Here is a 282293-nt window from a genome sequence, read left to right on the forward strand (position 1 = left end):
TGCCTGAGCGTTGTTAGTTTTCCCAGTCTGTCTTGCAAATGGTCCCTTAGTGTTTCCCGTTCCAGTTGTTACCCGTGCCTTGTTACCTGTTCCTGTTTCCCGTGCTGTGCCTTTAGTATTGAGTCGTGCCACGTCCTGTGTCATCTGCCACATCCGGAGGAATCTGCCACGTCCTGTGTCATCTGCCACATCCAGAGGAATCTGCCATGTCCTGTGTCATCTGCCACGTCCGGAGGAATCCGCCACGTCTGGCACAACCTGTGTCACCTGTGTCATCCGCCATGTTTGGCGTTATCTGCTGCACCCATCTCCATCAGTGCCAGAGCTGCAGCCACTGTCCGGACTATCCAGGTACCCTTGTGCAGGACATTGTTATACTGGGGTTTCCTGTTGTTTGGCCAGCTGCCTCCCCGTTACGGCGGTACAGCCTAGTGGGTCCACTACCCGTTTCGTCAGAAACTGCATGTCACTTCTTGAGATGTTTTTGGAGTCGTTTTTCATTGTGTCAATAGAAAAACAACTCCAAAAACAGATGCAAATAATGCCTCAAAAAACATTTGTGGTTTCAGAAATGGCTGAAAATCAGAGGCTGTTTTCCCTTGAAAACAGCTACGTATTTCACAGCCGTTTTTTGTTTTGCGTGTGAACATTCCCTAACTGTAAAGAAGCCTTTCCTATATTGATGTATGATACGACTTTCTTCCACACGCAATGAATGTCCCGTGGTTCTCTGTAGAGTCATTGGAAAGAAGAGATTATGTGATAGTTCTTTGTATTGACCGCACATATACTTATACATGTTAATAAGATCATCTCTTATTTCCAAGCTGAACAAGCCCAATTTCTCTATCTTTTCATTGTAAGGGACACCTGCCATCACATTTAATAATCTAGTCGTCCACCTTTGAACCCTCTCCAGTTCTCCTATATACTTTTTACAATTTGGAGTTCAAAACTGAATTTCATTTTCAAGATGTGGCCTCTCAAGAAATTTATAGAGGGGTAATATGACATTTGAATCACAGGTTTTTAGCTCTCTTTTTATACACCCTAAAATTCTATTTGCTTTTGCAGCTGCTGCTTGACATTGAGTACTGCTGCTGAGATTATTTGTAACCAGAATACCCAGGTCCTTGTAGAGATGGTGGCCACCGCTACCCGGCTTCCCATGGCGGCCACCAACTTAACTCACTGTTCTGCTGGCGTCCTCCTCCACCCCGGAGATGCCGGCAAGCACTGCCTCTCTGTTGCTTGTACCTGTAGGGTAAAGGGCCACCGCGCGCACCTAGTAAAAGTGTCCCACCAATCAGTTTACACCTTGTCCCAGACTCTCCCTGCCACTACCCCCTCGCTACGATGTGGACGAGAAGACCTGCAGGGGATAAATCAATGCCAGATCCACTGCAGGCTGCACACGTGGTCATTTCCTTCAGATGATGCGAAGATCGCCTTCATAATCTCCCTACTTACTGGCAAGGCCCTAGCATGGGCGAACCCCATTGGGAGCGTGAGGGACCGGAAACTTCTAATCTACAGATTTTCCTACAGACTTTCTGTATGGTATTTGAGGAACCTGGGAGGGCATCTTCTGCAGCTGCATCTCTGCTGACCCTTCACCAAGGAGACACCTCCGTGGACGAGAATGCAATCCAGTTCTGTACCCTGGCCTTGGTGGCTACTTTCTGAAAGGGACTGTCCTCTTGCATTAAGGACGAGCTTGCCGCTCGTGATCTGCCATCTACCCTAGATGCTCTCATTCTTCTGGTCACCAGGATTGACATGAGGATCCAGGAACGGGCCCAAGAGGCTCGCCGGGACAGAAGAATCACTAGGCTGGCTCCTATATTCCAGCGACCCCTGCTGTCCTCATCAGTTGTCCCGCCAGAGGAACCCATGCAGATGGACCGACTCAAGTTGTTAGTCCAGGAGAAACAACGCACAGGCCCCTCGGGACTTTATCTGTAATGCAGCCGCGGAGGCCATTTTGTGCATCTGTGCCCCCAGAAGCCGAGAAACCCCAGCACCTAGGATTGGTTGGAGAGACAACCCTAGGTGGAACAGTGCTGAATACTAAATCCTCTCCCAAACTGTCCATTCCTGTGACCATAATGTCCGGCGAGGGAGCGCACCATGTCTCAGCCTAACAGGACTCCGGGTCTGCGGCAAACTTTATCCAACTGGACCTAGTGGATCATCTCCAGTTGCCCACGGTCGCTCTGGAGAGATCCCTGGCTATTGCCTTGGTGAATGGACTGCCTCTGGCTAATCCCATAGTGTCTGAAAATAAGCCACTAAGGTTCCAAGTTGGAGCTCTCCATACAGAACAGATTGCGTTCCTTGTTCTGCCTAAAGCCATCAATCCTGTTTTGCTGGGTCTGCCTTGGGTCTGGTTGCATGCCCCAGTCCTTGACTGGAATTCCGGAGATATTCTCCAAAGGGGTTCCAAGTGTCTCCACTGCTGCCTGTCACAGATCCATCCTGTCCAGCTTCCTCTGCCCCAGTCATTAGTGGGACTACCTACTCACTATGCAAGGTTTGCAGATGTCTTCAGAAAGAAGGAGGCTGAGGTGCTTTCTCCTCACCGGTCTTACGACTGTCCAATTGAATTGATCTTCCGGGATTTCCTCTCTGTCTGCGTGGTGATTTATCTGGATGATATCTTGATCTTCTCCCCAGACCCGACGATACATCAGAGGCATGTCCGTCAAGTCCTGTTGCGATTAAGGGAGAATCGTCCGTATGCCAAGCTGGAGAAATGCATTTTTGAGAGAAGTTCTCTGCCCTTCCTGGGCTACATCATCTCTGATCAAGGCCTCAAGATGGATCCTGAGAAAGTGAAGTCCATCTTGGAGTGGCCACGTCCTCAAAGCCTGCGGGCCATACAGCGTTTTTTGTGATTCGCTAACTTCTACCTGCAGTTTATCCCAAATTTCTCATCGCTGAAGGCTCCCATCTCTACCCTTACCAAGAAGTGTGTGAACGCCAAGGTGTGGCCTCCAGATGCAGAGTCAGCATTAGACAGTCTCAAGAGTGCCTTCATTTCAGCTTTGATCCTCCATCATCCAGATGTATCCCGACACTTCTCTTTGAAGGCGGATGCTTCCTCTGTTGGTGCAGGTGCACGTCTGTTCCAAAGAAGCTCCAATGGAAAGGCAGAAGCGTGTGGCTATTGTCAAGAATTTTTTCTTCCACAGAGCGCAATTACTCCATTGGGGATCGGGAGTTACTGGCCATCAAGCTGGTACTGGAGGAATGGAGACATCTGCTAGAGGGTGCAATTCATCCCATCATGATGTACACTGACCACAAGAATCTCACCTATCTCGTCGGCTCAACAGCTAAACCCACGTAAAGCCAGGTAGTCGCTGTTCTTCGCCCGTTTCCAGTTTGTGCTCCACTTTCGTCCCGCTGACAAGAACGTGAGTGCTGATGCCCTGTCCAAATCGTTTGAAACTGAGGAGACACCTCAATGTATCATAGACCCATCCTGTATTATTGCCGCTAACTCCCTGCAAGTTATAGACATTCGCCCTGGAAAGACTTTTGTTCGTCTGGCAGACAGGAAAAGAATTCTTCGTTGGGGACACAGCTCCAAACTGGCTGGGCATGCAGGTGTCAGTAAGACACAAGAATTGATAGCTCGTCATTTCTGGGGGCCCACGCTGCCTAAAGATATTGTGGACTATGTCTCCTCCTGCACTGTCTGTGCTTCTAACAAAGTTGCCCATTGCAGACCTGCCGATCTTCTCCAACCTCTACCTCTGCCCAACGCTCTCTGGCAGCATATTGCAATGGACTTTGTTACAGATCTTCCCCCCTCAGCAGGACGCAATACTGTCTGGGTGGTAGTGGACCGACTGTCTAAGATGGCATATTTCATCCCGCTAGCCGGCCTACCCTCTGCTCCTCATCTGGCGAACCTCTTCATTTATTAAATCTTCCGCCTGCATGGCTTGCCTCTTCATATAGTGTCTGATCGGGGGTCCAGTTCACCCCAAAATTCTGGAGAGCCCTCTGTAAACTCCTCAATGTGGGATTGGACTTTTCCTCGGCCTACCATCCTCAGTCTAATGGTCAAGTCGAGAGAATTAACCAGATTTTGGAGAATTATCTTACTCAGTTTCCGTGCAGCATGACGACTGGGTACAGCTTCTACCATGGGCCGAATTCTCCTATAAAAACCACACAAGCGAGTCCACTACTTCCACGCCATTCTACATCGTCTACAGCCAACATCCACGAGTTCCTCTTCCTGTTCTTTCTACATCTCAGGTACCCGCAGCTGACTCTGCATTTGGGGACTTTCTACACATTTGGCAGCAGACCAGGTCCTCTATTCTACTGGCAGTCGATCGCATGAAGCGAAAGGCTAATACACGAAGAAGAGAGCCGCCTTAGTTTCTTCCTGGAACCAAAGTTTGGCTGTCGTCGAGGAATATCCGTTAAACCCCTTCCCAACATTTGACGTATCCATACGCCAAAGTAAGGTAGGGGAAGTATGGAACGGACTCACGGAGTGAACCCGCTCCATATGATGCGGGTATCAGCTGTATGTTACAGCCAACACTACAGAGTAACGAGCGGGATTGCGCTCCCGCTCGTTTAACTAATTAAATGCCGCTGTCAATAGCGACCGCGGCATTTAAATCGTTAGAAAGAGGGCGGCGACCCCCTCTAATAGTTAATTGCACCCCCCGCAATGCAATCGCGGGGTGGCGATGGTTGCTATGGCTGCCTGGGGGCCTAATGAAGACCCCCAGGTCCGCCATCTTTGTGCTCCTATTAAGCGCTGCCTCCGGCAGGTTCTTAGTAGGAGCCTGTCAGAATCACGATATACTGCAATACATTAGTATTGCAGTATATAGTGCAAGCGATCTAAAGATCGCTGGTTGAAGTCCCCTAGGGGGACTAATAAAAAAAAAAGTAAAAATTAGTCAAATAAAGTTGTTGTTTTTTATGTAAAAAAACAAAAACATTTTCCGCCTAGAGCATAGTAAAAAAAATAAATAAACATAATTGGTATCGCCGCATCCGTAAAAGTCGGAACTATTACAATATATAATTACTTAACCCGCACGGTTTACGCCGTAAAAAGAAAAAAATGTAACGCCAGAATCTCTATTTTTTGGTCACCTCATCTCCCACAAAAAATGAAATAAAAAGTGATCAAAATGTCGCATGTACCCCAAAATGGTATCATTAAAAACTACAGCTTATCCCACAAAAAATAAGCCCTCATACCACTTAATCGACGAAAAAATAAAAAAGTTATGGCTCTCAGAATAAGGCGACACAAAATAAATGTTATTTTTTACACTTAGGTTTTTACTTGTAAAAGTAGTAAAATATAGAACTAACGATATATATTTGGTATCACCGTAATCGTATTGACCCACAGAATAAGGTTAACATGTTTTTTTAATTGCACAGTGAATTCCGTAAAAACGAAGCGCAAAAAACAGGAATCGCTGTTTTTTTCATTTTCTACCCCACAAATAATTTTTTTCCCGTTTCCTAGTACATTATATGCCACAAAAAACTACAACTCGTCCCGCAAAAATCAAGCCCTCATAAGACTATATCGACAGAAAAATAAAAAAGTTATCGCTTTTGGAAGGTGGGGAGGAAAAAACTAAAATGAAAATCTGAAAAATGACTGTGCGGGAAGGGGTTAAAGGTGTCCTCGTACAAATTTGCTCCCAGGTTTCTCTGACCTTTTGAGATCCTGCAACAAATAAACCCTGTCTAATATAAGCTTTGGCTGCCTCCTACCCCAAGAATTCATAACTCATTTCATGTGTCCCTCCCAAAACCTGTGGTTCTGAACCGCTACAAAGCTCCTCGGTCAGCAGTTAAAGTGCCAGCGCGCACACCTAGAAAAAGTGCCCCACCAATCAGTTTACACCTTGAACTTTAAAAAGGGCTCTGTCTTTTCACTCCTTGCCTGAGCGTTGTTGTGTCTACCCATGTTAGTTAAGCAAATGGTCCCCCAAATGGTTATTTCCTGCTCCCTGTGTTCCCGTATCCTGCATCCTGTTGCTACGTTTGTTCCTGTGCCTAAACTCATTGTTGGAGTCATGTTACTTCATCTGCCATGCCCATCTGCCACGTCTGAGGTCATCTGCTATGTCTGAGGTCATCTGCCACGTCTGGTGTTGTCTGCATAGCCCTCCAGGTACTCCTGCACTATGACTGTTATTGACCATTATCTGGTCAGCTGCTTCTCTGCCACAGCAGAGTGGTCTAGTGGGTCCACATACCCCACAGGTATGACAGTCCTTCTCTTGTTCCGTTATCCCCAGTTCTATTCCATTTAATGTATATGCATTAATACTATTATTGTGTCCTAGGTGCATTACTTTATATTTATCAACATTCAATTTCATCTGCCATGTTTTTGCCCATGCTGCCAGCCTATCTAGGTCTTTCTGTAATATTTTATAGTCAAGTTGAGTTTTAAGTATCCTACAACGTTTTGTATCATCAGCAAATACTGACACCTTGCTATCAATGCCGTCCACATGGTCATTAATAAAGAAATACAAAAATTATTGGGCCTAACATCAATCCTTGTAGTACCCCACTGCTGACTTTAGCCAATTTTGAGTAAGTACCATTTATAACGACTCTTTATTTTCTGATCCTTAACCAATTCTTTATCCACGTGCATACATGGTACCCCAGTCCCAGTCTCCGTAGCTTCAGAACAAGACTGCTGTGTGGTACAGTATAAAATGCTTTTGTAAAATCCAAATATATCACATAAATTGCATGACCAACATCCAGATTTACAATTACCTCCTCATAGAAAGCGAGCACATTGGTAAGGCATGACCTGTTTTTGTTTTTTTTTCAAGAATCAATGCTAGTTATCAGCTATTAGATTATTCACCGCTATATACCTTTCCAGTTCATCCCTTAGAATACCTTTAAATATTTTACATACCACAGATGTTAAACTTACTGGACGGTAGTTACTCGGTTCCACCCTCTTAAATATTGGTACAACATCAGCCGTCCTCCAAATCCTGTGCCACTGATCCTGTTACAAGAGAGTCTAAGAAGATGAGATACGATAGTCTGTCCATTACTCAATTCCCCGTGGATAAATGCCTTCTGGCCAAGGGGTTTTATCAATATTTAATTTGCTCAGGCACAACTGTACGTCCTCCTGTGTTAGGTAGGTAATAGTGGGTGGAGAACCTTTATTACTGTCCCCCTGAATATCTGGAACTGGGAGCTTATTAGTGAACACTGATGAAAAGTATGTGTTTAATATCTCAGCCCTGCCTTTGTCCTCTACAATTATATTCGCATATTCACCTTTAAATTCCCTTCTGTTCCAGCATCTATGGTCAAAAGAGTTATCTAAACAAGATCTGCCTCTGAATGGTAAAATTAAACAGGAAAGTTCTACATCATAAATGCTTTTTATCATTACCTGAAGGTTATACTTACCCTTTATGCAAATTTTGCAGATTTTAGCATCATATGTAAGATTAAGGTTGGGTTCACACATTGCATACTTTTTGCATAATTTGCACCAAATTTCAACAACTAAGTACAGTAAAATGCAAGTGAAAGACTCAATTCACAAATAATCTGCAGCAGATTCTAGGCAATGCAATGGCTGAAATCCACAGGCAAATGCGCATCGAAATCCACAACATAATCTACACATTCAGATTTTATACTCTGTATGAGGTCTTGTTTTATTATTAAACGTATGTATTTTGTGCTTAAAGAGGCTCTGTCACCACATTATAAGTGTTATTTAGAAAAACGATCATTTTTGACGGAGTTATGACCTATTTTAGCTTTATGCTAATGAGTTTCTCAATGGACAACTGGGCGTGTTTTACTATATGGCCAAGTGGGCGTTGTTCAGAGGAGTGTATGACGCTGACCAATCAGTGACCAATCAGCGTCATACACTTCTCTCCATTCATTTACACAGCACATAGCGATATAGCTATATCGCTATGTGCAGCCACATACACAAACACTAATATTACTTCAGTGTCCTGACAATGAATATACATTACCTCCAGCCAGGATGTGATGTATATTCAGAATCCTGACCACTTCTCTGCACTTCTCTGTGATTTACAGCATAGCAGGCATAGTCTCGCGAGATTACGTTCTAAACTGTCATTTACAGCAAGATATCACTGTGCTGTGCTGTAGTCTCACACAGATGCTACAGAAGTGGTCAGGATTGTGAATAGACATGACGTCCTGGCTGGGGGTAATGTATATTCATTGTCATGACACTGCAGTAACATTACAGTGTGTTTATGTGGCTGCACATAGCGATATAGCTATATCGCTATCTGCAGAGTAAATGGAGAGAAGTGTATGACGCTGATTGGTCACTGATTGGTCAGCATCATACACTTCTCACCACAACGCCCACTTGGCCATATAGTAAAACACGCCCAGTTGTCCATTGAGAAACTCATTAGCATAAAGCTAATATAGGTCATAACTCCGTCAAAAATGATCGTTTTTCTAAATAAAAAACACTGATGTAATCTACATTACAGTGCCGATCACATCATGTACAATATAGGCCACTTATAATGTGGTGACAGAGCCCCTTTAAAGACGACTGGTAGAACTGGTTTACTGACCTGAATAACACTCCCTCTGATTCCAGCACTGTTTTGTTATTTTTCTGAACCCCCTGTTCTAGAGATATGGCTTACTGTTGTGTTGACTCTCTCTATGCTAATTTGCTGTAGTTAGCCAACAGGGCGTGAACTACCCTCAAGCTGTGTTTAAAGGATACGTCATGAAAAGGGGTCATTAGAGTTCATGATGTATCTGTTAAACAGATACCATTATAGTCTATGGATGATGGACGCCACTTTTAAGCATCCGTCACAGCCTACATATGGCGCATGTCTAGTGATGTAAAAATATAGAAAACCTGAGGATAGACAGCATAAACCATATAGTGGTTATCATCAAATATGTTTTCAAGGTATACTACCAGTGTAAGGCTCAATCAAACCCCCCATTGGTGCATACAAAAAAAGTATAAAATACACACACAATGTGTGATATCCAAGTATCAGCGCCGGAAAGGACCAGACCTAGGGCACCACTGGAAACCCGAGGCCCGTTTCACCAAGGCTTCGCCTGGAGGCATTGTCTGGATAAGTACTATTGGTTCCCTTGTTGGCTATCGGAGGCACGATAATGCTGAATGCCCTATACACTCACCGATGCAGCACGGTCTTCTTCAGATGTGGTCTCTAGTCTTCACGGGTTCGGCGATGATGTCATTGCGCCGTCTTCGAAGAACTCGTGAAGACTAGAGACCCTACCTGAAGAAGGCGGCGCTGCATCGGTGATTGTGTCATCGCGTTGCCTTCACCGAAACCGTGAAGACTAGAGACCAGACATGAAGAAGACGACGCTGTATCGGTGAGTGTGTAGGGCTGTATGACATCATCTATAGGGGGTCTGTGTGGCATCATCTACATCAGGGCTGTGTGGCATCATCTACATCGGGGCTGTGTGGCATCATCTAAGGTGTGGCTGTGTGGCATGATCTACAGGGAGGCTGTGTGGCATCATCTACATCGGGGCTATGTGGCATCATCTACAGTGAGGCTGTGTGGCATCATCTACATTGGGGCTGTCTCATCATCTACATTGAGGCTGTGTAGCATCATCTACAGGGAGGCTGTGTGGCACCATCTACAGGGAGGCTGTGTGGCATAATCTACAGGGAGGCTGTGTGGCATCATCTACAGGGAGGCTGTGTTGCATCATCTACAGGGAGGCTGTGTGGCATCTACGGGGAGGCTGTGTGGCATCATCTATAGGGAGGCTGTGTGGCATCATCTACAGGGAGGCTGTGTGGCATCATCTACAGGGAGGCTGTGTGGCATCATCTACAGTGGATCTGTGTGGCATCATCTACAGGGAGGCTGTGTGGCATCATCTACAGGGGGCCTGTGTGGCATCATCTACAGGGAGGCTGTGTGGCATAATCTACAGGGAGGCTGTGTGGCACCATCTTCAGAGGGGGCTGTGTAGTATCATCTACATCGGGGCTGTGTGGCATCATCTACAGTGAGGCTGTGTGGCATCATCTACATTGGGGCTGTGTGGCATCATCTACAGGGAGGCTGTGTGGCATCATCTACAGGGAGGCTGTGTGGCATCATATACAGGGAGGCTGTGAGGCATCATATACATGGAGGCTGTGTGGCATCATCTACAGGGAGGCTGTGTGGCATAATATACAGGGAGGCTATGTGGCATCATCTACAGGGGGGCTCTGTGTTATCATCTACAGGGAGGCTGTGTGGCATCATCTACAGGGAGGCTGTGTGGCATAACATTCAGGGAGGCTGTGTGGCATCATCTACAGGGGGCCTGTGTGGCATCATCTACAGGGAGCCTGTGTGGCATAATCTACAGGGAGGCTGTGTGGCACCATCTACAGAGGGGCTGTGTGGCATCATCTACAGGGAGGCTGTGTAGTATCATCTACATCGGGGCTGTGTGGCATCATCTACAGTGAGGCTGTGTGGCATCATCTACATTGGGGCTGTGTGGCATCATCTACAGGGAGGCTGTGTGGCATCATCTACAGGGAGGCTGTGTGGCATCATATACAGGGAGGCTGTGAGGCATCATATACATGGAGGCTGTGTGGCATCATCTACAGGGAGGCTGTGTGGCATAATATACAGGGAGGCTATGTGCCATCATCTACAGGGGGGGCTCTGTGTTATCATCTACAGGGAGGCTGTGTGGCATCATCTACAGGGAGGCTGTGTGGCATAACATTCAGGGAGGCTGTGTGGCATCATCTACAGGGAGGCTGTGTGGCATCATCTACATGGGGGCTCTGTGGCATCATCTACAGGGGGGCTGTGTGGCATCACCTACAGGGGATCTGTGTGGCATCACCTACAGTGGGTCTGTGTGGCATCATCTACAGTGGGTCTTTGTGGCATCATCTACAGAGAGGCTGTGTGCATCATCTACAGAGGGCTGTGTGGCATCATCTACAGGGAGGCTGTGTGGCATCATCTACAGTGGATCTGTGTGGCATAATCTACAGGGGGGCTGTGTGGCATCATCTACAGGGGGGCTGTGTGGCATCTACAGGATGGCTGTGTGGCATCATCTACAGGGGGCTGTGTGGCATCATCTACAGGGGGGCTGTGTGGCATCATCTACAGGGGGCTGTGTGGCATCACCTACAGGGGGGGTCTGTGTGGCATCACCTACAGTGGGTCTGCGTGGCATCATCTACAGGGAGGCCGTGTGGCATAATATACAGGGAGGCTGTGTGGCATCATCTACAGGGAGGCTGTGTGGCATCATCTACATGGGGGCTCTGTGTTATCATCTACAGGGAGGCTGTGTGGCATCATCTACAGGGAGGCTGTGTGGCATAATATTCAGGGAGGCTGTGTGGCATCATCTACAGGGAGGCTGTGTGGCATCATCTACATGGGGGCTCTGTGGCATCATCTACAGGGAGGCTGTGTGGCATCACCTACAGGGGGTCTGTGTGGCATCACCTACAGTGGGTCTGTGTGGCATCATCTACAGTGGGTCTTTGTGGCATCATCTACAGAGAGGCTGTGTGCATCATCTACAGAGGGCTGTGAGGTATCATCTACAGGGAGGCTGTGTGGCATCATCTACAGTGGATCTGTGTGGCATAATCTACAGGGGGGCTGTGTGGCATCATCTACAGGGGGGCTGTGTGGCATCTACAGGATGGCTGTGTGGCATCATCTACATGGGGGCTCTGTGGCATCATCTACAGGGAGGCTGTGTGACATCACCTACAGGGGGTCTGTGTGGCATCACCTACAGTGGGTCTGTGTGGCATCATCTACAGTGGGTCTTTGTGGCATCATCTACAGAGAGGCTGTGTGCATCATCTACAGAGGGCTGTGTGGTATCATCTACAGGGAGGCTGTGTGGCATCATCTACAGTGGATCTGTGTGGCATAATCTACAGGGGGGCTGTGTGGCATCATCTACAGTGGATCTGTGTGGCATAATCTGCAGGGGGGCTGTGTGGCATCATCTACAGGGCGGCTGTGTGGCACCATCTACAGCAGGGGTCTCAAGCAGTATTGTTATAGTAATGTAGTATTATAGTAATGTAGTATTGTTATAGTAATGTAGCATTGTTATAGTAATGTAGTATTGTTATAGTAATGTAGCATTGTTATAGTAATGTCATATTGTTATAGTAATGTAGTATTATAGTAATATAGTATTGTTATAGTAATATAGCATTGTTATAGTAATGTAGTATTATTATAGTAACGTAGTATTATAGTAATGTAGTATGATTACAGTAATGTAGTATTGATTACAGTAATGTAGTATTGTTATAGTAATGTAGCATTGTTATAGTAATGTATCATTATAGTAATGTAGTATTGTTATAGTAATGTAGCATTATAGTAATGTAGTATTATAGTAATGTAGCATTGTTATAGTAATGTAGCATTATAGTATTGTAGCATTGTTATAGTAATGTAGCATTATAGTAATGTAGTATTGTTATAGTAATGTAGCATTGTTATAGTAATGTAGTATTGTTATAGTAATGTAGTATTATAGTAATGTAGTATTGCTATAGCAATGTAGCATTATAGTAATGTAGTATTATAGTAATGTAGCATTGTTATAGTAATGTAGCATTATAGTAATGTATTATTATAGTAATGTAGTATTGTTATAGTAATGTAGTATTGTTATAGTAATGTAATATTGTTATAGTAATGTAGCATTATAGTAATGTAGTATTATAGTAATGTAGTATTGTTTTAGTAATGTAGCATTATTATAGTAATGTAGCATTATAGTAATATAGCATTGTATTAGAAATGTAGCATTATAGTAATGTAGCATTATAGTAATGTAGCATTGTATTAGAAATGTAGCATTATAGTAATGTAGTATTGTTATAGTAATGTAGCATTATAGTAATGTAGTATTATAGTATTGTTATAGTAATGTAGCATTATAGTAATGTAGCATTATAGTAATGTAGTATTGTTATAGTAATGTAGCATTATAGTAATGTAGTATTATAGCAATGTAGTATTGTTATAGTAATGTAGCATTAGTATAGTAATGTAGTATTATAGTAATGTAGTATTGTTATAGTAATGTAGTATTGTTATAGTAATGTAGCATTGTTATAGTAATGTAGTATTGTTATAGTAATATAGAATGGTTATAGTAATGTAGTATTGTTATAGTAATGTAGCATTATAGTATTGTAGTATTATAGTAATGTAGTATTGTTATAGTAATGTAGCATTATAGTATTGTAGTATTATAGTAATGCAGTATTGTTATAGTAATGTAGCATTGTTATAGTAATGTAGTATTGTTATAGTAATGTAGCATTATAGTAATGTAGTATTATAGCAATGTAGTATTGTTATAGTAATGTAGCATTGTTATAGTAATGTAGCATTATAGTAATGTAGTATTGTTATAGTAATGTAGCATTATAGTAATGTAGTATTATAGTAATGTAGTATTGTTATAGCAATATAGCATTATAGTAATGTAGTATTGTTATAGTAATGTAGCATTATAGTAATGTAGTATTGTTATAGTAATGTAGCATTATAGTAATGTAGTATTGTTATAGTAATGTATCATAGTAATGTAGTATTGTTACAGTAATGTAGCATTATAGTAAAGAAGTATTATAGTAATGTAGTATTGTTATAGTAATGTAGCATTGTTATAGTAATGTAGCATTGTTATAGTAATGTAGCATTATAGTATTGTAGCATTGTTATAGTAATGTAGCATTATAGTAATATAGTATTGTTATAGTAATGTAGCATTATAGGAATCTAGTATTATAGTAATGTGGTATTGTTATACTAATGCAGCATTGTTATAGTAATGTAGTATTGTTATAGTAATGTAGCATTATAGTAATGTAGCATTATAGTAATGTAGTATTATAGTAATGTAGTATTCTTTTAGTAATGTAGCATTGTTATAGTAATGTAGCATTATAGTAATGTAGCATTGTATTAGAAATGTAGCATTATAGTAATGTAGTAGTAATATAGTATTGGTATAGTAATGTAGCATTGTTATAGTAATGTAGCATTATAGTAATGTAGTATTGTTATAGTAATGTAGCATTATAGTAATGTAGTATTGTTATAGTAATGTAGCATTATAGTAATGTAGCATTGTATTAGAAATGTAGCATTATAGTAATGTAGTAGTAATATAGTATTGGTATAGTAATGTAGCATTGTTATAGTAATGTAGCATTATAGTAATGTAGTATTGTTATAGTAATGTAGCATTATAGTAATGTAGTATTATAGTAATATAGTATTGTTATAGTAATGTAGCATTGTTATAGCAATGTAGCATTATAGTAATGTAGTATTGTTATAGTAATGTAGCATTATAGTAATGTAGTATTATAGTAATATAGTATTGTTATAGTAATGTAGCATTGTTATAGCAATGTAGCATTATAGTAATGTAGTATTGTTATAGTAATGTAGCATTATAGTAATATAGTATTGTTATAGTAATGTAGCATTGTTATAGTAATGTAGCATTATAGTAATGTAGTATTGTTATAGTAATGTAGCATTATAGTAATGTAGTATTGTTATAGTAATGTAGCATTAGTATAGTAATGTAGCATTGTTATAGTAATGTAGCATTATAGTAATGTAGTATTGTTATAGTAATGTAGCATTAGTATAGTAATGTAGCATTGTTATAGTAATGTAGCATTATAGTAATGTAGTATTGTTGTAGTAGTTCAAATAACTTATTGATTAACAATAATTTTGTATTCTATAAAATGTGAAAGAAACACGGCCCGTCAACTTCACATTTTTTTCTATGTGCGGCCTATTTACCCGGCCGAGTCTGAGACCCCTGATCTACAGGGAGGCTGTGTGGCAACATGTACAGGGGTGCTGTGTTCCATCATCTACAGGGGGGGGCTGTGTGGCATCATCTACAGGGGGGGCTGTGTGGCATCATCTACAGGGGGGGTTGTGCGGCTTCATATACAGGAGGGGCTGTGTGGCATCATCTACAGGGGGGGGCTGTGTGGCATCATCTACAGGGGGGCTGTGTGCCATCATCTACAGGAGGGGCTGTGTGGCATTATCTACAAGGGGGCTGTGTGGCATCTACAGGGAGGCTGTAAATAGTGTCTAGGTGGACATGTAGCCTTCCTTTGGGTGTTTTCAGGGGGTTGGGGCAAAAAAAAAATCCTGACAAATGAAATTCATCAGTTTTTCTTAACGGCCATGAAAAATTGTCAGTTGATCCGTTTTTAATGGCCATTTTTTTATTCACTGTCGTGTGAATGTAGCTTTAAGTCTCTTGCACACGACCGTTGTGCTACTCGACCCCTTTTTTACAGCATCCGAGTGGCACCCGATAGTCTTCACGGACCCACCAAGTCTCCGATCCGAGGAAATATAGAACATGTCCTATCTTTCCTCGGATCACTGACGGGAGTCGGACAGCACACTCAGTCGTGTGCATGAGGCGTTAATTAATTAAGTCCAATGTAACAAGTCCTCATGAAGTTGTAACACAAAAACAAATTATTTTTATTTTTTTTAGAAAGTGTTTTTATTGTTCAAAAGTAGTAATACACAAAAAAAAAGGATAGAAATTTGGCATTGTAGTAATCATAAGGACCCGCAGAATAAAGTTAACATGTCATTTCTACCGCATGGTGAACATCGGAAAAATAAAACCCAAAAACGGTGGAGTCGCTGGGTTGTTTTTTTTCTAACTCCCCTTGAAAAAAAATGCTTTTCAAGACATTTTATGTACCCAAAAATGATGCCATTAAAAAATACAACCCGTCCTGAAAAAACAAACCCTCATGCAGTTACGTCAACAGAATATTTATGTCTCTCAGAACAAAGTGATACAAAAAACTCTGTGTATTCAAGTCCCAAAAGGGGTAAAATTTAAACACGGCCAAATATAAAACATGTCGTGAGTTTCACTTCACTGACAGTCTGAACGGCCCCATTCAGTAACATAGGTCCGTGCGACGCGTGTGAAAATCACACGCGTAGCACAGACTTATTATACGTTCGTGTGAATAAGGCCTAATACTGTTTATTTTTGTTTTTGCCGTGCCACATCATAGCCTGCTACGTTATTCTGTACCTTTTGGCTATGTTCACACAGAGTTTTTTGACAAGGTTTTTGACGCGGAAACCGCGGTAAAAAAAACGGCCGAAAATGTCTCCCATTGATTTCATTGAAAAAGAAGCAACATGAACTATCTTGAGGTGGTTTCCGCCTCAAAAACCCCATTGGAATCAATGGGAGACGGAAAAACAGCGTCTCGAGCTGGTGAGGCGTTATTTGACGCAGATTTTGTCAAATAACGCTTGCTTTATTTCCGCCTGCAAAGCACAGCAAGCCCAGCCCAAAAAAGGGGCTGGCATCTGATGAAGCTGGAGGCAGCCATTTTCAAGTTGGCAAAACCGTGCAAGAACTCCCATGAGGATAGGAGCTGCAATTTTCTGAAACCTCCATCACAATTGTAAAAAAGTAAGTACATTACTGTTCACATCTGCCATACAAGCCATACATGTAGGCAGATGTGCTAATGTTTGTTGTTTTTCATAATTATTTATTTTTTTTGGTTGCTGCACTTCATTTCACTAACTTTTTTTTTTACATTTACATTTCAGGAACCAAAATGTCTCAAGAGGCGTACCATAGAATGGACTTAAACGTGGGAAAAATTATTCAGGAAGTGAGAATTCAATGATTTTTTCACATGTGCCTGTGCACGTTACCGCTGTTGAGGGGTTCAGTCAGTGCTTTCAGTTGGTGTGACCCCTCAACGGAAAGGCAAACGTAGAGGTTACATTTGCATCACCATTGATTTCAATGATGATGGAATCCGTTGATAATGTTTTTCGTTTGTCTCTGTTGTGCAAGTGTTCCGCCGGTTCACATCAGCGTTGGCCTTCCGTTGGGGTCCCGTCGGAGGTTTCCGTTGTGGAACCCCGCAACGGAAAGTCAAACGGAAACCACAGCTTCCGTTTGCATCACCATTTATATCAATGGTGACGAAAACAATGCTAATGCCTTACGTCTGTCACCGTTCCGGCAGGTATACGTTTTTTTAGACGGAATCAATAGCGCAGTCTCCTGCACAATGGAGACAAACGAAAACCATTTTCACACGATCCGTCAACATTGAAATGAATGGTGATGCAAACACAAACCTCCAGCTTATGTTTGTTTCAGTTTGGACTCCGTTCATGGATGGTCCATTCATGAAAGGAGCCCAGAGTGAGATTTGAACCAAGCGAAATTTATCCTTTTTTCTATGTTTGCTTTTACATTTGTTTGATAATTAGTTTCACACAGGGCGGATACGCATAGTATAATGTACACAGCATATCTGCCTCAGCAGAAATTTCATTATTCTGAATTAGGGCCTGTTCACATCAGCATTGGCTTTCCATTGAGGGGTTCCGTCGGGTGAACCCCGCAACGGAAAGACAACGTAGATGTGAACAGGCACTTACCTGTGCAGACAGGGTGGATACACTGGGTTAAGGGCCTGTTCACATCAGCGTTGGCTTTCCGTTCCGAGGTTCCAATAGAGGTTTCCGTGGGGTGAACCCCACAACGGAAAGTAAAACTGAAACCACACCTTCCGTTTCAGTCACCATTGATATCAATGGTGACTGAAACGGAAGGTGTGGTTTCAGTAGACTTTACGTTGCAGGGTTCACCCCACGGAAACCTCAGACGGAACCCCGGAACGGAAAGCCAACGCTCATGTGAACAGGCCCTAACACTAGCTTTGCCCTTCTGTTAAGGGGTCTCAACAGAGGTTTCCATATCACCTCGATGGAAAGGCCAACTGAAAGTTACGCTGCAGCTTTCGTCACCATTTCACTGAATGGTTTTGGTCACCTAGCTGTAGGTTTCCGTCACCTAATCTGGCTCTTATCGGCAGAGTCTGCGTCCTGTGTGAATATACGTTATTAGTGTATAGCGTGTATAGCGTATAGTGTATAGCGTGTGGATGTGATTTTAAATCTCATCCACTCTGCTTCTACTGTATGCTGCAGATTTTCCACTATGAATACCTTTCATCTGAACATACGCAGTGGCAGATGATAACTTGTGTGTGCAGTAGGGATGTCACGATACCAGAATTTGGACTTTGATACCGATACTTCGTTTAGTATTGCGATTTCTATACCAATTCGATACTTTGCCAACAGTAATAAAAAAAAAAGTTCTTCCGTTTTCTGATGTGAGGCGCGAGGTGTGATGATGAATTTAACCTCCATGTGCCTCACATTAATAGTAATTAACCCAATCATGTTTCTCAGTCATAATGGGTACATGATGGGGTTAATTACTATTAATGTTAAACACATGGAGGTTAAATTCATCGCACCTCGTGCCCCACAATAAGTTCTAGAAAGCAGTTTTTATTTTATTTTTATACAGCGTACACATCATAAATGACGCAAAAAAATTGTGGTGCAGGTTATTACGGCCGCGCCAATACCCAATATGTGAATATTTTATGTATTGAGACTTATTTTAATGTTTATTTTAAAAAAGGTGTATGTGTATTTTTTTTTTTTTCATTTAACATTACTTTGTTTTTACTTTATTTTTAAACTTTAATGTACTGGTATACACACTACCGTTCAAAAGTTTGGGGTCACCCAGACAATTTTGTGTTTTCCATGAAAACTCACACTTATATTTATCAAATGAGTTGCAAAATGACTAGAAAATATAGTCAAGACATTGACAAGGTTAGAAATAATGATTTTTATTTCAAATAATAATTTTCTCCTTCAAACTTTGCTTTCGTCAAAGAATGCTCCATTTGCAGCAATTACAGCATTGCAGACCTTTGGCATTCTAGCCGTTAATTTGCTGAGGTAATCGGGAGAAATTTCACCACATGCTTCCAGAAGCCCCTCCCACAAGTTGGATTGGCTTGATGGGCACTTCTTGCGTACCATACGGTCAAGCTGCTCCCACAACAGCTCTATGGGGTTGAGATCTGGTGACTGCACTGGCCACTCCATTACAGATAGGGTATGTTCACACGGCCTATTTACGGACGTAATTCGGGCGATTTTGCCCCGAATTACGTCTGAAAATAGCGCCTCAATAGCGCTGACAAACATCTGCCCATTGAAAGCAATGGGCAGACGTTTGTCTGTTCACAAGAGGCGTATATTTACGCGCCGCTGTCAAATGACGGCGCGTAAATAGACGCCCGCGTCAAAGAAGTGACCTGTCACTTCTTTGGCCGTAATTGGTGCCGTTATTCATTGACTCCAATGAATAGCAGCGCTAATTACGGCCGTAATTGATGCGGCGTTCAAGCGCCTGCACATGCCGGTACGGCTGAAATTACGGGGATGTTTTCAGGCTGAAACATCCACGTAATTTCAGCCGTAACGGACGCCCTCGTGTGAACATACCCATAGAATACCAGCTGCCTGCTTCTTCCCTAAATAGTTCTTGCATAATTTGGAGGTATGCTTTGGGTCATTGTCCTGTTGTAGGATGACATTGGCTCCAATCTAGCGCTGTCCACAGGGTATGGCATGGCGTTGCAAAATGGAGTGATAGCCTTCCTTATTCAAAATCCCTTTTACCTTGTACAAATCTCCCACATTACCAGCACCAAAGCAACCCCAGACCATCACATTACCTCCACCATGCTTGACAGATGGCGTCAGGCACTCTTCCAGCATCTTTTCAGTTGTTCTGCGTCTCACACATGTTCTTCTGTGTGATCCAAACACCTCAAACTTCGATTCGTCTGTCCATAAGGCCTGATTCAGACGACCGTGGCGTTTTTGCGCACGCAAAACACGCTGCGTTTTGCCTGCGCAAAAGCCACTTACCTGCTCCGTGAGGCAGCATCATATGATGCGCGGCTGCGTGCTTTTCGCGCAGCCGCCATCATTATGACACGCCATTTGGATGTTTGTAAACAGAAAAGCACGTGGTGCTTTTCTGTTTACATTCATTCTTTTGACAGATGTTGCGCGAAACAGGCAGTTCGCACGGAAGTGCTTCCGTGCGACCTGCGTGGTTTTCACGCACCCATTGACTTCAATGGGTGTGTGATGCGCAAAATACGCGGAGATATTGAACGTGCCGCGCTTTTTATGCAGCGGACAAACGCTGCGCAAAAAGCACGGACTGTCTGTACTGCCCCATAGACTTCTATTGGTCCATGCGTGCCGCGTGAAAACCACGCGGCCTGCACGGATGCAATTCACGGTCGTCTGAATCAGCCCTAACACTTTTTTCCAATCTTCCTCTGTCCAATGTCTGTGTGCTTTTGCCCATATTAATCTTTTCCTTTTATTAGCCAGTCTCAGATATGGCGTTTTCTTTGCCACTCTACCCTGAAGGCCAGCATCCTGGAGTCGCCTCTTCACTGTAGACGTTGACACTGGCGTTTTGCGGGTACTATTTAATGAAGCTGTCAGTTGAGGACCTGTGAGGCGTCTATTTCTAAAACTAGAGACTCTAATGTACTTGTCTTGTTGCTCAGTTGTGCAGCGGGGCCTCCCACTTCTCTTTCTACTCTGGTTAGAGCCTGTGTGTGCTGTCCTCTAAAGGGAGTAGGACACACCGTTGTAGGAAATCTTCAGTTTCTTGGCAATTTCTCGCATGGAATAGCCTTCATTTCTAAGAACAAGAATAGAGTTTCACATGAAAGCTCTCTTTTTTTCTAGCCATTTTAGAGTTTAATCAAACCCACAAATGTAATGCTCCAGATTCTCAACTAGCTCAAAGGAAGGTAAGTTTTATAGCTCCTCTAAACAGCAAAACTGTTTACAGCGGTGCTAACATAATTGCACAAGGGGTTTCAAGTGTTTTCTAATCATCCATTAGCCTTCTAACACAGTTCGCAAACACAATGTACCATTAGAACACTGGAGTGATGGTTGCTGGAAATGGGCCTCTATACACCTATGTGGATATTGCATTAAAAAACAGATGTTTGCAGCTAGAATAGTCATTTAGCACATTAACAATGTATAGAGTGTATTTCTGATTAATTTAATGTTATCTTCATTGAAAAAAAACTGTGCTTTTCTTTCAAAAATAAGGAAATTTCTAAGTGACCCTAAACTTTTGAACGGTAGTGTATCTATATGCCAGTACATTAGCCTGTGTACTGATAGTACACAGGCAGTTGTTAAGACATACCTAAGTATGCCCTAACAACAGGAAATATGGTAGGACAGCCCTGGGGTCCTTCAATGAACCTTGGGCTGTCTGCCCATATATGCTATGTCCCTCAATCGCGTCACAGGGGATTTCTGTGACGCGATCCAGGGGCATCCCCCCTTCTCACTTCCTCTTGAACGCTGCAGTCAGCTTTGATTGCAGCATTCAGGGGAATAGCGGTGGAGATGAGAGGTTTCTCTGATCTCTGCCGTTATAGAGCGGGGCCGTGGCTGTGTAATACAGTCATTGCTCCGCTCCTGACAGTAAGTGCACACGCGGTCAGCATGAGGTGATGCAGCCAGCGCTGCACCATAATAAGTGGCGGCGCAGGCAATGAGGACAGAACGGGAGGGAGTTTTGCAGTGCGCCCGCCATGTTCTGTCTTCAGTGCCGCCACTTATTAGTGCAGTGCCGGCCGCATCAAATCATCCTGATGGCGCGCACATGTCAGGACTCAGGAGCGCGGCAATGACTGCATTACATAGCCGCAGCCCCACTCTCATATACATTCATGTATTACTATACAGAGCTGTGCGGACACACAGCTAAGTATCGAAATACATAAAATAACGGTATTGAACCGTTTGGGGATGCAGAGTATCGAAACAGTATCGAAGTTTCGATGCATCGTGCATCCCTAGTGTGCAGAGCAATGTTAATTTTGTTAATAAACTGATGTTTCAATTATATGTTATTACAGGTCCAGTCACATCCCTGTCCATGGGACAAAGGCGCAGACTGGTACAGTGACCGTAATGTCAGGGAAGATGCATGGATGGACATTTGTAAGGCACTGTACCCGGACTGGAGTAGTCTCTCACCTGCTCAAAAAAGGCGGAACGGTAAGTATGTTTTGTTTTTTTAGAATTGCAGTTTTTCCCACATGTTATGTTATTTTTGTAAAGTATTTTCCAAACTAAATGCATTTTTTTCTTTGCAGAGGAAGATGTGAAAAAAAGGTGGAAGAGCGTGCGGGACCGCTTCATGAAGGAGGTGCGGAAGGCAGAGAGGAGTGGGACCTCCCTAAATTAAAAAAACCAAAGGTCCCTCATTATGATGAGCTGCTGTTCATCTTGCCTAGCAGGGGACAATGGCCGTAAGTATTGATGCCTATGTTTTAATTTCCAAAAACAATTTTCCTAGGTACTTCATGTTTTTTTTTATTTTTCACAGAACTGAAGTCAATTTTCAAGAGCCAGAGGCCCCTGCCATCCACCCAGCATGAAGCGGAGGGGGAAGAGCAACTGGCGGGTGACTTGGTGGCCAGACATGCCGCTGGGGGAGCAGACACCTGTCTCCTCACCCTTGACTGTGTCTCATCGTGATGCCCCCGCTGTGGCCACCCAGGTCAGTGATCCCGCCCCCCTACCAGCATCTCTTCCACGCGGGGGCGTAGGACCCCCCGGGTAAGGGACAGGCTATTGGATGTGGAGTCCAAGGCCATGTCCCCTATACAGAAGGTGGACGGCGATGACAAGTTTGCTTTTTTTTTTGGGTACACGTTGGCATCTCCCTGCCACCAGATGCCAACGGATAGGCAAGACCACTTTATTGCCATTTGTCACGCCGTTGCGGCAGACTTCTCCAACGCCCCTGCCCTGCCGGAACTGAGTCTACTGCTCAGCCATTTCCGGCAGAATATACAGCTCCACTGCCACCCACAGCCAACCCCTTAACGCTCCTGCCCCTTACCCCCCGCTCCTCCCCTGCCCACTGCTGAAGGACAATTTTATCCATCATTTTACCCATACCACCCTCACAGCAGTGGTCCACACCACCTCGTTACTACAATTTATAGTTTAGCTGTGGGTGGTGGTGTACATGTTTATCTGACATGTTTTAAATAGGGGTAAATTATGGTGGGTGGGTAATAAGGGATTCGTTGATTGTTTTTTTTTATTGTTTTTGTAATAAATTATATTTTAATTATTTCATTACATTGTGTGTGTCTATTTCTTTTAACGTTCATTTTGTTGGTGTTTTCACACAAGAGACATTTATGATACATCCACGGGATAGGTCATAAATGTAAAGTGTGCGTCCCAGAGCTGGGACCCGCATCTATCTGTCTCCACAACTGGACCCGCTACACCCCGTTCAGCGGCTCTGTGTTGCTGTTGAATGAGGTTAGTTGTTGTCCATGAAAAAGGCTATATGTTCGTGACTTACGTAAGCAACGTAACTCCCTGAGCTACGCTGTTTACGTAAGTCTCAACTCACATGTTACGCTGCTTCTCTAACTGCCATTCACTACTATTGTAGTTAAGGAAACTGGGCGGCTAAACAAGTTATGCTGTTTACGTAACGCACGACCAGAAAACCTTTGGAAAGTTTGGAAAATACCTCATTCAGCGGCTGAACGGTATTTAAGGGCCCTGTTCTGGAGATAGATGCGGGTCCCAGAGGTGAGACCTGCATCTATCTTGACATTCATGACATATCTAGCGGATAGCTCATAAATGTCCCTCATGGGAAAACATCTCATTAGGCGTAATCCACTCTATTTAGGGTTCGTTCACATCTGCGTTGCGGTTCCGTTCTTACGTTCCGTGGGAGTTTTCCGTCAGTACGGGACCCTAAGTAGACACAAAGTGACACCATCAGAAAACAGAGGTTTCCGTCTCCATCACCATTGATTTAAATGGTGACGGAGCCGGTGCCCGTGGTTCACGTTTGACTCTTTTTGTGCACCGAACGCGACGTTTGGCTGGAAGCAATAGCTGATCTAGTGCACAAAAGAGGCAAACGTAAACCACATGCACCGGCTCAGTCACGATTTAAATCAATGGTGATGGAGACGGAAACCTCTGTTTTCCGACGGTGTCACTTTGTGTCTGCTCAGATGTGAATGAGGTACATTTCCGCAACCACACAGCTGTAGAGTGTCCTGGTCAGACAGAAAAAGAGTTGGGTTGACCATGACACTATACCTTATATGGCTGTATTAATGGACCTGTTTTATTAAGGGCTAATCCCTAGTTTAATTTGTAATCTGTAGTGAACTATTTGTTCATAACATTTCAGATTACAAAATAAGCGTATCTAAACTTTTAGAAGCTTCTGAGGTGGTAGTGTCATGTGTTAAGTTTTGATTCGCGGGGTCCGAGCACGGAGAACCCCTCCACTCGCTTGCACAAAGAAGATGAAGTACTCGTGAGAGCACTCATCCGCTTCTTGTGTTTGGCTTTTTCTCTAAATCAAATGTATTGGAGTACGGGCTCATAGACTTTATTGAGCCCGTCCTCCGATACATTGATTTATGTAAAAAGGTAAACACACACGAAGCGGCTGATTGCTGACAGAAGCACTTCAACTGCTTAGTTTTACTGATTGTTGGGGTATGAGTGCTTGGACCCCCACTAAGCAAAACTTCGCCCATGTCACTAGGACATGTCAGAAGCTTGTTAAATGTCTAGGTACACTTATATATGGATTATCCAACTACATAAAATTAACACATAGCCACAGGATCGGTTACAAACTTTTCATAGTTTGTCCACACGTAGCGTAATTGCTGCGTATTTTCCGCACAGAATTGTGGATGGAAAATACACAGCTGAACACAGTAGCAGCAAAGTGTATGAGATTTAACAAATCTCATACACACACTGCACAAAAATACAAAGCCGAACTTGACGTGCACGATCTATTTTTTTGCCCGTGGTACGTCAATTCCTGCTGTTGGAAGTGTACTGAATTTCAGCAGCGGAAAGTCTGCTGCAATTGCTGATCAAATTCCGTTACGTGTGGCCAAGGCCTTCATTCAAACTTATATGAAAAAAAAAACACAACACATGTATTACAACAGAAAGTAATTTTTATTCAAGTATACAAGGCCTTTACATCAAAGTCAAACTAATCGACATGACCCAAAGCCAGCAGACGAAAGTTGATAGCAGGCTGGTTGATGAGAGGTTGGATGGGACCCTTGAGGAGAACCATCAGTCCTGGACAGGCTGCTCTTCGATGAGAAATGCAAATTGCCGGGGCACGGCACCTTCGGGACTCAAAGTAGTCCGCAAAGGCATCTCTCACCTGTACAGCACGGTTGAATGAATGGCCAAAAAAACAATTGCCATGTAGGTCACTAAATGGTGCCTGTTGCTCCTCGCCAATGTCAAAACTGTCATAGTCCCGAGCATAGTTGTGGAGCACACAGGCAGCTTTAATGACCATGTCAACTGTGCCTGGATCCAACTGCATTGCACAGGTGAAGACCCTCCACGTACTACTTATGATCCCGAAGGTGCACTCCACGAAGTGTCGTGCTCGGCTCAGCCTCATGTTGAAGACTCTATTCCGGGCATCCAGTCTCCTTCGTGGGTATGGGGCAGCAGGTTGGTCATCAGCGGAAAAGCCTCATCCCCTACCATGACGAAAGGGAATGGATGTGTGATAGCCGGAAGAGGTCTTGGAGGGGGCAGGTCTTGGAGGGGGCAGAGTCACCTGATCTACCAGCACTCGCTGGCCGAATGTCGATGTCAGTAGCGCCCGGGAGTCCGCAGTACTGCCATAGGCGCCGACTTCAATAGCAACAAACTTATACGAGGCATCAGCCACCGCCATCTGGACCACAGAAAAGTACTTCTTGTAATTGAAGTAATCTGATCCTGAGTGCGGTGGCTGCTGCACACGTATGTGCTTACCGTCGACGGCGCCTATGCAGTTCGGGAAATTGGCCACAGATTGAAAGCCTGCTGCTGCCCGCAACCATGTCTCCTGGGTCGGACTGGGCATCGAAATCGGCTGTAAGTGCTGCCAGATGACGTGGCATGTACTACTCACAATTCCGGAGATGGACGATTTTACTAACCCGGAATTGGAGGTGCAGGGATTCGTAACTCTCCCCAGTTGCCAAAAATCTGAAAAAGAGAGAGAGAATAAAATTAGTACAAGGAGCAATCACGTATATACAAGCCTATCTTGACCATACTCCTTAATATCATACAAATTTAATCGATGGTCAAGAAGGCAAAACACACCAAAATGTTTTTTTTTTTGTTTTTTTTTATAAACTCACCGCAATGTGATAAGCAGCCTATACGTAGGAGAGATGGCCCTCCTCATGGTGGTGTCCTGGCGCATCAAATGGCACTGCAGGATTTCATCCAGCCGATCAAATGCGCTCATAGTCCATCGAATGAAATCGAAAAACTACTCAGGATAGCTGTAAATAAAAAATCACAATGGATTAAGCATTTTTAAGTTTTAAATTAACTTTTTACATTCACCACTATCAAACATAAATCACAGCCCCCCCCCCCCCACTGTATACAGTGTCACAACCCACTTGTGAATAGCGCACCCCACCTACCCCTTGTAGATAGCGCCATACAGACCCCACTGTAGATAGTGCCATACAGCCACACCACCTGAATAAAACAAAAACATTATACTCACCTAGGCGATGAACTAAGCTGATCCACAACATCAACGGGATACTTGCATAGACCGGCGTGATGCAGTGATGCCATCACGCCGGCCGGCGCAGGGATCCTGTCTCTGCGCATGATAAAGAATGCATTACAAAGATGGCCTCTAGCCTATGGCAGAGCAGGGAGATTCCTCCCTGCTATACCATACTGTTCAATAGTATCTGCGTCCAAGTGCCCGGCCATTCAGCGCCTTTCCACGAGTGAAGCAACTGGTACCTTTTGTACCAGTGAAGCTTCCGTCGATGAAAGGCGCTGAGTGACAGGGAAGGTCATCCTGCCCAGCCAATCAGCGCCTTTCATAGACGCTGCGTTCAACCACCAGGAGACCTGCGCAGAAGAGAGCAGGTCTCCATGGCTGCCGGACGGCGTGGGAGCGGGAATAAGGTGAGTTTAAATATATATATATTTTTTTTTAAAATTGTAATGAATGTGTGGCTACAGGGGTGGGCTATCTGTGGAGCACTATATACAGGGGTGGACTATATGTACAGGGGGGCTATATACAGGGGTGGGCTATCTGTGAAACACTATATACAGGTGTGGACTATATGTGGAGCACTATATATAGGGGTGGGCTATATACAGGGGTGGGCTATCTGTGGAGCACTATATACAGGGGTGGACTATCTAGTGGAGCACTATATACAGGGGTGGACTATATGTACAGGGGGGCTATATACAGGGGTGGGCTATATCTACAGGGGGGCTATATACAGGGGTGAGCTATCTGTGAAACACTATATACAGGGGTGGACTATATGTGGAGCACTATATACAGGGGTGGGCTATATCTACAGGGGGGCTATATACAGGGGTGGGCTATCTGTGAAACACTATATACAGGGGTGGACTATATGTGGAGAACTATATACAGGGGTGGGCTATATCTACAGGGGGGCTATATACAGGGGTGGGCTATATCTACAGGGGGCTATATACAGGGGTGGGCTATCTGTAGAGCACTATATACAGGGGTGGGCTATATCTACAGGGGGCTATATACAGGGGTGGGGTATCTGTAGAGCGCTATAGGGGGAGCTATTTGTGGGACACTATATACAGGGGTGGGCTATATGGGGGCACTATCTACAGGGGGCTCTATGGGGGGCACTATATACAGGGGGCTCTATGGCAGGCACTATCTACAGGGGGCACGACGCACGACGTTGATCACCACCACCATCGCCTCCTCACCTTTATTCGTGGCTTTGGTAATGGCACACTGCTGCGCTGTTCTTGATTTTGGTCCACAGCAGTTTCTCCAGCAGTGTGTAATGGCGACTGTGAGAAGGCTGGGAGGAGATTTTGCCCTCTTGGGAAGTACAGCCTTCCGGAGGGATGTCGAAAACCGCGTCTCCTGTAAAAAACCGTTCAGGAAAAACCTGAACGGATTTTACAAGCGGAAACTCCGCCTGCCAAAAACTTTGTGTGAACAAAGCCTAGGCTATGTTCACACAAAGTATTTTGCAGGAGGAATATCTGCCTCAAAATTCCGTTTGGAACTTTGAGGCCGATTTTCGCGCCGTTTTTCGCCCGTGGCCATTGAGCGCCGCGGGCATAAAACACAGTGAAATACGCTTTCTCTGCCTCCCATTGAAGTCAATGGGAGGTCAGAGGCGTAAACGCCCGAAGATAGGGCATGTCGCTTCTCTTTCCCGCGAGGCAGTTTTACTGCTCGCAAGAAAAAGACGCCGACGCCTCCCATTGAAATCAATGGGAGGCGTTTTCGGGCCGTTTTTGCCGAGTTTTGCGACGCAGTTTCCGCGTAAAAAAACTCGGCAAAATACTCCGTGTGAACATAGCCTAAGGCTATGTTCACACTGAGTTTTTTTTGCAGGCAGAAAATTCGGCATTAAAATTCTGTCTGGAATTTTGAGGCAGACTTTGATCTGCCTGCACACTGTTTGCCACGTTTTTCGCCCGCAACCATTGAGTGCCCCGGGCAAAAAACTTCACGAAATACGCTTTCTCTGCCTCCCATTAAAATCAATGGGAAGCATTTTCGGCCGTTTTTTGGCGCGGTTTCCACGTCAAAAAAAACTCCATGTGAACTGGCCCTAAATGGTCACTAACTTTTCAACAAACTTTGTATAAACCAATAATACAAGCGAATATAAGAAACGTAGTAATATATCTTATAAAAGAAAAATGCATCTTCCTCCACTTTTCAAGCCCCATTCCCTCCCGTTCACTCACTCTGAATTTACTGCTTTTTCTGTCTTTTCAAGACAAGACGGAGAATCATCTCAGTGAAGGATCAGGTTACAGCGGTCCATAGAAGTTTATGGAGAGAGGAGGGGGGAACAGAGTGAGAGATGCAAAGAGACACACAGACGCTGCTGCAGCTTCCAGTATGTGTTAATTTTTGCACTGGTGCTGTATTAACAGCTACACTGATTATTTCTGCTGTATAATCTCCTTTATGCTGCTGCTGCTTTTATATTATATTATATATATATATATATATATATATATATATATATATATATATATATATATATGTATTCTCCCCTTCTATGTGAGCAGTGTATAAAAGACACAATAGCAGTTAGGCTCCACCCATTATCTCAATCCTCAATGACAAGGCCTCAATTTATAGTTTTAGCATTCATTCTTTTAAACTCATAACTTTTGAACTACTTCGGATAACTTCACCATTTTTTTAGGTTGTTTTTTATTAGAACAAATCACTTTAAAAAATATATATATATATTTTTAGTACATATGCAACAAATTTTATATTACAAAGAAACAATTGATCAAAAAAGTGCCAGATTTAGTGTAATTTATTAAATGACACTAAATAGTTAAGGTACGTAGGTAATAGTTAACTAACGAAGGGCCAGTTCACAGAGTTTTGTGACGCGTTTTTTGATGCGGAAACTGCGACGGAAAATGCCTTCCATTGATTCCAATGGGAGGCAAAGGCGTCTTATTTCCCGCGAGCGGAAAACCCGTCTCGCGGGCAAAGGAAGCGACATGTCCTATCTTCGGGAGTTTACATCTCTGACCTCCCATTGACATCAATAGGAGGCAGACAAAGCGTATATCGCAGCGTTTTTTGCCCGCAGTGCTCAATGGCCGCGGACGAAAACCGCCGCGAAAAACGCGGCAAACGGCGTGCAGGCATATCAAAATCTAAATTCCAAACGGAATTTTGAGGCATAATTTTCTGCCTGCATAAAACTCAGTGTGAACATAGCCTAACAATTTATAGGTCTGTGTGAATCTGAATAGGGTATAGAGTGTTTTTAGCAGTTTTTCGGGCTGTAAAGGTCTCGAAAAACGCCAGAAAAATCGGAAGGAGAACGCCTCCAAACATCTACCCATTGATTTCAGTGGGAAAAACGACGTTCTGTTCCAACGGGCCATTTTTTTCGTGGCCGTTTTTCAACGGCGTCAAAAAAGTCACTTCAGCCGTTTTTGGAGCCATTTTTCCATAGACTCTATAGCAAAAACAGCCCCAAAAACGGCTGTGAAAAACGCGAGTGGCTTAAAAAAAACTTCTGAAAATCAGGAGCTGTTTTCCCTTGAAAACAGATCGGTATTTTCAGACGTTTTTGCGTTTGTGTGCACATACTCTAACACTAAGGGGCAAAGGGAATACAAAGTATATACTTTCTATATACTTGCAATTCCGCCAGTTTTTTTTGCAGAGTTTTTTTATGGCGTTCACCTTGTGGTTTAAATTACACGTTAACTTTATTGGTTGGGTCATTACGGTCGCGGCAATTCCATATACGTGTATTTTTACACTTATTAAGTTTTTACTAAATAAAACCGCTTTTTAATGGAAAAAATGTTTTGCTTTTTTTACTGTAATCTTAATCATTTTTATTTAATATTAGTTACTTATTTTTTCAGTCCCACTTGGGGACTTCACTACGTGATCTTTTATCGCAGATATAATGCAATGGTATACTTTGTAAAACTGACAGGCAATCTATTAGAACGTGCCTCTGGCATGGCCTAATAGGCATATAGCCATGGCAGGCCTGGGGGCCTTTGTTAGGCCCCCTGGTGCCATGGCACCCCATCGGAGGCCCGCTATTGCATTTTGGGGCCGCCGATGGGTGACAGAGGGAGCCTCCGCCCTCTGAAAACGTCTTAAATGCCGCGGTCGCTATTGACCGCAGCATTTAAGGGGTTAAACTGCTGTGATCAAAGTAAACTTTGATCGCGACCATTGCAGCAGTAGCATGGACTAGGCTGACGTGAAAAGGCGGCGGCCTAGCCTAAGGCACCTTAGTGACTATCGTGAAAAGGCGTATTGGTCGTCTCTAAGGGGTTAATACAGGCGTTCAAAAGTCCTGGCCAAGTCCAGGAGACAGTAATAATACTGTATGGTCAGATTCACGCAACCTGGTTGAGGAGCAAAATTTTGTTGTCCTGTAGTCATAATACAACCCCTTTTGGGAGTTACAGCAGTGTTCTCCCTTCTTTCCTCTATTTGTAAAAATTGTGTTTAGCAATATCTTTTCCCCAGCACTCACAGATATTGCCCCACACTTCCACAGTAGTTATAGCACCCAGCATAACTGATTTAAGATTTAGACAGCATAAACTCATGCACAGAGCTGACAGACTCTTGCGACAAAAGTATGCAAAATACAGGAAGTCTGGTTTCATAGAACCATGGTAGGTCGAGGTATTATGCCATGATACGGACACCAAAATGCAGTTTGAATTCAGATTAGACCCGATGGCTGAGTCGGACCTTGTGGCTGTAAATTATGACTGAATGAGACCTTAGGCAAAGTGCAGCATATTTTTGTATACCATATCCAGCATACCATCGCTATAGGCAATTACAAGCCACTATTCCAGAAACCAACACTATCTGGTACGGACCGCTACCACTTAGGGTATGTTCACACGGCCTATTTACGGACGTAAATCGGGCGTTTTTGCCCCGAATTACGCCCGAAAATAGCGCCTCAATAGCGCTGACAAACATCTGCCCATTGAAAGCAATAGGCAGACGTTTGTCTGTTCACACGAGGCGTATATTTACGCGCCGCTGTCAAATGACGGCGCGTAAATAGACGCCCGCGTAGAAGAAGTGACCTGTCACTTCTTTGGCCGTAATTGGAGCCGCTATTCATTGACTCCAATGAATAGCAGCGCTAATTACGTCCGTAATTGACGCGGCGTTCAAGCGCCTGCACATGCCGGTACGGCTGAAATTACGGGGATGTTTTCAGGCTGAAACATCCCCGTAATTTCAGCCGTTACGGACCCCCGCCGTGTGAACATACCCTTAGGGTATTTTCACACGCAAACTCAAAAAAGTCTGAAAATATGGAGCTGTTTTCAAGGGAAAACAGCTCCTGATTTTCAGTCACTCGCGATTTTCGCGGGAGTTTTTCAAGGCCATTTTTGGAGCCGTTTTCTATAGTCTATCAAAAATGGCCGTGTAAAAAAAAACGACCCAACGGAACGTTTTCCTATTGAAATCAATAGGCAGATGTTTGGAGGTGTTCTGCTTCCGATTTTTCGTCCGTTTCTCTGGCATTTGCTCCCCGAAAAACGGCAGAAAATAGGCCGTGTGAACATACCCTTAGGCCGGATTTACACAAGCGTGTGCATTTTGCGCGGTGTTTTGCACGCGCAAAAGGCACTTAACAGCTCCGTGTCATCACCATATGATGCTCGGCTGAGTTTCGCGCAGCCGCCATCATTATGACACTTTGTTTGTATGTTTGTGGTGCACGTGGTGCTTTTCTGTTTTCAATCATACTTTTTACTGCTGTTGCGAGAATCACGCGCGTCCCACAGAAGTGCTTCCGTGTGGTGCGAGTGATTTTCACGCACCCATTGATTTCAATGGGTGCATGATGCGCGAAAAGCGCACAAATATAGGACATGTCGTGAGTTTTACGCAGCGGACTCACGCTGCACAAAAATCACTGACTGTCTGCACGGCCCCATAGACTAACATAGTTTAGTGCGACACGCGTGAAAATCACGCGCGTTGCATGGACGTATATCACATTCGTGTAAATAAGCCCTTAGAGGTATTTTAGCAGTTTGGATGGATGTGTCAGAAAGACAAATCTACTCCAGCAATGAGCTGGAGAAGATCTGCGCTGTAGTTTACCAGCTTAAATTTGAGTACATTTATTTGGCCGCAGTTGCCTCATCCCCCACCTTTTTAAAAAAAATAAATAAATAAAAAAAAAAAAGGTACCAAGAGCGTTATAAAAATGGAAAAGTTGTTACATTTCAGTCACTTTTCTACACCAAAAAACTGTTTTAAGGAGCGTTGTTCCTATAGGCGAGCTTCCCATTTTCTTTTCTTAACACATTCAGGACAGAGCCATTTTTTTATTTTTCACTCCCCGCCTTCCGAGAGCCATAAGTTTTTTCTTTTTCTTCAATAGGAATATTGGCCGTCAAAAAATAGGGCATGTTCTATTTTTGGCCGTTTTCACGGCCAGACAACCCCCATAGAAGTCCATGGATCCGTTTTTAACCGCCGTCAATACATGTAACAACCGTTAAAAACTGATCAGTGTCATGGGGATTCAAGAGGCAAGGGAACTATTGGTTCCCTGCCTGGATATCAGCGACGCGATGACGCTGAATGCCCTACACACTCACTACAGGGGGGCTGTGCGGCTCCATCTACAGGGGGGCTGTGCGGCTCCATCTACAGGGGGGGCTGTGCGGCTCCATCTACAGGGGGGGGCTGTGCGGCTCCATCTACAGGGGGGGGCTGTGCGGCTCCATCTACAGGGGGGGGCTGTGCGGCTCCATCTACAGGGGGGGGCTGTGCGGCTCCATCTACAGGGGGGGGCTGTGCGGCTCCATCTACAGGGGGGGGCTGTGCGGCTCCATCTACAGGGGGCTTTGGGTGTTTTCAGGGGGTTGAAAAAAGCCTGACAAATGAAATTCATGAGGTTTTGTTTTTTTTGACGGCCATGAAAAATGGACAGACGGACTAGAAATAGATGAAAATTTGTAGACACACGGATGCAAAATGGCCATGAAAAACTGACAGTTGATCCGTTTTTAGTGGCCATTTTTTTACACTGTCGTGTGAATGTAGGCTGTTTTTTTCTTCAGGATGCTGTTGTTTTTTTAACAGATAGCACCCTGACATTCATTTCAATGGGGTCATGCACATTTCCGTTGTGTGGTTGTTCCGTCAAAAATAGAACATATCCAACTCCTGTCCGTTTTTGACGGAACAGTCTCAGCCTTTTCATTGATTTGGTCCATGAAACAAGGAACTGCACACGGAAGCCATCCATCCGTGTGCAGTCCGTTTTTCACGGATCCGTCATTACTGGCCGTACGATGGCCAACGGATGGATGCATGCATGAGGCCTAATGCACTGGGAAATTGAAAACAAAATTCTTTGTGGGGTCAAATAGGCAAAAAACAGCGATTGCTCCATTTTTTGGGGGGGGTTTCGTTTTTACTGCGTTCATTGTACGGTAAAAACTACAGGTTGATAGGAATACGGCAATACCAAATTTCTAATTTTTTTGTTTTATCACTACTATAAATAAAAAACTATTTTTAAAAAAATTAATTTTTTTTGTTTCAACACATACTGAGAGCCATAACTTTATTTTTTTTGAGCGGTGTGAAAGCTTTTTTTTTTTGAGGGACGAGCTGTAATTTTTATTGGTACAATTCTTTGGTACATACAACTTTTTGATCACTTTCTATTACATTTTTTTGCAATGCGAAGTTAAATCTATAGTATAGTGTAATAGTTCGGACTTTTACGGACGCAGCAATACCAATTTTGTTTAATATTTTACATTACTTTAGAGGAAAAATGGGAAAAGGGTGTTTTTTGAACTTTTAACACACTGCACAGGGCAGTATACCTTGAACCCACCCCATCGCCTGCACATCTAACAATAAATCATGTTGACATACGTCAGAGGAAATGGGGCTAAGTATAGTAGTGGGGGTTCCCAAATAAAAGTCTCAGCCAAAAGTGGGTCACAGCCTCAGAAAGTTTGGGAACCACTGGTCTATCTGGGTTACAGAGGTCGTCCAACCCTCGTCCTATCTGGTGAAGCAGTTCTTCATTCTCAGGGTCAGTTCATACGTTGCATAAATACTGCAGATTTTCCACAACTGAATCCGCAGCAAATACAGTAAAAGCAAAGTAGAAGAGATAGAACAAATCTCATCCACACACTGTGTAAATACTAAGCGTAAAAAACACTTTGAAATTAACCTGCGGTGCGGAGTTTTATTCCACAGCATGTCAATTGTATTTGCGTATACGCTGCTTATTTGTTGTGGGTTTTCCCCATTGGATTCAATGGGGAGGTAAAACCTGCAACAAATAGCAATTGTTGCATTTTTTTGCTGCAAGTTCCCAGCGATTCCGTCACAACAAAAAAAATTTAATCTTATACTTACCCAGAAGTCTGTGTTCCGCCCTCTAGCGCGGCCTCCTGGGATGACGTTTCATCCCACGTGACCGCCGTAGCCCATCACAGGAGGCTGGTCTGCTAAGTGCTGCAGTTTTCCGCAGCGGACATTCTGGGCGAAAAACGGCACCAGTTTGGTACGGTTCCCTTCAGTGCACAGAGCGGACACGCTGCGTGCTTTTACACAGCGTATCCGCCCCGTGTGAACTCATTCCTATATAGAATAAACGCGGCATAATTTTTACAAAGAAAGTCTGTGCAGAAATTCTGCAGCAGCAAAGTGGATGAGACTTGGAAAATCTCATGCCCACGCTGCGGGAAAAAAAAAAAAGACGCAGCAAAAGCGTTAATAAATTGACCTGTGGTGCGTAATTTAAACCCACAGCAGATCAATTTATGCTGCATTTATAATGTGGTTTTCCCCACTGAACTCAATGGGGGATACAAAACCCGCAACAAATAGTCAAGTGTTGTGACTTTTGCGGCGGAATTGCAGCGATCCACCACAAAAATCGCAACTCAGAAAAAAAAAAAAAAAAAATCATGTTCATACTTACCCCAGAACTCCTTGCTTCTTCCTCCAGTCCAGCCTCCTGGGAGAACATTTCATCCCATGTGACCGCTAAAGCCAATCACAGGCAACAGCGATCATATGGGCTGCAAAATCATCCAGGGAGGCCTGACTGGACATCAAAGGGTCACATCACCATGACAACTGCCGGGGATAGTATGAACGTTTTTTTGTTTTCTACCGCTGCTTTCCAAGGCTGAAACTCTGCCCGAAAAACTGCACCACAATATGGTGCGGTTTTTCACACAGAAAGAGCTACTGGTTTCAGGTCGGATACGCTGTTTAGTTTTACGCAGCGGTTCAGACCCATGGGAACCCGGCCTTAGGGTATGTTCACACAGGGCAGAGACGCTGCGTAAAAGCATAGTATCCGCCCTGGTCGCTGTAGGGGAATTGTGGTACAGTTTCAATCGGTATGTCCGCTGCGAAAATCCTACAATGAAAAAAAAAAAAAAATGGATATACTTACCATGGCGAGGCCGGCCTGGACGAAGAACAAACGGTTTTGGATCTGGAAATCTATTGAAACATAGCGCTCACATCACTATTAAGATATCTCGGCCCATTTCTTTCAATGGAGCAACTGCTAAACCATCTGCACACGTCCATTACTTTCACCTGATAGAGAAAAGTGCTGCAGCCATTTATTACAAAGAAGATCAAGAGGGAAAGTAGTTTCTATCCGGTCAGGCAGAAGAAACAGAAGTGTGCGCTCTTTAAAAGGTCTAACCCAGTATACACCACATAACCCCTACAGACGGCAGACTATAGAAGAACGCACTACAGAAGACAAGTATTTATCAGGAGTATGTCGGAGCCCGGCGTGCCCTACACGCCCCACAGCTTAGGGGCGGCAGATGAGACAAGCACCGCTGCTCACTTTATTCTTCCCTGCTCTCACTGCTGGGACCTCACACTTCGTCCGCGGCAACCAAGGCTGACAGAGACGAACTCTTCGCGACTACCAGGGACGGCGGTAGACCGCGGCCTCATGAGTGGAAGCTGCAGAACATTTGGGTGAGATCCCGGTCGCGATGTGGATGAGCTGGGTTGGTGGGAACAGGAGGGCCCGCGGTTGCCATTTTTTGGTCCTCGCTTCACTGAGCTCTTTCGCCCGCTGAAAGGCAACCGTCAAAACAACGAGCGCACATAAGAGCCCTGATTCCGATTAGTTAGGGTTAGATGAACAGAGTTCCTCCTACTCCCACTGTGAGGCGCTTCGGCCGTGTTTGGCTTTTATACATAACATGACGTCACCGCTCGCACTTTCATTTGTCGCCGTCCATTCCAGGCGGAGGTGGCGGGAAACTTACTACTAATTACGGGACGCGCTACAGAAACACGTGACCGCTGGAGTTGCATTAACCCCTTACAGTCCATGCCATTTTTTTCCCCCCATTTTCTCTTTACACTCCCCGCCTTTTATTTAAAGGAAAGGTGTCATTAATTATTTTTTTTGTTAATTTAAGTGTTTTTATTTAATAAAATTGTATATGTACTTTATTAATTTTTTCAAATAAAATGTTTTGGTTTTATTAACACTTTAAATTTACTGGGGGCTGCCATGTTTTATTTCATCTGAATATGTGTCTCTTAACGACACATACACAGATGGAATACGGCAGCAACAGGGCATAGGACATAACGAATGGCTCCCGTTCGTCACATCCTGTGCTTCTGCCGTCTGTTCTGTAGTGCGCACGCGTGTGGGGCGGTTTGTGTGTGTGTGGGGTGGGTTTTGTGTTTGTGGGGCGATTCCATGTTTGGGGGGGGTTTGTGTGTTTGGGGGCGCTAGACGGAGCAGCCGCTGATCCTTCACAGCCGCTGATCAGCTGTTTTGAAGGATCAATGGCGAGCACCGCTGCTCCGTCAAGCGCCCCCCAAACATGCAGGTAAGCCTGTGCGGGCGGGGGTTTTGTGTGTGTGTGTGTAGGTGGTGTTTTGCGTGTGGAGGTGTCTGTGTGTGGTGCGGTTGCATGTTTGGGGGGCCTTTGTGTGTGTGTGGGGAGGGTGATCCTCGGAGCAGCGGTGCTCGCAGCTGCTTGACGGAGCACCGGTGCTCGCTGTTGTTCCACCAAAACAGCTAATTGGCGTCTATGAAGGGTCAGCGGCACACGAGCGCCGCTGATCCTTCACAGCCGCTTATCAGCTGTTTTGAAGGATCAGCAGCGAGCACCGGTGCTCTGTCGAGCGACACCCCCACACACACAAACCCCCTCCCCAAACATGGAGATAAGTTGTGCATGCGTGGTTTTGTGTGTGGGGGTCTGTGTATGGCGCGTTTGCATGTTTGGGGGGGTTTGTGTGTGTGTGGGGCGCTCGACGGAGCAGCGGTGGTCGCCGCTCTTCCTTCAAAACAGCTGATTGGCGGCTGTTTTGAAGGATCAGCGGTGAGCACCACTGCTCCATCATTCCTTGCTCCTACTGTGAATCGACGTGTAACTACATGGCGATTCACAGTAGGAGCAAGGAATGAAGAAGCATTTAGTAACCTTTTTTTTTTTCTTTTGCAGGTTCCACTGGACTGTTTGGACTACGTCGTAGATTCGTTGTACTACTTCGATGATCTACTTTTTTTTTTCTTTTAAATAAAATGGTGAAAGAGGGTTGTGTGGGGGAGTTTTTATAAAAAAAAAAAAATTTTCTTATGTATCTGTGTTTTTTTTTAAATAATTTATTAGCGCCTTAGTAATTGCAGTTGTCTTTTTTATGACGTCTATTACTAAGGCGGGGCTTAGTGTTAGCCACTAAAAAAGTTAGCACTAAACCCACATTATTACCCCGGTACCCACCACCACCAGGGGTATCGGGAAGAGTCGGGTACGATCCAGCACCCGACCATCTGTGGTGATGGTAGAGCACTGGGGCGGCCGCAGGCTGGTATCATTAGGCTGGGATGGGCCAATAACTGGCCATTCCCACCCTGGTAATGCTATACTGCGGCTATTTTATTGTTTCTGGCCGGTTATGAAAATGAGGTAGGGACCCCACATTGTTGTTTTTTATTTTATTTTTTTAAATAAATTGACAAAAACAACATGGTGTGTCCCCCCCCCCATTTTCATAAATAGCCAAATACAATAAAACAGCCGCAGCCTAGCATTACCAGGGTCGGAAGCGTCACTGTTTTGGCCCTTACCAGCCTAATGATACCAGCCTGCGGCCGCCTCATTTCTCGACTATCACTACAGATGGTCGGGTGCTGGATCGTACTCGGCTCTTCCCGATACCCCTGGTGGCGGTGGGTACCGGGGTAATAATGGGGGTTTAGAGCTAGCCTTTTTACTGGCTAACACTAAGCACCGTATTAGTAATGGACGTCTTCAAACAGACAACTGCCATTACTAAGGTGGTAATAAAGTATTAAAAAACAGACATATAACTCCCTGTTCACACATAGCTTGCTGGCGCTGATTTCGATGCGGAAATCGCGTCGGAATCAGCGCCATGAAACCCCCAAAATCTCCCCACATTGATTCCAATGGGAGGCAGGGGCGTTTTTTTCCTGGGTGGCTTTTGACCGCTCACTGGGGGAAAAAAAGCGGCGTTTCCTTTCTTGCGGCTTCCGCCTCTGACCTCCCTTTGAAATCTTTTCAGAGGCGTTTTTCGTGGTGTTTTTGCTCATGGTTCTTGCATTAGCTTCAATGGCCGTGGACGAAAACTGCTGCGAAAACAGCGGGAAAAAAGTGCAGGCAGTTTAAAATCGGCTTCAAAATTCCTGAAGGAATTCTGAGGCACATTTTTTTCTGCCTGCAAAAAACTCTGTGTGAACAGGGCCTAAGGGTGTATTCACACAGTGCAGTTTTGCTGCGTCTTTCCCGTGAGGGAGAAAAAGACATCGAATAGCGCATGCATTTTTACTACGAAAATGCGGCAAAACCGCACTGTGCGCAAAATGCACTTAACAGCTCCGTGTGTCAGCAGCATATGATGCGCGGCTGCGCGATTTTCCCGCAGCCGCCATCATTATGATACTCTGTTTGTATGTTTGTAAACGGGAAAGCATGTGGTGCTTTTCTGTTTTCAATCATACTTCTTACTGCTGCTGCGCGAATCACGCGCGTCCCACGGAAGTGCTTCCGTGTGGTGCGCGTTATTTTCACGCACCCATTGACTTCAATGGGTGTGTGATGCGCGAACAGTGCAGAAATATAGGACATGTCGTGTGTTTCACGCAGCGGACACACGCTGCGTGAAAATCATGGACTGTCTGCACGGCCCCATAGACTAACATAGGTCCGTGCGACGCGCGTGAAATGTGCGACGCGCATTGCACGAACTTATTACATGCTCGTGTAAATCCTCCCTTACACTGAATACACCCTAAGAAAATATTTTTTTATTCAAATAAAGACTCTGCCGCACAACCCTCATTAACCGTTTTATTTTATTTTTTCATTTAGATCATCGAAGTAGTCCAGCGTATCTACGACGTAGTCCAAACTGTCGAGCATAATCGGCAAAATAAAAAAATAAAGTTAGTAATATAAAAAATAAAAATCTTCTCACCTACAGCGACTTCTGTCTTCTCCCTGCACCGCAATAGAAACTGTAGGCCAATGAAAAATAATTCCCTTAGGTCATGTTCAAACGCCTCTCAGAACAAAAAATGACGTGCAGACGTGTAAAACACACTAGCGTTTCTTGTGAAGTGCCTTTTAAAGTACAGACAATTTTTACGTGTTTCTCACGTGTTTTTTTACGCATTTTGCAGAATTAGGAGTCCCATTGACTGGGAACATTTGGCCCGCTTTACGGGCCAAAGAATTGACAAGACATTTCTTTTTTTCCGCAACGCGTCTTTTAATTACTCTCGCGTAAAAAATCGTGTTGTATGTGCTAATGTTAGGCTTTCCTATTGATGTAAATGGGAAGCTTAATCAAGCGTATGACGCGTTTTTCTGCACATAAAATGCGTCAAAAATCCTAGTCTCCTACTTTTTGAGAAACGGCTGGTTTGTATCCTATATATGGAGCAGCTGTATCTAGCGCTGAAACCTGTATCCGTTAGGTCCACAGGACTGACGGGTTCAGTGTGAGCGGGTCAGACACGCAGGATCGAGCTGCTATCGATCACATCTAAGTTCATAACTTAGTAGTGAATGGTAGTTGTAGTTTTTCACTGCACCAGTTATTGTACCATATTATGTACTGGGAAACTGGAAAAATATTCGTTGAAGGGTGGAATGGAAATAAACAGCAATTCCTTTATTGATTTTTGGGTTTCATTTTTCACATAGATCCTGTTCATTCCAGGTCTATCAAGCACAGAAAAATAATTACGCATCTATTTCTATAGAATATCTGTGCATTCCACTATAAACTGCACAAATATCCTGTTCATTCCAGGTCTATCAAGCACAGGAATTTCCCAAGGCGTCTTTTTATATGGAATTTGTAGTTAATGAGGAAATAAACACAAAGAAAATCTGTTCATGCCATGTCTACCAAACAGAAAAAATTCATTATGCCCTTTTTTATATTTTCTTTTCATCAGTAATATTGTTCATTCTTTTTCTTCATTCTTTTTCTTCATTTTTTTTTAGTATGTCCCAAAATTGTGTACCGTTTTTTTTCTGTAGCCTGTATGTATTCCAATATATAGAGTCCCGTTAACTGTGCAAAGCGACTGGCGGGCTATCTAGTAGGATTGATCTCTAGTGGCTCCTGTTATGTCCTGAACTCTGATTCAAGGTGAAGTTGTTCAAGCAATTGGGAACACATTTGTTTTGGTCAAGCATGTGCAAACTGTTTTATATATTATTTACAGCCTTGTTTGTTTGCAACTGGGTAGCTAGTGAGGTGTTGGTCTGCCAGATCCATGTCCCCATGGTATAATCCATAACAGCGTTTTTTGCTTTATTTTATCCCTTTTTCTGACAGCGACTGGTCTTGATTGTGTATGGAAATGCAACATTCATATAGTTCCATACACTATTAACGACTAACTGTGTAGAGGAGTAATAAATATATGTGGTAAGACCAAAATTGGTTTTATTAGAGTCATAACAATTTGAGAATAAATAAGCAAGTCCTTGAATACTTCATCTAAGTTTGTGCCTTTGCCTGTATACTGAATATAACTCTAGACCAAATGTATCCAGACATGGACTCACACAGCATGTAACTTCTTACACCATACTTTGCTCTTTTGATTGGAACGTATTGTTTCCACGAAAGCCTTGCCTGTTTAGAGCATCAGACTTTTGTCACTTGTAATATCCCTCTCCAGTGTAAAAAGCATTGGTTTGGATGGCTATAAATGGGCCATATCTTATAAAGCTTTGAGTTAGGATGACTGCTTGGGTCAGAAGACTCATTGTCAGCAATATGCATGTATGTCCTAATAAGTGCAAAGCGATGGTATAACATTATCTGTACCAATACATTTCCAAAGTTGGTTTTTGAACAATTCTCCGTAGAATTTTATTAATGGCATGAAAAACATATATTTTGTCACGGTTAGTGGGTCACCATTTCTCACCCCGGGAATGTATAGAAAGTGTAGAAGCTTAACAGCTCCATGTGTAGAAGCTTACATTCACAGGTCGGCAGAACTCTTTCTTTCTAGTATTATGAGGGTATGTTCACACGGCCTATTTACGGACGTAAATCGGGCGTTTTTGCCCCGAATTACGCCCGAAAATAGCGCCTCAATAGCGCTGACAAACATCTGCCCATTGAAAGCACCTGTCACTTCTTTGGCCGTAATTGGAGCCGTTATTCATTCACTCCAATGAATAACAGCGCCAATTACGGCCGTAATTGACGCGGTGTTCAAGCGCCTGCACATGCCGTTACGGCTGAAATTTCGGGGATGTTTTCAGGCTGAAACATCCCCGTAATTTCAGCCGTAACGGACGCCCTCGTGTGAACATACCCTTAGACTAAGTTCACACTACAGTCATGTTCCATTTAAGTCTCTTCCGTCAGAGGAAGAGATGAACGAAAGTCCAAATGGAAAGCATCGCTTCCGTTTGGATTACCATTGATTTCTGTCACGGTCTGTGGGTATGTGAATCCACTAGGCCACACCACCGTAGCGGGGAGGCAGCTGGCCAAACAACAGCACCCATGCAATACAAAGTCCCGCACTAGGGTACCTGAATAGTCCAGACAGTAGCCGAGGCTTTGGCACGGATGGAGGTGGCTGCAGCAGGTTATGCCAGACATGGCGGATGACAGCAGGTGCCGCAGGTTGCGCCAGACGTGGCGGATCACACGACGTGGAAGATGACACTGGATGTGGCGGACAACACAGGACATGGCAGACGACAGCAGATGCAGTGAAACACGACTCCTACAGGCTCAGGAACAAGAACACAGCACGGGATACAGGCAACAGGGCACGGGTAACAACAGGAACGGGATAACACTAAGGGACAATTTGCAAGACTGACATGGATAAACTAACAACGCTCAGGCAAGGATCAGAAGGGCAGGGCCCTTTATATAGTCCAGGGAATCATGGGCAGTTGATGATGATGACTCCCATTTGTGAACACGCTGGCCCTTTAAGAGTGGGCACGAGAGTGCGCGCGCACCCTACGGGACACAGCGAACCGGAGTGGAAGTGAGCACTGGCGTCTCCTAGGAAGGAGATTCTAGCCAGCGCACACAGATCCATGGCTGCGGCCGCCGGGGGGTGAGTAAACCCGATGGTCCGCGGCCATGGACGTTACAATTTCAATGGTAATTCTTTTGTTTTAGATGCATTCCGTTTGCCTCTGTTCCCTAGGTTTCAGGTTTTTTTTTTCACGGAAGCAAAAGTGCTGCAGTCTGCACTTTTGCTTCCGTAAAAAAAAAAAAAACCTAAGGAATGGGAGCAAACGGAATCCAAATGAAACAAAAGAATTACTATTGAAATCAGTGGTAATCCAAACGGAAGCGATGCTTTCCGTTTGGACTTTCGTTTACCTCTGATGAAAGAGACCTAAATGGGGGGCGTGGCCTGGCTGTTGAGGAAGATGGACGTCTGAACAGAGAGCTCCTGCACCCTAACGGCAAACAACGATAACAAGACCTCTCAAATACTTATAAAGATTCTCACAGTGGATCCTCTCACTCCTAAGATGCCAAGGAAGAAGAAATCGGCGGCAAGACCGGCAAAACTGACGGACTTTTACCCCCGCCGGTCGTCCGGGGAGAAGGACGGAGAAGATGCGGACTCATCGACATCTGAGGCACCGCCAGAATACATTCAAAGTCGGAAACAGAAGACCCCCATACGTACCAGACACAGCTCGGAACCGTCTGGGAGTCCGGGGATGGGATTTCTGGCTGGGAGCCCTCGACGCCATGAGGCGGAGGTACATAGGATCACCAGAACAGGAAGACCGCAACGCTTCACTCCACGAGGTGCTGTCGGATCGGCGCCATCTTCTCCCCTGAGTAATAGCTCAGAACGTCTACACCAGCAACAACACAGGGCGGACGATCGCTTAGAGGAGGTAAGAAATCTCCCAACTACCACTAACAAATCTCTGACAGAGACACCTGATTTTTTGGGACACTTACCTGCATCCACAGACCCAGTAACAGTAGACATGATGAGAAACATGTTGCAAGCGTTACATCAGTCTCTGCACACTAGCCTGGCAGGCCTTATTCATCCACTATCTACTTCCATGCAAGAAGTGGAACAGCGAGTCCTACACTTAGAAAACAAGATGGGAGAAGTTACCTCCTCTCATAATGAAGTGGTAGATGCTCACTATGGCCTGGCAGAAGAAGTTACTCAAATTAAAGCCAAAATGGCTGATTTGGAGGACAGGTCGAGACGTAATAACGTCAAATTCAGGGGGATCCCTGAAGACATACTACCTCAAGACCTCAATAAATTTGCGCAACACTTTATCAAAAGCATGGTCCCGGAATGCTCACAGAGTGACCTGATCATAGATCGTATACACCGTATACCTAAACCGAAACATCTTGATGCAGATATTCCTAGAGATGTACTAGCGCGCATACACTTCTTCCATATCAAGGAAAAACTGATGGAAGCGACTAGAAAGAAAGAAGGGAGACCACCACAATTCCAAAAGATTTCTGTATTTGCCGACCTCTCAGCAGCGACATTACAACTGCGCAGACAACTGACCCCAATCACGACTGCACTCCGAGAACACCAAATCCTATACAGATGGGGATTTCCTGTTAAGCTGCTGGTCAAACGCCAGAATGTCCTGCATGTAATCAACACTCTGGAGGAAGGTGAAGAGACTCTACACCGTTGGAATATCACGATTAAGCACCCAACTAATCCAACGAGTAAGCCTCCACAACACCTTATGGAGGAATGGAAGAAGGTAGCTAGGCATAGATCCACACACCACTGACAGACATAAGATTCCAGAATGGAGGTGACCGGAATTCGCGGGTGCTCAAGGCATTCATCTTGATTTGACCTTAGGCTGACTTTTCCCCCCCACGTCTGTTTGTTATACAGAGTTTGTTGTTCTACAGTTTTTTGCTTTGCAGAACTAATTCATAAATACAGAATCCGACATGACCTTCTCTCGAGAAGTATACGGCTCTTACTTCTTGGCAGACCAGAACACACCAACACCACCTGGAGTTCATCCCTATTGAATGAACATGTAATGTATATATTTATTACTTGTATTCCCATAGTTAAATGCGAGAATTTTGGGTTCCATCTGTACAGATACTGCGCAGTAGGAGAAGTAATATCAACGGTTAACACATTTATTGATTTAAACCATGACTATTAAGTTTGCATCCCTAAATGTCAAGGGCCTTAACACTCCACAGAAACGGAGTTTTATGTGGGCAGAGGCTAAAACACTAGCATGCGATATTTTTTGTGCGCAGGAGACTCACGTCCTATCTAAAGATGCTCATCGTATCAAATGCCATAATTTCCCACATATATATCAATCTCACTATAAGAACAAATCCCGGGGAGTTATGTTGGCCATTAGGAACTCAGTAGCATTTCAACAGATAAAGGTACACATAGACCCCAATGGTCGATTTATCTTGTTAGTGTGCTCAATTAATAATGTTAAATACACTTTAGTAGCATTGTATGCACCTAATACACGTCAAATACATTTCCTACATAAAATGTTCAGGATTATAGAGAAATTTAAAGAAGGTAAAATATTATTGTGCGGAGATTTCAATATGGTAATGAACACGGCCTTAGACTCCACATCTGGCAATAGAATAGACCAAACATCACTGAGGAAACTGATATGGAACAAAGAATTATATGATAGTTGGAGGATTCAGCATGGTACAGAGAAGGATTTCTCCTTTTTTTCTAATCCACACAATTGTTACTCCAGAATTGACATGTTCCTCATAGATAAGGAACTCTTACTCCTTATGGACAAAGCTACCATAGAAACTATCAAATGGTCCGACCACGCAGCTATAACGCTTTCCTTAAAAGAATATCACAATTCCAATCCCGCATTTATGTGGAGATGTAGTCCGTTTTTGTTATCCCACTCTAAGTTTCAACTGGATATAATTAGAGATCTGGGGGAATATTTTGAGATGAATGATACAAGTGGAATCCATATCAACTCACTCTGGAATGCACATAAGGCGTTCATAAGGGGATCATTAATACGGGTGGGACATATTGCTAAGAAAGTACGTCTAAGCAACATTACAAAATTAACGGAACAAATCCACGAACTAGAAACACTAAATAAAACAGCTCCTTCCCCTATACATGCCACCAATTTAAATAATTTGCGCCAGGAGCTCAGATTGATTATGATCTCTGAATATGAAAAAAACTTACGCAAAACTAAAACGAGATATTATTCTCAAAACAACAAAGCGGGCAAATTACTAGCAGCACGTCTAAAACACCATCATCAAAAATCTAGAATACCATACCTCATAGACTCGAATACGCAGGCTCAAATTACACATCCAGTGGATATTGCCAATAAATTTAAGGATTTTTACGAAACATTATACAACATCAACAGAGATCCCTTCACATCACAACCAAGGGAAAACGACATCAGAAATTTTTTAAAGGACATTCCCTTACCAAAACTATCACCGAGTCAACTAAATAGTTTAAATGCTCCAATTACAGAAACGGAAATATCTGCCATTCTTAGATCCTTACCACCAGATAAGGCACCAGGTCGCGACGGTCTAACTAACGCTTACTATAAAACATTCCATAAAATTCTTGCCCCATACCTAAGCAGATTTTTCCAAGCAGCTCAATCCTCAGGATCCTTTCCTAAGGAAAATCAAGAGGCACTCATAATTACGCTGCCCAAAAGTGGAAAAATGAATGATCAACCAAAAAATTTTAGGCCCATTTCGTTACTGAATATTGACCTGAAAATATATGCCAAATTAATAGCGAACCGATTGGCTCCCATTTTACCACACCTCATAACAGACGATCAGACGGGCTTCATAAAAGGTCGACAAGGTTCGGACAACACAAGACGGGTGATAGGTCTTCTACACCACATTGAAAGTAAACACATCCCGGCGGTATTATTAGCGTTAGATGCAGAAAAAGCATTTGATCGAGTCTCCTGGAAATACGCCTTTTCTACATTGGAACACATGGGCTTCTCAGGGAGTATACTGTCGGCCATCCAAGCTCTATATTCGGAACCATCTGCTAAGGTCTACACAAATGGAGTATTCTCAGGTGGATTCGATATCTCGAATGGCACCAGACAGGGATGTCCATTATCACCCCTCATATTCGTGCTGTCCATAGAACCACTAGCACAACTACTCAGAACACATAAAGACGTAAAGGGTATTCAAGTAGGGACGAAAACCCACACAGTGTCCTTATATGCAGATGATATAATTTTATCCCTGTCTGAGCCGGAGACATCTCTAGAAGCTGCAATGGATTGTATAAAGCAATTTGGACAGATATCTCTTTATAAATTGAATACACAAAAGTCGCAGAGTCTCCCCCTAAATCTTAATACCTCAACCCTACACTTTCTCCAGTCCAAATATCCATTTCAATGGAACGCAATGGAAATCACATATCTAGGCCTCACATTGACAGCCACACACAAAAAGTTATTTGGAGTAAATTACATACCACTGATACAGATGTTTCAGGAAGAATTAGATAGAATGATGAAAGTAGAGGTATCCTGGCTGGGCAGAATTGCCGCTTTTAAAATGCTTCTCCTACCAAAATTATTATATTTATTTCGAACTCTTCCCATACATGTTCCTGTATCTTATTTCTCTCGCATACAACGTATCATAATGGACTTCATTTGGGACAAAAAGAAACCACGGGTGGCTTCTCACATTCTTACCAAAGATAAAGGAGCAGGGGGTCTGGGAGTCCCCAACATATTTGGATATTATGTCGCGACAGTAGCGGCCCAAGCAAGGGCGTGGTGGAAGGAAGACAGCCCGAAACATTGGGTAGACATGGAGGCATCTTATTTAAGGTCAGGTAGTTTAAAATCACTTCTCTTCCTCGCACTATGTGACATACCACTACCGACTGAAATTTCCCCCCTTACCAAGACTACTCTGACATGCTGGACATTCTTACACACCCATGCAACACAGAGACTACCTATATCTAGGTCGTATCTGCAATTAGATTTTTTAGAACTCGCTATACCATATATGACGCTCCAGGGATGGATAACAAGGGGACTGACCTCCTGTGAACAATTGTTCCAAAATAACCAAATGATAAGCTTTGAGCATTTACGGTCTGCGAACGATATTCCTCAGAGAGAACTATTTACATACCTTAGGGTAAAACATTTTATACATAGCCACGCAAACCTTGTTTACCAAGGTAACCTCACAGTCTTGAGTGGTTTTAATAACGGGAAGAAGGGGTTGAAATATCTATATAACTCCATTTCATTCCACTCAGAGTTCCAAAGAAATGGTCCAATTGTAAGATGGGAACAAGACCTGGGAAAATCGTTTGCAGACCACCATTGGATATTAGCCTTTAAGTGGATACATACTTCTCTAAAATGTGTATCCCATGTAGAAGCAGCAATTAAGACATATATGCGATGGTATTATACACCAGACCGTTTACACGCCATGTTTTCAAATGTATCCTCACTATGTTGGCGGAATTGTGGGAAGGAAGGTTCGCTCATACATGTATTATGGGAGTGTACGAATATTAGGAATTATTGGACAGAGGTGATTAATTTACTGTCTGGTATATTTTCTATGGAAGTTGCGCCAAACCCACATCTCATCCTACTTTTCTTGGAATTAGATACGATCCCTGTTGAACATAGGAGGTTGTTTTGTAAAATTTTAGTTATGGCAAAATTAGTCATAACACGGTATTGGAAACAAGTAGGAATTCCCCCAATTGCTGAACTAGTCATAGCTATAAACACATCATATAAATATGAAAGGGCGATAGCACATGGCAACTTTACAATCTCATCCTTTGAGAAACATTGGATAGCGTGGACAAACTCTCATTTTTGTTCCAAACAGTAGAAGAAGAAAACCCAGACAGAAGGAGAGTTGAAAATTAGATTGGGTTACTATTATCTCCCCCTCTGAAATAAAAATATACACAGAAATAGAGCAAGTATTTGTGATATCGGTTCTGCTAGCAAATATTGTTATGCGTTGTTTATTTGTTATTTATGTTTATGTCATCTCACATCTGCTAGCAACACCAACATTGATGTACCTGAGGAGTATGGTTGTACTTTGATTAAAGATAACGCGTCATGATAATTGATGTATTATAAGTGCATATCATATACCAATGTTATGAGATGATACAGTTTTTGATGTCAAGTCATTTGTTTTGTATTTATCTGAAAACTTTAATAAAAACTATTGAAGAGAAAGAGACCTAAATGGAATATGACAGTAGTGTGAACTTAGCCTTAGATGATCAACCAAATCTGCTAAAAGAAAATATGTGATACAGTTGTTTTCCTCAGGCTGAAAAAAACCAAACGTTGGCTCCTCAGTAAACGCAAACCTTGATGGAGGTGGCATCATATTATTAATATTTATTTTTAAAAAAATAGTCTCCCACTTGTAATATAAATTTCCTCCTCATCAGAACTTCCTGAACTGCTGAAAGAAAAGTCAAATTCAGTCTCGCCAGTCTCAGTGTGAGAATGGTTAATTGTTGTGCATCATATTAATGGAACTAATAAACTTATTATTTTTTTTTTAACCATATGTTTTTTGTTGTTGTTTTTCTCTTTTCTTTTGTAGTCTTTGTGGTAGTTTTTTCTTTTTACTGTAATGTAAAAAAGAACTAAAAATTAGCTGCGCTGCCAAAAAAAATGTGTCCAGATAAAAGCACAAATAGGCAGCGTTTCTTTTTTTTACTTTATTTTTTTTTAACTTTTGTTTTTTCTTCAATACTTTTCACAGCACCCATCTGTAGATCTCTTTTTTTTTCAAATTTAATTGCAAACCACACAATATAATTGCAGGGGGGCTTACAGACTCTTTATATTGTGTGATGTTTAGTACCACTATGAGCTGGGGTGGGGAAATTGCTGGTGGGAGCTGCAATTTATATTATAATAGTACCCTGAGCAATATTTGAAATATCCTCACTCCAGTAGTGAGGATAATAGCTGTGAAAATAAGAGAGAGAAATGTAGAAGCACGTAAATCAAACCTGTTGTGGCGGGGCAAAAAAATGGGGGAGCAGGGAATCTTATTCACTTGGGCACGTAAGGGAGCAGCCTGGGATTGGAGAAGACAGTGAAAGGAATGGGGCAGATAGGAGGTGGTGGAGGGGACAGGAAACAACCTGAACACACCAAGGAGGAGAGAAGAGGGACACAATTCGAAGAAAAAGGTGTGAGGGGACTGAATAAGATTTTTATTCCCCCATCGGGATACCGAGGAGGAGAAAGGGGACGGGGGCCATGTATTTATTTATTTATTTAATTACCTATTGGGGTATGGAGGAGACGGAGTGAAGGAATGGGGGACTAAATTATTTATATGTCGAGACACGGAGGAGCAGAGATGGAACACGGGTAGCTGAGGAGGTAGCAAAGGAGGGGCACAGATAAGTGGTAATAGGGGACTTTCATGGCTTGTGCAAAGTACTCTTCAGGAAAACGTTGCCCAAGCTTTATTTCACTTTATTTTACTTTGCATTAGCCTGAACTGAAGACACTGGTATTAGGCCGAATTCAGACGAACGTGGGGAAACTCGGACGTGAAGAACAGCCGTTTTTCACATCCGAGTTGCCCCCTTGCGGGTCCCGTTTTCACGGATCCCCATAGACTTGAGTCTATCGAGGGATCCGTGAAAACTGAAAAAAATAGGACATGTTCTTTTTTTCAACGAACCCTTCACACGGCTTGTTGAAACAAAGGCTGTGTGAACGGCCCCATTGAAATACATGCGTCCGTGTGATGGCCGATGTTTATACTGCAGTCGTCTGAATTCACCCTTAACTAGCAACTTAACTTACACTTTTAGGCCTCATTTACACGAGCGTAATATACGCACGTGCGACGCGCATGCTTTTCACGCGTGTTGTACGCACCTATATTACTCTATGGGGCAGTGCAGACGATGCGTGAATTTTGCGCAGTGCGAGTGCGTTGCGTAAAACTCACGACATGTTCTATAATAGTGCATTTTTCGCGCATCACGCACCCATTGAAGTCAATCGGTGCGTGAAAACCACGAAGGTCGCACGGAAGCACTTCCGTGCGAACTGCGTGATTCGCGCAAGAGCTGTCAAACTGAATGTAAACAGAAAAGCACCACGTGCTTTTCTGTCTACAAACATCCGAACAGAGTGTCTTAGACATGAGCAAACCGAACTTTACCGGGTTCAGCCGAACTCGTTTTGACCAAACCCGGCAGGAGACAGTCACTGTGCAGGGTGCTGAAAGAGTTAAACTGGTTCAGCACCCTGGACAGTGACTTCCGATTCCAGTATACGTGAACGTGTAAAAAAAGTAAGTTCTGACTTACCGATAACTCCCGGCTTCTTCCTCCAGTCTGACCTCCCGGGATGACAATTCAGTCCAAGTGACAGCTGCAGCCAATCACAAGCCAAGCACAGGCTGCAGCGGTCACATGGACTGCCGCGTCATCCAGGGAGGTGGGGCCAGATGTCAAGAGAGGCGCGTCACCAAGGACGCGTCACCAAGGACGCGTCACCAAGGCAACGGCCGGGAAGTTCTCGGTAAGTACGAACCTCTTTTTTTTTAAACAGGTTACTCGATATGGTGATCGGAATGCACTGTCGAGGGTGCTGAAAGAGTTACTGCCGATCGGTTAACTCTTTCAGCACCATGGACAGTGACTGACGTCGACTAGCCTCATCTCTATGATGGCGGCTGCGCGAAAATCACGCAGCAGCGCATCATACACGGATGACACACGGAGCTGTCAAGTGCCTTTTGCGCACGCAAAACGCTGCGTTTTTTGCGTACGCAAAACGCACACGCTCGTGTAAATGAGGCCTTAATGTAATGTCCTTATTTCTTTGCCTAAGCCAAATTTGGGATAATTAGTAGGAGAGCTAACTAATTTAAATGGTGGAAGCATGACATTCTAATGGATGCCATTGACTCTAAGGGTATGTTCACACGAGGGCGTCCGTTACGGCTGAAATTACGGGGATGTTTCAGCCTGAAAACATCCCCGTAATTTCAGCCGTACCGGCATGTGCAGGCACTTGAACATCGCGTCAATTACGGCCGTAATTAGCGCTGCTATTCATTGGAGTCAATGAATAACGGCTCCAATTACGGCCAAAGAAGTGACAGGTCACTTCTTTGACGCGGGCGTCTATTTACGCGCCGTCATTTGACAGCGGCGCGTAAATATACGCCTCGTGTGAACAGACAAACGTCTGCCCATTGCTTTCAATGGGCAGATGTTTGTCAGCGCTATTGAGGCGCTATTTTCAGACGTAATTCGGGGCAAAAACGCCCGAATTACGTCCGTAAATAGGCCGTGTGAACATACCCTAAGGGTATGTTCACACGGCTTATTTTCGTTCGTTTTTCGGGGGAACAGGGGCTAATGGAAGCCAACTGATGGTATTTGCTACTGAAAAAAATCTAAATAGGAATATTAACCAAAGTTTTTCCTTTACGTAAAGAGGCTCTGTCACCAGTTTAATACTTCCCCATCTCCTACCTAACCTAATAAACACTTTGTTGCAGATAACTACTCTTTTGTTTTTGTGAAAAACGTTTATTAGTGACAAAGTTCTGATCATTTTTACATTTATACAAATTTTTAGTAAAAGCCCAACTGGGCGATTTTTTTTTTGTTTCACCAAGTGGGCGTTGTAAAGAAAAGTGTATGACGCTGACCAATCAGCATCATATACTTCTCTTCATTCATGCCCAGCTTTATTCACAGCACAGCGTGATCTCGCAAGATCACGCTGTGACGTCACTTACTCCCCCAGTTCCTTCACCGGACCAGCGGGAGAATGACAAGACATCGGCTCCAGTGATGCCAGGACAATTATCCACCTCGGCAGTTCTAGCACGGCTGGAGGCAATGTCTGGTAATTCTCCCGTTGCTCCGGTGAAGGAACTGCGGGAGTAAGTGACGTCACAGCGTGATCTCGCGAGATCACACTATGCTGTGAATAAAGCTGGGCATGAATGAAGTGTATGATGCTGATTGGTCAGCGTCATGCACGTTTCATTACAATGCTCACTTGGTGAAACAAAAAAATACGCCCAGTTGGGCTTTTACAAAAAATTAGCATAAATGTAAAAATGATCAGAACTTTGTCACTAATAAACGTTTTTAAAGGCAAAGCAAAACGGTAGTTATCTACAACAAAGCGTTTATTAGATTAGGTAGGAGTTCGAAAACTATTAAACTGGTGACAGAGCCTCTTTATAGACAATGTGGAATATTTAGTAACAGTGGTGTACCATTAGCAGTATGCCAGTATGCAATTTGAATGCAGTGCCAATCATATCCTCAAGATGGCACACATGGAGCAGCTGCAAAACTGACTCTGCTGACACGTCTATTGTTGTGAATACTTGCATTCCTAACTTAGAACTTTGCACTATGCCATTCCTGTTATTCCTACTGTAAATGTATGAATATATTAACTACTGTGTTTTACCATTCCCCTTGTCAATAGGGTGTGTCCCTACACACTCTAAGGGCATGCCCCCACGTGGCAGATTTCCTCCGCAACTGTCCGCATCAATGCCGCACAGAATCTGCGTTGCAGATTCTGCGGCGGATCTGCCCAAAATGTGCAGTAAATTGATGCGGACTAGCTGCTGCGGACTGCGGTAAAAGTGCATCCCTTCTCTCTATCAGTGCAGGATAGAGAGAAGGGACAGCACTTTCCCTAGTGAAAATAAACGAATTTCATACTTACCGGCCGTTGTCTTGGTGACGCGTCCCTCTTTCGGCATCCAGCCCGACCTCCCTGGATGACGCGGCAGTCCATGTGACCGCTGCAGCCTGTGATTGGCTGCAGCCGTCACTTAGACTGAAACGTCATCCTGGGAAGCCGGACTGGAGACAGAAGCAGGGAGTTCTCGGTAAGTATGAACTTCTATTTTTTTACAGGTTGCTGTATATTGGGATCGGTAGTCACTGTCCAGGGTGCTGAAACAGTTACTGCCGATTGCTTAACTCTTTCAGCACCCTGGACAGTGACTATTTACTGACGTCTCCTAGCAACGCTCCCGTCGTTACGGGAGCCCCATTGACTTCCTCAGTCTGGCTGTAGACCTAGAAATACATAGGTCCAGCCAGAATGAAGAAATGTCAAGTTAAAAAAGCAAGACGCATCCGCAGCACACATAACATTTGCATGACAGCTGCGGACTTCATTGCGGAATTTAGAATCTCCATTGAAGTCAATGGAGAAATTCCACCATGAGTCCGCAACCAGTCCGCCACTGCTCCGCAACAGACAGAGCATGCTGCGGACACCAAATTCCGCTCCGCAGCCTATGCTCCGCAGCAGAATTTTACTCAACGTCTAAACGAACACTTCTAAATTAAAGTGGAAGTCAATGGAGAAACGGCTGCGCTGCGGATTAACGCTGCGGAGTGTCCGCAGCGGAATTCAAGTGAAATTCCGCCACGTGTGAACCCAGCCTAAGGGCACGTTCAGACGTGGCGGAATTTTTCCGCCGCAAATGTTGGTGCAGATTTGGGGCAATTACCCAACTAATCTGCACCAACATTTGCATATTTCACAGGTAATTCAGACGCTGCAGATATATCAGCGGACTTGCCACAGATTTCAGTTTTTGCATTGCACAGGCTGAAATACGCAGTGAAATTCCGCTTCTTCTCTGCAACAGACAGTGCATGCTGCGGACTGAAAATTCCGCACCGCAGCCTATAGTCCGCAGCGGAGTTTTCCGCAACGTCTGAACTAACTTGCCTAAAAATGTATTGAAACATATGTAAAAAACGGCCGCTGGAGAATTCCACAGCGTACTGTCCGCAGCGGAATTCCACAGCAATTCCGCCACGTGTGAATGTGACCTTAGGGCTGTGTGGAATTTTGTGTCTGCAGCATACACTGTCTGTTGCGGACTTGATGCGTACTTGTTGCGGAATTTCTCCATTGACTTCAATAGAGTTTCAAAATTGCGCAATGAAATCCGCAGAATTCCACCACATCTGAACATGCCCTTACACAGTCCAATCAGTTCTGACCATGTCAAACTATCTAGTGACACACCCATTTGACAGGGGGAATAGTAACACCCAATTGTTATTTTTTTCATACATTTCCAGAAGGAATAACGGAGGCACAACACAATGTAGAGTTATAAAAAGTAATGCTCTAGCATTGTTATTTTATGGGGAATACAAGTATTCACTTAAAAAATAATAAACTAGAGAAAAAGAGTCCATATATATCCACATATGAAAAAATTACACATCTTTATTAATAGCATCAGATACATAAAATTACAAGAACAGAGAATCTAAAATTAAATCCTTGACTGAATCACAAGTACCTATATTGAACAGAGTATATTGAATTACATTTAAGTATATAAACTTTATTAATGTTCAAAATTCCTCCTACACAGGGTACATCTACATAAATAAATGCAAATACAGAAGGTACAACAGACCCAGACTGAGTAATGTTGAAAAGTATATAGACCCGCGTTTGCCTAAAGAGACTAGTGTCCTTAGAAAAATGACATAGTGTCCATATGAGTCCAGCAAATGCACTTACCCATGTTTTGAGGAGAATCGTGTGACCCAGAGTATAGAAGTGCGCCCCGACGCTCAGTCTGGGTCTGTTGTACCTTCTGTATTTGCATTTATTTATGTAGATGTACCCTGTGTAGGAGGAATTTTGAACATTAATAAAGTTTATATACTTAAATGTAATTCAATATACTCTGTTCAATATAGGTACTTGTGATTCAGTCAAGGATTTAATTTTAGATTCTCTGTTCTTGTAATTTTATGTATCTGATGCTATTAATAAAGATGTGTAATTTTTTCATATGTGGATATATATGGACTCTTTTTCTCTAGTTTATTATATATTGTTAGAGTCTTTATCTCTAATTGTGTTCATGGGTGGTTGAGATTTGTCTCCCACCTTTATACGTATATGTCCTGTGAGACTTCGTGTCTAAGTATTCACTTAAGCAAACATGTCAGTGGAGGTAACGGGTTCTCTTTAACTATAAAAATAATGAACTTACCAATGCACTTTATTTATGAAGGCCACCCATGGTTCCTGCCATGAAATGAGACTGCCATATGTAAATAACATAGCCATGGGGAATGTGGCATCTTTGTGATGTTACTTCTATGCGGTCATGTGACTGCACCATTTATGCATTTTGGTCTGGCCTCAGGATGCTGACATCTGTACACCTTACGGACTGTGCAGTATAAGATGGGTTTTTAGGCTCTGTGTTGGGACTTATTCAGACGAATATATTAATAGTCCATGTGATGATTTATTTTATTTTATTATTTTAGATTTTTTATTTATAAATTCTTTATTTAAGTTTTTCTTTTAAAACATTGGAAGGGAGGGGTATGTAAGGAGAGTACAAAAAGGAGGGGAAGAGGGTTAGGAGTTAAAAGGTATACAAATACAAATTGTAATTTGAGCATTGACATCAAAATATTCCAAAATTATGAGTTTGAGAGGAGACGGACACCTCACCGGTCACAAAAGATTAGCGAGATCATCAGATTTTTGTGCTTTAATCCATCCGTCCCAAATCGTGAAGTATTTATCTAGATTTTGTTCTATTGACCAATTTGTTTTTTCAAAGGACTGTAGTAAACAAATTTCGTTATTCCATTTTAAGGTCGTCACACGGCTGCATGTATTTCTATGGGGCTGTTCACACGGCACGTTCTCCTCTCTCCAGCTGTGGCACTGTCTGTATCTGATTGGACAGTGTCACAGCCATGTTACACGCCCCCTTGCCAATTACACGCGCCAAATATACCGTCACCAATATCTAAACAACGGAGGAGAGTAGAAAAAAAATGTAAAGTGCCCCTGAGTTTGTGCAGCCCTGCCCATTACATGCTGCGCTCAGCTGCACATCTATGGGCAGATGAAGGGTTCTCTTCAAACCAAACTACTACAACAATTCATTAATAAATTAATAAATAATGACTGCTCAACTTATTGTAATTGCCGTGCTTCACATGCCGTGGTTTCAAGTTCCAAGTACAGATAAAGCACAGGAATTAGTAGTAATCACCATGGGGTCACCGCGGCTTGGCCGCAACATGTACAAGTATCCAAAAATAGTCAATCTGGTCACAGGTCCACTTCAAAGGTTTCACACCTATTTCATTTTTAGTTATGTGCTCTTTCATGTTTGTTTTTACATTAACACCTGTGACACTGTCTGTAGCTGATTGGACAGTGTCACAGCGATAAGTAACACTCCCCATGCCATTTACATGCCCCTTTGACAGTTCAGGGGGTTATTTACATATCGGGCGCCAAATATAACGGCATCGATATCTAAATAACGGAGGAGGCTAGATTTATTTTTTTAAAGTGCCCCAGGGTTTGTGCAGCAGTGCCTATTACATGGTGCACTCAGTTGCACATGTATGGGCAGGTGAAATGGTTCTCTTCAACCCCTTCGCGCTCAGCGACGTACTATTCCGTAGTGCTAAGTGCATCGTTCGCGCTAAGCGATGGAATAGTACGTCGCGGTAGGAACGGCCATTTCGACCGTCCTCCCGTCACATACAGGAGCTGTGACAACTGCTGTCTCGTACAGCAGTTGCCGCAGCTCCTTCAGCGGGGACTGATCGCCGTGTCCCCGCTGATTAACCCCTTAGATGTCGCATTCAATAGCGATCGCGGCTTCTTAATGGTTAAACTACCATCTACGGTACGCTACATGATAGCGGGCAGCAATGGTTTCTGTGGCAACTGGAGGCCTCATAATGGCGTCCGGCTATGCCATCTACGGAAGCCTAGTGGACCCACTATGCTTGCTGTCAGCGAGTAGCTGACAGCTCTAATACACTGCACTACGCATTCAATAGCGCAGTGTATTAGAATATTCATGTAGTGCAGTGTATTAGAATAGCGATCAGGGCCTTCTGCCCTCTTGTCCCCTAGTGGGACAAGTAATAAAGTAAAAAAAAGTTTAAAAAAAAAGTTGTGTAAAAATAAAAATTACGTTTTAAAAGTAATATAAGTAAAAATCCCTCATTTTCCCTGATCAGTCATTTATTATTAATAAAAATAAATAAACAAATAAACTATACATAATTGTTATCGCTGCGTCCGTAACGGCCTGAACTACAAAATTATTTCGTTATCTATCCCGCGCGGTGAACGGCATAAAAGAAAATAATAATAAACCATACCAGAATCACAATTTTTTGGTCACTTCACCTCCCAAAAAATTTAATAAAAAGAGATCAAAAAGTCGCATGTACCTAAAAATGGTACTGATCGAAACTACAGTTCGTTACGCAAAACACAAGCCATAACACAGTTTTCTTGATGGAAAAATTAAAAAGTTATGGCTCTTAGAATAAGGCAACACCAAAAGTAAATGATTTTTTATAAAAAGTATTTTATTGTGCAAACGCCATAAGACATAAAAAAAAACTATAAACATATGGTATCGCCGTAATCGTATCGCCCCGCAGAATAAAGTGAATGTCATTTATAGCGCACGGTGAACGCTGTAAAAAAAATAGAATAAAAAAAAAGTAGAATTACTGTTTTTTACTCGCCACGCCTCTTAAAAATAGGAAAAAAACTGATCAAAAAGTCGCATGCACCCCATGAAAACTACAATGAATTCCTCAAGGGGTCTAGTTTACCCTGTACTGGTACCTCAGAAGCTCTGCAAATGTTCCATGGCGCCCAGAAACCAATCCAGCAAAATCTACATGCCAAATAGTGCAGCTGCCTTTCTGAGCTCTGCCGTTTGTCCAATCATTAGTTTATGACCACATGTGGGGTATTGCCCTAATCGGGGGAAATTGCTTTCCAAATGTTGGGGTGCTTTTTCTCCTTTATTCCATGTCAAAATTAAAAATTCGGACCCTTTATTGGAAAAATGTGATTTTCAATTGCACAGCCTAATTCCACAAAATGCAGCAAAAAGACCTGTGGGATCTAAATGTCCACTATACCCCTCGATAAGTTCCTTGAGGGGTGTAGTTTGCGAAATAGGCTCACTTTTGGGGGGTTTCCACTGTTTTGGCACCACAAGACCTCTTCAAACCGGACATGGTGCCTAATAAAAAGGAGGCCTCAAAATCCACTAGGTGTTGCTTTGCTTCGGAGGCCGATGCTTCAGTCCATTAGCGCACTATGGCCGGATGTGGGATATTTCTAAAAACTGCAGAATCTGGGCAATAAATATTGCGTTGCGTTTCTCTGGTAAAACCTTCTGTTTTACAGAAAAAAATGGAATAAAAAGGATTTTCTGACAAAGAAATGAAATTTGTAAATTTCACTTCTACTTTTTTTTTAATTCCTGTGAAACACCTAAAGGGTTAATAAACTTTCTAAATGCTGTTTTGAATACTTCGAGGGGTCTAGTTTCTAAAATGGGATATTTGATAGGGGTTTCTAATATATAGGCCCCTCAAAGCCACTTCAGAACTGAACTGGTACCTAAAAAAAAGAGGCTTTTGAAATTGTATTCAAAATATGAGAATTTGCTGCTTATGTTCTAAGCTGTGTAACATCCTAGATAAATAAAACAATGTTCAAAAAATTATGCCAACATATAGTAGACATATGGGAAATGCGAGCTAGTAACTCGTTTGGGTGGTATAATCCTCTGTCTTACAAGCAGATGCATTTAAATTCAGAAAAGTGCTATTTCTTTAAAATTTTCACAAAATGTAGCTATTTTTCACAAATAAACATTGAATATATCAACCAAATTTTACCACTAACATAAAGCCCAATGTCTCACAAGAAAACAATCTCAGAATCGCTTGGATAGGTTTAAGCATTCAGAAGTTATTACCACATAAAGTGAAATATGTCAGATTTGAAAAATGGGCTCTGAGCCTTAACCCCCTTCCCGCCCAATCACGTACAGTAACATGATGGAAACTGGTGTATTAACGCCTTTTCACGTTATTGTACGTGAAGGAGATGGAGTTAGCTCAGGAGCTGAGCCCGCACCATCATCGCCGGGTGACAGCTGTATGTTACAGCTGGCACCCAGAGGTATCGGCCAGGACTGGATCTAGCATCCGATCCGGCCGATTAACCCCTCATATGCTGCATTCAATAGAGATCGCAGCATGTGAGGAGTTTTTAGCCACCGGCACCCCAGCAACGTGATCGCTGGGTTGCTGGTGGCTGCAAAGGCGATCGGAGGCCCAATACTTACCTCCCGGTCTGCCAGCAACGGAAGCCTCCTATGCTCCGCTCGGCGGCGGGGCAAAAAAGCTTTCCGGTACCATTGGCAAGATGGCGCCGGCTCAGCTTCCGACTCAGAAGCTGAGCCGGCGTCATCAGCAGTGGGTGTCCGCTGTATGTTACACATGTAGGGTGTTTCTAAAACCGGGAAACACTGCATAATAATTAGAGAGCTGTCTTGTTATGGTGGCACAAGCTGGGCACCACATATTGGCATATCTATGGAAAAAATCCCATTTTCACTCTGGCAGAAATAAGTGTGCAATCGATGTTGCAAACACCTGAGGGGTTAACATGCTCACTACACCCCTAGGTGAATACCTTGAGGGGTGTTGTTTCCACTTCTGTTGGGGATCCACTGTTTTGGTCCCACAGGGACTTTGCAAATGCGACATAGCGCCCAGAAACCAAATGCAGTAAAATCTGTACTCCAAAAGCAAATGGCGCTCCTTCCCTTCTGAGTCCTACTGTGTGCCCAAACAGCAGTTTATGACCACGTGTGGGGTCAGGGGCGTAACTAGGAAAGACTGGGCCCCATAGCAAACTCTTGACTAGGGCCCCCCCTCTGCTGGGTATCACGCAACCCCCCCCCCCTTTGTAGATAGTGCCTCCCTATAGATTCCACCACACAGCGCCCCCCTATAGATAGCACCATACACAGCCCCCTGCAGATAACGCCATACAGCCCCCCTGTAGATAACGCCATACAGACCCCCTCTGTAGATAACGCCATACAGCCCCCCTGTAGATAACGCCATACAGTCCCCCCTATAGAGAATGCCATACAGCCCCCCCTTTAGAAAATGCCATACAGAACCCCTCTGTAGATAACGCAATGTACCCCCCCCTCCAAAAAAAACGGCCTATAGTTTGTCCTACAAAAGACATGCATCCCCTATCCACAGGATAGGGGATACATGTGTGATCGCTGGCAGCGATAAGGAGAATGGGGGACCGAAAGTCCCCCGAAGTTCTCCATGACTAACCTCGGACTTCCGGCGTCTGCGCAGTTCAATAAAAATGAAAGGAGCGCTAGTCACGCATGCGCACAAGCGCGACCGGCGCTCCATTCATTTCTACGGAGCTGCCGACACAGACCCCGGAAGTCCGAGGTTTGTCATGGAGAACTTAGGGGGGACTTTCGGTCCCCCGTTCTCCTCATCGCTGCCAGCGATCACACATGTATCCCCTATCCTGTGATTAGGGGATACATGTCTTATGTAGGAACAACCCCTTCAGTGGCGTCGTGCTGTAGCAGCCATAGCGGCTGCTAGCGGAGCCTGCTGCCATGGGAGGGGGCCGTGCCGGCGGGTGGCACGGGCCCCCTCATGCTGCAGGCCCTGTAGAAGTCGCTACGGCTGCTATAGCGGTAGTTACGCCACTGCGTATAGGTTTGTACGGCGTAAAACTACAGCTCCCAGCATGGCCTGAACAATGATAAGGATATGCTGGGAGATGCGGTTTCACAAAAAAAATCCTATCACCATCATCTCGCTGCAGATCATACAGTGACTACATTACTGATTAGAGGCAGAATAAACATTTACATTAAGTGACTCACCGGTGACGTCTCAGATTCTAGTTCTTTTCTTCTCCCTCCGGTTCAGACATCTATGATGGATTTCTACCGGCCATGACCCATTTCTGCAGTTTTCCGTTCAGATGTCTTCAGCTTCTCACTTTTAAAACATTTCTGCACCTGTAAACAAAGTTAAAATTCTCAACACATCTAAATATAACTGTCACACACACACACACCGTGCCCCCTGTAGATAGTGACCTACATAGAAGCCCCTATAGATAGTGCCCACATATGGACTCCAGAGCTGCAAGGCAATAGTGCTAACCACTGAGCCACGGTGCTGCCCTACATATAGCTTCCCCTATAGTTCTTGCTCCACGTATAGCCCACCTCTGTACATAGTGTCTCACATATAGCTCCCCCTGTATATAGTGTCCCACATATAGCCCACCCCTGTAGACTGTGCACTACATATAGCCACCCTGTTGCTAGTGCCCCACAGGTAACCCACCCCTGTATATAGTGGCCCACATATAGACCCCCCTGTATATAGTGGCCCACATATAGACCCCCCCCTGTATATAGTGGCCCACATATAGAGCCCCCTGTATATAATGGCTCACATATAGAGCCCCCTGTATATAGTGGCCAACATATAGACCCCCCCTGTATATAGTGGCCCACATATAGAGCCCCCTGTATATAGTGGCCCACACCCCCACATATAGACCCCCCCTGTAGCTACTGCCCCACATATAGACCCCCCCTGTAGCTACTGCCCCACATATAGACCCCCCTGTAGCTACTGCCCCACATATAGAACCCTATATATAATAGCCCACATAAAGATGACCCCCCCCCCACTATAGATAATGCCATTCACATTTTTATGAGGGGGAAAAAACAAAAACTTGACATACTCACATTCTCCGGTTCCCACGCTGTTCACTGGCGATGCAGACATGCTCTCTTCTGAGCATGTCTGCAGGAGCTGAACGAGCGTCCTCCAATGACGCTGATTGGCGGGGCAGAATGACTTGCCCCGCCAATCAGCACCTTCTAAGCATGGAAGCGGCGCGATGATGTCATCGCGCCGCTAGCCAATCAGTGTCATTGTAAGGCACTGGATGGTCAGGCACGGAACATGCCCGGCCATTCAGTGCTAATACATGTGTTTGGCTGCCGCTAGCACTGGGGCCCCCTCCGGTGCTAGCGACACCTACAGGCATGAGAGGGCCTGTGTAAGTCTCGGCGTCGCGGGCCCCACAGTAGCGACGCTACCGCTGTAGTAGCCATAACGGCTGCTAGCGGCGCCACCGGGCCCCCTCAAGCCCCGGGCCCCGTAGCAGCCGCTACTGCTGCTACCGCGGTAGTTACGCCACTGTGTGGGGTATTGCCGTACTTGGGAAAAATTGCTTTACAAGTGTTGGGGGTTCTTTTTTTCCTTTATTTGTTGAGAAAATGAAAAATGTTGAGCTAAAACGAATTCTTATTAAAGCCTTAGGGGCTTTTCAAATGTGACATGGCCTCCGCAAACCATTCCTGCTGAATTTGAGCTCCAAAAGCCAAATGACACTCTTTCGATTCTAAGCTCCGCCGTGTGTCCAAACAGCCGTTTATTACCACGTATTGTTTTACTCGGGAGGAATTACTTTACAAATGTTGCAGTGCTTTTTCTCCTTCAGTCCTTGTGCAAATTAGAAAAAATTAGCTAAACCTACATTTTCTTTGAAAGAATGTAGATTTTCATTTTCACGTCCCACTTTTAATAGTTTCTGCAAAAAACATGTGGGGTCAAAATGCTCACTATAGCCCTAGATAATTTCCTCAAGGGGTGTAGTTTCCCAAATGGTGTCACTTTTAGGGCATTTCCACTGTTTTGGCACCGCAAGAGCGCTTCAAACCTGACATGGTGCCTAAAATATTTTATAATAAAAAGGAGGCCCAAAATCCACTATGTGCTCCTTTGCTTCTGAGGCCGCTGCTTCAGTCCAGTAGCACGCTACGGCCACATGTGGGATATTTCTAAAAACTGCAGAATCTGGACAATAAATATTGAGTTGCATTTCTCTGGTAAAACTTTCTGTGTTACAAAAAAAAAAATAGATTCAAAATGAATTTCTGCAAAAAAAAATGAAATTTGAAAATTTCACCTCTACGTTGCTTTAATTCCTGTGGAAAGTCTAAAGGGTTAAGAAACTTTCTAAATGCTGTTTTGAATACTTTGAGGGGTGAAGTTTTTAAAATGGGGTGACTTATTGGTGGTTACTAATATATAAGGCTCTAAAAGCCGCTTCACAACTGATCTGGCACCTGTAAAAATAGCCTTTTGAAATTTTCTTGAAAATGTGAGAAATTGCTGCTAAAGTTATAAGCCTTGTAATATCCTAGAAAAATAAAAGGATGTTCAAAAAATTATGCCAATCTAAAGAAGACATATGGGGGATGTTAATTAGCAACAATTTTGTGTGGTATAACTGCCTGTCTTACAAGCAGATTCATTTAAGTAAAAAAAAAAAATGCACATTTTTTGTAATTTTTCACAAAATTTTGTTGTTTTTCACTAATAAATATTGAATTTATCGGCCAAATTTTTCCACTATCATAAAGTACAATAAGTCACGAGAAAACAATCTCAGAATCGTTTTGATAGGTAAAAGCATTCCCAAGTTATTACCACATAAAGTGACAAATGGCAGATTTGAAAAAATGGGTCTTGTCCTGAAGGCCAAAATGAGCTTGGTCCTCAAGGGGTTAAGGCCCAAACTAGGCTGCGTCCCTAAGGGGTTAAGGGATTAAAAGAAGATATTAAATATTGGAAATTGTTGCAAATTTGGCACAATTCTATGAATTGTCATACACATTAGACAGCTGTTGGCTGACAGATATTTCTCCCGACTTCCCTATAGCCAGATCAGACAAGTGTTTATGTTTAATTCAATGGAGAGAGGAGAATTAGCAGCTGCCAGACACCTATTTTCTTTAGTAAGAAGAAAGAATTTAACATGTTGAAATCTACTTGATACACATTTGATTGCTGGTCCATCTCTGGTTGAGTTACGTTAATGCTATGTAACTAAAACATAATAATCCGTAGAAACGGGTGGACTGACCATTAGGTCCAGGGGCGTAGCTAAAGGCTCATGGGCCCCGATGTAAAGGTTCTTCTTGCCCCCCCCAAACTTCTCATGGCCGACGGCCCGCAGCTCTCAACTGCATCACTGGGTGCCCTAAGTGACCCAACGATGCAGCACTAGCAGCCAGGGGCATCACTAAGGTCTTGAAACTTCAGGGAAAATAGCCCCAATACATTTACCCCCCCCCCCCAAATAAATTTGTGTGCGTGTATGTATATGTCTATATAGGAGACAGCATATCTATAGCACTACGACCCTATAGTTATGGAAAGGATTAGATACATTGGCTCAGCAGACAGTATCACACATGATAGGATTACATATAGGGCCCAGCTCGCTGACATTGCAATTCCAGCGCTGGACCCAGGAAAGGTAAGTATAAGAATTGTTTTGCTATTTTTTGTGTTACTAATTATTTTTGTGTGTTTGTGTTTTTTTACAAGTTCGGTTGTTAGGGTATGTTCACACGGCCTATTTACGGACGTAAATCGGGCGTTTTTGCCCCGAATTACGCCCGAAAATAGCGCCTCAATAGCGCTGACAAACATCTGCCCATTGAAAGCAATGGGCAGACGTTTGTCTGTTCACACGAGGCGTATATTTACGCGCCGCTGTCAAATGACGGCGCGTAACTAGACGCCCGCGTCAAAGAAGTGACCTGTCACTTCTTTGGCCGTAATTGGAGCCGTTATTCATTGACTCCAATGAATAGCAGCGCTAATTACGGCCGTAATTGACGCGGCGTTCAAGCGCCTGCACATGCCGGTACGGCTGAAATTACGGGGATGTTTTCAGGCTGAAACATCCCCGTAATTTCAGCCGTTACGGACCCCCGCCGTGTGAACATACCCTTAGACTACTTCGGATTCGAGGACTACTTAGATAACGGCGTTTTTTTTATTCTCAATAAAATGGTTAATGAGGGTTGTGTGGGATTTTTATTTCAATAAAAAAAAAAATCTAAACTTTATTACTACCGCCTTAGTAATGGCCGCTGGCTGATTGACAACGTCCATTACTAAGGCGGGGCTTAATCTTAGACATGAAGAAGCAAACACTAACCCCCATTATTACCCCGATACCCCCCGCCACCGGGGGTACCGGGAAGAGCCGGGTACGATCCAGTACCCGAACATCTGCAGTGACAGAGGGCTACTGGCGCGGCCACAGGCTGGTATTACTAGGCTGGGAAAGCCCAAAAACAGTGGCCTTTCCCACCCTGGTAATGCTAGGCTGCTGCTACTATGTTGTATTTGGCTGGTTATAAAAATGGGGGAACCCCACATCGTTCTTTCCATATATTTATTTACTTTTAAAAAATTACACGGAGTCCCCCCCCCATTTTTCATAACCAGCCAGAGACAACACAGCAGCAGCAGCCTAGCATTGCCAGGGTGGGAAGGGCCACTGTGTTTTTCCTTTCCCAGCCTAATGATACCAGCCTGCGGCCGCCCCACTGCCGACCATAATTGCAGATGGTCGGGTACTGGATCGTACCTGACTCTTCTCCGTACCCCTGTGGGCGGTGGGTACCGGGGTAATGGGGTTAGTGTTAGCCTTTTCACCGGCTAACACTAAGCCCCGCCTTAGTGATGGACACTGTCAATCAGCCAGCGGCCATTACTAAGGCGGTAGTAATAAAATAAAATAAAAATACAAATACATAAAAATTAGGTTTATTTAAATAAAAATCTCCACACAACCCTCATTAACCATTTTATTGATAACAAAAAAAGCTGTCATCGAAGTAGTCCTCGAATCTGATGTAGTCCAACGACCAAACCATTAGTAAGGGCCTGTTCACATCACCGCTGCCCTTCCTTTGAGGGGTTACGTTGGAGGTTTCAACGGAAGGGCAATGGTGATGTGAACACAGCCTAACACATTTGGTAGGCTTAGATACAGGGCCCATGTGCATGTGTGATAGAATTTTTTGGACCCTGTATCTAGGCCTACCACAAGGTAGGCTTAGATACAGGGTCCAGCAGACAGTAATCTTATACAGTATACGATTACTGTTTTCTGGGGCCCCTTATCTAAGCCTACCACATGGTAGGCTACCCATTAATTGCCCATCCTCAGGATACAGTGGTATTAAAGAGGCTGTGTCACCACATTATAAGTGCCCTATCTCCTACATAAGGAGATGGGCACTATAATGTAGGTGACAGCAGTGCTTTTTATTTAGAAAAACTATCTGTTTTTACCACGTTATTAGCGATTTTAGCTTTATGCTAATTACTTTCTTAATGCCCAACTGGGCGTGTTTTTACTTTAGACCAAGTTGGCGTTGTACAGAGGAGTGTATGACGCTGACCAATCAGCGTCATACATACACTTCTCTCCATTCATTTACTCAGCGCATAGGGATCCTGCTAGATCAGTATGTGCTGTCTTATACTGACACATTAACGTTACTGAAGTTTTTAGACAGTGAATAGACATTCCTTCCAGCCAGGACAGGATGTCTAGTCACAATCCCGACACTTCGCTAACGATTCTGTGATACTTACAGCAGAGCAAGCGTAATCGCTCTGTAACCTTTACAATAATCATTTACAGCTTGCTCTCGCGAGATTACGCTTGCTCTGCTGTAAGGGCGGGTTCACACATGGCGGATTTTCACTTAAATTCCGCTGCGGACACTCCGCAGCGTTAATCCGCAGCGGAGCCGTTTCTCCATTGACTTTCACTTTAATTTCGCAGTGTTCGTTTACACGATGCGTACAATTCCGCTGCGGAGCATAGGCTGCGGAGCGGAATGTGGTGTCCGCAGCATGCTCTGTCTGTTGCGGAGCAGTGGCGGACTGGTTGCGGACTCATGGCGGAATTTCTCCATTGACTTCAATGGAGATTCTAAGTTCCGCAATGAAGTCCGCAGCTGTCATGCACATGTTATGTGTGGTGCGGAGCGTATTGGTTTTTTAACATGACATTTCTTCATTCTGGCTGGACCTATGTATTTCTAGGTCTACAGCCAGACTGAGGAAGTCAATGGGGCTCCCGTAATGACGGGAGCGTTGCTAGGAGACGTCAGTAAATAGTCACTGTCCAGGGTGCTGAAAGAGTTAAGCGATCGGCAGTAACTGTTTCTGCACCCGGGACAGTGACTACCGATCCCAATATACATGTATCTGTAAAAAAACATATAAGTTCATACTTACCGAGAACTCCCTGTTTCTGTCTCCAGTCCGGCCTCCCAGGATGACGTTTCAGTGGAAGTGACGGCTGCAGCCAATCACAGGCCAAGCACAGGCTGCAGCGGTCACATGGACTGCCGCGTCATCCAGGGAGGTCGGGCTGGATGCCGAAGGAGGGACGCGTCATCAAGACAACGGGCGGTAAGTATGAATTTCTTTTACTTTCACTAGGGAAAGTGCTGTCCCTTCTCTCTATCCTGCACTGATAGGGAGAAGGGAAGCACTTTTCCTGCAGTCCGCAGCGGCCAGTCCGCATCAATTTTCTGCACATTTTGTGCAGATCCGCAGCCGTAATCCGCAACCCGGATTAGGTGCGGCATTGATGCGGACAGTTGCGGAGGAATTCCGCCATGTGTGGTCATGCCCTAAGTATCACAGAAACGTTACCGAAGTGTCGGCATTGTGAATAGACATCCCGTCTTGGATGGAAGGAATGTCTATTCACTATCTAAACACTTCAGTAACGTTAATGTGTCAGTATGAGTGTATGTTCACACGCAGTGGTTTCAGACGTAATTCGGGTGTTTTACGCCTCGAATTACGCCTGAAAAAACGCCACTAATACGCCTACAAACATCTGCCCATTGCTTTCAATGGAAATTATGATGTTCTGTTCCCACGAGCCTTTATTTTATGCATCGCTGTCAAAATGGCGGCTCGTCAAAAGAAGTGCAGGACACTTCTCAGGGGTCTCAGTGCTCAGACCACCACCGATCAAAACTTCTGACATGTCACTATGACGTCAGAAGGGTTTTGAAAGTTTAGTTACCCTTTAAAAACGCAACAAAAACACACAGTGTGAACCCATCCCAAGGCCACGTTCACACACACAATTTTGATGCAGTTTTTGGATCAGTTCTTTAAACCAAAGCCAGAAGGGATCCAAAGACAAGGAAAGGTATAAGGCCAGAATTACAAACAGTTGTGATGAACTTTTTGGCTCACTTTTTTTGCCGAAGGACACAAAAGAAAGGAGATGCACCAGTCTTCTCTTTATATGTTTCTGAGCCAAAAACCACCACAAAAACTGCATCAAAACTGTGTGTGATCCTGGCCTACAGAATCTCCTTTCTCTTGGGTCCACGCCTGTGTTTGTAATAAAAAAAACAGCCAAATATTGCATCAAAACTATATGTATGTGATCCTGGTCTAAAACATTTGCCAAGCATATAGAGCTCCTTCTATCCTATGCTGCTGATCTGTCACCTGTTGCAGTGACATGTCATCCATAGAGAGGTCTCATCCTTCTGCAGCAACTGGCCTCAGTGGTCATATGGTAGGCACTATGATATATGATCACTGATATATACTATAATAAGTACACTATCTACACTGCAGTGCATCACGTGAAATCAACTTTATGGCTATAGGAATATGCATTAGGTTGCAACAGTGCATTGTTTGTGCTGTTTTTACATTCCTTTTTTCAATATTTTCCTTAGGAAACCAGATTATTAGCTGCTTAGTTCTGTTAAAAGGCTATGTTCACACAGAGTTTTTTGACGAGTTTTTTGACGCAGAAACCGCGCCACAAAACTCGTCAAAAACGGCCTGAAAATGCCTCCCATTGATTTCAATGGGAGGTGGAGGCGTCTTTTTCCCGCGAGCGGTAAAACCGTCTCGCGGGAGAAAGAAGGGACATGCCCTATCTTTGGGCGTTTACACCTCTGAGCTCCCATTGACATCAATGGGAGGCAGAGAAAGCTTATTTTGCGGCGTTTTATGCCCGCGGCGCTCAATGGCTGTGGGCAAAAAACGCAGCGAAAATCGGCATGCAGGGAGAGGAAAGTCTGCCTCAAACTTCCAAACGAAATTTTGAGGCAGAAATTCCGTCTGCAAAAAACTCAGTGTGAACATAGCCTTAAGGTTCCATGTCATGAACCAAGTTTTTCTCAAGAAGCATTGAAAAAGCTTCTTTTAAAGGACAACTTTGTCTCATAAATTGAATCCATTGGAGCATGCTGCATTTTTTTAATGGTGATTCCACATAAATATTATCTGCATATACTACGTATTTCAGTCATACGCGTGGCCCTATTGAAGTGCATTACCAATGTATTTGGGATCCATGTGATGTGGATCTTAAATATGCTTGTGTGCATGTGGAGGAGAAATGTGAAACTAATATATTTAAAAGAGCATTACAGTGAATTTCATTTCCTATGGAAAAGTTTTTAATTTAATTTGTCAGAATGCACTCTTTTGAGAGGTTGCACAAACTTATCCTGCATAAAAACCCCTATGCAGTGGCGTAAAGATCATGGTCACAGGGGGTGCGACCTGGCCAGGAGCAGAGGGGTGCCTACGCCAGATCCCCACAGGCTGCCACATCAGAACCTGGTACAAGATCTGTGCCGCTGCGCATATAAGGTTCTGACGCCAGATGTCCACATCAAGACGCTATGTGCTGCGTCGCATACAATATCCTGACACTGCATGGAGAACCCTATAGATCTCTGCTTTGTGGGAACCTAAACGAGGTCTCTTACACATCATGTTTGGGAGATCCTTGTTCCCATGCATCTACTTTGAACAAAAGGAGAATCAGATTATATCACAAGGGTGACGGGAAAGATTTTCTCAGGAAATATTAAGGAATGTTTCCCCTCTGTCTTTTTTCAAGATCCATTACTTTTTGATAAAAAAAATAAAAAAATTGGATATCCCAAAAGTGATGTACACAGGGCCCTAGTAAGATTATTAGGGGTGGGAGAACGACCTAAGGTCAAGCAATAAATAAATGTTCAATATTTGAACAAATTTATTCTTAACACATATGTGGAAAATACAATTTAACCAATACCAACCTTTTCCTTAACACATATTTTCAAAGAAGATATTTCATATTTAACTAAAATAATTATGCTGTAGCGGATCATGTTTTATTTACCGTGTTCCCAGAATGCACACATCCAATTAGAAACACTTTCTATGGACAATATTTGGTCCTATCTCCTGGAATTCTCTCTTTGTTATCCACATTTGCTGGAAAGGGGAGAGAGATGAAAGAATGGATCCTCCCATCCACACAGAAAACATCCGTTCAGGGGGAGCTGAGACTTTCACTTGACATTCGGTAGGAACCATCTTTGTGAGTTCTTTGGCCAGTCGCAAATCAATTCCTTCGAAAAGGCTCGACCCTCCAGACAACATAATATTGGAGTAAAACGTTGTCCTGAGATCAATATCACACTTCATTATTGTGCTGTAGCAGAGTCTGTCAATACCTGGAGCTTCCATGCCAATATTAGCTGGTGCAAAGAGGGTTTCAGGGCACCGAAATCTCTGGTCATGAATTTTAATTGCCTTTCCATCAGGAAGTTTGTATTCTACTTCTAGCTCTTGTGGCTTTTTTCTCATCTCTACATCTATATCCTCTGCTACATAACAGAGCTTCTCCTTAATGTCTTTTACAATCTCCCTTTCTGCTGAACTGACTAAAGAGATGCCACTTTCACTCAATATCCTCATAAGGTATTCGGTTAGATCACTTCCTGCCAGATCCAGTCTTAGTACCGCATGTGGAAGACAGTATCCCTCAAATATTGGCACAGAATGTGTCACGCCATCACCACTGTCCAACACACATCCGGTTATCTTGCCGGAAAAATAAAGAGCCAATACAGCTTGGATGGCAACATACATGGCTGGTACGTCAAATTTTTCAAAAAAAACCTGTGCCATCTTTTCTCGATTAGAAAGTGGGTTGAGGGGTGGCTCTGTGATAAGTGTTGGCCTTTCCGATGGATTAATCTTTAAGTTGTGGGTATAGGCATGTTTCCAGATGAGCTCCATGTCTTCCCAAGAGGTAATAACCCCATGTTCCACAGGGTATTTAATGGAAAGAATTCCCCTTTTTGATTGAGCTTCCTCTCCAACAAAGAAATCTCTCTGTCCTGCTCCGATCATCACAGACTTTGCTTTTGCCCGACCGATGATGTTTGTATAAGTGAAGCGTGGTTCCTTATCTCCTGAAGTTCCTATTTTTATTAGTCCTGATCCATTGTCTATAACTACAGCAGGCTGAAAGTCATCCATAACGGTGGTTTAAAGATGATCACTCGGCATTGATGGTCATGTCCTTGTCTACACGTATGATGTATTAAGTCACAATGCAGCAAGCAGACAGGTGCTGAGCGTGTCACAGAAGGTTTCTGCCCTTATGGAATGCTAATCATATAGTTTGCATCTAATATAAGTAAAGATTACAGAACAAGATAGTATTATCATTTATACTTATGTATATAGATGTCTCGTGATATCTGAACTAAACTAGTGTTCATGATTATTGTTTCTTTAATAAAGGCAGATAGATATCTGTGAAGAATAAAAAAAAAAAGTGAAAGTGAAGACAATAACTTACATGGTTACTGTCAGAACTCCTTTGTGTTGGTTTATACACTACTGATTTGAATGACTACTCCATAGATCACATCGACAAATCGCTGACAATGCATAGATGGATCTCTGCCTGGTTCCACGACCTGGACAAAAGCAGGGAAGTTGGTGGTCACAACAGTTGGCGCATGGCCGCTGGAGTCGTTCTGTATTTTGTCATGAACATCGCTCCAATTATGCCAAAAATTGTAATCAACAATAACCAAAAAAATTCAACTTGTGAGAATGACTCTTTGGTATCTGCCTCCTGTTGAAATCTGGTGATCTTTTGTGTCATAAAAAGAAGGCAATATTAAGCAGCAAATGGACTAAATTGGCTTTTACAGTCATTGAAACTCACTAGTGTATGGGCGACTTTTGCTGTTTATTTCTATTGACCTTTTCTATTGTCCTACTTTCATTGTGCCCTATTAGGGCGTATGGATTCAGCAGGGCAGCACCTGGGGGGGGGGGGGTTGTATCCTGGTACCCAGGGCCGTATTATCATTGGTGCACCTGGAGCTCATGCTCCAGGCCCCAGCATCCAATTGGCTCAGGGGGGGCCTCCAGGCATATTTTTTTTATTTTTGCATTCAAAATTGCTGCAAATTTAGCAGGATTTGTGCATAACTACATTGTCTCTAAATGTCTCTACGCATTTACAAAAAAAATGGGGGGAGAAGTGTGTGTGAGGAGGGGGGTACATGGGAGCAGTGTGTGGGAGGAGGAAGGTATATGGGGAGCAGTGTGTGTGATGTTGGGGGTATATGGGGAGCAGTGTGTGAGGAGGGGGGTTTATGGGGAGCAGTGTGTGTGAGGAGGGGGGTACATGGGAGCAGTGTGTGGGAGGAGGAAGGTATATGGGGAGCAGTGTGTGTGATGTGGGGGGTATATGGGGAGCAGTGTGTGTGGGAGCAGTGTGTGAGGAGGGGGGTTTATGGGGAGCAGTGTGTGTGAGGAGGGGGGTACATGGGAGCAGTATGTGTGAAGAGGAAGGTACATGGGAGCAGTGTGTGAGGAGAGGTTTACATGGGAGCAGTGTGTGTGAGGAGGGGGATGTACATGGGGAGTAGTGTGTGAGGAGGGGGGTATATGGGGAGCAGTGTGTAAGGAGGGGGTACATACGGAGCAGTGTATGAGGAGGGGGTATATGGGGAGCAGTGTGTGTGAGGAGGGGGGTACATGGGAGCAGTGTGTGTGAAGAGGGGGGTACATGGGAGCAGTGTGTGAGGAGAGGTTTTTTTCATGGGAGCAGTGTGTGTGAGGAGGGGGTGTACATGGGGAGTAGTGTGTGAGGAGGGGGGTATATGGGGAGCAGTGTGTAAGGAGGGGGTACATGCGGAGCAGTGTATGAGGAGGGGGTATATGGAGAGCAGTGTGTGTGAGGAGGGGGGGTACATGGGAGCAGTGTGTGTGAGGAGAGGTTTACATGGGAGCAGTGTGTGTGTGTGTGTGTGAGGAGGGGGGTACATGGGGAGAAGTGTGTGAGGAGGGGGGTGTACATGGGAGCGGTGTGCGAGGAGGGGGTACATGGGAGCAGTGTGTGTGAGGCGGGGGTATATGGCAGCAGTGTGTGAGGAGGGGGGTGTATATGGGGGTGTATATGGGGAGCAGTGTGTGTGAGGAGGGGGTATATGGGAAGCAGTGTGTGAGGAGGGGGGTATATGGAGAGCAGTGTGTGAGGAGGGGGATATATGGGGAGCAGTTTGTCTGAGGAGGGTGGTATATGGGGAGCAGTGGGTGTGCGGAGGGGGGTACATGGGGAGAAGTCGAGACGGGGGCATGAGCGGCAGTCTAGGGTCACTGGAGGTACATGGGAAGCTGTGGGATACTTGTTTAGTGATGTGTTGTAAGTAGTGTGTGTATCTAGTGCTTATGTGGTGAAGAGTATGTACCGTCTGTGTGTGAGACGTGTGAGTGGTAAATAGGGGGGTCTAATCTGAGGATCTAATATTTAGGTGTCCTTTTACGGGTCTGAAGGAAGAAAAAAGGAGGATCCTATAGGGCGCTGCTGCGTGGTTGTGGTGGAAAGTCAATGAAAGATAGAAGATATATAATAATAATTATTATTTATTGAACAATAGGTGGCTACGCGTTTCAACACTGAACTAGTGTCTTCCTCAGGCCATTAAAAACATATACAAAGGGGTTCCTTATATACCCATAGGTATTAGACAAACAAGAGTCAGAGGTGGGAGAGGTTAAGAGGTTAATTAGAACGTCATGATTAACAGCTGTATCAAAGGGCTAACTTAGAAAAAATCATTAACACATGGAATAACACCTACACAGGGGAAAGAAAAAAGCGGGAATCACACCCGTATTAGTTTCATAGAATAAATGAATGAATTAATACATAAATAAATGTTGAATCCATCATACACAACATTGAAATAGTGTATAGACAAATATACATGTAAAAATATCATTAAAAACAAGAAATGCATTACATTAAATAATGAATTGACAGAAAAATAAATATATATATATATAAAAGCGCGTATAGTTTGATACAGTAAATGTTTTTTACATGTATATTTGTCTATACACTATTTCAATGTTGTGTATGATGGATTCAACATTTATTTATGTATTAATTCATTCATTTATTCTATGAAACTAATACGGGTGTGATTCCCGATTTTTTCTTTCCCCTGTGTAGGTGTTATTCCATGTGTTAATGATTTTTTCTAAGTTAGCCCTTTGATACAGCTGTTAATCATGACGTTCTAATTAACCTCTTAACCTCTCCCACCTCTGACTCTTGTTTGTCTAATACCTATGGGTATATAAGGAACCCCTTTGTATATGTTTTTAATGGCCTGAGGAAGACACTAGTTCAGTGTTGAAACGCGTAGCCACCTATTGTTCAATAAATAATAATTATTATTATATATCTTCTATCTTTCATTGACTTTCCACCACAACCACGCAGCAGCGCCCTATAGGATCCTCCTTTTTTCTTCCTTCATATGCTTCAATTAGCGGTGACCATTCGTTTTCACCGGTTTTGGATCCTGGCAGCAGCACAGTGGAGTTATTTATTGCCTTTACCAACTACTACGTGGTGAGCACATTAACTACGTTTTACATTTATTTTTAGTCTGATTGACCTGCACTATGTGGCGCCGTGCCTTTTGCTTCTTTATTTACTTTTACGGGTCTGAATTTATTTAGGGGACAGAATTCATTTTAAAAGGAGGACCTGTCACCAGATCCCAACATCCCATTACCTTTCGCACACATACTCCCTGTTTGAGGCGCGGGGCAGCTTAGAACAAATACCTTTGATTAGAAGGCCTCTCCCTGCGCGGTGTCACTGGACAAGGCTAGTCATAAGCTACTTCTCGCTGATTGGACAGCGTCAGAGGCTGTGAAGATGGTTCCACCCAGGGAGATTCACTGTAGTTCATGCCTTGTTGGCTAACTACAGAGAATTACCATATTGGTCGCCTAAAGTACGGAGCATCATTACTCAGGAACGGGGGAGCAGAACAAAAAGAAAAACAGCGTTGGAAACATGGAGGGAGCAGGCTAAAGGTAATATATGTGAGTTGGATGTTAGGACCTGGTGACAGGTCCTTTAAGTCTAGTCTGGGATTAAATTAGTGGTCCAGTTTTGGGACTACAACAGGAGATGGCAATGCTGGAGGATGGGTCCTAAAGAAGAGAGTATAGTAATGTGTTGTCCTGTGCGTGTAATTAAAAGAAGTGCTTAGTGTATTTTATGTTCTCTATGGAGCATTGTATGGGGGTATTATTTACACACGGCATTGTGATATTATTTGGACTTTGTATGGGGGTATTATTTACACATGGCATGGTGATATTATTTGGACTTTGTATGGAAGTATTATTTACACATGGCATGGTGATATTATTTGGACTTTGTATGGGGGTATTATTTACACATGGCATGTGTAATGACGGGGTAGGGAGACAGAGAGGTGAGCCCTAATCTACACGCCACTCAGTCCCTGCCTACTTGCACGGCCCGTCCTAGACGACGGCGTACAACTGGGCGACGGTCCCTACGCTCAATATGTGCATGACAGACAAACAGACAAGGGTACACAGAAGCTAAGGGAAATGGGGCAGTTGCCCACGGCAACACCGTGAGCAACAGGAGTAGTGAACGAGCCGAGTCAAACCAGGAGTGTACGAGGTACCAAACGCAGAGCAGGAGCGTAGTCAGTAAAGCCAGGGTCAAAATGAAACAAGGTCAACAGAAATAGCAGGAGCAGCAGAGCCAGGAAACAGGAAAGAATTACAGGCAAAGGACAGCAGGAAATGAAGGTATAAATAGACCGAGGGCGGGAGCTAGAACCATCTGGCCAGGCTGTGATAGGCTCTCCCACTCCTCAGCCTACCAGCCTGAGTGGTAGCAGATCGAGTCACTCTACCAGACCTGGGAGCAGATGCAGACTGATTAACCACGGGCGTCGACACAGAAGCTGTGTCTGGCAGATCCTTTACCGCATGGTGATATTATTTACACATGGCATGGTGATATTATTTGGACTTTGTATGGAGGTATTATTTACACATGGCATGGTGATATTATTTGGACTTTGTATGAGGGTATTATTTGAGTACTGTAGGTATTAGTTCAGAATCACTTGCTTTTAGACAGTATAGATGCTGTATTACACTATTTTTAGGCATTGTATAGGTATTATTTGCACATTGAAAGTTATTATTATGTTTGTTATTATGTTGGTATTGTATGGCATTATTATTTCTATATAATAATATAATATTGTAGTAAAAAGTGGAGCAAATTGAGTACATGAGGATGTATTCAGTCATAATACTTTTGACAACATTAGGCTCTGTTCACATATACATTGGAGGCTGTTAGGTGCCTCTGTAGCAGATCCGCCTGAGATTACTGAAAACAATAGCGCAGAATGCTGCGCTATTGTTTCCGGTAAACCCATGGACATCCCTACAGAAAGCCGATGGAAACCATTAAAGTCAACTGGTTCCGTCGGCCGTCGGTGGTGTCCGTGGTGCAATGGAACCGTTGCTTCCGGTATTTCCTTGTTCTGCTTCTCTGATGGAGCAGAACAACGGAATCACCCTACACAGGTGTGAACCCAACCAGAGATGTAAATATGTCCCTGCCTGGTAACAGTGTTATTGTGCTGAAGGAAGAAGCAAAGTGTAGCAGGTAGTAGTCAGGTAGTTAATGGTGTTTTTATTATGCACAATTCTGGTGTAAGATAAGAGTTATGTGATTTATGCTACAGTATATATTGTCAACCATACAGCTTAAAATGTAAAGTAACGTTATTATTTTTGTCTGGAGTTGGTGAAGGTCCCCAAGTTAGTAGGGGGCTCCCATATAAATTAACTTCTCCATAAGCAAGACACCCTTAATCTGGCCCTGACTGTGTACCTGATTATAATAGTACAATACACTGCACCTCTAATTATAATAGCGCCATACACTGTGTCCCTGATTATAATAGTACCATACACTGTGTTCCACACACACCGTGCCCCCTGTAGATAGTGTTCCCATAGCCCCCTGCAGACAGTGACCCCCATAGAGCCTCTGTAGATAGTGCCCTACATAGAAGCCCCTGTAGATAGTGCCACACACAGCCCTCTGTAGATAGTGCCCCACCGGTAACCCACCCCTGTATATAGTCTCCCACATATAGCCCACCCCTATAGATAGTGCCCTCCAAATAGCTCCCCTATAGATAGTGCTCTACATATAGCCCACCCATGTATATAGTGTCCCACATATAGCTCCCCCTGTATATAGTGTCCCACATATAGATCCCCCTGTATATAGTGCCCCACATCCCCACATATAGACTCCCCCTGTAGATAGTGCCCCACATATAGACCCCCCTGTATATAGTGGCCCACATCCCCACATATATACCCCCATGTATATACTGCCCCACATCCCCACATATAGATCCCCCTATAGATAGTGCCCCACATCCCCACATATAGACCCCCCTGTATATAGTGGCCCACATCCACACATGTAGACTCCCCCTGTAGATAATGCCACTTACAGTTTTATTAGAAAAAAACAAACAACTTTACATACTCAGATTCCGTTCATGCACCGTCCAGTGGCAATGCAGATCTGCTCTCTTCTGAGCAGGTCTGATGGAGCTGAATGACGCGTCGTTCAAAGGCGCTGATTGCCAGGGCAGAATAACTTGCCCCGTCAATCAGCGCCTGACGTCATCGCGCCGCTAGCATCATTGAAAGGCGCTTAATGTCGGTACAAGTCATTTTGCCCGCCAATCAGCGTCATTGTAAGGAATGCCCGGCCATTCAGCGCTAATGCATGTATTTGTACCTGCGTGCTATAGACGCAGGTACAAATACTGCAAGAGGGGGTCGCTGTCGCTAGCACCGGGGCCCCCTCCGTTGCTAGCAATGCCCCCGAGCATGAGGGGGCCCGTGTTGCCCGGCCCATACATGTTAGAGGCTCGGCGGCGCGGGACCCGTAGTAGCATTGTTACAGATGTAGCAGCCATAACGGCTGCTAGTGGCGCCACCGGACATATGGGGGGACGTTTCGGCTCGCGGCACGGGCTCCATCAAGCCGCAGGCCCCGTAGCAGCTGCTACGGCTGCTACTGCGGTAGTTACGCCACTGATGTCATGTCTATGGCGCTAAAAGTGATTGCTTCCCACTTAAAAAAGACTCTGTTCACACCACAAGTGCATTTGCATATGCATTTTCTGACATATGCGTTGTCGTACCCACAGACTTCAGTAGCCAAATGTATGCCTAAAGAGTGTCCCTTTGGCACATATTTGGCTGGTATATTTCGGGAAGCCTTTCTTTTAACTGTATTGAGAAACTTGGTCAACTACAGTTTTCTGTACTATGGGATCCCACAAAAAATGTATTCCACGTTGCATAGGATTTTTTTTACAATGGGAGTCATGGCACAGGCATACACTTGGATATGTCCGGGGCTTATGTTCAGCAGTACATGTGATGTGAACAGAGTCCCCGTAATATTTTACGTTATAGGTATAATATAATACACAGGACCCCCAATAAAAAATTTCAAAATGAATAAAAGGAAAAAAACATTTCTGCAGATTTGTATCAGACATTTGATCTAATGATGAGTTGAATGAAAAGATTGGGGGAATGAACGTAAAAGAAAACGCAGAACAACTATAAGGTAAATAGTCCTTTGCTAGGAACATCTGTATATCTTGAAAAATATAATATTACAAGTTATGAATACTAGATTCTGGAGATTGGATGTTGATCCAGGGATTTATTCTGACTGCAATATTTGGAGTCAGGAAGGAATTTTCCCCCTAATGAGGCAGCTGGAATCAACCTCATGGGGTTATATATAGTATGTATGGTTGTGGCATACAGCATTAGTAACCACTAACGCACATTGTGTATAGACCAAACTTTGTAGACAGTTTCACTCCAGCCCTTCATGGTGCTCTAGGACTACTCTGCCTAACCCTCATTTGGGCCCTGACCTTTGGTACCACAAAGAAGGAAATACAGAGAGGTCATAGAGACCACCTTGTTGAAGTGAAAAAAGTTTCCATAGGTTTGCGTACTACATAGACATTTTCTTGTATAGCAGGAGTTTAAAAGGAGAAATATCCAAAAAGGTCAAACAGGGAAGGGGATATTAGTGCAAAGAAGTAAACAAAAGGTAGTTTTCTTGTTTTTTCTTTCTTTAAAAGTAAACTTTATTATTTCATATTAATTAAAGTCTGGCTTCACTGCATTAACAGTCTGCTCATGGAGAAAAACTTTAAAAGCATTATATATGCCAATACTTTCGCCATACTAGTGCCAGTATCTGTGTAGTGTCACGTGCCAGCCTTAATGTCATCATCATAGTGACAATAACACTACCCCATAACAGTGAAGCCACGTTTTCCTTTTAGCAATGCCAGCCACTATTCTTCCCATAGCAGTGACAGCCACAGTGCCAGAATACAGTATATGCTATTTGTCTTTTATTGTAATTAAAGACAATATTACCACAGGAGCCACAGTATCCCCATAACAGTAAAAACCATACTGCCCGCCCCATTAGAGCCAGGCACATCGCCCACATAGCAGTGACTCACAATGTCTCCATAGCAGCGATTGCCACTGTGCCCCCATAAGACCTGGTCACAGTGCCCACATAAGTGCCACCACTGCTGAAGGAATTCCTGAAGTTTGACGCTGAAAATATCATATTTTACACTTGTCTGCAGTGTTTTAGTGTCTCCATGTTTTTGTTTTTTTTTCTTATACTACTTACAGCATAGCTGCAAAAGAAGCTTTGGAATCACATTTTGGAGAACAAAGTAAACCCTCGTCACAAAAAGTCATGAGGATGGCCGAAAGTCTCAACCTGGAAGAGGAAGTTGTTCGAGTTTGGTTCTGTAATCGCAGACAGAGAGAGAAGAGAGTAAAGATTAGCCTGCACCAGAATACTTTTACCACATTTTCTAAAGATCAACATGAGTGCAGATGAAACCAGAGAACACAAGCATCACACCGCACTTTAGATATAACATTAATAATATACAGGCAACCAGACAATAGCACCTAACTACCAGCTTATATAACTGAGACACAGCAACATTAGTCAGTTTTCTTTTAGCTTCATTATAGTCCTCATAATAATATTATATATGACTTGTCCTGCTGGTTGTCCTTGGAAACAGACAACGGTTTAGCGTCACCCTGCTGTCAGACGTGATGTCTGTAACTGGGTTACTGATCTAAGCTCGCACTATACACTGCTCTCTGGAAAGTTGTGCTTGGGGACCACAAGCTATTTATTTTTTGAGATATAAGAAGAGTAGAAAACATAATGTATCTCAAAATCAATACAACAAAAGTAAAGTAAAGTTACTTAACTTCTTCTGTTGATTTTAACAATGAAACATTGTAAAGTGTTATTCCAAAGCAGAGTTTTCCTTCCAAGGGGATCTGTCGCCTTCACTGATATGTCTGTTTTAGAAAATACTTGTATTCCCCTCATAGTAACACTTCTGGAGCATCTATCATTAGAACTTTGTGTTGTGCCATTCCTCTGTTATTCTTCCTGGAAATGTATGAACAAATTGACAACTGTGGGTTACTATTTGCCTTGTCAGTCGAGTGTGTCGCTACACAGTTTGACAATGTCAGCACCAATTAGACAGACGCTAAGTTGTCTATTTATTCAAACATTTCCAGTAGGAAGTTTAGCAAATCCGCTATAAAATGCAGATGTGAGCTCTGTTCACATAGTATTTCTCAATGTATGCCTTCGATGGAAGTCTGCGGCGTATTCCACTGAACAGGCATACAATGGCTTATGTTGCACATGGTATACCATAAGACGTGTATCACGCAATATATGTTTTTTGTTTTTTTACTATACCTCTAAGCATGGCATATACCAAAAGGACACTTTTTTGGCATATGGTGGGTGAATGGAGTCCTGTGTATACGTTGGGCGTATGCAAAGGAAGCTTTTTTTGCGGGCGCATATGCCGAACCTGGGGCTCTAACACTATGTGAACAGAGCCTAACTCCTGAAGATTTTGCTGCAGACTTATTACCAGATAAGCAACAGAAATACCCTTATCTTCCCCTAATTAATGGTAACGACGATGCTCCTGGGACATGATGCAAAATTTTACAATGCTCCCCCCCAACTATAACAGGACAGTTATATTACTATTGCCCCTATATGTGAGAGAAGGGTCTCTGGGTGTCCTTAGACGTTAGTGCCAAGGTGCAACCCCTATATGAACCCCATTGTTAAGCCTTAAAGGGGTTTTCCCATCCTCGACATTTATGGCAGATCCTGTGGAAAAGTCTGACAGATGTGGGTCCCACCTCTGGGAACCGCACCTATCTCTAGAACGGGGCCCCTAAACCCAGTTCTAGCTTACCACTGCCTCCCGGCCACTTCCTGGTTAGGTGATTGGAAATGACGGAAACAGCGTAGCACGGTGAGCACTCGGCTGTTTCCGTAACTCCCGACCACCTAACCAGGAAGTGGCCGGGAGGCAGCAGAGACGAGTAAGCTAGAACGGGGTTTAGGGGGCCCCGTTCTAGAGATAGGTGCGGGCAGTAGCGGATCCCCATATGGGCGTTTCGGGCGGTCGCCCGGGGCCCAAGGCTTGCAGGGGGCCCATAGCTTCCCACACCGCACACAAGTGAACCAAAACTCTCCAGGGCTGCTGCTGCCGGCCGCATTCTAGTGATCATCGGTCCCACAAGAGGCGGGGGGAATGTGCAGGGGGAGTCAATTGCGGCCAGGGAACGGGCACAGCACATCAGCTGTAGAGAGCAGACTGTCAGAGATTGTGATGGGCAGGTGCTGGAGTCTCTCTGACAGTCTGCTCCTCTGTGCTGCTGTACACTCTCCCTCCTGTCTAAACCTCCAGCAGCTGCCTGATAACGGCAAAACTGAAACTAGAGGGTGAAGGACCTGTGGTGACGTCACAGTCACATGATTAAGGTCCCGGAGGCTGCCAGAGACAAGCACCGCAGAGGAAGAGACTGTGGTAAGTGTGTGTGTGTATGTGTATGTGTGTGTGTGTGTGTGTGTGTGTGTGTGTGTGTGTGTGTGTGTGTGTGTGTTAATGTAAGTCTATATAGTGTGTGCTGTGTATATAGTGTGTGCTGTGTATATAGTGTGTGCTGTGTATATAGTGTATATAGTGTGTGCTGTGTATATAGTGTATATAGTGTGTGCTGTGTATATAGTGTGTGCTGTGTATATAGTGTGTGCTGTGTATATAGTGTGTGCTGTGTATATAGTGTATATAGTGTGTGCTGTGTATATAGTGTGTGCTGTGTTTATAGTGTCTATAATGTAAGTCTATATAGTGTGTGTGGTTTGAATATATAGTGTTTGGTGTTAGTGTGAATTGTATATAGGGTGTTTAATCTCACATTTTTTGTGTGCAAAATAATTTCCCACCCATAGAGCCCTCTGCAGTAAGTCAGATGCTCAGAACCCCCCCTGCAGTATAATCTCCCCCATAGAGCCCTCAGTAGTTATTATACTGCAGGGGGGGAGGGGGGGCAGAGCGTTTGATTGACTGTTCAGGGTTCTATAGGGGAATAAATCCTTCCCCCCCAGAGCCATAAGGGCGGATTTACACGAACGTGTAATACGTCCGTGCAACGCGAGTGCTTTTCACGCGCGTCGCACAGACCTATGCAAGTATATGGGGCAGTGCAGACTGTCAGTGATTTTTTCGCAGCGTGAGTCCGCTGCGTAAAACTGACGACATGTCCTATATTTCTGCGTTTTTTGTGCATCACGCACCCATTGAAGTCAATGGGTGCGTGAAAATCACGCATGCCACACGGGGGCACCTCCGTGGGACGTGCGTGATTTGTTCAACAGCAGTATAACTATGATTGCAAACAGAAAAGCACCAGGTGCTACAAACATACAAACAGAGTGTCATAATGATGGCGGCTGCGCGAAAGGCACGCAGCCGCGCATCATACACTGATGACACACGGAGCTGTTAAGTGCCTTTTGCGCGCGCAAAACGCCGCATTTTTTGCGTGCGCAAAACGCACACACTCGTGTAAATCCGCCCTAAGTGTCAGACACTTAGACCCTCCCATAGGGCACTCAGCGGTCAGTCAGATGCACTGGGGAGGGGTGTCTGACTGCTTAAAGGGTAACTAACGAAACTTTTTACAAAAAATTACATGTTATAGTGACATGTCAAATGTTCTAATCGGTGGGGGTCCGGGCACTGAGACCCCACCAATCGCTGAAACAAAGTGGCAGAAGCGCTCAGGTGAGTGAGGAGCCACTTTGTTTCTGATCGTCTTTCCTCTGATAGCCGAGCATGGGGTCTATGGGCACAACAGAAAGTCTATGAGTCCGTACACCGCGCAGAGAAAAGACAGTCAGAAATTAAGTGGAACAGCGCTCACCCGGGCACTCCTGCTGCTTTGTTTTAGTGATCGGTGGTGGTCTCAATGCTGGGACCCCCATCAATCAAAACTTCTGACATATCACTCTCACTATGACACGCCAAATGTTTTTTAAAAGTTTAGTTACCTCTTGGGGACTGAATTTATTGGTTTGAGTTAATGTATGGGCCTGGGTCTTAATTTGCTTAGGGGTCTGGGGTATAAGACAATTTATGGTGTTTATTTCTGAATTTTTATGTTGCTATAGATGCTGAAAATGGCTACAGAATCAAGGGGAAAAGATTTCTCATCAGGAAACTCTGCAGTCATCAGGAGAAGTCGCCATAGCGGTCTGTGTCAGATGGAGAAGAAAAGAGAACGACTCATCAGTGAAGACATCTCCTGTGAGTGATTGCATTTATAGATCTGTCACCTCTCCTGACATGTCAGTTATCGGAAATCCTTGTATTCCACATAAAGTCTTTGTGTACCCAGGACTAATAGACAAATGCGTGTTACCATTCCCCTTGTCAGGAGGATGTGTCCCTACACAGTGTGATACTGTCAGCGATGGTTGGAGACTGTCAGTGTGTAGGGACACAGCCCTTTGACAAGGGGAATCGTAGCACTCATTTGTCAATGCTCACACAGAAAGGTGGTGTTTAATATAGACATGACGTGGCAGGGCGGTGGTGGAGAAGGGGGCCCAAGCTTGTGGAACAGCCCAGGGCCCATGGTTTACTTAATCCGCCACTGGGTGCGGGTCCAAGAGGTGGAACCCGCATCTATCGGACTTTTATGTTATAGCTTGTGGAAATGCCATAAATGTCCAAGATGGAAAAAAAAACCTTTAACAAAATCCAATAGAGTCCCTTTAATTCATTATGGTTTAAATAACTGATCTGTCAATTCTCATTGTATTTAATAATGTTTAGTTTATTTTGTGTATTTCTCTGTGCGGCCTGTAGCTGTCAATATAATTTATTTATTATTTATATTGCACTAAAATAAACTTGTATGGAAACTCTGTGTGATTTTTCTTGTAACGTAGTTGCTGTATGCAATATTACCACAAGAAAAAAGGGAAACTAGAATTTCCATAGTTAAATTTGATTTAGGTGTAATGATAGGGGTAGGGAAACAGACAAGTGAGCCCTAATCTACCCGCCACTCAGTCCCTGCCTACTTGCAACGACCCGCCATAGGCGACGGGGTACAACTGGGCGACGGTCCCTACGCTCAATAAGTGCACGACAGACAAACAGACAAGGGTACACAGAAGCTAAGGGAAATGGGGCAGTTGCCCACGGCAACACCGTGAGCAACAAGAGTGGTGAACGAGCCGAGTCAAACCAGGAGTGTACGAGGTACCAAACGCAGAGCAGGAGAGTAGTGAACAAACCGAGTCAAACCAGGAGTGTACGAGGTACCAAACGCAGAGCAGGAGAGTAGTCAGTAAGCCAGGGTCAGTATGAAGCAGGGACAAATAGTTCAAGAAGCTGCAGCAGGGCCAGGAAACGAAACGAGAAGAATCACAAGCAAGGAGGAACAGGAAAGGCAGGTATAAATAGACAGAGGGCGAGAGCTAGCTCCGTCTGGCCAGGCTGTGATAGGCTCTCCCACTCCTAAGCCTGCCACCCTGAGTGGTGGAAGATGGAGTCAGTCTCACAGACATAGAAGCAGGTGCAGACTGATTACCTATGGGCGTTGACACAGAAGCTGTGCCTGGCAGATCCTTTACATTAGGAGGTTTTTTTTTACACGGTTTTGAGAAAATCACATTTTAAAATAAATTGTGTGCTTCACCCGTAAAGGCTGTGCGTAACAATTCAGCAATTCGCAGTAAAACCATGTGTGGTTTTGCCACGCATCTGAGAACCGTGTGGCAAAGCCGCACATTGTTTTACTGCAAATTGATATCACACTATGGCTTCTGCGTATAATGGCACCCTTATTCTTTTCTGCAATTTCAGTCACACCCAATGCAAACAGGTACATAAAATCAAGCACACAGCCATGCAATCTCCATAGGCAAGCATTGCTAGTTGTAAGGGTCGTACTGAAGCGCTCAGTGACTTTAAACATGGCACTCTCATAGGCTGCCACCTTTGCCACAAGTTCCTAAACTTTCTGATCTGACAATGGTGGGTGGGTTTCTGGCACCTTTAGCCAGATTATGGTGGAGGCGGTCTGCAGGCTGTTTCCAGCGAGGATTCCCCACAGGGGGCTAAAATCGCTTCAGACACGCTATAGGGCACAAAAGGCAAAGCCAACTGCTGAGCCGCTCATAGAGGCACAGATCCCAGAGCAGGGAGGGGGCCAGGTGGTCTATGTGGCGCCAGAGTGTGGCAGCAGGTAGAGCAGAGAAATTACTGGATTTAAAGTGTTTACAGACTAGTAAGGTGCTGGTGACAGGGAGACAGGGGGGTGGATGCAGTGACGGGAGGGTTTGGTGGATTTTGCAGGATTTATGATCTTTAACAGAGCAGGTCCATTGTGGAGCCTCAACAAACATGCCCATCCATTTTGCATGCAATTGCAACCGGGCCCCGAAGCCAGGGGGCCCGTGGCCCCCTGCACCACCTCAATAAAAAGTTACTATAGTAACTCGGGCCGCGAGCCCCTGTTACTATAGTAACTGACAGTACTTACCTTCTTGGTTCCGGAGCGCAGCAGAGGTCCTGAGATCACAAAGCTGTGCGCAGCGCATGACGTCACAACGCTATGCGCAGCGCACAACATCGTGATCCCGGATAGAGTCAGGACGTCTGCTCCGGCTGAAGAGGAGGTAAAATTAATATCCCTGTCTTCTGAAGCTGATGTGTCAGGGTCCGTCTCCCGGGAGCCGGCCAATCATCTGTTTTGAAGGGGCCGCAGCACTCGTACGAGGATAGGCCATTAATGTTTAGGGACTGGACAACCCCTTTAAGCCTACGATGTAGCAGGCTTAGAGGGCCCATGAAACAGGATCACAGATTGTGTGGTGCTGTCTGCTGGGCCCTGTATCTAAGCCAATCACATGGTAGGCTTAGATACATGGACCATGTGTGATCCTGTCTGATGGGCCCTGTATTTAAGCCTACCACATGGTAGGTTTAGATACAGGGCCCCAGCACACAGTAATCTTATACTGTATAAGATTACTGTCTGCTGGACCCTGTATCTAAGCCTACCTTGTGGTAGGCTTAGATACAGGGTCCCACATACAGTATCACACATGGGCTCTGTATCTAAGCCTAACACATGTGTTACTACTAATAGATTTTTGTGTGTTTTCTTACAGGTTTGGTCGTTGGACTACGTCGGATTCCAGGACTACTTCGATGACGGCTTTTTTTTTATTATCATATAAATGGATAACGAGGGTTATGTGTGTTTTTTTTATTTCAATAAAATATTTTTTCTATGTCTTTGTGTTTTTTTTAATCTATATTACTACCGCCTTAGTAATGGCCGCCGGCGGATTGACAGCGTCCATTGCTAAGGCGGGGCTTAGTGTTAGTCGGTGCAGAGGCTAACACTAACCCCCATTATTACCCCGGTACCCACCGCCACCAGGGTTGCTGGGAAGAGCCGGGTGCGATCCAGTACTTGACCATCTGTAGTGATGGTCGGGCAATGGAGCGGCCACAGGCTGGTAGCATTAGGCTGGGAAAGAGCAGAAACAGCGGCCCTTCCCATCCTGGTAATGCTGCCTGCTGCTGCTTTAGGGTATGTGCACACGAGAAGTGCCTTTTACGTCTGAAAAGACAGACTGTTTTCAGGAGAAAACAGCTGCCTCGTTTCAGACGTAAATGCTCCTCACATTTTGCGAGGCTTCTCTGACAGCCGTAAATTTTGAGCTGTGCTTCATTGAGTTCAATGAAGAACGGCTCAAATTACGTCTGAAAGAAGTGTCCTACACTTCTTTTGAGGAGGCTGTATTTTTACGCGTCGTCGTTTGACAGCTGTCAAACGACGACGCGTAAATGACAGGTTGTCTGCACAGTACGTCGGCAAACCCATTCAAATGAATGGGCAGATGTTTGCCGACGTATTGTAGCCTTATATTCATAATACGCCTCGTTTACGTCTGAAAACAGGTAGTGTGAACCCAGCCTAATTGTATGTGGCTGGTTATGAAAAATGGGGACCCCACGTCATTTAAAAAAAATAAAATAAAAAATAATTGGAAAGAACGATGTTGGGTCCCCCCCAATTTTCATAACCAGCCAGATACAACACAGCAGCAGCAGGCAGCATTATCAGGGTGGGAAGGGCCACTGTTTTTGGCCTTCCCCAGCCTAATACTACCAGCTTGCGGCCGCCCCGGTGCCTGCCCATCACTACAGATGGACGGGTACTGGTTTGTACCCGGCTCTTCCCAGTACCCCTGGTGGTGGTGGGTACCGGGGTAATAATGGGGGTTAGTGTTGGCCTCTGCACCTGCTAACATTAAGCCCCGCCTTAGTAATGGAGGTTGTCAATCAGTCAGCAGCCATTACTAAGGCAGTAATAATAAAGTTTAAAAAAATTCAAGCACATAGAAAAAATATTCTCTTGAAATAAAAAACACAATCCCCATTAACCATTTTATTGAGAATAAAAAAATGCGAAGCAGTCCTCGAATCCGAAGTCCAACAACCGAACTTGTAAAAAAACACAAACACACAAAAATGATTAGTAACACATAAAGAAGCAAAATTATTATTCTTACCTTTCCTGGGTCCAGCGCTGGAACCGCAATGTCAGCGAGCTGGGCCCTGTATCTAATCCAATCATGTGTGATACTCTCTGCTGAGCCACTGTATCTAATTCTATCATGTGTGATACTGTCTGCTGAGCTACTATATCTAATCCTATCATGTGTGATAATGTTTGCTGAGCTACTGTATCTAATCCAATCATGTGTGATACTGTCTGCTGTGCCACTGTATCTAATCCAATCATGTGTGATACTCTACTGCTGAGCCACTGTATCTAATCCTATCATGTGTGATACTGTCTGCTGAGCTACTTTATCTATTCCCATCATGTGTGATACTGTCTGCTGGGCCCTATCTGTAATCCTATCATGTGTGATACTGTCTGCTGGGCCCTATATCTAATCCTATCATGTGTGATACTCTACTGCTGAGCCACTGTATCTAATCCTATCATGTGTGATACTGTCTGCTGAGCTACTTTATCTACTCCCATCATGTGTGATACTGTCTGCTGGGCCCTATCTGTAATCCTATCATGTGTGATACTGTCTGCTGGGCCCTATATCTAATCCTATCATGTGTGATACTGTCTGCTGAGCCACTGTATCTAATACTATCATGTGTGATACTGTCTGCTGAGCTGTGTATCTAATCCTATCATGTGTGATACTGTCTGCTGAGCCACTGTATCTAATCCTATCATGTGTGATACTGTCTGCTGATCCGCTGTATCTAATCCTATCCATAGTTTATAGGGTCGTAGTGCTATAGATATGCTATGCTGTCTCCTATACACACATGCATTTTTTTTGGGCGGACACATATGTATTGGGGCTATTTCCCCTGACATTTTAAGTCCTTAATTACGCCCCTGGCTGCTAGTGCTGCATCGTTGGATCACCTAGGAGACCCAGCGAAGCAGCTGAAAGCTGCGGAACGTCGGCCATGCGAAGTCTCCGGGGAGGGGGGGCCCCACAAGAACTTTTGCATCAGGGCCCATGAGCCTTTAGCTACGCCCCTGTATACATCCACATATATATATATATATATATATATATATATATATATATATATATACATATATAAACACACATATATTTATACAAGTATACATTATATACATCTAAATAAACAAACAGAATCCATATTCATCCACATACAGTATATACACGCATATGCATACACTATATATATAACTGTGTATATATATATATACAACGAAGGAAAACAGCAGCACTCACTCATGAAGGAAATGTATATATGTATCTGGGTGCCCAGCAAGTAATCCCGATCCTTGGACTAAGTACAGATATGAATTTAGAAAGTCTTGCAGCACTCCTATAAGAAAAATCGTGACGTTTATTCAGTCCTTATCAAGCAAAACTTCACGATTTTTCTTATTGGAGTGCTGCAAGACTTTCTTTATTCATATGTATATATATATATATATATATATATATATATATATTTGTGTCATTGTAATATATGGAGCATTTTGCATTTCATGCCTCAAAATTAATGGTGGATTCTTGAAGACACGAGAGGCATAAGTGGGATTCTCTATGATAAGGGGGATGCTCCATAATTTGAAGGCAAGGTGCCCATAAACTCATGACTTTTTAATTCTGTCCACTCCCTTTAAGGGCGGGTTCACACGTGGCGGAATTTCACTTAAATTCCGCTGCGGACGCTCCGCAGCGTTAATCCGCAGCGGTGCCGTTTGTCCATTGACTTACACTTTAATTTAGCAGTGTTCGTTTAGACGAGGCGTAAAATTCCGCTGCGGAGCATAGGCTGCGGAGCGGAATTTGGTGTCCGCAGCATGCTCTGTCTGTTGCGGAGCAGTGGCGGACTCATGGCGGAATTTCTCCATTGACTTCAATGGAGAGTCAAAATTCCGCAATGAAGTCCGCAGATCTTATGTGTGCTGCGGAGCGTATTGGTTTTACTACCATGACATTTCTTCATTCTGGCTGGACCTATGTATTTCTAGGTCTACAGCCAGACTGAAGAAGTCAATGGGGCTCCCGTAATGACGGGAGCGTTGCTAGGAGACGTCTGTAAATAGTCACTGTCCAGGGTGCTGAAAGAGTTAAGCGATCGGCAGTAACTGTTTCTGCACCCGGGACAGTGACTACCGATCTCAATATACATGTATCTGTAAAAAAACATATAAGTTCATACTTACCGAGAACTCCCTGCGTCTGTCTCCAGTCCGGCCTCCCAGGATGACGTTTCAGTCTAAGTGACGGCTGCAGCCAATCACAGGCCAAGCACAGGCTGCAGCGGTCACATGGACTGGCGCGTCATCCAGGGAGGTCGGGCTGGATGCCGAAAGAGGGACGCGTCACCAAGACAACGGCCGGTAAGTATGAAAATCGTTTACTTTCACTAGGGAAAGTGCTGTCCTTTCTCTCTATCCTGCACTGATAGGGAGAAGGGAAGCACTTTTCCCGCAGTCCGCAGCAGCTAGTCCGCATCAATTTTCTGCACATTTTGTGCAGATCCGCAGCAGAATCTGCGACGCAGATTCTGTGCGGCATTGATGCGGACAGTTGCGGAGGAAATCCGCCACGTGTGGTCATGCCCTAAGAAATAAACTCTAGCGGCAAGGATTTGACTCAAATGTGCTTGTCTTCTGCTAAAACTTTGGGGACCATTATTGTGGCATAGTGTGGGCCCATTGGAAGACTCAAATTTTCTGGTGGCCAGTCCAACCCTGTGTCAGCCGCTGGAGTAAGGATGGCAGCAGCTGCCAGTCTAGTATCTGCAGCTTGGTCAGTGGCTTGCCAGTAGCAAAATACAGACGCAGCAGATCTTACTTCTCATTTATGTTTATACTGCCACCTGCTGTCCAGGCAGCACCACATTATTCTCCAGCTTTATGATAAATAAAACATGCAGATCTAATATACTATAAATAATCAGATTTTATTATTGACATAATGACAACTTTTTCTCCACCAGCAATAAAAGTGAAGTGATATAATCAGTAGACGGACACGTTCACCAGTTTATCATAGTAATATCCATCTCATATGTAATGGTAAAAATAAGTCTCATTGTTGAGGGTATATTTTCTCCACCAGCAGTAAATGGGAAGTGATAAATATATATTCAGAGAACACGATCATTGGGTTTGTCAAATATATATCCATCTTCTGTGATGTCCCTTCTGTCCACAAGCTCCTCCTGATGTATCTGCTGGGAACAGATTAGACAATAATTATAAAGTTGAATTTTATTTATTAACTGTATGCAGTGGTAAAAGTCTATTATACCATGTGCCATAACATCATTTTCTCCTGTAATGTGCTGTGAAATGATGGGTTATAACTTGATCCATTTGGTAGAAGGCCATTTTATAGCCCACAATACAGCACAGCAAGAATAGCTGAAGTAAAAAAACAATCTTCAAGTGAAGATAGCAGTGACCTAGTATCATGGTCTCCTACACGGTAAAGTACATCTTTTTCCCGCACTTGGGTGAACAGCAAAAAAACGGAGAGACCGTACCCCACAGAACAGCAGTAGTACATTGTTAACCAGAGGATTAGACACTTATTTACCATAGAAGATTCAGCAGTGAACAAATTACAGGAGCTTTAGGCCCCGTTCACACAGTTTTTTGCAGGCAGAAAATTCTGCCTGAAAAATCAGCTGTTTTTTTATTGACGTGATTTTGCACCACAGGCGTTTTTTTCTGCGTTTTTTTTTTTACTTCTTTCTTCAACAGGATAAGGAAAAAACCATGAGCATTTTTTTGCCAAAAAAACACATCAAAAAACGCTGCGGCCATTAGCATTAATTTCAATGGGGTTTTTGAGGCAGAAAACGCCTCAATATAGGGCATGTCGCTGCTTTTTCCCATTCGCTGGAAAAAAAACTCCTCCACCTCCCATTGAAATCAATGGGAGGCAATTTCGGACGTTTTTTGCTGCGGTTTTTGCCGCCGTTTCCGTGGCAAAAAATGCGGCAAACAACTCAGTGTGAACAGGGCCATACTCTCTTCTTCGTGTACTGATCACAGAGATCAGCGACAGAAAGAGGACGCTTTGTGTGTCAGATTATTGGAGAGAAAGAATGACGCTTCATGTCGGCACAAAAAGTAGTGTAGAAGTTGTGGCTACAAATAAGTCATAAATGGACTCCAGGGACAAGGACAATCTTATAGAAATAAAATGTAAAAGTAATTTCAATATAAGTGGTAGATAATCTGATATATGTACCTGATGGTATAAGCTCCTTGTCCATATAATTATAGGGGTGTCTACTCCTCCTGGTGGTTTAGGCATATTGTCTTCCTATTGATGATGATGATATATTGGACTCCACCTGTCCTTTCTAGAACAGGCGTCTCCTCCAGATAATGTAGATGATTCCCCTTTCTTCACATGTTACAGGTTACTCCTCCACCTCCACATCATTAGATCGGTTGTTCTGTTTCCAGAAAGTAAGAGTGTCTCCTCCTCTAGATAAGATGGATGACTACTCCTCAAGATGGTAAGGATGCTTTCTCTATCTCTAGATGGTATCGGGAACCTCTTCTGCCTCAAGGCTGCTTCCTCCTCAAGATACAATGGGGGACATTTCCCACCCAGTTAAGGTGGATGACTTCCACTCCAGATAGTAAGGTCAACTCCTCTGCTTTTATATCGTAAGAGCACCTCCAGATAATAAGAGTGCCTCCTCTGATTCTTGATGGTAGAGGGGGCCTCCTCCTCCCCCATGTGAGACAAATGACTCCTCCTGATGGTAATGGCGCCTCATTTGTCTCTTGATGGTACGGGCGCCGCCTCCTCCTTCAGACTCCTCCAGATGGTAAGGGAGTCTGCTCCTCCTCAATTTGATGGTCCTGTATAACCTAGAGTGGAGATATAAGAAGAAAACATGTAAAAAGAATATAAACAGGAGATGGTGTATGTAATTGTAAGAATATCATCTTTCCCATTTCTAAGCTCCATGCCACACTCGCTGCTTCTGTAGCTTGGCAGGAGGGTAGGAGAAGGGTTAAGTCTCGGAGCTGTCTGTCACGCAGCTGTTCTGGCTCTTGATTACATGAGAACCTATCCATTAGTTGTGTCTTCTATTTAATCCTGTTTTCCCTGATATTCTTGCCATTTATTGATTTCTCTGTATTGTTCCTTCTGCTAGTGTGCTCTGTGTTTTGGTTTGTATCCTCAGGTTGATTTTTGGTTTTTCCCATTTACCTTTTTTCATTTTCCTCTACTGCTATTGTGTATGACATTGGACTGTTGACTATTCTCCTGTCTGCTGATTTAGTGCTGTTTTGACCCTCTTGGTTTTTTGACGCGGCTTTACTGTGTTGATGATATTGGTTATTGTTTCGGCTCTGACACTGCTGCTCTGCTACTGGCATTTGCTAGTTAAACATTTCTACCTGTCCTCTCCACCTGCCAGGAGCAGCCTGGTGAAAGCAACATATTTCTTACGACCATCACCAGGGTTTGCTAGCTAGGATCCTGATAGTGGGTTTACACTTATCAGGGGGATTTATCTGCTTTAAGCAGGCCCCTAGAACTTGAGGGGTTGTAGGGCTAGATCGCCACCTCTTGATGAGTCCGGCAGCTAGTGCCAAGTCTTACAGTGGGTGCGCATTTTCTGGACTGATACTTTTGTCAGTCACATTACACTACATATAAAAATATTATGAACCACAGCGCCCCCCAATTCCTTTAACAAAATATACAGGTCTGGCCTGTTGTCCATGTGCGCCATTTTATGATATATAAAAATGGTTGATCACTTGAATAAATTTTATTAAACCCACACGAACAGCAGAGTAATACTTTATATTCATACTTTATGCCTGAGGAGCAGGGCAGTCGGTTGTGTCCTAAGAAGATTTTGGGTACTCACTTTTACAGACGTTCAGTGCCCCAGCAGCAGAACAGAGATCTCAGCCTAAGAAAAGAGGAAAAACAGACATGACTTTCATGAGATCAGGACACGTGTTCTGGGGACACGGCAGTGATGAGAATAGTCTTTATACTGGAGAGAAGGGAGTCAGGGATTTACATTACAGCCATTATCCGCTCTTGTATTTACCTGGATAGGAGACCGGTTCTCTTGATGCTTTTTCTACTGAAGAGAAATGACCAAGAAATGGGCAGAAATAAATGATTAGTTTAACTAAACCAGAGACGTGGATCACATTATATAGAAAAAGAAATAAAGAAAAGGTATTGTTGTAGCCAGGTCACCAGCATATATAATGTTCATTATGATTCTAGTTCTATCCTTGCAGCATTTATTACAAGCTCTGTTCACACCTGCAGTTAAGTAATATTCACTGTTTAACCCCAACAGAACTGCAGAATAGATTCATTGTTCATCATTTATGTCATGTGTGCCGTATAGAATGGAATATAAGAAATCTTCTCTATACTTTCTGGTAACAAAGGTTTAAATTACACAGACAATTCTTCTCATTACTTTCTATAAGGGACAGATTACAAAGCTAATGTAAAAATGCAGTATAATGCCACTGCTGTAAATGTGCTGGACCCTGGTTTACCACAGGTGTAAAGGAAGTCTAACATCTCTGGACACCCTGCTTAGACCACACTTCTCCCTTCTTCAATATTCTGAGACACCTTAGTCAAAGCCAAATTATAGAGACCCCCTAAAAGTAGTTTTTTTAATATATTGGAAATATCTACATTTCCGGTATGCTGGTGTTTAGATAAATAAAGAAAACTGAGCAACCACCAACTATAGCGCCTGTCCTGTCACGGTTCCTCTACCTATTTGGTGTATTCAAAAACGTATAGGCTTTAATTCCTCACCTGGGGATCACCACCGCCTTCTCTGTGTCCTCATCTACTGCAACCTCCCTGCATATAAAACATAAAACAGCTCATATATAAATATATAGTCATTGTGGCACCTAGTTGGGATACATAATTATACAGAGACTTGGGTGGGGGATTTATAAAGCAAAAACACAGAACAGATCACAGTCGGCTCATATATCAACCCATAGACTGCAGCAGTATGAGTTCAGCTCTGCTGCTTCTTCATACTTACATGATGATGTCTAATTTGGGGTGCCATTCATATTCCCTAAATTTGAAGGGTCTATAAAAAAAACATATGTTAGATTAGGATTATTGGTACAATTTAAAACCTATAGAAAATACCATCTATAGTAATATCTCATAAAATACTGAACTAAAACCCCAGGATTTATTCCTCCTCGGTTCCTATAGATTAAAGAGGAGAATTGTCCTTTATGTATCACATATCCAAAACTATTCCTATATCCTCTGCCAAGAAGACGTCTGCATTGTGAGATAAATACCTGAAGACTTGTGAGGCCTTCATCACCTTCTTCATCCATCTGTTAGGGAAATAAAAAATATTCCATATTATCAGGGGGTAACAGTCACTCCTCCATTTGGGAAGGATTTATCAGAACTAGTGCGAGGGAAATGTGAAGCCCAAAGCAACTACTAAGGGTGAATTTAATCCTCCATATACTCCATATGAAATCAGAGACATATGGAGGTACAGTAGACGCCCCATGCACCTCTATGGCAGACCTTTCACTGCTCCATACACAACCGATACATGATATGGCCGTCTGTAATAGTCCTAAGAGTTTTCAAAAAGCCTCTAAAATATAAACGCTGGATTCTGATTGGCTTCTAGGGGGAACTGCTCCACTTTTCCTTTGCATTCGTCTTGATAAATCTCCTTCGTTGTCTTCATTCATTATACAATATCTTACAATGATATACTTACATCAGGGCGTCTTCATCATGAGTCCTGTTAGTCACAGAATAGAGAAGACCGTGAGAACACAACACACAATAAAGACTCGTTTATACAATTAGTGGGATTGGGATGTAGTGAATTCTTGTGTCATTCCAGCAAGAAGAATCCAAGTTATTACTTAAGATCCTCAAGCAATTATATAGTTGTATTGTAAACCAGTTGGTTGCACTTTTCAATACTGTTTAGGGATCTCAACGTATCCTGGCCAAATATATGCCAAAAATGAAAACTTTTTGATTTATGTTTGCCAAATAAAGTCGATAGACATGTCTGTGCCGTCTATATGTTGGAAGGCTTTGTGACAGTACACCACAATGAATTTCTCCTCAGACAGATTTTATATTTACAATAAAGATTTACTCACCTGATTTTTGGTACTGCATCTGAAAAAAGAAAAACATTAGTTTTAAATGAGATCTACACATTAAAGAGACTCTGTCACCACATTATAAGTGCCCTGTCTCCTATATAAGGAGATCGGCACTGTAATGTAGGTGACAGTAATGCTTTTTATTTAAAAAAACGATCTATTTTCACAACGTTAGGAGCGATTTTGGTTTATGCTAATGAGTTGCTTAATGCCCAAGTGGGCGTATTTTTACTTTCGACCAAGTGGGCATTGTACAGAGGAGTGCATGACGCTGACCAATCGGCATCATGCACTCCTCTCCATTCATTTATACAGCACATAGCGATATAGTTATATCACTATGTGCAGCTACATACACAAACCCTAACATTACTACATTAAATCATAAACTAAATTTCAGCATGCAGTGTCAATCAGCTGCTTCAAAGGCCAGCAAAATATTGTCGTGTATCAAAAGAGGCATGGACTCGCGGGACAGGGAGGTAATATTACCACTTTACAAAGCATTAGTGAGGCCTCATCTAGAATATGCAGTCCAGTTCTGGGCTCCAGTTCATAGAAAGGATGCCCTGGAGTTGGAAAAAATACAAAGAAGAGCAACGAAGCTAATAAGGGGCATGGAGAATCTAAGTTATGAGGAAAGATTAAAAGAACTAAACCTATTTAGCCTTGAGAAAAGACGACTAAGGGGGGACATGATTAACTTATATAAATATATGAATGGCGCATACAAAAAATATGGTGAAATCCTGTTCCATGTAAAACCCCCTCAAAAAACAAGGGGGCACTCCCTCCGTCTGGAGAAAAAAAGGTTCAACCTGCAGAGGCGACAAGCCTTCTTTACTGTGAGAACTGTGAATCTATGGAATAGCCTACCGCAGGAGCTGGTCACAGCAGGGACAGTAGATGGCTTTAAAAAAGGCTTAGATAATTTCCTAGAACAAAAAAATATTAACTGCTATGTGTAGAAATTTTTTACTTCCCCTTTCCCATCCCTTGGTTGAACTTGATGGACATGTGTCTTTTTTCAACCGTACAAACTATGTAACTATGTAACTATGTAATACAGTGTCCAGATAATGAATACACATGACCATCCAGCCTGGACGTCATGTGTACTCAGAATCCTGACACTTCTGACTCTTTTCTGTGAGATTCCGGCAAGTGAAACGAAATCTCGTTTAGCTCCGTAATCTCGCGAGATTTCGTTTCACTTGCCGGAATCTCACAGAAAAGATTCAGAAGTGTCAGGATTCTGAATACACATGACGTCCAGGCTGGATGGTCATGTGTATTCATTATCAGGACACTAGTAATGTTAGGGCTTGTGTATGAGGCTGCACATAGTGATATAACTATATCGCTAGTGCAGTGTAAATGAATGGAGAGGAGTGCATGATGCCGATTGGTGAGCGTCATACACTCCTCTGTACAACGCCCACTTGGTCGAAAGTAAAAATACGCCCACTTGGGCATTAAGCAACTCATTAGCATAAATCAAAATCGCTCCTAACGTTGTGAAAATAGATCGTTTTTTTAAATAAAAAGCATTACTGTCACCTACATTACAGCGCCCATCTCCTTATGTAGGAGATAGGGCACTTATAATGTGGTGACAGAGCCTCTTTAAGTCTCTGTTCTTATCACGTAACACCCCTATGTCTGAGGTATATGCCAGGAGGATCTCCTGACTTATACCTATGATGGAAGGCTGCAACACATGCCACTCTATAGGCATACAGTGGTATATGTCGCTATAGGCTCCCACAGTAAAGTAAAATACACCACACAGTATTATTATGTTATCCATCCTATAGAATAACATAGTCTACTACGCTAATCTATACAGCAAAAATAGAAAAAAATATGCCAATGCATTCCAGCTGGATATAAAGGACACTCTTTTGGCATAAGCCAGGTAAATGGAGGCCTATGGATACATTTGGTGTATGCGCCAAACATAGGGCTCTAATGCTATGAGAACTTTTAGCCTTTTTTTCTACCATAGAGACAATTAGCCATGTGTGATCAGCATTACAATGTGTAATAGGACATATCTATTTCATCCTTACTACAGATCTTTCCTCCCTCTACTTTAATTGAATTGCGTTAATTTGTGCAATTTGTCATTATAATAGTTCAATACAATCTTCTGCCATTCAGTAAAAAAACATATATGTTATACGTAAAAGTTATTTTAACAGGGAGTCTATGGTGGTTGACCGATAGCATCTGGCGGAGGAATATATTGGTGATATACCTTTTTCTTATTTATTTGTTTATTTAAAGGGAACCTGTCACCAGAATGTCCGTATTAAACTAGTACCAGTGCATTGTAGAGGAGACTAACCTGTTTCTAACGTTTATTTTACATTTTACATTTCTGCTTACTGCCTCCTTTGTAGAGAAATCAGCTTTATTAACATTATGCTAATGAGCATTTAAGGGGCCAAGCATGAATGTGCCGATTACGCTGCCTACCCCCCGTCAATCAATGTAAGAAGAGAGGGAGGAGGGTTGAACTGGGGAGCGACGTAAGAGCATTTAGGAGCAACGGTGATGCCCTAGTTGTACCTAAATTGTCATTAGCATAAAGTTAATAAAACTGATTTCTCTACAAAAGAGGCAGTAAGTAGAAAATGAAAATAAACGTTAGAAACAGGTTCGTCTCCTCTACAATACCCTGATACTAGTAATACGGACATTCTGGTGACAGGTTCCCTTTAACACCCCACACCATACATCTCGGGATATGTCCAGCTTAGAGATCAGGTAAGGAAGGACACATCTGTATGTAACCGCAGTATTGTAACGCAATGGACGGGGGTCATGAGGTAAATACACATGATGCTGTGTCAGTAGAAGATGTCAGACATGGAAACTATGGAGAGAAGTTATTATAGGACGGCAAAACTCACCCAGTACATCAGTCACTGCTGCCTGCAAAAGTAAACACAGGGAGTAAGCCGTGTGTAGAAATGTGTCACTTGTATAATGTTATGTAATATTCCCTTTACCTTCATATAACACGGCGTCTGCAGCTTCTTAATGTAAAGTGACGCTGGAACCTGTAAATGTAAGAAACATGTCATCTGCTGAACACCAAATGTCCCTCATTTTCCATCTGATCTATTAGATTGTATGTGATGGTGTGGCGGGGGTTAAAATACTTAACACATTCCTGGCTGTACTGTTTCTTATTGAAAATATCTTTTATTTTTGCTAATTATACAAAAAAAAGCCTATTCTGTAAAAAAAAAATATATATATATTATTATTTTATATTAAAATATAAAAATATAAAATATTAAAATATATTATTATTTTAATGTTACCTATGATGTAACCTGAAGCAGTTGTACAATTGTGTAGTAGAGCAGTGTGAAGTGGATGAGGTCAGTGGCGGCTGCTACAGGGCCTGCAGCATGAAGGGGCCTGTGCCGCCCGCCGTCACGCCCCCCCCTCCCCAAGGCCGGGGGCTCCTCTAGCAGCCGCTATGGCTGCTACAGCGCGACGCCACAGGGGTTGTTCCTACAAAAGACTATTATCCCCTATCCACAGGATAGGGGATACATGTGGGATCGCTGGGACACCCAGCAATAAAGAGAACGGGGGACCGAAAGTCCCCCCGAAGTTCTCCATGAAAAACCTCAGATTTATGGGGTCTACCGGCAGCTCCATGCAAATGAATTGTGCACGGTCGCACTTGTGCGCATGCGTGACCAGCGCTCATTTAATTTTTATTGAACTGCGCAGACCCCGGAAGTCCGAGGTTTCTCATGGAGAACTTCAGGTGATTTTCGGTCCCCCGTTCTCCACATCACTGCCAGCGATCACACATGTACCCCCTATCCTGTGGATAGGGGATACATCTCTTTTGTAGGACAAACTTTAGGCCGTTTTTTTTGGGGGGTGTTTGGGGGCTGTATGGCGTTATCTACAGGGGGGGCTGTATGGCGTTATCTACAGGGGGGCTGTATGGCGTTATCTACAGGGGGGCTATATGGCATTATCTACAGGGGGCTGTATGGTGTTATCTACAGGGGGGGCTGTATGGCGTTATCTACAGGGGGCTGCATGGCGTTATCTACAGGGGGCTGTATGGCATTATCTACAGGGGGAGCTGTATGGCGTTATCTACGGGGGGTTTTGGGGCAGTATGGTGTTATCTACAGGGGGGGCTGTATGGCGTTATCTACAGGGGGCTGCATGGCGTTATCTACAGGGGGCTGTATGGCATTATCTACAGGGGGAGCTGTATGGCGTTATCTACAGGGGGGGGTTTGGGGCAGTATGGTGTTATCTACAGGGGGGCTGTATGGCGTTATCTACAGGGGGGCTGTATGGTGTTATCTACAGGGGGGCTTTATGGCATTATCTACAGGGGGTTTGGGGCTGTATGGAGTTACCTACAGGTGGGCTGTATGGCGTTTTCTACAGGGGGGCTGTATGGCGTTATCTACAGAGGAGGGCTGTATGGTGTTATCTACAGGGAGGGGGTCGGTATGGCGTTATCTACAGGGGGGTTTGGGGCTGTATGATGTTATCTACATGGGGAGGGCTCTATGGCGTTATCTACAGGGGGGCTGTATGGCGTTATCTACAGGGGGTTGTATGGCGTTATCTACAGGGGGGTTGTATGGCGTTATCTACAGGGGAGAGCTGTATGGCGCTATCTTTGGGGTCTGTATGGTGCTATCTATAGGGGGCGCTGTGTGGTGGAATCTATAGGAAGGCACTGTCTACAAGGGAGGGGTTGTGTGATACCCAGGGGAGGGGGGGCCCCAGTCAAAAGTTTGCTATGGGGCCCAGTCTTTCCTAGTTACGCCCCGGATGAGGTGTTACATCAGGTTGATGCTTTATGGTTACAATGTGGTTTCCTTTATATCTCTCCTTCTATAGAATATTTTCCTGCTTATCACAAGAAATCCAGAAAAGGTGAAGAGCAGATAACACACAGTGCATGAGCCCGGCCATAGACCGCACACTGACCACACATCACTTGTCAGGAGTCATGTCCAACTAAGCCCCGCCCACTCCAGGGAGGATTTCAAATTGGCAGTTGGAAATGGTGCATCATGGAAAATAACTGACATAAAATGTAAGGTATTTGTAGATCCCCACTGTACACATTCTAACCCCTATCACCACCGGTCTCCTATAGGGAGGGGGGGGGGGGTCATCAATGTAACATCATGTGATCACTGGAGGATATAAAATAGCTACAGAACAATCCACAATCTACACAAACCCGTCTCTACATAAACAGCCCAGAGTGTAGACCTTCTTCTATATTCCCCTATATTGTGTCCTGTACAAGTAAAGCACAGGCTGGGGATTACCTGGATTATATTCTGTGCACTAAATGACTGTTTATTAAATTATCACAATTCTATTCAACCCCCATTCTCTCCTAATTCTGTATTGGATGGTAAATTCTGACTTACATAGCCGGGGAAAAATAGTGGGTAGTCCATGTCCACAGTATGGGCAGTCCGTATCCACGTAACTCCTCCTACTTTTTAAACAGTCGCTTATAAAATCTCACAATAAACACCTAAAAATAAGAGGAAAATAAACATTACATGGAGGAAACCTATAGAAAGTAGATTGGAAGTAATAAAAATAATCATGAGTCAATAAAAGATCATACTTACAATCCAACTCCAAATCCAACTCCAACTAAAAACCCTCAAATCAGTGTCCAGTCGGTGGCTGCTTATATATCCGTCCTCCATGATGTCATAGCGAGACGATTCTGTGACATCTTCAGCAGCTACATGAGATTTAAAGTGATACCGTCCATATAATTCCATATCACTGAAATCACCTCTAAATACTTTCCCTCATATACCAAATGCACTCATTTGCCCATTAGAGTCTATGGGCATGTTGTCATATATGTCAGATTTTCCTGGCTTATATGCAGAGTGAACACCATGAACGTGGTGTGAATTTAGCCTAAGCATCACAGGAATTCCTATATTATACTCATGTATTTGTAGAACACACGAAAAAAGTTAATAGTAATATTTATAAATATTTTAATATAGAACATAAAGTAGCAAGCGAAGATCCTTCAGATGTAATAAACTATGAAACCCTTCTGCATGTTAGGCCTTAATCACACGAACGTGTTATACGTCCGTGCTATGCGCGTGATTTTCACCCGTGTCGCACAAACCTACTGTATGTTAATGAATGGGGCTGTTCAGACTGTCAGTGAATTTCACGCAGCGTATGTGCGCTACGTGAAACTCCTCATTACATGTCCTATATTTGCCCGTGTTTCGCGCAGCACGCACCCATTGAAGTCAATGGTTGCGTGCAAATCGCGCTCAGCACACGGAAGCATTTCCGGGTGCCGCGTGTGATGCGCGCTCCAGTAGTAAAAACAATTAATGAAAACAGAAAAGCACCACGTGCTTTTCTGTTTGTAAACATAAAACCAGAGTGTCATCATGATGCCGGCTGCGCCAAAATCACGCAGCCGCGCACCATATGCTGATGACACACGGACCTTTTTCGCGCGCAAACCGCAGCGTTTTTTGCGCGCGCATAACGGACACGTCCGTGTGAATAAGGCCTTATGCTGGAGTTGCTTTCTGCACTGGGGCACAGTCACGCTGGAACAAACTGTTGCCACATAGTTGGAAGCATACATTTGTCTAAATTGTCTTTGTATGCTGTAAAGTTATTACCCATCATTGGAAATAAAAGGCCTAGTCAAAACCCTGAAAAACAGCCCCAGACCAATATCCCTCCTCCACCAAACATTACAATAAGCACCATGAATCCGGTAGGCAGCGTTCTCCTGGCATTTGCCAATCCCAGATTCGTGTATCAGACTGCAAGATAGAGAAGTGGATTCATCACTCCAGAGAACACGTTTCTACCGCTCCACGGTCCAGTGGCGGCATGCTTGATACCGTCAGAGATGTGGAATTGGAGTCCGTATTAAGTGGGGTCAGAATAAATGTACCGACTCCAAATCTGGCTTCAAAATAAAAATCTTAAATATTATTAATATTGTATTAATTTATTAAATGCAGAGCTTGTTGCATATTTACTTTCATAGAAATGTAAGAAATTTTAAGCATAAAAATATATCATTTATCAACTCTCCTTTGTTCTTTCCTCACCCTTAGATTAAGTATATTCACACTGCTGCTCCAATGGATTTAGTTAAAATGTCCAAATCTGTGCTGCACATGCTCAGTAGCAAAGACCCTCCTATGAAGACATGGGGAGGAAGTTCACTACTGGGCACAGGAGCCATTTGAACACTTTGGTGGGCACAGTGCAAAAGTTTCATTAGTGGGCCACCTCCTGAACAGACTGCAGCGCTGAGGGTTAATATGGTCTTTGTTCCCAGTTATCGGGCTGCACTGAGGGTTGTACCAGGGCTGTAGTGTCATGTACTTATCCCGCCATCTCCCGCACTGCCACACGACCCTGTTCTCTGCTCTTCTATCGCCTTCCTCCTTGACGCCCAGCTAATCCTCTCAGCTGGCGTAGCGCTGATATTCTACATGGCTGGACTCAAAAAGAGCTTATGTGCTCCTTCTCCCTATTAACCCCTTCCCCCTGCTTGCATTCTGGGCCCTAATGACCAAGCATTTTTTATAGTTTTTCCATCGTCACATTCGAAGAGTTATAACTTTTTTATTTTTGCGTCGACATAGCTGTATAAGGTCTTCTTTTTTGCGGGACAAGTTGTATTTTTTAATAGCACAATTTTTAGGTACATATTATTTATTGATTAACTTTTATTTACTTTTTTGGGGGGAATAGAAAAAAACCTGACATTTCGCCACACTTTTTTGCGTCCTAAATCTACTCTGTTTACCGTGTGGTATAAATAACACAATAACTTTATTCAACGGGTTGTTACGATTGCAACGATACCAAATTTATATCGATTTTGTATGTTTTACTACTTTGATACAGTAAAAACTCTTTTTTTTCAAAATTATTTGTTTTTGTGTCTTCATATTTGAAGAGCCATTACTTTTTTATTGTTCCGCCGATGCAGTTGTATGAGGGCTTTTTTTTTTTTCAGGACGACTTTTTTATTGACACCATTTTGGAGTAGATGCAACTTTTTGATCGCTTCTTATTAAAGTCAGGATTCAAAGAAAACAGCAATTTTTCCATTGTTTTTTATTTTATTTTTTACGGCGTACACTTTGCGGGTTAAATAATGTAATAGCTCTATAGTGTGGGTCGTTACGGATGCGGTGATACCAAATATGTGTAACATTTTTGCTTTATTTTGTTTGTTTTAATAGTAAAGCAGTTTGTAAGGGGAAAAAGTGGGTTTTTACTAGTCCTACTAGGGAACTTTAATATGCCATCATCCAATCGCTTTTATAATACACTGCAATAATTCTGTATTGAAGTGTATTACTGCCTGTTCGTTTAAAACGGACAGGCATCTGCTAGGCCATGCCTCTGCCATGACTTATGACTTAAAAGGCATTTACTACAGGCAGACCTGGGGGCCTTTATTAGGCCCCGGCTGCCATAGAAAACACAGACACTCGACGATTTTACCGCCCTGTGTCAGTGGGATGAGAGGGAGCTCCCTCCCTCTCTCCAAAACAACTCAGATGCGGCGCCCGCTATTGAGCGCCGCATCTGAGGGGTTAAACAGGTGAGATCGATACTAATATCGATCTCACCCGTTCGAGCTGGGATGCCCCCAGCCCTCAGCTACCTCTGGTAGCTGAGAGCAGGGACATTTAATGGCTCCCTGCTCTGTTCATTTATTCTGATGCAGCGCCGTGAAAAGGCTATTGCATCAGAATAAAGCCCATTAAAGTGGCCGCCGTGAAAAGGCGTATTGGCGGTCACTAACGGGTCAAACTGGCCTCCTGGGAGAATCCATCCCCCTGACAACCAGAAAAACTACACAGCATTCACGCGGTGCGGCAGCGAGCCGCATGCTGCTGAGAAGAACTACAGAAGGGGAGAAGAAAGACAGACAACCAATAAAGTTGAAGGATGCAAGGGCTGATGGGACACATACACAGGGGAAAACACACAACAATGCCACTTTTCCCCCGGTCTTTGGGCGTCTGCCCCCAAACACCTTTACAATTTTTCAACTGTGTCTGCGTCCAGAGGAAAAAAGTTTAAAATGTTGCCGCTACCAGGGGGCCCGGTGCAGATGCATAGCTTGCTCTATGGTTAAAGCGGGCCTAAATTGGTGCGGCTGCAGTCACCTCAGAACTGCTAGACAAAAGGAAGACAGGATTAAGGCAAGTGCTAAAAAAATATAAGGGAATACCTAAATCACAAATCAAGTCTCAATAAACAAAAGATTAAGTTGAAAATCTTTACGGATATAAATTGTGTAATTCAAAGTGATGTATCAATGGTCAATGAAACCAAAATCATCAAGCTGGATCATCAATCATCAAGCTGGTTCAAAATCACCCCCGGGAAATCAAATAAAACATTTTAATTCATAGGTGGACCCAATTTGCTTGAATTTCTTAAAGGCAACTTATAATGTGACTCAGTAGTGCATATGGCCCCACACATGTCTGTAGGCACTCCGGACAATGTCTGGCCATTCTCCTGATGAGACGGCTGCATGAGGGCATCAGTGAGCTCCTGAACAGTCTGTGGCGCTACTTTGCGGCACTGGATGCACTGATTCATATTATACCAGAGGTTCTCAATTGGATTGAGGTTTGGGGAACATGAGGGCCAGTGAGTGGCATCAATGCCTTCATCATCCATGAACAGCCTACATACTCGGGCCACATGAGGCAGTGCACTGTCCTGCACCAGGAGGAACGTAGGGCCCACTGCACTAGCGTAAAGTCTGATAATGACTCGGCGGATTTCATCCTGGTACCTAACAGCTGTCAACAACGTGGAAGCTTGTGCGACCCTTCAAAGATATGCCTCCCCAGTCCATCACTTGACCCACCACCAAACTCGTCGTGCTGGATGATGTTGCAGGCATCACGTTCTCTACGGCAACTCCAGATTCTTTCACATCAGTCACACGTTCTCAGTGTGAACCTGCTCTCATCTGTGAAGAGAACAGGGTGCCAATGGCGTATCTGTCAATTCTGGTGTCCTCTGGCGAATGCCAATCGAGTTGCACAGTTCAGGGCTGTGAGCACAAGTCCCAGTTCAGAATATCGGACCCTCATGCCAACTTCATGGAGTCTGTTTCTGACAGTTTGGGCTCTGGCAGCTCTCCTCCTTGCACAAAGGAACAATTACAGTTTCTGCTGACAGGTTGATGCCCCTTTATGGCCTTGTCCGGCTCTCCTCCTGTAACGGCCTGTGTCCTGGTATACCAGACCAGGAATTTCACTAACTGATTTTTTAAAAAGGCAATTTTTGGTCTACAGTTTAAGGCCCCATGCACACAGCCCGTAATCACAGGCTGCGATTGAGGGGACGGCCGGCAGCCAACTTTTTCGGCCCTTGCTCCCATACAAAGTATGGGAGCACGGCCCATAAAAAGCAAAAGATAAAACCAGTCCTATGTTTTGCGGTACACTTCTACGGCACGGACACCTATCTGTAGTGATACAGAAAGGTGTCCGCGGCCAATAGAACCGAATGGGTCTGTAATTGCAGACTGTATTACAGTCCGCAATTACGGAGAATTTTTTCATACGTGTGCATAGGGCCTCACTAATTATGGGGAAGGAGGGACAAATTTAGTTAAGTTCTACGTGTGAATGTACAACTATTACCTACAGATGTGGATTTTCTACATAGCATAGATCATTCACTCCCTTCGTTTTCTCAATATTTTAGAGAGGACCTGTCACCTCTTCTGACATGTCTGTTTTAGTAAATAGTTGTATTCATGAAATAATTCTGGTGCATCTTTTCTTAGAACACTATTTTGTGCCGTTTCTCTGTTATCCCTCCTAGAACTGTATGAGTAAATTGACAAGTGGGTGTTACCAACTGAACACTGCATAACATCCGATGCCCGGAGGCAGCTGGAACAGCTGGTTGGTGTGGGGTCCAGGTGTTGGACCCACACGATAATATACTGATGACCTATCCTGTGGTAAGGTATGAAAAACCAGCCCGTGACCGGACAACCTTTTTAAGCGTAGCTGTTAATTTTTTAAGCTACTTTTAAATATTAGCAAATTCCCTAAATGTAAATTTGCCAGTGAGATCACTACAATTTCATCCTAAATTCAAATTTCAATTTTTTTTTAATTAGTCCAATGCATCCAAAAGAATGCAACTTTACAAATAGTTTTGATTAGAATTGTCCTACTGTTTTGTGTTTACAGCTCCTATGCAGACCTATGTGTCTCTATGGTTACAGACTACAAATAAGCCATGTGTAGTCTAATCCTGCAGTCAAACTGCCTTCCATTTGTTTCATACTTCCAGCTAGCGTACATTCAGTTCAGATGAAAGGCAGTAAGACTACAGCATGAAACGGTTTGTAATTTGACATAAGGCAAAATATTCCTAGCCAGTGTCCACTGGAAAAGGCCACAAATTAATAAAATATAAGTGTAGCACATCATTAACTTACTTTGAACTAAGATTTCAGGAAATGCTGAAGCCGAATAGAGGAAAGACTTAATAGTTTTATTCTGGCCCCATGTATGCATGGTTTTCCCCAACGCTCCTAGAACTTTGCATGAAACCTTTTTTTCCACTATATATTCTTCTGAGCCATCATAATACTTTCATCATAAATACTTGGCGGAGATAAGATGATAGTTACGAAAAGGTTTTAATTTACAAAGGCACAAAATCAGGCGGTGGATAGCACATGAAAATGCAATAAGACCATGGTTTCCAACTTCCCAAAACTTAAGAGCGGGCTACTAACAAAAAGGCAAATCATACTAAATATACAGTAAGGATAAGGGATTTATGATAATAAGGGCTCATGCACACAACCGTGCATTACAACCTCCATATACAAAGTTGTAATACGTCATCCATAGTCTTCTATGTCCAGTACCTTCAAATGCCTCCGATGTCACAGGTGTCAAGCTCCTTCGGACAATGTATTATGTATAATCTCTCCTAGAAGCATTGCTTCTCAGGTAGAATATCTCTGTAATACAAAGCTGTACAGAGGCACCATGTTAACACACGGAGTGCCAACTGCGCTGTAGCATGGAGCCACATGGACTCCGTATGCCTTAGTCTCTGCTGTGTGCATGAGGCCTAATGATCAAAATGGGAGACGTTAGACATAAAACTGTCAGGAATTAACCCTTATCCACAAAGACTGGTTGAGACCTCAGTAGTCAATACAAGGACGAAGAGAACCATCCTTCTTTTTCACGAAGAAGAACCCGGCTCCTTCCCGGGAGGAAGACTTCCGTATGAAGCCCCACTCCAAGTTCTCTTTCACATAGGCGGACATGGACAGAGTCTCTGGCAAGGAGAGAGGATATACCCTACCATGGGGAAGGGATGCACCAGAAATCAGCTTGATAGGGCAGTCATACACCCTGTGTGGAGGCAATGTCTCCGTCTCCCTCTTGCTGAAGACGTCCAAAAATGCAGCATAATGACCCTGCAATTCTGCCAATGACCGAGGCAGCAAAGGCTGAGCCGAACGAATCTGCACCAGGCATCGGCTTTGACACTCAGGGCCCCACTGGAGAACCTCTCCAGAATTCCAATCCAGGACTGGGGCATGTAGTAGGATCCAAGGCAGGCCCAGCAACACAGGGTTAACGGCATTGGATAGGACATAGAACGACAGGAGTTCGGAGTGAAGAGCTCCCACTTGGAGCCTCAGCGGCTTGGTCACAGCTATAACTGGATCTGGCAGAGGTAGTTCATTCACTGATGCAACCGTCAACGGCCTCTCCAGGGGGTTGGTGGGTAATTGAAGAAGATCAACCAGGTCTCTACAGATGAAATTAGCAGCAGATCCAGAGTCCAGATACGCAGAGACCTGATGCGTTCTCTCGACGGACACTATGGTCACTGGTATGGACAATTTAGACAGAAGTCCTTTCTTACCCAAGGTTGTCTCTCCTAGCAACCCTAGGCTTTGGGATTTTTGGGGACACAGGCGCACTAGATGGCCACCGAGGCCGCAATATAGACACAGTCCCGAAGTGCGTCTGCCTTGTCTCTCCTGGGTAGATCGCTTACACTGGTCCATCATCACAGAGTCCTTAGGAGGATCGACATCGGAGGACAGCAGGGGTTGCTGCAAAGTAGGGGCCAGACTAGGAAGGTTTCCCTCCCGACGAACCTCTTGGAAGCGTTCTCGGATCCGGACATCAATCCGGGCGGACAGAAGGATGAGGTCATACAGGGTAGACGGCAGATCTCGAGCGGCAAGTTCGTCCTTAATTTTAGAAGACAGTCCATGCCAGAATGCAGCCACCAGGGCCTCATTGTTGCATAACGGTTCTCCCGCCAGGGTGCGGAAGTGAATGGCGTACTCGCTCACGGAGGTGTCTCCTTGGCGTAGGTTAATCAAGGAAGCCGCTGTAGATGAGACCCGTCCAGGCTCCTCAAACACCATGCGAAAAGTCCAGAGGAAGCCCTGGAAGTCACAGGTCTCTGGTCCTTGTCTCTCCCAGATAGGGTTCGCCCATGCAAGAGCCTTGCCAGTGAGGAGAGAGATGATGAAAGCGACCCTTGCGCCGTCAGAGGAAAATGTCCTAGTATACAGGCTGAAGTGGATCTGGCACTGGTTCAAAAATCCATGATAGGTACCTGCGTCTCCATCATAGCGGTCCGGAAGTGGCAAAGAAAAACGCGGTTCAACACTGCCAGGAGGTGTAGTCTGAGGATCAACACTGCCAGGGAGTGTAGTAGGAGGAACGGCAGCTCGTGCCTTCTGCCAACGTGCGAGAATGTTCAAGGCCTGGAGGAGTTGGTCCTGTCGAGACCGGAGGTCTAGCATATCCGCCCGCATCTCTTGTGACGTCGTCATGGCCTTGGATCGACCAGCGGGGTCCATGGCCTAGGCGTACTGTCACGTATGGGTTCGTGGACCCACTGGGCCGTACCACCTTGGCGGTATGGCAGCTGGCCAACAGGGCACAGGTCAAAGTCTATAGTTCATATAGGGTACCTGTGGCCGCTCGTACAGTAGCAACGCAGGCTTGGCTGGAAATAGGCAGCAGGTAAACATTAGGCGTGGAGAAGCAGGACAGGTGTGGTATACAGCACAGCATGGCTACAGCTCAGCACGGCACTCGATCAGGATACGGGTTACAGGATGCAGGAACAGGGAACACTGGGAGCAGGAAACACTAGGGGACCATTTGCAAGACAAACTTGGAATACGACAACAACGCTCCGGCGTGGGAGGATGGGGCTGGGACCTTCTTATAGCCCAGGGTGCTCAGGGAGCAATCAGCACAATTTCCCACATGCGTGCTTTCTGGCTTCTTAAGTCTGGACTGATCTCGCGAGCGCACCCTGGTGGTCACTGTGGAACAGGACGGCCGTATGTGCAAACATATCTAGAGAGAAGGGCGTTAACTGGATGGAAGGAGTTCGTGGCCAGCGACCACGGACGTTACAGTATCCCCCCTCATACGCCCCTCCTCTTGGGACCAGAACGAGAGAGAAACCTCTTAATGAGGGTAGGAGCGTTGAGATTCTCCTTTGGCTCCCAGGACCTCTCTTCTGGAGCAAACCCCCTCAAATCCACCAAATAAAAAGTCTTTCCTCTCACTATCTTACATATACAGTACAACAACCAAGCTCAGTACATAAATACAGCACTAGACCCAAGCTCACACATATATACATCCCCAGAACCAAGCTCAGTACATATATACAATACCAGAACCAACCTCAGTACATAAATATAGCACTAGATCCACGCTCAGTACATATATACAATACCAGAAGAAAGATCAGCGCATAAATACAGCACCAGAACCAAGCTCAGTACATATATATACATCCCCAGAACCCATTGCCCTAGAACCAAGCTCATTACATAAATACAGCCTCAGAACCAAGCTCAGTACATAAATACAGCACCAGAACCAAGCTCAGTACATATATATACATCCCCAGAGCCAAGCTCAGTACATAAATACAGCACCAGAACCAAGCTCAGTACATATATACATCCCCAGAACCAAGCTCATACATATATACAGCACCAGAACAAAGCTCAGTACTTAAATACAGCATCAGAACAAAGCTCAGAACATATATACAGCCCTAGAACCAAGCTCAGTACATATATACAATACCAGAACAAATACCGCTCAATTTAGTGCAACCCCTGCCATATAGGTTTGTACGGCGTAAAACTACAGCTCCCAGCATGGCCCGAACAATGGTAAGGATATGCTGGGAGATGCTGTTTCACTAAAAAATCATACCACCCATCATCTCGCTGCAGATCATACAGTGACTACGGTGCTGATTAGAGGCAGAATAAACATTTACATTAAGTGACTCACCGGTGACGTCTCAGATTCTAGTTCTTTTTCTCTTTTCTTCTCCCTCCGGTCCAGACCTCTATAATGGATTTCTTCCGGCCACGACCCATTTCTGCAGTTTTCCGCTCAGATGTCTTCACTTCTCACTTTTAAAACATTTCTGCACCTATAAATGAAGTTAAAATTCTCAACACCTCTAAATATAATAAAGCTGTAATGACGGGGGTAGGGAAACGGACAAGTGAGCCCTAATCTACCCGCCACTCTGTCCCTGCCTACTTGCAACGACCCGCCCTAGGCGACGGGGTACAACTGGGCGGCGGTCCCTACGCTCAGTAAGTGCACGAGACAAACAGACAAGGGAACACAAAGCAAAGGGAAAGGGGCAGTTGCCCACGGCAACACCGTGAGCAACAAGAGTGGTGAACGAGCCGAGTCAAACCAGGAGTGCACGAGGTACCAAACGCAGAGCAGGAGAGTCGTCAGTAAGCCAGGGTCAGTATGGAGCAGGATCAAATAGTTAGAAGCTGTAGCTGGGCCAGGAAACCACACGAGAAGAATCACAAGCAAAGGAGGAACAGGAAAGGCAGGTATAAATAGACAGAGGGCGGGAGCTAGCTCAGTCTGGCAAGGCTGCGATAGACTCTCCCACTCCTAAGCCTGCCATCCTGAGTGGTGGAAGATGGAGTCAGTCTCAGAGACATAGAAGCAGGTGCAGACTGATTACCTATGGGAGTATACACAGAAGTTGTGCCTGGCAGATCCTTTACAAAAATAGCGCCATACACTGGTACCTCACTGCTTCTAAATTTATTATGGACTTCAATGAAATCTATACAATCTCTTAGTGGATGCTGCTAGAAGACAGAATTTTATCATGTTACACTTTGGATGTGTGAAGAGTACCATGGGATTTGGATCTTTTTATTTAAAAAAAAAATTAAAAGCAGAGCTCAACCAATATACAGTAAGAATTCTGGAAGCAATTATTAAATAATTTATTAAATCAAATTAGATCATAGGTAGAATTTTCTGCCCTAGACCAATACTGACTCCTGCTCCATCCTAAACAATATAATAATCATTTTATATAATAATATCATGAAAATAAATGGTTAAGAGTTAACCACCAAAGCACCATAGACCTCCAGGGATATTCGATATTAACCTATAAACACCATATATAACGTATATCAAGATTAACCCCTTTATTACCATGGACCACAAGAGATATTAGGTCCTGTTTACATCTGCATTGGTATTTGCTTTGTTCCGCTCCGTCAGAGGAGCAGAACAAGGAAAATACTGGTTGTGCCGATTCCGTTGTATGACGAACACCACCGGTGGCTGCCAGAACCCATTGACTTTAACGGGCTACGTTGGGGTGTCGGTGGTTTTACCAGAAACAATAGCACAGCATGCAGCGCTATTGTTTCCAGTATTTTCAGCCAGATTTATTATACAATTGAACAGGCCTTTACCAGTCAAATCACTCTAGACTTCGAGGAGTATAAAAAGGAATACTATCATTAACCCCTAAATCACCCCATGTTAAAGTGCGTCATCTAGATTATGTGGAAAGTTTGCAACGTCTGCATAATTGGGGCCATTTTTCTGTCTCTTGTTGGCACCAACGGACTAGAAAACCCCTTTTTAAAACTCCTGCGTTTGCTCTTGTTCAGGGCTACTGCTATATGGTGCGTACCAAAAATCCACAACAAAGCATAGCACCCTGGAACTGTACAGATTTAAGGGCATGCTATGGATTTTAAAATCTGCAGTTTGGTCTTTCTGTCACAGATTTTTCGGTGAATTTCGCTCTTTGTATTGTAAGATGTGAAATCAATGGTAAAATCTGTGTTTAAATCTGCATGTTCAAAGCCACGCTGTTAAAAAATTCCGTAGTATGTGAATATGGCCTTAGAGAGTTAGCGTGCACGGTGGGGTGCGGACTTGTGATCACATAAAAGAAAAAAATTTGATTATAAAAAAAAAAAAATGTTTTTATGAAATTGGTCAGAAAGCATGAAACACCATATAGATGTCTAGTATCCCCTTAATCGTAACAACCCATATAATAACATGTTATTTATAGTGTTTGGTAACCGACAAAACAAAAAGACAGATTTGGTTTTTTATTGTCCTCTGCTTGCAATTTTTAATATTAAGTAAAAGCTATGTTATATGCACTACAAAATAATAACATAAAAAATATGCTTCGAAACGGAAAAAAAGTCACCAAAAAATAGGGGCAAACACATAAATATAGACAGATGTGGCAGAATATTTCTGTATGTGTTACATGCTGATTTTGCACGGATCTTGCTGCGGATTTGCCACGGATCTACGGCATGGCCTGAAAAAAGCACAGATTTTTTTTACGCAACATGTGAATAGAGTTTAATTCACACGTATGACATTGTCATTTGTAGCGGATTTTCGATAACAAATCGTGTTTAAGGTGTGAGGCCATGTTCACATGGCTTATTTTTAGGCAGAAAAATCAGCCTCCGTATCCAGGCGATTTTGGAGCAGATTTTCAATTGTTTTTTAAGTGTTTTTTTGAATAGTATTTGGTATTGTCAATGGGAAATGTTAAAAATCTGCTCCAAAAACACCTCAAGAAAACACCTCAAGAAAACACCTCAAGAAGGGTCATGCACTGTTTTTTATTTGCCGCTTTTTCAAACAATGTCATAAAATTATGCTTTGTATAAACTACACAGCTTCTTACAATTGAAATCAATGGAAAGCTATTTTCAGGCATTTTCAAAGTGTATTTCGGAGCGTAATATTAGTGTTTTACACTCCGAAATACACCGGAAAATAAGCTGTGTGAACATACCCTATAAGTGCCTGAAATAAAGCTTTTTCTGGCATTTTAAATTAGGGTATTGCGGCCGCTACAAGACCTCTTTATCAGGTTCCACAGAACATGTTGGAAAAATGTGGTATTAGGTTAAGAATAGAAAACTGTAGGACAATGCTGAGATGTGAGGTAGTTTATATTATAGAGAAACTGTATGTAGTTTATATTAAACCATAACTTACACACATATATCAATGTATAATTAATATTCTACTGTGATAACATGCTTATATAGCCAATTCGACTGCTGAACCTCATCTGAGTTTCCGTAGTGTAGTGGTTATCACGTTCGCCTAACACGCGAAAGGTCCCCGGTTCGAAACCGGGCGGAAACATTTTTTTTTTCTTTGCTATTATTTCAATTTTTACGTCCTCTGCTGTCCAGTATTAACCCTCTGCTTCATAGACCATTTATATTACTATTTATTTACAGTACAAGTTTATGTTGTCAGGTCACATTCACACTGTATCTCCGGGTCTTTGTAATACGGGTCATATTTTCACACGATATGTGACCACAAGAAATCCCGCTCTGCGCAGCCAGTATCATTATGCCACCGAAGATACAAGGGTTAATGAGCTCTCGTGACGTCACCCCGTCCGCAGTTTACGATGTTCCGGCTACAGCAATGGCTGACTAGAGTGAGGTGAGCGGTGGGCAGTGTGGATGTTGGGGGTTATCCTCGCTCTTCTCCCTATATGTATAACGGAAGCTCTGCCTTGACACCGAGCTGTGGCTTTAGTAAAGCCTCCTCGGTGCAGTTTACATGAACTCTATATTTGCCCCTCTAGTCCAGTGTAGTAGCGTCTGGACACACAAGGCTCGTTCTGGTCTTCTCACTTATATTATACACATGACAAGGCGGCCATAGGAGCGCTGCTCCAGCCGATCATACAGCAGTGAGCAGTGCATCTGATGTCACGATCTCATCGATTGGGGGATGGAAATGTCATCTATTAGTAGGATTTTTTTTTTCTCGGATCTTATTAAAATAATAAGTTGTATTGGTATAATAACTAAATCATGAAGGGTTTTGGTAATGCCAGAATGTTCAAATTTTTTAGGCTAGGGCTACATGGCGAATTTGGCCGCAATACATTTTGTACGGCCAAATATCGCGGTGTCTCCCTGCTTACCGTTATAGTCTATAGGTGACAGATGCCTTTGACCAATGGCTAATAGTGGCATCTGTCACCATAGACTATAACGGTATCTGTTTAATGTATACATCATGAGAGTATATGGTCTATAGGTGACGGATGCCTCATCCGTCCAAGCCTATGGCCCCATGCACACGATCGTATAAAATCTCCGTAATTGCGGACCGTAATATGGTTTGCAATTACAGACTCATTCAGTTCTATTGGTCGCGGACACCTTTCTGTATCGCTACGGAAAGGTGTCCGTGCCGTTGAACTGTAGCGCAAAAGATAGAACATGTCGTATATTTTGTGGTTTATGGGCTGTGCTCCCATACTTTGTATGGAAGAACGGGCCGAAAATGTGGGCTGCGGCCGGCCATGGGGCCTATGTTTTATCGTATACAGGAGCTTTTCCCGGCATACACGTTAAACCCTTCAGGACTGAGACATTTTTAGATTATGGCTACGGTCGTGTGCATGAGGCCTTATTCTGCGGGTCAATACGATTACGCCGATACCAAATATATATATAGTTTTTTCTATATTTTACTACGTTTACAAGTAAAAACCTAAGTGGAAAAAAATACAATTTATTTTGTGTCGCCAAATTCCGAGAGCCATAACTTTTTTAATTTTCCGTCGATTAAGTGGTATGAGGGCTTATATTTTGCGGGATAAGCTGTAGTTTTTAGTAATACCATTTTGGTGTAGATGTGACGGTTTGATCACTTTTTATTTAGTTTTTTGTGGGAGATTAGGTGACCTAAAAATATATATTTTTTTAATGGCATTCACCGTGCGGGTTAAATAATGATATATTATAATAGCTCAGACTTTTACGGACGCGGCGATACCAATTATGTTTATTTATTTTTTTACTATGCTCTAGGGGGAAAATGGGAAAAGTTTTTTTTTTTTTTTACATTAAAAAAACCCCCTTTATTTTACTTTTGACTATTTTTACTAGTCCCCTTAGGGGACTTCAACCAGCGATCGTTAGATTGCCTGCACGATATACTGCAATACTAATGTATTGCAATATATCATGATTCTGACAGGCATTTATTAAGCCCTGCCAGAAGCAGTTCTTAACCCGTTAGTGACCGACAATACACCTTTTAACGGCGGTCACTAACGGGCTTTATTCTGATGCACGTGCCTTTTTACATGTCGCTGCATCAGGATAAAGTAAACAGAGCAGGGAGCTGTCAAATCTCCCTGCTCTCAGCTGCTAGAGGCAGCTGAGGGCTGGGGGCGTCCCTGCTCTGCCGGGTGAGATCGATATCAGTATCGATCTCACCCGTTTAACCCCTCAGATGCGGAGCACAATAGCGTGCACCGCATCTGAGTGGTTTTGGAGAGAGGGAGGGAGCTCCCTCTCCCCCACCGAAACCCGGCGATACGATCGCCGAGTGTCTGTGTCTCCAATGGCAGCCGGGTGGCTAATAAAGGCCCCCAGGTCTGCCTGTCATGTATGCCTGCTAGATCATGCCGCAGGCATGACCTAGGACAGGGGTGGGCAAACTTTTTGACTCGCGGGCCACAATGGGTTCTAAAATTTGACAGAGGGGCCGGGCCAGGAGCATTTGGAGGGAGTGTTTGGGCCGGATATACTAAAGCATTAAATGTAGTGTGTGCAAACCTCATAGCACAGTAAGAACACTACAACCCAATTTATTAACTGTCTTTCAAATGTGAAAAATAGCCCTTATCAGTTAATAAATTTGTCTCAAGGAATATGCAAGATATGGCATTTACATACTATTTCGCAGATACTGGGAGAAGGAAATGTAAATAGATTAAAATAACATACGCACTGTGATTTATCAAGAAAAAAGTTCTGTTGACTCTGTAAATTAGCTGCCAACCTCTGAGCAGTAGCCGCCCGTTCTTGTGTTGACTGCTTGCTAGCATAGTTTGCATGCTTCGTGGCAAAGTGACGGCTGATATTGTACTCTTTGAAAACCGAAGGGCTTAATGGTGACGTGAAACGAAGTGAAAATTAAAGTGAAATAAAGAGAAATACGCGCCACATTAACCCCTTAATGACCGGGCCATTTTGCACGTTAATGACCAAGGATTATTTTTTGTTTTTCCACGGTCGCATTCCAAGAGTCGTAACTCTTTTTTTATTCCGTCGACATAGCCGTGTAAGGGCTTGTTTTTTCCGGGACGAGTTGTATTTTGTAATTGTACCATTTTTAGATGCTTATAACATATTGATTAACTTTTATTAACTTTATTTTAGGAGAGAATTGAAAATAAGCAGCTATTCCAGCATTAATTTTCACGTTATAAATTTACGCCGTTTACTATGCAGCGTAAATAACATGTTAACTTTATTCTATGGGTCGGCACGATTACAGGGATACCAAATGTGTAAAGGTTTTATATGTTTTTTCTACGTTTGCACAATAAAAACCCTTTTAGAAAGAAATTACTTGTTTTTGCATTGCCGCGTTCCAAGAGGCGTAATTTTTTTATTTTTCCGTCGATGTGGCCGTACGTGGGATTGATTTTTGCGGGACAATGTGTAGTTTTCATTAGTACTATTTTGGGGTACATAGGACTTATAGATGAACTTTTATTTTATTTTTTATGGGGGGAATGGGAGAAAAGAGAGAATTTTGCCGTTGTTTTTTGCGTTTTCTTTGGACGCCGTTCATCCGGCGGTTTAATTAATGTGTTCATTTTATTGGTCAAGTTGTTACGATCGCGGGGATACCATATATGTGTATGTGTGATTTGTTTTGACCGTTTTATTAAATAAAACCACTTTTTGGGGCAAAAAAGTAGTTTTATTTGACTTTGACTGTAATTTTTTTTATTTTTTTTTTCACAAACTTTATTTAACGGTTTTACTTTTTTTTTTTTAGTCCCACCAGGGGACTTCACTATGCGATATGCCGATCGCATATATAATGCTTTGGTATACTTCGTATACCAAAGCATTATTGCCTGTCAGTGTAAAACTGACAGGCAACCTGTTAGGTCATGCCTCCGGCATCGCCTAACAGGCAGATGCTGAAGACAGACCTGGGGGTCTTTGTTAGACCCCCGGCTGTCATGGAAACCCGACGGCGACCCGCGATTTGTTTGCGGGGGCGCCGATCGGGAGACAGAGGGAGTTCCCCCCTCTGTCAAACACATTAAATGCCGCTGTCACTGTTGACAGCGGCATTTAATGGGTTAAACTGCCGGAATCGGCGCGTGCTTCGATTCCGGCAGTTGCAGCAGGAGCCAGGCTGTGTATAACAGCCGTGCTCCTGCCGCTGATCGCGTGGGTAAACTGTCAGTACCCGCGCGATCACAGGACGGATATATCCGTCCTCCTGCGCGAACTAGCAGCTGCTGAGGACGGATATATCCGTCCTTCGGCGTTAAGGGTCAACGGTCAATGTGTTTTGAGTGCGCCATCTATTGGGAAAACGTGGGCATTGCAGGGAAAGGGGAAAAAAAAGGAGGTTTTTACTATTATTTGGACAAGTTCGGCGGGCCGGATTAAAAAGCCTAACGGGCCGTATGTGGCCCGCGGGCCGTAGTTTGCCCATGTCTGACCTAGGAGATGCCTGTCCGTTTTAAACGGACAGGCAGTAATACACTGCCATACAAAAGTATTGCTGTGTATTATAATAGCGATCGGAGAATCGCATATTAAAGTCCCCTAGTGGGACTAGTAAAAAAAAAGTTTAATAAAGTTAATTTTAAAAAAAATGTGAAAAAAAAATGAAAAACCCAGCTTTTCCCCTTACAAACTGCTTTACTATTAAAAAACGAAAATAAAGTAAAAAAGTTACACATATTTGGTATCGCCGCGTCCGTAACGACCCCGACTATAAATCTGACATTATTTAACCCGCACGGTGAACGCCGTAATTTTTTTTATAAAAAACTATGGAAAAATTGCTGTTTTCTGTGAATCCTGACTTTAAAAAAATGTGATAAAAAGTGATCAAAAAGTCGCATCTACTCCAAAATGGTACCAATAAAAACTACAAGTCTTCCCGGAAAAAAAAAAAACCCTCATACAACCGCATCGGCGAAAAAATAAAAACGTTACGGCTCTTCAAATATGGAGACACAAAAACAAATAATTTTGAAAAACAAGCGTTTTTACTGTGTAAAAGTAGTAAAACATACAAAAACGATACAAATTTTGGTATCGTTGCAATCGTAACAACCCGCTGAATAAAGTTATTGTGTTATTTATACCACACGGTAAACGGCGTAGATTTAAGACGCGAAAAAGAGTGGCTAAATTTCACTTTTTTTTCTATTCCCCCCCCCCCCCAAAAAAAAGTTAATAAAAGTTAATCAATAAATAATATGTCCCCCAAAATGGTGCTATTAAAAAATATAACTTGTCCCGCAAAAAAACAAGACCTTATACAGCTATGTCGACGCAAAAATAAAAAGGTTATAGCTCTTGGAATGCGACGATGGAAAAACGTAAAAAATGGCTTGGTCATTAAGGTTTAAAATAGGCTGGTCATTAAGGGGTTCATAGAAGCACAAAGATGGCGGACCTGGCGGCCTTCATTAGGCCCCCAGGCAGCCATAGCAACCGTCGCCCCCCCGCGATTGCGTTGCGGGGGGGGCGCAATGAGCTGTTAGAGGGGGTCGCCCCTTTTTCTAACGATTTAAATGCTGCGGTCGCTATTGACCGCGGCATTTAGCGAGTTAAACTAGCGCGATCCCGCTCGTTACTCTGAAATGTCGGCTGTAACATACAGCCAACACCGGCATCATATGGAGCGGGTTCACTCCGTGAGCCCACTCCATACTTCCCCTACCCGACTTTGGCGTATGGATACGTCAAATGTTGGGAAGGGGTTAAACAACGATGCAGATGTGAACGAAGCCTTAAAGAGTTATTCCTATATGGCCACTTATTTATTTTTTTGGCCTGTACACATATGATCAAAAATAACCCTATTGAGCTTCTCCATTCAGATTTCCTGCCAGGATTTGATCTTTCCATGTTTTTCTTTTCCCTGCTGCTCGCTCCTCTGCTTGTGAAGATTTTTGGCGGTACACTGTGAGACACGCGCTGCAGGAGCGATCCCAAACACAAAGTGCTTGTTCTAAACTAAACACTGTTATCTCTATATTTATGGACGTTTAGAAAGATTAGATGGCTCCAGGGCTACTGCGCATGCCGGGGAGCCGTCATATTCACTTTTATTACAGCAGGAGTGAGGTGGCCGGGCTGGGAGCTACTACACATTGAGCACCAGAGAACCCGGCCAGTGTAATAGGGAAATACACAGTAGGAGCTGCGCAAGCGGGGCCACCGCGGCAGGACCCTAGCGGTGGCCGTAACCATTGGAAACCATTTACAAACAAAGCAAAAGACATAGGCTGGACCGGATAGATTATCTTCTGAATGCCACAAAACTTAAAAAAGAAGGTATTTACAAATATGCCTATATTTCCATATGCAACAACTTAAACTGGGATCATTCAGATGGGAATATCCCTTTAACATAAAAATAATCCTAGATAATGAATTGCTAGAAAATATTGCAATGCCAAGAAAATATTCTGAATGTAACGTATTTGGTATTTTGCAAACTCAAGAGAAAATATTGTAGCTGATGTAGGAAAAGTCCAGCCTTAGGGTATGTTCACACGGCCTATTTACGGACGTAATTCGGGCGTTTTTGCCCCGAATTACGTCCGAAAATAGCGCTGACAAACATCTGCCCATTGAAAGCAATGGGCAGACGTTTGTCTGTTCACACGAGGCGTAATTTAAGCGCCGCTGTCAAATGACGGCGCGTAAATAGACGCCCGCGTCAAAGAAGTGACCTGTCACTTCTTTGGCCGTAATTGGAGCCGTTATTCATTGACTCCAATGAATAGCAGCGCCAGTTACGTCCGTAATTGACGCGGCGTTCAAGCGCCTGCACATGCTGGTACGGCTGAAATTACGGGGATGTTTTCAGGCTGAAACATCCCCGTAATTTCAGCCATAACGGACGCCCTCGTGTGAACATACCCTAAGGCCTCATGCACACGAACGTAAAATCGCCCGTAATTACGGCCCATAATTACGGGCCCATAGACTTCTAATGTGTCCAGTGACGTCAGGCATTTCTGAAGCGGAATCTCCGACCCTGTGGCCGGTGTTTCCGCTCCAGGAGATGTCCCTGACTTCACTGTGTCCATATATGGACACAGTGACGTCAGGCACTTCTGAAGCGGAATCCCCAATCCCCGGCCACAGCGTTGCCGAAGCTGTGGCCGGGGATTGGGGATTCCGCTCCTACAGGGAGCAAACAAATACCCTCCTCCTCTTCCACACATGCACTTCGCACTGTGAGGAGGAGGAGGAGAGAGCGCGAGCAACGGAAGACCCGGCCGTCACTCGGGACACATTCCAGTGGTGGCCGTGTATTACCCGGCCCCATAGACTTCTATGGGGGCCGGGAGAACTGCCGAAAATAGGGCCTGTCCCACTTTTTGACGGCCGGGTTACCCGGGCCGTCAAAAAATCGGTCGTGTGAATAGCCCCGTTAGGGGTCTATTGTTCCTACTGCGGCCGTGTGACCGTTTTATTAACGGCCGGGAAACCCTGTCGTGTGAATAAGGTCTTAGAATACTATATAAACTCCCACATATTGTATGGAGAGGAGCATTTGCCATCACATGCAAAGTAACATCCATACGTCACTACCCTGTGAACCCTTTTCTTAAGAAAGTAAATATACATGAATCTGGAGCAAATGCTTGACGTTGAATTATCCGAAATAGTTTCTCCCATCACTTGGTTGAACTTGATGGACATATGTCTTTTGTCAGCCATACTAACTATGGAACTATTTCTCCCAGCATCTACATGTGTGCTCATTGTGGTATTTTCTTCTAGGTAAGAAATTCCAGGCCCTGCGGACATGGCCCATGTGGAGCACTGTAAACGGCTGCTAGACACATTAAAGAATCAGCGAGACGCCGGCTTCCTGTGTGACATCACCATTATGATCGGTGACTTCCAGTACAAAGCTCATAGGAATGTGTTGGCTTCTTTCAGCGAATATTTCAGAGCCCTTTTCAAGGACACTATGGACTGTAGTATACTTCTGGACCAGGAGCAGGTGACGCCAGTTGGATTCCAGACAATGCTGGATTTCGTTTACAGCGGGGATTTACATTTTGACAGGTGAGGTGCTTTATGTTACATGTAAAACATGTCAATGGAAGTGATCATTATTATTGGTAGGTTTCTATTATTTCAAGCATCTTCCATAAGACTCTACGGCTATGATAAAGGGATTACTCAGACAACATAATAACATTAGTCTTTCTTAATATCATTTTCCTCCATACCTCATCAAACAATGGTACTCCTCCCCCCATGATAGATCTTCTTTTATTAATCACCTTGTTTAACTTATTCATCTCCGCGTTCCTAATATTACCACCCCAACAGACCGCACCATAAAATATAACGCTCGACACCACAGAGTCATAAAACATTATCAAGTAGTTTGCTGCATACACTAAATAAGTGCAAGTTCCGTAAGAAACGTAACGAGTGGGTGTCTTAGGTCTTGTTCACATCATGCAGATTTTGCATGCATTTTGTAAGCCAAAACCAGAAATGGATCCAGGAGAGCAGACCTATAAGAAATTCCTTTTATATATTTCTTCTACTTAGCTTCTGTTCTTCATTTTAACTTAAAAAATACATACAAAATCTGCACTGTGTGAAAAAGGCCTTATTGTTGTAGCTTTTTTTGCAAAATGTGTTACGCATGTTTTGGTGAGGATTCAGCACAAATTTCACCCCTTCTACTTTTTAAAAGGGCGAAATCCATTGTGAACATCCGTAACAAAATGAGCATGCTACGGATTTGAAAACCACAGCGTGTTCTGATTTCCTTGCAGAAAATGTCCGTACAGTGTGCAGGGGGCGAGACCAGACAAGCAGAGCTAATTTTTACCGGCAAACCAGACAAAAGCTGAAAATCTGTAGGGGGTAACACTTGCCATAGACGTGAGATGGAAACCAGCAGTCAGATGGACAACCCGTTATTCCTACGACTGTACTTTTCAATAGCCGTCTAAATGTATATTTCTACGTACAGGCAAAGAATGGGGCTGTGTTCCAATTCTGACAAAGTGGTGGGTCAGGAGACTCGCTTCTTAGGAGAATTTCAAAGAAATCATTGTGCGCTACCAAGATTTGCGCATCCGCCCTGTGCGCCGCAGGGAATTCCGGGCGAAAAGACGCACCAAACTGTGGTGCAGTTTTTTGCCCGGGATGTCCTCTGCGAAAAACTGCAGCACTTACTGGGATGACGTCTCATCCCAGGATACTGCTGCAGCCTGTGATTGGCTGCAGCGGCGGTCACATGAGATGAAGCGTCATCCCAGGAGGATGAAACCCAGACTCCTAGGTAAGTTTAATATTTTCTTTTCCTGAGGTCTGTTTTTTTGCGTCAGGATTGCTGCGAATAGGCCACAAAAAACGGAACAACTGCTATTTGATGTGGGATTTATATCCCCATTGAATTCAATATAAGCAGCGTTTACGTAAAGACAATTGACATGCTGCGGAATTAATTTCCGAACCACAGGTCAATTTCTGAGCGGTATTTCCACTCCGTATTTAGTTCAATCTCATCCACTTTGCTGCTACTGTATTTGCTGCGGATTTTCCGCAACCAATTCCGTTGTGGAAAATCCGCAGTATTTACGCACCGTGTGAACTGGCCCTCATAGAGGAAAAAACTGTTACAAATGGAAGCAGTGCAAGTATTTACCATAAACATTCCAAGCGTCCGGGATTACCCGCACTGACCCACTGTTCTGGGACACCGCACTTGCGTCCTGGCAGAAAAAATCTATAACAGGTCACCTCACCTAGTCAGACCTTCTCATGTGCAGATCAACACAGATGAAGAAACCTACAATGGCACTGGCACGCACTTATTATACTCCCTGTGGAAGGATAATGCAGCAGGAGCAGGTAAGTCCATGTTATAGGGGCATTGTGACTGATAATGTTATGGAGGTAAAGTTAAATTAAAGGCATATGAAATTGATCCTGCCGTGAAAGGATCTCCTGCCATTGGAAAGGTAAGTCAGCGTAATTTAGTTATAGGAACGCGTTATCAAAAGAGGAGATTAATGATGTGAAACTCATTTGAATCTGTTATAACTCTGTCATGCCGAAATCCAATACAACTTACATATAACAAATGTGACTCATCTTCCTGTACAGGTGTCATTTAGAAGAAATCCTTACTGCAGCAGAATACTTGAGGCTAGAAGAAGTCGTTTCGATGTGCAGAACTAAACTGGACTTTGCTATGATGGAGAAAACCTGTGTCACAGAGCTGCCCTCTTTAGAGGATTGTCCTGGCACAAAAAAACATCTCGAACGTACAGCAGACAAAAGAGAAGATACATGTCGGTCCAAAAGGTTAAAAACAAGAAAAACTGCGAGGGCCAAAAAATGGAAAAGGACAATACCCTCTACCCAAAAAGCTTCAAAAAAGGTGACCGAACAAGAGAAAACTGCATTGGACTCCCGCCTGCCTGTAAATAAACCGGAAGAAAGTTTAGCAGGGCAACCCACTCAGCATAACAATAACTGCTTACTGCCAATCACTACTGCACTGAACTGTGTAACAGAAGCGAATATTGTACAGACTGCATCAGTAAAGCGAAAACAAGTCAAGTCGCCACCAAACGGCGCTCTGAAGGAACACTGTATGGCCAATATTACAAGTGCATCTAACATGTGCAAGATGGAAGGCTTAGTGAAAGACCCGGATCAAAAATGCTACAAGAATAAACCTACATGTAATACTTGTGGGAAAGTTTTCTCTGAAGCCAGCAGTCTTAGGCGACACATGCGCATCCACAAAGGTGTTAAACCTTATGTGTGTCATTTATGTGGAAAAGCTTTCACTCAGTGTAACCAGCTAAAAACGCATGTAAGGACCCATACAGGTAAGAATTAGGCTAGCTTAAAGAGGATCTGTCACCAGATTTCACAATACAAACTTCATTAAATAGATGTATTAGACCTGATGAGACTGATGTACTTACTTTAAAAATCTATCAGAAGAGGGACAATGATAGTTTGTCAGATCTAGGAGGAAGGAGATTGAGATTACATCATGCATATACTTGTTCTCATAAAATTCTCATTTTAATATCAGGCAGGAAAACTTTGAGAGAGGATTATGCAACCATTCTTACATGGATTTTCAAAGTAAGTACATCAGTCTCATCAGGTCTAAGATATCTAATAATGTATGCAGTTTGTATATGGAACATGAAATATGGTGACAGATCCCCTTTAACCCATAAATAACGTGTGAATTTTGGATGTTGATGACCAGACTTTTTTTTAACTGGGTCTACTGGTTAAGCAACTATAATTCTTTAAGTTCACAAGTTGCTTTGCTTTGTAGAAAAATAAAATCTTCTGATGTAATAACTTTAGGCTCTAGATTTTTTAGAGTGGACTCATATATTCACCCTTCCCCCATCCTCCAGTCACCGACTGACACTTTTTTCCATGTGCACAGTAATAGGGAAAAAATTATCAATCAGCGACAGGGGAAGGTGAATATACTTGGACTCATACACCAGTGGCCACGTGCCACAAGTATAAGTTCCAAGTACTCCTAAGCTAAGGAACATTTTCTTATAAGTGAAAGAAGACTGAAATCAGCTTGTTTGTCACTTCTTTATGTTGCTTTCAGAAAGGGCAGCATAAATATCTGACCAATCCCCTTTAAAGACTATGTAAACCTTTTGTAGCCTTTTTTTAATGAAATATGTGTTATGTGTTTATATACATTTTTCAAATTGACATTTATTAAAAATTGTATTTATTTTTTGTGCTGAAGCTTCTATGTATGCACTATAAATAGAAGCTGCATATTACCGCTGAAAGCCGAAACCGTGAGTCAGCTCGGCTGACAGCGGCTCCTCTCTGACGCAATAGACAACCCTAAGGGTATGTTCACACGGCAGCGTCCGTAACGGCTGAAATTACGGGGCTGTTTTCAGGAGAAAACAGCCCCGTCATTTCAGCCGTAACGGCATGTGTAGGCGCTTGAACGCCGCGTCCATTACGGACGTAACTGGAGATGGTTTTCCATGGAGTCCATGGAAAACGGCTCCATTTACGTCTGAAAAAGTGACATGACACTTCTTTGGCGCGGGCATCTATTTACGCGCCGTCTTTTGACAGCGACGCGTAAATATACGCCTCGTGTGAACAGACAAACGTCAGCCCATTGCTTTCAATGGGCAGATGTTTGTCAACGCTTTCAAGCCGTAATTTCGGACGTAATTCGGGGGTTAAAACGCCCGAATTACGTCCGTAAATAGGCCGTGTGAACATACCCTAATACTGATCACATCTAAGTTCATGAACTTAGATGTAATATTCACACAAGCCAGTTGCTGTATGTTTTTCAACCTACCTTATTCCTTGCATTTTTGTGGCCCACCCATATAAAAACATAACCGTATATATTTTAGGCAGCCACTGCTATATCTGAAGATGTTACGTCAGTTTGCACTGACGGCTGGGTTTCATCCACTTTGCATGAACTGTTGTCACAGTGTCCTGTCCAGCAATGTCTGGCGCTATTTACAGCGAGTACAACATAAAGAATAACCAGGCAACATTCATTCATTCATTCATTCACCTTCTGGACCTATTCACATTGTAAATGCAGTCCAGATCTTGAATTTCTTCTATTTGTGGTTTGATTTTTTCAGGAGAAAAGCCATATCAGTGCAAGCTTTGTGATAAAGGTTTTGCTCAGAAATGCCAGTTGGTCTTTCATAGCCGAATGCACCACGGAGAGGAGAAACCATATAAATGTGACGCTTGCAATTTACAGTTTGCAACTTCCAGCAACTTAAAGATTCATGTCAGGTCAGTAACGTTGGTAATGCCCCAACAGGTGTGTGTCCGTCCATCCACACGCTGTTAGGATTCTCCCCCTTTTTACAGGATTCTCCGCCAAAAATCAAATGTAATGTTACAGACAATAGGAAGATTTCTCCTTTTCTTCTGTCTTTTTGTATTCTTTGTGGCCTTTTATTCATCCTTTATTTGTAGTTGTGCTTTTTGTAAAACTGATCATTTTATGTATATTGATTGTATGACATTAAATGGCTTGTCAGAGATTCAGACATTTACTACAAAGTAGCAGAAACTATTAAGAAATTCTAAATTCTCCAACCGTACCAGTTCCCATCTGGCCTGTGTATATACGAGACCAGAGTGACACTGTCCATATTGATGTAACGTCACGTGGCATTTACCTCACTATAGACTAATTACATTACAACCTTCAGTCATTAGGGGACGCTGTCCAGTAACATTACTATATTAACACAACGTCGCTGAGGCCTAGTATATACACCGGCTCGACCGGGACCAGCAGAGAGGTACAAGAATTAGAATTTCAAAAGTGTACTAGTATTTTTCTTTCTATTTTTCTCAGGTGGCTGCTGTTTGCGGGAAATGTCTGAATCCCTAGGCATGGTCGAGTTCTCTGCTCTGCCGGCTCAGAACCAGACAGCATTTTACAGCATGAATGACTGATCTTCGTCTTTTATATGAGAATACAGTAGGATTACAGTATTGCATAGATTGTACTGACATTTGTAAGCATGTGCGATACTCAAATGTCAGAAAATCTGTGCAATTATACAATCCTACTGTTTTCTTATATAAAGGACGAGGATCGGTCACTCATCTCATTATGTATGACTGGGTTAAAACGATAAAATTATTTGACTTTTTTACTGAGATTTTACTTTGTTCTTGTTAGAAAACACAGTGGAGAAAAGCCATACGTCTGTGACCGGTGTGGTCAGCGATTTGCACAGGCTAGCACCCTGACCTACCATGTGCGGCGACACACAGGAGAAAAACCGTATGTCTGTGACACCTGTGGAAAGGCATTTGCTGTCTCCAGTTCTCTAATTACTCATGCTAGAAAGCATACAGGTAACCAAAACAGTAATGATCAGTGTAGGGCTGGGCAATTATCGAAATAAAACTAAATTCAGTCCAATTAAATCAACGACACCTTGCAAATTTTGGTTTTATCAATTATTTTTTCCCTGTTTAAACTGTATCTGCATCTTCAGGATGCAGATACAGTTGAATCCAATAATAGAGCGGGGAGCAGTAAGGTCCCTACTCTATCATTCACTATGTATCGCCGGACGTGAGGCAGTGACGTCATTGTGCCCTTCTGTGCCGTTGGAACGGGGTTAGGCAAGTATGTATATTATTATTTTTATCAGGCACTATTGGGGATGTGGGTGCAGCTATGGGGGCATTACACAGTGGGGGCAGCTATGGGGCATTATACTGTGAGGGGGAAGCTATGGGGGACTTTATACTGTGTGAGGGCAACTATAGGGGCATTATACTGGGCAGTTATAGTGGCATTATACTGTGAAATTCAGTTATGGGACATTTTACTGTGTAAATGTATGGGGGTATTATACTGTGGGAGGGCAGTTATATGGGGCATTATACTGTGTGGAGGGCAGTTATGGGGGCATTATACTGTGGGAGGGCAGTTATGTGGGGCATTATACTGTGTGGAGGGCAGTTATGGGGGCATTATACTGTGTGGAGGGCAGTTATGGGGGCATTATACTGTGTGGAGGGCAGTTATGGGGGCATTATACTGTGTGGAGGGCAGTTATGGGGGCATTATACTGTGTGGAGGGCAGTTATGGGTTCTATATTATGTGGAGAACAGCTATGGGAGGCATTATACTGTGTGGAGGCAGCTATGTGGGCTATATACTGTGCGGAGGGCAGCTAAAGGGGCATTATAATGTGTAGCTTTGCGGTATAAATGACATGTTAACTTTATTGTTTGGGTCATTACGGTCACTGCAATACCATATATTTGCACTTTTATTTTAGTGTTTACACTTTTACTGAATAAAACCACTTTTTAGTAAATGTGTTTTTTTTTGTTTTTTTTCTGTAATCTTTTATTAATAATTTTTATTTAACATTTATTACTTATTTTTTCAGTCCCACTAGGGGACTTCACTATTCGATGTTTATATTGCAGATATAATGCTTTGGTATACTACATATTGTTGCCTGACTGTGTAAACCTGACAGGCAATCTATTAGGTGATGCCTCTGGCACGGCCTAATAGGCATATAGCCAGGACAAGTCTGGGAGCCATTGTTAAGCCCCCCGGCTGCCAAGGCACCCCATGTGAGGCACGCAATCGCATTTGCGGGCCGCCGATGGGTGACAGAGGGAGCCCCACCCTCTGTAAACAAATTAAATGCTGCAGTCTCTATTGACCACAGCATTTTACAGGTTAAACGGCCGCGATCTAAGTAAACTTCGATCACTACCGTTGCAGCTGGAGCCCGGCTGCCATCACTCAGCTGAACAAACGCTCCAGCCTGCACAGGACACCTGCGCAGGACTTCGACTAGGCTGCTGTGAAATGGCGGCGGCCTAGCCTAAGACTCCTTAGGCGGGATTCACACGACCGGGTCGTTCCTGAGCCCGAGTTTCGGCCGGTAAAATCGGCCATTTTGCCCGGCCGGTTTGCATTAAGTTTTGCATCCGTGCCGGGCCGGGCAGATCCGGACAGTGACATCAGCGGCAACTCCTGAAGGGGAATCCCCATGTGTTCGGGGATTCCGCTTCAGGAGTTTCCCCTGATGTCACTGCCCAGATATGGACAGAGACATCAAGCGCTCTGTCCAGGAGCGGAATCCCCGAAAACACGGGGATTCCGCTCCTTCAAGGAGCTAAAGTGGGGCTAGCACATAGCAGAGCGGGGAGATACCTCCCTGCTCTGCTATAGTGGCGTCGCTACAGTAGTAGCTGCAGCTGCTAGCGGCGCCATCGAAGGGGAAGGGAGCCAGCGCAGCGCTCCCTTCCACCTGCTGTACACCCCGGCCCTGCCACACAATGTACAGCGATGCCATTCGTCCGAATGGCATCAACTCCTCCTCCTCACATGCACAATGCGCTGTGAGGAGGAGATAGAGCGCAAGCTCGGAAAAACCCGGCCATCACTCGGGACACATCCCGGTAATGGCCGTGTAATACCCGGCCCCATAGACTTCTATGGGGGCCGGGTACCCGGGCGAAGATAGAGCATGTCCTATTTTTTGACGGCCGGTTTTCCCGGCCGTCAAAAAATCGGTCGTGTGAATAGCCCCATTAGGGGTCTATTATTCCTAATGCAGCCGGGTGCCGGCCGATTTATGAACGGCCGGCACCCGGCCGGGAAACCCTGCCGTGTGAATGAGGCCTTAGTGACCGCCGTGAAAAGGTGTATTGGTGGTCACTAAGCAGTTAAATCCTACGTAATGGCATACTAAAAAGTGTAGAGAAGTTATATTTAGTTTTTTTCCCTTGTTCCTTCTGGTCTATATCAGTATTCATATTTTTTAGACCTCCCCAAAACAGGAAATATATACACAGTATTTCTGCAGTAGAGTATGATCGTAGTGTAAGGCCCTGTTCAGACTAAGTTTTTTTGCAGGCAGAAAATTCTGCCTGTAAAATTCAGCTCCATTTTTTTAAAATTGGTTTTGCACCACAGGCGTTTTTTGACGCGTTTTTTTTTTTACCTCTGTCTTCAATAGGCAAAGGACAAAAAAACGCAGCTTTTTTCTGTCTCCCATTGATTTCAATGGGGGTTTTAAGGCGGAAAACGCCTCAAGCTTGGGCATGTCGCTTCTTTTTTCCCGCGAGCGTTTTTTTTCCACTCATGGGAAAAAAACGCCTCCACCTCTCATTGAAATCATAGGGGGGGGATTTCGGCCATTTTTTGCTACGGTTTCCGCATCAAAAACTCTGTGTGAACAGGGCCTAAGAGATAAAACCTTGACTATTACATTACATAGCATCTTTGCAGGGCTCTCCAGTAGGTTTTGCTTGGTTATCTTCCGTGTAAACTTACTTTCAACTGTATATAATTTGTAGGAGAAAAACCGTACATCTGTGGAGTTTGTGGAAAGAGTTTTATTTCTTCTGGAGAACTTAACAAACACTTTCGGTCTCATACAGGTAGGTGACTCCTGAAAATAGTTTGCATTGTGTTTTTTATGAAAATATAGCGCAGACTTCTACACCCCCTTACTAATCTGGCCACGGTGACCTAAATGTCATACCTCAAAGAGATATTCCTGGTGAAATCATGTTCTGGAATTCTACGTTTTCAACGTGACCATGCACATTCTATTTATAACCTGCCGATTTTGGCGGGAAAGGCCGGCCAGCTAATGTGTATTAGATGTTCTGCCGCCATTCTTTCAGTAGAAGTCGGGGGGAAAAGGATTGTTGAATTTTTGTATATCCATGCTTGGCCAAACCCAGCGTGCATGGGGAGGTCGGGAGGCATAACGTTACTTGTGGTCATTAGAAGCTGCAGTTCCAAGTTTTCGTTTGATTACAGAATTGATTTTATGTTCTCATTTTGTGACAATATTTACAGTTTGTGTATGGGACATTACAATTGACATAATATTCTGGATATAGGAGAAAGGCCTTTTGTCTGTGAAGTGTGTGGAAACTCGTATACGGATGTGAAAAATTTGAAGAAACACAAACTGAAAATGCACAGTGGTAAGTTTATAAGTTTAGACGTTCTATTAACTACCATGTATTTTAGTAGGTTTATCACTCTTAATATAATCCCGGGAAAGGACATTTTCATTGTGAAATAAATGGTAACTGAATGAACCATTGTGCGCCCTCTCTTACTTTCCTAACCAAAAGTATTTTCTTAGGTAAGGTTAATAAAACAATGTGAACTTTACACTTTCACTTCTGTTGAAATAGAAGTACCGCACCTCTGATGAGAAGCTGTTGTTCAGTTTCTCAATATGTGTATTATGGTTAATCAGTACTTGCAGAAATATTCCCTTTTTTTTTTTTCTTTTTTTTTTTTGCAGATATGTAAATAGGAATGGCAGCCTAATTTGGTTTTCCATTGTGAAATGGCTCCTTGTTAGTTTTCAAAAATGGCAGTGCCAGTGGGAAAAAAAATGTTTGGAGTATAGCGTCTAAATGATATATTTAGATAGGTATTACCCTCTTACAATTTTATATATAATATGTTGGAGTAATTCACACTAGGTGTACACCACCAATTATCGATATATGAACAAAGGAACGGGGAGTGGGAAAAGTAGTGTGTTACATCAATGTTAAAAATAAAAAATACTTTATTGAATAATTATTAAAAACAATGTTAGATGAAAAAATTTTTTGACGTTGTGCCAAAGTCCCCTAGATTGGCACACTGAGACAATATTATGTCTAAATTAATTGCTTCGTTTTATTAAAGATATATGTGTCTAGCCTCCCCCTGTGTATATGCGAGGAGGCTCTGCAATAGTCCCTGATCCAGAGATGAAAGTGTTAATTATTAGCAAATGGCTGTCCCCCTCAGTATCAATGACGAGACAGTCAACCTGCATATGACACTAAAGGTTCCTCCAACGGGCTGGAGATCACTGTGTGAGCACACTATCTGATCAGTTACTCCTCCTGCAGAGTTGTCCTCACGGAGCAGTTACAGCTCTGCTATGTCAAGCTCATACATAGAGGACTAGCTAGCACGCAACAGTCTCAACTCTGCTGTGCCGTGCCTACTTGCATGGGACACATGCACATACAACCCATATGGTTGTATTGATGCAGGGATTTCTCCACCGCAGGGCTTTAATTACAGCCCGTTGGAGGAACCTTTAGTGTCATATGCAGCCCCGTCATTTCAGCCGTAACGGCATGTTTAGGCGCTTGAACGCCGCGTCCATTACGGACGTAACTGGAGCTGGTTTTCCATGGAGTCCATGGAAAACGGCTCCATTTACATCTGAAGAAGTGACATGACACTTCTTTGGCGCGGGCATCTATTTACGCGCCGTCTTTTGACAGCGACGCGTAAATATACGCCTCGTGTGAACAGACAAACGTCAGCCCATTGCTTTCAATGGGCAGATGTTTGTCAACGCTTTCAAGCCGTAATTTCGGACGATAGCAGGCATTTACGCCTGAAAAGACAGACTGTTTTCAGGAGAAAACAACTGCCTTGTTTCAGACGTAATTGCTCCTCCTTGCATTTTGCGAGGCTTCTCTGACAGCTGTAAATTTTGAGCTGCTCTTCATTGAATTCAATGAAAAACGGCTCAAATTACATCTGAAAGAAATGTCCTGCACTTCTTTGCCGAGGCTGTATTTTTACGCGTCGTCGTTTGACAGCTGTCAAACGACGACGCGTAAATGACAGGTCGTCTGCACAGTACGTCGGCAAACCCATTCAAATGAATGGGCAGATGTTTGCCGACATATTGTAGCCCTATTTTCAGACGTAAAACGAGGCATAATACGCCTCGTTTACGTCTGAAAATAGGTCGTGTGAACCCAGCCTTAATGTAAATAGTAAACCCGAGTTGTACATGCGCTGAGAGGAAAAGTAGGGTGTTGGAGGTGCACAGAGATTAGGGGGACAGGCATGTGAATCAATAGAGAAATTAAATCAACCACAAACGTTAGCGAAGTGTCAGGATTCTGAATACACATCCCGTCCTGGCTGGAGGTAATTTCTATTAATTGACAGGATACTTCAGTAAGTGACTGCACATAGTGAATAACGCAGGATCACTATGTGCAGAATAAATGAATGGAGAGAAGTGTATGACGCTGATTGGTCAGCGTCATACACTCCTTTGTACAACACCCAGTTGGTCAAAAAGTAAAACCCGCCCAGTTGGGCATTAAGAAAGACCATTAGCATAAAGCTAAAATAGGTCATAACTTCATCAAAAATTATTGTTTTTCTAAATAAAAAACACTTCTGTAATCTACATTACAGCGCCGATCACATTATGTAGAAGACAGGGCACTTATAATGTGGTGACAGTCTCTTTAACTTTATTAAACTTTTTTTTTTACTTTTTTTTTTACCAGTCCCACTAGGGGACTTCGCTATGCGATCGTCCAATCGCTATTATAATACATCAATACTTCTGTATTGCAGTGTATTACTGCCTGTCCGTGTAAAATGGACAGGCATCGGCTAGGCCGTGCCAGAGAAGCAGGCATTAACTAGGGCAGACGGGCCCCCCGACTGCCATAGAAGACGCCGACATCCTGCAATCATACGCAGGGTGCCGGTGGGGTGAGTGAGGGAACTCCCTCCCTTATTCCAAAACCACTCCGATGCGGCGCTCGCTATTGAGCTCCACATCTGAAGGGTTAAACGAGCGAGATCGTTACTGATATCGTTCTCGCCCGTTTGAGCAGGGATGCTCCCAACCCTCAACTACCTCTGGTAGCTGAGAGCAGGGAGATTTATCGGCTCCCTGCTCTGTTTGTTTATTCTGATGCATTGACGTCACTAACTGGTTAGAGCGGTTGTTTGCTCTGGAAATAATTTGTGAACCCAGCAGCAAATATTTAGTTCTGTAGTGCCATCACAAACATTACATGGTGCCGACTGAAATCAATGGGCTGTCTGTGTAATGCGGGTACTCCAGATTGAGAGACACTCTTTATAACTGCTCTGGATAATAGATGAGGGTCCTAAATGGGGGTATCACCCTCTATTTATGCGGTTTTCCGGGCATGGGGTGGTTTATCATACTGATGACCTATCCACAGGATATGTCACCAGTATATGATCGGTGGGGCTCTGGCACCGGTAGTTATGCCGTGGTCGGTGCCATAAACAGGTGGCTCTGTACACTTTTTAACGGCCGTTCTGGGTTACTGCAGCTCTTCTCCTATTCACTTGAATAGGAGCAGTACTGCAGCATTGCTGCTAGACAGTGGTCGGAGCCTTGTGCTTCCAGCATCAACCACTGCATAACTTCCTGTATCATAGGCAGCCGGAGCAGCTGATCGGTGCGGGGTCCGGTTGTCAGAACACCACCAATCGTATAATGATGACCTATCCAGTATGAAAAACTGCCACATGCCCGGACAACCCCTTTAAGGCTATGTTCACACAAAAAATTTTTGCAGGCGGAATTCTGCTTCAAAATTCCGTTTGGAAGTTTGAGGCAGATTTTCCTCTCCCTGCACGCCGATGTTCGCAGCGTTTTTCACCCGCGGCCATAAAACCCAGCGAAATACGCTTTCTCTGCCTCCCATTGATGTCAATGGGGGAAACGCCTGAAGATAGGGCATGTCCCTTCTTTCTCCCGCGAGACGGTTTTACCACTCGTGGGAAGAAGGCGCCTCTGCCTCCCATTGAAATCAGTGGGAGGCATTTTCGGCCGGTTTTTGACGAGTTTTGCGACGCGGTTTCCGTGTCAAAACACTCATCAAAAAACTCTGTGTGAACATAGCCTAACTGAGAATTCCCTAGTAGGGTATTTAAAAACGAGTTTTCTAAACCAAAAATCCCTTTCATGCATTGCAGGATGTGAAGAGACAGATGAAGCAGAACCTACCGACCGAAGCCTCAACGAGGAAGACATAGGAAAGGACAGTCCAGCTCCAGACTGCCTGGATTTGAAGCCATCTGAGTTGTTCTTACCTCTCACACTCCACATTGATCCAGAAGACCATCAGATGTTGGTACCTGTAACAGATAGTCAGTGTCTCTCTTCTGATGCATTTCAGAGGACATCGATCAATAGCTATTCAGAGCCACAGTTTATATTTTTACAGCAAATGTACTGACAAAGAACTTTGTAAAATACACAACACCGTACTCTTGCTAGGAAATGCCATACAGAAGATGAGCCTAAGCTGGGGTTTTTAGAGTTGCTCTTTTGTGCTTTTAGAGGAACGCTTTATTTGATGTGATATAGAGGTATAATAAATATACCTTCATACTTTTTACATGCAAGGTTTTACCAGCACATTATTGTTTGCCAGTCTTATTTCTTCATGAGTGAGTACTTGTGATGTGTTGAATGTTTATAGAACTATATTTTGCTTTAACCCGTTAGTGACCGCCAATACGCCTTTTAACGGGGGCCACTAACGGGCTTTATTCTGATGCATACGCCTTTTCACGGCACTGCATCAGGATAAAGTAAACAGAGCAGGGAGTGTCAAATCTCCCTGCTCTCAGCTGCTAGAGGCAGCTGAGGGCTGGGGGCGTCCCTGCTCTGCCGTGTGAGATTGATATTAGTATCGAAATCACCCGTTTAACCCCTCCGATGCGGTGCACAATAGCGTGCACTGCATCTGAGTGGTTTTGGAGAGCGGGAGGGAGCTCCCTCTCTCTCCCACCGACACCCGGCGATACGATCGCCGAGTGTCTGTGTCTCTAATGGCAGCCGGGGGCCTAATAAAGGCCCCCAGGTCTGCCTGGAGCGAATGCCTGCTAGATCATGTCGGAGGCATGACCTAGCAGATGCCTGGCCGTTTTAAACGGACAGGCAGTAATACACTGCAATACAAAAGTATTGCAGTGTATTACAATAGCGATCGGAGAATCGCATATTATAGTCCCCTAGTGGGACTAGTAAAAAAGTTAAAAAAAAGTTTAATAAAGTTAATTTAAAAAAAAATGTGAAAAAAATGAAAAACCCAGCTTTTCCCCTTACACAATGCTTTACTATTAAAAAAACAAAATACAGTAAAAAAAGTTACACATATTTGGTATCGCCGCGTCCGTAACGACCCCGACTATAAATGTATTACATTATTTAACCCGCACGGTGAACGCCGTAAAATTTTTAATAAAAAACTATGGAAAAATTGCTGTTTTCTGTGAATCCTGACTTTAAAAAAATGTGATAAAAAGTGATCAAAAAGTCGCATCTACTCAAAAATGGTACCAATAAAAACTACAAGTCTTCCCGCAAAAAAAAAGCCCTCATACAACCGCATCGGCGAAAAAATAAAAACGTTACGGCTCTTCAAATATGGAGACACAAAAACAAATAATTTTGGAAAAAAAGTGTTTTTACTGTGTAAAAGTAATAAAACATACAAAATCTACAAATTTGGTATCATTGCAATCGTAACAACCCGCTGAATAAAGTTATTGTGTTATTTATATCACACGGTAAACGGCGTTGATTTAAGACGCGAAAAAGAGTGGCAAAATTTCAGGTTTTTTTCTATTTCCCCCCCCCCCCAAAAAAAAGTTAATAAAAGTTAATCAATAAATAATATGTCCCCCAAAATGGTGCTATTAAAAAGTACAACTTGTCCCGCAAAAAACAAGACCTTATACAGCTATGTCGACGCAAAAATAAAAAGGTTATAGCTCTTGGAATGCGACGATGGAAAAACGTAAAAAATGGCTTGGTCATTAAGGTCTAAAATAGGCTGGTCATTAAGGGGTTAATAAGCATTTAGACTTAAATTGGAACATTTGCTTTAAAGAGAACCTTTCACCTGCCTATACATGTGCAGCTGAGTGTAGCATGTAATAGGTAGGGCTTAACAAACCCTGGGGCACTTTACATTTTTTTTCCTATCCTCCTTCTTTATTTAGATATAGATAGATGCTGTTATATTCGGCACCCAAAATTTAAATAACCCCCTGAACTGTCAATGGGGTGTGTAATTGCCAATGGGTTGTGTAACTTATCGCTGTAACGCTGTCCAATCAGCTACGGACAGTGTCACAGCAAGAATTGGAGACAGGTGAGCGTTTGTGCGCGAGCAGCTCCGCCGCCACCACGGAACAGAAGATGAGAAGAATGGGAATTCTTCTTCTGCTCCGTGGCGGCGGGAGTATCGTCGGCAGCAGCATCGGAGCTATGCGCGCGCTCTCACTCGCTCTTCAGCTCCCGAAAGCTGAAGAGTGAGAGCGCACGCGCGCACCGCTCCTACGTCGCTGCTGACGAAACTCCCGCCGCCACGGAGCAGAAGAAGAATTCACATTCTTCTGTTCCGTGGTGGCGGCGGAGCTGCATGTGCGCAATCGCACACACGCTCTCCTCTCTCCAGCTCTTGCTGTGACACTGTCCGAAGCTGATTGGACAGTGTCACAGCGATGTTACACGCCCCCTTGCTAATTACTCGCCCCATTGACAGTTCAGGGGGTTATTTAAATATCGGGCGCCAAATATAATGGCACCGATATCTAAATAACGGAGGAGGATAGGAAAAAATTGTAAAGTGCCCCAGGATTTGTGCAGCCCTGCCTATTACATGCTGCACTCAGCTGCACATGTATAGGTGGGTGAAAGGTTCTCTTTAAGCATCTTAGGGGATTTACAATACATTCGGAAAGTCTTCAGACACTTTAAATTTTTTCACATTTTGTGCTACAATAAAAAGATTTTCCCCATCATTCTGCACTTAATACCCCATAATGACAAAGTGAAAACGGAATGTTAGAAATTGTTGCAAATTTTAATAAAAAGAAAAACTCAAATTTTACATGGACATATGTATTCAGACCCTTTGCTATGACACTTGGGATTTGGCTCTGGGGACCTCCCATTTCTCTAGATCATCTAGGATGTTTGGAAAGACTGCTAGGAATCAGTCAGATGTACTTTAAACCACAATTTGTCCTTAGAGGCTCTGTCACCAGATTTTGCAACCCCTATCTACTATTGCAGCAGATCGGCGCTGCAATGTAGATTACAGTAACGTTTTTATTTTAAAAAAACGAGCATTTTTGGCCAAGTTATGACCATTTTTGTATTTATGCAAATGAGGCTTGCAAAAGTCCAAGTGGGCGTGTTTAAAGTAAAAGTCCAAGTGGGCGTGTATTATGTGCGTACATCGGGGCGTTTTTACTACTTTTACTAGCTGGGCGTTCTGACGAGAAGTATCATCCACTTCTCTTCAGAACGCCCAGCTTCTGGCAGTGCACAGACACACAGCGTGTTCTCGAGAGATCACGCTGTGACGTCACTCACTTCCTGCCCCAGGTCCTGCATCGTGTCGGCCACATCGGCACAAGAGGCTACAGTTGATTCTGCAGCAGCATCAGCGTTTGCAGGTAAGTAGCTACATCGACTTACCTGCAAACGCTGATGCTGCTGCAGAATCAACTGTAGCCTCTGGTGCCGATGTGTCCTCGCTCGTCCGACACGATGCAGGACCTGTGAGTGACGACACAGCGTGATCTCTCTAGAACACGCTTGTGTGTCTGCACTGCCAGAAGCTGGGCGTTCTGAAGAGAAGTGGATGATACTTCTCGTCAGAACGCCCAGCTAGTAAAAGTAGTAAACACGCCCCGATGTACGCACATAATACACGCCCAGTTGTACTTTTACTTTAAACACACCCACTTGGACTTTTGCAAGCCTCATTTGCATAAATACAAAAATGGTCATAACTTGGCCAAAAATGCTCATTTTTTAAAAATAAAAACGTTACTGTAATCTACATTGCAGCGCCTATCTGCTGCAATAGCAGATAGGGGTTGCAAAATCTGGTGACAGAGCCTCTTTAAACTCTCAAATTATCATGACGTACATGTATGCCATGAATAGGGGGGGGGGGGGCAGAAGTATGCTTGCTGCAACACTATTCTTGCCGTTTAAAAAAATTTATGAATGTCAATGAAGTTTCGTCAGTGTGAGTTTGGATCTGAAAACAGATCCATCACAGCGGAATGGCTTATGTTCTAAATGGAAGCCATGCTGCAAGTGTGAACAGAGCCTTACTCTTTAAGAGGGGTTGTCCAGTCTTGTGTAAATGTATCCTTGTATAATGAAGATAGCACAGAACTGACAGCTGCAGAAGGGGGTGTGTGTGTCTCTTCACTGCCTCTCCATACAAGTCTATGGAGAGGGGAGGGGGAGCAGAGAGAGAGAGAGTCAGCAACAAACATGCTGCATGTAAGTCTATGGAGGGGGAGCAGGGGGAGCAAGCGGGAGCAGAGTGGGAAAGACACAAGCTACTGGTAAAAGTTTTATGTCCAGCCAGTACATGTAGCGGTGGCCGAAACCATGTCTAATGCAATGGCCGCATGATTGTGCCGGTAATACCCGGCCAACCTTGCGGCAATTGTCCACTGAAAGTACATCAAACTTCGGCAGCCGCTACATAAGACCGCACCCTAACCCACCTCCATATTATATTTGGATCTTCCAATTGCAGAGATTGAATAGGTTGCTGACCTATATCAGCATTTTCTGTGCAGCTTTGATAGCAGGTGAATCCCATCATCTAATGCACTGCTCTCTGTCCTGTATCGTGTATAAGAAGTATGCTCTACCACACTATACTTATATACATATACTCTAGGTACTATTCTGAAGTGTGGGATACCACTTTCCTTCATATCTTATTTTAATCTTCATATTAGAGATGTGGTGGTTGGACTGTATTGTTCTTAGTGATTCCCAGCATCTCATATGCTGCTTCTTTGTCTTGTAGCTTGTACAAGAAAAATATTCTTATGCTGGTTTTTGCTTTTTTGTTATATTTGTTAATTTATGTGGCTTGTGTATATGTATGTAGATGCTGAGGGTGGAAATATTAAAGAGGAATATATTTTACATTAGGGTTACATTATTATCATGAAAACAATCAGTGTTTTATGAGTAGATAATCTTAGTTTTGCTGGTTCATTTTTAGCACACTTTTGCACTATTATGTCTTAATAAACCAACTGACAGAACGCTTTGCACTTTTGCTGATGGGTTTACACCCTCTTCTTTCAATGTGGAATAGTTCCGTCAGACGGATCCGACATGCCAATATGGATCTCCCAATACCGGCATCTCCCGAGATGAGTAAATTTCTGACTGACGCACACTTCCGTTTCTCCATAAATAGTGGTTACCAGTTTTCCCTGGGATCATTCTAGGTGCCTTAATGTTGTGTTTATATTTAATAATGCTTTTAGGGCTTTACTATATCACATCAGTATAAAACCATATAATATCTTTTTTGTGTGTGAATTGTCATTATTCATCATTTAGTTTTCACATTTTCTTATGAGTAAATTCTGTGCAATAAGTTCTAAATTTTGGAAAACGCAAGTTTTGGATGCGATGACCTAATCCCCTTTAACACCTGTACATCTGCTTGTGTCCGCTGCATTTTTTATTGTTTTAAATAAAAGTGCATTTTTTCCTAAATTATTAATGATTAATGTATATATCTTTGTACCTTCATACAATATACACTAGACACAATTTAGTATAAAATACAGTATAGAACAAGCCTGCAAAGTAATTTTTTTCATCTGTGACTCCGATACGTTCTTTCATTGGTAACACCACTGGCCTTCTATGTACTAATTGTTATACATGGCTCCTTTGGTTAGTTTTAGGCCCCCTGCATATGGCCGTAGCTGTGTGTACGGTCCGTGATTACAACACGGACGTGACAAAGTGTCATCCGCAGGCCGTCCGCAATCACGGACCGTGCACACAGAAGATGTGCATTAATTCCTATGAGCCCGGACTGCAAAAGTGGACATGTCCTATTTTTTTTTTATTTTTTTTTGCAATCCGGGCCCCGGACCATGCACGGACCATGGAAACCACGGTCATCTGCATTGGCCCATAGGAAATTATGTATTTTATGCTATCCACAATTGCGGTTAATATACGGCCGCAAGACTGCAGTCGTGTGCATGATGCCTTAATGTGTTTAATAATCTTATTATCTCCATTTGACATTGTCAGTGTTATTTTTTTTATTTTTTTATAAAGTAAGAGAACAGTTCAATATAAATAAACCCTAAAGGGGTTTTCCAACATTACACTCCAAATGTATTTATATCTCTATACATCAGTGCTCATGCTTCGGAAAATGTAAAATTTGTGATCATTTCATAACATGATTATTTTTTTGCCCAATCTGTTTACCTCCATGCACTATTCGCCATGGGTGGGAAGTTCAACTCTAAATTTATACTATGTATTTTTGAATATATATTCTTTATTGCATTAAATCTGCAAAAGTTGATAGAACATTATTAATATTTATGTATTTCCATATAACTAGTGATCATACAAAAGATAAGCTCAACAAGCATTTTATTCCAGTTTCGGTACAGGCATAGTTATATCAATTGCATCTTTGCGGGGTAAATATATCTTCGTTTTGGTCTTCAGAATGTTTTATCATTTATTATTGCACAACTGGCGTTGCATACAGGATTATCTGCAATGCCATACGTTGGAGTCCAGTAATAATGCTTCTTGAGACCATGAAAGAGTTCTGCAAGATAAACTCGTCCATCAACAATATACGGCCGTACATCTGTTGAGGAGGCATTCAGGCGACCAGTCGATAGAAGATCTGAAAATGTCTGAAATGGCACAGAAGTTACTTGGGTTCTTTAGGCAACCAACATACCCACATCAGAGCATGGTTTGGCAGCATAAGATGCAATAGTGAATGGTTTGAAGAGTCTAAGGTTTGTTCTGAAACTGAAATGCAGTGTCCGCATGGCCTTAGTAGTTTGGTGCTTCAAGTCTAAAAAGAGGATTTCTACCCAAAAGTGATAAAATTTATATATTGGCCTTTTTTTTTTTAATTTTTTTTTTTTTTTGTGGTGGACATTTCCCTTAAGTGAAAACATTGGCTGTCACCTTTGAATTTGCTTCTGATGTTATTAATAAAATATGCTGACAAAATGACAGAAGATGCTCTAACATTTTTAAGTTTTGGGTGAAAATCCATATGCTATATGAAATTAATTTTAATGTGCGCGGTTGTAGTCCATTTCTAACTGCGCCTTAGATATTCATGAAGGCAGTTTACATATTCTAATGTTCATTGTAATCGCATCAGCACATCTGTGGAACAGAGTATGAAAATGTGCTATTTGAACTCCAAAGCTGGCACATACGTAAAGTTTCTTCCTTCTAAAAAAAAAAATCCTTGTGCTCAAAACATTAGTTTGAAAGAGAGAAATGCATAAATATATATTTCCCACAATATGAACAATTTTCCCCATGGAAACAACACACCTATGCATTGATCCAAATGTATTTTTCTTGAGTGATACGATTGTAGATTTTACCACTAAACTGAGCAATGACTGTTCCAATGAATGGTTTTTATGAATAATATTTGCGTAAGCTTAAAGGGGTTATCCGATCGCTAAAAATTTATGGCCTATCCTCAGGATAGGCCATCAATAGCTGTTGGGTCGGGGTCCCACTCCAGGGTCCCCCGCCGATCAGCTGTTTTAATGGAGCCGCAGCGCTCGCTTCCCCTTTATTTCTTCTTGCTCACTGTGAGTAGTCGACCTCGAGCTACGCTGATTCCTATGTCATGGTTGGAATTGACCACCTGCCACAACGCAGAACGGGGTTTAGGGAACCCCGTTCTACAGATAGGTGCGGGTCCCAGAAGTGGGACCCGCATCTATCTGACATTCATGACATATCCTGTGGATATGTCAAAAATGTCCCTCATGGGAAAACCCCTTTAAGTCAATAACTGCAGAACTCCTGTTTCCTGTGGTTTCATTTAGAGCTTGTCAGCAAATTATTTTGTATTAAATTTTATTTTATTATAAATGAACAAAAAAAAACGTATACCTACCACCCGGCCGTAGGCCTAGCGACGCGTCCCTCTCTTCTGAGCGTATCCCGGCCTCCTGGGATGACGTTTCATCCCATGTGACTGGTAAAGCAAATCAAGGGCTGCATCGGGCACATGGACTACAGCGTCATCCCAGGAGGCCAGCCTACGCTCAGAAGAGAGGAACGCATCGACATGACTCCGGCCGGGGTAAATATAATTATTATTTTTTTCTGCAGGATTTCGGCAGTGGACATGCCCGAAATACTGCACCCCAATTTGGTGCAGTTTTTGTGGCGGAATTTTCTGCGGTTTCCAGGGCGGATACGTTGTGTATTTTTTCGCAGCATATCCGCCTAGTGTGTTCGTACCCTTAAAGACGTTTCCTCACAATTGACATTTATCACCTATTGACAGGATAGGTGATACGTATCTGATCGCTGGGGCTCGCACCGATCACTAAATTGGGGTCCAGAGCCCCCATTCCTCCTCACTGCACAATCGCAGTGTGGAGGAGTTTGAATGGAGCAGCGTTCGAGCATGTGCCCTGTCACTCCATTTAATGTCTATGTGGTTGATAGAAACAGGCAAGCTCTGAACTCGACTGTCTTCGTCCGTCCCATAGAGTTTGCATGGACCAGCAGCGTGCAAGCTCAACCGCCGATTTATTCAAACTCCTCACTGAGATTGGGCAGTGAGGAGGAAAGGGGGATTCAGGACCCCCATTCTAGTGATCGTGGGGTCCCCAGCGCTCAGACATAGATCACCTATCCTGTGTATAGGTGATAATTGTCAATGGAAAACTCCTTTAACTCCTTCCTGACATCCGCCGTATATACGGCGGAGGATGGGAGGGAAAGTATGGAGGTAGCTTATTGGCTGAGCCTGCTCCATTACTTATGTTAGAGTATGTTGCAGCCGATACTTCAATGCATTACCGTTAGAAAGCGGGAGAAAGCCCCCTCCGACGTCCCATGAAATACAAGTCACACAGAATATTTTTTTCCCCCACAAAACTATATAACAATCTGCTCTGCTCCTGTTCTATATTATGCTGCCCGCAGATTGGACCGCATTTTCAATGTAACAGGTTCCCTTTACAAAACTAAAAAAAACAACAATATAGTTTTACTTTCAGAGTTAGTTCGTTAGGGTTATTTTGAGGTTTTTTTTTGACATTTTGTACCTCGGGTAGCCAGGACAATTTTCACATTTACAAATAACACCTAAATGACAAAATAAAACATCATACTAAACCCCCATACCTATACATTTTCTGAAAGTAGACACCTGGCACCCTTTCAAAACGCCACTCAGCACTTTATACGCCCAAGCACTGTCATGCAATTTTGTGTCAAAGTGTAATTTTTCATAAAGCATGCAAAAAAAAAATTCTATTTGAAGCGAAACGTCTGACCCAAGCAGAAAAGTATATGCACCACACATCCTAAAAATAAAAGTTCTATATATGCATACATACCACTTATGCCTATGTCTATATGTATACACCTTCATAAATTCATTAATATTGAAATGACCAAGAATCTGGTTTTAACCCCTTAATGACCAGGCCATTTTGCACGTTAATGACCAAGGATTATTTTTTGTTTTTTCACGATCGCATTCCAAGAGTCTTAAAAAAAATGTTTTCCGTCGACATAGCCGTATAAGGGCTTGTTTTTTGCGGGACGAGGTGTATTTTGTAATTACCATTTTTAGATGCTTATAATATATTGATTAACTTTTATTAACTTTATTTTAGGAGAGAATTGAAAATAAGCAGCTACTCCAGCATTGATTTTCACGTTATAAATTTACGCCGTTTGCTATGCAGAGTAAATAACATGTTAACTTTATTCTATGGGTTGGCACGATTACGGGGATACCAAATACGTAAAGGTTTTACATGTTTTCCTACGTTTGCACAATAAAAAGCCTTTTAGAAAAAAATTACTTGTTTTTGCATCGCCACATTCCAAGAGACGTAATATTTTTATTTTTCCGTCAATGTGGCCGTATGTGGGCTTGATTTTTGCGGGCCAATGTGTAGTTTTAGTACTATTTTGGGGTACATAGGACTTATAGATTAATTTTTATTTAATTTTTTATGGGGGGAATGGGAGAAAAGAGAGAATTTTGCCGTTGTTTTTCGCGTTTTTTTTGGACGCCGTTCATCCGGCGGTTTAATTAATGTGCTAATTTTATTGTTGAAGTTGTTACGATCGCGGGGATACCATATATGTTAATGTGTTATTTGTTTTGACACTTTTACTAAATAAAAACCACTTTTTGGGCAAAAAAAAGTTTTATTTGATTTTCCCTGTAATTATTTTTTTTTTTTCACAAACTTTAGTCCCACTTTTTTAGTCCCACTTAGTATACCAAAGCATTATTGCCTGTCAGTGTAAAACTAACAGGCATTTGCTGAAGACAGACCTGGGGGTCTTTGTTAGACCCCCGGCTGCCATGGAAACCCGACGGCGACCCGCGATTTCTTTGCGGGGGCGCCGATGGGGGTGACAGAGGGAGCTCCCTCCCTCTGTCAAACACATTAGATGTCGCTGTCACTATTGACAGCGGCATTTAATGGGTTAAACTGCCGGAATCGGAGCGCGCTTCGATTCCGGCAGTTGCAGCAGGAGCCAGGCTGTGTATAACAGCCGTGCTCCTGCCGCTGATCACGTGGGTACAGTGTCAGTACCCGCGCCATCACAGGACGGATATATCCATCCTCCTGCGCGAACTAGCAGCTGCAGAGGACGGATATATCCGTCCTTCGGCGTTAAGAGGTTAAACTAGAAATTTAAAAAAAGGAACAACCTGTATTGCAATATACAAAGTCAAGTCACATTATTATGACCACTTCCTACGATCGACGTCAGCAGTGCATAGCCCATGAAGGAAGTGATGCGCCGTGGGCTGGCTTGGTGGATATATAAGGTTTATGATAGGCTGTCTGAACACATATCACTCATTGTTGCCATGGGCAAAAGGGGCGATTATTGGCTTTTGGGCCAAGGGTGGCAGTATTTCTCAAACTGCGCAGTTCGTGAACTGTTCGCGTGCTGCTGTGGTCAAAGTGTATCGTGAGTGGACAAATGGCACCAATGGGAATAATCGACATGGAAACTGCGGAGCACCACGTGCCATTGATGTAAGAGGTAAACGTTTTTCTACGATGGTGCGCGAGGGCCGAACGACACGCCAGAGTCGAGCAGCTCACCGTGAAAATCAACCAGGGGGCTACCAGACATGTGTCTAAAAGAACAGTTCAGCGAACCCTACTGCGTATGGGGCTCCGAAGCAGACGGATGGTCACTTCTATGTTAACAAAGGTGCATCAGAAAAAAAGGCTTCAATTTGCACGGCAGTATCGGAATTAAACCACCGATGATTGGCAAAGGGTTGCCTTCTCCGATGAGTCACGTTTTCTGCTTCATCGAACGGATGGACGTTGACGTGTCAGGCGATAAACATCAGAGAACAAACACCCTGCAACCGTTGCTGGTATAACACAACCTGGTGGTGACAGCATTATGGTCTGGGAAATTTTTTCATGGCATTCTCTTGGCCCACTCATCCATGTGTAAGGCACTCTGAACCGATTTGGGTATGAATCCATCGTTGCAGATCACGCCCACCCATACATGATGTTTGTTTTTCCTGGGGCAAATTAAATCTTCCAGCAAGACAATGCGACATGGCACACGGCCAGAAATGTCTGATAGTGGTTGGAAGAGCACGACCAAGACTTCCAAGTACTTCCCTGGCCCCCTAATTCTCCAGACTTGAACCCAATAGAGCATCTGTGGGACCACCTCGATCGTCTTGTTCGCTCTATGGATCCTCCCCCACACACCCTCCAGTAAATGTGGGATGCACTGTAGTCAGCATGGCTCCAGATACCTGAGACAACCTACCAGCACCTTATTGAGTCACTCCTAGCCCATCTAGCTGCTGTCCGTGCTGCACACGGCGGTTACTCTGGATATTAGATGGTGGTCATAATAATGTGACTCGACTGTGTATTATGCCTGTCCGTGTTAGGCAAAACCTAATGGGTTCTTGTACCTGGCAGACCTGGGGACCATTGTTACGCCTTCAGCTGCAATGGCAAGCCATCGGGTACCTATGGGCTTACAGAGAGAGTCCCCTCTTTTTGTAAAACAACTTTGGTGCGGGTTAAACAGCCGGTATCAAAGTTATCTCCAATACCGGCCATTAGAGCAGGGTATCGGCTGTATATTATTATGTTTCTGGGTGGAAAGGGGTTAGTAGGGCATATGGACATGGGTTGTGCAGTTTTCTTAATTCCACTCTTTCAGATCCCCTATTTCAAGTTGCATTGTATTGCTGAATCTGGAGCAAGGGTGTCGTTTTGGTGGAATGTATCTGCATCTCTCTAAATGTTGAGGAACGACCCTAGTCCACTCTACTACTCTTCCACAATCAGTTATTAAGTAGTAGGGGTGTACCAAAGACAAAAGCCAAACTTTATTACAGCCATTGATGAGATCCAGAAAAAAAAAACTTTGTTTAAAGTGTTGCTTTCTCAATGTAATCTGAAGGAGGTTCTCAAATAGTTTACCCATATATAAGAAAACAAACCCAAGATAATAAATTACAATAGTATACATACCTTGCAGGTATCTTCATCAAGTACATTCCCCCAAATGTAGATGTATTCTAGTCCTTTGTTTGCTGTCATTGCAGCTGCCAGTTCCTTGAGACCTTGTCCGGTGATATTGTTACTTATAATTGCTAACCTAGTGGTAAAACAAAGAATACTGTCAAACTATTTAAAAAAAGAAAAGTTGCCAAAGTAAACCCCCACTTTTACATATCTTCTGTCAGTTGACAGCGCTATTGATTCCGTCAAAACAACGGAACCCTGTCACAACGTTGATAAACGGAAACCTTTAGCAACGTTTCCGTCACCATTGAGATCAATGGTGATGCAAACGGAAGCTAAGGTTTCTGTTTGCCTTTCCGTTGAGGGTTTAACCAGACCGAAACCTCAGACGAAACCCCTCAACGGAACGGCAACACTGATGTGAACAGGCCCTTAGACATATCAGGAGATATCATTGATGAACCTCCATTGATTAGTAACAAGTGTTACCTATCTGATTACACATTTTTATGATTGGTTGCTGTGGCTTCCAATTGGCTTATCAGTATAGTGTAGATGATCAGACCATAAATATACTCATTGATGTCATGAACCATGGGATTGTAGTTAGTGATGCCTGCCTGCTACTATTGGAAAAAGCCAATGTGATTTTCCTCCACCAGTCCATATATTCTATGTAGGAAGTCTCAGAAATTAGTTCATAGATCTACATACCCAGACTTAACAAAAAAATAGACAGGGTGCTCCAATAAGCCCATCTATATGGAACTGTAAAATACAGGAAGTATAGTATATATTTACATAATGGTACATACGGTATACTGACATTAAATTTGAAATGTAATACTAACGCTTTCAGACTACTATTGTATGAATGAATGGCTTTCGCAAGGTAGATTGCACCTTCATCTTCCATTCTGTTTGATGTCAAGTCTAAGATCTCCAGTGTTGTATTCTTCTTCAGTAGTTCTGCCAAACACTTACCACCATCACGAGTTATCTTGTTGCTGAAAAGAGAAAATAGAAGCATATTTACTCAGTTTACTTGGGGTAAATTGCAGATTCTGCTCACAAACCAGAACATGTGAAAGCAAAAGATTTAGAGTGTACCGACATATCTCGAGGGTATCCTCCAATAGCAACCATAAAATTTCACAATTTATGATAGTCCATGGACTATATTATTCAGCTACCTTTTTAAAAAATGTAGGCCTGAGACAAACAGATAGTTGTCCCAAATGCCTAGGTCCAGAGACCGACTGGATACACCCCACCTGGCGTTGCCCCAAACTAAGTGAGTACTGGTTGGATATACCTACCTATTTAAAATATATATATATATTTCATTGTACTATCCCTTTGGATCTTAAGGTATGTCTCTTAGGAGATGGATCCACGATTCTGCAAGTAGGAAGTAATTGCACACCGGTATGTCAATCATTATTCCTAGCTAGGTTAGACGTAGCAGCAAGGTGGCTCTCCTCAGCACGCCCATCCGTAAAAGCTTGGGAGGCGAGAGTAATTACATTTATACACATCGAGCATAGACTTTCCTGTTTAAAAGGGAAGAATATACTTTTCGTGGATCAATGGGGGATCCTTGGATTAAGAAATTTCCACTTATGAAGTTCTAATGGATTTTCTAATTTTCCGTTTTTTTTCTCCCCCCACTTTTTTCTACTTTTTATTATTTGAACAGAAACTCGTGGTGAATCGGGGTGGGAGGGGGCTAGAGGGAAGAAAAAGAAAAGTTAAGGAAAAGAATAGGGAAATAATTATTAACATCTCAGTTAAATAACTGAACGATATCCTCCCTACTTTATGTTATTACTGTAAATGTACCTATCTTTGATGCATGGGTTATTATGCAGTAAAGTTGTAAAACTTTGAAAATAAAAAGTAATAAAGAAAAGAACATAGAATGTAAAAGGACAATCTGCTAAAAAGTACCTTTATTTTATGGTTTCCAAGAAATCTCCCACGTGTAATGCTCATAATAGCAATTTCGTAGCTAGGAATTTCAACTGGCCATCTTTCAGGTCAGATGGCAAAGACAGTGAGACCAAACGGTGAAGTTTCTTTCAAGGAAAATAGTCTATGTCTTTTTAACTGAGTAAAGGAACACACAGAGGCCTAGAGGTTTCTCCCCTAGAATTGTCTTGATAGTAACACAATATGGTATGGGGCAAACAGGCATGGCCGGCCTTAGATACGTTCGACCAGTGCGGTCGCACAGGGCGCCAGCCGCCACACTGCAAGAGGGGTGCCAGCGGGTGTGTGTATCCCCGCGCCGTTGCAACTACCAGTGGGTCAGGTGCCACTCGCTAACTGCACCCAGGGCCGGCCTTAGGCAGTCGCCTTTCCGCCCGAGCGCTTCTTCACTTAGTGGCCTTCGCTACCGCTGTAGCAGCCATAGCGGCTGCTAGCGGCGACACCCATGTGGCCGGGGATTCCGCTCCTGGAGCGCTCCTTGATGTCTCTGCCCATATATGAACAGTGACATCAGGGGAAACTCCTTAAGTGGAATCCCCGGTCACAGCGTTGTAGACGCCGTGACCGGAGATTCCTCTCCAGGAGAAGCCAATGACGTCATGGACACAGACGACAGGAGCTGTCTGGCGCTATCTACAAGGGGGCTGTCTGGCGCTACCTACAAGGGGGCTGTCTGGCGAAACCTACAAGGGGCTGTCTGGCGAAACCTACAAGGGGGCTGTGTGGTTCTACCCACAAGGGGGCTGTGTGGCGCTACCCACAGGGGGCTGTGTGGTGCTGCCTACAGGGGGAATCTGTGAGTGGTGGGCTAATGGTCATTTTACTGTGATTGGGGGGCTGATGGTCATTTTACTGTGAGTGGTGGGCTGATGGTCATTTTACTGTGAGTGGGGGGCTGATGGTCTTCAAGTGGTTTCCGCCTCTGACCTCCAACTGAAATTAACAGGAGGCAGAAAATACCAGTGGCACCTGTTTGGAGATTTTTTTCCTGCGTCTTTTGCATTCGCTTCAACGGCTTAAGAAAAAAAGCACAAAAAAAAGGTCACACAACGCTGTCACTTCCTGAAGGAATTTTGAGGCAGATTCTTTTTGCCTTACAGAAAACGAATGTGAACATTCCCTACGAGTGTAGTGCTTTAGTTCTTAGCCGTTTTCTGTCTTTCGCGAAACAATGTTTGGTAGGGGTGCCCTGAGGAAATTGTATTTTTCCAGTGCTGCCTCGAGTCCGAAAAGGTTGGAAAACTCTGCACTAGGCTACAGGATCACGCCGTGGAGCAGCTCAGTTCATCATGGGAACGGGGCCTAGGTGAGTACAATTTTTGTTTTTGTTTGGGGGCACTGTCTACAAGGGGGAGGTGGGAGACTGTATGGCACTGTCTACAAGTGCGAGGTGGGGGGCTGTATGGCACGATCTACAAAAAGGAGGTGGGGGATTATGGCACTGTCTACAGGGAGGCTATATGGCAAAATCTACAGGGGGCACTATACTGTGTGTGGGCCACTAAGCGGACATTATACTGTGTAGGGGTACTACAGGTGGCATAATACTGTGGGCACAATTAGAGGACAAAATACTGTGGCCTTGAAGGGGTTGTAATATATTATTATACTGTATGGGGGCACTAAAGGGGCATTATAATTTTTTTATGAGGAATTTTTTTTTAATGATGGGGTGGGGCGCCGAAAGATCATTTCGCACAGGACGCCATCTATCCTAGGGCCGGCCCTGCACATAGGTTATACCACACTTAGTTTTCCACAGCTGATCAATATAATATAAAACCTCACCAGCTTAGATCAATATATTTAAGAGTTTTGTTTTCATGTAAGGCTTCACAAAGACGCTCAACTCCAGAATCTGTCATCTCATGTTTTGATAGATGGATCTCCTGAAGAGTATTGTTGACCTTTAACATCAGGGCTATGTGAATGCTAGTATCTTCCTAAGAAAAAGTAGGTACTCATGTATAAATTTCACAATAAAAGTTCAATAAAAATAGTTCACTCTGACTAAATTAAGTACCTACCTGCAAAACATAGAATAAAGGCCGATTTAGATTGATAGATTTTATTGAATTCCTTTGCTTTAGCACTGTAGCAAATGCTATCAAGCTTTGTATACCCTATAAGGATAAATTATAAAATCATGAACAATTTTACAACATCCTATTCTTATAAGAACATATAAACAAGACAAAACTGTTTAAAAGCGCATTGTTAATACTTTCATGTGTCTAAAATGTCTTATTACAAAGCCGGCGAATTGCAGGGCCCCTACGGTTCCTTATTATGCACATGTAGGAACTGCCATATGGTTAAAGGGAGAACACCTCCATAATATGACATGTGATGAAACATGCCCCAAAAAATCTTTTCACATATTTTGTATGGATTTGTGAGAAAGAACCTCTATATGCATCCGTATGAAATCAGAGGCATACAGTGGTAGAGTATGGCCCCCCAGATTGCTATTTGTGGTATTACGGATCTGTACAACATCACTAATAAGTAAAATTTCAGGGGGATGGGAGAGTAACGCTAATTTAAAGGCTCTGTACACTGCAATCAGTGCTGCTTGAGTTAGTGGGGTTAACAGGTCTCGAGTGGTTCCTCTCAATATGACTTTCATATAACCTGATATTGACACAGGTTTACTAACTGACAACCCCATTAATTGGTGAAAAGAAAGGAATGGAGTATGACTGCAGGATCAAACTACACAGGGCTTTTTTGTAGTCTGTTACCATGGAGACACATAAGTTTGCTGTAGACACAAACCAATAAGAATTTTTTTTAATTAAAAACGATTTGCAAAGTTGTTAGATGCTTTGGGGCAAAAAAAACCAACAAAATTCGTTGCAAAGGTAGACATAGCCTTTAAGGAAAAATATGAATTTCACGACCATGTTCATATGGCTTGGATATGCTATAGTGAAGTGTGCTGTAGATTTTTTAGAAAATCCACAACAGAAATCCACGGATGGGCCACCAGTTGCTCAGGCAGATTAGCCCCTTTATAATCAATAGGGCAAATCCGAGGTTTTTCATTGCGGAATATCTGGCAATAATGAGCATGCTGTGGATTTTAAAATCTGCATTGCATTTATTTTTCCGCAGGGATATTTTATTTGATTGTGTGAAGTCTTTAAAATACCCCATTCACATGCATTGCCGGCAGAATGTTGACAGATTCTCTCTGAATTTAGACACGAAATCCGCACCTAAATCCAGAACGTGTGAACATAGTTTTCGTTTATATCTGGAGTTTCAGGATGAGCATTTCACTAGACAATAATTTCTCTCTATGTGAACGGATCTGCATATTTGTTTTGTGCACGCACACTATTAATGCATTATTCTGTGAGCCAGTGGTAACATGTCAGATAAATCATTTCCTGAGCTTGAACATACCAAGTCGCAGTCCCCAAGGTCCAGTTCTTCAAGAGTTGAATTTATTTGCAGCATTGCGGCAAAAAACATTGCTCCCTTGTTGCCAATTTTATTACCCGTCATCCTTAAGCTTCTAAGAGTGTCATTTCTCTGAATGAGATAATATAAAGATAAAATCCACTGAAAAATGTGAAGCCTGCATTTCATTTTGGATAACGTATAACATGTAGTCTTTTATTTAGGGACTTACTGGTGATAATATTGAATAATTATAATAATCGATATCTGATGTTACAAGTTTACTTACATGCAAAGCTTTAGCAATGTGTTCAGCACCATCTGTTTCAATGTCATTCCCCATAAGATTTAAATGAAACAATGAGCAACCATCCTGAGACAAAGAGAAATATTATTTACTGCTTTAGGCCTCATGCACACGTCCCTGCAGTATTGACGGTCAGTAAATACTGCACGGACTGGCCGCAGACCGTGCTCACAGTAATAAGTATAGGAGCGCGGTCCGTAAATGAGAAAAATTGGACATGTTCTATTTTTTGCGGCGCTTTTCTAGAGGAATAGATAGAAATTAATGTGTCAGTGTTTTATCCGTAATTGCGGATAAAAGTTACGGACGTGTGCATGGGCCCTTAAGTATAAAAGTATAATTTTATTATCTTAGCCTTTTTTCCGCCTTCGCAACATACCTGAAGAAATTTGGCAATGTACACTGCACCATTATTGGTCAAGTTGTTGAACCTAAGATCAAGATCTTTAAAAAAAATAAAAAAATCATAAATCTTTTAAAAACATATCTTCTATAAAATATTATTAAAACTTTTAAATTACAGCATAGATTTTTAATACTGAATTGTAATAAAGGTAAGGCTGATATATATTATTTTTTTTCCATTTTTCATTATATTGCCCATCCTTATTATAGGGTTTTAACCTGTTAAAGAGGCTCTGTCACCACATTATAAGTGGCCTATATTGTACATGATGTGATCGGCGCTGTAATGTAGATTACAGCAGTGTTTTTATTTAGAAAAACAATCATTTTTGACGGAGTTATGACCTATATTAGCTTTATGCTAATGAGTTTCTTAATGGACAACTGGGCGTGTTTTACTATATGACCAAGTGGGCGGTGTGGAGAGAAGTGTATGATGCTGACCAATCAGTGTCATACACTTCTCTCCATTCATTTACACTGCAGATAGCGATATAGCTATATCGCTAATTGCAGTCACATAAACACACTATAACGCTACCCATGTGTCATGACAATGAATATACATTACCTCCAGCCAGGACGTGACGTATTCATTCTTTTGCCCACTTCTGTAGTGTCTCTGTGATTTACAGCACAGCAGGCGTAGTCTCGCGAGATTACGCTGTAAACTGTCATTCACAGCGAGATCTCGCTGTGCTGTGTTGTAAATCACACAGACGCTACAGAAGTGGTCAGGAGAATGAATACACCTCACGTCCTGGCTGGAGGTAATGTATATTCATTGTCATGACACATGAGTAGCGTTATAGTGTGTTTATGTGACTGCAAATAGCGATATAGCTATATCGCTATGTGCAGTGTAAATCAATAGGGAGAAGTGTATGACACTGATTGGTCAGCGTCATACACTCCTCTGTACAACGCCCACTTGGTCATATAGTAAAACACGCTCAGTTGTCCATTGAGAAACTCATTAGCATAAAGCTAATATAGGTCATAACTGTCAAAAATGATCGTTTTTCTAAATAAAAAACACTGTTGTAATCTACATTACAGCGCCAATCATATCATGTACAATATAGGCCACTTATAATGTGGTGACAGAGTCTCTTTAAGGATCATGCACCGTAAATTATGTCATGTGGTCCTGGACTTTAAATCTTCAACATTGTGAATGTACATCATGGGTTTAAAGCTCCTGCAGTCTAGCAGGAACAGGTCGGGTGCCCGGCTGTCGGAAACAGGTGAGTCCCCAAAAGAGAAGATAGAAGTGTTTTTTAACCTCTTCTATGTTCCCCATTTCCGCTTACACAGTTCTCAATGTTGTGATTGCCGGGTGCCACCCGGCATGGTAGAGCTACTAGGTCTTAGACCTGGATCAGCTCTGCCAGTAACTGATGTCACCACAGGGGGCTGTTTTATCCTGTAAATAGATGTCCTAGTAACAGTGGGAAAACTGCAACAATATAATATATATATATATATATATATATATATATATATATATATATATATATATATATGTATATATATAAAAAGGTGTTATATAAAAAAAATAGAAAATAGAAAAACACACACCACCCAGGCCAATCCGAAATGTTACCATAGCTGCTCTGTTCACCCTAGTCTATACATATTATATATCAAAATGACCGAAACAAAATAAAGAAGCCATTGTAATTATTTATTTTAGTTGTAATTTGCAAATTTAAAAACCAGAAAAACTAAAAATGTAACATTTTTTTTTACATTTTGTACATTTTACCCCTAAAGAAAAAAAATTTGGCAGACCAACAATTAAAAAAGTTGGGGACGTTAAAGCACCACGTGCGCAAAATCGCTAAAAAGTGTCTGGTCATTTAGGTCCAAAGGATTCTGATCATTGGGGCGGTTAAAATATTTTTCTATTTATTATTCTAATCCATTTTATTATTTATCTATCAATTGTCTATTTCTTATTCATACTTTTTTTTTTAAAAATGACCTACTTGTTATGAAACTATTTTGTTTCAATACATGGGAAATAGCAAGAAAATCTTCATCTGTAACACGTTTGACAGCGACTTGTCGATTATTTCCACATATGTGCAATGTAGACATATACTGCCTAGAAAAATGTATTGGTTAATTAATGATACATAGGAAAAATAAAAGACAAATATAAAAGAAAATGACAGAAGAATATAAAGCATAAATATTTGGGTTATTGAGTAACTAGATAAAACAATTCATATGAATACTCTAAATCAGTGACTTACAAACTTTTTGAGGCCGGGACCCACTTTTGGTCGAGGATTTTGTGTGGGACCTCCACTACCGCACTTAGCCCCATATTGTCTGAGGTTTGTCAACATCATCCGTAGTTAGATGCCGGTACTTAGCTCCATTCGAAAATAAGTCCCTGCAACATCGGAAACAACGACAATTGTGCGGGCGAGGGATGGAGCGGGCTCAAGGTATCCTGCGGCTGTGCGTCTCTGAGGCCCGACTATGGCTGATGATGGTGGGTCATGTGACCCGACACATCCATCAGTGGCCATGAGAGGGGCATAGCTAGGGGTTTAGTATAGGGAGGTGAAACACATCTGAGTGGGACCCCACACAGTATAGTGACCCCTTAGTTTCCCCCACACAGTATAATGCTCTTATAGCTGCCCCCACACAGGATAGTGCCCTTATAGCTGCCCCCACACATTATAATGTCCCTATAACTGCCCCCACACAGTATAATGTCCCTATAGTTGCCCCCACACAGTATAATGCCCTTATAGCCGCCCCCATACAGGATAATGCCAGTATGGCTGCCCCCACACAGTATAATGTCCCTATAGTTGCCCCCACACAGTATAATGCCCTATAGCTGCCGCACACAGTATAATGCCCCTATGGCTGCCCCCACATAGGATAATGTCCTTATAGCTGCCGCACACAGGATAATGCCCCTATAGCTGCCCTCACACAGTATAATGCCCCTATAGCTGCCCCCACATAGGATAAGGCCCCTATAGCTGCCCTCCCCACAGTATAATGCCCCTCATAGCTGTCCCCACACAGTAAAATACCCCAATAGCTGCCCCCACACAGTATAATGTCCCTATAGCTGCCCCCACACAGTATAATGCCCTTTATAGCTGCCCCCATACAGGATAATGCCCCTATGGCTGCCCCCACACAGTATAATGTCCCTATAGCTGCCCCACACAGTATAATGCCCTTATAGCTGATGCACACAGGATAATGCCCCTATAGCTGCCCTCACACAATATAATGCCCCTATAGCTGCCCCCACATAGGATTAGACCCCTATAGCTGCCCTCCCCACAGTATAATGCCCCCATAGCTGTCCCCACACAGTAAAATACCCCAATAACTGTCCCCACACAGTATAATGCCCCTATAGTTGCCCCCACACAGCATAATGCACTCCTAGTGTCCTCAACACAGTATAATGTCCCTTAGTGCCCCCCACACAGTATAATGCCCCTATAGTTGCCCCCACACTGTATAATGCACCCTTAGTGCCCTCCACACAGTATAAAGCCCTATAGCTGCCCTCCCCACAGTATAATGTCCCTATAGCTGCCCCCACACAGTATAATGCCCCAATAGCTGCACCCACATAGGATAAGGTCCCTATAGCTGCCCTCCTCACAGTATAATGCACCCCATAGCTGTCCCCACCAAGTAAAATACCCCAATAGCTGTCCTCACACAGTATAATGCCCCTATAGTTGCCCCACACAGTATAATGCACTCCTAGTGCCCTCAACACAGTATAATGTCCCTTAGTGCCCCCCACACAGTATAATGCCCCTATAGTTGCCCCCACACCGTATAATGCACCCTTAGTGCCCTCCACACAACGAAGAAAAACAACGAAGAAAAACAGCAGCACTCACCCCAGGAAGGAAATATATATATGTGTGTCTGGGTGCCCAGCAAGTAGTCCTGATCCTTGGACTAAGTACAGATATTTAGTAAAGACAGCCTTGCAGCACTCCAATAGGACAGAAACCTTGCATTTTTGCTTGATGTGGACTGAATAAATTTAACTTTTTTGCTCATTGGAGTGCTGCAAGATTTTCTTTACTAAATATATATATATATATATATATATATATATATATATATATATATATATAGTACAGTTATGTATATACTGTACGTAGATATAGTTGAAACTGGGAAATCAGTGAGTGGCTCGTGACCCCCCTGAGGTCTTCACACGACACCCCAGGGGGTCGGGACCCTCATTTTGTGAAACAGTGTTCTAAATCATTTACACACACACACATACATACATATATATATATATATATATATATATATATATATATATATATATATATATATATATATATATAATATGGCTCTGTGATAGGAGGCACTTTTAGAGCACCAGTAGGGACTATGTGCAGAGTTTGTCATCAGGCAGGAACTACATGTCTGTGAACTGGCATTTTGTGGACACTGTTTGGCTCTATATGTTTGAAGTATGGCACTGTATGATCACTCCACTCTATGATTATATGGACAAAATATGACACTCCCTGGGCACTGTTTGGCACTATATCATACTCATGGCAATCTTTGGCACTATATGCCTCTGTATAAGCACTGGTTGGCACTGTTTGGCTCTATGTGAGCATGGTATTTCACTCAATGGGCACAGTTAGTCATATGGCACTATATAGCTCTATCTGGTAATGTTTTGAAACTCTAGGCAATGTATGGCAATAGCTGGACACTATGCACTAAATGGGTGCTGTATGGACCTGTCTAGGCGCTGCATGTCAATCTCTGGACAACGTATGCACTATTTATCTGGGCAATGTACAGTACTTTTTATCAATGGCCTGTTTAGCATTATGGCAGTATATTCATATATAAGTATCTAAGAGGTCATCTTACCGTGGCAGGTGGGCTCACACAATTTGATCAAAATGTGCGCTAAGAACCTCACTATTGTAAGTAGATTTAGCAGTAATGCATATTTATTTATATTTAGTGGCATTGGTGTTCGCAGTGTTCTGTCACCATTTTTTGTGTGCTATATAAATTTGCGGTCACAGGCGTTCTTGCACCTGCATACATGTTTTGTTTTATTTTGTTGGAATGTTGTGTTCAAACTTTTGTGTTGTTTATGTGATTCATATATGTGGGGTTAGTGACTGCCTCCATTTTTTGATCTTGCACTCATCCCATTCTGCCCTGGGTGATTTTAATTAGTTTACTGCTGGTTCCTACCATCCCCAGATATATGTAGGCTTAGTTCCAGTTCTGGGTGTATGTGCAGCGTAGGTTCTCATCTCAGAGGTCACCTTGTTGTGGCAGGTGGGCTCACACAATTTGATCAAAATGTGCGCTAAGAACGTCACTATTGTAAGTAGATTTAGCAGTAATGCATATTTATTTATATTTAGTGGCTTAGGTGGCATTGGTGTTTGCAGTGTGCTGTCGCCATTTTTGTGTGCCATAATATAAGTATGAATACCCTGCTGTCCCTCTGTCCTTTCTCACCAATAGACACAGAGAGGTAACAGTGGGAGAAACATTCACAAGACTGACAGACATGGAGAAAGGAGAGTGGAAGGAGAGAACAGAGAAGGGTTTGTGTATACTTGTTTGTTTCCAAGATGGCAGACTATGTTGGCAACATCCTGTTGCCAATTTACAGTAGGAAGGGTAGCTCTAAACTACAAATATTTGATCCGACAAGTGAAATATTCTGCTGAACATTAATGAATACACATGTGTTTTATGAATTGGGCGGATATGCACCTTAAGTTGAATAAATCATAAAAACTTTTTATTCAAGTTAATATAAGAATACTCACTCAGGTTGCTCTATTTGTCTGAACTCTTCCTCAATGAAATGGTTAACTGGTTGGTTTAGTTCGGTACATGCCATATCATACTGCTGGCTCAGACCTGTAGTCATGGCTAAACAAAAGATAATTTGTAGGATTATTAGTAGTCTGCAATTTATTAGTACAAATGTAATAACCTGCAGTTCAACTATACTCTTGGGAAACGTCCGTCTCTTTAACCCCTTCCCGCTGCAACCACTTTTGACTTTCCTCACAGAGCCTTATTTTTCAAATCTGACGTGTCATTTAAGTAGTAATAACTTTGGAATAACTTTTACCTTTCCAACGATTCTGAGATAGTTTTCTTGTGGCACATTGCACTTTAAGTTAGTGGTAAAATTTGGTCGATACATTCAGTATTTAATTATGAAAAACACCAAAATTTGCAATTTTCTAAATTTAAATTTATCTGCTCGTAAGACAGATAGTAATATCACACAAAATAGTTGCTAATTAACATTTCCCATACGTTTACTTTATGTTTGCATATTTCTTTGAACATCTTTTTATTTTTCTAGGACGTTACAAGGCTTCGAACTTTAGCAGAAAAGGCAGGGGCGTAACTAGGAAAGACTAGGCCCCATAGCAAACTTTTGATTGGGGCCCCCCCTCCACTGGGTATCACACAACCCCCCCTTGTAGATAGTGCCTCCCTATATATTCTGCCACACAGCGCCCCCTATAGATAGCACCATACAGCCCCCCTGTAGATAACGTCATACAGCCCTCACACTGTAGGTAACACCATACAGCCCTCCCCCTGTAGATAACGTCATACAGCCCTCCCCCTGTAGATAACGTCATACAGCCCTGCCCCTGTAGATAACGTCATACAGCCCTCCCCCATAGATAACGCCAGCCATCCACCTGTAGATAACGCCATACAGCCCTCTCCCCCTGTAGATAACGTCATACAGCCCTCCCCTGTAGATAACGCCATATAGCCCTCCCCCTGTAGATAACACCATACAGCCCTCTCCCTGTAGATAACGGCATACAGCCCTCCCCCTGTAGATAACGTCATACAGCCCTCCCCTGTAGATAATGCCATACAGCCCTCCCCTGTAGATATCGCCATACAGCCCTCCCCTGTAGATAACGCCATACAGCCCTCCCCCTGTAGATAACGTCATACAGCCCTCCCCCTGTAGATAACGCCATACAGCCCCCCCTGTAGATAACGCCATACAGCCCCCCAGTAGATAACATCATACAACCCTCCCTGTAGAGAACGCCAGACAGCCCCCCCTGTAGATAACGCCAGACAGCCCCCCTGTAGATAACCCCATACAGCCCCCCTGTAGATAACACCATACAGCCCCCCTGTAGATAACGCCATACTGCCCCCTGTAGATAATGCCATACAACAATAAACCCCCCCCCCCGTTACCTCCATGCAGCCCCCAACAAAAAAACGGCCTATAGTTTGTCCTACAAAAGACATGCATCCCCTATCCACGGGATACGGGATAAATGTGTGATCGCTCGCAGCGATAAGGAGAACGGGGGACCGAAAGTCCCCCGAAGTTCTCTATGACAAACCTCGGACTTCCGGTGTCTGCGCAGTTCAATAAAAATGAAAGGAGCACTGGTCACGCATGCGCACAAGCGCGAACGGTGCGCAATTCATTTCTATGGAGCTGCAGACAGACCTCAGAAATCTGAGGTTTGTCATGGAGAACTTCGAGGGACTTTCGGTCCCCCGTTCTCCTTATCGCTGGGCGTCCCAGCGATCACACATGCATCCCCTCTCCTGTGGAGAGGGGATGCATGTCTTTTGTAGGAACAAACCCTTCAGTGGCGTCGAGCTGTAGCAGCCATAGCGGCAGCTAGCGGAGTCTCCGGCACGGGCCCCCTCATGCTGCGGGCCCCGTAGCAGTCGCTACGGCTGCTACTGCGGTAGTTACGCCGCTGAGAAAAGGCTATTTTTACTGGGAACAATTCAGTTGTGAAGTGGCTTTGAGGGGCCTATACAATACAAGCCCCGATAAGTCACCCCATTTTAAAAACTGCAACCCTCAAAGTATTCAAAACAGCATTTAGAAAGTTTGTTAACCCTTTAGGCGTTTCACAAGAATTAAAGAAAAGTAGAGGTGAAATTTACTCTTTTATTTTTATTTTTTTGCAGAAATTCATATTTAATCAAATGATTTCTGTAACACCGAAGGTTTACCAGAGAAACGCAACTCAATATTTGTTGCCCTGATTCTGCAGTTTTTAGAAATATCCTACATGTGGCCCTAGTGTGCTAATGGACTGAAAGGAACACCTAGAGGGTTTTGGGGCCTTCTTTTTATTAGAATATATTTTAGGTACCATGCCAGGTTTGAAGAGGTCTTATGATGCCAAAAAAAAGGAAATACCCCAAAAAAGACCCCACTTTGGAAACTACACCTTAAAACCAATTCATCTAGCTGTGTAGTGAGAATTTTGACACCACAGCTGTCTCATATATTTTATTAGAATTTGGACATGAAAATGAAACATTTTAATTTTTTCCAATAAGATTTAGTTTTAGCTAAAACAAAACAATGTTCACAAGGAATAAAGATGAAAAAAAAAAAGCATTTGTAAAGCAACTTCTCTGGAGTACAGAAATACCCCATATGTGGTCATAAACTGCTGTTTGGACACACGGCAAGGATCAGAAGAGAAGGAGTGCCATTTGGCTTTTGGAGCACAGATTTTGCTCGATTGGTTTCTTGGCACCATGTCGCTTTTGCAAAGCCCCTAAGGTACCAGTACAGTGGAAACTACCCAAAAGTGACTCCATTTACAAAACTGCACCCCTTGAGGAGTTCATATAGTGGTGTAGTAAGCATTTTTACCTCACAGGTGTTTCATAGATTTTATTAGAAATGGGCAGTGAAAATAAAAAAAATAAGTTTTAGCTCAAAATGTTTAATTTTCTCAACAAGTAAAGGAAAAAAAAAGAACTCCAACATTTGTAAAGCAATTTCTCCCGAGTACGGCAATACGCCATATATGGTCATAAACTGCTGTTTGGGCACACAGTAGGGCTCAGAAGGGAAGGAGCGCCATTTGGCTTTTGGAGTGCAGATATTGCTGGATTGGTTTCTGGGCGATATGTCGCATTTTCAAAGCCTCTGTGGAAATCCCCCAGAAGTGACCCCATTTTGGAAACTACACCCCTCAAGGTATTCACCTAGGGTAGTGAGCATCTTAACCCCGCAGGTGTTTTGAAGAAATTAGTGTGCAATCGATGTTGCAGAATGAAAATGGGAATTGTGCCACCTTAACAAGACAGTTCTCTAACTTTTATGCTGTGTTTCCCGGTTTTAGAAACATCCTACATGTGGCCCTAATCTTTTGCCTGGACATTCTACCAGGTTCAGGAGTGAAAGAGTACCATACGAGATTGAGGCCTAATTTGGCGATTTACAAAGTATTGGTTCACAATTGCAGAGGCTCTGATGTGAAATAATAAAAGAGACCCCTGAGAAGTGACCCCCATATTGGAAACTATACCCCTCAAAGCATTTATTAAGGGGTGTAGTGAGCATTCCCCCCCCCCCAGGTTTTATCCATAAATGAATGTGCTGCGGATGGTGCAAAGTAAAAATTTCAGTTTTTCGCTAGATATGCCATTTCAGTGGCAAATATGTAATGCCCAGCTTGTGCCACTGGAGACACACACCCCAAAAATCTGTAAAAAGGTTCTCCTTTTACAAAACTACACCCCTTGAGGAGTTCATCTAGTGGTGTAGTAAGCATTTTTACCTCATAGGTGTTTCATAGATTTTATTAGAAATGGGCAGTGAAAATAAAAAAAATAAGCTTTAGCTCAAAATGTTTAATTTTCTCAACAAGTATAGGAAAAAAAAGAACTCCAATATTTGTAAAGCAATTTCTCCTGAGTACGGCAATACCCCATACATGGTCATAAACTGCTGTTTGGGCACACTGTAGGGCTAAGAAGGGAGGGAGCGCCATTTGGCTTTTGGAGCGTGGATTTTGGTTGGTAGTAGTTTTGTCTGGAGTTTTACTGGTATTTTAGTTTATAAAGTGGGGCCATATGTAAGCTGTGCAGAGTACATCAGGGGCATAGTCAGGTGGTGTAATAATGGGGTAAAAAAAACAATAAAATAATCCATAGATGTGTGTTACGCTGTGAAGCAATCCTTTCTGCACAGGCCAGTGTCGCACTGATAAACGGTGTCCTTTCTTATCCCCCTTTTGGTCCACACTCCGCACCTTTACAGTTTGGGGAATTTCGCTGGGAAAGTGTTGTCCTGGCATAATATGGGCACCCTCGCTTCCAGCAGATATGTTTATGTCTTCCCCTTTCTGGTTCCCTAATTTTAGGGCCTTGATAAATCGCCTCTTGAAACGGAAGAAATGTAATGCACAACTGCATATTTTTATTTCCTGACTTATTGGAGCTTTAGCTAAATTAATTTTTTCATAGAGGTAGTTTTATGAGGGTTGTTTTTTTGCGGGACGAGCTGTAGTTATTATTGGTACCATTTTGGGGTACATGCGACTTTTTGATCAATTTTTATCCTATTTTGTGGGAAGCAAGTTGACCAAAAAACAGCAATTCTGGCACAGTTTTTTAGTGGGTTTTTTTATCCAGCATTCACCACGCGTTATAAATTACATGTTAACTTTATTCTGCGGGTCAGTACGATTCCAGCGATACCAAATCTGTAGCACTTTTTTTATGTTTTACAACTTTTTGCACAATAAAATTACCTTTGTAAAAAGAATGTATTTTTCTGTCGCCATGTTGTGAGAAACATAACTTCTTAATTTTTTAGTCGACGGAGCTGTATGATTGGATTTTTTTTTGTGAGATGAGCTATAGTTTTTATACGTACCATTTTTGGATACATGAGACTTTTTGAGCACTTTTTATTCCAATTTTTGTAGGGCAAAGTGACCAAAAAACTCTGGCATTATTTTTTTACAAGGTTTTTATTACGCTGTTCAACGCGTGGAATAAATAACAATATTTTTATGGTTCATGTCGTTACGGATGTGGCGATACCAAATATATATGGTTTATTTGTTTTTTTCAATAATAAAGGACTTGATAAGGGAAAAGGGCAATTGTGTTTTATTTTATTACCTGAAACTTTTATTATATTTTTTACAACTTTTTTGTCACTTTTTTTTTACACTTTTCTTTAGTACCACTAGGGGACTTGAAGGTCCAACAGTGTGATTTTTTTTTCTAATACATTGCACTACCTATGTAGTGCAATGTATTAGATCTGTCAGTCATTCACTAACAGAAAGCCGATTAGGCTTCGCCTCCGGGCGGGGCCTAATCGGCTTCCATAATGGCAGAGCAGGAGGCCATTGTTAGGCCTCTTGTTGCCATAGCAGCAGTCGGCAGCCCTGCCATCAAATGGCAGGGCTGCCGATCTGCTACCAACCTCTAAGATGCAGCGAACGCTTTCGCTGCATCTAAGGGGTTAATGGCAGGGATCGGAGCTAGCTCCAGTTCCTGCCGTTACAGGTGGATGTCAGCTGTAACATACAGCTGACATCCACCACTGATGATGCTGGCTCAGCTCCTGAGGCGGCACCATCTTTCCGTCGGCTACGGAAGCCTTTTGGGCCACACCTCCGGGCGTGGACTGGAAGGCTTCCATACTAGGCAGACCGGGAGGCCAGTCTTAGGCCTCCGGTTGCCTTTGCAGCCACCGGCACCCCGGTAATTTTGTTGCCGGGCTGGCGATGTGCTGCAAACCGCTTAAATGCAGCAATTGCTTTTGACCGCTGCATGTAAGGGGTTAAAGGCGGGAATCGAAGCTAACTTCGGTCCCCGCCATTACAGAAGAATGTCAGCTGTAACATTCAGCTGACACCCGGGAATGGTGGCACCGACTCAGCTTCTGAGCCACTGTCCACCATTTGTCGTATGGATACAGCAAATTGCGGGAAGCACAAGCTTTCCCTGACGTATCCTTATGACAAATATCGGGAAGGGGTTAAGATTGTCATGACTACTAGCCTAGCTTCTGGGTGGCTCTGGTTTGAGTTGCAGAGCCAATCTCATTTCTCTGTCTTCTTCCTATCAGATTCTAGGGTAGCGTATTAAGTCTGGTCAGTTCTTTCATTGTTGCTTGTGAATTTCTTTGTGTATGCAAGTATCTGATCAAGTTCCTGGCTACACCCTGTATAACCTGACTATTTGGATTATTGGAACTGTACCTCAGCTTTGTCTTTAGATTAACCCTTTTGCTCACTGATTTGGATATTCTGCTCTCGGCTGGTTTTGACCTCTGCAACTCCTGGTATTCTTCTGCTTTCTGATTTGGACTTAGTCTCTCCCGGTTGTGTACTCTGTTTGCTGTTTACCCTCTGTCTGTCTGGGTTCTGTTATGGTATTGCCTGCACTGCACCTCCTGTCCAACACTGTATTCTGTTAATGCAACCTGGGTTCTATGCAGCTAAATCCAACCTGCCTTGCGGTGGGCTCTGGTGAAGACCATAGAGTAACCTTAGACTCTGCTGATCAGAGTAGGGACGGACTTGAGTTAGCGGATTACCTGCACGCTTTATCCAGACAGTCTCCAGCTGCCTTTGGGGAATCGCTTACAGAGAAATTCCAAAACTTGCACTGTAATCATGTTTTCAGTACGGGACAGTTGTCCGGCAGCGAGGCAGGGACTCCTGGCATCGTACATAACTATGATGCTAGGAGCCCGGCTTCCTGCAGTGTGTTCGGTCCGGGTCTTCCGGCCGAAATACGTTCCGTACATTACGGACGTAACATGGTCGTGTGAATCCAGCCTAACAACTTCAAGCTCCTATGCAGACCTATTCATTTGTTTATTTTAGTTCTATCAGAGCAACATACCCTGGAAATTCTGGTGTCTCGGCGATTAGTCCCCAATCTCACACTTAGGCTAGATTCACACAAGCGTGGGGAAATTCGGACGAGAAAAATGTGACGTTTTTCACGTCCGAGGTGCCCCAGTTTGGGTCTCGTTTTCACGTTTCCCCATAGACTTGAGCCTATGGAGGGATTTGTGAAAACGGAAGATAATAGGACAGGTTCTATTTTTCAACGGACCCTTCACACGATCCATTGAACCAGCCCCATTGAAATACATCCGTCCGTGTGACGGCCGTTGTTTAACGGCCATCAAAGGGATGTATTCAATGCTCGTGTAAATAAGGCCTTAGAGGAATCCAACAAGCTGAGACATGGGGACCTGAAGTCAGGGTCAAATGCAAAGCAGGCAAAATGTACAGCATACCCAAGTTTTTGATGTTCAGTGTTTTATCTTAAACCCTCCCAAATGTTCCTGTAGCTGTACCAGTTTTAAAATGTAGAAAAAGAATTCTTTAACCTTCCTAAAGGAGTTTTCTGAGATTTAGACCCTAAATAGGTAAAGCATGTAAAAAAGTATAATAAAAGAAAACTTCACATGTGTTCACATAACGAGACGTGAACTGAGCCTTAGCCCCGTTGTAAGTCAATGGGGATAATATGCAGCTTTTCCATGTGGAATCCACGCATCTGCAGCGCGGTCATTATTCCCCACAGACTTTTTCCACTGCATGTGAAAGGGTTACAAATTCACTTGCATTGGATGTGGAATGGCAGCGGATTTGATGAGGATTTAGGAATTGAATCCACGCCTAAATCCTCATCAAATCCTGAACATGTGAACACCCATGTGCAAGAAGTCAAATACCATAGATTTTGGACAGGATTAACATGGTCACATACATTTGTCCATCAAAGTAATGGGGGAAATCTATCAACCTTTCTGCGCATTTTCTGGCATAAAAAACATGCGAAAGGGCGCCACCCTCGACACTTTTATGTAAAGGGGGGATTTTCAAAACATAGTGGAGCCACAGCTGCCTGACAAATTTATTATAATTTACACCAGAAAACTGGCGTAAATTATTGAGGAAATCTTCGCAAACTGCTAGCTGGCGTAGTTTTCACTCTGTGGGGCACAGCATTGTAAAGGACAGTGCTGGGTCCCGTACCTTAGCCTTCTCTGATTGGGCTACCCACTCAACCTACAACTCATCGAACAAGTAAATGGAAAAAAAAAATTATGCTCACCCTACCGCTCAGCATGATGTGGCTCATACAATGTACTGACACAGGATGTTGTATGCAACGCAGGACTGATCATGTTGAGTGCTGTGTTGCATATAAGGCCCTGACGCTGTCCAGCATCAGGGCCTTGGATGAGCCATGCAGCATGCTGAGGGGACCGAGAGGGTAGAAGATTAGAAAATGGAGAAATAGGGGATGCAGGTAACATGGCTTCAGTGTGAAAAAATGGCAAATAAAATGATTAGGTGGAAGTGTGACCGACCCCGCGGTCCTTCCTTATCCTGTTTCCAATGCTGTCACCAGATTATTTGGCTTTTTAGGCTGGATTCACAAATTGCGTATTTGTTGCAGATTTTGATGCAGTTTTTTTTTTTTTTACCAAAAGTGGATCTAGGAGGAAGAAGTTTAAGATTTCCTTTATTCCCCATTCTTTTTCAAACCACTTCTGGATTTGACTCAAAAATTTGCATCAAAATCTTGTACAAACGATCACTCCATATTAGTTTGTTATTTCAGCTTAGTCAAATGTAGATGTTATTCTTTGTGGAGGGCAAGATAAGTGGCTGCCAGACACCACTGGTGCAGCTTATCAATAACACAGGAGAAACAAAAGACCAGAGGCAATACATTACAGCCTGTCACATTCTTACTTACCTTGATGGTAAATATCAGGGGCATGTGCAGAACTATCACCATAGCAGCTGTTATAAGGGCCAGAGGGGCACCACATTGGTGCAAGAACATGAATCCTTTTTGAAAACAAGGTGTAGCGATCTAACACCCATATGCGTTTCTCTTTTGTGCAGAAGATCTGATATATGGCTCTACTATCAACCCTTCGCTTATTGTTCAGGTATAAACTGTAAGGGTATGTTCACATGCAAACTCAAAAACGGCTGAAAATACGGAGCTGTTTTCAAGGGAAAACACCTCCGGATTTTTGGAGCGTTTTTTACGGACGTTTTTGGAGCTGTTTTCAATAGAGTCAATGAAAAACGTCTCCAAAAACATCCCAAGAAGTGACCTGCACTTCTTTTTCGCGACAAAGCGGCCGCGTAAAAAAACGGCCCATTGGAAGCAAACGCTGTTTTTTCCATTGAAATCAATGGGCAGATGTTTGGACGTTCGTGTGAATAAGGCCTAAGGCTGTATTTACATCGGTTTTAGGGAACATGTATGCCATATGCTCTCAGCACATATGTCGAATGTAGCTATAGGCCCCCATTCTCCCGACGGAGGCCAAAAGAGTGTCCTTTTGGCCTCCGCCGAGCTCGTTTGCGTGGGAATACCTTTTTTTTGTGTGTGCTTTTCTATACAATTGGCCACTGCAAAAGAAAGTATCCTGCACGATATATAGCTTCTTTTTTTTTTTACATTGTGGCCGCTGGCCGATGTATTCCACTATATGGCTTTACAGTAATGTGAATAGAGCATTATACAGATGCATACGTTTGTACATTGTAAAAAAAAAAAAAAGTATACTGTGTGGTATACATTTCGTTTTTTTGGCGATACCTTCGCGCCGTCATGCCTTCCAATACAGTTAAATAAAAGGTATGCCGACATATAGCACCTAGACATATACCCAAAGGACACTCTTTTGACAAACGTCCAGTCCAAACAAGTCAATGACTACGTTCAGCGTACGTATTTCTCAGCGTGAACACAGCCTGGTGAAGGCTGCAGGGATGGGTGTCACAGGATTTCTCTCCAATAAATGGCTAAAGTGGGAGGGGGTTATGTTCCATACTCCTGATTGTCCCTGTAAATGGAGCAATGGCGTCCTCTAGGTCAGGACATCTATAAGTCGTCCAGGGGCAGTCTGCCTTCACATTTGTTTGCCATTTTATTAACATCATTGAACGTCACTTTTCTTACGTTAATAAAAAGTTAGCTACTTAGACTACTACACGGTCACAAGGCTCCAGCTGAGGAAAGGGACTACAGGCTGAACACAGCACAGGTTACATAGAGCCGGCGCACATACACAGCGTCCCCACACGACACGTGACAAAAAAAATGAATACGCCGAGTTTACCTGTAGTTACGGGGCAAGAGCCAGTGTCCAGCTCCGGCTTGTCTCTCCTCCGCTGACTGTCTGTTGTCTTCCGTTGTCATGGCAGCCGCCTGTATACCGCTCAGGAGCCGCCGCAGCTCCACACACACACTACACTACGGTGAAGGGAAGGCACGGCGGGCACTATATACACCAGCACGGCTACTGCACGGTATGAACGCCGGCGCCGCCCGCTATTTTTACTCATTTGTATTTTACTGGTATGTAATGGTGCTGGTGGGAGTGTGGTCAGTGCTTGACAACATATTTTCCTACTATGTACACGACCGTATTACGGCTCCGTACAACCTCATAGACATACGGAGCTGTGGTGAGGGGCCCACCCATACTGTACCTCATAAGTCTCTGCTTTTATACCAGGTATAGGAATATTTTTTTTGTCAGATTAAATAGGAATAATACAATGCTATATGGATGCGGTCTAGTGGATTGGTTTTGCGGTCTAGTGGACTTCCAGAAAACCCTTGTTGTGCACCTGTGTGTCATCAGGACTCGCATATCCACAACAATTCGCCAGTATTGGTGAATCCGCAAATCCGGACCGTAAAATGACTTGTCCTGAGTTTTTGCTGTCTGGATTTGTGACCGCGTAAATCACAATCTTGCGCATAGAATAGATCGGGTCCGCAATTTATCGGCAAAAATGATGATAAATTGCGGTCGCAATAGCACGGTCGTTTGCATGAGGCCTAACAGTTATGGGTGATTTTATTTTGCCGGAGAGGGCGCTCTATTTTTGCATTTCTAATCTATGGCTCCATAGTTTTATTTCTAAGTCACTTCGCAGGGGATGTTACAATGTGGGAGCATTAGTGTGATATCTGCAATAACTCTTTTTGTAGCATCAGAGAACCCCTTTATTATACAGAACGTAGGCTTTACATGATTAACATACCAGATCTGATCTCTGCCCTTATAAAAGTCCACTGTCTTGCGTTAAATAAACTATTTTCGGTTGGGTCAAGCATTGGTTTGTCTATTGTGTGCACAAATGAGGTCATATTATGCATATATATATGTATATATATATGGACGGGAGCCTTCTAACCCTCCCCCAACAGCAGACGTCAGGGGAAATAAGGATTGGACAGCTTATTTCCCTCTCCCCATTGACATAAACATAGGTGCTCGGTTTTTTAACATATTACATTCTTTTTACTCTTTATGTTGTTTTTTTTAGACAATATATGTAAAACGGAATTGGGAATATGTCTGAACTTACTGAATGCCCACCAGGTAAGATGCTCAATGTTCACTTTTCACATGCAGTCACATCTGTTTTCTTGGACGCTCATGAGCAGATATGGGAGAAGGTTGAAGTGAAACAAGAATCGGAATTATACAACCCCGTTAAATACCGTATCCTCTTCATGGATTCTGCACAACAAAAGCACACGGAGATCCCCGCTTCTCTTCTAGATCTTGAAGACCTTGAAGAACTGCACTTAGAGAAGAATCACATTGAAGTCATACCAAAGGAGATCTGCCATTTTCACAATATCAAAGTCCTCTACCTGAATAACAACAGTATTAATTACATTGGTAAGGAACTTGGAGAGCTAAAGAATCTCCAGAGTTTAGACCTAAGCAGCAACCCACTCAGTTACAACTCATTGGATGTCATAAGCCAGATCCATCAACTTCGAGAACTGAGACTTTACAACATAAACCTTGAAGAATTCCCAGTTCAGCTGTGTAAAAGCCTCCACCATTTGCAACTACTTGGCTTGTCCAACAACAAACTAAAGTCTCTTCCACCAGAAGTAACTAATTTAATACATCTCAAAGAAATATATTTGCAGAGCAATTCCTTTAAGTTATTTCCCATACAGATATGTGCTCTGAGATCTTTGGAGGTTGTTGATATTGAAAAAAATAAGCTGACATCTTTACCTGTTGAAATTGGATCATTATTTCATCTTGGTAAACTGTTCATAAGTTTCAATAAACTTTCCTTTATCCCAAAGACACTTTGTCAGTGCAAGAGGTTGGTTGTTCTTGATCTCTTTGATAATGGCCTCCGAAAACTTCCTCATGGTATCAGTGAGTTGAAAGAGCTAAATGAACTTGGACTGTCAAATACTCCGTTAAGAAAACTTCCATCCGGGATATGTCATTTGCATTCCCTTTGTCTGCTCTATCTGAAAAATACTGGCTTGTCCACGCTACCTGCTGCCTTTGCAAAACTAGAATCTCTAAAGATACTAGATCTCAGCCAAAATTGTTTCACCAATTTCCCCTCTGAAATTTGTGGTCTCAAGCAGCTTCAAGTCTTATCGATGGATGACAATTTAATAAGCATGGTAAGACTGAGTTATTTAATAAGACAATTTGAGTACATGTGCAGCCCTAATAGAATAAAGCAGACTTTCTTTTTTTCCCCTGAGTTTATCTTCCCCTCTTTCTAAGCTTAGAATTTGAGAACAATACGTTTGGGAAAGGCGATGGCTAAAGGCCCTTTGACACGGGCCATTTATCGGGCAAACGATCGTTCACATGGCAAATTAGCTGATTGTATAGTTTATGCAGCCTAAAATATTATCATTGTCGGCAGCACATCTCTCCAGGGAGATGCGCTGCCAACATGATGGAAATGTATGGGATGACTGGTCGTAATAATGAGGCCTCGTCCCTATACATAGCTCCTTGTGAAAGGAGCAAACGAGCGCCGATCAACGAGCTGCCTCGTTGATCTCTGCTCGTTTACATGGCCCATGTCGGGATGTGTAAGGCTGGATTCACACGAGCATGTTCGGTCCGTAAAGGACGGAACGTATTTCGCCTGCAAGTCCCGGACTGAACACACTGCAGGGAGCCGGGCTCCTAGCATCATACTTATGTACGACGGTAGGAGTCCCTGCCTCGCTGCAGGACAACTGCCCCGTACTGTAATCATGTTTTTAGTACGGGACAGTAGTTCCACGGAGAGGCAGGGACTCCTAGCGTCGTACATAACTATGATGCTAGGAGCCCGGCTCCCTGCAGTGTGTTCGGTCCGGGACTTGCGGCCGAAATACGTTCCGTCCTTTACGGACCGAACATGCTCGTGTGAATCCAGCCTAAGAAAAACCTTATGGGAGAAATCACAATTAAATGTATCCTTGGTCAGCTATCTCAATGGAGTGGACCACTTACAGCATGCAAGTTATTTATAATATGTTCATAAGGCTGCTTGGTACTGACTGGGATGTAGCAGGAGAAACCGCTGCTCTGACTGCAAATGACTTCAAGGAAAACTAAAGGCGGCCATACACATTAACCCCTTCCCGACATTTGACGTATCCATATGCCAAAGTCGGGTAGAGGAAGTATGGAGCAGGCTCACGGAGTGAACCCACTCCATACAATGTCGGTGTCGGCTGTTTGTTACAGCAGACACTTCAGAGTAACTAGAGGCATCGCGCTCGAGCGTGATCCCGCTTGTTTAACTCGTTTAATGCTGCGGTCAATAGCGACCGCAGCATTTAAATAGTTAGAAAGAGGGGGGCGACCCCCTCTAACACCTCATCGCGCCCCCCGCAATGCAATCGCGGGGGGGGGGGGGGGGCGATGGTTGCTGTGGCTGCCTGGGCGCTTAATAATGGCTCCCAGGTCCGCCATCTTTGTACACCTATTAGGCCCTGCCTGCGGCATGGCTTAATAGTTGCCTGTCAGAATCACGATATACTGCAATACATTAGTATTGCAGTATATCGTGCAAGCGATCTAACGATCGCTGGTTGAAGTCCCCTAGGGGGACTAATAAAAAAATTAAAATGAGTTAAATAAAGTTTTTTTTTGTGTAAAAAAAGAAAATATATTAAAAGTTCAAAAAACCCCCCTTTTCCCATTTTCCCCTTAGAGCATAGTAAAAAAATTAATAAATAAACATAATTGGTATCGCCGCGTCCGTAAAAGTCTAAATAAAATAAATAAATAAAGGACTGATAAGGGAAAAAGGGGGATTTTTACTTTTAAATCTTTTATTTTCTTATTTTTACACATCTTTTTTTAACTTTTTTTTAACTTTATTACTTTGTCCCACTAGGGGACATGAGGGCAGGAGGCCCTGATCGCTATTCTAATACACTGCACTACATGCGTAGTGCAGTGTATTAGAACTGTCAGCTACTCACTGACAGCAAGCATAGTGGGTCCTGACGTTGTCAGGACCCACTAGGCTTCCGTCTATGGCATAGCCGAACGCCATTGTTTGGTGTCCGGTTGCCATAGTCACCATCGCCGGCCGCTATCGCGTAGCAGGCCGGCGATGGCAGCTTAACCCCTAAAAAGCCGCGATCTCTATAGAACGCGGCTTTTAAGGGGTTAATCAGCGGGGACACAGCGATCGGTCCCCGCTGTAGGAGCTGTGACAGCTGCTGAATAAGACAGCAGCGTCACAGCTCCTGTATGTGTCGGGAGGACGCCGAAACGGCCGTTACTCCCGAGACGTACTATTACGGCATGGAGCGCGAACGATACAGCTGCCATGACGTAATAGTACGTCAAGGAGCGGGAAGGGGTTAAGGCATGTAAAATAGAAACCACAGTGCTGCTGCCAGATCCAAATCGGTAACCCGAAGGGACCGCTTAGGTAGAGAGAAAAATGGATCTTTCCAGGGGCGCTGCTGCGTGGTAGTAATGATAGGAACGAATTCCAGAGGTAATTGAAAGTTCAGGTTATTTAGGTGAGTGGCTACGCGTTTCAACGCTGAACAAGCGTCTTCCTCAGGCCATGTACCATGCCTCCTGTGTGTGTGTATATGTATACATGCCTCCTGTGTGTGTGTGTGTGTGTGTATATGTATACATGCCTCCTGTGTTTGTGTTTATATGTATACATGCCTCCTGTGTGTGTGTGTGTGTGTGTGTATATTCATACATGCCTCCTGTGTGTGTGTATATGTATACATGCCTCGTGTGTGTGTGTGTGTGTGTGTGTGTATATATATATGTATACATTCCTCCTGTTTGTGTGTGTATATATATATGCATACATGCCTCGTGTGTATGTGTGTGTGTGAGTGTCTTTATATATGTATACATGCCACGTGTGTGTGCGTGTGTGTATATGTATAAATGCTTCCTGTGTGTATATTTGTGTGTGTGTGTATATATATATATATATGTATACATGCCTTGTGTGTGTGTCTTTCTATATGTATACATGCCTTGTGTGTGTGTGTGTGTGTGTGTATGTATACATGCCTCGTGTGTGTGTGTGTGTGTGTGTGTGTGTGTGTGTGTGTGTGTGTGTGTGTGTTTGCTTGTATATCTAAATATATATTTTCGTACAGTATATTTGTGGTACAGTGGAGGAAATAAGTATTTGATCCCTTGCTGATTTTGTAAGTTTGCCCACTGTCAAAGTCATGAACAGTCTAGAATTTTTAGGCTAGGTTAATTTTACCAGTGAGAGATAGATTATATAAAAAAAAAAAAAAAACATAACATTGTCAAAATTATATATATTTATTTGCATTGTGCACAGAGAAATAAGTATTTGATCCCTTTGGCAAACAAGACTTAATACTTGGTGGCAAAACCCTTGTTGGCAAGCAAAGCAGTCAGACGTTTTTTTGTAGTTGATGATGAGGTTTGCACACATGTTAGATGGAATTTTGGCCCACTCCTCTTTGCAGATCATCTGTAAATCATTAAGATTTCGAGGCTGTCGCTTGGCAACCCGGATCTTCAGCTCCCTCCATAAGTTTTCGATGGGATTAAGGTCTGGAGACTGGCTAGGCCACTCCATGACCTTAATGTGCTTCTTTTTGAGCCACTCCTTTGTTGCCTTGGCTGTATGTTTCGGGTAATTGTCGTGCTGGAAGACCCAGCCACGAGCCATTTTTAATGTCCTGGTGGAGGGAAGGAGGTTGTCACTCGGGATTTGACGGTACATGGGTCCATCCATTCTCCCATTGATGCGGTGAAGTAGTCCTGTGCCCTTAGCAGAGAAACACCCCCAAAACATAATGTTTCCACCTCCATGCTTGACAGTGGGGACGGTGTTCTTTGGGTCATAGGCAGCATTTCTCTTCCTCCAAAAACGGCGAGTTGAGTTAATGCCAAAGAGCTCAATTTTAGTCTGATCTGACCACAGCACCTTCTCCCAATCACTCTCAGAATCATCCAGATGTTCATTTGCAAACTTCAGACGGGCCTGTACATGTGCCTTCTTGATCAGGGGGACCTTGCGGGCACTGCAGGATTTTAATCCATTACGGCGTAATGTGTTACCAATGGTTTTCTTGGTGACTGTGGTCCCAGCTGCCTTGAGATCATTAACAAGTTCCCCCCGTGTAGTTTTCGGCTGAGCTCTCACCTTCCTCAGCATCAAGGATACCCCACGAGGTGAGATTTTGCATGGAGCCCCAGATCGATGTCGATTGACAGTCATTTTGTGTGTCTTCCATTTTCTTACTATTGCACCAACAGTTGTCTCCTTCTCACCCAGCGCCTTACTTATGGTTTTGTAGCCCATTCCAGCCTTGTGCAGGTCTATGATCTTGTCCCTGACATCCTTAGAAAGCTCTTTGGTCTTGCCCATGTTGTAGAGGTTAGAGTCAGACTTATTAATTGAGTCTGTGGACAGGAGTCTTTTATACAGGTGACCATGTAAGACAGCTGTCTTTAATGCAGGCACCAAGTTGATTTGGAGCGTGTAACTGGTCTGGAGGAGGCTGAACTCTTAATGGTTGGTAGGGGATCAAATACTTATTTCTCTGTGCACAATGCAAATAAATATATATAATTTTGACTATGTGATTTTCAGTTTTTTTTTTTATATAATCTATCTCTCACTGGTAAAATTAACCTAGCCTAAAAATTCTAGACTGTTCATGTCTTTGACAGTGGTCAAACTTACAAAATCAGCAAGGGATCAAATACTTATTTCCTCCACTGTAAATTCTTTATTTGTGGAGGGCAGCAATAGATAGTCCCGCACAGGGCACCATCCAACCTAAGGCCGGCCCTGCGCATGGTAAAGAGAAGTGTATGACACCGACCAATCAGCGTCATACACTTCTCTTCATTCATGTTCAGCTATACTCACAGTGCTGTCACTTACTTCCACATTAACTTTACCGGAGTGTCGAGAGAATGATAAGACATTGCCTCCTGGCTGGACCTTACTTGTTGAGAGGGTAATGAATAGAAACTTTGTTCTTAATATAGATTACAACAGAAGTGAGATACTTAAAAAACCTGTCATATTTTGGGATAACTGGAAACAGATTTACTGCGTTCCCTGAAGAAGTCTTGCAGCTCGAGTCTTTGGAAAAACTTTATATCGGACAAGATCACGGTGTGCGACTTTCGAGTTTACCAGACAACATTTTCCTGATGAAGGTAAAACCATTGTTAATAATATTTCATAAATGGATTTTTAATTTTGTATGATGTAATAATAAAACGTGAGCATTTGTCTTCATATCAGAGATATAAAACATAATAAATTGCAACATTCATTCAGTACATTGGAAACTGTGGTTTAGTATATTTTGGTGATTGAGAACCGGGATTATCTATTTTTGGTTTTATCTAGAATTTAAAAGAATTATACATCGAAAACAATAATCTGGAATTCCTTCCATCCACATTGAGTTTGCTGCACAATCTTGAAGTTTTGGATTGCCACAATAACAAGCTGAAACATCTACCAGATGACATATGTCAACTTCATGGTAAAGTACTGTACTTGATGTTATAATTAAACAATTTACTAAGTAACAAAAACAGCAAATTATTATTTTTTTGTTCCCAGGCTTGAAAAAATTACTTCTTCAAAATAACCTTCTGACTAGTCTGCCAGATAACCTGGACATGTTACAAAAGCTGGACCTACTCTTACTAGATGGAAATCCATTGGGAGATCCATCTGTGGAGGTGTGCAGCCTCGGAAAAAGTGCTGTATGGGAATACTTACAAGAAAAAAGGCAGAAAATATTGTTAGTAACAAAGGTAGCTATGATGTTGTAATCCTGGATGAACTGATTTATTCACTTGACGTTAAAGCCTAACCCTACTTAAACATATTTGTTACCTGTCTTCTTAGCTTCTGTAAGGCACTATTTTGCTACTTCATGTTTGTTATCATGGGCAATCTATTGTGCTGCACAGATTATACAGTGACCATGGTAACGGCCCTTTTACACGGGCCAATAATCGGGCAAACGAGCGTTCATATGAATGCTCGTTCCCGATCATTGCTCTGTTCATTGGCTGATTGTATTGTTTATGTAGCATGAAATATTATCGTTGTTGACAGCACATCTTCCTGTGTAAATAGGGAGATGTGCTGCCAACATGATGGAAATGCATGGGGACGAGCAATCGTAGTAACAATTGCTCGTCCTCATACATAGGCCCTTGTGAAAGGAGCAAACGAGCACTGATCAACGAGCTGTCTCGTTGATCGGCACTCATTTACACGACCCATTTTGGGCTATGTAAGAGGACCCTAAGGCCGAGTTTCTATGGGTCGGATATATCCGACTTGGTCCCCGCAGCACCTTCAGTCTAAAAAACCGCACCACATTGTGGTGCGTTTTTTCTAATGGAATTTCCGCTACGGAAAGCAGCGCTGGGAAAAAAAAAGACATTCATACTTACCCCTCCCTCTACTCTGCGAGTTGTCTGGCCTCCTAAGATGACGTTGCAGGCCATGTGACACTGCAGCCTGTCATTGGCTGCAGCGGTCACATGGGATGCAACGTCATCCCAGAAGGCCATGCTGCTGGAAGAAGCAACGAGTTCTGGGTAAGTATGATTTATTTTTTTCTAAATTGCTATTTCTGCGGCGGAATCGCTGCGATTCTGCCGCAAAACATGGCTTTCTGTTGCAGGTTTTGCATTGAATTCAATGGGGAAAAGCAACTAAAACGCAACATAAATTGACATGCTGCGGATTTAAATTCCGCACCGCAGGTCAATTTATTAACGTTCACATTTTTTCCCGCAGAGTGGGCATGAGATTTCCTTAATATCATCCACTTTGCTGCTACTGTAAATGCTGCAGAATTTCTGCACAGAATTCCGTTGTGTAAATTCCGCAGCGTTTGCGCTATGTGGGAACCCAGTCTAGAGGTCCTTTTACACGGACCAATGATTGGGTGAACAAGCGTTTATACGAACGCTCGTTCCCGATTATTGCCCTGTGTAAACTAGGCAAAAAAAGTAGATGAACGCGCAAACGCTCATTCATCGGCGGATCACATCTTTTATGCAGAACAAAATATTATTGTTGTCGGCAGCACATCTCACTGTGGAAACAGGGAGATGTGCTGCCGACATGATGGAAATGCATGGGGACGAGCGATCGTAGTAAGTTCGTCCCTATTCTTAACCATTATTGCTCCGTTTAAAGGGAACAACGAGCACCAATCGACAAGCTGTATTGTCAATCAGTGCTCATTTTAAATGTGGTAAACACAGGCGATGTCTGCCCGTGTAAAACCACCATTAGTGTATTAGACTATGTTCACACTGGCATTAGGGTCTATTCTGTCAGGTGTTCATTGTTCGCTAATGTGCAACACTATCCTTTCATGTAAAAAAATAAATGGAATCCTGACTGATCCACGCTGGGTCCATCATATCAGTCATGGTTCCAGTAAAATCAGAAGCCATAACGCCAGTGCTGAAGTGCATAGATAATTACAGTCGATACAAAGATCATACAGGAAGTCACTGAGTAGAAAATGTCATCAGAATATGCAAAAGGAGGATTTGAGTGGAGACGGCAGCATATTGCGAGACATGTCATTGTTATCAACCATAACACTTTTCAATATGGTTAACTTTGGATCCTACCAAAAATGTTTTTAATGTTTTTTTTCATTAAGAGTCAGGCATTATGGCGTGGAATAATGGTACGGAGAGGACTTGGACCCTTTGCTTACCTTCTACAGATTGGAAAAAAAGGAAAGAAATTGAACAAGAAAGTTAAGGGTAAAAGCAAGAAGGGTGATTTAAAAGGAAAGAAAAAATAAAAAGCTTTCATAATGGTAAAAAAAAAAAGGCAAATGATGAAGAGATTGCAGTACTTAAATGACTGAAATGTATACTTTAACTATGGTAACGCATTCCAATGCTTATATCTGATTGTACGATCCAGTACTGGGAAGACATAACTCAACAGTATTACAAGGGGTAGTAGAGATAAACAGCTTTTAATATTACCCTGCAGTAAAGCTCTGTGATCTGACAAGTTTATCTTTTCACAATAAAAGTAAGTATTATTATTCACAAAATTCCTCAACTTTCATAATAACATAGTACATTTATCAGTAAGATTTAGATTTGTCAACCAAAAAAAACAAAATATTCTGTGCGTGGATCCCAGCGTATTACTGTTGCCATATGCTGTTAACAGCTTGAGCTCATTCACTTTTACCGTAATTGTACAATGTTCATACCAAGCAGCAGCTGGCCGTGAGGCCTGATTTATGTACATCAGCTCAGCATAGACTATCAATGTGTGATCGGTAGGGTCCAACCACCAGTATCAGGCAGAACAGGGACATATAAAAATGATGTAAACACGCTTGCACAAAGTGGTGAATATTCGGACGTAATTGGCCAATCATGCCATACACTCACCGTTTCATCTGACGACTTGACGAAAAAAATCCAGCGTGATCAATACGTTTTTCAGCAGACATTTCGACAGACTTTCATGTTATGTGAATATCCAGCTTTAGAATAGGGTACCAATGTGTTTTCCTGGGAGACACCTATAAGGGTACGTTCACACAGGGTGGATCGCTGCATAAAGGTACACAGCATATCCGCCCTGGTTCTGTGTCAATAGGAGGCCAAGACCCTTTTTTTCCAACATAAATTTTTGTTTATGACTAAAAAAGTGTCAGGGACCTTCATAGATAATTTAGCAATAACTCCAGAAAGTATAAATACAATAATATATAACTTTTTATTGATTATAATCATAGCTAATAAATAGCTTATTATTGTAGAAAATAGGTTTATTTCTTTTGTGCTGAAAACAGCGGTGAGAAGATATAATAGCACTACCTCAGTCAGTTTTACATGCAGGAAAAATTAAGAGCTTCTTGTCTGACAGCAACTTAGGGTCCTTTTACACGGCCCAACATGGGCTGTGTACACGAGCGCCGATCAACAAGACAGCTCGTTGATCAGCACTCATTTGCTCCTTTATCAAAGAGCTATGTTTGGGGACCTCTCGTCCTCATACATTTCTATCATGTCGGCAACACATCTCCCTACTTACACAGGAAGATGTGCTGCCGACAACGATAATAATTCTTGCAGCATAAACTATACGATCGGCTGATGAACGAGCGTTTGCTCGTACATCGGCTGATCGCTGCCCTGTTTACACAGGACAATTAGCGGGAACGAGCGTTCATATGAATGCCCGTTTGCCTGATAATTAGTCCATGTAAAAGGGCCTTTAGTCCCTTATATGGCTTAATTCATGGTGTGATTTTTTTCCCTAGAATTGGCCAATAGCTGGATAGCCACCCTGAAAAGAGCGACCCCTGACCAGACTGGAACCTGTGCACGACTGTTGCTGGTATCAATTTAAGCTAGTTATTGTCCTGGAGACGTGCTGGAAATGTCTCTTTGAAGACAGAATGCCATAACAGGCTGCCAAGGGTGACATCAGTACATGCCTCCTGTCCCTAATTGGTGGATGGACTTCAACGAGCACCCAAATGGGGTCCACTGCCGTTTAAATGCTGATAAGAACCCACTTTCCTCTCTTCTGCCACCCTCATGAGACAGTGACCGGCTGGCAAAACCCGATGAAGCAGGGGAACTGAATGTTTAGGGATAACCAGCCAGAGTAGGGCACAGATTCTGGTCAGGGGTCGCTCTTTTCAGGGTTGTGACCCAGCTATTAGCCAATGCTAGGGGAAAAATCACAACAAGAATGAAGTCAGATAAGGGACTAAGTTGCTGACAGACGAGAAGCTCCTTATTTTTCCAAATCATTAAACTGACTGAGGTAGTGCTCCCCTATAAGGCTGGGTTCACACGACCTATTTTCAGACGTAAACGAGGTGTATTATGCCTCGTTTTACGTCTGAAAATAGGGCTACAATACGTCGGCAAACATCTGCCCATTCATTTGAATGGGTTTGCCGACGTACTGTGCAGACGACCTGTTATTTACGCGTCGTCGTTTGACAGCTGTCAAATGACGACGCGTAAAAATACAGCCTCGTCAAAAGAAGTGCAGGACACTTCTTTGGACGTTTTTGGAGCTGTTTTCTCATAGACTCCAATGAAAACAGCTCCAAAAACGGACGTAAAAAACGCCGCGAAAACGGCGCGAAAAACGCAGCGAAAAATGCGAGTTGGTCAAAAAACGTCTGAATAACAGGGTCTGTTTTCCCTTGAAAACAGCTCTGGATTTCCAGACGTTTTTGGTCACTACGTGTGCACATACCCTAAGAACCATTATATGTCCTCACCGCGTGATCAGCACAAAAGAATTAGAGAAATATATTTTCTACAATAAAAAGCTATTTATTAGCTGTGATTTTCCTTTTTATTTGGATACTTAATTAAAAGTTTTATTTTAGCTGCAACCTTTATTGTATTTTTGCTTGATTAGGCAAGGTATAGAGGTAGTGGCACCAGACCACATCATTACTTTTGGACTAGATTTATTACTCTAGAAAATTGGCTTATTTGCATTGATAAATTTCCCCCAAATACTACTTCTTACATCAGAAAGTAGCTTTTACCTTTGTTACTGTGCATAATCAAATAAATGACTATTTTTCTTATTATAGTGGTATTATACAGATTTTTTTTCTTAATATCACCGTGACTAGAAAATGTAAACTTTTTTAATTAAGTCCGTAGTGCATTTGGATCATAGGTGTAACGTCTATGGCCACGGTCTGTCGTTCTAACTTACACCTCGACGACCGCGGCCATGGACATCCTGCTGCTGTGCTGCGTCATCCCCCTGTGAGGCACCGGCACTCACTTCCGGGTATCGAGCCTGTCTCCCAGAGGGTGCGCGCGCTCGTGCCCACTCTTAAAGGGCCAGCGCATGCACCTGAAAATCATCATCATCAACTCATGAATTCCTGGACTATAAGAGGGTCACTGCCCTTCTTATCCTCACCTGAGAGTTGTTGTTGTTTCCCTTAGTCTGTCTTGCAAATGGTCTCCTAAGTGTCTTCCAGCTTCCCAGTATTCCCCGTACCTGTATCCTGTTTCCTGTTCTATCAGTGCAATCTTGGTCTACTGCCGTGCTGAGCTGTTGTCGTGTTTTGCTGCATCTCCACACCTGTTCTACTGCACCACGCCTGACGTCTACCTGCTGCCTGGTCCCAGCCGAGCCTGCCTTGCTACTGTCTACATTGCCTCAGGGACCCTTTTCTGGACTATAGACTCTGTACCATATCTGTTTGGCCAGCTGCCACCCCGCTATGCGGTACGGCCCAGTGGGTCCACACCCTGCCTCGTGACAATAGGACAGGAACAGGTGGTGTCTTGCACAAGGCAAAAATATGAAGGTACTAATTCTTCTTGTGGAGATCCAGCTGGTATGGAGTCTAATGGGCAAGGCTCCCTGGCAAAAGTATGCAAAATAGCTCTCCTCCAGAAAGAAGAAAACTGTCTCTAGTGCGACCTATAGGTGACTGCCCTGTAAGTCAACACAAGTTAATAGCCAAATCAGACAATGTCCAGTCTTGTTTACACATTAGAGAGCTATTCTCAATGAACAAGTAAGAGCTCATACAGATCTCATTTATTTCAAAGGGGCCATTCACATGACCATTGTTTCAAAGGAGCATGTTAAGGGTCCGTGAAAAAATAGGACATGTCCTTTTATATTGCGTTTTCACGCATCCCTCCATAGACTGTACTGTAGTATAATGTGTCCCGCATGGGTGCACCTCGGACCTGAAAAACAGCAGTTTTTCACATCCGAGGTCGGCCACATTCGTGTGAATGTAGCCTTACACCTATGTATTCTATTCCTCCAAAGTTCTTGTCATTTTCAAATTATAGGATGATATTTCTTGTTGTTTTTTTGCAAACTCATTTATTCAGACCATTTGCGCAGAATGGCATAGTAATATGTAATGCCTGCAAAAAGATGGTTTCTTGTTTCCAATACCTGCAAAACCAGTTCTCTAAACAGAGAAATCTCATAATATCAGAAAGCTTTGGAATTTCCAGCACACATAAAGCTCAGTTGTTTCACTTTCTTAGGTAGGTTCAATGAGGTTCCATCTGTAATGAGTCAACGGTTGATCACATAAAGCTCGTCACGTTTAACATCTTTTTTTTTATATATATATATATATATATATATATATATATATATATAAAATTAGTCATAGTGTATATTAATATTACTCTCCGTTTGAATACGGCTCAGCTGCTGATGCTCTGCTGCAGAAAGTGCCCAGCGTTGCATCCCCAGTTCCTTGAGTTTAGGTAGTTTTATCAGATTGGACATCAAATGAATGAACCAAGGTCCACATTCACGAGAGGAAGCAGGTCTCAAGCTAATATCTAATTCAACAATGTTCTTCAGATCAGACACACTTTCAAAGAACAGGGACCACCCTTCATCGAGCACTGTGTTGTTGTAGGCAATGTCCAGTTGCTCTAATCTTTCCAGATGACCATTTTGTGCTGCTGATGCTAAAATACAAAGAAAATGTAATAAAATAACTTCCAATATATGATACCTTACCAAAGCATGACATCAATAACTGAAATCAGTAACTGATAACATGAAAATTATCATGGGATTACCTGTGATCATACCTTACATTTAAAAAATCTAAATGAAAAAAATCCCCCATGGAATTAAAAAAAGTAAAGTAAATAAAAAACAAAGTAATAGTAAAACAAATCTGTAAAAAGAAACCCCACAAATGTGCATTATTTACAAAAAAATAAGCTTTATAAAATATAAGTCCCAAAATATAAAATAATATACACATATTTGGTATCATCACAATTCTATGCGGTGAAAAAAATAAATGGGAACTGCAGTGGAATTGCTTTTTTTTCTGTATTTTTGTTCAAATAACAATTAATATAAATTAAACGCTAATGTACAGTATATGTACCAAAAACTGGAAGCTTCATAAAATACAAATTGTCCTTCAAAAAAACAAAGTCTTATACAGCTATGGCCACATGTACATATCCACTTTTACTTGCATTTACTCTTTGTCCCTATCATTGAACACTGATTGTAAAATATTACAGAAAGACTTTAATAAGCTAAAACCGTGAGCAAGAACATGACAGATGAATTTTAATGTTGATAAAAGTAAGGTAATGCGCCTAGAAACCAGCAAGTTCACATGCGGCAGATTTGCTGGAGAAATTTCTGTGACTGATAATCATATCCTTGCATGTGAATGGAGTTGTTTCTGCAGCAGGTACAAGGCTCTCTGCACCCCCCCCCCCCCCCACCATTTATATGAATGGAGCTGATTTTCAGTCGCAGAAATGTCTGCAACAAATCTGCCACATGTGAACTTACCCTAATAGTCTTAATGCATATACATTAAATAGAATACTGGGGATAACAGAACAAGAGAAGGACTTGGATAATTCTCGTTACAAGTAAGCTAAGCAGTAGTACTCAATGTCAAGCAGCAGCCTTAAAAGCAGGGTGTAAAAAATCCAGTCATCCCAATGTAATATCACCCCTCCATAAGTCCCTTGTAAGGCCACATCTTGAATATGGAATTTAGTTTTGGTCTCCACATTGTAAAAAAAGATATAGTGGAGCTGAATAGGGTTCAATGGTGGGCTAGTCCGACCCTGTGTGTGTGTGTGTGTGTGTGTGTGTATATATATATATATACATATACAATCACAATGAATTAGAATATCATCAAAAAGTTAATTTATTTCAGTAATTCAATTCAAATTTTAATGTTGATGATTATGGCTAACAGTTAATGACAACACCAAATTTAGTCTCAGAAAATTAGATTATATAAGCCCAATTTCAAAAATGATTTTTAATACTGAAATGTAGGCTTACTGAAAAGTATGTACAGTATCTGCACTCAGTACTTGGTCGGGGCTCCTTTTGCATGAATTACTGCATCAATGCGGCATGGCATGGGGGCGATCAGCCTGTGGCACTGCTGAGGTGGTATGGCAGCCCAGGTTGCTTTGATGTCGGCCTTCGGCTCGTCTGCATTGTTGGGTCTGGTGTCTCTCATGTTCCTCTTGACAATACCCCATAGATTCTCTATGGGGTTTAGGTCAGGTGAGTTTACTGGCCAATCAAGCACAGTGATACTGTGGTTATTAAACCAGGTGTTGGTACTTTTGGCAGTGTGGGCAGGTGCCAAGTCCTGCTGGAAAATGAAATCAGCATCTCCATAAAGCTTGTCAGCAGAGGGAAGCATGAAGTGCTCTAAAATTTCCTGGTAAACGGCTGTGTTGACTCTGGACTTGATATAACACAGTGGACCAACACCAGCAGATGACATGTCTCCCCAAACCATCACTGACTGTGGAAACTTCACACTGGACCGCAAGCAACTTGGATTGTTGCCTCTCCACTCTTCCTCCAGACTCTGGGACCTTGATTTCCAAATGAAATGCAAAAATTACTTTCATCTGTAAACAGGACTTTGGACCACTGAGCAACAGACCAGTCCTTTTTCTCCTTAGCCCAGGTAAGACACTTCTGACGTTCTCTCAAGGAACCCCACAGTTGTAGCCCATGTCCTGTAAACGTCTGTGTGTGGTGGCTCTTGAAGGACTGACTCCAGCCGCAGTTCACTCCTTGTGAATCTCCCCCAGATTCTTGAATGGCCTTTTCTTGACAATCCTTTCAAGGCTGTGGTTATCCCTGTTGCTTGTGCACCTTTTTCTACGACACTTTTTCCTTCCTCTCAACTTTCCATTAAGATGCTTGGATACTGCACTCTGTGAACAGCCAGTTTCTTTAGCAATGTCCTTTTGTGGCTTACACTCCTTTTGGAGGAAGTCAATGACTGTTTTCTGGACAACTGTCCTGTCAAGTCAGCAGTCTTCCCCATGATTGTGTAGCCTACTGAACAAGACAGTTGGACCATTTAAAGGCTTATGAAACCTTTGCAGGTTTTTTGTGTTGATTAGCTGATTAGAGTGTGACACCATGAGTCTACAATCTTGACCTTTTGCTCAATATTAAAATTTTCTGAACGGTTAGCCATAATCATCAACATTAAAATAAAAAAAATGCTGGAAATAGATCACTCAGTGTGTAATGAATCTATATAATATATGAGTTTCACCGTTTGAATTGAATTACTCCAGTAAATTAACTTTTTGATGATATTCTAATTCATTTAGAAGGACTAGCATATATATATATATATATATATATATATATATATATATATATATATATATATATAGTTCAAATAGATGCAAAAAACACAGCACTCAATGTAGACTGGAAATCAGGCCATGTGCACGTTACCATAGTAAGGGTATGTTCACACGTAGTCAACCAAAACGTCTGAAAATCCAGAGCTGTTTTCAAGGGAAAACAGACCCTGCTTTTCAGACGTTTTTTACCAACTCGCATTTTTACCAACTCATTTTTTTACCAACTCGTTTTTGGAGCTGTTTTCATTGGAGTCTATGAGAAAACAGCTCCAAAAACGTCTGAAAGAAGTGTCCTGCACTTCTTTTGACGAGGCTGTATTTTTACGAGTCGTCGTTTGAGGGTATGTTCACACGGCCTATTTACGGACGTAATTCGGGCGTTTTTGCCCCGAATTACGTCTGAAAATAGCGCCTCAATAGTGCTGACAAACATCTGCCCATTGAAAGCAATGGGCAGACGTTTGTCTGTTCACACGAGGCGTATATTTACGCGCCGCTGTCAAATGACGGCGCGTAAATAGACGCCCGCGTAGAAGAAGTGACCTGTCACTTCTTTGGCCGTAATTTAAGCCGCTATTCATTGACTCCAATGAATAGCAGCGCTAATTACGGCCGTAATTGACGCGCCGTTCAAGCGCCTGCACATGCCGGTACGGCTGAAATTACGGGGATGTTTTCAGGCTGAAACATCCCCGTTATTTCAGCCGTTACGGACCCCCGCCGTGTGAACATACCCTGACAGCTGTCAAACGACGACGCGTAAATAACAGGTCGTCTGCACAGTACGTCGGCAAACCCATTCAAATGAATGGGCAGATGTTTGCCGACGTATTGTAACCATATTTTCAGATGTAAAACGAGGCATAATACGCCTCGTATACGTCTGAAATTTGGCCGTGTGAACATACCCTCAGGATGAATCAACTCCTTGGAATGAAATAGCAGGAATAAAGAGCAAGTAACGGCACCAGGACTTCAGTGTTGGGGAGATGTTGGTTTATTCACCACCAGGTGGAAAGAATGAGCGACGTTTCGGTTCACACCTGAACCTTTCTCAAGCTAATTACAACAGTGCATAGTGCCACATATAAATAGGGATACCAAGAATGTACATTCAACAGTGCAATTAATAATATATACGTAAAAAATCCATTAATATACAACATATAGTTATACACAAGTAGACATATACCAATATGTGTGTCCAATAAATGTGTTTAAGAAACAACATCTCATAATATGTGAAAAATAATCCATGCATCACCGAGAGCTGACACTGTAAGTTTTATGATATAAGATTACTTTTTTTCCACTATAATTGCGTTGGAACATTCCCTCTGCTCCTCCCCCTTCATTATGAGCTGGTGCTTTTGATTAGGGTAATTATAATATTACCTTATTTTCCTTGTATTATTTTTCACATATTATGAGATGTTGTTTCTTAAACACATTTATTGGACACACATATTGGTATATGTCTACTTGTGTATAACTATATGTTGTATATTAATGGATTTTTTACGTATATATTATTAATTGCACTGTTGAATGTACATTCTTGGTATCCCTATTTATATGTGGCACTATGCAGTGTTGTAATTAGCTTGAGAAAGGTTCAGGTGTGAACCGAAACGTCGCTCATTCTTTCATTACATTAGTATTGCAGTGTATTGTACCAGCGATCCAATGATCGCTGGTTCAAGTCCCCTAGGGGGGCTAATAAAATGTGTAAAAAAAGTTTAATACAGCTATTAGTAGTGAAAAAAACTTTTAAAACAAAAAATAAAAAAACTTTTCTAAACTGAAAAATTTAAAAAACTGAAGTAATGTAAAAAATAAACAAAATTGGTATCGCCGCATCCATAAAAGTCCAAACTATTACAATATACCATTATTTAACTTGCATGGTGAACGCCGTGAAAAACAAAATTTAAACCGCCAAAATCGCTGTTAAAACTACAGCTCATCCCGCAAAAAATAAGCCCTTACTCCGCTCAATCCACGCAAAAATAAAAAAGTTACGGCTCTCAGAATGTGGCGATATAAAACAATTTCTTTTTTTTTAAATAGTTTTTTCTTTGTAAAAGTAGTAAAATATAACAAACCTACATAAATTTGGCATCACAGACGGGGAGTGAAAAACAAAAATGAAAAAATGGCTCAGTCCTTAAGGGGTTAAAGTAGGAGGATGGCAAATGTTGCACATGTTGGTTTTAGTGTATTTTGTTCAGAAATAATGGGGAAAATGGGTAGTTCCAGACTTTGTTCTGATGAAAAACGTACTTTGATTAAAACGTTGATTGGGGAGGGAAAAACATAGAGAAGTGCAGCAAATTATAGGCTGCTCAGCTGAAATGATCTCAAATGCCTTGAAGTGCCAACCAAAACCTGAAAGACGCAGAAGGAAGCGGGGAACTACTGTTCGAATGGATCGAAGAATGGCCAAAATGGCAAAGTCTCAGCTAATGATCACCTCCACAAAGATCAAAGAAGAAGTGAAGTTACCTGTGAGTACTGCTACAATCAGAAGACGATTAAAGAGGCTCTGTCACCACATTATAAGTGCCCTATCTTGTACATAATGTGATCGGTGTAGATTACAGCAGTGTTTTTTATTTCGAAAAACAATCATATTTGACGAAGTATGACCTACTTTAGCTTTATGCTAATGAGATTCTTAATGACCAACTGGGCGTGTTTTACTTTTTGACCAAGTGGGCGTTGTGGAGAGAAGTGTATGACGCTGACCAATCGGTGACCAATCAGCGTCATACACTTCTCTCCATTCATTTACACGGCATATAGTGATCTTATTAGATCACTATCTGCAGCCACATACACACACACTAACGTTACTCAAGTGTACTGAGACTTAACAGACATCACTGCCAACCAGGACGTGATGTCTATTAAGAATCCTGACAGTTCGCTAACGTTTGTGTGTCATTTACAGCACAGCACATCGAGAACACGCTGGGCTGTCATTTACAGCATAATCTCGTGCGTTTACGCTTGCTGTGCTGTAAAGGATTCTGAATAGACATCACGTCCTGGCTGGTAGTGATCTCTATTCACTGTCAGGAAACTTGAGTAACGTTAGTGTATGTGTGTATGTGGCTGCACATAGTGATCTAGTAAGATCACTATATGCCATGTAAATGAATAGGGAGAAGTGTATGACGCTGATTGGTCAGCGTCATACACTTCTCTCCACAACAGCCACTTGGTCAAAAAGTAAAACACGCCCAGTTGTCTATTAAGAAAGTAATTAGCATAAATCTAAAATTGGTCATAACTCCGTCAAAAATGTCCGTTTTTCTAAATAAAAAACACTGCTGTAATCTACAGTGCAGCGCCAATCACATTATGTATAAGATAGGGAACTTATAATGTGGTGACAGAGCCTCTTTAAGTGAAGCCAAGTTACCAGCAAGAACTCCCACGAGAAGTCCCGTTGTTGAAAAAAAGACATGTCCTAAATAGGTTCAAATTTACCACAGAACACATTGACTGGCCCAAAGAGAAATGGCGCAACATTTTGTGAACTGATGAAAGCAACATTTTTCTTTTTGGGTCTAGTGGCCGCAGACAGTATGTCAGACGACCCCCGAGCACTGAATTCAAGCACTAGTACACTGTGAAAACAGTAAAGCACAGTGCTGCAAAAATCGTGATATGGGGATGTTTCTCATACCATGGTGTTGGGCCTATTTATCCCATACAAGGGATCATGGACCAGTTTGAAAATATCAAAATACTTGAGGAGATCATGTTGCCCTATGCCAAAGAAGAAATGCCCTTGAAATGGGTGTTTCAACACGACAATGACCCAAAGCACAGCAGTAAGTGAACAACATCTTGGTTACAAACATGATTGAGGTAATGGAGTGGCCAGCCCAATCACCTGACCTTAATCCCATAGAGAACTTGTGGGGTGACATAAAAAATGCGGTTTATGAGGCAAAACCCCATAAAACAGAAGAACTGTGTAATGTCGTCCAATCTTCCTGGACTAGAAAAGCTGTTCAGATGTGGCAGAAGTTGGTCGACTCCATGCAACACAGATGTCAAGCAGTTCTCAGAAACAATGGTTATGCCACTAAATATTAGTTCAGTAAAGTGAAATCTGATTAATTTTTTCAGTTTATACATAACATTTTTTAGTTTTTAAAGAACAATGCTGGCACTGCTATTTTTTTGAACAGCCTAATATTTCGTTTTCTTTACTTTCTGTAAAGGATTAACACAAACTGGATAAATGTTGTTATTGTTTTGTTTTAGAACTGAATGTGTAGTATTTCCAGTGCATTTGCATTTAGGCAAATAAAAGTTATAATGATTTAATGATTTTGCACTTTATTTGCTTTTTTAAGCTCACTGCTATTTTGAACACTACAATATATATACATATATATATATAAAAATGAGAAAAAGAATAAGAATAAAGCATCACTGTTTTTCACCAATTTCCTTGGAGTTCTGCCTCTTAATTTTTTTAATTTTTTTAATTTTGGATTATATATATACAGTGAAGGAAATAAGTATTTGATCCCTTGCTGATTTTGTAAGTTTGCCCACTGTCAAAGACATGAACAGTCTAGAATTTTTAGGCTAGGTTAATTGTACCAGTGAGAAATAGATTATGTAAAAAAAAAAAGAAGAAAATCACATTGTCAAAATTATATATATTTATTTGCATTGTGCACAGAGAAATAAGTATTTGATCCCTTTGGCAAACAAGACTTAATACTTGGTGGCAAAACCCTTATTGGCAAGCACAGCAGTCAGACTTTTTTTTGTAGTTGATGATGAAGTTTGCACACGTTAGATGGAATTTTGGCCCACTCCTCTTTGCAGATCATCTGTAAATCATTAAGATTTCGAGGCTGTCGCTTGGCAACTCGGATCTTCAGCTCCCTCCATAAGTTTTCGATGGGATTAAGGTCTGGAGACTGGCTAGGCCACTCCATGACCTTAATGTGCTTCTTTTTGAGCCACTCCTTTGTTGCCTTGGCTGTATGTTTCGGGTCATTGTCATGCTGGAAGACCCAGCCACGAGCCATTTTTAATGTCCTGGTGGAGGGAAGGGGGTTGTCACTCAGGATTTGACGGTACATGGCTCCATCCATTCTCCCATTGATGCGGTGAAGTAGTCCTGTGCCCTTAGCAGAGAAACACCCCCAAAACATAATGTTTCCACCTCCATGCTTGACAGTGGGGACGGTGTTCTTTGGGTCATAGGCAGCATTTCTCTTCTTCCAAACACGGCGAGTTGAGTTAATGCCAAAGAGCTCAATTTTAGTCTCATCTGACCACAGCACCTTCTCCCAATCACTCTCAGAATCATCCAGATGTTCATTTGCAAACTTCAGACGGGCCTGTACATGTGCCTTCTTGAGCAGGGGGACCTTGCGGGCACTGCAGGATTTTAATCCATTACGGCGTAATGTGTTACCAATGGTTTTCTTGGTGACTGTGGTCCCAGCTGCCTTGAGATCATTAACAAGTTCCCCCCGTGTAGTTTTCGGCTGAGCTCTCACCTTCCTCAGGATCAAGGATACCCCACGAGGTGAGATTTTGCATGGAGCCCCAGATCGGTCGATTGACAGTCATTTTGTATGTCTTCCATTTTCTTACTATTGCACCAACAGTTGTCTCCTTCTCACCCAGCGTCTTACTTATGGTTTTGTAGCCCATTCCAGCCTTGTGCAGGTCTATGATCTTGTCCCTGACATCCTTAGAAAGCTCTTTGGTCTTGTCCATGTTGTAGAGGTTAGAGTCAGACTGATTAATTGAGTCTGTGGACAGGAGTCTTTTATACAGGTGACCATTTAAGACAGCTGTCTTTAATGCAGGCACCAAGTTGAATTGGAGCGTGTAACTGGTCTGGAGGAGGCTGAACGCTTAATGGTTGGTAGGGGATCAAATACTTATTTCTCTGTGCACAATGCAAATAAATATATAGAATTTTGACTATGTGATTTTCTTTTTTTTTTTTAATATAATCTATCTCTCACTGGTAAAATTAACCTAGCCTAAAAATTCTAGACTGTTCATGATTTTGACAGTGGGCAAACTTACAAAATCAGCAAGGGATCAAATACTTATTTCCTTCACTGTATACATACATATATATATATTCGCACAGTACTGTTGAAAAGTTTTAGGCAGTTGTGGAAAAAAGCTGAAAAGTGAGAATGCTTTCAAAAATAGAAGTGTTAATAGTTTTTTTTAATCAATTAACAAGATGCAAAGTGAATGAACAGAAGAGAAATCTAAATCAAATCAATATTTGGTGTGGCCACGCTTTGCCTTCAAAACAGCATCAATTATTCTAGGTACACTTGGACACAGTTTTTGAAGGAACCCGGCAGGGAGGTTGTTCCAAACATATTGGAGAACTAACCACAGATCTTCTGTGAATGTAGGCTTCCTCAAATCCTTCTCTCTTCATGTAATCCCAGACAGACTTAATGATGTTGAGATCAGGGCTCTGAGATATGATCAACTCCAGGGCTCCTTGTTCTTCTTTACGCTGAAGATAGTTCGTAATGACATTGGCTGTATGTTTGGGGTCATTTTCCTGCTGAGAATAAATTTGGAGCACATCGGACGCCTCGCTTATGGTATTGCATGATGGATAAGTATCTGCCTGTATGTCTCAGCATTGAGGACACCATTAATCCTGACCAAATCACCAACTCTATTTGCTGAAAGGCAGCCACAAACTTGCAGGGAACATCCATTATGCTTCACTGTTGCCTTGCAAATTTTGACTCATCAGTCCAGAGCACCTGCTGCCATTTTTCCTATGTTCTCATACATAGTTGAGTCGCTTGGCCTTGTTTACATGTCGAAGGTATGGTGTTTTGGCCGCAATTCTTCCATGAAGACAAGTTCTGGCCAGACTTCTAACAGTAGATGGATATACCTGGGTCCCACTGGTTTCTGCCAATTCTAAGCTGATGGCACTGCTGGACATCTTCCTATTTTGAAGGGAAGTAAGCATGATGTGTCTTTGATCTGCTGCACTAAGTTTCCTTGGCCAAACACTGCGTCTATGGTCCTTAACGTTGCCCGCTTCTTTGTGTTTCTTCAAAAGATCTTGAACAGCACATCTTGAAACCCCAGTCTGCTTTGAAATCTTTGCCTGGGACAGACCTTGCTGATGCAGTATAACTACCTTGTGTCTTGTTACTGTGCTCAGTCTTGCCATGGTGGACCTGTGACATGAAACAGCCTTAAACAACCTCACCTTTGTAGCAGAGTTTGGCTGTTCCTCACCCAGTTTTAAGCCTCCTACACAGCTGTTTTTGTTACAGTTATTGACTGTGTTTCAGCCTACATATGAAAATGATGATCATTATCACCTGTTTGGTATAATTGGTTAATCATACACCTGACTATAAGTCCAAAAAATCCATGACTTTGTGCAAGTGTATCTAGAAGAATTAATGTTGTTTTGAAGGCAAAGGGTGGTCACACCAAATATTGATTTGATTTAGATTTCTTTCTATTTTTAGAAGCATTCTTACTTTGCAACATTTTTTAACAACTGCCTAAAACTTTTGCGTAGCTGGGGGGGGGGGGGCAGGCGGGGCATGTGCCCCAGGCGTAACTAGGAGGTAGGGAAGGGGGGGGGCGCCGCAGAGCAGCTGATCGCTGCTGGTAGGCCCCCTGTATGTCGGACACCTGCAGCAGCCATCAGCTTTAGGAAGAGCCAGGAGCTCATGCAGCGGCGTTCAGACTGGGGTCTGTGACGGCCAGGGAGTGGACCAGTCCAGTCACCTGACCTGTCACCTGACCTCATGTCAGTGACATGAGGTCAAATGACTCCGGTCAGGTGACTGGACTGGTCAACTCCCAGGCTGTCACCAGGGCCGGTCTTAGGGGTGTGCGAGCGCAAAGGGCGCTGTACCCTCCCAGCATGTAGGGGGCACAACTTGGCTCTGCCTCTACTCTGTGATCTGCTTTTACACACACAGAGTAAATAACAGCAGAGGAGGAAGCCCTGCCCACAGCCCATCCTGCAAGAAACCTATTATCCTGTCAGCAAGGAGACATGGTGAGAGTCTGTGTGTATATATGTGTGTAGTGGGTATACAGTATGTGTCTCTGTGTTTGTATGTGTATATGTTACAGTGTGTGTGTGTGTGTGTGTGTGTATATATATATATGTCTCTGCATGTGTTTATGTCTCTTTGTAAAAGTGTTAAAATGCAGATATACTTATATACTCTGCTGCCCCTTATATACTCTGCTGCCTCCTATATACCCTGCTTCGCCCTATATACCCTGCTGCCCCTATATACCCTTCTGCCCCTATATACCCTTCTGTCCCCTATATATCCTGCTGCCCCTTATATAACATACTGCCCTTTATATACCCTGCTGCCCCTTATATACGCTGCTGCCCCTTATATACTCTGCCCCTTAGATACTCTGCTGCCCCTTATATAACCTGCTGTCCCATATATACTTTGCTGCCCCTATATACCCTGCTGCCCCTATATACCCTGCTGCCCCTTATATACCCTGTTGCCCCATATATACCATGCTCCCCCTTTTATACTATGCTGCCCCTTATATATCCTGCTGACCCCTATATACCCTGCTGACCCCTACTACATTATATGTACTCAGTTATTACTGTGTGTTATCTGTGGTGTTATGTAGGGCTGCACGTGAAATCTACTACATTATCTGTACTCAGACTGTTATGATTGTGTTATCTGTTGTGTTACATAGGACTGCAGGTAACGTCTACTACATTATCTGTACTCAGTTATTACTGTGTGTTATCTGTGATGTTACATAGGACTGCATGTGAAATCTACTACATTATCTGTACAGGGTATATATGGGACTGTTTGTGAATGTGTCTTTTTGCTTGTATATATGTGCCTTTTATGTATTTGTATATGTTCCTGTCTGTGTATGTATATGTGTCTGTATGCCTATATATTTTCCTGCATGTATATATTCCAGAATGTGTGTATGTATATTTGCCTGTATGTCTAAATATCTGTCTTTATGTATGTACAGTATATATGTTCCAGTATGTGCGTGTCTATATATGTGGTTAATTTTTGATTTGTGTAGGCAATAGAGAGTCCCGCAGAGGGCACCATCCAAGCTAAGGCCGGCCCTGGCTGTCACCGACCCTAGTCAGAAGGAACTCCGCCACTGCCTGCGCTGCATGACCTCCGGTAAGTCACGTCAGGCAGAGTGGTAGTGGTAGGCTACCGCTCTGCGCTATTTACAATGGGGGGGGGGAGTGTGGCGCTATTTACAAAGGGGCAGCGGGCTGTGTGTGGCACTATCTACAAGGGGGGAAGTGTGCCGCTATTTATAAGGGGTGGAGTGTGCCGCTATCTACAAGGGGGAAGCGGGCTGTGTGTGTCACTATCTACAAGGGGGGCTGTGTGGTGCTATTTATAAGGGGGCTGTGTGTGGCGCTATCTACAAGGGGTGATGTGTGGCACTATCTACAAGAGAGGGGCTGTGTGTGGCACTATCTACAAGGGAGGTCTGTGTGGCGCTATTTACAAGGCGGATGTGTGTGCCGCTTTCTACAAGGGGGGCTGTGTGGCGCTATCTACAACAGTGGGGCTGTGTGGAGTTTATCTACAAGGGAGGGCTGTGTGTGGCGCTATCTACAGGGGGCTGTGTGTGGCCTCATTTATTTTCTTTTATTTTTATGTTAATTACGTTATATAACTATATCGCTTGTAAAATGTAGAAATGCTTTTATGCTCGAGTTACATTAAAAAACTTGTGAAAAAACATTACACCTCATTGATTGGTAGAGAAAGCAAACATGGCGAGGGGGAAGGAGATGTCAGGGAATAAGTTGGGGGGGGGGCAATTTGAATTTTTGCCCCGGGTGCAGGAGAACCTAGCTACGCCTCTGGCATAAACACTGCAGATTTTCCACTGCGTTATACAGTGGAAGCAGAGTGGATGAGATTTGAACAAAGCCTTTCCACACGCTTCTTAAAAATTCAGCCGAAAAAACGTTCATAAATTGACCTGTGTTAAGGTTTTTTAATCAGAAGCATGTCTATTTATGTTTTGGAATCGCTGCTTTTCTGTTGTGGGTTTTTCCCATTGAATTCAATGGGGAGGTAAATATCACAACAAATAGCAAATGTTGTGATTTTTGCAGCGGACACCCCTGTTCTCGTCCAGGCCGGCCTCTTGAGATGAAGTTTCATCCCATGTCACCGCTGCAGCAGTCACATGGGATGAAACGGCATCCCAGAAGGCTGGGCTGCACAGACAACAGAGGGACGTGTCACCATGACTACGGAGACCTGGTAAGTATAGTGTGTTTTTTTTTGGGGTGGTTTTAACCGCTGTTTTCCACAGCGGACATTCTGCCCTAAAAACTGCACCATGTGGGTTCCAGGGCTTTTATTCACCCTGTGTGAACGTGGCCTAAAAGTGGCTACCACTTACCAGCATTTATATCCTCTGCCTTTTCAAGGTGTAAAATCTTATAAAGCTGAAAAGGGGCTAATTTGAGACATATTTTCTTTTTAGTATAGTTTGCTAAATCAACAAAAATGAAGAAAAAAAATGATTTGGAATTGCATATTGCATAACTTAAATGAGTATTCTGGTTTCATCAAATAAATGTTTGGAAAATTGTATAACTTACTATTACAATGTTAATCTACTTACAGTACACAACATTTCTGCTTGCTGTCATTCAATAGGAACTCCCATGGTTTACTTCCAGAGGTTAAAAACCTGCCCTGGTCATGTGATAGACACACAGGTGCATTCATTACACCTGTGTGTCCATAACATGACCGGGACAGATTTTTATTTACTGGGAGTATACCATGAAGGTTCCTATTGAATGACAGCAAGCAGAGATCTTAAAAACCTTGAGGAATTGATACAGAATGTATATTGGAAAATCATAAAACTTTTCATTATACAAATAACATTTATTTGCTGAAGCTGGAATACCCCTTTAATGAAAAAAAAAACGTAATCTCATTTTAGTTTCCACAGCGCCAGCGCTCCACTGCCCCCTGCCTTCTCTGTTTACATTCCAGCCAGTGACCAGGTAACCCCTTTAACCCTTTCACGACCAAGGACGAAAATGAACGTCATGGTCGGCTGCTAGTTCCCGCACCATGACGTTCATTTTCGCCAGTATTTAAAACTGTCACTCTGTGTAAACACAGAGTGACAGGCGCGCGCTGACAGCTGTCCTAGACAGCTGACATATCAGTCTCGCCGGACAGCGGACCATCGCCGCTGATTTCGGCAATTAACCCCTTAAGTGCGGCGACGGATTGCCGTCGCCGCATTTAAGTGGTTTGAAGCACATCGGCAGCCCCCATGAAGTGATTGTGGGGGCTACCGATGCTTGTCGTGGCAATCGGAGGTCAGATAATGACCTCCGGGTTGCCATGCACGGAAGCCTCGGAGGATCAGCCTCCTGCCGGTCCTCCGAGGGTTCCTGTCAGTGTGACTGTCACGTCACAATGACAGTTAGAGTACATTACACTACGTGTGTAGTGTAATGTATTCCAGCAGCGATCAAAGCTGCAAGACTAAGTGTCCCCTAGTGGGACAAGTAAAAAAAGTAAAAAAAAAAGATTATAAAAATGTTTTAAAAAAAGTGTAAAAATAAAAGTTATAAGTGATATAAACATGAACTGCTTTTTTTTTCCTATAATAAGACTTTTATTATAGAAAAAAAATGAACACGTTAAAAAAGTACACATATTTGGTATCACTGCGTTCGTAACGACCCCAACTATAAAACTGTAATGTTATTTTTCCCGCACGATGAACACCCCAAAAAAAATCAATAAAAAAACTACGACAGAATCACAATTTTTTTGGTCACCACCCCTCCCAAAATAAAGAATAAAAAGTGATCAAAAAGTCGCATTTACCCAAAAATAGTACCAATAAAAACTTCTATCCGTCCCGCAAAAAACAAGTCCTTACACAGCTTTTTTTACTAAAAAATAAAAAAATTATGTCTCTCAGAATATGGTGACAGAATTTTTTTTAAAAATAAATACAGTGAAGGAAATAAGTATTTGATCCCTTGCTGATTTTGTAAGTTTGCCCACTGTCAAAGACTTGAACAGTCTAGAATTTTTAGGCTAGGTTAATTTTACCAGTGAGAGATAGATTATATTTAAAAAAAAACTGAAAATCACATAGTCAAAATTATATATATTTATTTGCATTGTGCACAGAGAAATAAGTATTTGATCCCCTATCAACCATTAAGAGTTCAGCCTCCTCCAGACCAGTTACACGCTCCAAATCAACTTGGTGCCTGCATTAAAGACAGCTGTCTTAAATGGTCACCTGTATAAAAGACTCCTGTCCACAGACTCAATGAATCAGTCTGACTCTAACCTCTACAACATGGGCAAGACCAAAGAGCTTTCTAAGGATGTCAGGGACAAAATCATAGACCTGCACAAGGCTGGAATGGGCTACAAAACCATAAGTAAGACGCTGGGTGAGAAGGAGACAACTGTTGGTGCAATAGTAAGAAAATGGAAGACATACAAAATGACTGTCAATCGACATCGATCTAGGGCTCCATGCAAAATCTCACCTCGTGGGGTATCCTTGATCCTGAGCAAGGTGAGAGCTCAGCCGAAAACTACACGGGGGGAACTTGTTAATGATCTCAAGGCAGCTGGGACCACCGTCACCAAGAAAACCATTGGTAACACATTACGCCGTAATGGATTAAAATCCTGCCGTGCCCGCAAGGTCCCCCTGCTCAAGAAGGCACATGTACAGGCCCATCTGAAGTTTGCAAATGAACATCTGGATGATTCTGAGAGTGATTGGGAGAAGGTGCTGTGGTCAGATGAGACTAAAATTGAACTTTTTTGGCATTAACTCAACTCGCCGTGTTTGAGGAAGAGAAATGCAGCCTATGACCCAAAGAACACCGTCCCCACTGTCAAGCATGGAGGTGGAAACATTATGTTTTGGGGGTGTTTCTCTGCTAAGGGCACAGGACTACTTCACAGCATCAATGGGAGAATGGATGGAGCCATGTACCGTCAAATCCTGAGTGACAACCTCCTTCCCTCCACCAGGACATTAAAAATGGCTCGTGGCTGGGTCTTCCAGCACGACAATGACCCGAAACATACAGCCAAGGCAACAAAGGAGTGGCTCAAAAAGAAGCACATTAAGGTCATGGAGTGGCCTAGCCAGTCTCCAGACCTTAATCCCATCGAAAACTTATGGAGGGAGCTGAAGATCCGAGTTGCCAAGCGACAGCCTCGAGATCTTAATGATTTACAGATGATCTGCAAAGAGGAGTGGGCCAAAATTCAATCTAACATGTGTGCAAACCTCATCATCAACTACAAAAAACGTCTGACTGCTGTGCTTGCCAACAAGGGTTTTGCCACCAAGTATTAAGTCTTGTATGCCAAAGGGATCAAATACTTATTTCTCTGTGCAAAATGCAAATAAATATATATAATTTTGACAATGTGATTTTCTGTTTTTTTAAAAAAATATAATCTATCTCTCACTGGTACAATTAACCTAGCCTAAAAATTCTAGACTGTTCATGTCTTTGACAGTGGGCAAACTTACAAAATCAGCAAGGGATCAAATACTTATTTCTTTCACTGTAAGTCATTTTATTGTGCAAACGCAAAAAAAAAGACCAAACCTATATAAATATGGTATGGCCGTAATCGTACAAACACGCAGAATAAAGTAAAAATGTCACTTATAGCGTACGGTGAGCGCCGCAAAAAGAAAACCTAAAAAACGGTGTCAGAATTCCTGTTTTTTGCTCAGGATTGCAAAAAAATAGAATAAAAAGTGATAAAAAAAAAAAACGCACGTACCCCAAAATGGTACCAATGAAAACGACAGATTGTCCCGCAACAAATAAGCCCTCACAGGGCTCCGGTGGTGAAAAAATAAAGTTCTGGCTTTCAAAATATAACGATGCAAAATGTTCAGAGTGTCCAAAAGTGGATAAGATCGGGCGCCATTTATCAGTGCGACACCGGCCACATATCTGCGGATTATTATTTATTTACTGCATTATTATATCCTATTATTATACCCTGATGTTCTCCGCACCGATTACATATGCCCCCAAATTATAAACTGAAATACCAGCAAAACCCCAAACAAAACTACTGCCAAGCAAAATCTGCGCTCCAAAAGCAAAATGGCGTCCCTCCCTTCTGACCCATGCAGCGTGCCCAAGCAGCAGTTTGCGCCCACACATATATGGCGTCGCCATACCCGAGAGAACCCGCTTAACGATTTATGAGGTATTTGTCTTCTGTGGCACAAACTGGGCACAACATATTATGCACTAAAATGGCATATCAGTGGAAAATTGCAATTTTCACTTTAAACCATCCGCTGCGCATTAACCCCTTTGCGCACTATGACTTAATTGCCCGTCATGGTGCGGCGGTTGATGTATGGAGCGGGCTCACGTGCTGAGCCCGCTCCATACGCTGCGGGTGTCGGCTGTGTATTACAGCAGCCCCCCTCGGTACTAACGGACAGGTACAGCGATCGCTCTGTTACAGAAGCCTGTAAGAATAACAATATACTGCAATACATTAGTATTGCAGTGTATTGTACCAGTGATCCAATGATCGCTGGATCAGGTCCCCTAAGGGGATTGATTAATAAAATGTGTAGAAGAATTATAGTTATTAGTAGTGAGAATTTTTTTTTTTAAAGTTAAAAAAACAAAACACCTTTTCGCATTTTTCTTCTAAAGTAATGTAAAAAAATGAACAAAATTGGTATCGCTACGTCCGTAAAAGTCCGAACTATTACAATATACCATTATTTAATTTGCACAGTGCACACCTTAAAAAAAATTATAATTGAAACCGCCAAAATCGCAGTTTTTTTTTTTTGTCACCTTCGCTCTAAAAAAAAAATTTAATACAACTTTTGAATCAATTTTTATGTACCAAAAAATGGTACCAATAAAAACTGCAGCTCCTCTCGCAAGAAATAAGCCCTCACACCGCTCTATTGATGGAAAAATAAAAAAGTTATGGCTCTTGGAAAGCGGGGAGTGAAAATCTAAAATATGAAAGCAAAAAATGGATCAGTCCTCAAAGGGTTAATAAATTTCTAATGAAAAAACGTATGACCACATGTGGGGTATTTCCGTACTCGGGAGAAATTGCTTTATAAAAAATGGTTGTTTTTTTCCTCCTTTATCCCTTATGAAAATGAGAAAATGCAACATTTTAGTGGAAAAAATTTTGATATTAATTTTCGCGCCCTAATTCTAATAAACTCTGCAAAGACCCGTGGGGTGTAAATGCTCACTATACCCCTAGAAAAATTCCTTGAAGGTTTTTCCAAAATGGGGTCACTATTGGGGGGTTTCCACTGTTTTGGTCCCTCCAGTGCATTGCAAATGCGACATGGCACCGAAAACCATTCCAGCAAAATCATAAATCCAAATGGCGCTCCTTCCCTTCTGAGCCCTGCTGTGGGTCCAAACAGCAGTTTATTACCACATAGGGGGTATTGTCGTAATCGGGAGACATTGCTTTACAAATGTTGGGGTGCATTTTCTTCGTTATTCCTTGTAAATAATAAAAATGTCTATGTTGTTTCAGAAAAAAAGTAAATTTTAATTTTTACAGACTAATTCCAATATATTTAGCGAAAAACCTGTGTGGTCAAAATGCTAACTATACCCCTAGATAAATACCTTAAGGGGTCTAGTTTTCGAAATGGGGTCGTTTATGGGGAGTTTCTATCGTTCTGGCAGCTCAAAGCCTCTCCAAATGTACAGTGGGGTCTAAAACATTTTCAAGCAAAATATGAGTCCTGAAAGCCTCCGGGTGTTCCCTTCCTTTGGGGCCCTGCCGTGTGTCCAAACAACGCATTAGGGCCACAATGTGGGTATTTTTGAAAACAGGAGAAACAGGGTGATAGATTTTGTGGTGTGTTTCTTCATTCTCATGGTCGCTTTACAAAGAAATTGGTCTTCAAACTGATACTTTTAAGAAAAAAAGTGAATTTTTTTTTTCACCTGCTATGTATTAAATGTAACAAAAAACTGTGGGGTCAAAATACTTACTATACCCCTAGGTAAATACCTTAAGGGGTCTAGTTTTCTAAATGGGGTCATTTGTGGGGGTTTCCATCACTCTGGGACCTATGAGCCTCTGAAAACCTGGCTTGGTGCAGGAAAACAAAATGTACTTCAAAATGTTTAAAATTATTATTCAATTTGTAAATCCTCTAAATTGCTGAAAATTTATTTTATTTTTTCAAAAGTGCTGCCAAAATAGAGTAAAGAGATGGAAATATATATTTAATTAAAAAAATTGTACAGTATGTGTGTACATATGTGACATATTGCAGTTAAAAATAGGGAAAAATGGTAATTTTTACAAAATTTCTTCCATTTTTTCTATTTTTTAATTAATTTCCGCAAATTGTATCAGTCTATTTTTACCACTAAAATAAAGTACAACATGTGACGAAAAAACAATGTCAGAATTACTTGGATATTCAAAACTTTCACAGAGTTATTCTCTGATAAAGTCACACATACCAGATTTGACAAATCTGGCTTGGTCATTAAGGTACAAACATGCCCGGTCATTAAGGGGTTAACATATCCTATGCTCTCTGATTTCATCTGTACCTGTTTTTTTTCTAAGCTTATGTACAGTAACAGTGATATCCATAGGCTCACACAGTAGTGTGAATAAAGCCTAAACTTGTAGGAAAACACAGGATTGAAAGTTAACTTACTTTATCTATGAATCCTAATATTTCTGTTGTCTATTTGATGCTATCCTTGCAGCTGCAGATCATAAAACAGACTATTGCATATATATATATATATTACAATTATAGTTACCTAGGACTGCCAGGTCCTGTGTGACCAGATTGCAGCTGCTCAGAAGGAGGCTTTGTAGAGCTGTTGCACTTTTCAGAGTTTCAGAAAGCAGTTTCAGATTTCCTCCAACACATTTATTCCAGGAAAGGTCCAGCATCTGTAGGTCCATTAGGTAATGTGAGGCTTCAGCTAGGGATACATCTTATAGTTACTTGCGCTGTAAAAATCACCTGTCTGTTGTGTCATTTAACATATATCGCACTGTGCACTGAGAGGGGTTCCGGGTGACCAGCACTTTTCGAAAAATTCACCTTGTCGGTGTTTCACAAAAGTTGATTTAATATGATGGAGCTGTATTTACCACATATAAGACAATGGAGACAGAAATTCACGGATCTTTATTCCAGCATTTCAGCCTCTATTGAATTACTTGCAGCAAACATGGCCCTTTAAAAGTCTCCAGACTACCTTTGTGTATTAATTGATAGTAATATTCCTATTACCATATATTTAATAGTCATTCACTAGAAGGACACTGCCCATTCTGTATCTATAAGGTTTTATAGGGTGATAAATTGCCAATGTAAAAAATATTTTTGGATGTAATATTTCGATATAAATCCTTACCCAGTCCTGCAAAGGATTCTTTCATTAATGCGCAATTGCTGATATTCACGAATTTCAATTTAGGCAAAAAACGGAGTCGACTGAAAAGATGCTCAGGAGAGAGTCCTATGCTTTTATTTGATGATATATCCAAAGTTTGAAGGTTGGATAGGAGTGGTATGACCTGGGCTACAAAATAAAAGGACAACATTATCATACAAATTCCCAAAGCTTCACTGCTATATCTGTGTCTCTTCTGTCATGATTCCCCCATTTAACTGCCCTATAGGTAACTTTACTCACACAGATTGGCTGAGCGTAGATGTTACTGCAATAAGGAGGGGGGATAATCTAATCCCTGAGGGAACAAAGGGTCATTGAAATCCAACATACCGATTTTAGCTGGCCATACAGATTAAATTAATGTTGTTAGGATCCACTGACAATTTTATGTGTGCGGGAGCAGCCTGATGCCCCCAACTTTTGGTGTTGGGAAAAATAAGTATTGAGCCTGTTGATTTCATAATGCCCAACCCTTTGTTCCCTTCCAATATAAACTCTGTCATATGTGTCTGGCAACGGATTATCTACCTCTCCCTATGGTGTTAAACAAGCACACTCAGCCGAATTGAGTATCCATGTTTATTAAAGGGTTGAGGGAGTTAGCTGTTGGTAAAGCGATCTGTCATTCAACAGCTATATTATATGTATGGCCATCTTATTTCCCCCAACGGAAGACATCGGGGAACAGTCAGACTGCCCCATACGCATTAATTTGTTATTAGATCCCTAAAAAAATCATTTATCTAGTGTGATTGGCCAGATTTAGGACCTGTGCCCATCATGTTTTTGCCCTAAATTTAGCATGTACGTCAGGAAAGATTTCGACATACATGCTAAACGTATTCATGGTGCTCCATTAGCGCGAGCTTACAAGAGTGTCCTTTTGGCCCCCGTCGGGATGGTATACTTTGATATACCGTTTTTTGCAGAAAGAAATAACGTAGTAGACTACGCTATTCCATCTTGAGGGATCCCGCAAGAAAACGGATACTGTGCGTTATACTCTTTTTTAACATAGGAGCCTATCTTTTATGGATGCCACTGTATGGCATCTGTCAGAAGTATACGTTAATCTTATAACTTGTGGAGCTTCCCCAGAGCCAGAGTCCCCAGAAGAGCATCAGGTAACACTCGGCTCGGGGAGTCTGACCCTGGGGAAGTCCCTGACGTCACTGTCCACACATGGCGAGTGATGTTAGGGGCTTTCAACTATTATTGTCCCTGGCCAGAGCATCGGTAGCACTCTGGCTGGGGACTGTGGGACTGGAGAAGCCCCTGATGTCACTGTCTATAAGTAAGTTTGTAAGGAATGAATGACTCTCAGTGAACTACCAGTGTACAGCTGCTCCGTAATAATCTAAAATGTTACTGCTTGCAGCTCATTCATTGGGCCCATTTTTACATGGATTTCCTCAGGATACTATAGTTCTTCCTACTCAAGGCAAAAAAATACTTATGCTCACTGACTTCCTTTGAAAATGACCCATGTGTGTGTGATTCATGGAACCATTTTTTTAAACACTTGATGAAAGATTGTTTTTTTGGTGGTTTAAAAAGTGGTTCCCAAGGATTTGATGGATGTTTATCAGCCTGATCCTCACAGCTGGCGTCATTGCTACCGAGCAATGGATTTTTTGGGAGTGGTGCGCTAGACAGCAACGACCTGTGTAAATGTCACTATAAGGGTATGCTCACACGCTTAACAAAATGCGGCTGAAAATATGGAGCTGTTTTCATGGAAAAACAGTTCCTGATTTTCAGCCGTTTTTAATCAAACTAGCGTTTTTCGCAGCGTTTTTTATGGCCGTTTCTGTAGCTGTTTCTCTATTAAGTCAATGAAAAACGGCTCCAAAAATGGTTCGAGAAGTGACATGCACTTCTTTTCATGAGGCGCATTTTTACGCGCCGGTTTTTGAAAATGAAGCGTAAAAAAGCGCCCCGTCGGAACAGAACGCCATATTTCCCATTAAAAACACTGGGCAGATGTTTGTGGGCGTTCTGCTTCTGATTTTTCAGCTGTTTTTCAGGACATTTATGGCCCGAAAAATGGCTGAAAATAGCCAGTGTGAACATACCCTTATAATAATAATAATATTTACACCACCATGATACATAACCAACAATATTGTTTTATCGTTTCTGACTGATCTTTTTTACCATTATCTGGCCAATTATCATCAGTCGCTCAGAAACAAGGTATTATGACTATAAGGGTATATTCACACGCTAAACTAAAAATGGCTGAAAATACGGAGCTATTTTCAAGGGATTTGCAGCCATTTTTTAAGCAACTTGCGTTTTTTTGCTGCGTTTTTTTTACGTCTGTTTTTGGAGCTGTTTTTCCATTGAGTCAATGAAAAACAGCTGAAGAAGTGACATGCACTTCTTTTTTAAGGGGAGGTTTTTTTTACACGCCGTTTGTAAAAACGGCGTGTAAACAAACGCCCCGTGGAAACGAAATGCCGTTTTTCCCATTGAAATCAAAGGGCAGATGTTTGGAAGCGTTCAGCCCCCACAGTTTTAGCAATTTTTCGTGGCGTTTACAGCCCGAAAAACGTCTGAAAATAAGTCGTGTGAACATACCCTAACTGTCCAGTGTAAACGGGCCTAAAAGTAGAAAAATTCTGATTGTGAGCTATACTTGGGACAGGCACTGATGTAAATGTGTTCTCTGCTTGTGCTGTCTTTTTAATAATTTATAATAATTCAGCCCAAATGTCACGCTCTGTGGAATATCCTTACTATTGGCCTCTATAAAATGTGCCTTCCATTTAATATAAAAGGGAAATTCAGGCATGGCATACTGTACCATGAGCAGTATCTACTTATTTTATTTCAATAATTGATTTTCATTTCTTTTTAAGATATTACAGATAGTTGTCCTAGGAAATATGCTAGACACTCATCTAGGAGGGTAACATTTTTAGAGTGAGTACCCTGTCTCCTTTGTATCTGTATTCAGTATTGGTGTCATTGCCTTACGGCACCTATGAGCTTCAATAGGTGCCTGTCGGAAGAATGCCTGGAATTGTTAATATATATACAGTATATAAATTTATTATATTACTTAGTGTGGTAACATCGTCTCTGGAAAGGCAGCATTGATGAATATCTAGTAATTCCAGTTGTTTGAAGGCTGTCAGACGTGCTGCAGCCTCACAGAATCCACCCCCGGTTGCCTTATTGCACGATAGATCCAGTTTTCGTAAATAAGGCCAATACTGGAAGGCAGAACCTTAAGGAAAAGGAAAAAAAAAATCTTCATTTACATTTCACAAATATCATAACATCGACTTTAAAAGTAACAACCAAACCCATAAGCTTTCAAAAGGGGTTTCAAAGGTTATTAAAAAGAAGGCTAATTTTAAAGTAGATCTTCCACTAATCCAGCCCATCTATGGAAGAGATATGCATACATTGAATTTATTGTCCTACTTTATCCGGAACAGACTAATTGTACAGAAGCACACTTCTACAGAACTCCTTTACAGCCAGGTTCTCACAGGGCAGTTTGGTGGAATTCTTTTAACTAGATACAGCAGTGGAAACTAAAGGGAGCATAATATAATAAATAATAAAAACAAACAAAGAAATAACTACTGCAGATTTTTTTTCACGAAGTAGAAGTTATACAGTGAACTTACTTATGAGTGTGGTGTATTGATGAGGAGAGCGCTGCACCCGCATCCGCCTCCCACCCGCCTCCCTGCTGTATGGCTGCCACCTCTGTGTAGTGTGTATAGCGAGGTGGCAGTTACCTCATAGATTCTCCTAAGGTATGTTGTTCATTGTGCCATATGAATGCAAATACTTCAGTGGAGTTAACAGCTGGTGACATGTATACAGATGGCATTGTGTCAGTATCAGAATACCTGTCGTTCACTGCCCCCTTAGACCCGCACTAGGCATAACACACCAACAGTTTTGCCTGGATTATTTGACAACATATCTGTGTCCCAGTGGTTGGGGGACCACACAGAACAGCATTGCGGACTGCAGGCTAGGCGCCCCTGATTTAAGAGTACTTAAAGCCGATCTGTCACTTACAATACGGAAATAAGTACTGGTCCATTATGTCTCTATACCAAATGGTATAAAAAATAAATAAATACTGGGTCATTTTCTAATAACCCCATAAAAAGAAGAATACAGATTTATTGTTCCGCTGTATTCATGAGGAAAGTCCTGCTCCTGCTCCTTTCCATGCTACATGATGGCCGCCTTCACTTACTTTGTATAGGAAGGCGGAAACTCAGTGGGGTGGGCAGTGGAGGTGGCAGCAGTCTCCTCATGAATATATTGGACCCATAAGCAAGTCTGTTGTATTTCTTCAATATTAATAACTTTAAAAAAAAAGCTGCATTTTTTTTGTGGTGTTTGACACATCATATACTGTGTATAGACAGAGTTTTATGAGATGGAGGCTTGAGGGAGACATCAGGGGAAATTTATGAAGCCCCCTACATGTTTTTTGTGCGAAAAGTTTACGACTTTTCTATTTTTCCATCACTTTGGCCATTTTTAATAAAGTGCATGGGGCCTAGCAAAGTAAGCGTAAGATATAGCGGAAATCTGCCTTGGCTCGTAGCTGGTGTACTTTTGACCCTGGCGCTCGAGTGGCCAGAGATGTGCCTAATTTATTAAAAAAATTAGGCGCATCTTACTCCAAATTTTTAGATTAATACTGGTGTATGAAACAACAGTTTTAATAAATTCCTCCCATTGTGTAGCAAAATAATATAGATTTTATTATAGATCAGAAAGAAGTGATTGAAACAATGGTGAGGAGATGTAGTTACTGACTCAGATAACTGAGGCTATCCTGCCGTAGGCCAGTAGAGCGCAGTTTTAAAACGCACAAACATGAGCAGTTTTTCAATTCTTCAATGAGGTTCTTCATTGCACTTCCAAGCTCTTTGTTTTCGGAAAGCTCCAAAACTTCCATTCTTGATATCTTGCTAAAAGCCTGTGCTAAAATATGAAAAACAAAACTTATTCACACAAAGTAGTCATATCTACACATTGCAAAAACATTGGTGAGGCGATGTTTCTTCCACATTGCCGCACTATAAAAAGATAAAAGATGTATACTTATACTCCCTGCTCCTGCACTGTGAACCTGTTCCCAACATCTCAAGCCAAATGTCGGGGCAGAAGTACTGATAACATACTACACTTACCATCACCCCTGTAATATAGAGAGTGAACATACTGGTCTCCACAAGAGAGTGGGAATCCGGTAGGGTCATCTCTGGCAATGGAGTCTGTTGCTAGGTCTTTTGGCACAGAGATTATTCTTTAGGGAACATAAGGGACTCCATAATAAATTATTACAATGGTAACTCTAGTTCACATTTCTTTAGTTGTAGCTGTTTTTGGGACAATGCAATGACAACCAATATGGCCACCATCAAAGCTCCCAGATGGGCTGTCACCACCCGCTCCTGTGTTGCTGCATAGATAGATAGATAGATAGATAGATAGATAGATAGATAGATAGATAGATAGATGGGCGAAAAAAAGCTACTTTATTAGCCCTGGTACGACGTTTCAGCTCCACACACTAGAGCCTTTTCACAAGCTTGAGAAAGGCTCTAGTGCAGGGGTCTCAAACTCGGCCGGGTAAGTGGGCCGCATATAGAAAAAATGGGAAGTTGACGGCCGCATTACTTTAAATTTGATACAATACCAAATTATTGTTAATCAATTAGTTATTTGAACTACTATAACACTATATTACTAGAATAATAATACTACATTACTATAATAATACCGCTAGGTTTAAAATTTGAGATATTTCTCCACGTGCTTATTTCAACAATCCAGCTTTCCAGTTTAAGTGTCGCTAAATGCAGTCTGGCGGCTCAGTTAGCTCAGTTTAGATAGTGCCGCAGTGCCCTCTGTGGATGCTGCCGCAGTACCCTCTGTGGATAATGCAACACACCCCTAGATAAGGCGACAGTGCCCTCTGTAGATAAGGCCACAGTGCCCTCTGTAGATAAGGCCACAGTGCCCTCTGTAGATAAGGCCACAGTGCCCTCTGTAGATAAGGCCACAGTGCCCTCTGTAGATAAGGCTACAGTGCCCTCTGTAGATAATGCAACACACCCCTAGATAATGCCAGTGTCCTCTTCAGATACTGTCACACACCCACTTGTAGATAACGCCACAGTGCCCTCTGTAGAGGCTGCCACAGTGCCCTCTGTAGAGGCTGCCAAAGTGCCCTCTGTAGAGGCTGCCAAAGTGCCCTCTGTAGAGGCTGCCAAAGTGCCCTCTGTAGAGGCTGCCCCAGTGCCCTCTGTAGAGGCTGCCCCAGTGCCCTCTGTAGAGGCTGCCCCAGTGCCCTCTGTAGAGGCTGCCCCAGTGATGTCAGGGGCTTGCCTAGAGCTGGAGTCCCAGGCAGAGCGCTAGTAGGCTCTTCCTGGGACTCCAGCTGTGCTCCTGACATCACTGGGACTCCTGCTCTGGGGAAGACCCTGACACACTGTCCAGTGGCGTAGCTATAGGGGTCGCAGCGGTCGCAGTTGCGACCGGGCCCGTAAGCCAGGGGGGCCCGCAGGCCCCCCTCGCCACACTAACGCTGACTGCAGGGCCGGGCAGCCTATCTGGCAAATGCCAGATGCCGGTGTATGTAGTGGGCTGCTGCTGCCCGCCCACCTCTTTATCCCCAGCGGCGGGCCCTGCCCTGTAGTGTGACACATTTCCCCTCCCTGAGCAGCGCACAGCCCACTTGCTGGACGCTACACTACGCAGCCTGCTGCAGTCCAGCCAATTAGTGTGGGTCATACTGATTGGCTGGGCTGCACTAGGCTGTGTACTACAGCAGCCAGCATGTAGACTGTGCACTGCATAGGGGGGAATTGTCGTGGTTCTAGCAGCAGCAGGAGGTGCCTCATGAGTTGTCGACTGACCTTTTCCACTCCCCCTCCCCCGGCCCCATCATATTACATCTTGTACCTGCTCTGCATAAGTAGGTATGTCCAGCCACCCGCCCACATTCATCCTCGGGGGACAGAGTGCCGGCTACATCATGGCTCACAGAGCTGAGCAGAGACATAGTCAGTCTCAAAGGTAAGAGCCAGGCAGCACTGCAGCAGCTTATAAGAAAAAAGTGTGTCCCCAGTACTTTGCAAAGAAACTACTGTCTGTTATGCCCTTCCCCTGCATGGGGAACTATAACTCTAATCCAATCATGTGTGATACTGTCTGCTGAGCTACTGTATCTAATCCTATCATGTGTAATACTGTCTGCTGAGCCAATGTATCTAATCCTATCATGTGTAATACTGTCTGCTGAGCCAATGTATCTAATCCTATCATGTGTGAACTGTCTTCTGAGCCACTGTATCTAATCATATCATGTGTGATACTGTCTGCTGAGCCACTGTATCTAATCCTATCATGTGTGATACTGTCTGCTGGGCCACTGTATCTAATCCTATCATGTGTGATACTGCCTTCTGAGCCACTGTATCTAATCCTATCATGTGTGATACTGTCTGCTGAGCCACTGTATCTAATCCTATCCATAGTTTATAGGGTCGTAGTGCTATAGATATGCTATGCTGTCTCATATACACACTTTTTTTTGGGCGGACACATATGTATTGGGGCTATTTCCCCTGACATTTTAAGCCCTGAGGGTATGTTCACACGGCAGCGTCTGTTACGGCTGAAATTACGGTGCTGTTTTCAGGAGAAAACAGCACGGTAATTTCAACCATAATGGCATGTGCAGGCGTCTTTCGCTGCGTCCATTACGGACGTAATTGGAGCTGTTTTTCTATGGAGTCCATGGAAAACGGCTCCATTTACGTATGAAGAAGTGACAGGCACTTCTTTGACGCGGGCGTCTTTTTTACGCGCCGCCTTTTGACAGCGGCGCGTAAAAAAAAATGACAGTCGGCACAGAACATCGTAAGACCCATTCAAATGAATGGGCAGATGTTTGCCAACGCTTTTGAGCCGCATTTTCGGACGTAATTCAATGCTAAAACGCCCGAATTACGTCCGTAAATAGGGTGTGTGAACCCAGCCTTAGTGACGCTCCCGTCTGTTAGTGTTGCATTGTTGGGTCACTTAGGAGACCCAGCGATGCAGCTGAAAGCTGCGGACCGTCGGCCATGAGAAGTTTGCAGGGGGGGGGGCCAGTAAGAATTTTTGCATCGGGGCCCATGAGCCTTTAGCTACGCCCCTGACACTGTCCATATATGGGCAGCGATGTCAGGGAATTCCACAGAGTCCCGGAGCAGAGGCGACACCAGCGCTCTGCTCGGGACTCCGGCTCTGGGGAAGCCCCAGACATCGCTGTTCATATGTGGACAGCGATGTCAGGGAATTCCACAGAGTCCCGGAGCAGAGCCGACACCAGCGCTCTGCTCGGGACTCCGGCTCTGGGGAAGCCCCAGACATCGCTGTTCATATGTGGACAGCGATGTCAGGGAATTCCACAGAGTCCAGGAGCAGAGCCGACACCAGCGCTCTGCTCCGCTCTGGGCAAGACCCTGACACACTGTCCATATATGGGCAGCGATGTCAGGGAATTCCACAGAGTCCCGGAGCAGAGCCGACACCAGCGCTCTGCTCGGGACTCCGGCTCTGGGGAAGCCCCAGACATCGCTGTTCATATGTGGACAGCGATGTCAGGGAATTCCAGAGTCTCGGAGCAGAGCCGATACTAGCGGCTCTGTGTCCCGCGGGCCGCAGATGACAGCCCCAGGGGACCCGCGGGCCGCGTGCTAGAGACCCCTGCTCTAGTGTGTGGAGCTGAAATGTTGCACCAGGGCTAATAAAAGCTCTTTATTTTTCACCAAACATTGGGAGTGCTGCCTATTTTTGTATCTCTAGACAGATGATAGATAGATCTTTTTTACCTAGTAAATCGCCGTCCTCAGCTTTAAGGCTGCACTCTGTTAAATTTAATGACTTTAATTCACAATTGCTTGAGAAGTGCTGTGTGAGTCTTGATAAGGCTCCTCCAAGATTATTGTTCCATGATAAATCCAGTACTTGCAAATTAGGAATATGCTGAAGTGCTTCTCCTGTGTGGAGGAGAAAATTAGTGGTATCATCCATGAAGAATATTTTTACTGTCATCATACATTACATATAACTGATAAGTTATTATAGCAAACATTACCAGAGAATATTTAGTCTTACTAATACACCTGTACTATCAACATTCCTTCTACAGTCATTGTAACAGTACGTGACCATCAGGAATAATTTATACATAGAATTACACTATATCTGTAGCATGTGAGAAAGCCTATTGTTCGTTAATATAATTAGGGCATGACCACACGTGGCGGAATTGCTCTGGAAATCCGCAGCGTACACTTTTCTCCATTGCCTTCCACAGCTTTTTAGTTGGGTTCGTTTACACGTTGCGGACAATTCCGCTGCGGAGCATAGGCTGCGGTGCGGAATTTGGTGTCCGCAGCATACACTGACTGTTGCGGACGTGTAGCGGACTTGTTGCGGACTCATTGCGGAATTTCTCCATTGACTTCAATGGAGAGTCAAAATTCCGTAATGAAGTCCGCAGATGTTATGTGTGCATATTGGTTTTACTAACATGACATTTCTTCATTCTGGCTGGACCTATGTATTTCTAGGTCTACAGCCAGACTGAGGAAGTCAATGGGGCTCCCGTAATTACGGGTGGCTACGTGTGTGCACCCGTAATTACGGGTGACTACGTGTGTGCACCCGTAATTACGGGTGACTACGTGTGTGCACCCGTAATTACGGGAGCGTTGCTAGGCGACGTCAGTAAATAGTCACTGTCCAGGGTGCTGAAAGAGTTAAGCGATCGGCAGTAACTGTTTCAGCACCCTGGACAGTGACTTCCGATCACAATATACATCAACCTGTAAAAAAAATAGAAGTTCCTACTTACCGAGAACTCCCTGCTTCTTCCTCCAGTCCGGCCTCCCGGGATGACGTTTCAGTGCAAGTGACGGCTGCAGCCAATCACAGGCTGCAGCGGTCACATGGACTCCCGCATCATCCAGGGAGGTCGGGCTGGATGGCGAAAGAGGGACGCGTCACCAAGAAAACGGGCGTGTAAGTATGAATTTCTTTTTTACTTTCTTTTTTAATTTTACTAGGGAAAGGGCTGTCCCTTCTCTCTATTCTGCACTGATAGAGAGAAGGGAAGCCCTCTTCCCCTCAATACGCAACAGCTAGTCCGCATCAATTTAATGCCCATTTTAGGCAAAGCCGCAACAGAATCTGCAACGCAGATTCTGTGCGGCATTGATGCGGACAGTGGCGGAAGAACTCCGCCACGTCTGGGCATACCCTTAATGTGTAAACCATGCACCAGTCTAACAGCAGAACTTCTCCATGACATGTCATTTACAGACAATTTTTCCCTAAAAAAACAAAACAGTAAATATTGGCCTCATGGTTGTATGGAGCTGTAATAGGGCACCATACAGCTGCATATAAGGACTGTATCTATGTATGCCTCCAATTTTATGAGAAAGACATAAAGAGGTTTTTTTTAAATGTATTCAATACATACAAATCCGTCAGAAAAAATTGTGGTATGCTTCAATGTATACTCTATTATAGAGGTATATCCAACACACTTGGTGGAGCACTATATGGTGGCACAAAGAGTCTCCGCGTCTTTAGCCTTGCTCACAAAGGACAGTTTTGGCACAGTTAATGATCCTTTTTTTTTTTTAATCCAAAACCTAGAGCCTGGATTTTAAAGAGAGGAAAGTATAAAGGATAAAGTTCTCTTTTTGGATTCACTCATGGTTTTTTCGAAAATAAAATGTTCAAATACTGCACAAAACTGCACTGTGTAAACAAGGCCTATGAGTTTAACTTTTCTGCCAAATTGTTAAACATTGGCAGAAATTCTGTCCACCATAGTATCTTCGATAGGGGTCATCGCCTAGCTTTCCCAGACTCTTGAATATCAAATTTGCTTAGTTATGTCGTGATTTAACTGTAGGTCCCACATTGCTTTCATAGACAGATTGCCCAATCAAAAACAACCGTTTCCAGGAACCTTGTAATCTAAGTTCGCATGATGCAGTTATGGTGCGGCAGACACATCACGAGACGCTGTGTGTACATTTGTGCGTTTATTGCTATGGTTTGCGGTCCAAACCATAATTGCAGTAAAATTGCAACAAAACAATATATTTACCTGTAGTTCACCATGGTGCGGCTCTCTGCGGCACCATTTCTGCTCTATGTGAATATACTTTCAGGACTCATGCATATAGCTGTATTATATCTCCATTCAACCTTCGAGGATTCTATAGGCATTACTGTGTACTCTTATGCCCCTGATTTCATACAGAATCCTACAAAAAAAATGATGCCATGTTCTATCGGATGCTGTATTACAAAGCTAATTTCCCTTAGAAGGGGAGAATAGCCCCGTAATTCGATGCCGAATGGAGGCAACACACGGCGGCACACAAAGTACCTATGGCTTTGAAGTGTGCATGAGGTCTTAGTGACAACAGCTGTCCCAGTTTTCTTTAAAGCTAATATATCTAAAATACTTTTATCTTTACATTGTAACTTGTGGAATGTTTTTCTCAGTTTCACATTCTCATTCTCATACTTGTACTTTCATATTTTCAATGATCTGGGTTTCAGCATATTCAATATACTGTATTTCCATTTCCAGCCAAAGTAAATTGACAAGTAGAACACAGCTCCAAGTAATCCAATCATATATTTATTTTTAGGGAGGCTATTGGAACGTGTTGAATATTCTGAGTAATGAAAATGATGCGTCTCCCACGCCTTGAATGTAAACATACAGTATGCATATGGAGAGCACAGCAATAGGGATTCTCCCTGTCCTTTTATTTTTTCATAAGGGATTATTATTATTATTATTATTATTATTATACGAACAAAACATGCAATAGTCTTTACAGTATTTACTTCGAAGTTGCTAAAAGATTTTGCTACCTATAGGAAAAACTGGTACAGATCAAAAAGATTTCAAGATATCCATATTGCTGGAGTCAGGGCCAGCCTTAGGTTGGATGGCGCCCTGTGCGGGACTCTCTATTGCTGCCCTCCACAAACCAAAGATTAACCACATATATAGACACGCACATACTGAAACATATATACAGCACATAAATATTTAGACAAACAGGCATATATATATATATATATATGTATATATACACACACATATATACACACACATTCTGGAATATATACATACAGGTAGATATATAGACATACAGATACATATATATATATATATATATATATATATATATATATATATATATACATACACTAGTCCTCAATGAATTAGAATATCATCAAAAATGCAATTTATTTCAGTAATTCAATTCGAAAAATGAAACTCATGTATTATATAGATTTATTACACACAGAGTGATCTATTTCCAGCCTTCAGCTCGTCTGCATTGTTGGGTCTGGTGTCTCATCTTCCTCTTGACAATACCCCATAGATCCTCTATGGGGTTTAGGTCAGGCGAGTTTTCTGGCCAATCAAGCGCAGTGATACTGTGGTTATTAAACCAGGTATTGGTCCTTTTGGCAGTGTGGGCAGGTGCCAATCCTGCTGGATAATGAAATCCGCATCTCCATAAAGCTTGTCAGCGGAGGGAAGCATGAAGTGATAATTTCCTGGGCGACAGCTGCGCTGACTCTGGACTTGATATAACACAGTGGACCAACATCAACAGATGACATGTCTGCCCAAACCATCACTGACTGTGGAAACTTCACACTGGACCGCAAGCAACTTGAATTGTTGCCTCTCCACTCTTCCTCCAGACTCTGGGACCTTGATTTCCAAATGAAATGCAAAATTTACTTTCATCTGAAAACAGGACTTTGGACCGCTGAGCAACAGACCAGTCCTTGTAAAGGCTTAGGAAACCTTTGCAGGTGTTTTGTGTTGATTCGCTGATTAGAGTGTGACACCATGAGTCTACAATCTTCAACTTTTACCCAATAATCAAATTTTCTGAGAGATAAAATTTTGGGTTTACATCAACTGTTAGCCATAATCTTCAATATTAAAAGAAAAAAAAATGCTGGAAATAGATCACTCTGTGTGTAATGAATCTATATAATATATGAGTTTCACCTTTTGATTGAATTACTGAAGTAAATTAACTTTTTTATGATATTCTAATTCATTGAGCAGGACCAGTGTGTGTGTGTATATATATATATATATATATATATATATATATACACATATATATACATACACAGGAATATATACATACAGGTAAATACATAGACATACAGATATATATAAATATGTGTATGTATATATATATATATATATATATATTATATTATACATACGCACATAGGAACATATACAAATACATAAAAGGCACACATATACAAGCACAAAGACACATTCACATACAGACCCATATATACTCACACAGGCTCATATATATATATATATATATATATATATATATATATATATATATATATATATATATATATATACACAGTACAGATAATGTAGTAGATTTCACAGGCAGTCCTATGTAACACCACATCTTCGTTTTATCTGTTCTTTAACCCCTTCCCGACATTTGACGTACATGTACGTCATGGAAAGCATTGACTTCCCGCAAAATGCCGTACATGTACGTCAAACGTTTGGCACCGGCTCAGAAGCTGAGTCGGTGCCATCATCGTCGGATCTCAGCTGTATCTTACAGCTGACATCCGACTGTAACGGCGGTGACCGAAATTAGCTTCGATCCCCGCCATTAACCCCTTAAGTGCAGCGCTCAAACGCGATCGCTGCACTTAAGGTGTTTGCAGCTCATCGGAGCCCCAGCAATGAAATTGCCGGGGTTCCGGTGGCTGCAATGGCAACCGGAGGCCTAATACTGGCCTCCCGGTCTGCCTAGCACCGAAGCCGGTCAGGATCCGCCCGGCGGCGGAGCCTGATCGGCTTCCGTAGCTGCCGGCAAGATGGCGCCGGGTCAGGAGCTGATCCGGCGTCATCAGCGGTGGAGGTCAGCTGTACTGTACAGCTGACATCCACCTGTAACGGCAGGAACCGGAGCTAGCTCCGATCCCTGCCATTAACCCCTTCGATGCAGCAATCGAAAGCGATTGCTGCATCGTAGCGGTTACTAGCAGATCGCCAGCCCTGACAGGCAATCGGGACTGGCGACTGCTGTTATGGCAACAGGAGACACAATGGTCTCCTGCTCTGCCATTACGGAAGCCGATTTAGGCCCCGCCGGGAGGCGAAGTCTAAACGGCTTGCTGTCAGTGAATGACTGACAGATCTAATACATTGCACTACATAGGTAGTGCAATGTATTAGAAAAAAAAAAATCTGACCGTTGGACCTTCAAGTCCCCTAGTGGGACTTGAGAAAAAGTGTAAAAAAAGTATAAAAAAGTGTAAAAAAAAGTGCAAAAAATAAAAGTTTGAAAACAATAAAAGTTTCAAGTAATCAAATAACACACAATCCCCCTTTTACTCTTATCAAGTCCTTTATTATTGAAAAATAATAATAAACCATATGTATTTGGTATCGCCACGACCGTAACGACTGGAGGTATCAAAATATTATATTATTTATTGCACGCGGTGAACAGCGTAAAAAAAAACGTAAAAAACTTTACCAGAGTTTCTGTTTTTTGGTCACTTTGCCCTACAAATATTACAATAAAAAGTGATCAAAAAGTCACACGTATCCAAAAATGGTACCTATAAAAACTATAGCTCGTCCCGCAAAAAACAAGCCCTCATACAGCTCCGGCGACAAAAAAATTAAAAAGTTATGGTTCTCACAAGTTGGCGACAGAAAAAATACATTCTTTTTACAAAAGTAATTTTATTGTGCAAAAAGTTGTAAAACATAAAAAAGTGCTATAAATTAGGTATCGCCGGAATCTTACTGACCCGCAGAATAACGTTAACATGTAGTTTATAACGCGTGGTGAACGCTGTATAAAAAAAACAAAAAAATCTGTGCCAGAATTGCGTTTTTTTGTTTACCTGGCATCCCAAAAAATAGGATAAAAGGTGATCAAAAAGTCACATGTACCCCAATATGGTACCAATAATAACTACAGCTCGTCCCGCAACAAACCAGCCCTCATACCGCTACGTCTATGAAAAATAAAATTAGTTATGGCTCCAATAAGTCAGGAAATAAAAAAATATGCAGTTGTGCCCGAGGGGAACATTTCTTCTGTTTCAAGAGGCGATTTATCAAGGACCTAAAATTAGGGAACCAGGAAGGGGAGGGCCCAAACATATCCGCTGGAAGCGACGGTGCCCGTATTATACCAGGACAACACTTCCCAGCAAAATTCCCCAAACTACAAAGGCGCGGAGTGTGGACCAAAAGGGGGATAATAAAGGACGCCATATATCACTGCGACACCGGCCTGTGCAGAAAGGATTGCTTCACAGCGTAACGCACATCTATGGATTATTTTATTGTTTTTATACCACCTGACTATGCCCCTTATATACTCCGCCCCGCTTACATGTACCCCCACATTATAAAACACCAGCAATACTCAAACAAATATAGTACCAAGCAAAATCCGCTCTCCAAAAGCCAAATGGTGCTCCCTCGGCCCTGAACCCTACAGCGTCCCCAAACAGCAGTTTCCTTCAACATATATGGCATCGTCATACCCGGGAGAACCCTTTTAACAATTTTTGGGGTGTGTCTCCAGTGTCATAAGCTTGGCATGACATATTTGCCACTGAATGGCATATCTAGGGAAAAATATAAATTTTTAATTTGCACCATCCGCAGCGCATTCATTTATGGAAAAGACCTGTGGGGTGAAAATGCTCACTACACCCCTTAATAAATGCCTTGAGGGGTGCAGTTCCATAGTGGGGGTCACTTATCAGGGGTTTCTTTTTATTATTTCACATCTGAGCCTCTGCAGTTGTGAACCAATACTTTGTAAATCGCCAAATTAGGCCTCCACTCCGCATGGTACTCTTCACTTCTGAGCCCTGTCATATGTCCAGACAAAAGATTAGGGTCACATGTAGGGTGTTTCTAAAACCGGGAAACACCGCATAATAATTAGAGGGCTGTCTTGTTATGGTGGCCCAAGCCGGGCACCACATATTGGCATATCTATGGAAAAAAATCCAATTTTCACTCTGCAACATTGAGCGCACACTAATTTCTACAAAACACCTGCAGGGTTAAAATGCTCACTACACCCCTAGGTAAATGCATTGAGGGGTGTAGTTTCCAAAATGGGGTCACTTCTGGGGGGTTTCCACTGTTTTGGGCCCACAGGTGCCCAGAAACCAATCCAGCAACATCTGCACTCCAAATGGCGGTCCTTCCCATCTGAGCCCTGCGGTTTGCCCAAACAGCAGTTTATGACCACATATGGGGTATTGCCGTACTCGGGAGAAATAGCTTTACAAATGTTGGGTTCTTTTTTTCCTTTATTTGTTGAGAAAATGAAAAAATTTGCGCTAAAGCTACGTCTTATTGAAGAAAAAGGACTGTTTTTATTTTCACTGCCTAATTCTAATAAATTCTATGAAACATCTGTGGGGTCAAAATGCTCACTACACCCCTAGATGCATTCCTCAAGAGGTGTAGTTTCCTAAATGGAGTCCCTTTTTGGGCGTTTTCATTGTTTTGTCCCCTCAGGGGCTTTGCAAATGTGACATGACCTCCGCAAACCATTCCTGCTAAATGTGATCTCAAAAAGTCAAATAGTGCTCTTTCCCTTCTAAGCCCTGCCGTGTGTCCAAACAGCCGTTTATTACCACATGTGGGGTATGGTTTTACTCGGGAGAAATTGCTTTACAAATTTTGTGGTGCTTTTTCTCCTTCAGTCCTTCTGGAAATGAGAAAAAATTAGCTAAACCTACATTTTCTTTGAAAAAATGTAGATTATTATTTTCAGGGCCTACTTCCAATAATTTCTGCAAAAAAACTGTGGTGTCAAATCGCTCACTATACCCCTAGATAATTTCCTCAATGGGTGTAGTTTCCAAAATGGGGTCACTTGTGGGGGGTTTCCACTGTTTTATCCCCTCAGGGGCTTTGTAAATGTGACATGGCCTTCGCAAACCATTCCTGCTAAATTTGAGTTCCAAAAGCCAAATGGCGCTCTTTCCCTTCTCAGCCTCGCCGTGTGTCCAAACAGCCGTTTATTACCACATGTGGGGTATTGTTTTACTCGGGAGAAATTTCTTTACAAATTTTATGGTGCTTTTTCTCCTTTAGTCCTTGTGGAAATGAAAAAAAATTAGCTAAACCTACATTTTATTTGAAAAAATGTAGATTTTCATTTTCACAGCCTACATGCAAAAATTTCTGCAAAAAACCTGTGGGGTCAAAATGCTCACTATACCCCTAGATAATTTCCTCAAGGGGTATAGTTTCCAAAATGGGGTCACTTGTTTGGGGTTTCCACTGATTTGTCCCCTCAGGGGCTTTGCAAATGTGACATGGCCTCCGCAAACCATTCCTGCTAAATGTGAACTCCAAAAGCCAAATAGCGCTCTTTCCCTTCTCAGCCACGCCGTGTCTCCAAACAACCGTTTATTACCACATGTGAGGTATTGTTTTACTCGGGAGAAATTGCTTTACAAATTTTGCGGTGCTTTTTCTCCTTTAGTCCTTGTGGAAATGAGAAAAAAAATCGCTAAACCTACATTTTCTTTGAAGAAATGTTGATTTTAATTTTCACGGCCTACTTCCAATAATTTCTGTAAAAAACCTGTGCGGTCAAAATGCTCACTACACCCCTACATAATTTCCTTGAGGTGTCTAGTTTCCCAGATGGGGTCACTTTTGGGGGATTTTGACTCTTTTGGCACCGCAAGAGCCCTTCAAACCTGACATGGTGCCTAAAATATATTTTAACAAAAATAAGGCCCCAAAATCCCCTAGGTGCTCCTTTGCTTCTGAGGCCGGTGCTTCAGTCCAGTAGCACGCTACGGCCACATGTGGGATATTTCCTAAAACTGCAGAAACTGGGCAACAAATATTGAGTTGCATTTATCTGGTAAAACCTTCTGTGTTATAAAAAAAATTGTATTAAAAATGTATTTCTGCAGAAAAATATGAAATTTGTAAATTTCACCTCTACTTTGCTTTAATTCCTGTGAAATGTGTAAAGGGTTAAGACATTTTCTAAATGCTGTTTTGAATACTTTGAGGGGTGAAGTTTTTAAAATGGGGTGACTTTTTTGGGGTTTCTAATATATAAGGCCTTCAAAACCACTTCACAACTGAACTGACCCCTGTAAAAATGGCCTTTTGAAATTTTCTTGAAAATGTGAGAAATTGCTGCTAAAGTTCTAAGCCTTGTGAGGTCATAGAAAAATAAAAGGATGTTCAAAAAACGATGCCAATCTAAAGTAGACATATGGGTGATGTTAATTAGCAACAATTTTGTGTGGTATAACTGCCTGTCTTACAAGCAGATACATTTAAATTGAGAAAAATGCTAATTTTTGCAATTTTTCGCTAATTTTTGGTGTTTTTCACAATTAAATACTGAACATATCGAGCAAATTTTGCCAGTAACATAAAGTCCAATGTGTCACGAGAAAACAATCTCAGAATCGCTTGGATAGGTGAAAGCATTCCGGAGTTATTACCACATAAAGTGACACATGTCAGATTTGAAAAATGAGGCTCTGTCAGGAAGGTCAAAAGTGGCTAAAGAGGGAAGGGATTAATATTGAACACACACTTACAAAGAAACACACACACACACACACACACACACACACACACACACACACACACACACACACTTATATACACATAGACACACAGAAACTTACCATCCCTCCTTGCTGACAGGATCACATGCTTTGTGCAGGACAGGCTGTGGACGGAGCTTCCTTTTCTCTTGCTCCTCAGCTCTTATTTGCTCCGTGTATAACTAAGAGCAGAGGACAAAGCAGAGGCAGAGCCCAGTGGCGCCCCCTACATGCTGGGAGGGTGCAGCGACCTGAACACCTCTAAGGCCGACCCTGGCTGGAGTTTCTTGTTTACTATGTGTATCTTCATAATTTTCGGGGTCTTTACTTGCTGTCAGTGAATTGGAGAATTCTTTTTTTACCTCTAGAGGCTAAAAACAAGTCCTAATCCACCGACACAGCTACTTTGCCCATTACTTGTATCAAAGTTCTCTCTTGTAAATGGGTGGTGCATGTGTCAGCCTCTGAATGTAACACAAATATATCCGTTCACTGACAGGAAGCTATACTTACCTAAAACGCCTTTAATTTAAAAAACTTAAGCAGACTATCAATTGTCTGCAACTGCATAAAAATGGCCAGACATGTTCAAAAGATTCAGATGTGGTAGAGGCGTAACATGTAATCATTGGACCCCATAGTAAAAATTAAACCGGAACCTTATTGATTATGCCCCTTTCCAGAAAGCCGTACCTAAAGCACCAGCATCATCAGCTGTCAGACCACAGTTACTTAAACTCAGTACTCTCAATCTACTGACATGACAGATGTGTGGGGTCAACAACATCATAGACCCACCAACCAACTCATTCCAAGAAAGATCAATTTCTTCAGCATCCTGGAGAAACGGCAACAAAGAACCTAAAGGAAGATAAACGTTTACATCTGTAAGGAACATACATTGTTGTTGAAGATAGTGATATACCTGCTTATGATAATAAACAACATTGACTAATTCATATGAATTACTGATCTGCATCTCTTCTCAAGAACCAGAACCCTCAGATTTTCTTATCCCTACTTATAAGCGGAATCCTTCTTCTCCTTCCTCCATTGTCAGTCATTTCCATTGATGCAACAGGGGTCACAAGGGCCTTGTTCTCCCAATACGTGGTGTCCCAGATGTGGGACCCCTAGTTGTAAGATATTTATCATGTATCCTACGGATACACCATAAATGTCTATGGCCGGAACACCCACTTAAAGAAGTTTTCCGTGGACACATCTATGGCATATCTGATTGGTGTCTGATCGGTGGAAGCCTGCGCTCAGTGGCTGTTTCCCTACTGATCAGATATTTATGACATATTCTATTAACATGATATAGATGTGTCTAGTGATAAAACTCTTTATATTTTTACAATTGTATTGAAAATAATTTTGCAGGTAAGCTGCATACAGATTTCAAGATGAAACCAGAACAATTTTTAATTTTTACTTTCTATTTTAGTGTAAATTATACATAAAGTGAACTATAGCTTGAATTCAGTACAAGATATGTAATGTAATTATAATAAGACTTATAACTGGAGTGGACGATACTAACATATGTAGTGACATAGTTGCCTAGCTGTGTAAGATGGCCCCTTAAACCAGCACATCTAGGAGCAATTCTAAGCCATGTAATTAATATGCAAACTCTAATAGCTATTATATTTAGGGATAGGTAATGTTCCAAAAAACACCCTCCCATCATAAATCAATAGAGCACTCCAAACATATTCGAACCATACCATTGGAAAAGGAACATATAGCCAATTGTATATATAAAAGTATAACAAATTTTATTACACATCTAAGACAAACAAAGTTTATCTCAAGGTAATAATGACTCTAGTAAATGGTATAGCAGGACAGACTATAAATGCTGATCAGAACAAGTTAACAATCTATAGGATGGAACATGGGATAGGTTTAGTACATGGATGACTGTGTACAATGTACATAAAACAACCTTTTACAAAGGCCAGTCTTACTCATCTCAGCAAGGTCTACCTACGTAACAACTGTGTATCCCAACGCGCGTTTCGCCATGTTTTGCTTCCTCGGGGTGCATGCATTTATAGTCTAGAGTCTTTATTACCTTGAGATATTACTGTTTTTAAACTTTGTCTTAGATGTGTAATAAAAGTTGTTATACTTTTATATATATACAATTGGCTATATGCTCCTTTTCCTCTGGTAGGCTACGCAATGTAATGTAGACTTGCATCCAAAAAGACACATTTCCATAACGTTACAATGCTGGGTTGCAAAAAATCCTTGGTTAGGTCTAGAGTTCTATATTGCTTTATTGAATTGCACAATATGTACAGGTTAGTGCAGCTGTGTTGCACCATCTCAGTCACATTGTATGTAGACTGGGAAATCAGAATCAATAGGCAAGTTGTTCTGCCAACCTGCAGGGTCACATGTCGCTCCAGGGACAGCAGCACTACTGCAGGTCCTTACTACAAGTGAAAAAAGTTACAGCGTAATCTCAATGCAGAAAACATGAAAGGGGTAGTATGAGATTAGAAAGATATGGCTGCTTTTCTCCAGAAACAGCGGCACTCTTGTCCATGGGCCGTCTGGTATTGCAGCTCAGCTCAATTTCCTTGAATTGGGCTGCACAGGGTTTGTCCAGGCATGTTTTTAATACTGATGACCTATCCACAGTATATGGTCAGTGGGGGTCCGACACCCGGATCCTGCACCCATCAGCTGTTCCGGCTGCTTCCGGGCTCCGGATGTTATGCAGTGGTCGGTGCCGGAAGGCTATGGCTTCATACACTTCATAGCGAGCGTGCTGTGCTACTGTAGCTCTGCTCTTATGGACTTGAATAGGTGCAGAGCTGCAGTACTGCAGCACGGCCACTATACTGTGACCGGAGCCATCTGCTTCTGGTACCGACCACTGCATAACATCCGTTGCCTACAGGCACCAGAACATCTTATCGGTGCGGGGTCCGGATTTTGGACCCCCACCGATCATATACTGATGACCTATCCTCATACCTGAACAGCCCCTTTAATATCAGACACAACCCAGTGGCTCTGGAAGAGAGCAGCCATATTTTTCTTATCTCATACAACCACTTTAAACAATCCTTTGTGAGCTGAATCTTGCATGCAGGGGTACAAGTAACATAATACAGTACTATTAACTGTGGTCCGATGAAATATCAGATCATTATTGCAGTAAACTAAGTTGTACTTACCAAGCTCTTTTATGCCAGTTGCTGTCATACCACAGTTATTCAGGTTTATAAACTGAATTTCAGCTTTTTTACCAAACTTCTCCATAAACTGCTTCACTTTCAACCATCCAGATGTATCTGAATCCAGCTCATCCTCTTCTGTGCAATGCAAAACATTGTAGGCAAAATTATATAAAACAGAAACTATCCCAGTAGAAATACAAGTCTCACATTTATCACAGCAAGGCCTTCTATATGATGTTCTGTACATGCACCATATGAGTTACAAATTATTTCCTGCTTTAAAACCAGTCCTCCTTGGCAGTATTTTGGGGTAGAAAAATGGTACCCACGTGGAGATTTTTTTAATCAGTTTGGATGCAGTTTTGCAGTCTCTATTGAATCCTATAGGGGGATTATCGACATCCATTAGAGCATGGCCCATTTTTTTTTCCTACTGCAGCACACAAGGTGCAGACATACATCTCCATTCAAATATATAGAGTCAAATATAGGTACTAAAACCTCCATTGGAGAACATTACCACTGTATTACGGACTCTGCACCAATTGCAACTGGTGCAGAGCCTTAAAGAGGCTCTGTCACCACATTGTAAGTGCCCTATCTTCAACATAATGTGATCGGTGCTGTAATGCAGATTACAGCAGTGTTTTTTTATTTAGAAAAACTATAAATTTTGACAAAGTTATGACCTATTTTAGATTTATGCTAATGATCTTTCTTAATGCCCAACTGGGCGTGTTTTTACTTTTTGACCAAGTAGGCGTTGTGGAGAGAAGTGTATGACGCTGACCAATCAGCGTCATACACTTCTCTCGATTCATTTACACAGCACATAGTGATCTAGCTAGATCACTACAGTGAAGGAAATAAGTATTTGATCCCTTGCTGATTTTGTAAGTTTGCCCACTGTCAAAGACATGAACAGTCTAGAATTTTTAGGCTAGGTTAATTGTACCAGTGAGAGATAGATTATATATAAAAAAAAAAAAAAAGAAAATCACATTGTCAAAATTATATATATTTATTTGCATTGTGCACAGAGAAATAAGTATTTGATCCCTTTGCCAAACAAGACTTAATACTTGGTGGCAAAACCCTTGTTGGCAAGCACAGCAGTCAGACATTTTTTGTAGTTGAGGATGAGGTTTGCACACATGTTAGATGGAATTTTGGCCCACTCCTCTTTGCAGATCATCGGTAAATCATTAAGATTTCGAGGCTGTCGCTTGGCAACTCGGATCTTCAGCTCCCTCCATAAGTTTTCGATGGGATTAAGGTCTGGAGACTGGCTAGGCCACTCCATGACCTTAATGTGCTTCTTTTTGAGCCACTCCTTTGTTGCCTTGTCTGTATGTTTCGGGTCATTGTCGTGCTGGAAGACCCAGCCACGAGCCATTTTTAATGTCCTGGTGGAGGGAAGGAGGTTGTCACTCAGGATTTGACGGTACATGGCTCCATCCATTCTCCCATTGATGCGGTGAAGTAGTCATGTGCCCTTAGCAGAGAAACACCCCCAAAACATAATGTTTCCACCTCCATGCTTGACAGTGGGGACAGTGTTCTTTGGGTCATAGGCAGCATTTCTCTTCCTCCAAACACGGCGAGTTGAGTTAATGGCAAATAGCTAAATTTTAGTCTCATCTGACCACAGCACCTTCTCCCAATCACTCTCAGAATCATCCAGATGTTCATTTGCAATCTTCAGACGGGCCTGTACATGTGCCTTCTTGAGCAGGGGGACCTTGCGGGCACTGCAGGATTTTAATCCATTACGGCGTAATGTGTTACCAATGATTTTCTTGGTGTCTGTGGTCCCAGCTGCCTTGAGATCATTAACAAGTTCCCCCCGTGTAGTTTTCGGCTGAGCTCTCACCTTCCTCAGGATCAAGGATACCCCACGAGGTGAGATTTTGCATGGAGTCCCAGATCGATGTCGATTGACAGTCATTTTGTATGTCTTCCATTTTCTTACTATTGCACCAACAGTTGTCTCCTTCTAACCCAGTGTCTTACTTATGGTTTTGTAGCCCATTCCAGCCTTGTGCAGGTCTATGATCTTGTCCCTGACATCCTTAGAAAGCTCTTTGGTCTTGCCCATGTTGTAGAGGTTAGAGTCAGACTGATTAATTGAGTCTGTGGACAGGAGTCTTTTATACCGGTGACCATGTAAGACAGCTGTCTTTAATGAAGGCACCAAGTTGATTTGGAGCGTGTAACTGGTCTGGAGGAGGCTGAACTCTTAATGGTTGGTAGGGGATCAAATACTTGTTTCTCTGTGCACAATGCAAATAAATATATATAATTTTGACTATGTGATTTTCTTTTTTTTTTTTAATATAATCTATCTCTCACTGGTAAAATTAACCTAGCCTAAAAATTCTAGACTGTTCATGTCTTTGACAGTGGGCAAACTTACAAAATCAGCAAGGGATCAAATACTTATTTCCTTCACTGTATGTGCAGTCACTTACTCACACATTAACGTTACTGAAGTGTTTTGAGAGGGAATAGACATCGATTCCAACCGGGACGTGATGTCTATTCACAATCCTGACACTTCGGTAACGTTTGTGTGGGACTTACAACACAGCATATTGAGATCACGCTGTGCCTTCCTAGTATTGAGTGCATATACTGGACATACTTTTCAGTAGACCAACATTTCCGTATTAAAAATCATTTTTTAAATTGGGCTTATATAATATTCTAATTTTCTGAGACACTAAATTTTGGGTTTTAACTAACTGTTAGCCATAATCATCAACATTAAAATAAAAAAATGCTGGAAATATATATATAGATCACACAAGAACATTGCGACAGCAAACTGCGAACACTAATCACACACACACACACACACACACGCACACACGCACGCACGCACACGCACACACACACACGCACACACACACGCACACACACACGTTATGTGCTGACCTTTAGCAGGACTGGTCTCTTCATTTCCTTTTGTATAGTTCCCGTAATCCCCAGGTACAGGCTTGTTATTAGAAGCTTGTTCATTCTTTCCATTTTCTGTCTTTGTAGCGTCTTTATCGAATACCTTGAAGAATCTCTTTACTTGGAATATGTCACTCTTTCCTTTATCTGACTTTTTCCTTTGTATTTGACTAAAGATCAAATCGAATGGAGACCTTTTCGGTACTTCTCCCTCCTTCTTCTCTGATCCTTGTTATATGTAAAAAAAATGACAGTATAGTGTATAGTATTGTAAAACATATGAGCACTATAATTGCAGTAGAAATGAGAATGAACATTGTTTATTCCTATTTAAAGTGGTATCCTGATTTCTAAAAATAAAATTTATTGTATCATGAAACGATAAAGAATTTTCTAATATACTTTCTATATGAATAGGTCACAGTTTTCGATAACGTTGCATGCTGTAGTTCAATGGGTACCTGGTTATGTGGTGGACGCACAGGTGCACAACCCATTACAGTTAGGCCATGTTGACACAGCGTAAACACTGCAGAAATTCCATCAGGATTTTCTGTGCAGAAATTCCGCAGGGAATTACAGTAGAAGCAAAGTGGCTGCCCCATACAGTATAATGCCCCCATAGCCACCTCCATACGGTATAATGCCCACACAGATGCCCCTATACAGTATAATGCACGATAGTGGCACAATGCCCCTGTAGATAGTGCCACAGTGCCCACTGTAGATAGTCCCCACATAGATGGTACCAGGGCCACATACCACCTCAGTGCCCACATATTAAGTGCCAGTGCTCACATATAAAGTGCCAGTGCCCACATATTGCCACAGTGCCCATGTAGATGGTGCCCATATAGTGCCCATGTAGATAGTGCCACAGCCCCCTTGAAGATAGCGCCACCCTGCCTGTAGATAGTGCGAACCCCCCCCCCCCTGTAGATAGCTCCATTGGGGCTCCCTCTATGAGTGGAATCCCGAGCCAGAGAATCAGTGTCGACGCTCTGGCCGGGGATTCCTCTCCAGGAGGAGCCCCTGACGTCACTGTCCATATATGCATATATGGATAATGACGCCACAGGCTTCTGCAGGAGGGTAATCCCCGGCCAGAGCATCTGCAACGCTCTGGCCAGGGATTCCTCTCTGGGAGAAGCCCCTGATGTCATTGCCCATATATGGATAGTGACACCAGGGGCTTCTCCAGGAGCAGAATCCCCGGCCAGAGTGTTGGCAATGCTCTGGCCGGGGATCCCTCACCAGGAGAAGCCCCTGACATCACTGTCCATATATGGATAGTGACGCCAGGGGCTTCTCCAGGAATGTAATCCCCGGCCAGAGTCATATATGGACAGTGACGGCAAGGGCTTTTCAAAGACAGGAGTCCACCGGCCAGAGAGCTTGCGCTGCTCTGGCCTGGGACTCCATAGTTGAATGCTGAAGCAGGGAGCTGATGGTTCCCTGCTTTAGCATTGGATTCAACTATATCTGCATCCTGAGGACGCATATACAGTTGAAATCGGGACATACCACCGGCCGCCCAGGACAGTGGGAAACCGCCTGAAATCCGAGACTGTCCCGCTGAATCCGTTAAGGTTGGGAGATATGTTACAGGTGAATCTTTCGCTTTGTATAGAGACTTACAGATATAGGACAGTACATAAATACCTTCCAACTCTATCAATTGGAGGGCTAGTCAGTTTTTTTACTCTTAAGACTGCAAGGGTCGCTGTCACAACTGGGCCACAGTGCTAAATAGCTTTAGTAGCAATAGTATAATCCTGCACAATATCATTATGTAAGAAACGTGTAACTGGATGAAAGAAAAGACTGCATTATAGAAGTGTATAACATTTTAAGTACTGAGCCTCAATCTCAACAATGAAATGGAATAGGAGGGTCATGATAAGCAAAAGGGTATAGTGGGTGATGGGCAGAAGAGCGGATATCCCGCACTCAGGACAAGTATAGGTAGATGCTGGGATACCTGCAGTATTCACTACACACCATTTTTGCTCAGTTTTCAATGTTTCTTAACAAATCATTTATTCGAGAAGATATTCGAAAGAAATAAACGTGTAGTATTTGTACAGGAAAATTCCCTTAATCCGGCATTAACAGGGCCTGGTAGCTGTTTGATTAACAAATGTTTTGGATAATTGGACGGTTATAAGAATTCCATATGGTTTAACTCCAAGAGTAGAGAACCTACTGGAAGATTGGACAAAATAACATGCTACATCACATATACTATATGGCCATTTATAATAAGGAAAATCAAGCACACAGCCATGCTATTTCCATAGACAAAAATTTGTAGTAGCATGGGTTGTATGAAATAGCTCAGTGATTTTAAACATGGTACTGTCGTAGGATGCCACCCAGGAGCGGGATTAAATGACCACCTAGGGTTCCAACTTTCCACAGGCAGGAGGGGGTGCAATTAAATTTTATTGAAAAAAAGTAAAATTATTGTGGCGTTACACTGCATAACATGCTAACCAATGAGCAATTCCGTCTTAGTGAGGGAGGTGCTCATTGGTTCAGGAAGCCCAGGGAGCAGTGAGCATGGCTGACATAACTCACTGCTCTAATGTTCCAGGCGTCACCACTGCACTGGTTCCTGACGCCATTCAGTATGTAGTGTGCGATGGTGCACACAGCGTCCTGACGCGTTAACCCTGGATGGGTCGGCATCAGGACCCACTGCGGCGCACCTGGAATACACCTGGAGTGCAGGTGTACTTCAGGTGCGCCGGAGTGGGTTTAGGTGCGCTACAGTGTCGCCCATTTGAATGGAGCAGTGGTCAAACTTGCATTCTATTAATTTTCTACGGGGCTGACGGAGATAGCCAAGTGCTGTACTCGCCTATTTCCAACAGTCCCATAGAGAATTAATGGTGCAGTAGAGTTCACGCGTGACCACCCCTCTATTCAAACGGGTGACACAGGATCCCAGTTCTCACAATCGATGGGGGTACTAGCAGTTGGAAAGGCAACAATCAAAAATGTATCACCTATCCTGTGAATAGTTGATATATCATTTTCATGGGACAAACCCTTTAAAGCTTTTAAAGACATTTTAGACAATTATATGCTTTCAACTTTTTGGTAACAGTTTGGATAGGGCCTTTTCTGTTCCAGCATGACTGTACCCCAGTGTACAAAGCAAGTTCCATAAAGACATGTTTGATGAGTTTGGTGTGAGGGATCTCGAGTGGCCCGCACAGAGTTCTGACCTCAACACTATCAAACACCTTTTGGATGAATTGGAATGTCGATTGCGAGCCAGGCTCTCTGATCCAACATCAGTGTCTGACCTCAAAAATACTCTTTAGGATGAATGGGCACAAATTCCCACAGACACACTCCAAAATCTTGTGGGGATGTACAACAAGCTCATATATGTGTGATGGTCAGCTGTTCACTTACATTTGACCATTTAGTGTATGTTGCTATCACAAGTCTGTTATTAGAGGAGTCTCATTATTTGGTATCTCTACACAATTTTCTGCTTCTGATCTTGTCATGTGTGGATTATCGTATAATAATTGAACCCCACCACTGCCAAGGACATATCTCATACATCCTGGCAGGAAGGCCCTTCAGTAGCAAAGGACGTTTCTGATACGTCTTTGCTACTAATTGCTCTAACTCAGCTACAATCTATGTCTTGTTTGAAAGCTAAGATTCTTGGCATTTAACTCCTTAACGCCGAAGGACGGATATATCCGTCCTCAGCAGCTGCTAGTTCGCGCAGGAGGACGGATATATCCGTCCTGTGATGGCGCGGGTACTGCCAGTGTCCCCACGCGATCAGCGGCAGGAGCACGGCTGTTCTACACAGCCTGGCTCCTGCTGCAACTGCCGGAATCGAAGCGCGCTTCGATTCCGGCAGTTTAACCCATTAAATGCCGCTGTCAATAGTGACAGCGTCATTTAATGTGTTTGACAGAGGGGGGAGCTCCCTCTGTCACCCGATCGGCGCCCCCGCAAACAAATCGCGGGTCGCTGTCGGGTTTCCAGGACAGCCGGGGGTCTAACAAAGACCCCCAGGTCTGCCTTCAGCATCTGCCTGTTATGCGATGCCGGAGGCATGACCTAACAGGTTGCCTGTCAGTTTTACACTGACAGGCAATAATGCTTTGGTATACTAAGTATACCAAAGCATTATATATGCGATCAGCACATCGCATAGTGAAGTCCCCTGGTGGGACTAAAAAAAAAAATGTAAAACAGTTAAATAAAGTTTGTGAAAAAAAATAAAAAATAATTACAGTCAAAGTCAAATAAAACTACTTTTTTGGCCCAAAAAGTGGTTTTATTTAGTAAAACGGTCAAAACAAATCACACATACACATATATGGTATCCCCGCGTTCGTAACAACTTGACCAATAAAATGAACATATTAATTAAACCGCCGGATGAACGGCGTCCAAAGAAAACGCAAAAAACAACGTCAAAATTCTCTCTTTTCTCCCAGTCCCCCCATAAAAAATAAAATAAAAGTTAATCTATAAGTCCTATGTACCCCAAAATAGTACTAATAAAAACTACACATTGTCCCGCAAAAATCAAGCCCACATACGGCCACATCGACGGAAAAATAAAAACGTTACGGCTCTTGGAACGCGGCGATGCAAAAACAAGTAATTTTTTTCTAAAAGGCTTTTTATTGTGCAAACATAGGAAAAACATATAAAACCTTTACATATTTGGTATCCCCGTAATCGTGCCAACCCATAGAATAAAGTTAACATGTTATTTACGCTGCATAGTAAACGGCGTAAATTTATAACGTGAAAATCAATGCTGGAATAGCTGCTTATTTTCAATTCTCTCCTAAAATAAAGTTAATAAAAGTTAATCAATATGTTATAAGCATCTAAAAATGGTACAATTACAAAAGACAACTCGTCCCGCAAAAAACAAGCCCTTATACGGCTATATAGACGGAATAAAAAAAGAGTTACGACTCTTGGAATGCGACCATGAAAAAACAAAAAATAATCCTTGGTCATTAACGTGCAAAATGGCCCGGTCATTAAGGGGTTAAGCAAGACCTGGATTGCAGCCTGAGTTAAAGCAGGTTGAAGTGGGAGCTGCATATATTTACAGCTCTCACTTCTGCCTGTACGGAGGAGAAAAGGGCCAGCAGGGGAAGTGCAGGCAGGGGTGCAGGGAGAGAAGTAGATGCTGTGATCCTCCTCTTGTTCATGTATGACTGTAGATGACCCCACAGGGAAGGGTAATATGTACTTTTTTCATGTTATCACTCCCCCTTGTCAATCAGAGAGCATATTTGCCACATATGGGGGGTTTGTCCTGTGGTTTTTTTCTTTACTTTTTAAGAAAAGTAGTGAGAAGATGAACAGTAGCTGATTTAATCACCCCCTCTGCACCTTATTATGCAATTTATTGACTTCATAACTTGGATGTTTACCAGCATCTGAATCGTGGCATAAAATAAGCCAAACCAAATACTTGCACCACACAAAAACATCAATAAATTTGTACATTTTAAACAGGCCCTATCCTCTTCGTACCCGATCTTTGGTGTAAAATCCACTAACCGCTTCTCTAGCAATACCCGTTACACACTACAGTCATTGTGATAACGATTATCACTACAGAGGAATGTCTAATACATTTCTGATGGATGTAAAAAATTTCCATCGTTTAGAAAATACATTTTCATTCGCCATACGGTCACCAAAAGCGATCATTTCAAACAAGTTCCACAAAAAAAAAAAAAACAGTCTTAGTAGGGAAGTGCGTATTTGCGGCAATTTTTGTAAAATTAAGGCAAAAAACTTTCTTCCACCACAACGTGTGAACACAGACTTAGAATTTGTATAGGGAAGTGGAAAATGATATATCTTTATAATCCTCAATTTAATTTGCATGCAAGAATTGGTTGGTGCATTCCTGTGGTTTTAGCATTTCTTTATGTATCAACTCCTCACATAAGAGGTCTGCTTGAGTACGCATTTTAGTCACAAAGTTTAATTTTCATGCAGTTTTTGCTTATGATCACTGATGCAAAGTTGCAAAAGGGTGGTGGTGTGTACAAATTAGCAAAATAGCTGTTTGCTGTGTGCATTATATATTTTTAACACATTTGTGGATGACTGCCAAATATTGCATGGCCTCACTTTTTAATGTGTGCAGTCCCTGCATTTTATGGGTTGTTACTTTTTTTAAATTTCCATCCTAAAACCAAATCTTTGGTCTTTTAAATTCTTGTGATTTTATGAAGATATTTGCATGTAGACATAGGCATAGATGGTAGGTATGAACTCTGCACTTATTGAACTTTTCATTTTAGGATGTGTGGTGTATCTAATTTTCCGCTCGGGGTAACACTTTTAGCCCCATTTTTTATGCATTTTTAATGAAAAATTCCACTTTGACACAAAATTTAATGACGGTGCCTGTGTGCCAAGTCGCAATTTGACAATGTGCCAGGTGTCTACTTCCAGAAAATATATACGTATGGGGGATTAATATGATTTTCTTATTTTGTCATTTAGGTTTTATTTGTACATGTGAAAAGTGTGAAAATTGTCTAAAAATCCCTGGCAGCAAAAAGGTTAAAGGAATTTTACTATATATATATATATATATATATATATATATATATATATATATATATATATATATATATATATATATATTTTGTTTTTATCTTATTATACTCTCTAGACATTTTATACCCTCTATTTGGGGTTTTCTCTTGTACTTTCTTATCTAAATAAAACAGTACAATTCAGTGCTAATTTTAGTAAATATGTGCAAGTGTATTTCACTGGACCTGTGGTGTCTGATTTGTCAGATCTGTTGCAGATATTTAATGTGAATTCCGCTCTGAAAATCCGCAACAAGGTACAGTATAATTCAAGTGAATAGTGTTTAGAAGACACCATCTACATACAGTGTAAAAAGCATGGATTTGAAAAATCTGCAGAATGCTGTATTATGTAATGGATTTGTTCCGGATTTGCAGTGTTTTTAATGTGTATTTTGACACTAATTTACTTTTGACTGTTACAAAACAAGTTCTGAACATCAGCACATGGTCTTAGCATGCTTAAAAAATATTGGGACATTATTTTTAATAAATAAAAACCGACTAAAGGGGGCCATACTCCTTAAATAAATATTGGTCGAACGCTTGACTCTACTGTAAACATGCACGCTCAGCTGAGCATGCATGTTTATTTCAATTGGGATGGGAGAGGGGAATAAGCAGATTCTTCTTACCCCTGACATATGTCGAGTGGCCCCTGAAATATGCTGGCCAAGTTCTGTCTAGTGTATATAGCCACCTTGAGTGAAAGAAGACAACTTTTAGCTGAGCCAGAGGGGTAATAACATTCTGTAACATACTGCCAGTGCACCTAAACACACTGAAACGCCTGGTACTACTACTGTTTATATCTCATTTGCTTAAATGTTAAGTACGACTCTGCATTCATCCAACTTGTTACACAAATCTTTTAAATAATTCACTTGAAATGTCAGTACCACTATGTTTAAAAAAAAAAGAACAAAAAAACCTCACTCTTGGTACTTTTTCGTACTGTTTGTACCTCATTTGCTTAAACGTTACATACAATTCTGCATTCATCCAACTGGTTACACAAGTGTTTCATTGAATTCACTAGAAATGCCGATACCACTCCCTGATTCAGTTCCCAAGATTACATTTACAGTACATCTGAATTAACATTGTTAATGCTAGCATACCCTTAATGTCCATGCTGTCTTCCTCCTTACAGAGGTTGTGCGTTCCAAGATGTTGGGAATTGTAGGCAAAGTTTTCTCGGTGTCTCTTCGTGCAACTTCTGGTCTGTTTGAGCTTTTTCTTGCTGAACTTTCATTCTTTCAAGCAAAAATCAATTTGAAACCCAAGGCTTACACTCTGCACATACACCATGCTGCATTCCTATGCACTGTACAAAGTAAAAAGGTGTGATCATGTAACCAAACAAGCTCTTCTGCTCAGAACAGTCATATCTACACTAGAAGAGGTAATGCGGCAGCGCAGAACATAATAACCCAGGAAATAAGCAGCAGGTGGACTTTGGCTCAAAACTTTAGTATGAGTTGCCAAGAAGAATGCTGTTAAGAGGCTGAGTCAGTTGCTAGCTCAGGTTACAGAATGAGAAAGTTAATAAAATGTTGATTGTGTCGTTTTTTTTTATAAAGTCAATGTACAATCCAGACTTGTATGTTCTTACATTTGAGTCATGTAAGGTTTGAGGAAGTGCAATGGTTTTCATAATCACTTGTAGTTTGCTAATGTTTCATTGTGAAGGACCCGTCTGCTCTTATTGTCATATTTATGGCACAATACACTTCCAATAATAGCACAGCATGATGAAAAATGTTCTGTTCTGCATGTAGACAGCTGAGCAGTTCCAGGGCTGTAGATCTCAATCAGGGCCAGCCTTACACTGGATGCTGCCTGGTGTGGTAGCTTCTGTTAGTTCCCCCGATATGGTGTACTGTCATTTTTTTTATAATCGCCATACAGTATGGCGCCCAAATAACACAGTTGCTTAAATAACAATGCTATACAATGCCGCTACCACCAAACACTGAAAAAATAATATACTGTACTGTGCCACATAACATCTGCCTACCATCATACAGTGCTCAAATAATATCATCAAATACAGTGACCAAATTACAGCTACATATATAAAGTTATCTAATACTACATGTTGTTTACATAATACTGCAATATAATGAATATTAACCCATTAACTTATCATGACGTAACTGTATGTCATGATGGGTGAGAAGAAGTATGGAGCAGACTCATGGGCTGAGACCACCCCGTATTCTGCAGGTGTCAGCAGTTTATTACAGCTGACACACTTGTCATGCGCGCTCTCCTCTTCAGCTCTTGCACTGTCCGTAGCGGAGACACGCCCCCTTGCCAGTTCGGCAGACAAGTACAAGACTGTGATGGTCTGGGGTTGCTTTGGTGCTGGTAAAGTGGGAGATTTGTACAAGGTCAAATGGATTTTGAATAAGGAAGGCTATCACTCCATTTTGCAGCGCCATGCCATACCCTGTGGACAGCGCTTGATTGGAGCCAATTTCATCCTACAACAGGACAATGACCCAAAGCACACCTCCAAATTATGCAAGAACTATTTAGGGAAGAAGCAGGCAGCTGGTATTCTATCTGTAATGGAGTGGCCAGCGCAGTCACCAGATCTCAACCCCATAGAGCTGTTGTGGGAGCAGCTTGACCGTATGGTACGCAAGAAGTGCCCATCAAGCCAATCCAACTTGTGGGAGGGGCTTCTGGAAGCATGGGGTGAAATTTCTCCCGATTACCTCAGCAAATTAACAGCTAGAATGCCAAAGGTCTGCAATGCTGTAATTGCTGCAAATGGAGCATTCTTTGCCGAAAGCAAAGTTTGAAGGAGAAAATTATTATTTCAAATAAAAATCATTATTTCTAACCTTGTCAATGTCTTGACTATATTTTCTAGTCATTTTGCAACTCATTTCATAAATATAAGTGTGAGTTTTTATGGAAAACACAAAATTATCTGGGTGACCCCAAACTTTTGAACGGTAGTGTACCCTTAGTCTTCTTCCCTCTCAGTCAGCCTGGATCGTTGTGAGGGGAGAGTGAAGAGGGCTATAAGGCTATAAACGGATCAATTGTCCATTTTTCATGGCTGTTTTGCATCAATGTGTCTCAAAATTGTAATACAGGTCCCCTCCGCTGGGTGCCACACAACTCCCCTTGTACATAATGCTCTTCTGTATATAGTGTCCCCCTGGAGACAGTGCCATACAGCCCCCTGTACACAGTGCCATACAGCGCCCCCTGCAGACAGTGCTATACAGCCCCCCCTGTAGACAGTGCTATGCAGCCCCCGGTAGACTGTGCTATACACCCCCCCTGTAGACCATGCCATACAGCCGCCCCTGTAGACCGTGCCATACAGCCCCCCCGTAGACCGTGCCATACAGCCCCCTGTAGACAGTGCTATATAGCCCCCTGTAGACAGTGCTATATAGCCCCCTGTAGACAGCGCTATACAGACCCCCTGTAGACAGTGCTGTACAGCCGTCCCTGTACACAGTGCTATACAGCCCCCCTGTAGACAGTGCTATACATCCCACTGTAGACAGTGCTATACAGACCCCCCTATAGAAAGCGCTAGACAGCCACTCTGTAGAGGGTGCTATACAGACCCACCTGTAGATCGTGCCATACATCCCCCTGTAGTCCGTGCCATACAGCGCCCAATAGACAGTGCCATACAGCCCCCTGTAGACAGTACTATAAAGCCCCCCTGTAGACAGTGCTATATAGCCCCCTGTAGACAGTGCTATATAGTCCCCCCTGTAGACAACGCTATACAGACCCCCAGATAAACAGTGCTATATAGCCCCCTGTAGACAGTGCTATAGAAAGAAAGTAATGGAGTAGATACATATTAAAGTCTATTAAATATCTATCTAAATAGAGCAAGACAGTATCAAATAATTGACCTATATGGTCAAGTAATGTAAGATAATGGAGGGAAAAATGAAAACAACATAACTTTCTTCATTAGCTCGCTGTGCTTGTAAATTAAACAATGTATATGATAGGACAATCACATATTCCAGTATAAACAGCTCTTCCCAACCCATTAAATGAGATAGAACATAAACAGGGATGGAGATCAATGTTCCCTCTAAGTCTTGGCAGCTCCTGAGCAGGGCAGTTAGGGAGCAGGGCAAGTCTCCATCAATGGTGGGCGATGACCAAAGTTAATACCCCCAGTAGACACTAATATTCTCTAAATAAGAGAATAAGAAAACTTATGTTAAATTCGTTTTAATTACTTTTTTAAATACTATAATATTAGTCCAGCAGTAAAATACACAGTTCTAAACACCAATTATAGGCCTCAATGAAAGAATCCCTCATTACACCACTGCTGTAATGATGGGGTAGGGAGACAGACAGGTGAGCCCTAATCTACCCGCCACTCAGTCCCTGCCTACTTGCAACGACCCGCCCTAGGCGACGGGGTACAACTGGGCGACGATCCCTACACTCAATAGGTGCACGACAGACAAACAGACAAGGGTACAAAGAAGCCGGGAAAATGGGGAAGTTGCCCACGGAAACACCGTGAGCAACAAGCGAGGTGAACGAGCCGAGTCAAACCAGGAGAAGAGCGAGGTACAAAACGCAGAGCAGAAGAGTGGTCAGTAAGCCGAGGTCAATAACAAGCAGAGGGTAAGTAGTTCAAGAAGCTGCAGCAGGGCCAGGAAACCAGCAGAGAAGAATCACAAGCAAAGGAGGAACAGGAAAAGCAGGTATAAATAGACAGAGGGCGGGAGCTAGCTCCGTCTGGCCATGCTGTAATAGGCTCTCCCACTCCTAAGCCTGCCATCCTGAGTGGTGGAAGATGGAGTCAGTCTCACAGACATAGAAGCAGGTGCAGACTGATTACCTATGTGTGTTGACACAGAAGCCGTGTCTGGCAGATCCTTTACAGTACCCCCCCTTATATGAGGGGCCACCGGACCCTTTCTAGGTGGACCTGGTTTATTGGGGAAATGAAGGTGGAACTTCCTGACTAATACCCCAGCGTGAACATCCCGGGCGGGTACCCAAGTCCTCTCCTCAGGCCCGTATCCTCTCCAATGGACCAGGTACTGGAGGGAGCCTTGGACCATCCTGCTGTCCACAATCTTGGCCACCTCGAATTCTACCCTCACGGGTGAGAACAGGGACCGGAGGTTTCCTCGAGGGAGCCAAGGACGGGGAGCAGCGTTTAAGGAGGGAGGCATGAAACACGTCGTGTACTCGAAAAGACGGGGGCAACTCCAGTCGGAAGGAGACAGGGTTGAGGACTTCAATGACCTTGTACGGCCCTATAAACCGGGGAGCAAACTTCTTGGACGGGACTTTAAGGCGCAAATTTTTTGACGATAGCCACACCAGATCCCCGACCACAAACAAGGGGTTAGCAGAACATCTTCTATCTGCCTGAGCCTTTTGTATGCTTTGGGACGCCTCTAGGTTCTTCTGAACCTGGGCCCAGACTGTGCACAGTTCCCGATGAACGACCTCTACCTCGGGATTGTTGGAACTACCAGGTGAAACGGAGGAGAACCGTGGATTAAACCCAAAATTACAGAAAAAGGGGGAGACCCCTGACGAGTTACTGACCCGGTTATTAAGGGAAAATTCGGCGAGGGGAATGAATGAGACCCAATCATATTGACAGTCAGAGATAAAACACCTTAAATATTGTTCTAGAGACTGATTAGTCCTCTCAGTTTGGCCATTAGTTTCAGGATGGAAGGCAAAGGAGAAGGACAGATCAATCTCCAACTTTTTACAGAAGGCTCTCCAAAGCAATGAAACAAATTGTACTCCTCTGTCAGAAACAATATTCACAGGGACCCCATGACGCAGGATGTGTTTAACAAACAAGGTAGCTAACGTCTTAGCATTGGGTAGTTTCTTGAGGGGCACAAAGTGGCACATCTTACTGAAGCGGTCTACTCAACCCACACCACCGACTTGCCTTGAGATGGAGGCAAATCGGTGATAAAATCCATGGAGATATGGGTCCAAGGTCTCTGGGGAACGGGCAAAGAACATAGTAAGCCCGCTGGTCGGGACCTGGGAGTCTTGGACCTAGCACAAACTTCACAAGCGGCGACGTAGGCCATAACGTCTTTAGGCAACCCAGGCCACCAATAGTTTCTGGCAATGAGGTGCTTGGTACCCAGGATGCCTGGATGACCAGATAGTGCGGAGTCATGATTTTCCCTAAGTACCCTTAGCCGGAATTGCAGGGGAACAAACAGCTTGTTCTCAGGAAGGTTCCCGGGAGCTGAACCTTGATCAGCCGCAATTTTAAAGACTAAATCAGAATCAATAGAGGAAATGATTATACCTGGAGGCAAAACACAAGCAGGATCTTCCTCCAAAGGAGGGCTGGCCATGAAGCTACGCGACAGTGCATCAGCAAAGTCCTGAACAAACTCAGGTAGAGTGTTCACCTCCTCAGGGGGAGAAATAGAATTAACAGAAAAACATGACGTCATGCATTCATTACCCCATTTGGTAAGATCCCCAGTATTCCAGTCAAACGTGGGATTATGCAATTGCAACCAGGGAAGGCCTAAAACCAAATCGGACGATAATCCCTGCATCACCAGTACAGAGCACTGCTCCAAATGCATGGAGCCAACAAGGAGTTCAAAAACAGGGGTATGCTGTGTAAAATAACCATTAGCAAGAGGAGTGGAGTCGATACCCACTACCGGGACAGGTTTAGGCAAATCAATCAATGGCATAGCTAGAGACATAGCAAATTCCACAGACATAATATCAGCAGAAGACCCTGAATCCACGAAGGCACTGCCGGTAGCAGACCTTCCACCAAAAGAGACCTGAAAGGGAAGCAAGATTTTATTACGTTTCATATTTACGGGAAATACCTGTGCGCTCAAGTGACCTCCCCGATGGTCACTTAGGCGCGGAAGTTCCTCCGACTGGTTATTCTTACGCCTAGGACATTTGTTCACTTGATGCTTGTCATCCCCACAGTAGAAGCAGAGACCATTCTTCCTGCGGAACTCTCTACGTTGTTGGGGGGACACAGAGGCCCCGAGTTGCATAGGTACCTCCGAGTTTTCCGTGGAAGAACGAAGCAACGGAACCTCGGGAGGCATCATGGGGGAGTCAGAGGAGAAAACACAAAAACGTTCAAGTCGTCGTTCCCTGAGACGTCAGTCAAGTCGTACCGCTAAAGCCATAACCTGATCTAGGGAGTCAGAAGAGGGATAGCTAACTAGCAGGTCTTTCAGGGCGTTCGACAGACCCAATCTAAACTGGCACCTTAAGGCAGGGTCATTCCACCGAGAAGCTACACACCACTTCCTAAAGTCAGAACAATACTCCTCAACAGGTCTCTCACCCTGACGTAAGGTCACCAGCTGAATCTCGGCAAAGGCAGTCTTGTCAGTCTCGTCATAAGTGAGCCCGAGAGCAGAAAAGAAAACATCAACGGAGGAAAGTTCAGGGGCGTCAGGAGCCAAGGAAAAGACCCATTCTTGGGGCCCGTCCTGGAGCCGACACATAATTAAACCCACCCGCTGGCTCTCAGAACCAGAGGAGTGGGGCTTTAAGCGAAAATAGAGCCTACAACTCTCCCGAAAGGAGAAAAAAGTCTTCCGGTCCCCTGAGAACAGGTCAGGCAACTTGAGGTGGGGTTCAAGAGGTGAGGTGAGGGGCACTATCAGGGTAGCATCAGGCTGGTTGTCCCTCTGAGCCAGGCCCTGGACCTGTAGGGAGAGGCCCTGCATTTGCTAAGCCAGGGTCTTAAGTGGGTCCATAGAGTGTCAGGGACCAGGGTAGGCTAGGTATATGGGCTTGTGATTATGTAATGATGGGGTAGTGAGACAGACAGGTGAGCCCTAATCTACCCGCCACTCAGTCCCTGCCTACTTGCAACGACCCGCCCTAGGCGACGGGGTACAACTGGGCGACGGTCCCTACACTCAATAGGTGCACGACAGACAAACAGACAAGGGTACAAAGAAGCCGGGGAAATGGGGAAGTTGCCCACGGAAACACCGTGAGCAACAAGCGAGGTGAACGAGCCGAGTCAAACCAGGAGAAGAGCGAGGTACAAAATGCAGAGCAGAAGAGTGGTTAGTAAGCCGAGGTCAATAACAAGCAGAGGGTAAGTAGTTCAAGAAGCTGCAGCAGGGCCAGGAAACCAGCAGAGAAGAATCACAAGCAAAGGAGGAACAGGAAAGGCAGGTATAAATAGACAGAGGGCGGGAGCTAGCTCCGTCTGGCCATGCTGTGATAGGCTCTCCCACTCCTAAGCCTGCCATCCTGAGTGGTGGAAGATGGAGTCAGTCTCACAGACATAGAAGCAGGTGCAGACTGATTACCTATGGGCGTTGACACAGAAGCTGTGTCTGGCAGATCCTTTACAACTGCCCCTATAGATAGCACCACACAGACCCCTGTAGATAGTGCCACACAGACCCCCTGTAGATAGCGCCACACAGACCCCTTTGTAGATAGCACGAAACAGACCCCCCTGTAGATAGCGCCACACAGACCCCCCAGTAGATAGCGCCACACAGACCATCTTGTAGATAGCGCCACACAGCCCCATGTAGATACCTCCACATGTTGATACCATATATACTGCCACACAGACCCCCCCTGTATATACTGCCACACAGCCCCCCTTGAATATACTGTCACACCGCCCCCTTGTATATATTGCCACACAGTCCCCCATATATACTGCCACACAGACCCCCGTATATACTGCCACACAGCCCCCCTTGTATATACTGCCACAAAGTCCCCTTGTATATACTGCCACACAGCCCTCCTTGTATATACTGCCACAAAGATCCCTTGCATATACTGCCACACAGCCCCCCTTGTGTATAATGCCACACAGACCCCCCCTTGTATATACTGCCACACAGATCCCCGTATATACTGCCACACAGCTCCCCTTGTATATACTGCCACACACAGCCCCCCCTTGTAGATAGCCACACACAGCCCCCCCTTGTAGATAGCCCCACACAGCCCCCCTTGTAGATAGCCACAGAGCCCCCCTTGTAGATAGCCATACACAGCCCCCCTTGTAGATAGCCACACACAGTCCACCTTGTAGATAGCCACACACAGCCCCCCTTGTAGATAGTTACACACAGCCCCCTTGTAGATAGACACACATCCCCCTTCTAGATAGTGCCCTCCATTCCCTTATAAGTAGCGCCACACAGCCTCCCCCTTCCCTTGTACTTAGTGCAAACAGAGCGGAGAGCGGTATCCTACCGGTACAACTCTCCGCTCTGCCTGACATGACTCACTGTCAGGAGGAGGAGGTGGTCATGCGGCGAAGATCGGATCACTTTTGTCTGGGGTCGGTGACGGCACAGGACTGGACCAGTTCAGTCACCTGACCTCATGTCAGGTGACTGGATTGGTCCACTCCTGGCACCGACCTCACTTGTCAGCGGACGGCCTGCATGCCATCTCTGATACTCTGGGCTGTCTCCTCCCTCTCTTACCTTCTGCGAGTTCTCATTGGTTGGCCACTCCGTGAAGGTGAGTGAGAGAGGAGATTGAGAAACTCCCGCCCGCCGCACTGACAACGCGGGCTTTAAAGTTCAGGTGGAGGAGGGGCGTGGAAGGTGCGCTGCCGCGCACCTTATAGGGAACATTAATGGCGTAATATGGAGGGAATATGAATGAATTGGTAGTTTCTAGTTATTTGGTGTAACGTCCGTGGTCCCTGACCACGAACTCCTCCCATCCTGTCGACGCCCTTCTCTCCAGAGATGTCTACACATGCGGCTGTCCTGTTCCGCAGCCACCACTAGGTTGCGCGCGTGAGCTCAGCCCAGCCTTAATGAGCCAGAGCGCACACATGTGTGAGATTGAGCTGATTGCTCCCAGATAACCCTGGACTATAAGAAGGGCTCTGCCCCTCCCTGCATTGCCTGAGCTTTGTTGTCATTACCATAGTTTGTCTCTGCAAATAAAGCTTTGCTGCGGTTAAGGGAGAATCACCTGTATGCCAAGTTGGAGAAGTGTGTGTTTGAGAAAAATGCTATACCCTTCCTGGGCTACATCACCTCAGATCAAGGCCTCAAGATGGATCCTGAGAAGGTAAAGGCTGTCCTGGAATGGCCACTCCCTCAAGGCTTGAGGTCCATACAGCGCTTCCTGGGATTCGCTAATTTCTACAGACAAACTTCTCCTCCCTGACATCTCCTATCTCTATCCTCTCCAAGAATCGAATGTACGCCAAAGTGTGGACTCCTGAGGCGGAATTCGCATTTAATAGCCTGAAGAGTGCCTTCACGTTAGCCTCTATCCTCCATCATCCAGATGTATCTCGACAGTTCTCGTTTGAGGTGGACGCCTTCTCTGTCGGTGCTGGTGCACACCTGTTCCAGAGAGGTTCCAAGGGCAAGTATGTGGCTATTACTCTAGACTGTTCTCTTCCGCAGAGCGTAACTACTCGATTGGGGATCGAGGGCGCTGTTCATCCCATCTTGATATTCACAGACCACAAGAACCTCACCTATCTCCAAACGGCTCCACGACTGAATCCCCGTCAAGCCAGGTGGTCGCTGTTCTTTGCCCGGTTCCAGTTTGAGCTCCACTACCGTCCGGCTGACAAGAATGTGAGGGCTGATGCCTTGTCCAGGTCGTTCAAGACAGAGGACACTATGGAGTCTCCACAGAATATCATTGATCCATCCTGCATCATCCCTGTCAACCCTCTGCAAGTTAGAGACATTCCTCCGGGGTGAACTTTTGTGCGTCTGGCAGACAGAAGAAGAATCCTCCGCTGGAGACACAGTTCCAAACTGGCAGGTCACGCGGGTGCCCGTAAGACCCGAGACCTGATTGCTCGTCAGTTCTGGTGGCCCACGCTGCCCAAAGACATCACAGATGTTAGGGATCTGCCAGGTACTTCATCTAGCTATACTCCTGGGATTAATCAATCCACACCTGAGGCCAGACCTGTTCGACTGACACCATCTCCCACCAACCAGGGTGGCAGGCTCAGGAGTGGGAGAGCCTATCGCGGCCTGGTCTCTCGGAGTTAGCTCCGCCCCCTGCCCTTTATTACCTGCCCTGTGCTCTCCCTCAGTGCTTGTAATTCTTTTGGATTCCTGGCCCCACTGCTGCTTGCTCCAGCCTGCTTCTGCCGTGCTTCTGCCTTGCTGCAGTTCTGCTTGACCTGCTTTGCTTGCCCTGGCTTGCTTCTGTCTCCGTGCCCGCTCGGGTGTACTCACTTCGTCCTGGTCCTGACTTCGTTCGCCGCCCCGTTTCCTCGTGGCGTTCCGTGGCTACTGCCCCTTCCCTTGCGTGTTCCCCGTTTGTCTTCCAGTGCACTTAGCCAGCGTAGGGACCGCCGCCCAGTTGTACCTCGTCGCCTAGGGCGGGTCGTTGCAAGTAGGCAGGGACAGGGCGGTGGGTAGATTAGGGCTCACTTTCCATTCACCTCCTTCCTGCCATTACATAATTACAAGCCCTTACCTAGTCTACCCTTTCTCCTACGCTGACGCTATCATGGACCCCCTTGAGACCCTGACCCAGCAGATGCAGGGCCTCTCCCTACAGGTCCAGGCCCTGGCCCAAAGGGTCAATCAGGGTGACGCTGCTTTAGTAGTACCCCTCACCTCACCTCTAGAACCCGACCTCAAGTTACCTGACCGGTTTTCAGGGGACCGTAAGACGTTTCTCTCCTTCCGGGAGAGTTGCAGACTGTATTTCCGCCTAAAGCCCCACTCCTCAGGTTCCGAGAACCAGCGGGTGGGTATCATCATATCCCGACTCCAGGAAGGGCCCCAAGAGTGGGCCTTCTCCTTGGCTCCTGACGCCCCTGAACTTTCCTCTGTTGATCGTTTTTTCTCTGCCCTCGGACTCATTTACGACGAGACTGACAGGACTGCTTTAGCCGAGAGTCAGCTGGTGACCTTACGTCAGGGTAGGAGACCGGTTGAGGAATACTGTTCTGATTTTAGGAAGTGGTGCGTAGCTTCTCAGTGGAACGATCCGGCCCTAAGGTGCCAGTTTAGGTTAGGATTATCTGACGCCCTGAAGGATCTGCTGGTTAGCTACCCCTCGCCTGACTCCCTTGACCAGGTTATGGCCCTAGCAGTACGACTTGACCGACGTCTCAGGGAACGTCAGCTAGAACGCTTCAGTGTGCTCCCCTCTGACTTTTCTGTGATTCCCCCCGAGGTCCCGTCTCCTCGCCCCTCCACGGAGGACTCGGAGGTACCTATGCAACTCGGGGCCTCCATGTCCCCTCGACAACGTAGGGAGTTTCGCAGAATGAATGGTCTCTGCTTCTACTGTGGGGACGACAAGCATCTACTGAACACCTGTCCCAGGCGCAAGAATAAGAAGCCGGAAAACTTCCGCGCCTAAGTGATCATCGGGGAGGTCACTTGGGCGCACAGGTATTTCCCGTTAATGTGAAACGCAATAAAATTTTGCTTCCCTTTCAGGTCTCGTTTGCTGGCCGGTCTGCCACGGGCAGTGCTTTCGTGGATTCTGGCTCATCTGCTAATATCATGTCTGTGGAATTTGCTATGTCTCTAAAGATGCCTTGTATTGATTTACCTTATCCTATCCCTGTAGTAGGAATCGACTCAACCCCCCTTGCTAATGGTTATTTTACTCAGCATACCCCTGTTTTTGAACTCCTGGTTGGCTCCATGCATTTGGAGCAGTGCTCTGTACTGGTGATGCAGGGATTATCGTCTGATCTGGTATTAGGTCTTCCCTGGTTACAGTTGCATAATCCCACGTTTGATTGGAATACTGGGGATCTCACCAAATGGGGTAATGAATGTCTGATGTCATGTCTTTCTGTTAACTCTATTTCTCCCCGGGAGGAGGTAAACACGCTTCCTGAGTTTGTTCAGGACTTCGCCGATGTGTTTTCCAAGGAGGCCTCTGAGGTGTTGCCCCCCCATAGAGATTACGATTGCGCCATCGATTTGGTGCCTGGTGCCAAGCTTCCTAAGGGTAGGATATTTAATCTTTCATGTCCTGAACGTGAAGCTATGAGGGTGTATATCCAAGAATGCCTGGCCAAGGGTTTCATTCGCCCCTCGACTTCTCCTGTAGGTGCTGGCTTCTTCTTCGTGGGGAAGAAGGATGGTGGTCTTAGGCCGTGCATTGATTATCGTAACCTGAATAAGGTCACCGTAAGGAACCAGTACCCACTTCCTTTGATTCCGGATCTTTTTAATCAGGTTCAGGGAGCCCAGTGGTTTTCTAAGTTCGATCTACGGGGGGCATATAACCTTATCCGCATCAAAGAGGGGGATGAGTGGAAAACTGCGTTCAACACACCCGAGGGTCATTTCGAATACCTGGTCATGCCCTTTGGGTTGTGTAATGCCCCTGCTGTCTTCCAGAATTTTATTAATGAAATCCTGAGAGATTACCTGGGGATATTTCTTGTTGTGTACCTTGATGACATACTGGTATTTTCCAAGGACTGGTCCTCCCACGTGGAGCATGTCAGGAAGGTGCTCCAGGTCCTTCGGGAGAATAATCTGTTTGCTAAGACTGAAAAATGTGTCTTTGGGGTACAGGAGATACCATTTTTAGGGCAAATCCTCACTCCTCATGAATTCCGCATGGACCCTGCCAAGGTTCAAGCTGTGGCGGAATGGGTCCAACCTGCCTCCCTTAAGGCGTTACAGTGTTTTTTAGGGTTCGCCAACTATTACAGGAGATTTATTGCCAACTTCTCGGTCGTCGCTAAGCCTCTTACGGACCTCACCCGCAAGGGTGCCGATGTCCTCCATTGGCCCCCTGAGGCCGTCCAGGCCTTTGAGACTCTCAAGAAGTGCTTTATCTCGGCCCCCGTGCTGATTCAGCCCAACCAAGAGGAGCCATTTATTGTGGAGGTTGACGCTTCCGAGGTGGGAGTGGGGGCCGTCTTGTCCCAGGGTACCAGCTCCCTCACCCATCTCCGCCCCTGTGCTTACTTCTCTAGGAAGTTTTCGCCCACGGAGAGTAACTATGATATTGGCAACCGCGAACTTCTAGCCATTAAATGGGCGTTTGAGGAGTGGCGGCACTTCCTGGAGGGGGCCAGACACCAGGTAACGGTCCTTACGGATCACAAGAATCTGGTTTTCCTAGAATCGGCCCGGAGGCTTAATCCTAGACAAGCTCGGTGGGCACTATTCTTTACCAGATTTAATTTCTTGGTTACCTATAGGGCTGGGTCCAAGAATATTAAGGCTGACGCTCTGTCACGTAGTTTCATGGCCAATCCTCCTTCCGAGAAGGATTCCGCTTGTATTTTACCCCCTGGTATAATCGTCTCTGCCACGGATTCTGATTTAGCTTCTGATATCGCGGCTTATCAGGGTGCAGCTCCCGGGAACGTCCCTGGGGACAAACTGTTTGTTCCCCTGCAATACCGGCTGAGGGTACTCAGGGAAAACCATGACTCCGCTCTATCTGGTCATCCTGGCATCTTGGGCACCAAACACCTCATTACCAGAAACTATTGGTGGCCTGGGTTGCCTAAAGATGTTAGGGCTTACATCGCCGCTTGTGAGGTTTGCGCTAGGTCCAAAACCCCTAGGTCCCGACCTGCGGGCCTACTACGTTCCTTGCCCATTCCCCAGAGACCTTGGACCCATATCTCCATGGATTTTATCACCGATTTGCCTCCATCTCAGGGCAAGTCGGTGGTGTGGGTGGTAGTCGACCGCTTCAGCAAGATGTGCCACTTTGTGCCCCTTAAGAAGCTACCTAACGCCAAGACGTTAGCTTCTTTGTTCGTGAAACACATCCTGCGTCTCCATGGGGCCCCAGTCAATATCGTTTCTGACAGAGGGGTACAATTTGTTTCCTTATTTTGGAGAGCTTTTTGTAAAAAGTTGGAGATTGATCTGTCCTTCTCCTCCGCCTTCCATCCCGAAACTAATGGCCAAACGGAAAGGACCAACCAGTCCCTGGAACAATATTTAAGGTGTTTCATCTCGGACTGTCAATTCGATTGGGTCTCATTCCTTCCCCTTGCTGAATTTTCCCTGAATAACCGGGTCAGTAACTCGTCAGGGGTCTCCCCGTTTTTCTGTAATTTCGGGTTTAACCCAAGGTTCTCCTCCGTCTCCCCTGGTTGTTCCAATAATCCTGAGGTAGAGGAGGTTCATCGGGAACTGTGCACTGTCTGGGCCCAGGTTCAGAAGAACCTAGAGGCGTCCCAGAGCGCACAAAAGATTCAGGCGGATAGTAGACGTTCTGCTAACCCCCGGTTTGTCGTCGGGGATTTGGTCTGGTTGTCGTCCAGGAACTTGCGCCTTAAGGTCCCGTCCAGGAAGTTTGCTCCCCGATTCATTGGACCTTATAAGATCATTGAAGTCCTCAACCCTGTATCCTTCCGTCTGGAGCTCCCCCCATCCTTTCGCATACATGACGTCTTCCATGCCTCCCTCCTTAAACGCTGCTCCCCGTCCTGGTCCCCCTCGAGGATACCTCCTGTTCCCGTTCTCACCCCTGAGGGGGTGGAATTCGAGGTGGCCAAGATTATGGACAGTAGGATGGTCCAGGGCTCCCTCCAGTACCTGGTCCATTGGAAAGGATACGGGCCGGAGGAGAGGACTTGGGTACCTGCCCGTGATGTTCACGCTGGGGTATTGATCAGGAGGTTCCACCTCCTCTTCCCCACTAAACCGGGTCCCCTTAGTAAGGGTCCGGTGGCCCCTCATAAAAGGGGGAGTACTGTTAGGGATCTGCCAGGTACTTCATCTAGCTATACTCCTGGGATTAATCAATCCACACCTGAGGCCAGACCTGTTCGACTGACACCATCTCCCACCAACCAGGGTGGCAGGCTCAGGAGTGGGAGAGCCTATCGCGGCCTGGTCTCTCGGAGTTAGCTCCGCCCCCTGCCCTTTATTACCTGCCCTGTGCTCTCCCTCAGTGCTTGTAATTCTTTTGGATTCCTGGCCCCACTGCTGCTTGCTCCAGCCTGCTTCTGCCGTGCTTCTGCCTTGCTGCAGTTCTGCTTGACCTGCTTTGCTTGCCCTGGCTTGCTTCTGTCTCCGTGCCCGCTCGGGTGTACTCACTTCGTCCTGGTCCTGACTGTTCGTTCGCCGCCCCGTTTCCTCGTGGCGTTCCGTGGCTACTGCCCCTTCCCTTGCGTGTTCCCCGTTTGTCTTCCAGTGCACTTAGCCAGCGTAGGGACCGCCGCCCAGTTGTACCTCGTCGCCTAGGGCGGGTCGTTGCAAGTAGGCAGGGACAGGGCGGTGGGTAGATTAGGGCTCACTTTCCCTTCACCTCCTTCCTGCCATTACAACAGACTTTGTCTCCTCCTGCACGGTGTGCGCAGCAAATAAAGTTACCCACTCCAAACAGGCTGGCCTGACCCAGCCGCTGCTGTGCCCAATGCCTGTGCCCGATGCCCCCTGGCAACAAATTGCTATGGACTTTGTAACGGACCTGCATCCATCTGCTGGATGCAATACTGTCTGGGTGGTGGTGAACCGATTCTCCAAGATGGCTCATTTTGATCCACTGACTAGCCTACCTTCTGCTTCCCGACTGGCCAATCTCTTCATCCAGCACATCTTCCATCTGCACAGCTTGCCTCTGCATATTGTGTCGGATCGGGGGGTTCAGTTCACCTCAAAGTTCTGGAGAGCCCTCTCTGCATTGTCTACGGCCAACACCCACGAATACCTTTCCACTACATCCCAGGTGCCTGCAGCTGACTCTACATTCAGGAACTTTCTACAAATCTGGCAGCAGACCCGATCTTCTATTTTTCTGGCAGTCGACCGCATGAAAAGAAAGGCAGACACAAGAAGACGAGAGCCTCCCCACTTTCTCCCAGGCACTAAGGTCTGGCTATCCTCTAAGAATATCTGGCTAAGGGTGCCATCGTACAAGTTTGCTCCCAGGTTCCTCGGACCCTTCGAGATTTTGCAACAAATCAACCCTGTCACCTACAAGATTCGGATGCCTCCTACCCTCAAGATCCCCAACTCCTTCCATGTCTTCTTCCCTTCTGAAACCTGTGCTCCTGGACCGCTATTCCAAGATTCCTAGTTCTGCAGTGGCTCCCAGCGGTTCATCAGATACTTTTGAGTTTAAGGTGATCCTGGACACCAAAAAAGTAAGAGGAAGAACCTCTTATTTAGTAGATTGGAGGGGGTTTGGTCCAGAAGAGAGGTCCTGGGAGCCAGAGGAGAATCTCAATGCTCCTACCCTCATTACGAAGTTTCTCTCTCATTCTGGTCCCAAGCGGAGGGGGCGTAAGAGGGGGGATACTATAACGTCCGTGGTCGCTGACCACAAAATCCTCCAATTCTGTTGACGCCCTTCTCTCCAGAGATGTCTACACATGCGGCCATCCTGTTCCGCAGCCATCACTAGGGTGCAGAGCGAGCTCAGTCCAGCCTTAAGGAGCCAGAGCACACACATGTGTGAGATTGTGCTGATTGCTCCCAGATCACTCTGAACTATAAGAGGGCTCTGCCCCTCCCTGCATTGCCTGAGCTTTGTTGTCGTTTCTCTAGTTTGTCTCTGCAAATGGTCTCCTAGTGTCTTCCAGTTCCCAGTGTTTCCCGTTCCTGCTACCTTTAACCTGTATCCAGTGCTATCCTGGTCAAGTGGCGTATTGAGTTGGAGTCGTGATGTGCTGTGTACCACGCCTGTCCTGTTACACCACGCCTGGTGTCCGCCTGCTGCCAAAATCCCTTTCGAGCCTGCCTCGGTACTGTCCGACGCTACCACAGGTACACCTATATGAACTATAGACTTTGACCTGTGTCCTGTTGGCCAGCTACCATATCGTTAAGGCGGTACGGCCCAGTGGGTCCACGTAACCAACATGACATTTGGCTTTTAGAGGAGTTATGTTTAGAGAAATTTAGGAGTAAATAAGGATTCCATTCCAGTTCTGGTAAGTGTTTTAGATCCTTTGTTATATAACTTTCGACTTGGAGATAGCTAAAGTGGTCAATGGGGAGATTGGGAAACTTGGAATGGACTTTCAAAAAATGAAAGAATCCTGCGTTCTTCTATGTGTACAAGTTTTTTAGGGAAGTAATCCCTAATATGTGCCATCTGTGGTAGATTGCACGTGGGTTAACATCCTGAAAGTGGGGGTTTATATTCATTATTTATCCCCAAGTCACAGGATATCTAATCGGTGGGGGTCTGACAGCTGGGCTACCATGATCACGAGAATGGGCTTACCTTGCTGTTCCTGAGAGCCCCATAGAAATGGAGTGGTAATGCACATGCTTGGCCACCGCTTGATTCATTTCTATTGGACTGCCGAGATCTATATTTGGCAGCCCCACAAAAATGAATGGAGCGGTGGTCGAGCGTGCGTAATACCGCTCCAATCCTATGGGGCGTGCGAGGAACGGCAAGGTAAGTCCGTTCTCGTGATCGTGGGGGCCCAGTGATTGGACCCCCACCGATCAGATATTTATCACCTATTCTGTGGATAGGTGATAAATAATGATTATGGGGAAACCCCTTTAAGGTTTTGTGCCTATAGGATGCAACATTTTGTGGCGGTACTAATACAAACAAATGATATTTGGATTTTTCTATTGGCAGATTACACAGACTGTCTGCCTTCTAACTATATAAGTCAATTATCATAATATAGTTTCACTACATGAATCTTGTTATTTTGAGAAGGATCACTTAATATCAATAGGAAATGCCATATAAAATGTTAGTCTGCAGAGGTCTAAATGACACACATTGCATCTGCTCAATAAGTATAGGATTTTTACTGTTGCTTCTGTAACATTAACAGCTCGGAATTTGTGGAAACAATCCTATTAAGTCCAAAGTTAAATAATTAATCTGTCTTGTATTTAATGTTAAAAGATTAACTTGGATTTTGGTGCTTTGCCTCACTGTGACTCTTTAATATGACATGCTTTGTGAGGCATTAAAACCATTAGAACGATTAGTTCAGAAAAAAATGGTTTAACAAGAAGGAATTGGCAGGAGAATCCTAAACATCAAGCCCAATCTACTCAGCAGTTCAGGATGTACCGTGATGGCTCTATATTCAGCTTGTGTCAGTACCGGACTGTCCAACCTTATATATCACGTGTGCATGAAAACACCATTATTGTGTATGCACTATTAATATTCCTTCCTACTCTGGGAGAAAGGGGAGAGAATTATGTTTTGTATTGTATTCTAACTTTACAGAATTTTTCAGTATAGGAAATAAGCTGAGGGAGGGTTGGCGGGCCTATGCCCCGGGTGTCAGATGCCAGGCCAGGGTTGCAAACTGAATCTTTGCGCCAGGTGAAGAAAAGGCTAGCTATGGTGGGGAGAACCAACTTGTACCTCAGGGGCCAGTAGCGGGTGATGACCAAAACTAAAGTCTACAGGAAATCAGGGTCATATAGATTAAAGTGCTGTCTGCTCAGCTTACTTCCCTGAATATCTTTAGAACCTGGAACATTACATAAGCAAAAGACTTGGAAGGCCGCAGACAATAAATCTTTAGTAAACCTACACTTTTAAATTAGGCAGGTTGCATTTATAGCAGCTGCTTCACATATTGTATACCTATTATCAGAATTGTTAGATCAACTCTGATAGTAGAGAAGGGCAACAGTAAGGGAAAAATCAGCAGCATATAGGCTTTGATATTGGGCAGTTGACATCCTAGTACAGGTTGCAAATTCCAACACCTTCCCCCCGCTTCTTCCTTACTCCTGCTCATAAAGCATGGAAGGACGGACCATTCGGGCATTAGCGCAGTGTCTGAGGGCTGATGGCCAGAACAGACCCAAAGCCACCGTTAGATATATTAAAGTGTAAGTGCAAGTACTGCAAAAAAACAAAATGACATAAATGTGACTAAAAGGCATTGTGTTAAAGGGGTTATCCGGGTTTTTAAAATGAATGGCCTGTCCTTAAGGATAGGCCACTAATATAAGATCGGTGGGGGTCCGACTCTTGGCACCCCCACCGATCAGCTGTTTACTTGGTTCTTCTCCTGGTTCACACTTGCACACGTCGTTACATTTGTAGCTGCTGTGCAACCACTGTCCCATACATGTTAAAGTTTTTCTATGTCTGGCTCCTGGTTCACTATGCTTATGTTAACATACGTGAGCATGGACACCATTCAAAGCTCTCGCTTGATTTTACTGTGAATTGTTTTACAGCTGTGTTGCTAAAATGTATAACGTTACATTTCCCCTGATAATGCATAACCTCAAAGATACATCCAGGCATTTCACAAATGATTCCATCCAGTCATTCCTTTCATGCACCTACAAGTGCAGTTGTAAGGAAACATTGTATAGTATATTACATAGTATAATGTTATCCTTTCACCCATTTTTAACAATTTTCCTTTGACTTGTCAATATGAGTAGATCCATCTTCATCTGTGAGCAGTAAGCTTCTAGTTTTATCTCCTGAGCTCACAATATTTCCATGTGATGGATGGATATCTGATGGATATTTTCTATTAGCGTATTTTATGACATTTGTTATCCATAGTATAATAAATGACCAGACGTCTGATGTGATAGAAATGGTACAGGAGTGAATTGACCCTTTGTAGTGGCACTATAATACAATACTCCCATACTTCCATCCTGAAGCTGCTCCCTGTCTAATAATCCCAGTACAACAAGCCATTTAATCCGCTCGTCATCATGTCATGGGACTAAGACACTAAAGGCTCCTGGAAGGGAGATTCTAAAGGAGTTGCTGGAACTTGTCACACTCAAGAGGAGCAACTCTTCTGCAAATGTAAGTGTAAACCCAACTCCAGTTTATGATTTCTTGTATCAGTGAAACTACTATCATACCGCTTCTTCATTTTACACTTTTTTGTTATTTAAAAATACATTATATATTCACAAACTGGCAAAATGAAACACCAGTTGTTATTGTTGTTGTTAGAAGGTTACCTATATATTTGTATCTGACCTGTATGTCGTTGTGTTATATTTTAATACACTGTGATCATATGTCGCTACTGTTGTTTGTACAAGTTGGAGTATTGTTTACAATGGTCAATGTCATTGCTATGTTACACAACACATATAGTATACGGTGTACCCTACAAAATCCTCTTTTGTGAGCGATGCACCTATGACAGGTCTACGCTGTTTTTCTATCATTTGAATAAATATTTTTTATTACTTGCGACTATTAAATCACAATCTTGAATGACAAAAGATCATGTTAATAGGTGTCCCTGAAAACTGTGTAATTCGCACATTAACATGTTATGGACTAATTACAAATGGGAATTTTTCCAGCGTATTGACAGAATTTCATAGGGCAAAACACATGGATACATGTAAAAGGCAGGTTCATAATAGTGAGGTGATGTTTTGGAAGGATAAAAAAAACAAATGTTTTATGATAATACTACTTTTTTTTATGGTGCAAAATAAGGAAGTATCAAAGTAACCGAATTTTGTACAATTTGATAATATCATGCATATGTATATTACGGTGCGCTGGTGGAGTGTTGCACAGATAAAAGTGGTGCAGCAAAAACACATGCTTTTTACTGCAAATGGCCAAGCTTTTTCTCTACAGTTATTGTCCGCATGGTAGTCACAGGTGAAATATTTTGAAAACATGGGTTTCACATGTAATTACTGTGTGGACAAAAAACGCTGTAATTTGCTGTAAAACACATATGGATTTGCAGCACAGTTTTTGTCCACACGCCATACTACTGGTGCCACTGGACACACCAGAATACAGCCTAATAATTTGACATATTGTTTTATGATAATGAGGTAAAACAAAATACAGAACATTGTTTACTGATTATGAGGTTATTTTAAAGGAGATAAGCAGCTACTTTCCTGCTTTAGGGTTTTGTATATTCATACCTGACAGATTTGTTGCAGAAATGTCTGCAGCTCTCCTATTCATCTGAATGGGGCTTGCAGAAATCAATGCACATGCTGCAATTTGCCTTTTGTGAATAAACCCTTAGGCTGGGTTCACACGAGCACATTAACGTCCGTAATGGACGGACGTATTTTGACCGGAAGTCCCGGGCCGAACTCAGTGCATGGAGCCGGGCTCCTAGCATCATAGTGATGTACGATGCTAGGAGTCCCTGCCTCTCTGCAGGACAACTGTCCCCTACTGTAATCATGTTTTCAGTACGGGACAGTAGTTCCACGGAGAAGCAGGGACTCCTAGCATCGTACATAACTATGATGCTAGGAGCCTGGCTCCCTGCACTGAGTTCGGTCCGGGACTTCCGGCCGAAATACGTCCGTCCATTACGGACGTTAATGTGCTCGTGTGAACCCAGCCTTACAGTATAGAAAGCCAAATGAAAGATAGAAGTGAACTTTTTACAAAATAGTAGAAAGTGCTCTGAATCTTAATCGAGTAATCTGATTTTCACGTTATTATTTTGGGAACTTATCTTTGATATAGCGTTTAAGATCTAATGTCATGAGAGGGAAATGATTGTGCTACTCAGCAAATGTCTGGTTCCACTAGGCGTCTTATACATCTATGGATATGCCATAAATGTCTGAGTTGCAAATAACCCTTTAAAAAAGACCTTTACTTCCTCCCTGGAGAAAGAAAGAGAGAGGTAGAAATATTGCTAAAACACCTTGAATAACTTAGGCCTGATTCCGCTGTTTTTGACATGGAAACCCTGCCAAAAAAAACGTTCTAAATCACATCCCATTAATTTTAATGGGAGGTGGAGGCGACATGCTCTTTCTTTCCTGCGTTTCAGTCTCAATAAGAGAAAGCGTTTTTTCGCTGTGTTTTATGACCACGGTCGAAAAATGCAGCAAAACACGCCGCAAATATGAGGCAAAGAAAGTGCAGATCGGAGAGTCGGGTCTATTTTCATGGACACGATTCACCCGTTAAAGTGAATGGTTCTGTGAAAACTATCGGGTACCACTCGGATACCATGAAAAGCAGCCCGAGTTGCACTCTGTCATGTGCAACTGGACTTAAAGGGAATGTGTCGCTAGATTATTTTTTTTTTTTACAGTTAAACAGTTAGTATTTAAGTGATTAAACATTGTTTTAATTTTTTAAATTTTTTCACAAGTCAGGAAATATTATAAATTAGATTCTAATTTATAACATTTCCATTGCAGCATTGCAATGTGGTAAAGCAACCTCATTGCTTTATGCTGCAAATTTGGTGTAAACACACACGCTCTAGTGAGCTCACACAAACTCACCCCTCCCTTATCCTGGCTAGTGCCAGGAGAAGGAGGTGGTTGAATCTTCTAATCCTCCTACACTGTGCATTCGCTCAGAAAATGGCAGCACACAGTGTAGGATGATTAGATACCGTGGTAATCAGACAGTATAACACGAACATAATACACACATCACATACACAAACATAACTTACCTGCTCCTGCCGCCGCTGCTGCCTCCGATCCTACTCCTCGCGTCTTCGCTGCCTGGAACATATGCCCGGAAGCCGCGGCCGGAAGTAGTCATCTGAATTTCGCTCTGCCGAAGACCTTCCTTTTGGACTGTGTGGGAGCGGCGCATGCGCCGTTCCCACACAGACGGCGTACACTATAGCGAATGGAACGGCTCCCGTTCGCATTCTCTATGGGGATGTATGTGCCGTATTCCATCTCTGCATGTGTCGTTAATCGACACATACAGAGATAAAAAAAAAAATGGCAGCCCCCATAGAGAAGTAAAAGAAAGAAAAAAGTAAAATACAAAAACACAAATAAATACAATTTATTTTAATAACATACTAAATGCAAATTTATATAAAAAAAAAAAAGAATTGTGACACCTTCCCTTTAAACTTCTAGATGTATAAAATAAATCCGCCTGTAAACATTACCTAGGTATTTAGTATATTGACGAGATTATTTTAGGCAACGTGTGAAACTGACAGACTTTCCATAAAATAACTCGTTTATAAAGTGTTCCCCCTGTTGTCTATTTTAATATACTTTGCCCAAAAAATGCTAGACATTCTATGAAATAACTTGTTAATAAAGTGACCCCCCTTTGTCTATTAAAAAAAACATTAAAGTGTCAATGACCAGGCATTTCTATCAAAATACCTAGATAAAGTATATAACAAATGCTAGTTTTGCCAAAAAATGCTAGGCATTCTGCAGAATGGATAGGAGTCTATACAATGCCTTAAGCAGTGTTCATTCGCCACGTTCAATTTGCGTTTTTTTCACTGTGTTTTTTTTAAAATCGTGGCAAAAAACATGAGTTACCATTAACATATACACTGTGCACAAGGTATGACAGGTAAACAGTCTATGTGGCTGCTAATGGACCTACAGTGAAGGGTCTGGACATGGCCGGCCTTAGCTATGTTTGACCAGTGCGGTCGCACAGGGCGCCACCCGCCACACGGCAAGAGGGGCGCCAGCGGGTGTGTGTATCCCCGCGTCGTTGCAACTAGCAGCGGGGATACACACACTAACTGCAGGCGCCTTTCCACCCGGGTGCTTCTTCACTTAGTGGCTGTCGCTACCGCTGTAGCAGCCATTGCGGCTGCTAGCGGTGACACCGAGCATGAGGGCGGTGGCGCCGCTAGCAGCTGCTGCGGCTGCTATTGCAGTAGCGACAGCACTATAGCAGAGCAGGGATGTATCTCCCTGCTCTGCTGTCTACTAGCGTCACTGTAGCTCCCTGAAGAGCGGAATCCCCTTGTGGCCGGGGATTCCGCTCCTGGAGCGCTGCTTGATGTTTCTGTCCATATATGGACAGGGACATCAAGCAGCGCTCCAGGAGCGGAATCCCCGGCCACACGGGGATTCCGCTCCTTCAATGAGCTACAGTGGCGCTATCTATACTGGAAGGGGGGTGGGGTTGCTATCTACAGGGGGGCACTATAGCAGAGGTATCTCCCTGCTCTGCTGTCTACTAGCACCACTGTAGCTCCCTGAAGGAGCGGAATCCTCCCGTGGCCGAGGATTCCGCTCCTGGAGCGCTGCTTGATGTTTCTGTCCATATATGGACAGTGACATCAGGGGAAACTCCTGAAGCGGAATCCCGGGTCACAGCATTGCAGACTCTATGACCAGGGATTCCACTCCAGGAGAAATGAATTACGTCATGGACACAGACGACAGGAGCTTCACCTGGAGTGGAATCAACGGTCATAGCGTCTGCAACGCTGTGACCGGGGATTCCAATTCAGGAGTTTTCCCTGATGTCACTGTCCATATATGGACAGAGGCATCAAGCAGCGCTCCAGGAGCGGAATCCCCTGGCCACATGGGGATTCCGCTCCTTCATGGAGCTACAGTGGCGTTATCTTTACTGGAAGGGGGGGGTTGCTATCTAAAGGGGGGCTGTGGGCTGTGTGGCACTATCTACAAAGGGCAACTGTGCAGGAGCACACAAAATACCCAGCTTTCCCGGGTATAAAAAAAAAAGTGTGGAAATAAACTAAGATATAACTTTTATTTAATCTAGCTAAAAGGATTGGGCTGTGTGGCACTACCAACCAGGGGGCTGTGGGCTGAGTGGCACTACCAACCAGGAGGCTGTGTGGCTCTACCAACCAGGGGGCAGTGGGCTGTGTGGCACTACCAACCAGGGGGCTGTGTGGCACTACCAACCAGGGGGCTGTGGGCTGTGTGGCACTACCAACCAGGGGGCTTTGGGGCACTACCAATAAGGGGGCTGTAGGGCACTACCAACCAGTGGGCTGTGTGGTACTACCAACCAGGGGGCTGTGGGGCACTACCAACCAGGGGGCTGTGGGGCACTACCAACCAGGGGCTGTGTGGCACTCCCTACCAGGGGCATTTGCGGCACTCCCTACAGGGGGCTGTGCGGCACTCCCTACAGGGGGCTGTTCGGCACTCCCTACAGGGGGCTGTGCGGCACTCCCTACAGGGGATTGTGCGGCCCACTCTACAGGGGGCTGTGCGGCATTATCTACAAGGGGGCTGTGTGGCGCTACCTACAAGGGGGCTGTGTGGCGCTACCTACAAGGGGGCTGTGTGGCGCTACCTACAAGGGGGCTGTCTGGCTCTACCCACAAGGGGCTGTGTGGCGCTACCTACAAGGGGGCTGTCTTGCGCTACCCACAAGGGGCTGTGTGGCGCTACCCACAAGGGGCTGTGTGGCGTTCCCTACAAGGGGAATCTGTGAGTGGGGGGCTGATGGTCATTTTACTGTAAGTGGGGGGTTGATGGTCATTTTACTGTGAGTGGGGGGCTGATGGTCTTCAAGTGGTTTCCACCTCTGACCTCCAATTGAAATTAATAGGAGGCAGAAAATACCTGCGGCGCCCGTTTTAAGCTTTTTTTTCCAGCGTCTTTTGTATTCGCTTCAACAGCTTAAGAAAAAACAAAAAAAAAGGTCACCCAACGCTGTCAGTTGCTGAAGGAATTTTGAGGCAGATTTTTTTTGCCTTACAAAAAACGTGTGTGAACATACCCTACGAGTGTAGTGCTTGTTCTTAGCCGTTTTCTGTCTTTCTCCAAACAATTTTTGGTAGGGGTCCCTGAGGGAATTTTGTTTTTCCAGTGCTGCCTCGAGTCCGAAAATGTTGGGAAATTCTGTACTAGGCTACAGGGTCCCGTCATGGAGCAGCTCAGTTCGTCATGGGAACGGGGCCTAGGTGAGTACAATTTTTGATTTTGTTTGGGGGCACTGTCTACAAGGGGGAGGTGCGGGGACTGTAACGCACTGTCTACAAGGGGAAGGTGGGGGACTGTATGGCACTGTCTACAAGGGGGAGGTGGGGGGGCTGTATGGCACGATCTACAAAAAGGAGGTGGGGAATTATGGCACTGTCTACAGGGAGGCTGTATGGCAAAATCTACAGGGGGGCACTATACTGTGTGGGGGCCACTAAGCAGACATTATACTGTGTAGGGGTACTACAGATGGCATAATACTGTGGGCACAATTAGAGGACAAAATACTGTGTCCTTGAAGGTGTTGTAATATATTATATTATTAAATATTATTATTATACTGTATGGGGGCACTAAAGGGGCGTTATAATTTTTTTATGGGGCATTTTTTTTTAATGATGGGGTGGGGCGCCGAAAGATCATTTCGCACAGGGCGCCATCTATCCTAGGGCCGGCCCTGGGTCTGGACAGTCCGGCTGGTCGAGCATGTGCAGATTCTTGTGATTGTAATAATGATTATTTTATACTTCACAGTAAATGCTGCTAATGTGTTTATGTCATTATTCTGAGTAATAGACATATATTAGTTATCATCTTATTTTTCATTTTCAATTTTTTTATTCAATCTTTTCCATCAAACATTTGTCGGTCAGTTCTTTTTGGCTAAGTTGTCCAGAAATAGAAAATAAGGTTGATGTTTAATTCTATTGACCACCCCTCAAGAAGACCATGTTTTGCTGCCATTTTGGCTGGTCATCTCATAGGGGTTTCACTGTATATATAATTATACTCTGGCTTTAGCACCGGACAAACCTGGGCAGTGGCCTGCGGGAGCCCATGCTGATCTGGGTAAACATACTCTACACTTATCAGTAGAAGATGGGGCAGAAAGAGGAACCCACTTTGATTCTGTCATCCAAGACCCAACATATCTGGAGCATGTCATATACAAAAATTTGCTTCGGAGTGACCACTACAACAATCGAAAAATATTAGTATAATTAAACTGATATTTAAGATGTAATATTTTGCAATGCTGAATTACTATGAAGTGACATGTGACAGAGGAATATTTGATATGTGCTCTGGGTGTCTGCATCTTGTCACTTTCCGTTAAGGAATAAGAACAGATTTTAACTCAGTGTGAGATCTTTGGCTTCTGGCAAAAAGGGTTCGCTGAGGCTAAGACTCCTAAAGAAGAGATTAGTGTTCTCATCCCCGTCAAATACTGAACAACACCGGATTTGTGAGATGGGATAAGAACAGACTCAGGTGTTCCCAGACTAAAGCTGAGCAGATGGTACAAGATGTCACAGAATGCAGATGCCCATCACTGTATAAAACCTGTAATAATGTCAACTACACATTTTTGTAGCCATGTTATTAACCCCCTCAACGACCGAGCCATTTTTAATTTTTTCGGTTTCGTTTTTCACTCCCCGCGTTCCAAGAGCAATTTCTTTTTTTTTTTCATCAATAGAGTGGTGTGAGGGCTTATTATTTGTGGGAGGAATTGTAGTTTATAATGGCACAATTTAAAGTGCCATATAATGGACTGGGAAACGGAAAAAAAAATCTTTGTGGGCTGAAATTGGAAAAAAACTGTCATTCCTACATTATTTTTTGGGTTTTCGTTTTTACGGCTTTCACTGTGCGGTAAAAACAACAAGTTAGCTTTATTCTGCGGCTCAATACGATTATGGTGATACCAAATGTATATAGTTTTTTATATATATATTACTACTTTTACAAAGAAAAAACCTTTTTGTTAAAAATTTTTTTTGGGTTTCACCACATTCTGAGAGCCAAAACATTTTTATTTTTCTGCGGATTGAGCAGTGAGAGGGCTTATTTTTTTGCAGGACGAGCTTTAGTTTTATTGATACCATTTTTTGGTACGTAGAACTTTTTGATCACTTTTAATTTTCATTTTTTGCTAGCTAAGGTGACCAAAAAACTGAGATTTTGGCATTTTAAATGTTTTGGTTTTTACTGCATTCACTGTGCAAGTTAAATAATGGTATATTGTAATAGTTCAGACTTTTACGGACGCAGCGATACCAATTTTGTTTATTTTTTTTATTTTTTTTACTTTACTTTAGAGGAAAAATGGGAAATGGTGGGTTGTTTGAACTTTTAATATTTTTTTTTTCACTACTAATAACTTTATTAAACTTTTCTTTACACCATTTACTAGTCCCCCCAGGGAACTTGAACCAGCGATCATTAGATCGCTGGTACAATATACTGCAATACTAAGGGGGGATTCACACGAGCGTGTATTCGGTCCGTGCGGGCCGCGTGGTTTTCATGCGCCACGCACAGACCAATACAAGTCTATGGGGCAGTACAGACAGTCCGTGCTTTTTGCGCAGCGTTTGTCAGCTGCGCAAAAAGCGCGACAGGTTCAATATCTCCGCATATTTCGCGCATCACGCACCCATTGAAGTCAATGGGTGCGTGAAAACCACGCCGGTCGCACGGAAGCACTTCCGTGCGAACCGACTGAAACAGCGCACCAGCTGTCAAAAGGATGAATGTAACCAGAAAAGCACCACGTGCTTTTCTGTTTCCAAACATCCAAATGGAGTGTCTTTGAGATGAGCGAACCCGGACAATCGCACCGAACTTCACCGGGTTCGGCCGAACTAGTTTTGGCCGAACCCGGCAAAAAAATTTCCGGTACGCGACGTCCTGAGATAGTCACTGTCCAGGGTCCTGAAAGAGTTAAACTGTTTCAGCACCATGGACAGTGACTACCGATCCCAATAAACATGAACCTGTAAAAAAAAACGAAGTTCTGACTTACCGATAACTTCCGGCTTCTTCCTCCAGTCTGACCTCCCGGGATGACAATTCAGTCCAAGTGACAGCTCCAGCCAATCACAGGCCAAGCACAGGCTGCAGCGGTCACATGGACTGCCACGTCATCCAGGGAGGTGGGGCCCCATGTCAAGAGAGGCGCGTCACCAAGGACGTGTCACCAAGGACGCGTCACCAAGGCAACGGCCGGGAAGTTCTCGGTAAGTACAAACTTTTTCTTTTTTTTTAACAGGTTGCTGTATATTGTGTTGGGCATTCACTGTCGAGGGTGCTGAAAGAGTTACTGCCGATCAGTTAGCTCTTTCAGCACCTTGGACAGTGACGGGCGTCGACTAGCCTCATCTCTATGATGGCGGCAGCGCGAAAATCACGCAGCCGCGCATCATACACGGATGACACACGCAGCTGTCAAATGGTTTTTGAGCGCGCAAAACGCTGCGTTGTTTGCGCGCGCAAAAACGCAACGTCCGTCTGTATCTGCCCTAATGTATTGCAGTATATCTTCATTTTCACAGGCTTCTGTTAAGCCGTGCCAGAGACACAGCTTAACAGAGGCAGACAAAAGGCAGACCTGGGGGCCTTCATTAGGCCCCCGGGCTGCCATGACAAACACTGACGCCCCCCGATCGCAGTGTGGGGGTGCCGATGAGCTGTCGGAGTGGGGTGCCCCCTCTCTATAACACCTCAGATGCTGCGGTTGCGATTGACCGCAGCATTTGAGGGGTTAAACGACCCGGAACAGCGAGATCTGGTCTGTCAGCTGTAAAACACAGCTGACACCCGCAGGGTATGGAGGGTGCTCAGCGCGTGAGTGGCCTCCAAACTTCCGTATGACACTTATGACGTGCATGTACGTGATAATGCGTCAAGAGGTTAATAGTATTGAGTGTGAGAATTTCACTTTGACAGGTGCAAACAGGGATGTACAAAGAAATCGTAGGTCCCCAAAGCAAAACACAGAATGGACCACCCCAGAGAGCACCACCAAATGTACTAATTTTTTTCGTATCTAGTGAGCATCACTGTGTGACAGGAAGCAGGGAAGCAATCCACCGCCGGCCCCTTTCTCACCACAACCAATAGCAGTTTGGGGTACGCCACTGGATGCAAAGAAAAATATTAAGAACAAATGAAGAAAAAAATTATATTTAAATAAAAAAAATATCTTTCTCATGTGGCATTTCTCATCAGTAAAGTGCCATTTCCGTGACCCTGTATAATGATACACAAAGTCCCTACGGTCCCGTATTAGAAAACCGCAGGCATTCTATGTGACGCTATATTGTGCCTGTAACTGTATTCTCCACCTTGAAGCGCGGCATTGCTTTGTAACATGGCATGCGATATAACATGCCATGATTTGTTTCCTCATGAATTCATAGAGAATCAATGAGAGAGAAACTTTGTGTGCCTCTATATATAATTACAGTATAGGCCCAAATAATTCTATAGGCACTATATTACAGATCCATACTATACCAACCTGTAATACAATTGTGTGCATTGTGTTTCCCTTCTGCTCAGCACGAGGCTTCTGTTCTCCTTGGGTTGGCCTAGCGTAGCCGAGATATTTTCTTCTATGCAGCAGAGGACACTAAGGCCTTATTCAGACGAACGAGAAATACGTCCGTGTAACGCGCGTGATTTTCACGTGCGTCGCACGGACCTATATTAGTCTATGGGGCCGTGCAGACATGTGCGTGATTTTTACGCAGCGTTGGTCCGTTGCAGAAAAATCACGACATGTCCGTTCTTTGGGCGTTTTTCACGCATCACGCACCAATTGAAGTCAATGGGTGCGTTAAAACAACGCATGCCACGCGGAAGCACTTCCGTACGCACAGCGTTTTTCACGCAACACTTGTTAAGTCTATGTAAATGAGTTCAGAAAATGGGTCCAAATAAGCACCAACCAGGAAGTGGATTTTCACTTGTTGGGCACATGCTTCATTTTCCCACCGACAACTGCTGCAATGCCTCGTGCGTGTGATGTGGAGAAGATGATCTGCCTGGTCCAGGAGAGGCCACTGTTGTGGGACACGCGTGCGGAGGCCTACCACGACCGCACGGGCAAGGAGGTCGCGTGGGATGAGGTCGCGCAGACCCTCTGCAGTCACGAGTGGGCTAAAGGCAGCACACGAGACCGCAAGAGCATTGGTAAGTACATTGGTTTATCTGTGCCCTGTAAAACCCACATGCTGTAGTGTATCCTTGTGTTAACATGTTCCCAATGGCCAAAATTCCGGGTGTGTCACAGCATCAGTCAGCTTGTGGATCATGTATATTGGTGTGTAAGGGAATGGCAACGTTTACAACAAGTACATATTTCGGTTATGCCACCTGGTGACAGTACCATTTTGTTGTTTTGGTCCTCTCTACAGTTGATGATGTAAAAACCCGGTGGAGGAACTGCCGAGATCTATTCCACTGTGAAAATGGCGCTAGAGGCCGCAGTGGTGACGGGGCCCCCAAAAAGAGGAAATACATTTACACATAGCAGCTAATGTTCCTGAAGGACATTATGGAGATTCGGCCGTAAGTAATGAATGTGCCTTGAAGACATGTCTGTGTTCACATGTCATGCCCCCAAAATTGTTTGTTTGTCCCTTGTGGCAATGTTACGAAGACGTGTAAATTTTTGATTACAGATGCAGTGACAATCTTCTGGACACGGAAGAGGAGGCTGCCCATGAGGAGGCGCAGGCGCCACCAGAAGAACATCCCGTGCTGCCCTTAACCCCAGAGGCGACAGCACCAGAACCAGCCCCACAGGCGTCCAGCCAACCCCAGGTGCCACGTGACGTTCCGGCTAAAACCACCGCAGCAGGCAGGAGCAGGCGCAGCCAGATCGGATCTGCAGCTGCCCAAGTGGACTCCAGGGTACTCGAGTACCTGCGTCGTTGCGCCGAGGAGGACGGCTGTGACGCCTTTGGCCGCAGCATTGCCCCGCTTCTCCGGCGAGTACCCGCCGACTGTATGGCGCGCCTCCAAGGTTCGATCCTCAGCCTCATCAACGCGGCCACACCTCCTAACAACCCACGCCGTGGATTGGCCAAGCCAATCGAGCCAGCGGTACCGTTCAATGCACCTGTCCCTTCTCAGCCTGCCACCCCCTTGGCCCATTGCCGGGCCGCATGTCACCTGGTCCAGTGCCGATGCGGAACTGGCCTGTTCCAGCCTACAGCCGACCCGTGGTAAACTTTCCACACGGTCCACCTGTAGGCTACCACACGCAGCATCAGCACCACTATGCTGTTGAGGAACATCATCTGCAGGACCATGCGCATCATAGTGGTGCTGTAATGGGCAGCTACAACTCCCCACCCCACCATTATCAGGAGTTGTAGTGCTGGTGACGCCGCACAGTTTTGCTGCCTAATTTAGGCCTTATTTTGGCCAATGTTTCCACATTGTGCATCATGTTGGTGCGTTTGTTTGTTGTTTTGTTGTCCTATGTTTTAGGCTTTATTTTTTGCCCCATTACCCAATAAAGTGTGGTTTTGTGGAGCAACAAAAGTTTGTGTGTTTCCCTTGATATATGTAATGTAACATGCTTTCCCAAACATGTCCCAAGGTAACGTTGCAACATGCTGCCCAGGGCCAATGTAGTTGCATGTCATAATTGAGGTCTTAGTTTATCTTTTGCGGTTTTGCTCGAAACAGCAACGACTTCTCTGAGGCGTTGCAGTGCTATGATAATGGACGCACTAAGCAACTTTGTGATTGTATTTGCCAACATTTGATTGGCCAATGTGATTCACATACAATTAGTTGTTTGGCAGCAAACCAACACGGCGAAACCCCAAAAGATATAAGCTCGCAACCCACGTCAAGGGTCCTCATGTCTTGCGAGTCCCTAATACTAAATTCCCCCCCTAAATTCATCCCATTGCCCTCAGTATAATGACAAATTGTTGCAATAATCTCCATGAAGCCAACCTTCACAGAGAATCTTCCTGCCATTGCACTGCTCCATCCGGGCTGTACAAATCTTCGGCAAAAATGTCGCGCACGCGGATACCAGACGTACTTCCCGTCTAGGGCACCAATACAATGAGGAAATTGGGTGGCGGCCATAAAATCCTCTGAAATTCGAAGCCGGTGCTCCTCTGTGGACTGAGGCATCACTGTGGGCTTTTATCTCTGCCAAAGCACCACACATGTGCCTGTCACAATGCCAGAAATTGTGCTCACTCCCAGAAGGAATTCAAAATGTAATGAATGGTAGCTATTTCCGGTTGCAAGAAATCTAAATGCGTGAGATAAAAGACACAAACAAATATACACTTTATGTAGGACATGACACCCAGACACCCTCCGGTAAGCACTAATTTTCTAAAACACACATACCTCAACGTCACAAGTAGTCGCTCCTCGGGGGAAATGCAGCGCCGCATGTTTGTGTCCTGGTAGGTGATTCCTGTACGAATCTGCTCCAGCAGAATTTCAAACGTGGCTACAGACATGCGGCAAAACGACCTAAATTTTTCAGGGTGACGGCGGAGGTCATCATAGAGAGTATGAAAGTGCCCTTTGGAGGTGCGCTGTGCCACAAGCGGATGAACCCAAAGCCTCCCTCTTCTCCGGGTTCCCTCCTGAAGCATGGGTCGGCGCTCGCAAAATCGCAGAGAAACCATTCACCATAGCAGCACACGGCCCAGCGGAGTCAACGGCATAATTTGCCTTTTAGACGGCAACAAGGCAAGAAACACAATAAACTACCCAAAGTATTTTGCAAGGTGCAAAAAGGATGAGAACATGTGCTCACATCAAGCAGGTGTTTGACAAGGGTGCCTTTTTGTAGGCTGCCCTCTCCATTACTCCACCCTGCGTTTTATTTACGCGTGTGAAAAACGCATGGCATACGCGCGTAAAAAACGCAGACACGCAGCCATAACGCATGACACACGCAACTGCAACGCACGCAAAAACGCCATGCTCGTGTGAATCCAGCCTAATAGACACAAATAATCAAAGTGTACGCTCTTGTGAGCAACGTATATACCTCGATGTACGAAACGGTTCCATATAAACATAGGAATTTTATTACTGCCCATTTTTACATCTTGTGTAGAAATTGAACCTAGCTGCTTTTATGTGTCGAGTGTATTGAATCTTGAAATTGTGTACATTTTTACAATACTGCCCTAGACATTAAAGGAAAAAGCCTAAAATAATTACATGAAAGAAGAGTACTAAAGATAAGGGGCAGATTATGCTTGCTGCGCATTGGTTTTGTCTAGTCGTGCACCTGTTTGGATGGCGCAAGTTACTTGCATGAGATTTATTATTTGCACACGCCAGAAAGAACTGGGTTCTGCGGCGTACTCAACATGGTAGTTTGTATTTTTTAGAAAATGTGAATGATTTTAGCTTGTTTTGTCTATTTTTAGACATTTTCTGGCGCAAAATTTGTTGCGAACTAAACCATCCCCAAAGTTGGTTTAAAGTTAGACAGAAGTGTCAAAAGATGCACCACATTTATCATACAGCCTACAATAGTATATTTTTACGCTGTCTAACTATTAGACAGCATATGTAAACCTGCCCCAATCTGCTCTAACAAAATTATAGGATTGATTTTAGAAGTGAGCTATGTAAATAACTTTTGTGGCGTTTTGAAGTAATTACATAACTTAACATGAATTGGTCGCCAGTAGATGGCAGTATGGTCCTGTGTTTCACTGACAAGTATACAGGCCTGAAAGAAATAGGATCAAAATGGCGCTCACATATTAATCTGTCTACGCAAGAAAAATGTTACAAGTACAACATTATATTTTATTATTGATATCAATGATTGAATCATTTAACCCCTGACTACTTTTCTGGTGTAAGATAACATGTATATATCATATGACTAAGTTAGTTATATGAGACAAAAATTTATGTACGCCATTACAGCTCTTTCTAAGTTCAGGGTAGGACACATTTTACTTTTAGGTGACATTTAAAAAAATATGTTGCAGATTGGGCTCCATTATGTAACATTTATGGCCACCATAGCTACCATAGGGATGGTTACCGCATAAACCGGCCCTAGATTTGCCAAAAGTTAAACAGCTGTTGTATAGAGTTGCATGTTGCTGAAAAATAGGAATCTGGCAGAACAACTAGTGCTGTAAAAAAAAAAAAAAAGTGCTCGCTGCCGCCACAAAGCCATATGGTGCCTGTGTAGTTTCAATACTGAACAGACTCCGTAACATTGCACTTTGCAAATATTGGGCCTTTTGTTTTTAATTAAGAAAACTACAAATTTAAGTCTAAGGTAAGGCCGCGGGAGGCTTCAGCCCGCCAGGAAAAAAGCTGAGCAGAAGAAGTAAGACAGCCCAGCAGAAGGTAGGAGTTTATAAAGAAAAGGTCAGACAGATATTGTCTGCCTGTCAATGTCGCTGCTACAGTTGTGGTCAGGGGCAGACATACCATTGGTGCAACCTGTGCAGCAGCACTGGGGCCCAGTAGGTAAGGGGAACCACTGCCACCTCATTAGCAGATGTAACTGGGTGCGCTATGCTGAGATATTCAAGAGCAAGGGGCCCATATGTTCTTGCACGGGGGTCCTCGGCTGTCTTTGTCCACCCCTGGCTGTGGTGTTTTGTCTGTGCACAGTAACATGAATCTGAACAGATCCATAATACGGATGTGTGCATGAGCATTAGGGCACATTTTTCGATCAGTGTTATGGCTGCAATGCCCTTATTGCTGCAATGGGATTATACAGTAGTGAAATTCCTTATAATATTTTTTTAATGGTTTCTGTAAAAAAAACAAAACCGTAAGGTTTAATAGTTGTATAATGTAAGGTTATTCAACTTTCTTATATAATTTCTAAAAAATAAGATCTCTCAGTTAGTGAATGGACACATCTTAAGCACAGCTGATTGGCTTGTAAGGGTATGTTCACACGGCCTATTTTCAAACGGCAGAAAATACGGGGGCTGAACGCCTCCAAATATCTGCCCATCGATTTCAATGGGAAAAACGGCGTTCCGTTCCAACTGGGCATTTTTTACGTGGCCATTTTTTAAAACGGCGCGTAAAAAAAGCCCCGTAAAAAAGAAGTTCATGTCACTTCTTGATGCGTTTTTGGAACCGTTTTTCATTGACTCAATAGAAAAACAGCTCCAAAAACGGCCGTTAAAAACGCATCAAAAAACGCTTGATGCTTAAAAAATGTCTGAAAATCGGAGGCTGTTTTCCCTTGAAAACTGCTCCGTATTTACAGCCGTTTTTTGTTAAGCGTGTGAACATAGCCTTACGGTGTTATCAGGTGTAGGGCTGTAGGCAATCCTCTGTTAACTAAGCAATAGCAGCAGCAGTGGCGTAACTACCACTGTAGCAGCCGTAGCAGAGTTAACAGCAGCACAGACTATTTCAGGAGAGGAGCGTGCAGATTCTGTGCTGCTGTGAACTCTGCTCTTACCATTACGTAGCTCTCAGTCTGTTACCTCTCCTCCACTCCTGTCCTCAATAACATCTTCACATGATTGGCAAGTCACCACCCCGCACAAGATCTGCACGCTCATCTCCTGAAATACTCTGTGCTGCCTTAAACACTGTGGACAGGTCAGGATCCTGTTTCTTTTAAATGCTGCTCGGGAACCCGCTCGATCCACTATATAAGGCTGCGCCTCCATCCTCTTCTGCCCCAGTCACTTATTCCCAAGCACTGTAGCGCAGCCTTATATAGTGGATCGAGCGGGTTCCCCAGCAGCATTTAAAAAAAACAGGATCCTGACCTGTCCACAGAGTTTAAGGCAGCACAGAGTATTTCAGGAGACGAGCACGGCCGGGCACGGCCGGCCACGGGCAGCCGGTCGTTTTTCCGAGCCGTGCTCCCATTATAAAGTATAGGAGCACGGCCCGTAAAATAAAAAAAATAGAACATGTTCTATCTTTTTAACGGCACGGGCACCTTCCCGTGAGAAAACTAACAGAAGTCTATGGGCCCGCTATTTCGGGTCGTAATTACGACCCGTAATAACGGGTGTTTTTACGGTCGTGTGCATGAGGCCCCGTAATGACGGGTGGCTACATGTGTGCACCCGTCATTTCGGCAGCGTTGCTAGGCGATGTCAGTAAATAGTCACTGTCCAGGGTGCTGAAAGAGTTAACTGATCGGCAGTAACTGTTTCAGCACCCTGGACAGTGAATTCCGATCAGAATATAGAGTAACCTGTAAAAAAAAAAAGACGTTCATACTTACCGAGAACTTTCTGCTTCCTCCAGTCCGGTCTCCCGGCCGTTGCCTTGGTGACGCGATCCCTCTCGACATCCGGCCCGACATTCCTGGATGACTTTACAGCCCATGTGACCGCTGCAGCCAATCACAGGCTGCCGCGGCCTCTGCAGCCAATCACAGGCTGCAGCGGCCTCTGCAGCCAATCACAGGCTGCCGCGTCAGGAAAGAAGGTCGGACTGGAGGAAGAAGAGGGACTCGTCACCAAGACAACGACCGGGTACGTATGAAATGCTTTTTATTTTATTTTTAATCAGCAGCCTCTTTTCTCTATCAGTGATTGATAGAGACAAGTGGCTGCCGATTTGTATAATATTTTTGACCGGGTTCGGTCGAAACGTGTTCGGCCGAACCCGGTGAAGTTCGGATTCGCTGCGAACCGAACTTTCCCCGATGTTCGGACCGAAACCGGGTTCGGTTGTCCCGGTTCGCTCATCTCTAGCTGGGACCCCCAGCGATAAGGAGAACGTGGGACCGAAAGTCCCCCGATGTTCTCCATTAGAAACCTCGTTCTTCCGGGGTCTGTGTCGGCAGCTCCATAGAAATGACTTGTGCACCGGTTGCGCTTGTGCGCATGCGTGACCAGCGCTCTTTTCATTTTTATTGAGCTGCGCAGACCCCGGAAGTCCGAGGAAGTCCCCCGTTCTTATTGCTGCCAGTGATCACACATGTATCCCCTACCCTGTGGATAGGGGATACATGTCTTTTGTAGGACAAACTATAGGCCATTCTTTTGGGAGGTGTTTGGCGCTGTATGGGGTTATCTACAGGGGGAGGGCTTTATGCTTTTATCTATAGGGGGGCTGTATGGCGTTATCGACAGGGGGGCTGTATGGTGTTATCTACAGGGGGCTGTATGGCATTATCTACAGTATGGCGTTATCTACAAGGGGGGCTGTATGGCGTTATCTACAGGGGGCTGTATGGCGTTATCTACAGTATGGCGTTATCTACAAGGGGGGCTGTATGGCGTTATCTACAAGGGGGCGCTGTATGGTGTTATGTACAGGGGGGCTGTATGGCGCTATTTACAGGGTGGGGGGCTGTATGATGCTATATACAGGGGCCTGAATGGTGCCATGTACAGGGGGCCGTATGGCGTTATCTACAGGGGAATCTATAGGGTGGCACTATCTACAAGTGGGGGTTGTGTGACACCCAGGGGAGCCCCAATCAAAAGTTTGCTATGGGGCCCGGTCTTTCCTAGTTACGCCCCTGAACAGCAGCACCTGGCCAACACTCAAGGCTGATACATCCGTAACAAGCTCTTAGCTATCTGGACAGAACAAGATCAAGATTGTTTTTGAGCCTCTGAATGTAAACAAGAATGTTTTAATTCACTGACAGCTATCATAAATTTTGAAAAGTCATGCTACAATAGGCCAGAGCCTCTAGGGCCAAATGCTCTAGTACTGTCCAGATAGTTGTTGTAGAGTCTTAAGCATTGTTAGGCCCTGTTCATACAGAGTTTCTTTTTTACACGTTTTTTGCCGCGGATGCCACGGCAAAAAACGCGGAAAACAACTGTCGAAATTACCGCGGAAAAAAACGCTTGCGGGAAAAAGAAGAGACATGCCCTATCTTGAGGCGTTTTCGGCCTCAAAAACCCTATTGGAATCAATGGGAGATGGAAAAAAGCACTGCGTACGAGCGACGCGTTTTTTAAGCGTTTTATGGCATTTTATCGCGTCCTTTGCCTGTTGAAGAAAGTGGTAAAACATGCGTCAAAATGCACGTAAAAAAACGCGTCAAAATTCTCGTGATACAACGTGTCAAAAAATGCATCAAAAAACGCCTGTGGTGCAAAACCACTTAAACATTTTTTATTTTTACAGGCAGATTTTTCTGCCTGCAAAAAACTCTGTGTGAACAGGGCCTTAGACCGAGCTCTATGGTAAGAATAATTGTGAAAAACTAGTCAAAGTAGCACGGCCAAAAATAAGGAGGTGGTGCTCATCTTTTCTATAAAGTAACTGAACTTACATCATCAATCTAAAACTGATGTATTTAGACATAAGTAAGCAGGACGTACAGCTCCTGTTGTATAAAGAAATAAAGATGAGCTTTGCTTTTGTTTTGTGAAACTGTCAGTGATCCAGAACCACTGCCGTTCAAAACTGACATGCACGGCTATAAAAAGCACCAAACCATTTATCAATATGACAGTGAATAATTTATTAGGAGTATCTACCTGCAAGAACGATTAAAAATAAAAAATAAAGTTTTATTAAATATTGTTTAAAACGGGCATAAGCAGTTGTCATCAGGCTGAATTGAGAGTACTAATGAAACAGAGCAACTGCTTAGTTTGCAATAATCTATAATCCACTCTTCCAGAGTACAGCAATTCTGACGCTAATTACCACTATGAATTGCACCTGCCTAATATAAAGTGTCCCTACGCGTTTCTACACTCTCTATTGTTAAGAGTGCATCCTCAGGGGTCACAAGCGGCCACATATCAGCGTCGTTCGCACGCTGGGAGACGCGATACAGCACTTTTCAGTGCTGTTCGGCAGTACAAAAATACATTTGATAAGCACACACTGGGCAGAGTCCTTGAATATACTGGTGGACTGCCTGGTGAATACAACAATATTAGTGCTTGTGACCCCTGATGACGCACTCTTAACAATAGAGAGTGTAGAAACGCGTAGGGACACTTTATATTAGGCAGGTGCAATTCATAGTGGTAGTTAGCGCCAGAATTGCTGTGCTATGGGAGAGTGGATTATAGATTATTGCAAACTGAGCAGTTGCTCTGTTTCATTAGTACTCTCAATTCAGCCTGATGACAACTGCTTATGCCGTTAACTGAGTTTACTGGCAACTAGCCCGTTTTAAACAATATTCAGTAAAATTTATTTTTTATTTTTAATCGTTCTTGCAGGTAGATACTCTTTAGAAAATTGAACGAATACTCTTTATCAGCAAATAGTGCAATCCTTTATCTGAATAATTTATTATGTTAACTGATTAAATATATCACAGTGGTGCCTGCTGTATGATGCATTTTAGAGCATCTTATTTGACCTGCTAGACACTTTTCTCCTGCGTAAACCACCTTTGATTTGGCTTAGTTTGCGACAGAATTTGGTGCCAGCTTTTTTGGGGCATGATCGCGCATCTTAAGCCCCGCTCCTCTTCTAGTGTGCAACACCCATTTTTGTAATACATTTGACAAGTGGCTAGTGAGGAGAAAACATCTATTTTAACAAGAAATGTGCCAAACTGCGCTAAATTTTGGCGCAATTTACAACACATTCGAGCTGCAGACACATTAGTAAATTACTAACAGAATAGATTCCATCACATAATAACGATTTTACTCTTACTTATAATATATGTTTTGTAGTATAATGCATCTTCTTTCATATTAACCTTTTACACCATAGTCTTAAGGTGTACCTAGCTTTTCAGGTGACTTTTCAGAATAAGCTGTCATATGTGTGTACATAAGGAATAATTTCTGTCCATTATATGACTTGTATTCAGCATTATTTAACAGTTTTCCCCTCTGCAGGCTCTATCTCTAATTCTCAGTTGCCTCTGAGCTAGTGGGTGGAGCCTAATGAATATCATGTCTGCTATACACTACACAAATATAGGAGAGGAGAATCCTGATACCCTATCTCTATCACATCCATAGAAGCTGCAACAACATGGATGACATTATACAGCAGTCAGGAGCAGTGTAGCTAAGAATCCAGCACTGGGGTGAGACAGTAACACTTATCAGGAAGCTGCAGGACGTCTGTGTGTCTTTCTCACTCTACTCTTGCTCCCCCTCCCCACTCCATAGACTTGTGTGGGCAGCGTCTTTGCGTGTCTTTCTCTTCTTCCTCTTCCTCCATTCCCTCTCCATAGACTTCTATGGGCAGCAGCGTCTGTGTGTCTCTCTGCTACTACCGCCTCATCCAGCCGCTGTATCCCTGTATCCCCTCCCCTCTATATAGACTTGTATTGGCAGGCAGAGACACACCCCCACCTTCTGCAGTCCATCTATAACTAGGGATGGATTTTGCTTGTCAACAGGGGTGGACAGCAGATTACAAGAGTGGCAGACACCTAGTGGCAGTAACTTCACACAGAATTTGCATGGATAAAACAACTACATTTTAACAGTAAATAACAAAATTGCTCTACATCAGGTATACTATTAGATTAGCATACATTTTTTAAAAAGTTAGTGTCCGCTTAAGATTATACGATCATTATTAAAAACTATTTTACAATTTATATACAAACTAGAGTAAAGGTTCAGTAACTTTGTAAATGCATTACTCTACATAGTGTATCTTGTACTGGTCATATTACAGTATAATGCAGACCCACATTCACAATTCTGTTGGTTGTCATCTAGCTTGTTGTCACATCCCCATCATTTGAGCTGAGCTCCTATAATGTAGAAGGATAGTTAGTTCTTTCTACAGCAGATTATTGTACAGTGCCTGGTGTAAATGCCTGGTGTATATCCCAAAATACAGGTCAACAGAGCAAGCTCTGTACAGGCATTGATCCAGCAAGGAATATGTGGGGATTTCAGCTCTGAAGTCTGTAAAATTGTATATGCAGCCATGGACTATTATACAGGCTGTAGCTCAGGATCAGTACAAGGTAAGTAATTCAAGGTATTTTCAAAATTACTCAACTATTATGTAAAATAATTCAAAAGGCTTCAACATGTCCTTTTCTTTGGATAAATCATGTTCCCTCCACTGCCTAACACTGCCTAACAGGTTTATTACAAAGGAAAAAAACAGACAACTGTGTCTATTTTGTAATTTTGTGTCTATACGGTCCCCCATGTTCCCTCATGTACCTGTGGGCTATAGAAGGGATCATAAATGGATATTCCCATCACAGAAGTGATGGCATATTGCTAGGATATATCATCTGATCGGTGGGGATACCACTGCGGCCCCATCCACGTCTTTCCCTACACAGCAGCGCGCCCGGCCTCCGGCTAAGCAGAGGTCTGCAGCGCAGCTTTACTCAAGTGAAGCTGCACTGAATGGATCATGGGGGGCCCAGCAGTTAAAGCCCCACTGATCTGAAAATGATGGCATATCCCAGAGAGATATGCCATCACTTTCTGTGATGGGAAGGACTCTTTAATAAAAAGAAAGCAGATAATATCAAGAGTATACTTTAAATGGTTGTCTCATCAAAGACATTGGTGGCACGTATAACAAGGTGGGCCATTGGAACAAAGTGGAAGTGCCCCTGGTAAATAACCTGGGCACTTCGCTTCCTGTTAGCTCGAATCATCTGGGTGGCTACATGGATGTCCATTATAGTCAATGGAAATAGCTGAGTAGTGACTTATGTTTTATTTATGTGTTTTTGGAAACTAACTGTACTATGAATTAGACATTTGAATGGCTTCAGGCATGTATTTGGTCTTTACCTCTGAGTTTTCTGTTAAGGAAACTCTAGGCATCTTCATAGCCATAGGCTAGCACAAAAAAAAAATTATAATCCTTGAGTGGACTCATAGTAAATAGTTACTTTGGCAAAAGGTCTATATACATAGATAGATGACTGATGAAGATGGGTTACTATGTGCTCTCTGGTGTATGCAATAATTGTGAAGTTCCCTCTGGCCATAAATAAATCTCTTACTACTTTCTATAGAGTCATGAAATCATCGTCCAGTTACAGATTGTATCCATTTTTCTAGTACAAGAACTGTGACAAGCTCCAATAACTGTCTATCAAACAGAAGACTACACTGCTGGCACTACCAGTGGGTAGCAGTGGCACAGTTACCTAATGCTTTCCATGCTGAGTGTAACGGTTTACATTCTAATTATATAAGACTTGGGGCAGACAGTTTCTACTGTAATTTGCATTCGGCAGAGTCTTTAGTGAAACCACAAATGCAGAATGCAATGCACCCTCCTTAGCCTGTGAGTCAACTCTGGAACAATTTCACTAGTGTATGGAAAAAAACCCACATAGAACATAGAAGGCAGCTCCTCATACATAGTTGTGGCACAGAAATGCAAAGAACATGCAAAACATATATCAATGTTTTGCTGATCACAGCATAGAAATAACATAAAATATAAAGACCCAAACTTATATATGAGCATTATGGACCCCTAT

At 43.3% G+C, this 282293-nt stretch overlaps 5 protein-coding genes and 1 non-coding gene across 11 annotated transcripts; 3 read left to right on the forward strand and 3 right to left on the reverse strand.

Moving 5' to 3' along the window:
• Positions 1-71282: 71282 nt before the first annotated feature.
• ACTRT3 (actin related protein T3) lies at positions 71283-72533 on the reverse strand. Its single transcript, XM_075864040.1, has one exon. It carries the CDS (start codon positions 72458-72460, stop codon positions 71339-71341), a length of 1122 nt encoding a protein of 373 aa, XP_075720155.1. The 5' UTR covers positions 72461-72533; the 3' UTR covers positions 71283-71338.
• Positions 72534-116087: 43554 nt separating this feature from the next.
• On the forward strand, positions 116088-116160 carry TRNAV-AAC (transfer RNA valine (anticodon AAC)). Its single transcript has one exon. It is a non-coding gene; the product is annotated as a tRNA-Val (tRNA).
• Positions 116161-116338: 178 nt separating this feature from the next.
• MYNN (myoneurin) lies at positions 116339-137840 on the forward strand. Of its 3 annotated transcripts, none has more exons than XM_075861580.1 (8): positions 116343-116472; positions 123840-124130; positions 126198-126931; positions 128723-128882; positions 129787-129965; positions 132949-133032; positions 133504-133590; positions 137396-137840. In XM_075861580.1, the coding sequence occupies exons 2-8, from the start codon at positions 123865-123867 to the stop codon at positions 137656-137658; spliced, it is 1773 nt and encodes a 590-aa protein (XP_075717695.1). In that variant the 5' UTR covers positions 116343-116472; positions 123840-123864; the 3' UTR covers positions 137659-137840. The 3 variants fall into 3 exon arrangements, with proteins under 3 accessions (XP_075717697.1, XP_075717695.1, XP_075717696.1); XM_075861581.1 differs by lacking the exon at positions 116343-116472 and adding an exon at positions 122210-122378; XM_075861582.1 differs by lacking the exon at positions 137396-137840 and having other exon boundaries at positions 116339-116472; positions 133460-133538.
• A 6037-nt stretch (positions 137841-143877) lies between these two features.
• Positions 143878-172310, reverse strand: LRRC34 (leucine rich repeat containing 34). Of its 4 annotated transcripts, none has more exons than XM_075861584.1 (11): positions 172105-172309; positions 161978-162083; positions 158129-158247; positions 156112-156176; positions 155715-155798; positions 155429-155557; positions 154045-154140; positions 153806-153960; positions 150877-151032; positions 150032-150158; positions 143878-144169 (listed from the first exon to the last, which is right to left on the reverse strand). In XM_075861584.1, exons 2-11 carry the CDS (start codon positions 162079-162081, stop codon positions 143969-143971), a joined length of 1236 nt encoding a protein of 411 aa, XP_075717699.1. In that variant the 5' UTR covers positions 162082-162083; positions 172105-172309; the 3' UTR covers positions 143878-143968. The 4 variants fall into 4 exon arrangements, with proteins under 4 accessions (XP_075717699.1, XP_075717702.1, XP_075717701.1 ...); XM_075861587.1 differs by lacking the exon at positions 172105-172309 and adding an exon at positions 171965-172063; XM_075861586.1 differs by lacking the exon at positions 172105-172309 and adding an exon at positions 171945-172063.
• Positions 172207-182378, forward strand: LRRIQ4 (leucine rich repeats and IQ motif containing 4). The gene is made up of 6 exons (XM_075861583.1): positions 172207-172294; positions 173324-174446; positions 179302-179475; positions 179672-179810; positions 179891-180087; positions 181971-182378. Exons 2-6 carry the CDS (start codon positions 173352-173354, stop codon positions 182115-182117), a joined length of 1752 nt encoding a protein of 583 aa, XP_075717698.1. The 5' UTR covers positions 172207-172294; positions 173324-173351; the 3' UTR covers positions 182118-182378.
• Positions 182379-186434: 4056 nt separating this feature from the next.
• LRRC31 (leucine rich repeat containing 31) lies at positions 186435-235011 on the reverse strand. Its single transcript, XM_075863658.1, has 10 exons — positions 234948-235011; positions 231916-232164; positions 228976-229113; positions 226469-226636; positions 215914-216081; positions 211844-212011; positions 210108-210275; positions 206999-207166; positions 206393-206560; positions 186435-186786 (listed from the first exon to the last, which is right to left on the reverse strand). The coding sequence occupies exons 1-10, from the start codon at positions 235009-235011 to the stop codon at positions 186470-186472; spliced, it is 1776 nt and encodes a 591-aa protein (XP_075719773.1). The 3' UTR covers positions 186435-186469.
• Between the last annotated feature and the right edge of the window lie 47282 nt (positions 235012-282293).

This window comes from Rhinoderma darwinii, chromosome 4, assembly GCF_050947455.1.
Source record: "Rhinoderma darwinii isolate aRhiDar2 chromosome 4, aRhiDar2.hap1, whole genome shotgun sequence".
NCBI classification, from domain to species: Eukaryota; Metazoa; Chordata; class Amphibia; order Anura; family Rhinodermatidae; genus Rhinoderma; species Rhinoderma darwinii.

Bases quoted from the DNA above. Each gene is read 5' to 3' on its own strand.
- ACTRT3 (XM_075864040.1), bottom strand. From the start codon at position 72,460: ATGGATGACTTTCAGCCTGCTGTAGTTATAGACAATGGATCAGGACTA.
- LRRC34 (XM_075861584.1), bottom strand. From the start codon at position 162,081: ATGACTACAGGTCTGAGCCAGCAGTATGATATGGCATGTACCGAACTA. The intron at 153,961-154,044 runs GTAGGTACTTAA...ACTTTTTCTTAG, and splicing joins CTTTATTCTATGTTTTGCAG to GAAGATACTAGCATTCACAT. The intron at 150,159-150,876 runs GTTAGTATTACA...TTTTACCACTAG, and splicing joins TACAATAGTAGTCTGAAAGC to GTTAGCAATTATAAGTAACA.
- MYNN (XM_075861580.1), top strand. From the start codon at position 123,865: ATGGCCCATGTGGAGCACTGTAAACGGCTGCTAGACACATTAAAGAAT. The intron at 126,932-128,722 runs GTAAGAATTAGG...TGATTTTTTCAG, and splicing joins GCATGTAAGGACCCATACAG to GAGAAAAGCCATATCAGTGC. The intron at 129,966-132,948 runs GTAACCAAAACA...TATAATTTGTAG, and splicing joins TCATGCTAGAAAGCATACAG to GAGAAAAACCGTACATCTGT.
- LRRIQ4 (XM_075861583.1), top strand. From the start codon at position 173,352: ATGTCTGAACTTACTGAATGCCCACCAGGTAAGATGCTCAATGTTCAC. The intron at 179,476-179,671 runs GTAAAACCATTG...GGTTTTATCTAG, and splicing joins ACAACATTTTCCTGATGAAG to AATTTAAAAGAATTATACAT. The intron at 179,811-179,890 runs GTAAAGTACTGT...TTTTGTTCCCAG, and splicing joins TGACATATGTCAACTTCATG to GCTTGAAAAAATTACTTCTT.
- LRRC31 (XM_075863658.1), bottom strand. From the start codon at position 235,011: ATGTCTTTAAAAGCTTTAAAGGGTTTGTCCCATGAAAATGATATATCA. The intron at 210,276-211,843 runs GTCAGTAACTAC...CTTTTCCTTAAG, and splicing joins GGATAGCCTCAGTTATCTGA to GTTCTGCCTTCCAGTATTGG. The intron at 186,787-206,392 runs GTAACTATAATT...TTTGTATTTTAG, and splicing joins ACAGGACCTGGCAGTCCTAG to CATCAGCAGCACAAAATGGT.